The following is a 222,006-nucleotide window of genomic DNA, read 5'->3' on the forward strand; positions in this document are numbered from 1 at the left end:
CAATCCTTAATTTAAATGAGAGGGCACAAAACTGGCTTCTCTCCCTTTGGGAATACCCTTGTCCATTGAGCCCCAAAAGTGGCTGAGCTGAACAAGCTGGGGTGAAGATGGAGCCTTTCATTTCCCAGTTATGCCTCAGGCTTCTGGGGATTGGTATAGTTAAGTGTGGCACTTAGTGTGAGCAATCCAGGAGCATCTTCTGCCTAGAAAACCTGCAAGGGCTGCACTGCCCAGAGGGCTGCCTCCTTCAGGTGTCTTTGTGAGAACAAATACACAGGTATCTGGGGAGTGCTTCGGAAACTGTGATCTACTTACAGTGTGCTTTCTTTTTTGAATCAGCTGATCGTAGTGCTGCTGTGAGGATGTCAGCTGCCCCAGGACTAACAGCTCAAGGTAAGTGTGTACACGGCACTCCACGCAGCAGGGATGCTCCCTGTGCAGGCAGAGAGCAGGGCAGCTGTGAGTGGGTACTGTGCAGTACTGGTGTTGCTCAATCACCCCTCAGTAGCTGAGAACTGAGTGCTGCTCTGTGCCATCCGATCTCTTCACTAGCCAGCTGCATCTAAAAGAAAACAGACACGCTTTACCAGTGAAACAGTGTTTAATATAGTTAAATTACTTAAATAGATTTCAATTTCCATGGGAAATCATAACTGTATCCATTTTTGCAAGATCCAAAGTAAAGAGTGTGTGAATACCCCTTGAAATGATCATGACACACTGTCAACAATCACAGCTAGAGATACTGGGGACTTGAAATTTCATTGACAACACGACCTCGTAAGATGAATTGAAAGTTAAGAAGACTGCAGACGTTCGTAAAGCAGAAAGCAAACCTAAAAATGAGCGTATGGTACAGAGGTAATGGAGCTCAGTGAAGGAATCAAGGGGGTGCAGAGCTGAGGGGGGGAAAGAAACGTGTAATGGCGTGATGCAACTTAAGGATTCTGCGAACCGTGAGGGATGTCAAGGAGCAAAAGTATAGTACAAGGGCAGACTTGGCAGTTTTACAGAAGTCAATATACTATACTTTTCAGAGATGTTTCCTAGTGGAAGGGGGGGGGGAAGGAAAGGGGCAATGCCATTTAAGCTCACACTTAAATGGCTTAATGCTAGGGTTATGCTTAGCAATATGGCGACTTAATTAAGAAAAACCCATGGATTTTTACTTATTCTTGTTGTCAAGTAGGAAAAAATAAATTACCACCACAGTGCAACCATTAAGCTGTTTGTTAGTACTACAATAATTCTGCCCTGAGAAGAGTGGAAAAGAACTTTATTAAATGTCAAAAGATTGGAGCCACTTTTAGCGCTAGCCAAATTCAATATCAAAACTCACCCCTCATAGAATATAAAAAATAGAACTTTTTAAAATTCTTTTCTTTTTTTTTTTTAATAAAATAGCAAGGGATTTTTCTTTCATAGCTAGAAAAGGTACATAAATGGTAACAGTGAACTATTCATAAACCCCCACTAGTGATAAAGATGTCCGACACAATATCAATGGCACTGTATTTAAGGTCACTCATCTCATACACGCGTTTGCCATCAAAGCCTCTTTTTGAAGATCAGCTAAATAACTCCTGAAAATGGAAAATATGTGACAGTTTAAGTAAGTGCTTACTACAGGAAAGTCAACTCTATGCTGCAGTACATAGTTCTTGTAATGTCAAATGGCAGTTACAATATCAGACGATTCTCATATCATCAGGATTCTATTAATCCATCTCTGAAAAATGCTTTTTTTTCAAACAGAAGTTCAGATATTTTTTTTCTCGTAAGAGCTCCTGCTACAGTTAATTAGAAGATTTGCTCAGAGCTTTTTAACATGCTTTGATAGATACTGTCTCATTAGCTAAAGCTCATAAGTCAGTCCTGTTTCCATTTGTTAAGATGCCACCCTCTGTGTGAGTGCTGCATTGAACTATTGTACCTTGTTGGATTTTTTTTCCTTCTTCTTTGAGATTGCAGATTTTTCTGGATTTTCCTTTTAAAATGCATCTGATTGAGCCCTGGTGTTGTTTGGGTGTATAGTGATGATCTGAAAACTGCCAAGTCTGTGTTCAGAGTATTATGCACAAAAAATTACACGAAAGTCTAACAGGTTATATACACCTCCCACCACACCTTGGTGTGGACAGCCTGCCTTCTAATTTATATATAATTTACAAAATATAGAATTTGGTATTTGTTAGATCTCCATGTTTTCAATATTACAAAATAAAAAATACAAAAAAAAAAAAAACACAACAAATTTGAGGGGAGGAGTTCTCTCCCACGAAGTGTCTCTTGTTTACATCTAGTCTTTCCCATGTAAACTGATAGATACCAAGGATGAGCACAGAAGACTTTTTAATAAATATGTTTGTAGAACCTTCTTTCTTGAGCTCGATCTTCCCTGTTGGTAGAGGTGCCAGCCCTGCTCAGAAGAGCAGTCCTTGAGCTGTGTAAAAGAAGGGAGAAAAGAAGGCCAGGGCTAAAACGTCTTCTCACACTAAGACATTGAGGAAGCCATTCTAAAAGGCCTTTCTGTGTGTTTGCAACAGTGGGTGTCAATTCTGAAAGCCCATTCAAAACAGCTAATAAAAAGCACAGTGGTACACTTCAAATAGCTGGCAGTATGGGATGGAAACGGTATGGGAGTGCAAATCCATTCCAAAATAATGCTTTGTAGTGAATCATACATTCCTTCAACCAAGTAAATGTTGTGTTGAGTCAATAAATACTTAAATAGCTTCTTAGATCATCCTGCGGTAGCAGCCTTTGTGACAACTCCACGTCTTATCAGTGAATGCTGTAGTACACATCTTTGGTCGGTTTAGTGCTCAGCCAGGAGCAAATCCCAGGTGGTTTCTCTCCATTGCCTTTCGGGACAGGTGGCCAAAGAGTTTGCTGATACCAGCTCTAGAGTCACTGTGTGAAATTTCAACCGCAGTGCGTTTTAGATTCGCTGCTGACAAGTGATTCTTCTCCGATTCACAATCTTCTGTAATGCAGGGCTTCCACCTTGGAGCGGTGCTGCAGTTGGTGCTAACTAATTGGAGGCCCTTCATTTAGGAAGTAGGTGGTCATTTCTCCTTTGCCTTTGACCTTAATGACCCCTCGGTATTCCAGCTGATAGTTGTTGGCTGCTAAAACCTGGTACATGTCTGTGGTTACCTGCAGAATAAACGAGAGTTAACGCCCGTCACACAGCACGTAACGTTAAAGTAGGATCGCTTTGTTTTTGAGCTCATTTCCCATCAGCCACTGAGAGCTTATCAAAAGTTGCAGAACAAACACAGCCTTTAGAACTGAGCAACTGCAGAAGCCGGACAGGTACACGAGCTGGAGAGAGCCATGTTCTCCAAGACATAACTTTTAGGTATTTCAGTGCTCTCAGTTCCCAGCTTCGGGCTCAAAGTGTCATTTGCAAAATCCTATCAGACACCTTAACTCACCTCACCTCGAGGTTTTGAAATCTAACTCAGAGCACTTGAGGCTTTTAGCCCCAGCAACAGTCCCATGACGTGGACATCACATAAACATTAACTCATCACATGAACATTAACTTCATTATCAAACAAGCACCGTAAAAACAGCAGCAAATTCATTCCTATCTTCTTGATGGCAAACCCTTTCTTACTTGGCATTTTCTCATCCCTCTCCAGGTAGTTTCAAATATTTCCATGCCTGCCTTCCTTTTGCTGTAATGTTGCTGTGCTGCTTTGCTTAACTCGAATGAAAATTGTTTGAGGGACTGTTGTGGGACACTTGAAAGGGTGTTGGATAAATACTGATCCAGTTATCTGACAGCTTAGTTGGAAAAGAGACAGCGTGGCTTTCCCTCTCGGATTTCCCATCGGTTACTCTAATTCCTTTTTACATCTCTTCAGTATTTCCCAAAGGAACGACATGAAATAAGTGTGGGCCTCAGCTCAGCAAAAGCAGGACAGTGAAATGAATCACTGGGAAGGTCACTGCCCGAGTGCCGAGGAGACGTTTGATTACAGGTTTCCATTAACCATGTTATCTGCCCTCACTCCTCAGGTTGTTATTCCCATCCCAGTGAGGCCTGGCTCCTTGCTAGCCTCAACATGAATGGTACTGTGAGCAGAGAAGTGACAGACAGAAATACATCTGTGACACGAGTCCTTGTGAAAGGACTCACAGCACAGCCACTAGCACGGGTGGGTGTTCTGCAAGTGTTTGCAAGGTTGTCACATTGGCCAAAATTAAAAGGCATAACTTGATGCTACCGCTGGCATTCCCGTTTGCTTTTCTCCCAGCACTGTGCAAGTAAATATATGACAGAAACGAATAAAACAAAACCAAAATCCCAATTCTGATGAAGTTTCAAAAGCCTTAAATGAGGCAGGCAGTATAATTAAGCTTTCCAGTGGGTGCCTTACCTGGATCCTGTCGGGCACCCCTGTGCTGTCCATCCGGCTGGCTACATTCACCGTGTTTCCCCATATGTCATACTGGGGCTTACGTGCCCCTATCACCCCAGCTACCACAGGACCAATATTGAGGCCTAGAAGTGAGGGAGAAATGCATCACGTACGAATCTTGAGGCAAATTATTTTTCAGGCAACAAGAAAGCGATGAAGTTATCAGTTCTAGTTGGGTTTTACGCCGACACAAAACCGGCCAACTGCAGAGAAAGGAATTTTAAAGAAGAGTTGGCTTCTTTGATCAGCTGCTCGATCCACAGCTATTTTTCAGTGTCACACAAAGGGATGAGGGTTCTCTGCCATCCACTAACTGGACACCAGCACACAGTCACTGCAATGCTGGCCAGCTGTGAGCTGGGCACTGCAGCAGCCCTAAAGCATCCCGAATAAACTCCACCCTTGACATCCTCAGTTCTGAATTTCCTTTCCTGTCTTTTTCTATTCCGATGTCCAGTACCAGCTGTTGAATGTTGGAGCTTGGCACCACTGGGAGTGTGGGCAGGAGAGTACATGGCAGGTGAAATGAGCCCAAGCAGAACCACTGTGTGTGACCATGCTGTGATAAGAGATTCTGTGCACAGAGGTCTGCTGCTCAATCGCTCCTGGTTCTCCAGGGAGCTTTGGTAATAACATCTCAGCCTTAGCTGCACTGCTCTGACATTTCACAGAGGCCAAAGCAGGCAGACTGTTACTTTCCTGTCACTGGGTACAGAACAATCAACATCCCCGCACAGCTAAGGTAATGTCTGTGTTGTTTTCCCTCTGTAAGATCCCAAGCTCAGAATGACAACTACCGACACTTAATCCCATAAACACAGTGACATTACCTATCTTCATCTGGAAGTTGTTGAACGAGTGTTCATTAATGTATTTCATTTGGTCCATTAACCTCATGGCAAAGTCAGCCAGAGCTTTGATATGTGTCTTCCCTTCCTTGTCGTAAGTGGAGTCATTGAGGCCCGACGCAGCCATATATGTACTGCCAATGGTTTTGATCTTCTCCAGCTGCCGAAATTGGTCTTCGCTTATTATCTGTTACATGAGAGAATTGCAAGGGAACTGAATGAGCTTGTCAAATTGCATGCATGCTGGCAATGTCCTTGCCCAGTGTCCTCCCTTGGGACAAGGGCCTCCCTCGGACAGAGCCTCCATTACTCAAATTACAGAAGGAAAGGGGATTAGTCGTTCTGAGGATGGACGAGGGAAGGAAAGGGGTTTTCATCTGAAAGCAAAACAATTGAAGACTTCTGGAGCGAGGAGAAATGAAACATAACACAAGGATTCAATAAGCCACCTTCCTTCACAAGTTCCACAAAGCCCAAATAAATGAACTCATCAATTCAGTTGTTTTTTTTTAGCAACACGAATTTTCTGTGACTTACTTCATCAAAATCGGCAATGATCTCATTGAGCAGCCTCAGACACTCCACCCCCTCATTGTTGGCCTCCAGTTCCACGTAAAACTCGGAGAAGTTGCTTATGGAGGCGAACATGACAGCCACGCACTCGCAGGACTGGTAGTACAGTTCATCATTCCGCCGCTCCTGAGCCAAGAAATGGGCTGCCACATCCTTCGGCAAAATGTTGTGGAGGAGGCGTCTGTTATAGGCCTGCAGCTCCTCCATTTCTTCTTTCTCTTCAGTGGCCTATTTAGGAGGGCGAGAGTGACACGCTTATCTTTTGGCAAGTGCTCTGATGGAAAGAAAAAAGCTGAGCACGAGCTGGCAGGGAGGACAGAAATAGAAGAAAGGGGGTGACGGCAAAGGAGGGCAGAGGCAGAACGATGCAGGAGTCCCTGCTTTGCAGTGGAAGACTGTGTGTGCACGTGTCTCTAAAAGCCACAGGGCTTTTTGCCTAGCTGAGTCCCTCCCTTTCCACAAGGTTTATGGGGTACTGTGATGGTCCTAACATACAGTTACAATGGAGCCCATGAAACAGGTCGGACTGGCAGGCTGAGGAGGATTTTTCACCAGTCTGTAAAGCCCTTGGCTGTGGTGGCAGAAGGAGAACATCTGGGCAAAGGGGACCATGAGGAGAAGGGGCTGCCTTGCTTTTGCTCTAACAGATGTGGGTTTGAGGCTACTGTTCAGCTGCAGCATTCTGGAAGGATGCAGGAGCTCTTGTCTTTTGCAGACTTGCATTACCTCGAGTCAGTGCAACAGTGACATGCTCAGGTGCCCCAGTCTGTTAAGCTAGACCTTCACATCTATGATGTTTTACAGCAGAGACCACCCCAAGTGCATTTACAAGGCTGGCATTCCTCCAGCACAGCAACACCCTCTAACCTGGAGTTTCCAGAGGAAGTCAAGCCTTGCAGTGGATTCCACCTGCTGGGCGTGCAAGTACAGCGCCAGGACAAAGACCGTAATGATGACAGGGGTGACGATCTTCAGTGCGACTCGTGTCATCGCTGGAGAGCTGCGGCCAACAAAGAGCAGGACTGCCAGGTTATTCTCAGTGTGGAGGAACACAGCTCAGCCACACTCTCCAGTTCTCACTTTGGGCCTAACCAAGCTCTGGAGAAAGGGCATTTCCCCTTGGAGCCCACATTGGTCAAAGGAAAGCAATACCTGCAAAAAAGCTCAGGACTTCGAACTATGGCTGCTGGTTTCTAAACTAGGACTTTGAAATTAGAAATGCAATCCATCTTCCTAGCAAGGGTGAACATCAACCTAAAAGTCATTTCTAAGAGAGCAGCCATACGTGCTCAGCCACTGCTATGCTTGGCAAAGCCAAAACACTGACAGCTCTTCAGATTGCACTTACAAAATGCCCCAAATGCACTGAGTACTGCCCTTCTACCTCAGCTGATGCAAGAGGCACAGTACTGCATTGCCCCAGGGCACAGCAGTGCATGTACAAGTACCAGGCACTGCTGAGAAGTCAATGTGCTGATACTGCAACTCGGGAACAGAAAATGCCTACTGACAAAACCCATTAAAACATAATGCCAAAGGTACTCACCATGGTAACGTTGAATTTGCTGACATGCTGGAAAAAAAAACAACAACACACAGAGATGGTTAGTGGAGTGGTTTGCTGCCTCTAGCACCCGGCCCTCTGCACATAATGCAACAGAACCTCTGCAGTGTGGCACTGCTAACGCTGAGTGGGGCTGTAGCCCTTTTAGAGCAGCCAACAACAAAAAGATGAGGGGACAAAAAAGGCCGTTGTCTGAGCTACGCTCCGAGATCCGGAGTGGTTGTGGCACATGGTTAATGCAGTTAAAATATCTACAGAGCCTTCAGAGTCACAGAATCGTTTGGGATTTTAATGTCAGTGTGGGATATTTAGCAAACGCTTGTGCAGCTGTCACTGCTTCATTAGGTCAGGCATTAAAAATCGACTTAAAGAAGCTTTGGGTGAACACCTCGTGAGAGACAGCTTCCTTCTTCCCCACACATTCTGACATGGAGACAGGCCTGACCCCTTTATCCCTATCACTACTCACTTCTGCAAGGTGCTCATCTCCTGGGCTGTACTCAGCTGCATGTACTGCACGTGGCAGCACCAAGAAAACCCTTCTGCAGACGGCTGTTACTGCTCACTGCTCTTGGCATGCTCTTTGCAGGGCTCCTATGAAGCAGCGCTGCTGAAGATGGAGGGGGAGCTTTTCTTACAGGGAAAGGATGGAGAAGAGCTTTCTGGTAGGAAGCAGCTGGCTGAGTTCCTGGCTGATTGGCTGCTTAATGCTGCTGGTTTCTTCTCAAGTGTGGGTGGAATATTAGGTGGCTGAGAACCAGTAAATGTATCTTTTAAAATACTGTTTATATGGAGAGCGAGCACTGGATTTGCTCGTCCTGCCTGTAGTGATGCTAATGCACTTAGAGCTTTGCAGGCTACTAATGGGATACAGCTCTACCTGAGAATCTCACATTTGTCCAGGTGTGTCAGTCTGCAGCTTCAGAACTGAAAGCACCGAGGGAGCCTAACTGGGCATAACATTAAAAAATTAAAGCAGAGCTACTCTCTAACCTTGTTTGTTCCAAGATATTTTCTGCAGCTCTGAGCATGGAATTCCTTCTGACATGGATTCTACAACCCGTGCTGCCTTGCACAGATGCTTTCCCTCGTCCAGCTCCAGCACTGACCACGCAGTGCAGCCCAGGTTGTGTCTGGCTGCAGACCCAGCCCTGGGCCAGCGACTCCCACACTGCAGGATGGATCCAGCTGCAGCTGGAGATGCTTGCTGCACGCAGCACAGTTCCCCAGCTCCCCTAAATCACAGCCTGATCAGGGATGACTGGCTGCCCTCATTACCTCTCAGTCTTATGACCAGGCTGGGGCTGCAGCTCACTGCAGGCATTACACTTGCTCTAAAATCCTCAGCAGTAAGGCAGACTATGGAATGCAGCAAACAAGCTCACATTGGCCCACTGCATCTTTAAATCCAATGCATTATTTTAATCTGTATAGGGGAAAGGTAAAACAACAAGCAGTAGCTCCGTGCATGTGGTTGTACTCCATGTGTCACCGTGCTGGTGTGTCACTGCAGTCAGGACGAGCGAATCCCAGCGTGCTACAGACAGCTTGCCAGTTGCTTGCATGCTGGTTGGTTTGTACACAGAAGTGTGAAGCGACATCTGCAACACTTCTAATTAGTCAGAGCCCAATAATGGCTGCAGAGCAGACAGTAATTATGGAGCTACAATGGGCATCCAATTAAAGTAGCATTAGGTCTTGGGTTTTGTTTTTTTTTACTAGCTGCTGGACAATAAGGTCCATCTCTGAACCATGCATCACACACTGTGCTCCCACTCCCCGAATGCACAAAAGGCTTTGGGGCACCAAACAGCTGTCCTTGGAGCTCTCAGGACAAAACAAATGCAATTTAATGAGAGAGAATACAGCAGCACAGAAAGTTATTTCTGGGAAAACCTGCTAACCTTCCCCACGTTATTACTGACATTCTGATTGTGGAATGACGTAAATTATACTTCTAAGTGCTCTAATTTCACTTAGTGCTTGACTTAGAAGAATGAAATGATATTTGGGATAGAAAATGCTTTTGTTTCTCTAATCCTGTTAGAAAATGCAGAGTAGCTCCCATTGTTGGACTGCTCACCACCTGCAAGAAGGAGGGGAAGCCTCCTTCTCCCCATACCCTTACGGACAGCTCCAAGAGGTTCCCTATGTCATTTTATTTGTTGGAATTAACAAAATAATTTAAGCGATTACTGCCGATGGATGTAAAAGTCATACTTCCATTAATTATTAAGGGCTACACAGGAATAGTAAAACTCATGGAATACTGATGTGAAGGACAGCTTACAGGGTTTAATGAATGCTAAGGAATTACACAAGCTACTTTTTAACATACAAACCAACACAGGACCACAGGCATAGTCTCAGTTGCCCTCCTGTCCCAAGACTGGAGCAATCACAGCTATAATCCTTAACCAAAGTTTCACCTAAACTGTCCTTTAAATCATCAGCATTGGAAATGTTAACATTTCCCTCCAGAGTTACCTCTGTCCTTAGCAGATTCTCACTGTTAAAGAGCTTCTCAGTGCCTATGCAGACATGCTTTGCTGTGATTTAAGCTGTGACTTCATGTTCTACCCACACTCGAGCACAACTGTTGCCCACAAGGGGAAGTAATCAAAACAAGTAGTTAACAAAACAGTGCAACTCCAAAGCTGTGGAGGAGGGCGAGTTTATGAATGTGTCTCAATCACCTCCCTGACGCGACCTTCAGGAGAGGGGCAGCCATGATTAATGTGTGATCTGCTGAAGACAAACTACCTTCTGTACGCAAAAAGGCACCTGGCTATTCCCAGCCAGTCTACGTCCCTCACATGGTAGGCGTAGTGAGACCACGGTGATGCAAACACGTGGCCAAGAGCAGCTGTGAGGAGACCAGATGTCAGACACCACACGATGCCACCCCAACCTGGCGGTGACACACCACACGTCCCAATATCACAGCGGTTCATTATCACAGCCCTCAGCCACCTCGCATTTGCTGGAGATGTTTTTCGTTTTGAGAAAAGACATTTCTGTATTGAGAGTGTATTATCAGCAGAAGTGAGAATGACTAATAGCAGCTCCCCGTTTCTGGAAGGAAAGTAACACAGATCCACTCTGACTGCGGTTATATTTTGTTATTAATAGGCAGTTCATTAGTCAAATTCCAGATTTAAAAGTTCTTAAAGGGAACTGCAATTCCCAACTCTGAAGAGGTGGAGTGCCTACGATTTACAGCCATGCCTGCCCTGCTACCATGCACTTCCCTTGCTTGCCCTGTGGCTGTGGCCCTCCCATCCACCTAATGCTACACTGAAATCACTGGCTGAAAGAAATTAGGTGAAGATTTCAGAAGTGAAAGGCACTTACTATGTGTTAGCTGTAACCAGGAGGTCTGCATTGTCAAAAAGGTTCACCCCTGGCACTTCCACAATGAGAACATATATGAATTCAATGATTAACATAAGGATCAGTTTCCCAATACAGCTGATCTGAAGGAACACAGAGCAGGCCAGGAGACTCAATAAGACACTGTAGGTAAAGTACTGTATAAAGACAAAAAGGGGAAAAAAAAACCAGAAGAGAAATGAATGTCAGCAGGATAAATCAAATTTGAAAACAGAGGAAACTAAACAGAGGGATAAGAAAGGGATTGGGAGTCATGTGGCTGAGCTGAATGAACACGTAAACCAGGTTCTGCTTCTGGGATCCTCCAACACTGCAAGGGATTTGAATGTTAAATCTGAACCGAAGACAAATACACTGTTCTTCTTTGGACATGATTTGTTTTACACTCCAGAGGCACAGGGCTTACAGATACAGACCCAAAAGCTGTGGTGCAGGCTCACCCAGGACACGGTTGCTAAATTAGCAGAAATCAACACCCAGTTACGCTGGAATACTCCTGTTTTATAGTAGATTTCTAGTCTCGAAGTCAAGCCTTTGCACGTTACATGAGACCAAGGGCATTAAGAATTCACACTGCCACGACTCAGACATTCACTTGAGGCCAATTGGAAAAGTATTACCCAGTTGATGTGACAGACTGAACCCCCTGGCAAGATACAGCCTGGACACACTCCTACCAACACCATGATCACTTTTTCTGCCAGATGTTGCAGGAACAACACGTGTGTCTGTGTGGGAGCAGAGCCCTCTGCCACACCTGGCTGTAGCAGCCACCAGGTACGAACTGCTGCCATTCTGACAGCTACTTTCAAATGTGGCTGCAGGTTGTGAGCTCAGTGTATGGCTCCTGGGAAAGTTAATAAAGATGTAAAACCAAAAGGGAGGCGTGTTATCCATCTCATCACCTTCCAAGTATCAAATCTGTGAGGCTTTAAGCTTCCAACCTGTCCAGACAGAGCGTATCAGACTGCATCAGAGGTCTGAGACAATCCATCCTTTTTGAAAATACTTAAAAGCAAGCCCAACTTGAAGAATAAATATGCTTATATTCTGAGCTCATTTATTAATAGGACATTGCTGATATATTCAATTTGGGAAAATCACTTATACAGCTTGTTAATTGCCTCCTCAGTTTCTAGAAAATGTATGGATGTTCCCTGAGGCTGAGGGGTAGGATCCCACACCCTCCTGAAAACACACTGGGAGCAACAGGCAACAGTGGCAGTGGATCCAACATCCACCCTGCAGAGCACAGGGGAGGGTCTCCTCCCTCTTTAGCCCACTGAACAGCAGAGGCTCAAGGTGGTGACAGCATCCTCTGCGTGCACAACGGCTGCTCCCCACTGCTTAGAAACATCCCTGCCCTGATCCTTCATCACTCCTCACCCCTTTCTGATGGGTGCTGTTTCCAGTTCTCCATCGTGCCAAATTTTGCTACTGGGTCTTTCTGGGGACACACCGGGAGCCTTTGTAGGGTTGAAAGTCAATGTCATGGTAGTGTGAAAAAAAAACCTCACTGAATCAGACTGTGACAATATTTCCATTAGGTTAAATGGAAACCAGTTCAATAGGACACCAGGAACACCAGTAGCATCTTGGACATCTGTATGGCTATAGATCAGCCATAAATCTGAAAGAGCCCCATAAACCCAGATCACCACGACATAAAATCCCAAATCCCTGGAAGATCTTTTCCCCTTCCTTTTCCATCTCTAGTAGACAACAAGCACAAAGGTTGTGACCTCAAAACTCATAGAAAGGTGACCTTCCTGGAAAAGTATTCTATCACTGTGTAAAAGGTATTTGCTTTTTGCCATTAGAAACATTCATAAAAGCTTAGCAACTATTCAGCCCCGAGGGAACTTAAATGTGAATGTGGACTCCCAACAACAACATCAGACCTCAAGTCTTTGTTGGCCCTGTAAGATCACCCAGGGGTAACTTCCTTTCCTCTGAATCACTGGGATTTTTATCACACAGTTTTACCCCCCCCCCCCCTTCTCAGATCAAACTCTGCAACCCATTTACTTCAAGCAGTACCTCTGGAAAGTTGCAGTTGGGCAAAGGACTGTCACAGAATCCCTGCAATGTGCCCAGGCTGTAGTTGGAAGTCAGGTTGCTGATAAGGCATATGTCCACCCGGTCAGGAGTGATGTTGTATTCTGCAGCCATGCAGCTGGCAAGATCCACAGTGCTGCACATGAACTGAAGGAAAAAATGGTATTAAACTGAAAGGCCCAGACAAGGAAGAAAGAAGTCAATAGTTTGCAACAATTAAAGAACCCCTTGAAAATGGTTCCAGCAAAGGAATTAAGTGGTGCACAAAATTCAATCACCAGGATGTGTCTTACTGCCTGCACTGCCTCAGCTGTAAGTGAGAGCAGAGAGCCATAAGAAGTGCTACTCCCAAGTCCCAGGGCCATCTCTAGTTTTCTTTCTTTCTTAAAAATTGAAGTGGAAGTATGTAGGGGATAGAATATTGAAGTGGTTCCTTTAAAATACGTTCAGCCTTAGAGCTATCCGTGCAAATGAGATCCTACCACCTGTCCCACAGAACAACCATTCTCCCTCTGAGCCTGAAATCAGCAAAGGTGGCTGCATGCGAAGCAAAACCAGCCCAGTCCAAAAAGCACAACTTAAAGCAAAGCCTTTAGAGCCCCTGGTAAGCGACTACTACACTCGGAGCAAGATTTGGCACTGTGCAGACAGCCAGCACCAAGCCCACGTGGCACTGCAGTCCCACTCACTGCTGTGGGAGTTAAATGACGCAAGGGCCTCGCGCTGGTCCTTGGTGCTGGGATGCATGTCAGGCTGTGTGGACTTACAGCAGAAGCATTTACAGAATCAGGGAAGAACACGGGCATAAGGGAGTGCTAGGCACACAGAAAGCCATCAGCATGCAGCTGTCTGCCTCCCATTTCCTTTCTGTGCCTGAAAAGCAAAAGGGGACTGACCTTGGATGCTGTGAGCAATAGGCAGGATTACATTAAAGCCAGTGGTTGTAAGGGTCACGATGCTGCAGAGCACCAATAAGAACACCATAAAGAACTGAGTGGGCTGAGGGAATCCATGCACGTACCATGTTGACAAAGGCAGACAGGAAAACCAGGATAATGGCAAAGACTCCGACTAAGGTGCTATTGGTCCTGGACTGTACAATCTTCTTAGAAAGAGTCTGGAGAGGTGCTGGGAAAAGCTGGATGTGGGAGAAAAAAAAAAAAAGAGAGACTAAATAAACACATGAAATCATTGCTTATTTTACAAATTGCAACTTGCATTTAAGCTGCCCACATCCTTCAGTGTGGTGTCTGTGTGGATGCTGCACAGGGGTCAGAGAACGGCTGATGGGATGACAGCTCTGGGACAAAGGCAGGCAGGAACGTGATGGGCTTGTGGTGGAATTGGTTTATTCCTTCCCAATGGGAACGTTCTGCCTGATCTCAGTTTGTGAGCTGTGACTGCACTGTTCAGAGGGCTGCCCTCGTCCTGCTGGGAGAAGCAACCCGCAAGCCACCTGTAACTGAAAATAACGAGCTGGAGCTTTTGAATTGTTGGATCCAACTTTTAAAAAAGCAGAAATGAAGAAACCTGGCTGCAGAACCCAGCTGGCCTTGGCTAATGCCGAGGCAGCTAAAAATAACCTCTGCTAAAGGCAACCCCTGTGCTTCCCTAAAGAGGCCATCTCATGGATTTTCTATTATCAAAGCTGGAAGATTTCTTCTAATTGCCTCTTAACCATACATCTGAAGCACTCTTGGTTTCCAGGTGCAGCACTGCATCATAGGAAGAAACAGTCTGCATTAAAACCTAACGAGGAGCACTGTGCTGCAGGGGTCACACCTCAGCATCAGCCAGACCTCCTTACACTGCACTGCTGCAAGACCAGAGAAGTCCAGAAGGCACTGAAACAAACTCCTCCTCTTCCCATTCTCTTCATCCGACACCAGCATGCTCAGGGTTGGAGCAGCAAGAGATGGGTGCAGCAGATCTCCATCATCCTGTGTCTGGGGAGCACAGGCCCCACAGTGCCTGTCCCCTCCAGGCCACAGCTCCGGGGACTCTGCTGAGGAGTGCCAATGTTTTCCAGAATCCAGCTCTCCATACCCACACGCTGCATGAATAACCAAGCCACCAGAGGGTATTTTTAGAGACACAAAGAAGCTAGCAGCACAGCGACATGGCACTGCAATTTAACTATGACTAATGTTTCTATTAAAAGTCCTGCTTCTCCCTTTTATCCTTCACTCTTACATCTTTAGGGATGCAACGATTTGTCAGTGCATAGCTTCCCACACAGAGACCCTACAACGGAATTACGAAGCAACTGAAGCGCTGATTTGCTGGCGACTTTCACACGAGGAGAAGAGAGGCCAACACGGCCAGAGTTTTCTCCAGGAGGGAGGAGAGGGCTGGTGTCTGGGCACTGACCGACTCGCACTGGATGAGAATGGACTCAAATCCATGGAAACCTTATACAATCCCCAGGGTCAGGTGGTCTCTTTCTGTAACCTTTGGCAAATCGGGCTTGGGGGTGCTTGGATGTGAGTTGCTGCCAGCAATCCCCAAAAAAGCCTGATTTTGAACCAAGCCTGAGATATCAAGCAAAGCTATCAGTGAAAGACACTTAAAAGTTTAATGAAAACATCCTTTTTTTTTTTTTTTTCCTGTGTTAATCTTGGTTCTCCTTACTTTGCAAAATAGGGAAAACCTTAGGTCAGTAAACAAGTGCAGCTGGAAAAAGTCCTGTGGAGGTAACAAATGCCAGAAGCCATAGGAGGTTAGGATTGCAATGGAGAGCACAGCAGCACAGCTGTGCCTCACATCTGAGCAGCCTCTGCCTGAGGAACAGCCTTCAGGAACACTCTGCACATGTACAACCTCTCATTTTACAGAGGCAGACACAGTGACCAGCAATACTTGAGGTTTGGAGGACCTCTGAGGTAGACCTGTCCCAGCTCTGGCAAGTCAGTTCTGCTCTAGCAATGTTCCTTCCACAAAAGTAGCCACAAGTCAGGGGTAAAACAACCCCCAAAAAGAAAAAAAAAACAAGAAAGAAAGAAAAAAAAAAAAAGGAAAGAAAAGTGGATAACTCCAACAAAATAAAATCCTTTCTGTCCTCGTAAGAGAAGCGAAACAATCAAGATGTTATAGTGCAGTGAAAATCTGTCCTCTGTTGGTAGTTAGCCCTCTGGTTTGTATTGCCCAGCATCCCCTACTCAAATCATGCCTGAGTGAATAACGGAACAGGGGAAGGCTTGATGAAATGGCACCTCCAAGAGTGTTCATGCATCTCCTGAGAAACTGCACTGAAGGATCTAACTGTGTGATTGGGGCAGCCTGCATTCACATTTGGGTTGCCTCACAAGCTTGAGGCCACTTAAAATACCTGCGTCAAGAAAAATAACACCAGTGGGAAAAATGAAACTGGGCTATCCAGTCACTTCCAGTTCGTTGTGCACAAAAATGCATAAACACTGCTGGAAGACGTAAGCTCCCTCAGGAGAGTCTCCAAAAGCTCACAGGTACTCAATCACAGAATCACAGAATCAGTAAATTTGGCAAAGATCACTGAGATCATCCAGCCCAACCATCACCACCATGCCCACTGTGAATGTGAACACAGAAGGGAAAAGTAGGGCACTGTGGTCCAGGTGAAAGTCCTAATGGAAAAAAGCAGTAAGCACTACTGCTCTATTGAAAATGATCCGTGTCATCCATTCATTTGCATGATGAAAATGAGGTAAAATAAAATACAATAAATAAAAACTGTACTTTGCACTATCAGCTGGTCACAGACAGGAGGGTAATATTTCTCCTTTCTATCTTCTTAAGATATATTGTGGACACGGAAAACCACTTAGATAATTGCTGATGTGTTGTGAGATGACAAAAAAAAATAAGGAAGTCTTTAAGTTCTGAGTTTTCAATTTGTAATAAAAGCCTTTGAGACATTTCGAAGTACATTAAGATGATTCCAGAGTAAAAGACAATATCTCCAGGCAATAGGATGTTGCAAGTCCATTTATGTAACTTATTTCACAGAGATTTATTAGTCTATAAAAAAGTACAGTTTTCAGAGGTTACTTCTTCCTTTGCCTGAGAAGAAAATAAATAAATAAATAAGGAGCTTCTAGCCCAGTCTCAGGAGGCAGAGAAAAAGCAGGCAAATGGTACCTATGCAAGGTACAGTCTCAAAATCCTATTTCTTGAGAGTAAGGGCTAACTTGTAATTTTTGCCATATGTGCTCCCAAGAACATGCAAGAAGTTCAATTCCACACAGCATTTTAGATACCAGGAGTTAAGGATTTTAAGAAGAAACACAAACTTGGTAAGTTAGTAGCAAAACAGATGTCTGACAGTGGAGTATTTGTGAAGGGACCATGGTTCCCATGACCTTAGACTCTATTGGGAAGGAACACCATCTCACGGTGGCCAAGTCTTCATGGAGTATCAAAGTGAAAAACTGGAACTCTCTTGTTTATTGCAGCTGAAGGAACTTGGAAAGCCAAACTGGCTGTGTTGGCAGGTCCAGGATCAACTTGTAGTCCGTAGGGAATTTTATAGTAGAAGATAATAATGACAGCAAAAGAAAATAAAACACGATCAAGTTGTCCTGAAAGAGCCTGCTGGCCACTGTCTAAGCCAGACATGGAGAGGCCAAAACAGGGAAGGAAGGAAAAGAGACACTTAACCATGTAACGGTACAGCAAACAGGCAAAAGTTATGCTTACACTGGTATCCTGGGGTGGACACCTGCTTTCCAACTCTGTGTGGAATTAACCACTGGTATGTAAAATACATGCTTTCCTATCCCACATCCGAGTGTGAAACAAATAACGCTGACATCTCTGTGTCTTAAAATTTCCCCCATGGGGTCTGTAAAAGTGCCTTCCTCACTTCTGCATATGGGTAAGAAGGCTTCTTGGAGCAACGTGCAGCACAGTAATAAAGTAATACCCGTTAACCAAGGGCTAGCTAAACACGTTGGTCAAGGCTAAGGAAGCCAGGCTGACCACCCTCCGAGGGTCACAAGGACCGAAGAATGCTATGTGCCTTTTAAATTAATCATTAATTCAGATCAGTAATAACAAAGAAATCAAAAGTCCCCAAATAAAAACGAAAACCTTTGAATTATGTCAGAAGAAGTGAGTGTTGCCACCCGTACATGGAAGCTTGTAAAAGCCAGTGGGTGACAAACAACCATGTGCTTTGAAATCCATCTGGTGGCAAGTCAACGAGCTTGAACCCTTCAGAGTTCTGAGTGTACCAGTGCTCAGCTCAAGGGACACAAGGCATCTCATTAGCATTGTTATCTATACACCTCATTGCTGGTGAACAAGCAGGACCAGCAGAACGCTGCATTTGACTCCCTCCTCATGAGCCCAAGGGAAGCCCCTTGAGTTGTTACATTCAAATTTCATCTAAGGCTTTCACTGGGAACAGTTCATAGCTCCTTTTAAATGAGAAGCAAAGCTTGATTCTCCAGATCTAGCTTTCAAAAACCAGAAAGAGGTGAAACGTGCAAGTATGTCGAGATCCCACCTTCAGCTGTTGAAAATGGCTCAGAGAAGAAGATAATTAAAGGGAGGTAAATCATCTGCCTGGCATAATCCATTACCTAACTGTCTTCTGCAGAAAAATTAATGCTCCTGAGCTATTTTCTGCTAAGCTCTGAGTAACAAAGCTGAGCTTGGGTTGAGGTGCCTGAATCTGTATGATTTCCAGGTTCAGATCCTGCTGGAATGGAAAGATTCTCAAAACAGCATCAGCATTTTAATGCAAGTACCAACTGAGTGAAAAAGAAGAGCCTATCACCCATCCAAAACACTGACTGCCATTTTACCACAAAACACCAAGAATAATTAGCATGACTTCAGATTTCACACAACAAATTTCTCTGCTTATCAGAAACAGTTGCAAGAAAGAGCTCTGTATGCTCATCTGAGAATGGCTGATAAAGTTATAGATGTTTATGGCTTTTACTTCCCCCCAGGACATTTTTCCTTGATGATATTCCGCTTCTGATTATCTGCCTACCCAAACATGCATATGCAGCAGGGGACAGTGCACAGGCTGCTCTGCAGGAAGTTTGCAGGGAGGAAACGAGTGATCAGTGTTTTGTTCCACAATGGGAAACGTGTTCCTCTTATATCACTATGAGAGTGCCTGCAGAGAGAGTGGGGACTTAATAGACATGCAGATCCACAGAGTGATTACTGCTTGCTGAGCTGAAGAGATGCCAACCCTAACATCTGTTTGCTGCTCGTTCCGTCTTATCAAAGCCTTTTCTGTAACCCTTATCACAATGTGGACAGGATGGCTAACAAAACATACTCTGTTAGCTGAAGAAACAGGTTACTGATCCAGTTAGCTTCAGCAAAGGACTCCACAAAGAAAACACGTTTCTTACCTTTACACAGGAGTAAATGATGGAAACAAACACCACCGTGGTCAAGATCAGGAAACAGGTCAGGTAAAAACCCAGCATAAACGTAGAGCTGAAAGCAAGGAGATTTATTTTTAATGCATACCATATAGAAAGCGACAGCTCTGATCTCTAGACTATGACATTTGTAGAAGCTATGACACACTGCACAGGCTTTCCAATTAGGATAGCAGTAGGAGATGCAAGGTGCCTTGAATACCAACAGATAAGCTGCCCTATTTGAATTACTCACACGGGCTGCAGAGTAGAGAGAAAAAAAAAAGACTGCATCTTTTATAGCAATCACCTTCCTGCCGAGGTGACAGCAGAGGGACTGAGAAATACCTCTTGTGCTAGAGGAGGTGACGGAGCAATTTGTTACAGAGGGTCAGCCCGCTGGCTGTGGGATAGAGACCCCAGGAAGGAAAACTGGCTGTGCACTGCATTGCAGCTGAGTGCATGTGAAATCCACAGGGAAGGCCCATTTTGTGTTAAGCTGGTGAAACCCCTCTTATCTGTGCCCCAGGTAGAGATGGCAAACCTGGTGCTTTCCTGAGGGAACACACAAGGGAAAAGCTCAGTGGGGTCAGCCCTGCCACATCTGAGCTTTGTCCTGTGTATGGAACAGGAGCAACCATGGCACAAGAATGGGGATACCAGCTTTAGCCTGGCCAGCTTGAGACATTCCTCTGCTTTCTCTGTTTCTCTCAACTTTGAAGTACAAACAGGACCTCAGGGCCAACTTTGTACTATGCATTTTTGATGTGTTTTGATCATGAAGATATTCAACAACAATTCTGCAGTGATTGGTCTCAGTATGAAAGGACAGGCCCCCTTCCCAGGAGTTTGCCTCGTTCATAATTTAAAGGAAGTACTCTTGCAACGTGACATTAAGGCTAACCACACCAAAGCCAGCTGGTCTCTGTGTTCTCTCATGACTATTAGGATAATTGTACTTGCTAATTCACTGTTTGAGCCTTTGTGAAATTCATTAAAGCTATTGCTCTTTATCATCATAAGTTACCACTGCCATTTTAGCTCTATTGTCAGACTCAGCTGTGACTTTGATGAAGCTCTGATAGCGACACATATGCACCTGTGGTTTCAGATGCTGCTCAGTGTTACCTTCAACAGAAGACCAAACTTGAAATATCGGCAGAAACAACCCAAAAGTTGTGGAACAGTACATCTGATCGGCAGTCAAACCATGACATTTTATTTTAATTCAAATCATATTATCTTTCAGGCAGACTGGGCTACCTAAGGATGCTTAAAAACTTTCCAAAAATGCTAACCACCCCCTTCCAGGCCGTGTGGAAGGGGACGGAGCGGCGTGACATTTATACCACACTGCCATAAGGGACTGGCTCCTGTAATACAAAAGAGTCAGCCATATGGTTGGTGCAGATCAGAAACTGTCAAGCTGTCATTTAAATGTTAAACTGGGTTTTATGGAGGCAGCTTAGTGGCTGCTCAGGGAGTTTGATGAGAACCACAAAGTCTGGTAGAGAGCCTCTGCATGTGAGAGCTCAAAGTGGAAATATCCAGTCAGCAGATCCAAAGTGTCAGCCGTTAGCAAGCGAGGCCAAGCTCTCTAAGAATATTCTGGCCATTAGCTACTGGGCAGTAATTGCTAGGATCTATCTGATTCCAGTTTCCAACCTCTACTTTCCCAAAGTGGATCTGCCTATTTACACAGTGCCTTTGCACTGATGTTATTTTGCTGATCTTCCTGTGAGCAGAAGTGAACGTCCTCTTGCCTGGGAGAGTGAATGACCTCAACAGAACATGCACTATTTCTATGACCTCCCAAATATCTCCTCTGAATGGTACAAACCGATCTCTACTCTGAAAAGAAGCGCAGTGTGAACAGATGTAGAAGCAGTTGTAACGACAAACAACAGCACTGGAACTCTCTTTACGAATTTGTTGTCTTCTTGTATTGAAGATGAATTTGGAGCATTGTTGGAGCTTCTGAGATCTTGTTCTTCCGATTAAAAATGACTAACTCCAAATTTATTTCCAACACAGCAGTGTTCAGTGAATGATATATTATTGTTACTAAATGAGAGCACAGGAAATACCAACATGTTTTAATTTCACAAACTCTTTGAGAAGAAATACCATGTCTGCAGAGCTCACTGCTGGAAAAGATCCAGAGAGTTACACTGTGCCTTTCAGATGCAGGAACACCCTGCAGTGGTTCAAAAGCGCTGTGCGCCACAGCCCAGAGGAGCTTATTCCACTTCAGTCCCTCTCTTGCCTGGGGAAAGAAATGACTGCATCCCTTAAACCCCGGGTGAGCTATCAAAGCTTAGGCATGTGTAGCCCTCTGTACTTTTCTTCTTCTTGCATGGCTGCTCTGAATCCAGAACAAATGCACAAAAGGTCAAACCTCACCTGTGAAGCACACCGAGACCACTGCACTCTGAGCAGTGAACCTGTGATGGGTTTTTCACCTCTCTGTTCTATTGCATTTAGGCAAGGGGACAGAGCAGCCTCCTGTTGTGAATGCACACCATGCCTCAGTAGGCACAGAGAGCTTCCAGCTTACTAATATTTGCTTTCCACAGCCTTATAAATGTGCTGAATCAAATTTTAAGGTGGAGGTAAACGGTAAGAGAAATCACACTGGCAAAGCAGAAAGAGTCACATACCAGTGGGGAAGTTTAATATGTGCTAGAGATGAGTGAAAACAATAAGCACCACACACGAGTTGAGAATGAATTATTTAAGGATTTTCCTTTCCCCTTGGTGCTCTGACTTCTTAAGAAATAAACAACAAAGAAATATAGGCCAGAATATTGGGGAGAGGAGGGGCAGAGGGAAGCAAAGGGGTGATAAGATACTCACTGTGGCACGATTATGATTTGAACAAAGCAGATGAAGAGGAAGACTAGGGAGGCACAAGCCACGTAGGCTCCGAACCTGTCATCCACCTGCTTGGAGTACTGCAAAAATAGCAAACAGCATTACATTAGTGGGAAAACTGGCTACTGCCTTCACCCAACAATATTTTTTCTTGGCTTCCATTTAAGTTCTTGGAAAGAACTGTCACTAAGAAAAGACCAGCACTACAAACTCACTCCCCTGTTCCCTGGGCAAGCTGTAAGGGCTTGAATCCTTACAGGGTTCCAAAGAGCAGGGAACACGTTGACACAGTTGGATGGGAATTCAAGGCCTGATCCTTGCATCAGAGAACAGAAATGGGGATACTAGGGACCAGGATACTAGGTCACTACGGCCAGACATGAACTTTTTCCATGGGAAGCCTCTTCCAACAAGGATGAATGCTGCTAATGAGAAAGCCTTGGGTTTTTTTGTGCAGACAGCTTGGCGCACTCTAACGATAGTGCAAGGATGCCGTGGTTTTCACACAGTCACTCATTCCAACTACTTGTCAACATATCAGTCACATGGGAGCTGCATCCGATTCCCAAAGATGCTTTATTTAGCATGAAGCACAGTTCTCAGTGCAAACGGTTTCAATGTTTGAACCATGAAATGAAAGATGCTTGGAACAGGTGAACTGCTAATTTCCTTAGCAGTTTTCAGCTATAAAATTGAAGAGAAGGAGTGGGGGTAAATTACATGCTTGTGCTTCAACTTGATCCCACACAGATTCATTGAATAGCTATAAATCCTGCAAAAGTCTGCTTTCACAGTAGGTTGCAATTCTTGTCACTGAATGAGTATATTTTTACATAAAATAAAATAAATAGTGCCAACTTAATTTCTGAAGCTTTATCCATTAGACGGTGAGCTTAACATGGAAACTGCTCAAGTATCCCAAAGATCTGTGCTTGGATGAAAAAAAGAACAGGAAAAATATGACTTGGAATTTCTTCAGGTAAATAGTGGCTCACATGGTACCCTTAATAGTAACTGGATTTAACTGGACTTAATGTTACAGTCCAGAGAAGATCTTGTCTCTGTTTAATAGACAGAGAAATTGAAAAGATTTTTGTCTCACAACAGGAAGATATCTGAAAGCTATTAGCTACTCAGGACTCCTGGGTCTGCTAATCTCCTCTCCCAAATCTGTGTGAGAGAGAACTCTTAACTGTTGCTTAAAATGGGTTCCCAAAGACGAGGAGAGACTAATGAACCTCAGGAGCACTTATAGCTCCCTGGGTGGCAGAGCATTACCTTTTTCTCCAGGTCAGGCTCCCTGAATGTTAAGAGAAACTTGCGCACGTGCTCAGAGCGTAATCGATCGATACTTCTGGCATCGATGGCCCGGCCCAGAAACTCATCCACTTCATCCTCCGGGTTCAAACTTTCCTGTGTATTCCTGAGGATGTGGGAAAAAATAAATAATAAAAAAAAGAACATAAGAGGATAAGATAATTGCCCTCTTTTCACCACATGTTATCATCTCACTCTATAACAAACTGTAGGTTAATGGCATTTTGCTTATGACAACGTTGAGCTGGAAAACGGATTATGAGCTGAGAGGAAAATTATACCAGCTGTACTGCTCACTGACAGTCTGCCAGTGAAAGGATTTCGTTTATTTGCCTTTTTTTCCAACACAACCTCCATCAGGGAGCTGTTTTCTTGCTTTGGAGTCTCTTTACTGTGCTACATCCCCATAGCTAGGCTGTAGTTTCCCAGCACTAGTCCTTGGACTTAGCCTTCCCTGCATTTCCCTGCTGTCTTATCTATGATCCATGTAACCAGACATATTCACTGCTTCCCAAAAATCATGTCTATAATGATGCTGGATATTTCAGGTTGGATATTAGGAAGAATTTCTTCACAGAAAGAGTAGGAACGGGTTGCCCAGGGAAGCGGTAGAGTCACTGTCCCTGGAGGTGTTACAGGAAAGGATAGAAATACTAAGGACATGATTCAGTGGGCAGTGTTGGTGGTCGGTGGATGGTTGGACTACAGATGATCTTAGAAGTCTTTTCCAACCTTAATGATTCTATGACGTCTGCAAAAATTTCTGAACTTGAACAATTCTCCATTATTGAGAAAAAAATTATTTGCAGAACAAGCATGGGGAAAAAAATGTGGCCCAAAACCCACTGCTTCTCTTACACAACTCATACGAGTAAGAGAAGCAGACAAGATTTCCTGTTTGAAAGATATTTACTTAATTCACACGAGCTAGGAAGAAGGTAGCAAAAAACCCCCCACAAGATAAATTAGATTCTGCTCTCCAAGTACATGGAAGATTTTAAAATTGCTTATAATCTTTGTTGCCATTGTATTTTTGATGCTTCTCTTCAGAAGAATGGTGCTGATTTTCAAAAAATATTGAAAAAAAAAAAAAGAATTGCCCTGAGGCAATTTGCACTTACAGTCAGGAAACATGAAGCACCTCCCAAAAATCTCTTGTCGCTTCTTAAAATTCTCAGTGACTTGCTGCCGACATTTTAATTGTCTGCCTTAAAAGCAGTCATGGGCAGAAATTAAAAGTTCATCCTGAAGTGCTGTTTTTCTGTTCTGTTTACTTGGATTGCCAAGGACACAGAAGTTGAGCGGGGTTATATTCCAATGGACAACTATTTCTGTGTGCAAATCCCACGATGGGAATGTAGCTACTAGCTCATGTTGAGTGACCTTCAACCTTCGGCACTCTGAAGAAAAGTCCCGGGGTCTGACCTGCAGGATGGGAGGCTGTACTGCTGTTTTGGGTTTTGTCTGCACTGCAGGACAGGGCGCAACGCCCAAGGCTGTTGCTGGGCTCATTGGCAGGGCTGTGCTGTGAGCAGAGGCTGCTCAACGAGGCCTACAAATCAGGATGTGATTCCATACCCAAAGTTAAAAACCCTTTCTGAAGGAGAGGCTTTTTGCCGGACACAGCAGGACTGTAGAGGCCCTGCCACGTACTTCTCATCAAGAGAAAGACAGACCAGGCCTAAGGGCTCATTGCCACCCCTCCTGCCCGTGGCCAGCCAGGCCGCTCCAACACGTTGGTGTCTCTTCATGGCCACATGGCAATGGCAGCTTGTCCACCTTGCCTCGGCTTGCTTCACCCAATCAATAGTTAAGTAGGGTTGGAGTAAAACAGTTGTTCTTAATTTTGGTCTGCAGAGTTACTTAGTTCCTTCCTAGTCATATATTCCTCTTTAAAACTATAGCGAAGTTTTGTCCCTAGGAGGGCAGGAAATTGGATTTACTTCTAGATGCTTCCTTGGAGGAAGCATATCTGCTTAAGCACTCAACAAGTGGCTGCTTATTTTTTACTCGGCCCTCACAAATTGTGTCTTCTGGACCCATAAAAAATGAGTAAGGAAATTATTACGGTTCGTATTTACAGAATGTCTTCCAAGATCCTGCAAGTTATTTACACATGTGGGTCATTCACATTTAGTCATTTCATACCACAAACGAGAGAGGCAATACATTTTCCTCCAGAACTGGAGCAAAAGAGTCAACTCAGAATCTTGGTGAAACTCAGTCACATTTCAATCTCCAGTTGAATAGCATCGTTCAGGAGGACATGAAGTAAAAAATCTGCATGGGTTTTGGTCACAGTTATCTCCAGTTCCGTAACAGGTCATCATACTGCAGAGGGCATTTCTCATATTATAATTTCTGCAGTTGCAGCTTATGTAGAAACATCTCTTCAGTTTTTAAGTGACCTTGCAGGGATATTCACTGCAAGGTAACAACACTCTAGCAGACAGCAAGGAAGTGTGATCACCTGCACATACCCTTCTGCTGGGGTGGCTGCAGGGCACCCTGCCTGTTGTGTCCCTACTCATTACAGTACAGCAAGTCTGGGTACATCTGCGTAAGTTCTAAATCAAAAGAGCAAATGTTCTTGTGCAAATGAGAGCCCTGGAGGCAGTGCTCCTAAGTCAGAGCTAAGCTACTGCCATGGAGTAATGAAATTCACATGTGGAAATGCATATTGATATATTGATAGTGTGTGTGGGAAAACCAGGGATTTCAGGCCCCCATGAAACTTTCAGAAACACCTCTTAAAAGTGCTGTTGAGATCTGTACAAAATGCAGCCAAAAGAAAATTGTTACAAGGGACAGGAACAACACGAACAGCGCTGGGAGCAGCTTTTGCACTCTGCTTGCACATGTGAAAGCTAGCAATTAACCCAAAGAAGTTGGCTTCAGAATGATCCAAAAACATTCTGATTATTCAGTTTTCTGCAGATGAAGAGTGTGAGAGTGAGACCACAGCCAAAACTACATGTATGCCATAACTGCAAATGCTTCGTGCCTAGGTTCAATGACTACATTTGCACTCAGGTGTGTGTCAGGTCCTGTTTTAAGGGATACATGGTGCTTCTCTCCTTTGCTGTCAGAAAAGAGCTGTGTTTCTGCATGTGAAAGCACTGGACCGAGTGCTTGACATCTCATTTAAGCAATGCCACTAACATTTCCTGGCAGGAGAATTCTTTTTTTGCCATATCTTTAACCCTGAATTAAATAGACTGCTGGATCAAGAGAATCTAAGACAATTAGGAGATTTTTTTTTGTCTGGAGCATGAGTGCAAAAAGCCTGCAGTCCGTATAAGACAGAGCCACACTGAATCAGCACTAGTAAATACAGAGCAGTCCTTGCCAGCACTTAGCAACTCAAGTAACCTTTTCAAACTGCAGTATGGAGGAGAGATGGTCCTTGGAGCACCCACCTGCAGTGGTGCCACTCCCCACTCACTGAGTGACTCATCCATCACCCAGCACCGAAGCAGGAGAATTAATTTTCTCTTGTTTGACAAATAAGGATAGATCTTAATTCATGAAGAATACTTAAAAATTCTGTATTCCTCAGGATTATTTTGTTGTAATCTGTTAGATCTTTTCCTCCCAAAATGTACCCACTATCAATTGAGTACACAGCTGCCAGAAGACTTCCCCTAGACACTTTGCACCTCCATTGAAACATCCCACGGTGCACAGAAGTAAATACTATTAAAATAGAGTTTGCACTGAAAGGCAAGAGGAGGAGAGGATGATTCCTAGTATTCAATCTATGTTCAGTCTTATCACATCCATTTACTCGTAGGGAGTTGCACTCAGCCATCATAACATGCATTTCCCCAAAGGCACATTACTTAGGGCCCACAGAAACATTCAGCTGCCCCAGCACACACAGATCTGCTGAGTCCTTATTGGCAGCCTGAGAAATGTGATAAAGAGCAATAGCAACACATTTTAGGCATCAGTCTCCTTCACTGTCATCTGTCTCACCCTGAGCAAGCCTACAATTAATGCCATTCAGTGGTTCTGAACAAGAAATAACTATAGACACCTTCACTGCAGGACATTCTTTAGTGATGCCCAGCTGTGAAAGTGAGAAAGGGACTGTATTATTTTTCTTCCTTCCTCCAAGAGAGACTTTTTCCCACAAAACATCACTCATGTTTTATCATTATTTTTGCCATTTAAAAAGTTGCATATGAAATAGATCAAAATGCTGCGCTAACGTGTTTGCATTTTAGAACACAAAATTATGAATTCACCTTTTATAATGAGCTGTCATTTCTGAGTTTGTTTTTTGCATATAGCAATTAGTACCATGTAATAATTAGAAGCATACACATAAAAAAGCACTCAGGAACTACATGTGTCATTTAGACATACATCATTTGTTCTTACTGGAAACGCTCAACATTGCTAGACACCCTTTGCATGAAGATTTTGTTCCTGGGATATTGTCAAAACAGCAAATACTGAATAACACTGGGTGGGGTGGGGTGGGGTGGGGTGGGAAAGAGCAGCAAAATGTTTTCATCCCAAATGCCAGTTAGACCCACACAAATTAATAAATGTTTTGAGACAGTGGCAGCTCTGATTGCACATCAGTCAATCAACCCCATGTCCTCAGACTGGTTGTCCCTCCGGGAGAAATCCCTGGGGGGGTCCAGGCACTATTCTTGGCTGCTGGGCATTAATTTTTGTTCTTTTTTAATATGAGAAGAAAAAAACAAACAACTAACAACACGAAATCTGCAAACGTTAACTGCATATGACAGAAGAAAATCTACTTACTTGTCCTTGGGGTCCTCAAAACCCTGAAAGAAAGGAAAAGGACACAATGGTTAGGAGGCAGGCAAACCCTGAGAACACAAAGCATCCAGAGGACGACACTGCAGAGGAGTTTTCAGAGCATTCATTGCTAGGTGTGGATGGAGAGCCTCACCAACCCACGGCAATGTTTGTGCTGTGGTGTCATCAGGCAGACAGAACAGTTTTAGAAAAACACATGCCTTCAGATACAAATTTATGGAAATGGAGATAAGGGAAACACTTCAGCTGACTGCTGGCACATGTTATTTGAGAGACAAAACTCCAACTGCTGACATGGGACAGCCACATACTTAATTCAGCAGAGCTGCATCTCTTAATTAAAGCTGGGCTCGGCTAAGGGAATCCGATGCATTTTGCTTTTCCTTTTTTTCAGCAGGAACCCCATAAAAGTTTCCTTACATCTCTACTCACTGCATGCACACACCAAAAAATGTGTTTTCTTGAATAAGACTGCAGAAATTATAATTTCTGTAATAGCCAAAATGCTCACAATTCCTTTGGGGCCACCTGAACTGAGTGAGTGTATTTATGGGCACCCATAACTTAAGTGGCTAGAAGGCCTCAGAGAAAAATGTATGGAGGCACACTTTTAAACGTTTACTATTGCCATACCTAACAGACCAAATACCATGAAAAAAGACATTTTGCATGGGATGAGACAACATCTCTTCTCTGAAATCTTGGCTTAACTTTAACTGAAGTTAAGAGAGGTTGTATACTTGACAAGCAGGCTCACAGGCACAGGGTTTGTACCTTGTGTTCCAAAACATAAGAGAAATGTAGCTGGGAGACATGCAACATTGCTTTTGTTTTCCACCCAGAGACCTCAGGCCAAAACCGCTCAGAGCACGTGAAGATGTTCCAGCTGCTGGACCTGCAGCTGCTCCCAGGCAGGGGGAGCAAACAGAGGCCTGCCTGATGCTGCATGACTGCAAGGAAGAGCCTTTGGGCAACAGCTTTTGCACAGCTGTGTTGTGTGACACCATCAGCAACAAGAACACAGACCAGATTCTAAAGGAGCACAGATTTTGCCCTTGCAATGAGTTAGCAATGTGGCGTTACAGCAATAGGCAGAAGCAAATCCAACACAGCGACCCTGGATAACACTGACTTAGCAAGTGGAAAAAAGCGGCCCTGGTCCCTCAGGTCAACAGGCAGGACTGCGATTCACTGACAGCTATGTCCATTTTTATACCCTCCGTTTCAAAGTCAAACCACACCTCGAAATAGAAACTGCAACTCCAGCTTAACCCATCCGAAATCCAGCCCCATGTACTAGCCACCACTGGATTCAAGTGCAGTGGGAAGAAGGAAACAGTGATGTTGACTTAATGTTAACATGTGCACTTATCCAAGCCAAACAAAACATGTACTTTTGATTTCACATTTAACAGTGACAAAGGGATCATTCAGCTTCTTGTTGTGTGGCTTTTTTTCTTTTCTTAATCATTTTACTGTTGTCAGGAATATCTGATTTATTTATTTATCCTCTAAGCAATGCTACAACTCAGTGCCAAAAACAAAAGCTCACTGATTAATCATGGAGACAAAACGCTTAGTAATTTGTCTGGTGTCATAGCCAGTTAGGCTGAAAAAAGTAAGAAAAGCAGCTGAAGATGGATAGCTACCAGCCAACAAGTGAGGGGGAGGGAACTGATGTGAAAGCAGACAGTACTTGCTCATTAGATAGACATCAAGTTCACATTTTCTAGCTTATCCACATGGGAAATGGATGACTGACTGCAATTGGAGCGTCTCCTAAAATGGTCTGATTTTCATGGACAGCTGAGAAACCATTCATCCTACTGATGTCCTGAAACCAAACACAGATCTCAGACTCCTGCCTTCTAGGTGTGTATGTTTGAGAACGCAAGCCAACCGTTCCATTTACAAGAAAATCTCAGCAAACATAACCTCAGTAAATGCCACAAGACTTCAAGCGTGAAAAAAAAAACGTGGGCTGCATGCTTAGCTGGTCGTTTATAAGGGTGAGCACTAAAGCTACATGGAACTAGATTCCCCCCTGCTTCTCTCCCCCAGCAAAACCGTTGTAAGGAAAGCCTCTAAAATAATACAAAATTAATTGATGTAGTTCTTCAATTTAAAATACTGGACTGCGCTTGAAACCCTAGAAGTTATTCATGCTGGCAGATCAAACAAAATTGGTGTTTAAAAATTGAAAACTCACAAAAAGCCTACTTCAGGTAAAGCAATAAAAGAAATGATTATTCTGTTTTCTTACCCAAATCTACATCTACCAATACCTAAATATTTAAGAGTGACTTGAACTCTTAATTAGAATCAGCTTAAAATTAAATGTAGTAGGAACCTCTTTAAGTTAAGCAAATGATTCACTTCAAATGTTCCCATTTCATGAGAAAGATTCCTCAAGCAGAATTTCCAAAAATGGAATTGTTATGGAGAGAGGTCTGCAAGGTTATTTTAGGAAAAAAAAAAATACCAACCCCAAACCAAAAAAAAAAAAAAAAAAAAGACCCACAAAAAATCCCTCAGCTTCTTAGAAACCGATACCATATTACAGGAGATCTTTTTTCTTTGCACTGAAACACTTAGCTAGGATTCAGAAAAAATATGCCTCAGAGATCTGCCTGCAACCAGAGATTTTTTCCCCTATTCACTAAAGCTTCATTCTTTCAGCTGCATAGCAAGAATCCTTTTAGGCAGGGGAGATGATCATGTGCACAGTGTCACGCTGCTCACCCTCTGCAGGTTGGGAGGATATTTCCCCCTGGGCTCTGCTCTGTGGGCATGCTTGGTCCATTAGAATCATTTGAAAATGGTCACTTAAATTATTTCCTTCTCCTTGCACAAGGCTTGAGCATGCTGGTCTTTTTTTCTTTTCCACTGCTAGAAAACAGTTTCATTTCTTGATGACTTGGATGCTTTGCTCCAATTAAAATCCTTGGGCTTAGTATAGGTCTTGCAGGAATATGGGCTACATCAGTTTGGCTTCATTCCTAAGAACTACCACACTCGTGGCCTAGGAGACAAATGAGCACACATCACAAGTTCCTCAACAGGCAAAGCAACACACACACTGGGGACAGCTCTCCTTCCCATGAAGCTCCATCACGTGCACTAACACCTTTGGCTGAGGGAGTTCAAGCACAGAAGTGAAATAGTGGGTGCTGCTGCTGCAAGCAGCCTTGATCTCTTCTGTCCATGCTGCTGGAGTCTGCATAGCTGTGCTGGGCAGTGTGGTACCCAGCTTGTCTGAGCATGGAACAGCTATGAGCTCCTCAAACATACGCTAAGATTGGCATTTCTGCACACATATGCACAGAGATCTGAACAGCCTGAAAAAACAGCTTGATAAAAATCAGGTGCCTACCATTTAGGAAAGAGGGAAGGAAGAGAAGAAACCAATTCCTAGAGTAGAGTACATAAATCCCCTCTTGATTGCTCATGGACTTGTGCCCAGCAAGCTGAAGCAGTGCTGATGGCTTTCCAGGGTGCTATGAAGAAAAGTCTGGGAACTGTCAGCAGGAATGAAAATGGCAAAAGTGGTGATGGCTACAGGAATCAGACAGCAACGAGTTCACAGAAGTTCAGGAATAGCTCCATAACCACGATGAAGGAGTAGCCCTCATTGAGATCAAAATTCTTTTTCTCTAGAAGGAAACCTAAGGCATGAGACTGGTCAATGCTAAAGGACCTCATGCAATTCTTATTCTTATTTAAACATCCCTGATACTGGGATTTTTCTCCTTCCCCAGGAGGCTGCATTATTCTGCCATCAGGCTGCAAATGTGAAGGTAAAAGCATTTAATAATTGCTTTGAGAATAAGAAAGTTCTCTCTCCGAATTCAGGAACATTAACCCAAATGTAGCTGAATCAGGTCCCTTACCCACCAATGAACTGTCTTGCTCTTTCTTCTTTTCTACATGGGATTCTTAAAAAACAAACAAAAAAAACCCAACAACCCAACCACGTTTTATGGCAAGTCAGGTGGTTCTGAATTTACTAGCACTTACTTTTAATGACCGTCCCTCTGTGGGAACTGACATGCAGAGAAAAAAAGAGAGGGAATGTTACATTACCACATCTGTCCCAAAAGCTTAACAATTTTATGAGGGATATTTTATGGAAATCTACTGCACTAAAAGCTCATGTGACTGCTGCCTCTCTTCTTGACTTCTAAATTAACTAAGCTGTTTTCTTTGAAGATTAATACGGATTCCTTAAATAGAATGATAAAGCATTTGTCAAAGCTGTGACAAGCTGACTGCTGTATCATAATGCTTTGAATCAAGAACCACTAGAAATAATAATTCTAACTTTGAGAACATTAGCTGTAATTATTAACATATTGTAAATACACAAAGAAGTGGAGTAGACTTTACACCCTTTTAACTTTTCCTCTAGCTCCAAAAATAAGATAATAGAGGAGCTGATGAGCTCTATGACCTTTTTAATGACAACGTGGTTGGAATGCACAGAATCCACCTTAAAAGCTTTGCTGGCAACTCCAGTAAAGACTGCGAGGGCAAAAATGTCAGAGGAGCTAATTTTGCTTGCCCTTTGCTCGTGTCTAGCACAAAGACCCCAAATGAATGCGACTTACATGAAATCTAAAGGACTGCAGTCTTATGAATCAAGAAGACAAAATGAGGCTTGTAAGGGCTCACGCCAACTTGCAAAGATGCTCCACAGAGAGAGAGATTATGAAGACACAGATGGAGACAGAAAGGCAGAGAGTGGACCAAGTTAAAAACAAACGTGATATGGCTCTACCACAAAACTAATTATTCACCTCCGTTCTCAGTTTTTCAGTACCGTTTTACATTCTGCCTTTGTCCCTGTGGTCAACCAGACAAGGCTGAGAAGGCAGATGCTGTTAGGTGTAAGAGCAGAATCAGAACTGAAGGATCTTAAAGCACTCAAGCCAGAAATAATGTAATTTCTATACCAGAGTCCAGAAAGTACAGGCACACAAACACACATGTATCGCTGGTCAGAAGGGTATTTAACAAGAATCTAAGTGTGGAATAACAAATTGGTTTATGAAACAGATACAGTGAGTGTGTCTGCTCTATCTGGAACATGGACTAATGAGCTCTGAAAAGCAAAGCTGAAGTGCTCCCTTTCTGCATCCCACCCCACTTGATTAAATAGATTTTCATTCCTCTGCACTGCTCACAGCTGCTGAGGCGCTCCACTTTGTTCTGCTGAGAACGATTTGGTACCCGTCCTCTGTCAGACTGCACCTGACCAAAGCCATGGATTTATTTGGCCTATCAGATTCATACTATGTAGAATATACACTACTGCTTTTGAAATAGCTTTCCCACCTTAATTTTATTTCATTTCTGGCTTGGAACTCACTGCCGGAGGAAGGGCAGGTTGCTCACACTTCCCAGTTTTCTGAACTCTGAATCCAAATTTCTACATCCCAAAGCCACATCTGCAAGTGAAACGGTACATGACTCTGCAACTCACTTGTGAGCAGTTACCATGCCTTGCAGAATAGAAAAGATCCCAAAATAGGCAGTGTTAGAATAAGTTCCTGGCTCCTTCACCTCTGTCCTTTCATCTCTATAATCCAAGTGAAGATAAACAATGCACTTCTACAGAAATTTCTGTTGAACGTTCTTCTAATCAGATGCACAGATGTAGGCAGATGCAGACACACCGAATCCAAATGTGACTTCCCTTAATTAGTCACCCTCTGGGCCTAGAAATGGTTCTGCTGAGTGCCACAGCTTCACCTCTGATGTCAACGTGTGCTGAGCTGCCACTGGCATCAGAGGAGGTGTTTCTTGCATAAAGGGAAATAGGTATCTTTACATCTGTAGGCTTAGTTTAATCCTGCTAGAAGATTGTATGACTCTTTTCAGCAGTGCCTTGGTCCAAACTGCCTTTTCCTGTATGACTACAGTTTACTCAAGAAAAATGTATATGACAGTTGGAAAAATTATCTGTGCAGGACTTCCATGCAAATACTAAACTCTAACCAGATTTCAGAGATGCAGCTGCAGATCAGCTGTTGCATATTGCTCTTATTCTGCTTTTAAAAATTTAATCAAGGTTGATTGCAAGCCCTGATCAACTGGAATTCAAGTTTGCAGTCACAAAAACTGTTCAAAGTCTCCAACAACTTGAGCAGTGTACAGTGCTTTATATGGCTCCCACTCATTTATGTGAAATCACACAGAACATCTGAATCATACAAATCCTCTTTTCAGAAGCACCAAAGCAATTATATAGCATAACTGCATGACAGGATCCCTCCCCTGGCTGTTTTGTCAAACACACTGGCTACAGAAAACCCAGACTGGGTTAACAATTTCCTCCCAGGCCTATAGCAATGCATGGGGATTATAGCAGAATGGATTGCCTGAAAGTTCCTCCCTATTTGACTATGGGAGTTTGAGGGCTACAATGGCAGCAAAGATGCAGTGGGACAAATTCTCCATTGGGTGCCCTTGTCCAACTCTGCTGACGACAATATTGCTATTGCCAGATTTAGCAAGTGATTGCTGGAAAAGAGGAGAATGGTGACCTCAAGCCAAATGAAAACCTTTAGAAGGAGGGTAGACCTTCAGTGCTTCATTCACAGAGTCAAGCTCGCTTCTCTTTGAGCAGGTGGCACTACTGACCAAGGAAAACTTGCCCACTGACTTTTATTTTATATTTTTAATCATTTCTGATGATGATTGGACTAGCTGGTCTCAAAGATCTTTTCCAACCTTAATGATTCTCCTATTTGAATCACTGTAGTTGGCACAGAACCAACTATAGCATTTATTCCTTTGATGCACCTGTTCCCTAATGTTCATTTCCTAGTAAGAAGAAAATCTATTGTAAGGGTAACCTGGGGACAATGAAGAGTAGAAGAGAGTTGTATTTGTGATGCAACATGCAGAGAGCTGCTTGGTTTAAGACAGGGCAAACAGAACAAAGAATTATATTTTATGGTTGAAAGACCAGGCCTGTAGATGAGTAATGTTTTGTTAGAAAGCAAACACCAAGCAATTAAGTATCATGCAGCACGCAGCAGACTGCATGAAGCAGTGGTGCCACAAGGCACTGGGCACTGCCACTTGAATAAGGACTTGTTTTTTACTGCCCCAGCCATTCCCAGGATGCCTTCTTTAGCCTCACCTCACATTTTTAACATCTGCATGCAGTCATGTTTCCCACATGTTTATAAACCCTACTCAATTTCACTTCTGGTTTACTTCTTAACTAACACTGAGGTCATACACAATTTCACTGCAAGTTAAATGCTTCATAAGACTCATGCAGGCTCGTGTCTGAAATCAGCACCGTAGATCTCCAGAGTTTCCTCTTTCTGTTCCTAAACTTCCTGATGTTAGACCATCCCAGCAGCTGAAAAAATAAAAGGAAATCTGCCCAGCACCTACAACCAGGCTCAGGAATCACATTAGCCATTCTGCTCTTGTTGGGTTTACAAGGACTTAGATGTACCTGCTCCTGATGTGAACCTTCCCAGTGCTATCAGTGGAACACACCGAGCCACCTGCCCATGCTGGACAGTGTAATACAGAATCATAGAATGGCTTTGGATGGAAGGGATCTTAAAGTTCATCTAGCTGCAACCCCCCTGCTGTGGGCCAATTACCCACCAGATCAGGCTGCCCAGGGTCCCACCCAACCTGGCCTTGAGTGCCTGCAGGAACGGGACACCCATAGCTTCTCCAGGCAACCTACGGAAATTTCTCACAACTGTGAGATTTCCATCCTTTCAGGTTTTCATACAAGGGTTGAGGAAATACCTGGCAGAAATGTGGGTATAACTGGCTTCTGTCCAAAGAGAGAGGGATGCCTCAGTTTAGCACAGCTTAGACTGGAAACTTCATAAAATATTTAAAGATGTTTTCTATTCTTTATGCTCTATAAACTCTCCTAATATGGATTTTTTTTTCAATATCGCTTCTATATTTGTAAAAATTTTTATGATGACCCTCCAGACTGAAAAACCCTGAGGGAAACAAATGAAATGTTTTCAGGAACAGCAGGAGTTCCACAGGCTCCTTACATGACCCAGTCTTTGTATCTACAAGCTTTTTCTTAACTTCCCAGCAACAAATTAAGATGTCTATTTTTCAACCTGCTCTTTGCAGACATGGAGAACGATTTACCGTTATGCCCTGTCCTTACAAGCCTTTGTGTATCTGAAGGCTTTGTTCTTACTCAACGTCCTCCTTTCTAGACTCAACAAACCTAGTGCCTCAGCCCTTCCTCACCGGTCACACTGCTGAAACTCTCCTCATTTGTAATTCTCTCCAATGGACTACCTCCAGTTCATCCACACTCTCCTGAACGATTATGATCCCAAACTGGACATGTTTTCCAGCTAACACTGAATAGAATCATTTGTCATCTAGAACAGCCCTGTCATGTTGGAAGGTATCAACATTTGCCTTTTGATTGTTGCTTACAATGAAGTTCGTTCAAGTATAGAATCTACTACAATCTTTTTTTTCCTCCTTTTTTCCATAGCTTTGTTTTGCTGATGAGAATTGAGGCACAAATATTATTTCCAGAAGTCTAAAATTCATCAATATTTATAAAAACAATCTAAGATCTGTACTGGGAAAAGCAAAGTCTTTCTGTATAAATATTGTTCTAGCTATAAATACACCTGTGTTCTCAGATGCTTTGAAGTCAGTTTATTTTTGATTCTTTTGCGATTAAAAAACAGACCAAAGAAACAGTGGAGAACACCAGGCTGGTGTAGGGGACTGTGGGAGCTCTGCTCCTCCACGTACACCACAAACAGAGCAGAGGAGAGGCTCAGGGTAGGGTGGGTTGGGCTGACACCATTACAACCCTGGTTGCCTCAGGCATAGGGTAGGACTAGGGCAATAATCCCAGAATGTCTTAGATTATTGCTTGTGGACACGTGTTTGGGATTTTGTGTTATTTATATGAGACTGCAAGTGCCTGCATAAACTCCTGTATGCCCAGGGGAACAGCTGAAGGCAGCTGGGCCCAGCCAAGGCTGAGCTCCAGCCACAACGTGGAGAAAAGCCAGGGCTGATGGCCAGGTGCCTGTCCCACCAGCCCTGCTGGAGCTCCACCTCGGTGTGCTGCCGTGCCCCTGTGCCCACACGTGGCACCACTGAAATGCTGTGACCAAAGGAGAAGGAAAGAAAGGAGCCTGCAGCTGCCTTTGATATGGATCTGTCTCATCCAGAACTACTACTAATAAATCCTCAGAGTACAGACAGCTTGCCAGAGCCAGCGTTCAAAGGCAAGAAAGAAGGCCAAAATAATTTTGTTTACTTTTAAATAAAACAGATCCCTCACAAAAATGCTATTCGGGGAACTTTAATATTCTCTTTTGGGGAATTCTATGTATCGCTGCAAAAAACTGTCTCTGTTTTTCCTGGAAATAAAGTTGTCGTATTGAAACGAGTTCTAAGTCTCGTGTCTAAAATGTATGTCCCCTACAACCATCCATATTATCCCTATGTATGAATGTACTTATATCTACATATCAGCATAATGAAACTGCACATCCCTGTAGCATCACCCTGCTCCTGGCAGAGTGCTAGCTCGTGACCCCCATTACAAACACCTGTTTTGACATTACAGAGCTAAGCAGCTTCAGGTTTTAACATGCAGTGCCTCACTGCCTGCACGGAAATGGCTACAGATCATTACATACAAGAGGGCTGGGGAGAGGTGGGTGACGTGAACGAAGAGCACATCTTCAGGAGCTTTGAAAGCTGGAGTGGCTTACCAAGATCAATGGCACGTCATCCCAGGGGAGTGCTGAAAAAGCCTTTGTAGTTGTGCCCCCCTTCTGTCTGTCTGCATTTTGTATTTCTAAGCAGGCTGCACGCAGACTGTGTACTGAGCGTGCCTTCAAGCACACGTAGCACCTGTGTCACACGACATCAGAGGTGGCATACGAATCAAGAAGCTAACACAAAGAGTTGAGAGGGAAGGGGAACTGCTCTTATGATCTGATCAATAAGACGTCCATCTAGCAGACATTAAGATGCTCCCTAGCCCATAGAAAGCAGCATGTTTTTGTTCTGACTAAAGCACTCCAGACATACAGCAGGGGGACATACTGAAAATAATGATTTAAAAAAACCTGTTCCCCAAGAACAACATAACATCTAGTAAAAAATAAGTTACACTGCATCTGAAAGAGGCTTTCAGAAAATAGCATGCCACACGCAATGCAGATATCAGCCTCTCGAAAGAGAGCTTGCTACAGGAGGCAGCACAGAACCAGACTGAGTGGAGAAGCTTTTCTGAGCTGCTGAATCTGTTAAAAGAAATCATCTATAAAAATCATTACAAGGAAAGGTTCAAGATAAGAAAAGGGAAAGAGAGAAGAATCCTTTTCTCCTACAAGCTCAGGACAGTGATGTTTGTAGGACTCAGCTTGGTATTTCAATAAATAATTATGTTTTTTCCAATGAAACAACCAGCTAGACATGGCAAACTGTAATTAACACCAAGAAGCACGACACCGTTTGGCATGCTCACACCTTGTTTCTGAACAGGAGGATGCAAGAACTCCTTACAAGCTATTGAAAGAAACTTATAATTATAATTATATGCTAGTGTGATTAGCTCTTCTAATAATGCTGTGCCTATTGAGCACGCCCTATTGAAAAGCCCACATTAAAAAACATGCTGTTCCACAGATCTGTACGCTTATGTCAGGAACCCTTACTTGAATCTGAGAAATGAAAGAAACATTACTATGGAGATTAAGAAATTCAGTTTAGCACTGTAAAATAATATTATGATTGAATAATATTAGCATCAACTATTAATAAATGTGCCAGCATTTCCCATCATCAAACACCATATACAATTGCCTGCAGCTACGCCAAAAATTTTAAGCTGTGAAGGTGAACCCTGTGAAGGTGTTAAAAATTTCTCTGAGGCTTTGGCAACCTGCAACGAAACTTTGAGTTCAGGCAACAAATGCACACTTTTGAGCGTGTACAAAGGATCAAAACTGTGATAAACTCACTGCAGAAGGACTCTGGCTTTTGGTCATGCTCAAATGAACAACAGAGGGAACACAAGAAATCCCAGCACTCCGTGCTTGGAGCTGGATACACAGCTAAATATCATGGACGTCAAGTGATGAACAGGACATGATTTACAGTCCTGTCAGCTTTGACATAACCAATCTGACAGACATACCCATGTGCAACCTAGGTAAATACATTTTAATTTTGTTCCAAATCACATTCACTTACAGACTACTAAAAGGAATTCATTTGTTTAAGACTTCATCTAAAGAATAATAAGATCATAGAACAATTTGCATACACATGCAAATTGCTAAACAGGTGCTAACTATTTTTGTTATTAATAATAGTCTTTATAATAGAAACTCTCTTTTCTTAATCTTTATTGCAGAAAACAAAGATAAAATCTCTATGTAAAATAAGCCACACAATTACTCTCTCCCCAATTGTGTTGGCAATTTTAATTTGGATGTAATGAAGGATATAATTTATGAAATGAAGGTGCCTGCTACCATAGACCAAATAATCCATGTACTTTATAATGTATTCTCAAGAGTTAAATAGAGTGGTGTGATTCCTGGGGACTCATGAGCATACGCAGGCAGGTAGCTCAGAGTGAGCGGCATTTGCCTGTATAATGCAAGTAGGAATCCCTTGAAGGTGCTGAAGTCTGTTATAAGCTAACAGAAACGTGTGCCACCTTCCATTTGAAAGTCTGCTTTACTGATCCTTCTTTGTAGCTAATCACATTTGCTCCAATAGCCTGGATGAGTTTTCAGACAAGTCAGACCAAAGAGCCTTCTTTCAGGCTCCCTCCTCCTTCCAAACCCACTTGTGCTTCACCTCACAATCCCTACCTCCAGATCTACTAGTTATTATTACTTCTCCAGTAAAAAAAAACCAAACTATTTACTACCCTCATTTGGAAGATGCCCCCGGGGTTGCAAAAACCTTTAGACAAAGCACGGAGGGATAGATATATAATGCTGCAAGAAAAGGAGACATTAATGTTCATAAAGCAAGGCATTACCATTCTCTTCATCTCCTTGGAGACCTGGTGAGCTCCGAGGTGGTTGTAAAAGGGCCGGTCAACACCCCAGTGCGGTGGGTTGTGGCTGATGGAGTTGGTGCGCTGCCGGTTCATCTTGGCTATTGTGGCTTTCTCATCTTTCTGAAATAACAACGAGATAGAAATGTGTGAACAGCCAACACCCTTCTCAGTAGGTAAAAGCATGGCATTTTCCATACTTGCAGGAAGAGGGCATCTTCCCAGATATGCCAAACACATAAATCCTGCAATCAACTCAACTGTGTAGCCGCTAAATGGTCTCCTCTGCCCTAATGCCAGCTACAAATTTTGTCATTGGCAACAACTTCCCTGAGGTTTGGATGAAGTCTTTGAGTTTGCTATCAGAGACAGTTCTGAATCTTGGTTGTACTGGAAGCTTACTGCAAAACCTGTAATGCTGAAGGCCTGAAAGGTTTCATTAAAGCTCAGTGTGAACTGAAAGAGCACGAAACTGCAGTGATTATCTTACCTTACTTAAAGACAAACTCTTTAGGGCTTGACAATTTGGATAACAAACTGCTAAAACCTGCCTGCTTATTGCTTCGTAGAGGAAACCTACTTCAGGAGAATTGCTGCTTACATGTGTTTACCAAAACAATTAGATGAAATTGTTAACTGTGGGTTGCAGACAGTGCTCAGACAACTGGACAACATGAAAAAAAACCAAAAAAAACAATCAGTTGCTTTAAGCTTGGAATTTTTGTTTGTCCTAAATGACGGTGTTGGGCTGTTTTTGCCTAGAATCCATTTTCCTTATCCATTTATTTTGATTCCTTGCTATTCACTGTAACTTGTACCTGTCAAGAGTTTGCAAAATACCTGGTGTTATTTCCATAGAAACCAGAGAGTTAAATGTCAAATGTTATGCTGCCTTAAATTTTCTTTTTTTTTTTCCAAAGAAAAGTGAAAAAAAAATGCTTAAACTCAGTGCTGGGGAAAACCATCTGACTGAAAAGCACGAGAAATCATCATCACTTTTCTTGCAAAGAAGGGACAACGCCTATGACAACATTTCCCATGTGACTGAGAGCTCACCATGAGGGCACCAAGCACGTGGGCCAGGTGGCCCTGCAGGTTTTGTCCCCAAGGAAACACCAGCTGTCCCCAGAGCTGCAGCTGCCTCCATCCCCATCTGGGACCCACTGCTGCCTCAGCTCGAGCACTGGGAACTGCACCACTTGGCACCAGGGAACTTCACATGAGCAATCCTGACAGAGCCACAGGATCACCTCCAGGGGAGCAGCACTTTAAATGTTTCTGAAAATATGTGAGTGTGATGCAACGCTGATGGCTGGATTTCAGTTGGTTTGAGGTTTCTTTATTAGGAGCCATCACACTTTGCAGTGCCTGCAATCATTTGCAGCACTTTTTGTGTGCCTTTTTTTTCCACGTATGGATTTTTTTTTCATAGTTGGGCTCCTTGTTTTATACCACACGATTCCAGAAAACTGGCAGAAAATACAGTTCTGTTTTCTACAAGCAAATATACGTTGTCACTATTAAAAGTGACACTTCAATTCATTTTAACACAATTTAGTGAAGGGTTTTCTATCTGAAGCTAATCTGACACTCAAACTAGGCTGGGGACATACAAAGCAAAGCCATTTGGTTTACATTACAAATACCTTTACAAAAACAGAGGATAAAAAGATACGCAGAGTGGTTTTTCCCCACTAAGTCAGTTTGCTTCAAATTTGAGAAAAGCCTTAAAGCCTAAAAATGCAGATGTGTGCTAAGCTCCACTGGCCACAGAGTGACCCTCCCACCTGCTTCCAGCACAGGGTGACTGCAGCATTACCTTTTACTTCATGCCAATCACTTGATTAATTTGAGGGGAATAAAGACCTCATATACATATATTGGCACATCTGGATTAAGGTAAGGTTGGGACAAATGGGTAAATACATGCTTCTGAGAGAGGTATGCATTTATACCATAAATCATCCACGGCCACATGCACTTTGTGGGGATATTTCCCCTTCACTTTTATAAGGTTTATGCTGGATTGTTATCTGTGTTTCAGTGATATTTCTGATCAGATTAAAACACACATATAAATAAATAGTGGATTTTCTGTTTTCTCATGTTACATGCTGTGCTACTGTGTTATCTTGGACACTAGGACTTTGCTGTGAATATCAATACTTATCCAAGGGCATTTACTTAAACTTGATATTTTTAAAAGTAGAGAGAATTTATTTTCTGAAAAATAGCATATTCAGTGGCTGATGATAACAGCAAGGTCTAAAAATGAAGAAGTAGGATCACAGCTTTTGTGTGGAAATTTATGAGGATCCCTACTCTGTTTCTTCCTGCCTGATGGCAGCATGAGCACACCTTGCACACAGTGCTCCCTAAGGCAAAATAAAGCAGGAAAGAAGAACAACAAAAAAAGGAATAGAAGATGCCTTTTAGTTCTGTTCATTACAGGTACTACCAACAACAGGAGCAGGTGCAAAGGTTTCTGACACCAATGTGATTTTCAGATTTAAAGTGGCTACACTTCAGAAGACGTTGTGGGAACTTTTCAAATCTGAACTCACGAAGAGCCTGTAAATCGTATTCCCAGAGGTTTTACTGTGTTCCCACCACCAGTTCCCACACACTAAGTTACAGTAATACTATAGCAGAACCTCAGAAATAGCTGGGATTTTCTTACAATTATCAATTGCAATAAGCATGTCTGTTTCTTCTTTAGGATATGATCAGATTTTCCAATTCATGCAATCGCATTTAGGACAACAAAACAGTGATGCTGAGAAGGGATCAGGCACTTCTCATTCAGCTACATATTATTCCTTAAATCGCCTTGAAATCCTAATGACATGAGTGGTATTTCTTGCAGTAATACATAGTCTAAACATTGTGCTCGTAAATCTATGGGAGTGGAACCCCACGGAGTCATGATTAAATTTGTTAAATTGAGGAATCAACACGTTAGATTGATGGTGTTTTAGAAGAGTCACATGCACAGCATTTAAATGTCCATTTTGTTTCTTCAGCTGGACGCAGTTCCAGGACACTGTTTGGAAAAGAATGGGAATTGTTTTCCTAGGAGTTGCAGCCAAAGATTTGTTGAGCAGTTTCAAGGCCATCATCAACAATTCTTGGTGAAACTGTTGTGTACCTGCTATTGTTAAAAGAAACGCCCATATTTACTGTGACTGAAAGGCCTTAGAAATAAATAAACATTTTTTCAGTTGGCCGCCTTTGTGCACCCAGCGCAGCGTTGAGTCAGCAGTATTGCCCATCTGTTGACAGTCACATTTTGTTTCCACCTGTGTTCAAAGCTAAGGATTTCCCCAGTCTTCTGGCAATTTTGAGGGCTACAAAACTAACCGTAAACCTAATGTGCTGTTAAAGTTTTATTCACCTTAAATTTAGACCCATTTCCATTTGGACTCCACCAAACATGTACTTCTGCAACCTTCTGAGAGTAAAGATTCTGTCAGTGACTACAAGTGACGTGCTGGTTCTGTAGATTAACTAGTGTGGCACCTGACCTCAAAGAAAAGCAAAAGCTGGCCATAACCACTGAGCACTGAGCTCCCACCTGAACCCCAGAAACTCAGACAAAATAAGGACTTGGAATTGCAGAATCATTAAGGTTGGAAAAGACCACTAAAATCACCCAGTCCAACTGCCAGCCTATCACCACCATGCCCACCAAACTTGCACTACTGGATACTGCAATAATTAAATTGAATACTCTAAGAATAGCAGGGATGTGCTGGAATAAAGACCAGGAAAGAGGTTTTGAATAAAAGGCATTCCTCAGAAAGACAGATACAAAAGCCAAGAGCTGAGGTACAAAGCCATGTGTAAAGGAGTGCTGCGGTCTGCACAGTACATTTAAAAGTCTAACGTGAATAAAACAAAATCTCTCCACTGAAGGATGAAGAAGCTGTACTGGGTAATGCTAGGCAGTTCATTATGGTGCCTTGGGGCTAAGTTTGGGAATCAGTAATGATACACATAACAGTCTTAGCAACTTCAACTGATAATGCTCTGTTTATCTGGAAACACTGGTTTTCCAGATAAAGAATGAAGATGCAAAGCCAGTAATAGAGTTTGGGTAATGAGATTTCCTGTATTTATTTCTTGTGAATGTACTAAGCTCAATAGAAATATATATCCAAACAAATAAGAAAAAAAAAGAGTGATTCAGATTAGAACTCAGCATATATAAATCACCCTATATCGCCCCAGGGAAACAGATAGTCAAAAATCTACATCATTCCAGAACTGAAGGAACAAATTGTTTTTCTTTTCAAATAATCAGTACTGCTGCAGTCGAGGCAAAAGGGAACAGGGATCATAAGGGTAGGGTTATAAACAGAAAACATTACAGAAATTGGAAGCAAAACTTAAAATGTGCTGAATGCAGAAGGACGACCTCCATCCCAGATCTCTGCAAAACTGCCAAATTCAATTTCAGTTCTGGTAAGAGATACTTTTAATAACTATTTAGTCAGGGATCATGACACTGAACTGTAGAGCAGTAAACGCTGGCTTGGATTAACAGCCATGAGAGCATCCAAGCTTTTCTAAACAGAAAAAATACATTAACTATCCCTGGCCTTTTTTTTTCTTTTTTTTTTTAATAAAGCATTTGAGGGAGTGCTGTTGGGGAGAGTTGGCTTATAGTGAAAGAGCAAAAGATGGCTTTGAAGGAAGACAAATTAGGCTGGATGAAAGTCACTGGGAGAATTGCTCAGTGATTAGACTTGAGGCAGATTTAAAAAATATTTTCCTTACCAAATCTGGCACCAAGTGCAGCACTGATGGACTTTGTTAAGAGAGAAGCAGTGGCAGTATTTGACCAATAAGGGAAAAAGAATATTAGACAGCATTGGACATTTGAGGGCTGACAGAGCAGAAATGGGATATGAGGTATTTCAGTCTACAAAACCCAGGATCATTTCTTTAGAGATTACAGTCAAAATGTCACTTACTTCATTATCAGGAGTCACAACCATCTCTCATGGAACAACTATGAGACCCTGAGGTAATGCAGCTATGCAAGAGGTAATGGTTTTCTTTGCTGACTGGGAAAACTGAGTTTGTTGTGAGAGCCTGGGATTCTCTCTTCTTCATTGCAAGAAGAGATTAGAAGAGCTTGTCTCAGGATTGAAAAGACTGAGAGGGACAGAGAGGTCATAGCTACTGTCTGCAAGAACTGTGTGATGAACATGTATTGCCCCAAATAGCACTGAGGTAGATTTGGTGGCCCAAGGAATTCTTTCCAGGTACATTTTCCTGTCTACATTGTCTCTGCCTTGCTTACATACATTAAGAAACTCATCTCCAGGTGGAGTCCAGTGCCAAGTGGTGTTCCTCAGAGGTAAAAAATAAATAAAATAAAATAAATAAAAAGAAAAATAGAAAAAGCAACCAAAAGCTTTTATCTGCTCAAGTCCCTCCTGTTTTGGGCTATCTGAGAAGCAGTCTGGCACACTGCCTTTTTCACAGGGAAGTGTTTATTCACAAGAATATCAGCAGAGGACAGTGCAAACAGAAAGGTGAAAGCAGATCTTTATCGATGAGGACAGAGAAACCTAAGCAGACAGGATTTCTAAGTTCTGCAGTTCATTCTTTCAGTAGAAAGCAACTTTTCTGCATATCAGAAGGAAACCCAGGACTACATTTCCAGCTCCAGAGAAAAGCTGAAGTAATCAAAATCTAGCCCTATTTTTTTTTCTCCAAAACTCAACTAAATGTATTCCCGTTAACAGCATTCTTAAGAGGAGAAAATGCAATTTTCAAAGAAGGAATTCTGATTCCTGGAACAATAGATACTGCATAAATGTTCATCCTGTTTACTCTGTGCCAAATACATGGCATTAACACAGTGAATTAATTTAAAGGCTGAAAAAGTCAAGTAAACAAAAAAATGACAGAAAGTTTGAAGTTATGACTCCACATGGCAACAACAAGCAGAAAAGGTCTGACAGTAAATGCAGACATTTCATGCATTCACTGGAACTCTTGAGACTGTTGGGATTGGATGACCATGGACTGATGGACTAAGTATTCAGGTAATTCTATGATGCTTGTGTGAACTGGGGTATAGCTCAGGCAGTTAACTGAGTCACTCATGCATCTACTCTCAGCACAAAATAAAGCATCCTCACTGTTAGATCCTGCAGAACAAACCTGTAATTAAACTCCATTTCTTCTCCCCCTCCCCCCCCCCGCCTTTTTTCCGTATTCTTAATTCATTTCTCTACACATATATTAATAATTGTGTGCATTCATTCAGGTTTTCAATTGAGTTTTCTCACAATGCACAAGAGTCAGAATTAGGAAATTAAACTTGATGATCCACATGCAAAAAAAACAAACAAACAAACAAAAAAACTGCCTCATGCACTGCTGCCTTAAAGTATTAATTTCCACCTAAACTCAACAACAATATTTCCCCAATGACTGATCTTATCAGAATGTGCAGATGTGAGAGCTGTTTAAAATTTAGGCTCTACCAAATCCAGAGAACAAACATGAGAAACATCCCCTTCAAAAGGCTGGTGTTTCAGAAAGATGCAGCGTTTAAGCTGAAAGAAGTCTCGCAGTGCCAATTGAAGCTAAGTAGTTTGTGCTTTCTGAAAGGGCATCAGAATTGTGAAGTATGGTGCAGATACACCTGATCACATCTGAAGTAACAGCAGGGTTTTAATATGAAGCCTTCAAGCCTGAACTTGCACTCCTTGAATTAATAATGTTTCAAAGTTGGGAGCAGACTCATTTACTACACATGGACAACACCTTTCACTCTGCAAGAAGAATACAAGTAGTGCTGCTACAAAGTGAAAGCAACTGGCAGCCTGATTAAAGCAGATTTTACAGTACCTTCATCACCTTGCAGAAATCAGAGTCAAAGGGACAATATTCTAACATCCATCAAAAAACATTCTTAGTAGAACCTGACATTAGTTATTCCCTGAAAGGGACAAGGTTTTGAACAAGTATTTTTCTTCATCTAGTGGTATAAACCAGCAGAATGGATCGAAAGCCGTGCAAACAGAACAAACACAGGGTATGGGAAATGTTTCCCTTGTCCTTGCCTGGGACCAAGAGGGTGAAAATTCAGGCAGACAGGATTTATGCTCTCTCCATCAGAAGAGATGCTGCTAGCTAGGATCACAATGGCACGCACAGAGAGCTCTCTAATGAAAACCCCTCAGCTTGTGTTTGAGAATGGTAGGAACCCAGACACGACTCACAGGAACCCATGACTAAGTTAAGTGAACACTTTACGGTCATTACTGGAACAGACACAAATGAAAACCTGGCTAAATACATCACAGGAAGTCATCAAAATCAAGCAGAAATGGGAGGAAAAAGTGAAGTGCTACAAATTCTCCTGACATCTAACAAAATGTTCAAGGCAGAGTAAGCTGGCTAATGGTGAAAGCTTTTCTTGCTTCTGATCTTCCTATTAAGTGAAAGTGAATTTTCAAAGAAGGAGAAAAACTACTTGAAACTACTCACAAAGGGATAGAAGATGGCTATGGAGAAAGAAAGCTGCAGCAGTATGAGCAAATCAGGAGCCCCTCAAACTAAGCATTAAGGTCTATGACCTTGGGTAGCAATTTCTTTATGCTTCATTTTAGCTCAAAAAATACATTGCCATGAGCACATCCCTATTCTCCACTGCTCTGGGATGCAGCACGTATGAGCAGCACAACAGTAGTGCATGGAGACTTCAGCTGTAACAAATACAGATAAAGTGGTGAAAGAATGGGGAGAGGGGAACATTTTATTTTACATACGGAAAATCAAGACACAAAGATGTGAGTTCTCCACAAATCTAACTCTGGAATGGAACCCTCACATCTCTCTGTCCAGTCTCCTAGCCACAGGGAGCTCTCTGTTCAAAAACTATATCAAGGTCTGAATGCTACAGGTGCCTGCTGAGTGTTTTCACTGGCAAGGAGCATAATCCTGATGTTTTCTTTCTCTCCAGAAACCTACTGATCTCCACAAGGAGATGCAGACAGGGAGGTGACTGCGTGATTTAACAAGTCCATATAACATCTCCACCCCTGGAGATGGGGTCTGATAAAGGGTATTTTGGTCTATGCTCTTGAACATACCCAGAAATGAAGAAGTGCATTAGGTGTAAATATCAGCGGGGCCACTGACAGGCAGTGATACTCAGAAAAACCATACACTTGCACTGCAAGCTCTAGTGTTCTTTTTAAGATTGACAATTGTTAATGAGATTTACTGCATGAGCAGACAGAAAAACATCAGCTTCTTCCTTTTAGAAGATAAGGATTTTTCTTGAAGACTTTTTATACAATATTCATTAAGGAGCTTTGAGGCTTCATTCTCTCAGGAAATGAGGCAATGGTAACAAAGTAGTTCTGTATAGGTGTCACAGCTATTCATAGCAGCCATGCTGTTGGAACTCGTCACAAATACTTATTAATTAAATCTCATGGTAGCTGTATTTATGACTCTGGGTAGATTTAATTGATCTTTGATTCAGAAGCATTTGAAATGATTTTCTGTTGAGGCCAACCTTTATATGCCTGTCTGTACTAAGAATAGGAAAGCAGCACCTATACTGCAGAAACTGCTTACAGAAATATTACTGGGTAGGCTCAGTTAGGTGATGAAAAAATGTTTTTTTTTTCTGGTACTGAAGTCTACCATTGTTTAAAGAATACAAACTAGTGATAATATCAACCTAATTTATGTCATAAAACACGATATATTGGCTGAAGTCCATTTGAATGTGACTTGATGCAAGTTCAAATCAACAGTGCCCTAATAGCATTATTTTGTGCAACTTGATCCGTGTCATAACAATAGCTATGACCTCATCCCACTGTCACAGTGTCATTCATCATTACAGGGGGTCAGATTTTTCCATCTTCAGAAGCAAAGGCTGAAAAGTCATGATAAGAATTGCTCTAAACTTTATGTTAGTGGCAATACAGTGAGCCAGTGGATAAAAATATTTTTGTTTTTATCCGTTTCTTTAAGAACTTGCACAAGTATTAAATGTAATAGAAAAAAAAAAAAAGCAAAACTATGTGAAAAGCATCCTTAAAAAATCATTTTGAAAATTACCCAGGACATACTCTGATAGAATTAGAAAGTATTTGGTGCAGAAACCTTTGCAGAAGCTGGCTACACTTCTTTGTGCACATGGAAAAGTTCAGGAAAAGGAGAGTGAAAGGCCAGATGGTCAACTGCCTTGCACACAGAGTCCTTGCTCATCTAAATTAGCTAGTGCTCGCTCTGCTTGGACGTGTTGGAGACCACCTAGTTTTTAAAAGTATCTGAAACTTGCATTAGTTTTCCTGACCTTACCCGTTTCTGGCTGCATCGTACGATCAAGAAGGTCTCAATACTGTGCTCTTTCAGATAAGCATTGCGTTCCCCTCCAAAGCCCAGCTCCACCTCGTAGTCTCCATTGAGATAGTTCAGGGTTGCTTTTGTTATGTGGATGCGCCTTACAGGAGACAAAAGATAAGACAGTTTTGTAGGTCTGAGAAATTATCATCTGTCTATAAAGTCAGTTTCTGTCAGTAACAGACTCCATGTCCTGCAACAAATGAGCAATAAAAACCCACTTATTTAGCTGTGCCACTACACTTAAGAGATGTGTACCACCAGTTCTGTCTGTTTTAGAGGAAGCAGGGAAGGAGACAACCTCAAAAGTGAGAAGCATGTTACGTATGCATTTACAAGCACATCTTTAGATACATTCACTCTAACAGATACAATTTTTAGCAGATACAGACACTTCAAAGTCTATTTAACAGGCATATGCAATACATATTGTAGCACATATCTTTTTTTTTTTTTGCACCCCTTTAGTCACTGGTACAAGAATACCCTGTAGAGGTAGCCCATCAAGTATCATCCAGCACAGAGAAGACATGGAAAGTTGTTTAGAGCAAATATCTGCCAGAGACAGGGTGGCAGCAAGTCAGACTTCGCTTGATCCATACAGTGCTGAAACAAGAACTCACTCAAAGGTATGTTTCAAAACAGAAAGCAGGACTGAAACAGCTCTTCTCATAACAGCCACCAACTAAAATGCTCTCCAGCAGGTGTTGCCAACATACAGCCACATCTCCTTGAAACCACGTCCAGCTCTGCCAGTGTTCACCTAGACTTCTTCTTTTCCACTATAGCTATCAGCTTTGTTTCACAGAGAAGGATACATCCATCTTGGGAATTTGTAGACTTCGTGTAACCCAAGACTTGTAGATAGAGAACTAAATGCCCTTGCAAACATCTGCAAATGTTTAAAAAGATATAACCACAGCTAACTTTACAGCAGGTATACAAACTGTCAAAACCTCTTTTCCCCATTTCCACACCTCACTGCGAAGTGTCAGACACAAAACAACACCTAGGTGACCACGACAGCTCAGATGAAGCAACTTACCCAGCTTTGCCCCCTGCTTCCATGTGGTTGGCTAATGTAACATCATTCGACCACACATCGAACTGCCACTTCCTAAGGCCCAAGACCCCACAGTGAACTCTCCCGCTGTGGATTCCAACCCTCATGTTGACGTTTACTCCTGTCACTTCCCGGACTAATCTGAAAAAAGATATGGGAAAAGAGACATCACTAAGAACTGCATGTTTGTAGTCAGTAGCACAGAACTGCAACCAGAATACAGATACCCATAGTGACCTATAAATTATTCATGCATACACACAGTGCTGCTCATCCACGATAACAGGACAACAAAACAAAACCAGACAGACTGTACTGTACTTGGATGGCCTGGCTGGCCAAGCATTGTACTAATTAGATTAGAGGACCCCTTGGAGTAAATCCCCTGAACACACAGAAAAGTTGAAAACTCATGAAAAAAATCTTTGGGAACAGTGAAAGAAGTAAAGCACTGGTCTCTGATTTCCATACCAAAGCTGGACATAACCTGCCAGCACTCAGTCTCATTAAGACTAATAGCATGTTTCAAAGAGAAAAAGGAAATGATTTCAGAGATCTTAATTTGTCCATATGGCACCATGCATCAACTGTTCCACAGATGAAACACGATATGTGTGTGAAATACCCTACTGCCATTGGAAAGCTTGAATGGGTCTTACAGCTGCAGTCAGAGCAGCAAAACCAGAGAACCACATCTATTGCAGTTACTCCAAACAGGCTGCTACAAACACTCAAGCTCTGATTTTAATGAGGTCTTGGATGCTCTGTTTACTCCCCAAATGACTGCTGGAATACTTTGTGGGTTTTGCCCTTTTAGGGCAAAAGTTAACTTCAAGAATTGTTCACATGAAACATATATTCAGGAATGTGGGTAGGGGAGAGTCTTGATGAAACCATCAGAACAATTCTGCTTCTCATTATTGCTGGTCATACCATTTCCAGAATGCCTGTTTTCCATGGGGAAATTCACCTACATTACACAGCACAGTCCTTTCCTTTGAGCTGTTACAACCTTGCAGGGTGAAGTCATGCTTTGTATCCACCAGATTTCAATCTCTTTGGTCTTCAGGTTCATCTACTCCTTACACCATCTTGGACATGCAAGTCCTCCTAACATCAACACAGATCTATTTAAGTTTTATCTACTGATGAAAATGAATGGTAAAGACAGACCAATTCTGGATTCTAATTCACTCCTCACAATGTGATGTTCACCTTAAAAGACTGTTCAAAACGTTTCAGGTCCTACCCTACACTTATAATAACCTCCTCCTTACAATCTCTATCTTCTGATATTTCATTTTCTACTTGCTGAACATTAATAAAAATAATGAATAAGGTAATAAACATGTTGCAAAGATTCCCTAGAGGGGAAGGAAAGCTCCACACGTGTTGTTGAAACAGGACAAGGGTACTTCTCCCAGTATGGTTATGGAGAAGAAGGTGACCTTCATCAGACCTGGTAGCAAGCAAATAAGCTTAGTTACCCTTTATAAATGAAATGAATTGCTTTTTGTTACCTTTTCATTTTTCAGATTTATACCAGAAATACAATGAATTTCTGAACTGCTCTTGCTGTGTACAGATGAAATAAGCCTATAAGCAGGTCCTAGTGTTGGTGAACCGTACAGTTGAACGTTATTTGTTACCTGAATTGTAAAACCTCATAGTTATGATCCTTAGGGTAGATGGAGGAAGGGAAGCAGGGGTACGGAAAGCATCATCACCTTCCAGACTTAGTAAAAAATAACACTGTTACATGCCTTCATTCTACAGTAAGTGGGAAACCAGTTTCAAAGGCTGCTGAAGAGCTATTTTTAAACAAGCATCAACTGCACTTCAACTCGGTTTATTTCAAGGAGAGGTGGGCTGTAGTTAATCAATGAAGTCTAGACATCTGAGGTGTTACTAAGCCTTGTGGGGGTTATGTGTCAGGGTCTATGGATTTCATCAAGTCAGCTACTGCAGAAAGTAAGACTTTTGTAGTTGATGTACACAGAATTTTCTCCACAGGGTTAGTTCAGTAAGAACCTTCTTGTGTTTGACAAGACACTCTGTCACCTGCCACTTAACTGTGCTTCTCATGGAAGAAATAGCATCTTTTCAAGGACTACTGAAAACTAGTTACTTACAACTCTTTTTATTTTGCATCTTGCATACATAGCCCAAAAGGAGGCTAGAGCAAAGTAATAAGAGTTTAGACCAGATAAGAGCTAATAGATCTCAACAACGTACACTGTATGCAAAACAAGGGAGTTCTGATGCCTACTGCTTTTTGAATAGGCTCTCCTTGTTAAAATCACTGCTCTTCAAACTATGCATTTGTGTTGAGAAAATGATGCTGAGAACTGTGGGTGTCTACTTGTGACCTGGCAGAAATCCAAACTAGAAGAATGTACTGTATCAAGCTCAGACTAGGCATTCCTAGTCTTTACCAAGATTACGTAAAATCTCAATCTACTTACAGAGGAAAATGAGAAGAGAACTGCATAGAGACATCTCTGCTAGTACTGGGGATATTTTAGATATTTTCACAGATTAAAAAAGAAAATAGAAGACAAAGGAAAAAGGCACAGATTCTCTGGGCAGAAAGGACAGTGTAGATATTGAGGTCAGCTCAGTTACCATTCAAAGCTGACTGAACTTTGTGTCTAAATTTGCATGCACCCATGATAACCAAGCAGACCTAAATTCCCCAAATTCTGAAAGGACTAGCACGTGAGAGCTTACACCTGAAGCAAACATTGTTGAATATTGTTTGTGATCCTCCAAGTAATATTATAAGATAAGAATCTCAGCTTTGTTACTTCCCAAAGATGATGGTCTGGACAAATACAGAACAAAAAATTAAAAGAAAAATCCAAAAATGGACATGTAAGTAGAAATAAAGTAAAATGCATCATGGATGTGTCTTCGTTTGTGTCAAACCAACCTTGTGGGTTTCCTTAATAATTTGTCTAAAGTCAAAAAGTGCTAAATCTGACCCACTTGGAACACGTGGGGAAGGATTAGCTTAACTAGAGAAGACAGATTTTAGCCGAGGAGTTGCATCATGAGTAAAAAGCTGATTTAAAGACAGATAAGTACAGAATGACTGGAATTCAATAATGTTATTATTAATCCTCTGATTTTACATTTCTGTGATTCACTGGAATCCTTTGGGAATGAGACTTCCACCAGCTATGGTATCCTTTGCCTTTGACATCAGGAGATGGAGCTCTGATCTCCACATGGCTGTAACGGACTCAAGCATCTGTTTTTCAGCTGTGAAACCATCGTCCCATTTTGTTTTCTTATTCCAGCTGGTTTCTACTGGCATCAATTCCCTGGCTTGGCTACCTTGCTGCAATGCATAGGAGATCTAACTGGAAGAGAAACTCAGTTGCTATTTGTTCTGATATTCTCCATGGGGAATATGGTACTTACGAGATGGCCTCTATCATATCCATTCCCATTTCAACACAGCAATGTGCATGGTCAGCTCTTGCTTCTGGCAACCCAGACACACAGTAATAGCAATCACCCAGGATCTTGATACGTAAACAGTGGTTCTCCTAAAAAAATAATAATAATAAAGGAGAGAGAAGTATTCAGCTTATATTCATGCTTGTAATAGCTTGCCTTTTAGGGCAGAGAATATTTACAGAAATCCAGTGAACCAGCACAGTATGTCATTCTTGCAACAGGAAAAAAAATATATCAGAATTATAAAAGAAAACTTACAGCTGCTAGCTTATCAAATCTGGCAAAGAGCTCGTTCAGCGTCATGACCAGCTCCTGAGCAGTGCACTGGGAGGCCAGACTTGTGAAACCCTCTATGTCTGCAAAGAGGATGCTTGGGAAAAAAAAAGAGAAAAAAAAACAACAAAAGTGTCATAAAATTTGTTGCTGATATTTGTGTAAGCTCTGGGGTAGAAGTCCTGGATTGGTTAGACATGTGAAATAGGGGTGTCCCAGCCCTACAGGAGCAACTGCTATAGAGTTTATAAAGGGCTGAAAACCCCATAGTCTTTCTTACTCCCACCTCTGCTCTGTGACAGAAAATGTACTGTATTTGGAACCAGAGGTGCTGCAATAAAGCTACCAATCATTATTAGCAGCTAGGTTCTATTACACAACGGTCAAGTCAGTCCAGTCCACTTACCATTTTCTTCATGATAACGCTATCTAATTCTCAACTCTGTTGTAGGAAAACCACACACCTCTGCCCTCTTTGCCCAACCTCCTCCCCCAAAGTGCAGCCACAACATAAAGTCCCTATAATACACAGAGCCTCAGAAATTATTCTGTCTCAGAAACAATTACAACACTGGAAACAGTGATTTACAATCAAACATACCCATTATGCTGCGTATGAAACTGTTAAGCAAAACAAGCACCAGATTCTGTCTATACAGATCTCAGATAGAATTTATATACGCAAGCACATTGATGTAAACATAAAACTCGTGACACTTGCTTATCTTATTGTATTAGAACTTTTAACAACTAGCTGGTTTCTTCTTTGAAGCTGCAAACTGTATTTGAATGAAAAGAGAAAATTAAAAATGTAAATAACAAGCACTTTGAAATTGTTTCTTCTTCATAAAATAAAGTCTTGATGCGTGCTCGGCAACTGCAGAAACTATGCTGTCAGAGGTAATTCCATGTAATGTCTTCAGACAGGAAGCAATGACAAAAAAAAAAAAAAAGCAAAAAAACCCCAAAACATTTTCACAAGCATTTTTTGCAAAAATCCTGAAACACTTTTAATTCTGGCATGCTTCTCATACTCTTTTTCCACATTTCAACTCCAATAAATCACCAACCATATTGCATTACATATTTATTTGCTAGTCAGACTGAGGTTAAATTGTACAAGAAAAATACAAAAGAGGAATGCAGGGACGTCTGAATCAAAATATACTTTGCCATTTTTAAGAACACTTGACAAAACACACACAAAATATATCAGTGTTTCACATATTTACAAATAGAAGCAAACTTCCTGAAGAAATACACTTGAAACAAATCTTCAAAATGTCTATACTGCTCTCTAAGCAACTTAAGTATGTTTTCATATGCAAGGCAGGAATAGGCAATTCATCCAGCTTTACTGGCTGAAACAAAACGTATCCTGTTGAAAGCTGAAAATCTGCATAATGCTTTTGTAACATGACTGCTAACTTTTCAAGAGTGGACCATGTGTCACACATGAAAGACACAACATATAAAACGCATAAAATCAATGCAAACCCATTCATTCCGAGGAGAGTGGATTTGTTCCCTTTCTATCATGGGGCAAGCAGCAAATTCTTTACTTGAAGACAAATTCACACTGATTCTGTGTGTGTGACAATAGGAGAACTACAGAGCAAAGAGCACAACACAACGATAGGTATATCTGAAAACTCTACACAGGGATACCCTGAGCTGCCTCTGCATGCCCCATTCAGAAAATTATTGCCACTGTACTGTCCAAATAAACATGGATAAATGACTGAAGACTGCCTTCTCCTTTCACCATTACTACTGTGCCAGATAAATGCATCGGATATTCCCAAAGGCTCAACTGCAGCAATATTTTCAACCAGGTAAACGAAGCAGTTAATGGAGACCTATGGAGCCAACTTATGCACAGATTCACAGCCTTTCAAATTCAAAATACCTGATTACAACATTTTCTCAAGCTTGTAACTTTCCGCAGGCAACCAACAAATTGGTTTTTGTTTGAATTCTGCAGCTAACTCCTTTGGGTTGATCCTACTCTTGCACTTCCAAGGACAGCTGCAGCCCCACACACAGCACACCAGCCAAGTTCTTGAAAACTGCAATTACAAGCAACTACAAATGGGTTTATTATGAAAACAAAACCTGTAATGTTGCACAATGGGACTCAAAAATGCATTCTGTGCATGAGCTAGTAGCAGTATTTGGAAGTTAATATTGTCTGATGTCTCTGTTAGAAAGCCAACATTTATTCCATTAGATGCTTCTCTGAGTAAGTGTTTTGTATGAGGAAAAAAGAGTGCATAAAATAATTCCAGCAGAGCCAGCTTGATCATTTTGGAGAGGAAAGTCAAGGAAAATATAAGTTTCGTTCATCTAAAGTAAAGGAATGATTCAGTTCTTTTTTAGATGCTTCCAGTCTCTTCAGAGTCTTTACCGTGGACATGACATTAGGCAGTAAAGGAAAAGAGCTTCATCTGGCATGTGACTTCTGCTGTTTATATGAAAACCTGCTTAGAATTGGTTACATGTTAAGTAATCCCTTCACATGACTCAGTTTTTGCACTTTGTGGTTAACAAGAAGGCATCTGTCTGCACTGAGTGTGGTGCCCTCTTCCATGTCTGCTAACCTAGTAACACAGCAGCAGCAGCTGAGCACTGCAGATTAGAAACAAACACAAGCACATATCTAAGCAACTGAGCCATCAGAAGATGCTACCTGGGCTCTCATTGTCCATTTTGCAGCACGAAGGCTGCAGGGGACAGAAAACCTCCTCAAGGCACAGAAAGGAGAGGGCAATGATCTGTGACCTGAAGACAGAGAGAGAAAAGGCACACCTGTGGCAGCAGACTGGAGAAAGGAAAGCACACAAGTGCAGAAGAAAACAGCTGTTTCAAAGTGGAGTCCAGCCTGAAGCCTCTGTCCTCTGTTGTCAACAATAAGATCTGAGAGCCACTAAATCACATTTTACTCCTCCCTCCTGCCTCATCTGTTCCCACAGTATGCTCCTGCTAGCACTGCTACAGCAGCAGAGACAAAAAAATGAGCTTATCACCCCCAGTCCTGCCAATGGCCCATAAAAGAGGAATGGGGATCAGGTGTTGTGCCATGCCACTTCTGTTCCTTTTGTTACTAGCCCCAGTAACCCCTAAATTCACCCTCACCCTTCCAAAATATGCAACAGCCCAGAAGCTGTAGGAAAAAAAAACAACAAACCTATCAGACAATGGCACGTGAACTTGAACCTGTGTTTAGCATTTTTCTTTAAAAAGAAGCCTGTTAGATCTCCTTCCACACGCAACATACACTGTGAGGCTGCAGGAACATCTCCTACTCCTGCCACTTCATTGTGCTGAGACCACGAGCCTCTTAAGCGCGGAGCTTCTCCCCTACCCCTGGGTCTCTGTCCACAGTTCAGTTCCGACTTTCATTTCAAACTACCCTTAGTAATGAGAAGATTGCTACTGATGATGGATGATTGTAATGAAGAGCACAACTTAAACTGACTATTTGTCAGACTTCAGAGGGCAAGGCATTTCCTTGCTGGTGGAAGCATAATGCCAGTAATAGGCCTTCCTTGTGCCAAAATCTGGGGTAAATGGCAGTGGTCAGCAGAAGGTCAAATGACATAATTCCTACACTTATAAAATAACGTGAGATAAGTGAGTGGTTTAGAAGTAGTATTACATGAAGCTGACTGGAAGGGATTGACCACACAATCTGCAGTCTGGGCTTCATCAACTATTATCAGCACAAGGTCCCAGTCCCTTCTGGAAGGCTATTACTGTGTGGAAAAAACTGTTTCACAAGTAATTAAAGTGTTGTAATGGCTTCAGAGCTCTCAATATATTTTCCACTTCATCACTGACTTCAGTTACCATCTGATTTGGGTTTTGTCCAGCAGTAACCAGGGTATGGCCTCAAAAAAACCCACCAAAAAATAGTTCTGGGAAGGAAGGGCAAGAAAAGGGGAAGTGACATTGATTTTACTAGGTTTTTCAAAAATTATCTGTTTAATTTAGGTCAAAAAGTACCACAAATTGTGTTATAGGGTAGAGGTGAATACTTTCCTAAGCTCCTATTTCATCTCCTATTTCCAGCAAGAACTGACTCAAGACTTCATAGCTGTACGAGGCAAGCTGAGCTTTGTGGCTGCTGCCCTATGTGGCTCATGACACTGGTGGAGAAGAGAGATGAGGAGGAGCTTGAGAAGCTTCCAGATCCTGTCCTCATCCCTGCTGCTGAGAGCCTGCAGTAGGAACCTGTCTGGCCGGTGGGGCTGTCCCATGACGCAGGGCCCACAGAGGCCTGCAATGGGGATCAACCCAGTTTCTGGGGCTGTCCATGCCCAGCACCATCCATTGCATATTAAGCACCACTGTAGACCATTTAAAAGTGGCTCCTGTAATTCAGGCAATCCTCAATGGGACTGCACAACTAACAAACCCTAAGGCAGAAGCATTGCAGCATCCTCTGGATGGCAAAGGAGAGAGTTCTTAGCAAAAATGTGGGAAAGGAGAGACATCTTGCCAGAACGCAAAGAACCGAAGGAGTAGGAAGAGCTAAGCAAAAAGTGGGAAGCAGGAAAACCACGAGATTTTTAAAACCCACAGACACCTACACAGAGTGATTTTGAAGTGCAGCCTTAAGTATCTGAAGCTAATAGAGTTATCAAAGCAGGGATGCAACACAGCCAGGTTTCCTTGCAAATGTAGGATTGTTCAAAATGTTAAATTAAATCATCAGTGTTTCTAATGTAAAAACAAAAAAAACCCCAAACAGTTGTGTTCTATTTTGAATCATGTGCATGCCGTGTACGCCAGCCACAACATAAATCAAGCAAGGCAAGAAACACAAACCCTATCACCATCACAACGGTAATGCCAGTCATGAATATAAACACCATGTGTTACTGGAAACTGAACACCACAGGCACTGCATGGGAAACAACAAAACCCCAGACTTGGTAAGCTTTAATGACTTATAAAAACAGCGAAGTGCATCTGACTATATGTGAATCAAAGCCACGGTATTTTACTGTAATGAAGGGTACCTAAAAAGAAAAGCAAATGCACCAAAATAAAATAATAATCACTCACTAAATACAAGCTCACTAATTTGCATTCATGAGTAAAGGTGTAACAAGAGAAAGTCATTTGCTGTAGACACAGCACGTGCATGTTGGTGAATTCACTAGGCTAATTGGCAAGGATAACGTCTCAAGCGTGCTGCTGTTATTTTACACCACCACCCACTACTATTGGTGTTGCCAGTAGTTAAGTAACACTATAAACAAGTAAGGAGAAAGAAGGATGGATTGATGAAGATGACAGTACTCTCAGTTGAAAGGCTGGGTTGAGCCCTGTAATAGCAAATGAAGTTTCCACACAGAATCTCAGAATGGCTGAGGTTGGACAGGATCTCTGGAGATCCTTTGGTCCAACCCCTGCGCAAGCAGGGCCACCTACAGGCCATTGCACAGGACTGTTTCCACGTGGTTTTCGAGTACCTCCTTAGGCCAGCATTTCTGGAGCAGTTGATAAATGAGCCAATTTTTGTACTTGGACATCTATTAAAGTCAGTTCTCTGCAAGCAAAGTAAGGACAAAACCTGTTTTACGGTTTATGCTTCAGCATCATAAATGTAGTGCTAAATTCATCTAGATGTTCCCAGAGTAGCCATAGCATCACTCTTCTCTTTTATACCGATACCCCTTGGGGATGTCACGGCATGGAGGTTCTTTGTGTGCTCTCTTCTTCCTATTTATTCTCACACAAGATTTCAGCTTCCAGAAAGTGAGAAAACATCATGATACACTTACCCTCCACTATTTAACAGAAGCAGTAACAAAAGAACAAACCAAACGGCATAGAGGCTTAAGTATACAAACGGAGTGACCACAGTCTGGCAGACCAAATCTGAGCAAGAGCAGCAAGACCCAGCTAAGGAGGTGGAAGTGACCCACACAGCTCACTGCACTGAGAGACAGCCCAGAGTCCGGCCTGGCAAAGGCTGCTTGCTACTTCCAGATCAACTCAGGTCTCAACAGCACGTCAGTCTTAACTCTCTAGGGATGTCTATGAGACCAGCTAAGGTCTCAGCCTTAGCAATACAAAATATGTTCTCCAGAACAGCAGGAAGTCAGGCAGAACAGAGGTTAAAATCTTTCTTTCCTTTTTCTCCAGTCATGGGAAAAACAAAATCCCACCACAAAACAACAGTAAAAGACTACATCTCTCTTTCCTGAACTTTTATGGTCATTTCACAAAAGATCCATCTGAAGATCCATTTCCTATTGGAAACTGCCTATTCTAATTGAGCTGCAGCACTTCTGTGACATGCTGATCACCTGGACTGCTCTGTTTGGGACCAGTCATGCTGGCTGAAGAAGATGAGAAGACACATACGAACATGAATGCTGTGCTAACAGCACAGGATGAAACACAAACACCTTACGAAAACAAAAGCCCAGAAAACTGTGGGCCTTTTCATCATTTTAGGAGTAAATGCAGAAAGCCCCTGTACCTCTTCCAGAGTAGCCGCAGTGTAAACCAAAACCACATTCCTTGTTCAGGTTCACTCGGCAGTACTGTACCAACTGAAGCTGGTGGCAGTGTTAAGAACTGACATAAAAGCAGTACTCCAGATGGCTCTGAAAACACTGGTGGCAACGTGCAGACCGCCATCCGCAGAGCTCCCGGAAGACGACAGCAAAGCTCATTTGCAAAGATATCAACTCCAGAACCCTATGTTTACTTGATTTTCCCATGTTTGTTCACAGATGAGAGAGTGGAGGTCAGAGCTGCCTGGGGAACACAGATGGGAGGTGGATATAACCAGCACAAACTATCAGTGTGGATTTAGCAGTGTCAGTTTAGCAGTGTGCTCCTGGGAACTGCTGTCTGAGAGCATCTACCTTTCCTAGCACTCCTAAGAGACACTGACAAAAATTGCACTGCACTTTCCACCATGGTCGGTGCTCCTTATCTCAGTGCCTGTGATCTGCCCTTCACTGCCAATGTGGGAAATAAGAAGAAATTAAGTTCAGCAAGCAGAAGAGGAACACAGCACCAGTCACACAGGGAAAAGCTTTTCCATGACCTTCACAGGTTTGCAGACTACAAGTACGAGCAGCAATCCCAGTTATCAGAAGTTACTTACAGCTAAGCAGTTTCAGTATTCATTTTTAAACTAAAAAAGAAAAAAAACATTACTGTCTGTCTCCCTCTAAAAATTTTGAGTTAAATAGGTTTTCCTATTTCAGCAGGCTATATTTAACAAGACTGATTATTCACTGGGAACAAAAGCAATAAATAGCCTTTTGGGAAGAAAAACTATTTGGGGAAGGCAAAACTAAAAAAGATACACAGTGGCTACCAAGCCAAACTATAGGTGGAGTGCGTTACAGATATTTTTGAGCTGAATGGAAGGAACTTTATTACTACATTATCACAGGCCAAATTACATGCTGCTGTCTGCTGAGCACAAAAAAAAAAAAAAAAAACAACCCAAAATACTAGCTGCCCAAATGAGATTTTGAGTTATTAAGAAGGAGAAACTTCAGCTCTTTTACGTGTATCTGAGAAGGGGCTGATAGGAATGAAGACCATACTGCCAATCAATGAGGAGGAGAAAAGCCTCTATGTGAGAAGGATGCCAGATCCATTTCAACTCCAAGGACATTTAGGAAAGCAAAGCCTAAGGATACACATGGTGCAAAGGAGCCTTATCTACTGAATAGCTGAATAAATAACCACACTGAGAGCACGCTAACTCCAGTTCAGGACTGCCTGACTCTGATCACATCTTCTCAGGCTCAGAACAAGTCCAGACTCACCCAGGCCTGTCTGACCAGTACAAAAGAGGAGGTAGTTCTGTCTGCACTGGAGCTGGACCCAGTCCACACCAAAATACGTCTCAAATTTATTTGTCCCACAAGACAGCCAAAAGTTCAGAACTACATACAGGAGGAAAAAGGAGAAGTCATGCTATTTTCTTTTTTTTCAAAGTTCAAGCATATTTTTTACTGTAAGCGTTCTTGTAATCTGCTTTCTGGCTTTAGAGCAATGTTTGAGTCAAAATCCTGCCCCACCTCCCCCTTCCAAAAAAGAAAAAAAAAAAAAAGAAAAAAAGAAGATAGTCAAAACTAAGAAAACACTACAAGGCTCCTACCACCACAGGCTGTAGGAGTCAGGTGCTATTCCTGCTGCCCTCCTCTGAGGGGACTGCTTGCAAGAGTGACCAGTGACACAGAAGCAGTGCAACCGAAAAAGAAACAACTCAGAACTTAATTAAAACACACTACAGGCAGCATGTCAGTAACCAGTCAATTGTCAGAGAAGGTAATGGAGTAATACATTTTGTCACGGAAAGTTAACGGTTTCACATGCATATCTTGAAATATTGGGTCATGCATAGGGGACAGAGACTGATGAGCTGTAAGGAATCACACTTCGGGATGCTTTCTGTTATAAACTGCTCACTTCCTTGTCTTTACTGTTGAAAGAATGAGCTCTTCCTACCTGCTCAAATAGCTTTCAGTTTTCCACATGGAAGAATTCAGTTCCACATCAGGCGCCATTTTGTCGGACAGCCCCTCTGCTGCTGTCTGTCACACAGCAACAACAAGGAACAAAATACTGGTGGAAAGTTTCAACCTCTACTGCCATACCAACACCCATCTCTGATGTCGTGGGCCAACATCATAAAACAGAAGGCATTACCTTCAGAGCAGCCCTTGTAAATGCCGTACCTTACAACATTAACAAGCAACTACGCCTTTCCTGAAGCCGTCTGCTTCTTTTCAAAGGGAGCAGACTAGGTACAAAAATACTCAAAATGTTTCAAGTATAAGCTGAACAGGGACAAGTGATGTGGCTCTCCGTACCAGCAGATACCATGAGTGTTTGGGAGCGTACTAGATCAATATCACTGAAGTGGCCATTTGTTGGGAACGCTGATTGCTGAAGCAAAGCAACATGAGTCCTACAGCCTGTCTGGAACAGTCAACAGACTTGCAGACTCGCTGTCTCCTCACTTTCATATTTTTGAATGTAATAGAGCAGTTGTGCTTTTAAAAAGACACAGAGAAAACGTAAAGAGAAACTCAAGGTATACAGGGAAATTTTACCATGAGTGCTTCCTAATGGCCACTTTACTGAGAAACATCAAAGCAACGCTAAAGGAGAAGTTCAAAGTTAAGACATAATTCTTTTCTGTGTGCTCTGAAAGGTAAAATGGTTGACCAAAGAGAATCGTACAGCTCATTTATTGAGCTCAATTACCAATCTTAATTAGTAAACAAACTTGATAATAAATTTAATAACAAAGCACAAGCGTTCAGTGAGAAGTGGGATTGGCTGTAATTTCAGTATTAAATGAAAAGGAAAAAACCTGCAGGAAATTGAACCTGTTATCGCATTATTGCGTGCTGTATTAATACTCCTTACCTGATAAGAACAATTAATGAATAGATATGCTGAAGTCACGAGTAAATTTCTCACAACATTATGGGTCGTACAATTTAAATGTAAGGCTTTTGTTTCCTTTAAGACATAATCCATGCAGTGTGTTAACACTGCAACTGATTGATGACACTGCGGTCCTGCATTTCCTTCTCGTGACACAGAAAACTCCAACTACCATGGAGAAGCAATGTAAATATAATGAAATTCTGTACAATCAATATCAGCAATAAAAACACTCCCCCTTAGGAGGCAGGCAGTGTAGGTGAGCTTACTGACTTGCATGTTTCTATGCAGAGATCATCTCTGAACAAGGAATATTAAATTCCACGTACCTCTTCACTCCCTAATCAACCTCATATTCAAGATACTTTGCATAAATGTGATATTTCATGCATGCTAAATAGTGTTAAATCTACTTTACGGCATCCAGGTTACAAATGTAATGATATGTAATATCATAAAACATTTACAGCACTACTGTCTCATTATGCTGGTCAAGGTACAAGCTGTCAACCCCGTGAGTCTCATCTTCACCAGCCCCTCATTTGACCACGTGGTCACTTAGGTGTCTTCTGCCTCAAATTTCTTTCTTAATAAAATACAGAGAATCACTGCATCTCTGGCTTCAAAGTGAAGTTTTCAAACAAACCAGCATTGAGTAATGGATAAAATGAGGAAATAATTAAATATATAAATAAAAGAATTTTACGAATATGAGAGAAAACAGACTAAGATTGGTTCCCACTCCAAGAAGCATAAAAACCAAACAAACCATGGCTCACCAGACGTGATGTATTACAACCCACAGCAATGTTCGCACTAAGAGTGTGTGTGTGAGAGAAGCTTCAAAGGCACTTAAGAGGAAGGCTGTGCAGGCAGAGAAAACAAATGCCAGTCTACGACTGCAGCATGTAAGCACCTCACAAATCTTTATGTACACTCATTGGCACTATGAAAGCAATGCCACACCAAGACAGCAGCACAGTATATAAAGAAGATTCATAAAGAGGCTCAAAATCACACAATGGCAAAGCAGGAATGCAAATCTTGGCCTTGTGAATCCTGGGAACATGTGCACAAAGCCCCTCCGCAGCAAGCAGCGTGGTGAGGCACTGCTGCACACTGTATTGGAAGTCTTTCCTCAAAACTTTCAGTCAAATCTCCACTGATTTTTGCAATCAGTGGTTTCTTCTCATAATGAAGCAGGCATATAATTTTAACTTGATTTTGTGAGAATTACTGTAATTGCCATCTCTGGAATAATAGATATGCATATAAAGAAATGGCTTTTCTCTTGCATTTTCCATCGGAAAATTTCATTTCTCTGTTAATGCATTAAGATATTTCACTATGCCATTTGCTTCCAACTTGCAATATTCACAAAATACCATCTTCAAATGAATTTCCTGTAAACAGTTATTAGTTTACCACTGAACTAATACCAATAAAATCAATAGGCTGTGACCAGATCTTTTCTATAGCATAGGAAGCCACCTTAGGGACCGTTCAAAAAAATACTTACGGTGATGTGCCCCAGACCATAAAAATAAGAGGAAAGTTACTGAGTCAGTTCTTCCCGCATCTGTGCAAAATGACGGCCTGCCTGCAAGCCAGCAAAGTTCTCACTGAAAATGTGAAGAGGCACAGGACACGCACGTGGGGCTTCTTCTGTAGGGGATGCGGGGAAGTCAGTATTGAAGTTTCTAATGGGGACATAGTAGGAGGAAGTTTGTTCAAACTGTCTAACATGAACCAGAGCATGTCCTTAGCCAGTGATTGTCTTACCCATGCTAGAAATGTGTTGAGCAGTGTATCTGCTAGCCATCACGGCTATACATCTGCTGTCCCTAGCACAGATGTATTCAGGTTTCTAAACAGATGCCTTGGATTAGTTTAATTTGCCCTTCCAGACAGGAGTAGCCATGACAGCAAGGCAGTGTTTGGACAACAACATGTCCATGCCCTCGTGCAGCAGTCCCCACTCACCTGGCCCCGCAGAGCCATGGGAAAGGAGCAGAAGGAAACACGGATTTCTGAGCAAACTGAAATTGGCAAGATGCACATGAAGGCAAACAGCAGCTGTGGTATTTGATGTTGTTGGAGCTGTTTTTAATGCTCCTATAGTTCAGATATCAAGAGATGATTCTCTATTCTTAAGTATCGAGTCACACTCTGGAAGCCTGAAAATGCTTAGCACAGCTACTCTGTTTCTTATGTACCACAATAAACAAACTTGCAAAGGGGCTGGATTCTAAAAGCCAGTGCAAAGAAAGGGAAGGAAAAAAAAGCAAAAAAAAAAAAAAAAAGGCAGCGGCCCACACAGCATCAAATGCTGGTAGGCTCAGAGCTAAACAGCAGATGATTCTTACTGAATAACTGCCCTAGATTTTGCAAACAATACAGGGGACAAAAATAGAAACCCATTTACATATTGCTGTTAATAACTTTATTTATAGTGTCACAGCTAGAGCACAATAACTGCAGCCATGGCTTAACTTAAAAGCCATTCACTGGGACAGAGTCAGACAGAGACTGTTTTCCCAGCCCTTATGCAACTGAAAAAAAATCCTGCTGACAGCAGCCGGTCAACAGAGCCCTCACAAACAGAATGGACAAAAGTTAGCAGTGCTCAAATGTGGAAGCAAACCACCCCCAGGATCACACTGGCCTCTGCCCCCTCCTGCTCACTTCAAACCCCTGTGGTTAATGAAGGATCAGGGGGGCTGGAAAACCCTGCTGATCTATTTTTGCTTCAGTTTGAGCCTCGTGATAGCATCTTATGGCACAATTTACTGTTGTCTTCCTTTTTATTTTTTATTTTTACTAAGAAATTCAGTTGTGGCTCAGACAAAGTCAGCAACTACAGTACAAAAGGATGCGTGTCTCACATTTAGGAACATCCCCACCACATCTGCGCTGCCTGGGAGGTGGCTCTTGCCAAATCTTTGTTGGGATCCCATATTGCAGCCAGCTAAAACCCCACATCAGCCATGCACATCTTTAAGGAACAGAGGACACACAGCAACTTGCAGACTGTATTCTTCCAACATTCTGCAAAAGCCGGCTCTAAATAAATAAATGGAGCAGGGAAACTGTCACGACCCTCACGCCTGCAAGAAGTGAGAAAACATGGCTCTGATTTTCTCCCTGCCTGAATGTAGCGTGAGCTGGACAACAGACTATTTTGGATGGGGAACGGGGGTGTCCTCAGAACCTTGTGCTGCAGCTGCTCATTATGTATAAAGCACTCAGAATAATTAGAGGCAGAGGCAGGCGGCACCACGCTCTGCCCTGCTGATTTCGGTTCTCTCTGTGACACAGGATAGTGGGACTCAAGACAGATCAAGAGAATACAGCTTTTATGATCTTCCTCTAAAAACAATCCTTGAATCGGCAGAAGAAGGCAATTTAGAAGACGTGAAATAAAGTGCAAAGAAATCACTTAAATAAACCGGTGAGTGCACATCTCTAAGTGAAGTACAGTGATCCAATATATCTTTATCAAGTCGGTGTTCTCTGGGCTTCTGTATTATAGAAATGTAGCCCAGGATGATTCTCATCACACACGTCATTTTGCAGTGGGTGAACAAATGCTGCCACCTTCCTATACTGATCTCAGAATCCCAAATTCCCTCAGAATTCCCCGTATCATCCATCCTTAAATATGACTTCAGTTCCGTACAGTTGTCCTCCAACACTTTTTCCTTTTTTCATTCCAGTTCTTTATAGACTTTCAGAGAACACACTGTTTTTGGCTTATTCCCTCTGCCATTATATACTTCCAAGGAAAAGGAGCTCAGCAGGAAAGTCACAGCTGCAATTTCAAGCTTTGTAAGAAATTAGTAATCGCTTCTGATTTCCGTAACAAAATTTTATTCTGTTTGCAGCTGAAAATGACAAAGAACTCTTGTACATCCAAAAGAGAACATCACTTACTCTTGATATTCTGTAATTCAAACTTGCCCTGCACTGGACTTGTCATCCTAAACTGTGACTTGGGGGCTGCTGCTCTGCAGAAGGGAAGATTCTTAAGGAAGAAATGTACAGGAGACATGGTTTCCTTCTCCTTTTTAATTAAAACAAAGTGAAACTATTAACTCAAGAAGTCTTTTTCTTTTGCCTGGAAAGAAAATAAATCCTATAAATAAGTTTACAGTAGTTTTGAATATAATCCAGAACAGAAGACTCCAAATGAAACAGAATAATTATACTTGTATGGATCACCATTTGGCTCCTGTTAAAGTCTGAACCATAATTAGAAGTGCTCAAGTTCACCTGAGCAGAAGCCAAAGCTTTGTTTGATTGGTTGTACAAACTGATTCTTGCTAGCTAATTCTTTGGAAGCAACCCCTGCAGAAAGCAGCAGCACCTTGGTGTGCATGCTCCCCAGGCTTGACGCTCTCCACCAGAATTGTTATGGCCACCCACTGCCTAAATCAGTACGAGGCTCTTCTCCATTCTTTCATCTCCTTTTCTGCAGCCATTGCTAACAACTTTTGCTAACAATCTGCTCCTTGCTTTCCAAGGCTTTTGGGGCTTTCCTGTAATTTTTGCCTGATCACCACGGCACAAATATCTCAACAGCTCCATAACATACATCTCTCACCCCTTAGCGTTCTAGAGTGCTACAAAGCCTCTCTTCAACATGCTGCTGCATTCAGCACTGATGTATGGGTCCCCCAGGCCCTTGAGACAACTGAAATTAAGTGGTTGTCAGGAGAAGGAGAGTTGTCCCTATTAGCAACACATTCCCTGCAACGAATGTGAAGTGGTGTTGGTGTATTAACAGAATCTGTAAGAATTCTTGATAAAGATAAAGCAACTGCACCCAAAACAATAACAACAAAAAACAAGTGAGCTGTCTTGGTGGATCAACAACCTGTCAATATTCTGAGAAAATTCCCAGCTGCCTCACACCTACCTATGAACCCCTTAACGTGGAAGGGCAAGCTGTAATTCCAGCAATTGAAGACAGAGAAAGCGATTTCTTGATGTTCTTGCAATGGATCAAAGCTGTGGTCATCCAGACTTCTGTGTCACCAGCCATGTGCTATGATATTCTCTGCCACACAAGTCTAGCTGAGAATATTTTGCTGAAAGTCACAGAGCTGGAGGAGCATCCTGCATGAGCAGTCACTGCACAAGGGCTTGGGGGTCAGCTCTATGTGACTGAGGTAGAGGAAATTGGTTTCAAGCCCACATCACCCTTCTAAATATTTAAAGGATTCATCTAGGGCTCTGGCTCAAAGAGGAACATGGATATCACCAACATCCTTAGAATCCTTCTCATTACTGCTCAGCTCACTGTCTGAAGCAACCTGTTCCTAGACTAGTTCCTACAACAGCCAGTACCAGCCTGTTCCCAGCTTTTTAACCTCTCATTTTCAAGGAAAATTAATGAAAAAGAAGAAGTTAAAAAAAAATACACCATGACTTTCAGCAACTGGAGGACATAGCCTCAAGGGAGCAAAGCACTGACTTGAATCACAGGATGTCAGACCTCTCAAGAGCTCCTCTCCACTAATTGGTTTCAGGTTTGGCTCTTCCTTATAATTTATCCAGTATATAAATTATATATAGATCAGTGAGAACAGATGCACATTGTTGTTGACGGATTTAAATACAGTGTTAGACAAGTTAATCCATCCCCACCAAATACTGTGCCCCTGCTCTATAGCTTCTGTAAAAGGAGTGCTTTAAATAGTTGTGCAAAGTTCAGTGCATTACAGAATAAAAAAGTTTAACTGATTTTGCTTTTCAGTCATTATAGTCTATGGAGGAAGCAAAAAGGTAGGATGATTTTAACAAGAACCTCTTCAAATGTTATTATATAAGCTCAGTGTTCTTAAAACCACTTTGTATGTTAACTACATGACACAGTAATTGATTAAGTGAAAGTTAACCAAGTTTTTACAAGTAAGACTTTATAAAGTTTTGATCAGAAATGACTTTTTTTTCCCCCCTTCCTTAAGGTGACTGTAGAGAAGACTGAAAGTAGATTAGTTTAACAAACTTTCTTTTTTAACTATACACTTAATGCAATTGCTTTTATTATCCGACCAATCAGCAGTGAAATTTGCTTTTTTTTAATAAAAAATATTTCTAGTACACCTGAAGGAAAAAGAGAAACCAAATAAACTTGACGAGGTAAAATTCTGCTCTGTAAACTTCTGCAGGCACCTTCATTATTCTCTCCAAATTACTATTCACAGTATTTCATCATTAAAACATCTAACACTCTTCAATCCATCACCCTGCGAACTTCACAGACCCTTGGGTGTGAATTATACATCACAGGCTCTCCCTAATTGCTGATGGCTTGCTGGTGGCTGCAGATCTGCAGTCACCTGGCATGCTGCACTATTGGGCTGTTGCCTTTGTTACAACACATGTGTTTAAGTAAAGCAACCAGCAGGGTGTCCTGCCACCTGTTATTTATCTGTTTTGTTCTTCAGAGGATACAAGACTCTTTCGCGCCCCAGAAGGCACCAGGGGCTCCCAGGAGAGACCAAGATCACAGTATATTCTCAGTTCAAAGAGAAGGATCTGCAGACAGACAGATGAATGCTTAAACAAGATAGCATGCATTTGTTCTTCTGAGAGGGTGCTGAGCACACACACAAATAGGCAGAATCAATAAAATATAAAACCTGTTCTATTCTGTGACTTAAAATTTTCAAGACTGAACCATTGACATGTATTGAAAAGAGAGTGATATTGAGTTGAATTGTGTCCTGAAGTATTAACATCTAAGCTTATTGCACAGTTTCAATATCAAGCTCAGACATAATAAAGACTGTAAAAAAAACCAAATTGCTTTACACACTGGTTTCAGCTTAAATGCTTTTCTCCAAAAGACACTGATTTTCCTCTCAAAAACAACAAATACTTCAGGTAGAGCTAAGAAATTTGTGGTAAGTACAAAGTAATTGACCATCAGCCGGGGGGTTGGACTAGATGATCTCTTGAGGTCCCTTCCAACCCCTATGATTCGACGATCACCCATTGGTGAAACCTGCTTTGATGCTTCCTAAAAATTATTATCTTAAAAAACAAACAAACAGAAACAAATAATTACACTTTCTGTAAAACTAAACAGCTAACATTTGCTCTAGACAGACACAGGTGAAGTTCAAGAAGCTAGCTCTTGACAGGGAAACAGAAGAGTTCCTGAAAAAGTAAAATTCACTGCTGCCACTTGGGGAAAGGCTGATCACTCCCCTCCTACTCACTTTTCTCAGCCTACAACCTGAACCAGAATTACGGCAATTTAATGCGGAGGACACCTTCACCCACATGAAACCCACACAGTTCTCCTCCATCTACCTCCAAAAATAACTTACTGCTGCATAGGCCTGGAATGAAGAATAGCAGGTAGAGGTCTTGTTAACTTGACAGTGGGAACCAATCAACCAGGCCATGAAAGCGTTTCAGGCCTCCAGCTCAGGAAAGATGTGGAGCTGTCGGAGCAAGTCCAAAGGAGGGCCACAAAGGTGATCAAAGAGCTGAAGCACCCCTCCTAGGAAGACAGGCTGAGGGAGTTGGGCTTGTTTGGCTTGGAGAAGGATCCAGGGAGTCCTCACTGCAACCTTCCAGTACTTGAGGGAAGATTACAAACAGGAGAGGAGCTGACTTTTTACACAGGCTGACAGTGACAGGACAATGGAGAATGGCTTTATGCTAAGAGGAGAGATTCAGGTTAGATGTTAGGAAAAATATCTTTAGAGTGAGGCACTGGCATAAGCTCCCCAGAGAAGCTGTGGATGCCCCATCTCTGGAGGTGCTCAAGGCCAAGCTGGATGGGGCCCTGGGCAGCCTGAGCTGGTGGGTGGCAACCAGCCCACAAAGGAGGGTTGTAACTAGATGATCTTTAGAGTCCTTTCCCACCTAAGCCATTCTACAACTCTATAACAGAGTTATCGGTGCTGCCTTTCCTTAGCAACGTGCCTTTCCATTGATATTAAAGCTTTGAATGAGACAATAAATTATTGGGGAAAATTTTGAAAAAATCCAGAGAAGAACATCCACAAATGTATACATTTCCTTAATATAGTTTTATTTATGGAAGATGGTAAAATTAAAAAAATTAAACTGGTTTCTGCTTAGCTTCAATAACCTCTCATGACAAAAAGCACAAAAACAGAAAACAGATGAGCTCCTGAAGAAAAGCAGCCAATTGGCATAACTGCCCCCAAAAGACAGTCTGACCCTGACTGGAGAGAATATGCCTCATTATAAACACATTTAGCATTTCAGAAGGCATTTTACTGTTAGCAAGTTGGAAGAAGCAGCCCCATGCCTGTGCTCACCAACTGGAATACACCATTTAGAAGTGCACTGCTTTCAACTGGTATGTGCCATTACAGCTCTGCTCTGGGAACATTCCTACGAGCTACAATCAGAGCTCATCCTTGCACTGCTATTAATATTGATAACTCTTAACTCCAAGAAGTATTAAGACTGGACATCCTATGTACAGGAACAGTGGAAATAAGGAGGAGAAAATAGTTATTTTTGTTGTGATTCTTGAAAACATGATACACAATTACATAGAAACTTGCAATCCAAGAGTTTAATGCGCTTTGTAAGCAAGTAATTAAGCATCACAATGCACATAAGGTGAAGAGTTTAAGTTGACATGGCTGGATCGAACATTCTGACACTCAGCCAAAGTGCAACTGTTTAGTCATTTTTAAGGAGATTTTCTGGAGTTAGAATATTATTAGAACAGAAAAGTAGTTAAAAATGGTTTTCATTTACAAAGCTGAAAGCAAATAGACTGTTTTATTTCTGTGAATAGTTTAGCTCAAGTTGTCAAGATGCTTAGAAAACTCTGAGATCAGGTTAATGTTGTTGAGTATATGATTCATAAGAATTATGCAAAGGACTGAAAAGAGGAAACTGTCACTTTCACCATGCTTACATGTTGGCCCTAAAATAAACTTCTTAAAACAGTTCATCAAAGGAATTTCAACGACAAAGCCAACCTTTATCCCTTCACAGAGGACTTCAAGTCTCCTTTTACAGCACAGAGATTACTATATTTGGCCAAACCTAGATAACATTAAAGCCATTATCTCTACAGAAAAACACTATAAATAGTAAACGTAAAACATTTTAAATTCCGCCTAGGAAGCATTTCAGTAAACAGTATTATCTATGAGTATTTTAGGGTTTGTCTATCAGACATAATCTCATTCATGATAAAGTAAACTGCTTTACTTACATAATTCACCCTTGTTGTTTGCCCAAAATTACTTGCATGGTCTTGGGAACTCCTTTCCTGATTTCATTTGACAATAGACTTTATATTTAACACACATATGTGGGAAAGGTCACGTCACGCTCTACCGTTCTCTGTTTGTCAAAGTTAATTCTCATTGAATACATCAGGATAAAGAATGGTTTCATTCCTTGTTCAAAGGGTTTGTTCATTTGCATCTCAAAAGACAGTATTAACCCCAAACCTTCATTTTAGTTTCATCATCACCCTAATTTCTTCAGAAGAACATAATCTTGAAACAGATTTTGCTGCCAAAACGACAGGAAATTATATTTTCATTGTGGATAAATTAGTCTCTGAATTTTACTTTCCATAACAATAAGCAGGAGATTATGAACTCTTTCACAGGAAGTCTTGATAAGGTTCTGAAAAGGTTTGCTTTTATCCATTCAGGTCAGAGAGACATAAAAACATCACCTTTCCCCCCACAGAGATAAACTAACCCCTGAGATAAATGTAACACAGTAAGCAATAATAGCAGAAATGCCCTTATTAACGGATCATGACTGTGTTTTACAAACCTACTGCTGGCATCTGGAAAAGATCTTTCTACATTGTTTGATGTTGGGTTGTGTTGGCTTTTTTTTTTTTTTTAAGGAAAAGAAAAAGTATGTTTCAAAACATCACAGTAGAACTGGTCATTTAAAGACTCCACATTTTAAAATAGAGACAAAGCAAAAACACACAGCAACTTCACATACTTTCAGCATAATGTTTTCTGCCGGTAGAGTGGTTTGGGTTTGTTTTTTAAATGAAATTAGAGGTGGTCCCAAACACCCAGGCCCAGTCATTCCTGGAAATAAGAGTATTTAATCTTGTCTGATACAGAATGTTGCAAACCCCTTCTCCCACTCAAAATATCAAAGCAGGAGCAGGGTTCTGCTCTCGGGCCTCTGGAGCTGCAGCCTCCACACTGATGGGGAAATCTGCGAGCAGCTTGAAGAGCCAGTAAAACAGTCAAGGCATTACAACAGCAATCTTAACAGTGAACAAAAATTCCCATTTGTTATACTTCCATAGAATCACAGAGTGGATTAGTGGGTAGGGATGGTGATAGGAGGGTGGTTGGGCTAGATGATCTTGTAGGTCCCTTCCAAACTAGTGTCTCTATGCTTAGGTTGGAAGGAACCTCAAAGGTCATCTAGTTTCAACCCTCTGCCACAAGCAAAGTTGCCAACCACTATATCAGGCATCACCTTTCATTGACAATCTGCTTTTTCAACTTATCCAGGACAGTGGGGATAGGGAACCACTGCCTATGGCGACTGGTGGAGGGAAACACGTGTCTCTGCACATATACACACAGACCTTCCCACCTCTGCAAACCATGGAGGAAATGCTTCTGCTCATAAATCAGCAACAGGAAGCTAGACTCAATGGTTGGGCACAGCACCCTTCACATGCCTCTCAATTGCCTTGACACAATAACCTCTAGCACATAAAAGCTCAGATCTTATGACATTTTTGAACAGTGACAAAAACAAAACAAAATTGCTTGGAGCGTCCTAATGTCAAAACCCTCCCCTGGCGCATTTCCCCATAAGTAACATGCACTCTTGCTTTTCTTCAGCCAATTCATTAATCCACATTGTTGAGGCACTACCCCCACCACCAGTGTTTCCAGGTGCATGTAAATGCTTCAAAACCATTCACAGTAATTCCCAACACGGGTGGTTTCAGAGCACCCAGACAAAAGCAAAGGCTCCATACTCAACTCCTAGTGTGAAATGAGTCATTTGTACCAAATTGTGTTTCCTTTTTCAATATTCATACTTAGTTATTCATTTCCCAAAAGTATACAAATATGAGATGTTCCTAAGTTACCTCCTCTTTGCTCTCAGTACATGTGGGTAAAAGCTATGTGATGCTGTCACCTGGTAAACTGAAAGAAAGTAGGGAAAAAAAAGTGTGTGTTGAATACTGAACTTGTTTTGCATTTGTTAACTTATTATTAATTTGTTTTTGCTAATTTGGTAATATAATTAAAACAAAATTTCAAAGAAGCATAATTCTAAACAAGTTATAATCTTTTCTAGGATTTAACTGTGATGAATGAGTTTTAGACCTGCAAATAATGATATACGGAAACAATAAAGAATAGAATACAATACTGATTAGTCTCATGTCACATTCAATGACTTGTGTTCAATTTGAATGTCAGGCTGACCTTTGAGTACTGGAAAGAAGTAATTTCTCTATTACAAAATTCACAAATGCCATCTATCATAAGAAGTTTACACATCTACTCGAACAACTTGAGGGCAATAAAGGAAAAAACTGAATGTAAAGACTGAAGACATCTACTGCAACTCATACTCCACCATGGTCACTCTGGGAAGGCTCTTCCCCTCACCCTTGTATTGTCATAATTATATTCTTAAACGTTCAATAGAAAACCATTACAAATATTTTACAGCTGATGACGTATTTGCCTTCAATATTGCAAGTGGATCTTTTCCAGTTTGCCCAGCCACAACCAAAATCACGAAAGGCCAAACTAAAGTTGGCCCAAGCCAGTTCAGACTTGCCCTGATTTCAGTGAGTTTCATAGCAGATTCCACAGTGAGCAACCCCCTCTCAATTCTCCATTTGTCTGTTACCTTTCCACTCCACCCCCAGTGCTAAGGAAATGTCAACTTGCTGTAGCCTTCAAAGTCTGCCCCAACTGGGCTCTGCAATTCATCCCATGGAAGGAGGAATCCATCTTTAACCTGCATCCCTTCACGATTTATCAGAAGGGTGCTTCTTACTGCCGAAAAAATAATCAAATTTAAATATTCCACTTTCTCAAAACCACCAAGACACAGTCCAGGAGAAAAGAAAAAAAAGTTAACTTTAGTTAAAGCTGCTTCTCAAAGGAAGACATTGCAGACATGTGGCAATTCTCCTGCCCTATAAACAAACTTACATAGTCAATTGGTGACACTCCAAACTGCTTTGACACGAATTTTGGAATATGTGCTGCTGCCATCTCCATCCCTGGGCCACAAGTGCCAAGCACTGGGAAGGTCCCTCCTCCATAGCAGCAGCAAGACAGGCTGCTCTTCTTACCTGACATTGTCATGCTTCTGGATGTAGATCTTATGAAACATCATATCTTCCTGCTTGGCGTTAATGTCAGCTTTCATCTCCATGGCAACATGTCGAGGAAGTACAGAGAGCAGGAGACGCTCCTGTGGAGTCAGACAGATGAAGCAATTAAAGCACCTGCTGCCCAGTTAACAAACACACTTTGGTCCGCACTGGGGTAGAATGAAGTCACCACTTTGGGGTGACAAGCACAACCAAGTGGAACCATATCCATAAACCCAGCAGCTGATCCCCTGTCAAGGTATCTGCAGTTCTGTCCTGACCCTAAAACAAGAATTCAATTATTTTAGAGTAGAAACTATTATTTTTCATCCCAGCTGCATTGTGATTGCCAGTTCTTGCAAATGTAAGATCCACACAACTCAGAAATTGCACATTCCTAGAAGGACCCTGTTACATGACACCATCTCACCTTCCACACGGTCTCTCCACACCAACATGAAGTCCTTTTTTCCATACCACCACAGGACTGACAACCCAACACCCTCAGGCACCATTTAAAATTCCTCCTTCCTCTACCTAATCATTTGAGAGCACGGTCCCAGAAGCAGGTCCAAACCTGCTCTTAGCAGGAAACAAGTCAATAGGAATGCCCCATAAAAGGAGCATGAGAAGTTAGGTCAACTATGCAATGCAGTGTTACACCCCTATACTTAAAACCACCATTGGTGCCCAGTTGAATTAAGGCCCCTACTCACCCACTCCCCTACAAGAATGCCTCCAATAACCGCCTTCTGTCATCAGCATTTCACTGCTCTCCACCCTCACTTGGAACAATTAAACTGCATTTTTATTTACTGATAATAGCTTTAGTGTGACATTCATAATACCATTTTATGAGCTGTTCCAGATGTAGTCTTGTATGCTAGGCAAAAATTAGTTCCATGACAAAACAATGACTTTCTGGTAACTTTCCTAAAAACTCACACAAAAGCTTGCTATTATTCTAAATTTGTTTGTAATTTTACGTTAAAGCTGTAGAATTTACACCTGCAGGTAATTAGCAGCCTAGGGATGTGTCTGTGTAATTCAGGGACCTCACCTGATTAATTCTGCCCATACTCTTCACTCCTTTTATTTTATTTGATTCCCACTCATACCCTTCTCCTGAACAGGAGAGTTTTGGCCATGGTTGGAGAAGGTGGTGAGCATCTCTCAGCTCCATCACAGCCCAACTTGCAGGCAGTGCTCTGGAACAGCTGAAAAATCCCAAAATCTTGCACCGCTCTCTCCTTTATTATTTTGCTTTCCCTGCAGTGAGCAGAGGGAAGAAAAATGTCCTTCCTTCCTGATGACACAGGCAACACAGAATAAACGAAGGTGCCTAACCCTATCTAACAGCTCATTAATTCTCAACAACACAGGGAACAGTAGGGCTCAAGCTGCAGCCCTGACTCAGAGGGGTCAGCATTCCTGCTGTAATTACTCACGTCACCAAACCTCTTGACTGCACTTCAGTTATAAACACATCCTGGTTTCTAGTTTCTAATTTCTAGTGTTTTTTTGTTGTTGTTTTTTCTTCCCTGAAAGTTCCCCATCTATTTCTTCCTCTAGGCAGCAAGAGAAAGTTTGAGGGAACCAGGAGATGAACTTGCTGGGTATGTGCTCAGCATGCACTGAGACATATTATAGGTTGCAGCACTGCACAGTATTTACTTTTTCCCCCACTCAACATGTACCTTTAAGAGATTGATTCTCCCTGCCAGCCCCTGAGGAGGTAGTAATAACACAGGAGAAGATGTGTTAGAGGGATGTCTGCCTTCCCAGCTCCAAATTGCAGCAGTCCTGACAAGATACTTCTTTGGTAAAAGCACTCTCACCTGCACTAGCATACTGCATGTGCTAGCATTCACACATCAAATTATATATATATACATATAATAAAAGATAATGAATCACACACGTGTCCTCAGGCTCGTGCCAGCCATTAGTGTACTCCTTGAGGGCTAAAGCACAACACATTTTGAATGTTTACTAGAGCAACTAGTGTACATGCTGCTGTCATTTACATATGATAATTGGTCTCCCTCAAATGTGTGAAAGCTGCTATTCTGCATGTGCTTTTATGCATCCTTTAAATAACTCGGAGCTCACTGTAGAGTTCAGGGGCACCCCAGGTTGGAACATTCCCTGTGGGTGCAGCAGAGTGGAAGGATGTTTTCCTTTTTTAATTGCTTGCAGAACAGGGACATGTTTGGGGGAGTGAATTTCTCAACTAATGCTCCAAGGGATTTTTCACACGTTTCTGGCTAACTTTTGCAGGAGAACCCCTAGCCCTGCTCTTCTTGACCTCATAGAAACTTGCCAGATAAAACCACCAATGTTTTCAACACATTTGGGATCTCCAGGAAACTAACGCCTCTCTGAAATATCACTAAGTAGGAATAAAACTTAACAAGCAAAACGACTGCATGCAACAGGAGCTATCTTCCATGCAGGAACTAATTAGGAGACTGAGCTGCATAACAGAACTGGACAGACATTACCTCCAATCTCTATGCTGAGAGCATCACAGGTTCACTGAAATTAACCTCTGAAACAACCAAGAGGAGACTGTTACAAGTGCCTTAGTAAAGCACAAGCCATCAAAAAGACCTCCAAAACAACAAAAAATCCCTTTATTTCAAAGAGAAAGATGAAATTAAAGTCTCTGCTGGAGTACAATTTGCATGTTGGTATTATGCCTGGAATGTAGTGCGGCCCCCACTGTAATATCACTTAGGCACAAGTGAGGTGGTCAGGATTGCTGTCTTAAAAGCATAACAAGGCATCAGTCTGACCTGATAATAAAAGCAAGAGCAAATTCATATATAATTCTCACTTCAAAATATGACTCCAGTACAGTTCTTCTGAATTATACATTAAACAAATGCATACTGAGGAGAAGCAGTCTCTAGAATAGGCACAGATGAAAGAGTACAATACAGATCTACTCTATTTACATATGCACACATGGATATATGTATATGTGAGTGTGTATATAGAATACACACATCTGCACAAAAACTCTATACTACATAGAAATCTTAACTATGTATGCTGTACTCCCCCAAGATGACCTTGAGGCATCAACAAATATTTGGTGTTTCATGTCTGACCATTTCTCCTCAGGTTTAGCAACACTGGCTATTCATCACACGATAAGTGATGTAGAGATGAAAAGCAGAATGATTTCACACACATGAAAGACCAGCAATGCTAGAAGTAAAACTGTATGCTTCTGACAACTACTCTTTTACTCAAATCTGAAGTACTTCCAGATTATTAAAGACATCATGTTTTTTATCCAAGACAATTTTATTCTGGGCAAGGAACAGAATTATGGCACTGCCCTAGGCTATCTCAGATAATGAAACCATGAGGAGTGTCTACCTTGGATGGGACACCCTGGATTTCTGTTTATTATTATTTCTAATTTTGGGATCTGGCAGAAACTTAATGAGGAAAAATATACAGTCCTTTGCTAGAGATAATATGCGCGCCTTTAATAAAGAACAGCACACAGGAGCATCATCAGGTCTTCTGAAACAAGCAAATGAGTAAAACAGCACCAGGCAGTGTCATTCCCTTTCCTTCCACACCTGTTTGGAGCCCAGCTCTCGCAGATGCGGGCTGAACTGACATTATTTGCATCTGCTGTCACCTTAAGATTACCTCAATGCATTATGCATGGAAAAGCATCTGAACTGAACCAGGAAATCAATGTCAGGGCAGGCTGTGGCACTGAGTAATGTTATTAGGAGTCCCCAGCTGCCAGGATCCACAGCTCTTGCTGGAAGTACTGGAGGGCACATCTAAGTGACTGGCTTTGACCCATGTGTTTTGATGTTCTGGCTTTCTTCTTTGTATGGCACCTTCTGAGGGCAGGGAAACAAAAAGGCCTAAGCTAGGGCATTTTGCAGGGTTTTTTTTTTTTAACATGAATTACTTCTGACACAGAAGCTCCTACCCTGAGAATGGCACATGCAATTGAGACATGCTGCAAAGGCAGCCTTCTCAGCAGGGTGGACAGAGCTGTAATCAATAAATAAAATGGGTATTCCCTTGGGCTAATCATTTCCTCCATCTCAAGGTGCCCAAGGACTCATTTCATCTTTCTTAATATACACTTGTTACAAAGGAAAAAGAAGCTTTGATTGCATACTTAGTTTTCATATATATTCTCAAAATAAAGCAAGTCTATGCGCTATTCAATAAGGTTTAACAGCTACTACATCTAGCCAGTGGTAGCTCATAAAACACTGCCAAAAGACAGAGCCAAAGATGAAGATGGGCTGAGGCGCGAGAGAAAATTAAGCCATGTTCCCACAGAGATGCAAGGATGCTCCACTTGATTAGTTCGCATGAGCACTTTCCCAAGCCCACAACCAAGCTCCAAGATGTCTCTCAAGGGATGGAAGCCCCATTTCATGATTCATCTCAAGCTGGACTGGACAGACTACTATGAGATGTACAAATGTATTGCAGGGTAGAGATGTGTATTGGCAAAGGAACAGTCACACTGGTCCAAAAGGAGCAGTCATGGTCAGCACCCCTGACAACAAAGCTGTTTGCTGGAAGCCACGGATCTTTTTACAGCAAACAAAAATTGGAGTTGGTGATGAATCTTACTTCTCAGCTAAATACAGCTCACTCGAGGCCTGTGTGGGGTGCAGAGGTGTACAACCAGGAAGTAAACTTTGAGTAAGGCAGGAAGAGGACCCTCTTTGGAGGAAACAATGGACAATATTCTCTGTGGGGCAATTTTTACACCTTTCTCTACAATCTGTCTTGCTTGTTGGCTGTGGCTTTGCTGACAAGCACACCACACTTTGGCCTCACAAAGAGGGTTCATCTGAAGCCCTTGTGCTGCATCTACATCCAACACATAGCTCCATGGGTACAAAAAAGCCGTGCAGACTCTTTGCATACTATGTGATTTTCATCCACAGAGCACGGACCAGAGGATTTGTTGATGTCTGTGGACAAATTCTTCAGTGTACTGGGAAAGAAATACTCCCCCTGAGTTCTCTTTCAAACCTTTAAAAATCCTGCCCTTTCCTACCAGGCTCCTCTTGCTTCTATCGGTCATAAAGCAAGAGGACAACAAATGCAATCCTCGGAGAACAACTCGCATGCTAATTGCATTTCAGCAGTTCCATTTTTTATTTCCCACTGTTGCTCTTACCTGCTGCTGGTTTTCCCTTTGAGAATGCAGCCTGGCTTGTATGCATTCCCTGGTCTCCTGGAAAGCCTGTCTTTGGGACACCTCTGCTGGGTAGTGGGTACACACGCCTACAATGTTTGTACAGGAGAAGATGAGAACATTGGAGACCAGCTGCAAGAAAAAAAAGGGAAAAAAAAAGAGAGAAATACTTGATTACACTTTGGAAACCTGCCATCAGTAACAAAGCAGCAGCCAGAGCTCAGCCCATTCCACACCTTTTTGATCCAAGCCATGGCTAAACCTTAAACTCTTAATTTCACTTCATTTCACTCTCTTGTTTTGAAACATAAAACTTCTATATATGGCCTCAAATATATGTTCTTAGCATTGGGCATTAATTCCCTGGTAAAAACAAAAACCAAAAAACAGCTCTACTAGCAGTGCTGTAATTCCACCTTTGGTAATCCAAACCTTGGAACTACCGTGACAAAAATCCACCTAAAAATGCATCATTACTCTGTCAGCTAAGAGTCAGCGAAGCCTTATGCAGACAGAGGAACACAAATATTTCCACATTTGCGTACTTACATATCTGGCTTGAAAACATGCCAAAGATATATATAACTGCTATTTTGAAACAGTGCTTAAAATAGTGAAGGGAAAATACTTGTATTCATGGGGTTTAAGAGCAATCCTTTCTTTATGTAGTTCATCACCAAAATTTATGTTAGTAGGTTAAAAAAAATTACATTTTCCACATTTCTATGAACACAGCTACAGAAAAAGTTATTGAGTCTGATGTATATTTGGACTGGATATGTACAAAGGAAAAGCTACATCACTCCTCTGCTTCCACATGGATTATGTTTTGTAATAAAGCAGTCACAGAACTTTTGCTGCAAACTAGTGTTGCAACTCACATTTCCTAACCATCTTTTAATAAAAAGGAAAAAATAAAACATGTCCATTGGTGGCATTTGGTTCATGTATAATGTTCAAAAGTACTTCTGACAGTATCATACAAATATTTTCCCTTGACAGAGGTCAAAATATAACTTCTGGAGAGCTGCACAAACTGTACTTTACCTCCCTCTGAGGACATTTATTCAAAACACCTCTCATCTCTTCTAGCAGGGAAAGACTGTCAGACTTAAGAGTTCTGTAAATTAAAACAGGGACCTTCATTCTATTCCCTATAGACCAAAAATAGTTCAAATACCCTTTGCCTTTGTTACTAGTAATTTCCAGAGCAGCCCCTTCACTGAAAACACAGCTCCGAAAGGCCCTTACTTATGGGCATGGCTCAGGCCCCAGGCTGGCAGCAGGTGCCCAGGACTCCCCATACCAGGGAGGAGAGAAGCTGTCCTTGGATCACCCACCAACATCCTGAAGAGCAATAGAAAGTCTGCTGGGATTACTCAAACATCTTGACTACGCAAGCCATGAAGACATCGGAAATTGTTTTATTAACAACTCTGACCTGAAACAGGTTTTAGGCAGGAAATTTTCAACTCTGAACTCAAAATTAAGCAATACATTGAACTACAACCAGCTGAGGGACTTCTCTCTGCGGATGGCTGCCAGTAGATGGCAACACACAGAGCTCCTGTACCCTGCTGCATTTTGGGCTGAGTACCTGAAGCAAGTTCCCACACTCGTGCACTATTCTAAAATACAACGTCTTGCAGGTTATAGATACCTATGTGTGGTTATCATCAACACCAGTTAGATCTATCTGCATATTACTGGTTTTCAAGGAAGAAAGTTTTTCTCATCCCCTGCAGATTACTCCCTTCATCCTAAGATTCCCCACGTGGGACAGAGATAGGGCTAAGGTGCAGTTCATACACATTAACATGCAGTAAGCCCAGATCCTAAATTCACACATTTACATATACAGCCTTGCTATTATATTCTCACTCAGCTCTTTCTAAGGGTGGCCAGTTCCTGACAGATCCAATATTCTGCAGTTCTTCCCAAAACTGATCAGATATCAGCCAACTGCCAGGTACCCTAACACACCACTGCATCCAATGGGAGTTTGATAGGTTTTTGTTTGTTTGCTTGTTTGTTTTTCTGATAACGAGCAGAAAGGCAGGATTGTAAGGATGAAAAATCCTTCTCCAAGTACAAAAAACACAGATGTTCATTATAATGAAGAAACAGCTTATAAAATGGAATAGAAAATAGGACTTTCCCAGGAGTTACTTGGATTCCTGCTTCATAGCTGCATTACTGGCAGTCTGTGAACTACACTTCTACAAGTTCAAGATGGTTATTATAAGCTCAAACAGATTAACACCAACTAGCATCATTTGCACAGTTGGATTAGAGCAAGACTCCGCAGTCCTCTCTACTTGAGCTATTCAATTTTACAGGGAACAAAAACTTTGTCAAAATACATAAAACAGCATAAGTATGCTAGATATATTTAGAATGGAAAAAGACGAGCACAGAGATGATTTTCAGGAAATCATAAGCCTGGAGAAGACAAGGCTCTGAGATGACCTGACAGCAGCCTTTCAATATCTAAAGGGAAACTACAGGGAAGAAGGGGACAGACTCTCCAGTAAGGTCTGTTGTGATAGAACAGTAGGGTGGATTTAAGTTAGATATAAGGGAAAAGTTTTTCACAGTGAGGGTGGTGAGGCACTGGAACAGATTGTCTAGAGATGTGGTGGATGCCCTGTTCCTGGAGATGTTCAAGGCCTGGCTGGGTGAGGTCCTGGGCAACCAGATCTAGCTGTGGTGTTCCTGTTCACTGCAGGGGAGTTGGACTAGGTGGCCTTTAAAGGTTCCTTTCAACTCTAAGGATTCTAGGACTCAACATACTCAGCATTCTTCTTTAACCCCCAAAAAACAAGACCTCATTTCATTTAGTGTTCTTCGTTGTCTTAATAAAATGAATTTGTACCCTGTTTGCCAAATGGTGCCACTAGCTTATCAGCTTCCTTGCCATTTTGCTATGGTAACCAGCTTCAGTCCCAGGAGGAGAGAGATGATGTAGATAGTAAAAAACTGAATCTCTAAGCTCCACTGCCTGAAAAGTAGAAAGATATTACTGCAACTATTTCAGAGAATCTGTGTTGAAGAGCTGTTCAAGGCAATGGGAAAACGCAGCTGTCCATCTTAGAGTTAATTTCTTTCCCCTGCCTAGCTAGAGATATAGGCTGAGAAGATTCCTGCCCTTCTAATTTTGGAAAATAATAGTTTATAAAAAGACTATTTCACTTGCATATAACTCCTAGACAAGCTATTAAATCAGCCTGCAGTAAAATTGTATTTGAATGTTTCATAAACTGGTATGTTTACTCCTACAGCATCTGTGTGCGGCAGAGAAGTGCTATTATTCTGATGTTACTGAGGCAGAGATGTTTAAAGGCAATTCAGCACCTAACAAAAAGCTACACACTAGGAGGGCTCTTCAGAAAACCAGTGCAACTTCTTCCTTCCACTGAAATTATAGATTGGTCAATCTCAGTCAACAGAACAAACTAGACCACTTCTTGTCACTTTGATTTATCTTGCAACCAGAACACTGCTATGCTTTTGTTGAACGTCTTCTTGCAGGAAACTGTTTACAGACTTTTTCCCTTGGTGACTGAAGAAAAAGAAAGAAAAGAGAAATGGAAACGGTTCAGTTGCACATGTTCTGGGAGTTATGAAAACCTGGTATTACAAAATCAAAATTGAGAGCTAAATCTGGCCTGCCTTTGTTGTTACAAAATTAAAGTTTGGGGCATTTCAGGCAATTCTAAGGAGGAACCCTGATGGTTCAGCGATAAGGGAGAGCCTTCCAGCAGATAGAAATATCAGCTTGAATCAATATTGCCGTGCTTCTTCTTAGTATCTTTCTGTTCTGTTATTCTTCAAACATCAGCTACTATTCAATATGTAATTAAGAGACAACAACATATTTAGGAGAGATAGCACCAAGACATACTTTGTTACTTCCTTTCCTCTGCCAGATCTAACAAAGCTTACTACCACGAAAAGATGGGCCAAATTTCTCTGAACAATACAGCTCCTTTTACAATCATAGCTTTTTACTCCTTTCCTTTTTCCTTCCCTTTTTCTTTTCCTTTCCTTTCCTTTCCACCAAGTTACCTGGCTGTGGTCAACTTCTTTTCCAGTGGTTCAGAGTTATTTCTTTTCTGAGTTCACAACATTAAGTCATTTTCTGATAGTTTATAATACAATCCAGCAATATATTTTCTATTTTGTTTTTCATTTACATCAAACTATTTTTATATTTGCACAAAGTCCCACAAAGCAAACACATTTTAAATTTCTACCATGAGACAGTAAAACTGTCACAAAGGAGAATGAAAGAGCCTTTCTCGGGGATCAAAAATTCACAGCAAACTATAAAGAGGAAACAAATTGTGTATCCCATCTTTCCAGAGTTCTTCTCTGCCCTGCTTCTGCTTTCCAGCTCTCATAGTACTCATTCAGTAGGAAATCTTATGTAGAATCCTTATGTAGAATCAATTATTCGTACAACAGATAGATTAAAAACTAACAGCTCAGTTTCTAGACTACTTTTTATGGAGGTTGTATACTGAGTTGACAAATTGGATCAACTATTCATGATAAGAGCAGACAATGGAATTAGATTTACTTTTGAGAGTTCCCTTTCTTTTTCAACCTCACATCAAAAAAAAAATGTTATAGAACCTTTAATTCTTATCTGTAACAGAACATAAGAACAAAAATGTGATGGCATACAAAGCTCTAGCTATTTCTATATCACCTATGTGTATAATTCAGAATGGAAGCATGGATAAATTCTAAAGTTAAAAAAAATAGGAAACAAATCTTACAAAAAAAAATTGTTATGATGGTATTTTTAAGCACTGAATAGCTTAATAGTCATGTATTGCTTCTCTATATTCTAAATATCTCAAGAAAAAAAAAAAGATCTATAGAGCCAAATGCATAATGAAAATTAAAACAAAAGACAACATCAGCTGGCTCTAAGATCAAATTACTCACGCATCTGAGGCCACATAGACAACATCTTTTGTTTCCCAAATCTACAACTAGCAGAGTATTAAGAAAGAGAAAACCTATAGATTATGTTAAGAGAGATAATTAAACCGCCGCACAGACCTCCTCTCATATTTGTCCAGAAAAGAACTAGTGAAGAAATTAGGAGGGGTTCTTATTTTAAAAGTGACAAATGTTTTCACCAAGTTCTTGAAATAACAGCAGTAAGAAAAGATTAACTCAAAACACTGGAGTCTCAGAACAAATTTGCCAGAGTTGCGATGTGCTGCCCTCCCTGTGTTCTGGTACGTCTGTGCAGCAGCCACTCACTTGGATCTCAAGCAGAACAGAAAATTGACGATGGCCGCCATTTACCATTTCCAGACTTCTCTAAGTGCACTTTACACATGAGTAGTGCTACAGAAGCCAGCTCAGAAAATTTTAACGCCTCCCTAAGCCATAAAGCAATTTAATGATCCCCAAAGTAGTAGAATTTATTGAAGAAAAACAATTATCTTGACTCACATACGTTCAGTCTTTCTTTAGAACAAAACTTAATATCTAAATCACCTTTTATATGCATGACTTCAGGTAAAGTCTTGATATATTAAACATTTCAAACCATTCATCTAAGTTGCTTCAGATGAAAGCAAAATGTTTGTTGCTGCTTTCTTAATTTTAATCTCACACTCTGCTCGAAAGATTTCCATTAATTTGCTGGTTGCTGTAACTGCAAACCTGCCATGCTCTCCTTTCTACTAATATGCTCACTGCCACGCAGAATACAGAAACGTAAAGGACTGTATTTATGATTTGTTTTTATATCGAAAATTTTTCATCCCAATTAAAGAACAAAACATTACAAACAGATGTATTTTTAGTAAGCACCTCAAGAGGAAATATTTATACATCAAACTGATAAATTCTACTTCTTCATTGCTGCCTTTAAAAAATATATATCTTTGGTTATCAAGGACAAGACTTTACTGTCCTGACCAAACCTTGGTCTAGAAGCTGCCAAAATAGGTATTTCTGTGGCTGTTTCCCTGGAACTCTGCTACAAAATCAGCAAAGTGTTTTCCGTGCAGCAGCACAGTCCAGTGGGGTGGAAGTGTTGTCTTGCCCTACGAACGTCACAGGGAAGGAGATTTCAGGTACTATCATCCATCCTCCCAAAATCTCTGTGGCAACCAAGTTTCTGTGCATCTTCACACTTAACAAATAAGGGACAGTTTGCACGTGAGGAACCTTGATGGGTGTTTATTTCCAAGCAACAGAGGTATCTATGCGGCAAAGACTTGAGCAATCAAATTCACAGCTTCCACTGTCTGTGAGAAAAAATACTCATACACCCCATTCCGCAATGCTTCTGGGAATGTCTCTAGGAGCCCAATACTCAGACAGAGGCAGTGCATCATCCCTTATCTTCCACAGTCATTTCAGTACCAGACTTCACCTCCTAGTCACTGGGAAAACAAAAATATTTATCTAGTTGCATGAAAGTCTTATTTATCTGGGAAAATAGAACATTCGCCAGCTACTCAGCAGGCAGAAATGAGTGCCCTAAATATGGTCTGTAAAATATAAAAATCATTATTTCCCAGGCACTTGAGTGCATGTTTTCTGGGTGACAGTGAATTTGGTTGGTTTTGCTTGTTTGTGTGGAAGAAATAGAAAATTGGAGAGAGTAGAATCCAGAAGCTGAGAGTCACTGTTGTGTCTTACAGCCTGGCTGCATGAGCAGTTGAGCTTATGGATCTTTGAACTGACATCCAGCAATGCAGAAAACTATTAGCAAATTCTCAACCAAATTTTAAGTGAGCACAATGGACAGCTTGAAGGTATATATTCTCTGACCTTCAGCTTTGTCATAGAGAATTTCAAAAATCTACAGTAAAACAACAGATTTTAGAGACAAACTCCAAAAGACTTTTCAGAATAGCCTATAAAGAAATGCAAGACAATATAACAGCAGTGGTTACAACTGGCTCTGTTTGTAATACAAATTACCCTACACAATTTAGCCAGTCATTATCTCATTATATCCAGCCCCTCTCCCATCTATTTTTAGACCTGCACCACTTCACTCTCACTATCTTTTATTTGGCTTTCTTTGTACTGTAACTCTCATTATTATGGATTTTCTTCTCAGTTCCCAGTCTTTTTCACAAATGCACACACAAGCATACAACCTCACAATTCCAGGATCAAATCAAATGAGTGTCTAACTAAGTCAAAATAAATCTCATTATTTTCTGGTAGCCCCAACAACGTGGTTCCTCTGCTACTAGATGTGCTTTTCACAGTGCAAGACACATGTTAAATTGTTTTGCAGCATGTGAAGGAAAAAATTTCAAGGTGTACTTTCAAAGTCTATGTACTGAATAGGTCTCCAAGTCCCATACTGCAAGATTGTATCATTAATTTCCTTAAGCATTATAAAATGGCAAGCAGCTGGATTCTTGAGTTGGGATATGCTATAGCCAGAGGTTATTTTTGCTAGCATTGTAAACCTTCTTTCCTTGCTGTCAAATGTTTAAGAATTTAGTGAAAATATTGGTGTAAAAATTCAAATGCTTAACTGAAACAAACACATCAACCTAATTTCAATAGCAATGCACAAGTTGGAGTCTTTGAATTTGGACAAATGAAATAAGCTGTGCCTGTCGGCAGGATGTGAAGAAGAGAAATCCAAATTTCTTCAGCTAGTGGAAAATTCTGAAACTGTATTTGAGTATGCACTTTTATTCTCCCAAAGATTATTACCAGAGATTATGCAGCTGAATAAGTTTTCTGAGGTGAACTTAAAATAGACCTAATGTCATATTGACCTTCCCAAGAGGATACTGTACACCATAGAACTGGATTTTGAAAAGTGAATTAGGAAGATTTAAAGTAACCTAATTTGAGGAAGAAATAGAGAAAAAAATAGGAAAGACTTTAATTTCAGAAGATTTTGTATCATGACAATATGACAGTAAAGAATTGAAGAAATCCCAAAGACTATGTAGTTAATTCCCTGCTCGCTTCTTAAATATGGTATCCAGAAATTGATGCAACGATCCAATTGAAGTTTAAATGGCATCTAATAGCCATATTTGCTTGTTTCATATTACATACAATACCTTTCTTAATATACCCCACAGAGACACTTCCTTTTCCTGAAGTGAGCAATAATGATCTTGAACGGATTAGTTTGCAATCTCCTTTCACTGTCGTTCTCATCTGTTGCATCACAACATGGATATTTAGTCATGGTTTTGCATTAGATTTTTCATTTCCAAGAACACAGTACCTGTGTAGTTAGCCTTTCACAAACCATCACTTGTATCATTTGGAGATTTACTAATATACTTGAAAACAAAATGATCTTATGAAAAATGCTTCAAATATATAAGATTACTGGACAAATACTTGCTTTAAAAGGAATAAAATAGCTGTGAGAGGTTTTCCTATCTATTGAAAAAGAGATGCAGTTATTGCCTTCATGTCTGGGAAATGAGAGGCATAAAAAAACCAAGGAATTTATTAATAGACAATGATAATTTAAAAAAAAAAAGAAAAGAAAAAACAGATAGTACAAAAATATTTTAGTGTGTGATCCGTATCATGCCTGCAGTTTGAAATCACAAGTAGGTTCTTTGCCCTGCTACTGTAATGCGATACACTTGTCAGCCTAAATCCCATAGGGAGTGACTATGTAGCTCCTGATAGGATAAAGGTATTGGAGCCAGATCTCTACTCTTATCAGTTAACTCTATCAACTTAAGAAAGACAGAAGTAGAGAAAATTATTTGGAATTAATCTCCAAGATCTTAGTTCATCAAACACTTCTTAATGCTTTATGATAATCAATAATAAGCAAACATGAGATATCCCTTCAAAGGCAAACAAGGTGGTCCTTGACAGATTGCAAGGATAACTAGTACATCATCTGCTACACAGAAGGCCCAAACACATCCTAATATGCATCCTGCTGCATATGCAGTGTTCCTGAAATAAGTAAACAAAAGAAAAAGTGAACGGATGGTGAAAGTCATCACTCTAGCCATTCAATGCCAAACCCAAGCAAAAACAGAAACAGAAGAGACTTGTATAAAAGAATAAAATGAGTCTTTTCTGACAGTGACTCCTATCGTCCACCATGGTGCCCAAGACAGTCTTTAAAACTAATTACTCTTTTGACATCTATAGCGTCAAGTGCTTTTCTTAAAGTTTCTCGCAATATTTCCATCAGAATGTACAGAAAATAATCATGGAACAAGCCACAGAATGTACTATCTCAGATCTATCTTGTTTACTTAATGACTAGAAAATCCCCAAACCTCATTCTTTTACATCAGAAAACTTTGCAGAAAGCAACTGATAAAAACAAAAAGTGAGAATATGGTAAAACCTCCAAAGAAGCAGAATCAGCACCAACCAGGACAGAAAGGATGGAAATGGAGATGGAGAAGCAGAGATAAGAACAGAAGGCCAGGTCTAGTAAGGTATGGAAAGAGAAGCAAAATATTTGCACTTTTTTTCTGCAATGACTACGCTCTTCCTTTCGTATACAACCTGAAATCAAACCCCTGCTGTTTTCATGCTTTTTCCACTTGTGCTCAGTCACAAACTAGGCTTACAGCCCCTTCAATTGGCAGGTCTGCAAAGCACACAATGCTCCTTTGTCACCACACCTTGCTGGAGAACACACAGACACGAAACACTGTTTGTCCTGGGCTTGCCTTAACCATGAGAGCAGAATTAAAGTTGGAGAGGCCACCTAAATGCTGAATAACATTTATCAGCTCACAGGCAGATTTTTATCAGTTTCAATCAATCCTCAGTAAGAAAAACGCTGCCCTAGCATGAGTGCCCAGCTTAACAGCTTCAGTTTGCCCTTAAATACCATTTTTACACTAATATTGATACATCTGACTATAAGCACCAAACAGATCTCTCCAACAAATAGCTTTTTAATTAGTTCAGAACAAGCTGTGCTGCTTTCAGACAGAAACAAGTTGGAAAATTAGCACTAAGTTTTATTGGACTGTCAATATCTATTTGATACAAGTGAATATGCAAGGACTTAAGACACTGGGTATTTACCTTCCCAGTGTTTCCTCCCACTGCATATGGGTCAGATGCTAGAATCTAATCATGATTACATCAAACTATGCATACATCAGTTCTAAACAACAGGAAATTAAATTCCAGAAGTTATCTATCCACAGGAATTAAGGAAGGGAATTTGAGATTTAAAACAGTGGGATCAGAAATACAACACTGGATGACTTCTCACTCCTTTTTTTAATCCAAGTATTGTGAGAAGTGGTTTTATGAAAATAGTAGTTTAAAAAAGACCTAAAGAGTACACTGTCCTGAGTCCACAACTGTATATAACATAAAACATCTCTAGAAGTGGAAGTCTGTGTCAGTGACGCTGGATAGTGAAGAAACTTGGTTGATCATGAAACAAGCTTACCTTCTCAGCTGTACTTCTGTTCTCAGTATGAGTGCAAAGAATCAGTGCCAGTATCAAAGGAACAAAAGGTGTACCCAGCAGTAACAGCTTTAGGGAGAAAATTGCTGGTCCTCTGCCTGAATGTGGATGGAAAATGTGCTCAAGTATACCTATCTGCAAAGCGTATAGAAGCAGTCAAAGATCCCCTGCATGGAAAATCGTCTTAATAACAGCAGCCCCTCAGGAGAGGTGAACAATCCTATGCTATGAAATCCTTTTTTTTTTTTCCCCAGTTCTGCAGAATTGCCTCATTCCAACCACAGTTAAACTTCATTAAGCATATGTGCAAACAAGGCCCTTTTTGTCCACTCAGCCTTTAACAGCTGTATCAAACAACCATCTCACAATTAAAGAGAACGTAGCTCACACACTTCCTTATCTAGGTATGTTAGGTTCCTACTTGTGTACTTGTGTTCCATGACACAACGCATACAATCCATCCATAGCAAGCACTAAGCAATGAAATGCCTTTGGTCTCTCTAAACTATTTGGTTTCACGTTTTCATGCCAAACGTTTGACTATTTGATAGAGGATGCAACACAAGAAGGCACAACAAGACAATGGACAAAATGGCGACTTATACTTTTGTGAGAAAATATTTAGGCAAATAGACAATGGTCCCAGACTGCTGGCTGTACTTGTGTCCTCAATACATACCAAGGGATGTCCACAGTATTTTCCAACCAGGAGCACACAATGTCAGAGCAAGAGAAGCTCTACCACCAAACAGCTTGTAATGAACAGATGTGTTACCTGCATGTACTATCATCCATCTCCACAGAATGATGGGTACATAGGTCTTCAGAGAACCAACAAACATTTGATTAATTTTCTCTCTACCTTCCACCTCATGTAGTCAAGCAGTTTTGATAAGACTCATAAAATACTGATACCATCGTAAGTACTTTCTTTGCATAGAACAGAATGCATTTAATCACTGAAGCTTTGTTTTTTCTTTAAATGATATTTCACTTCTGTCTATATAGAAGACAGAACTGAAGGGTGGATTGTTTTTTGTCGTTGTTGTTTTGTTTTTGCTTTCTTTTAAATAGCCAGTGAATTGAAAAGACATTGCTCATTTCTAAATCATGGGGTACTTTGCAGAAATTCAGTCTAGCTATTTATTGGAATCAAGGGACCTTCTGTTTGGCAGAATATGGTAATAGGGGAAAGATGGATGTAACAACTCCATATACAGGTTTTATTTTATCTTTTGAAGAAACCATCATGTTTCTGAAAATAACTTTTTTTCACAAAGTTCCCTTACAGCTCATGCTGCTCTGATCTGCAGTCCCCCCAGATGCATTGTTTTCTGCCTACCTAACTACAGTTTCAGTTCTTCATTATTTGGCAAGGCCAAAAGAAAATGTATTTACAGTCCAGACCTCTAGGATTAAGATTCAGACACAATTTTAGCACTTCTAGGAGACCGTCTGTTCATCAGTTATTATCAGACAAAGTCCCTTTCCATTTTCATTTTGATAAATAGACCTTTCCCTTCTATCATTTGGCTGTTACCTCCACTTCCAACTGTGTATTACAGAACCCACTTTTAATTGTTCAGCAACAGCTGAATTAAAACCATTTTGTGCATTTTTCAAGTACGCACATTGGAAATACTCTCCATCTCCTATGCTGCAAGACTCAGTCACTAATCCATTTAAACAGCATGAAGTGTTAGGAAAGTCAAATGCAAATTCAACTAGGAGATTAGAAAAACTTCTTTTTTCCCCTGGCCCCAGTGGGAAATCAATTTCTGGCATCTGTGCCCACACACTCAAAGACTTTCAGGTGTATAGCTGTCACGGGTTCAGTAAGATACTTTGATGATGTGTTTTTAGGAGCTTTAACTATCTATATAAAAAGTTTGATTTTTAAAAGCTGCTTAAACAAATGAGCTTCAACGAAAGTAAAGTGCAGTCTTTGAGCACACAACATCAACTGTAATTCACGTTCTTTTTTGAATCTCAGAAAACTCAGTGCTTGTTCTCTTGCATATGTTCTGGTCTAGCAATTACATCCCGAGTTTTGATGGAGACAGACACTGAGAGGTATTAGCAAACGCAGCGAGGGTCAGTGCTCAGAAGTGGAAAGGCTGTTGATTTTATTTCCCACTGGAATCTACTGGGAATAAATGAACTACAGGATTCCAGAAGAACAGCTTGTTCTCCTGGCTTTGCTCTGCTTGAGCAGAAAAAAAAAGTTATTAAAATACATACCCACAGAGCCTGAAAACAGGCTGTGAGGTCTTCAGCGCTCAAAATCACAAGCACAGTCTAGACCAATGCTGGCCAAAGCACCTGGCTTTATTTTTATTACTGCTTTATTGCATTAACCTTATTATTAGCAGTGGTGTGTCAGTATTGCTGTCGATACTGCCTTCCTCGTGATACTGCCCAAATAACAGACATTTCCATCCAAACCATTGCTTAATAGCAGAAGCTAAGAACTGAACGAAGAGTGGCAGTCCACTTTGCAGAGCTCAGTCTTACAAACCACCATGTATCCCTATATCTGACAGACAAGCAAAACTCCGACACTTCAGAGAAAGATACTTCTAGGTCAATCTATCACTAAAACAACCTATCTCTACACAACACTGCTCCAAAATCCCAATCCCCCATAGGCATTGACTTACAATCATCAGTATGAGGGTTTACATCTCTTTTCCTATAATAAGTACAACATTTAAGTAGGGAATCAGTAAGTACTGATCTTATGCAGGTTTCTTACTGCTTATCCACTGCAATCTCTCTCCCACATTCAAACTTGAGATTAAATCTCTTGTTTTACTCACAGAAAGGATAGAGTTAATTCTGTACCATCAGAAACTGCACTAACAAGAGTTATGCGATTCCCTACTCGATCATTAACCTGTCAAATTCAGCATAATAAACCCTTCACCAGTTTAAGGAAATACAAAAGACTTGTCACTGAGAGAATTTTAAGAACACGACAATCATGTATAAATAAAAAAAAAAGCTCTTGATGCTCCTTTCCACAGCTGCATCCACAAGAAATAATTTTCCACTTTCACATAGTAGAAGCAACTGTTTCTGCAAGAAGTTTTCTCCCTTTTTTTTAAATTTATTGAAACTTTCTGAGCTTTTAGGCTTGCAAAGGACTCGTCTGAATCACAGAGTCACTCAAAGTGATGCTTGAATGCTTTTCAGGCACCAGGCAGCAGTCTGGTATACGTTAAGTTTGCAATCTATATTTCCTTGTAGTCTATCACAACCTAATAAAGCTATGTCAACAAGTGTTAGAGAAGGAGAACCAACACAGTAATTTTCCAGTCCCATTATGTATGCTGTCAAATGCCAAACTTTTACTGCCAATGTGACTGCAGTGCCTGAAGAGGCAGCGCATGAAGCATACCTCAACCCAAGCTGTAAGAAAGTCAGCAGTGGCTGGTTTTCTCCCAGAGTGTACAAATGCAAGAAATACTTCCAGAATCTCTACAAGCAGTAGGAGGGTAATATTCCAGGGGCAATTTGCTCTCATGAGCTTGGAAACATCTGCAAAAGCTCCTTGTATAAGCGGTATCAAGTTAACGGACCTTTCCAAGGTGTAAGGAGAGCCATAAAACAGATACCCTTAAGTGGCAGGACACCGATAAATAATTGAGGCTGTAATTCTGTTGGAGGAATTTCAGTTTAACTGTGTTTACCTTCAGACAGTGATTTCTGGTGGTGAGTTTGACTAACTACAGCTCTCCTGGAAAAAGGGTCTGGTGGCTGGCTATGGGTTTCGAGCTTCAGGGTCTGTCTGCACATTCATCCACAGCAAGAAGTCACTGTCCACTCTTTACAGCCTTTAACCATCTTCTACCATACCAGTCATGCTAAATCATCTCATGAAACGCTGAGATTTGGGATCCTGCTGCAGCAAGGATGCTCTCAGTGCCCCCAAATGCTGTATACCTTCCTCAAGAGAACACTCCTGCCCACACCTCACAAAAAGAGGTCAGTCCTCAGGAGTTGAAAAAGAAAGGTTCTTCAGGGATATCTCAGAAGGCTTATTCCCCATATTCTAAATAACTGCTACATAAGCTCTCCAGGTATTCACAGGAAGGAAAGCTTCTAGCTGAGGTTTGGCTAACTGTCCTAAGCACATCTTTATATAGCCAGCAATTTCAGCAGTGAAGTGAGCAGACAACACTTGTCTGATAGCAGCGGATGAGACTGTCCTTCCACATTCGCTCACTTCTTCACTTGTAGCCCTGCTGATTTATTTGTAGCAGCAATACGTTAATGTTATCTGACAGCTACTATTGAAGTGTCACAAGCATGTGTACGCAATAACGCAGATGCTGCAGGGAATCTGCTGCAGGCCACTATCTTCCCAAGCACAGAAAGCAAGGGGAGGGATGGGAAATACCTTACCAGAGCAGAAATGTTCTATTACTCCCTACTGCGCTTGTTCAGAGGGAAAATTGACAGACAGGTGAAAAGGCTGAAGAAGTAAAACATATGCAGAAAGCATGGGAATATTCAGACAAAATCTATGTTGCAAGCTTTCCCACCTGAGCCTTGATAATTAAAAACCAGCAAAATGAAACCCAGACCCAGCTACTCCAAGGTCACCATCCCACACAGGCTCACAGTGCAAGGAGCTGATAGTGATGCTGTACTAACAGATGGATGATATGGACTGTCAGAATTTCAGGAGAGGTAAGGAAAATCCTTTGGTTTTAAGCTTCCTTCTTCACAGCAGTATACAAGTGTGATGATAACATGACAAGTTTGGTTTGATGATACTAACTCCTCCACTGCCCCTCAAGTACTTAACAGGCTAATTGTTTTAACACCCTTGCAAATGAGAGATATACCCTTGTGTCTCATATATAAAGAACGACCAAAGAATTACTCCAAGGTCACAGAGGAAACCAAAGGCCAAGTCAGGATTTGCATATAGATTTCTCAAGTAACACATTGCCCAATGCTTTAACAAAAGCATCCACCAGTTCCTCCTATGTCTTCATCTCCATGAGAACAGACATACAGGAAAAATCAAGCAAAATATTCTTGCTATGTCACTTGAAGCCTTTAACAGTGAAATACATTGGATAGATCGGATATAAGGAAGGAGTTTTTTTTACAGTAAGAGTGGTGAGGCACTGGCACATGTTGCCCAGAGGGGTGGTGGATGCCCCATCCTCGAAGATACTCAAGGTCAGGCTGGTTGGGAGCTGAGCACCTGATGGAGCCTGCAGGGTTCATTGCAAGGGAGTTGAGAATTAAGACTCCCCCTCACCTCAAACAATTCTGTGGCAATTCTGTGAACTTGCCTTGTAGAGCACTTTACTAGCCACTGCCATTGCTTTCTGGGTACCTTTGGTTGTACTCAGCAGGAAAGCTGATGGTCCCAGGAACAACTGGGAAACAAGCTGCAACCTATTAACTGCACCACCTACCTCCTCTCCTTCCAGTGCCAATATGGTTAAAATTCAGTACAGGTCAGATTTGCACAAGTATTTAGGCCAGATGTGCAGATAAGCAGCTAAACTATTTAGACGAACGTTAAATCACATTAAGTGCCTATCTGCGCCTTTTTAAACTGAGCTTCTTTCTCTTTATCAGATTCATAGTAATTTAATAGGAGCTGATTAGAAATGATGGTCTCCAGGGCCAACGCTCAAAGTTTACTTCAGTTCACTCCAAGCCACAAAGACAGCCACAAACCACTTGTTGCCATGCGAGCAAAGGCACAGTGCATGCAGAGGTGCCCAGCAAGTGAACTGGGGAGGTTGGGAGCCCAAGGTGTGAGCAGGGCAATAAGGACCAGGCTGATGAAGGCTAATAGCTGTGCTGTAGCCCACTATTTTTCAAGCTGTTCCTCAACTTTGAGTCCCCCTAAGGGGAGAAAAATGCACTAAAAACAAAGGCCAAATAAAACACGCTTTAATTCTCAGCCATTAAAAACTCAGCTGCAAATATAACTGAAGCGTGTTTCTTTTTAAAGAAACAACACAACACTCTCTCCCCTACAGCACTGATGACTTCAAAGGCTTCAAAAGGAACCTGATGCTGTGACCAGAGGCAAAGCTGCCTCTAAGTGCTGACTCCTGCAGTCGCAGTGATTTTGAGGTCTCAAGTTCTGTTGTGATTCTTTACCCCCAGATAAATTACATTAAAAAAAAAAAAGAAAAATAAGACACAGAGCAGTTTCCAGCATGGTCTGAATGCCCATATATATGACAAAAGCTGTAGGCTGAGTGCACAGAGCCCATGTTTGCAGGACTTGACCTAACAAATACTACCAATACATGCCAGCTTGAACCATCTCATTCCACCGATGTGTGGCCCCCACACCTCCTTCTCCACAGTTCCTAGTACCAGGCTCAGCTCTTCATCAAGTTCAGCACTCGCAGAGAACAAGTCTAACCCCTTTTAAAGTACCTTCACCAACGTGCAATTGCCATAACACACTGAGTCTGCCAGCTTCAATCTGAGGCTTTGCACATCAATTTCAAGAGGTACCAAGCTTCTGCATCCATAGCACACACACAGGCTTGGGGACGCAAGGCACAGACTGGCTTCTCCCTGCATTCAGCTGCACACAGTGTGGATTCCCCTGATCCCTCACGTAGCCTCAGGAAACCCTTTCCTGACCAGAAGTCTTAAGACCAAGGTCCAGGCTGCCACTCAGACACAGCAAACGAAGGGTTCAGGGGACAAAGAAAAAAGGAAGAAAATCACCAAAAAGGAGACTGAATCTCGTGGCTACCATGTACTTGGATGATAGATTGATTCCTTGCTTATGCTGATGATGGCCCGGTACAGACTGTACGTGAACAAGGCATTCCTGATCTTTTAATTTATTGCAGTGTTCCCACCAGGCACAAACAGAAAAGTTACATTCTAGGACTTCTTTCATACTTAAAAACAACACAGCCTGCTGAACTACCTTGGCCAATGGGTCTTAATCTTTGTAGACATGGAACAATGCAGGCAACAGCCCCTCCATCCTTCCCAGTTCTCCATCAAAAAGATGGGAACACGGGGAGAAGAAAGAAGCTGAGGAGCAAACTGGATGGGCTGACTCACACCTTCAAAGCAGCCCTAGATATTCTATAGGTCGAACTGGAATGAAGGCAACACTGCATATGAAAGCAGCCTGCATAAACACAGATGCTATCCACAGAAGTGTAACTTCAAAAGAAACAGACTCGAAGATGCTTGCCATTCCAGCCAGTGTAATATCTCTATTCATCTGCAATGTTTTAGTTGTGTTAGTGGTGATAGCAGATTGAGAACAAGCAGTCTTGAGGGACATAATCCAGTCACATTTGTATGCTCATCTGGACAAGAGCTGAAGGAATAAATGGGAGCTATCAAGTGATAAGAACAAAAATCATAAAAGATATATATTTTAAAATGTGTAGTGACAGCACACAGGACTTAGCTCAGTTTTCACCTCTGCAACAGAGCTACTACACAACCTACAGCTATTCACTTTAGTATCACCATGTGCCAGGGCTTGGTTGTGTAGTATTTTTGTTTCATATCCCTTCTCACATTTAATCAGGCTGCTCAGAGGACAGTTTACAGTTTCTTACTATGCAGCTTCTCAGCATCTAGCACAGTGCAGCTCCAGTCCTGGTCCTACAGAAAATAGTTTAATAACAATTTATCATAAACAGCACGGCATGCCAGTGGCAGCTTGGAAGGGCTGGTGGAAGGTGCAGTGTACACAGCACAATTACTCTTTGTGATTTAATTCTGCAGTCCCTTCCCTTGGGCAAACGCTATCCCAGTTCTTTAAGTGGGAGTTCAGTCAGAGTAAACTCATAATTTCTAAGAAATAAAGTCAGTGCACTTGCAGCAGCATAACGAGCAGTTATTTCTCATCATCTGTCATTAAGACGTAGAAGCTGTTGAGTCCCTTCAGTCTCACCAAGCTCCAACCAACTTGCTGAGTCCCAAAAAGGCCACAAAGGCCAACCACCGATGGCAACCTGGAGCACTGCCTCCTCCTCACAGGTCAGCCTTGTCTTCCCCAGAGACTTATTTTCTCAAGACAATGAAGAAAACCTGTTTTTCTGTTTATATTAAGCAATTTATAACAAGAAACAGGAAAAATGACAAAGCAGGCGATGTGTTTTTCTTCAAAATTTTCGACACAAAATAGGAAAGTGTGCCTAAGGCTTTCCAGGCCAGCAGAGTTTTCTTGTTTTGTTTGTTTACTTTAGCCAAAGTAATTCAGAAAGCATGAGAGCAGGACGTACTGGTACCAACTACGTTATCTCAGCACGGCTGCAGTTTCCCATAGTCTACGGTATCTGCAGGACCTCTGTTTCTTTCTGGCCATTAAGTCAGAAACAATGATAAAGCTGAATAAATGCGTGTGCCCTGATGAATAGAAGAGCACAGAAATGCTGTATTTCACCAGCACTTCCTGGCTGGTGCCTGCACAGAAAAAGCCTGGCACAAGCAATGCTCTCAGAATGCAAATACTGACAAAGCCTGGTTTTTGCAGTCAGTTTGTTACTGCTCTGAGGTCAAACAAAACCTGCCCTGCCACAAGCCCAACCTCTCTCATCAGCCTGAAACCCCCCCTCATTTCAATTCATCTGCTCACTCAGTTCCAGGCTGAACTGCCATAAAGTACATTCTGCCCATCCCAAGCATGTCTACGGGGTGTTGGTGGGCACTGGGAGCCCAAAGATAGCTGTGGGCCCTCCTGCACAGAGCTCTGGGCCCTGGATGTGGCCCCTGGACAGCGAGTTGGCTCAGATGGACTCACATCTGCCTGCAAGACATCTTGCGGATGTAGGTTTCTTCCCTCTGTCCAAGGCTGGAAGCTCTTCTTGTCAGCTAGCAGCTGGCCCAGAGCAGGTCACCCTGAGCAGTAGGGACAAGAAATGTCAGGGGCTGAACAGCTGGACCTTCCCTTCTCAAAAGGTCACAGCAATTCCATGCTATCAGCAGCTCTAGACTGTGAATAAGCAACACACCTGAGAGCTCTGATGGGAAAATCCCTACATGAATTACTCTCTTGGTTTAAGCCGTAGTGGAGAAATGTGTGTGTCCTCAGATCAGGGAACGGGAGACGTGAGGGGATGTGCCCACGTACCCTACCACGACCCAAGTGTACCAGACAGCAAGAAGCACAGCACAGAACTCTCAGTGTAATTTCCCTCTAGACTACTCTAAACTTGGAATGAGCTTTTTCCAAATTTATTGCTTCTCTGATTTCATAACAAATTAGTTCCATGTACCATTACAAGAATTGCTTTGCTGTCAGCCCTGCAGGCTTAATTTGGGGTCTGGGAAGCAGAGGGCTCTTCCCTTCTCACACATTGTCAACAGCCATACAAGATCTTAAACACACAGTTCCACCCACGCTTGTCCTTGTACAACCCCAGCAAAGCCTTACACAAGGTTGGACAGGTGTAAAATGACAGACACTGACCTAAAACAGCACTAAAAAGACATACCGAGGGGAAGAAAAAAAGAAAGCTGCTGCTCTTACAGCATATATTATTAGACTTCAATTGACTAAGGGTTTTCAGGGCTTTTTTTTAAACCTCAACGCATGAAATCAGAAGGATGATAATGGAAGGAAAGGGGTAGGAGGAAAGAGCTCTGCTGCCAGCAGTCCATGCAATACTGCTGTTTTCATGGAGTGTGTGTCCCCTTTGGAGTGGCCTGATACACTGATGCTACAGTCACCCTGCCACTCAAGCACTGAGGGAATATAGATGATATGAAACCAGGAGCACAGTATTATAGGCAAGCTGCCACAGATTTATGTAGGCAACTCTTGAATCTAATTATCTTTTTTCTTCTCTACTACGCAGACTTCTCACTGATCATAAGCACTAGGCATCAAACTCGCAGCTCCTGTTGGGTGCTGTGAGAGCTGGGGTAATGCTCACACTGACAGGCACATGGAAGCAAAGGCTCTGCATTTAAATAATCCAAGTTAGATTTAGTTGCACATGCTAATTGAAAAGCTTGTTCCAAAGCTAGAAAATTCCTAAATACGCTGAGTAAGTGTGCAGGCAAGCATGCTGTCACGATGCTGACAGATGATGAATTTGTTTGTGCAGCCAACACGCATAAGTGAAGCGGCCTGAGATACTCAGGCCGTACTCAGATATGTGCTCTGTCCAAAGGGATCTCTGCCCAGCTGGGTGACACTAAGCGATAACACAGGTATGCATTTCTCCTTGTCCCTAAGGGGCCAAGCTTAAAGGCCAGCACAAGGTATTATAAAATAGTATCGTTCAAAGAGGTAGAAACACTCTCAGAAGGGGACTGGAACTATGATCTTTGAGGACCCTTCCAACACACGCCATTCTAAGATTCTATCTTCACCTTGAATTGACTCACAGCCTGGGCTTTTGGTATGAATGATGCCCTCCCCTTTAACTCAGCTTTTTCCCTTTCTCAATTTGTCCACAAATATGAAACGAGAGCAAACAACAGCATTTTAAACTATTCAGTGTTATTTTTGTTATTAAGGAGAAGCTACTTTCACTTAATTTCTCCAGGTAGGACATATTGTCTGCTCTTTGCTAACTCAGGAAGCCCTTCCTCTTACAAGTCCACTGTCAAACAATGCATTCCCAAAGCCAGCTGACAAGAATTGCACACAGCACTCCCAGCACTGAGAGCCCTTCGCCAAACGCGGCCCAGGGTTGCACTCATCTTCCAGAGCTGCACCACTCTGGGCAGCTTAGTCACTGCAGGGCTGACTCACGCATGGTGCTTCTTTTCTGTCACTTTCAACCCATGAAGGCTAAGTGAGGAGCTGAAATTAAAGCTAACATGACTCAACAGCTGTCAACTGGTAAGACCAGTTAGAAAGACCTCTAAGAAAGAGTGCACAACTGCAAAACGAGATTTGAGTCTGAAATTTCTATTTGTCAACTGAAATCACCACCAAAAACAACAGGGAGAATATCCTGACCTTCACTTCGGTGAGTCTGCTGTCTATTTTTCAGATCTATGCCATCCTCTCATTGCAATGCATTCACTAAAACTCCTTGTGATGTAACGTACCACTGTTTGCCTATTTCAGGATTCCTCAGCTCCTCTCTAGCTCTCCCTCCATTTGAGCATGTAGTGTTGCTTACATTTGATGTGACGGCTGCGCTACTCCGTATCTCCTCGCAGTGCTCCTTTCACCTTTTCTCCCCTTCTCTCCCTCCCAAGCTGTTCAGCAGCACTGTCCTGAGGCAAAACAGCTACTCACCTTTACTCCATTCCTAGGTGGTCTTAAACTTAAACCAGGCCTTGGCAGCTGCTCTTCCCCTGCTCTATTTTTATCTATGTAAATACGCTCAGGCAGGCAAAATAAGAACAGAAATGCTGTAGTTAGGTGGGTAGCTCAATGACACAGTGGAATGGAGAAAGTCAAAGCATGCAGCACTTCAAAACCCCACTTGCTGCAACCCAGCCCAGAACCTCATAGGAAGCAGGCGAACCATCACATTCTGCCCTCACCAGCCTGGTATCTCTCAGGAAATACAAAGGTACCAGCAGCATGCCAGCACTGTGCCCTTACACACTGCTGGCTGTCAGCTCACCTTGGGTATAGCTCTGACACAGTTTTTTCTGCCTCTGCAAGGTCAGTTCTAAGGAATAGTAAGAACTGATTCAACGCTGAACCTCAAAGCAATACAGAGCATGGAATCTTTTGGCAGCATCCTTGGGATTAAATATTTACTGGACACATTTCTATTCTAGGGACTTAGCCAAAATCAGAGCAAAGGCATGCAAAGCCAACCTCTTCCAAGGCAAGCATAAAACCTCACACACAACAAGTCCTACATCCCCTGCTGAGGATCTCAGAAACCTGGCTGCCTCAGAGATCATTCATCTGAAAGGAAAAACACAAGGAGGCTTGCGGGCACATCAGCCACATCTTGGCTGCAGTGTGACAAGGAACAGCTGGTCTGAAAATGCCCTCACTCCCCTTTCTCTAGCAAATATTGCTTCTCCCACAGCTGAGCCAGAACTCCAGCAAATGTTTACGTTATCACATGATTAAGGTAAGGTTTAAAAATACTCTATTGAACGTTTCACTCTACATGCAATGAAAACCTGTGATTGCCACAATGCTCTGAAACTGACTGGTTACTTTTGTTACCACCTTCCTCCTCCCGTAGGAACCCATTCCAATCTGGTCATGTTAACTGATCTTGGAAATCAATCAAGCTCCTATTCTGTTTACATACAATAGATCACAGTGACTCACTTGCATTTAGAGTCCCTTAGGCTCTGAACACTGGCTTAAAACAGGCCGAAGATTATTACAGTCATGTTTACACATGAAATAAAATATGCCAACCTGTCAAAATATGGACAGCATTTATTTTGTTCCCAAAAACAGAAGTGAAAAACTTTATGAAACATCATTTCTGAGGAAGGCCATGAAAAGGGCAGAAACAAATATCTGAATCAAACAAAAAAATCCAGATAGAAATAGAGGAAAGAGATGAGTATCAAAGAGATTTGTCTCAAATCAAGCAGGTAGCTTCACAGCAAGCTGTGTGCCATGTGAAATTAAAACTTTCATAGCTATGGAAGATATAAAGCCCAAAGGGAAGGGGTGGCAGGCTGCTCCCAGCATCAGGAGTAAGAAGCGCAGTCCAAAGGAGAAGGCGAATAAAGTCTGGCCCCGTAGAAAAGCATCCATACCAGTGAGTTAGCAACATGCTTTGCTTTTTAAGGAGAAAAAATTAAAACTAGATGGCCAAGCATCATGACAAGATGAACTATATTTCTACCAGAATGGAAACTAGACATGCCTTTTTAACTACCATTCCTCAAGGAAAGATGTGCATACAAGGGAGTTACTCTATGCCGGAGGGCAGCAAGCAATCTTTACGAACAGACATTATCATGAAGCTACACCATGTTTCATCTCTCCTTGAGGGCCATTTTTTTCTCATATAGCACAGAAAAACCAGAGCTGATTTTCACATCACTTAGTACTTTCTTTGAGAGATTCTGCTCCACTCCATGCAATGCAAGCTTGGATTATTTCAGTAGGAATTTGGATGAAGAGTTAGCAGCAAAGATTGTAAGCAAATGTCAGGAAGGAACTCCATGTTATTTTAACCTAATCTTATTTTTCTATGTGATGTCATCTGGGGTATTTTGTTCCTGCTGGAACCCCACAGTCCATGGGAGTTTCAGGTAATCTGTGCCTCAGCTAAGCACTGCACAAATAAAAGGGCTGACTTATTTCAGAGTTAAAGTTCTTATCTCTCTGTTCAAGTTCCAATCCGTATAATGCGGGACAATATAAAATGAGCCTTAAGGGATCATGAGCCAAGTCCTATTTCTATATCTAACCTTTTATGGAAATCAGCTGTATTCTCAGTTTTGAAGCACAATTTCTCTCAGTTCCATGAGTTCCCACTAACACTCTTAAATCAGACAAATCTGACACATTAATTCAGTGGTTCTCGAAGGCATGTTCAGAACACCAGAACAAATACAGCATTAACACTACTTTGCACTCATCCCTTATCTTCCGATGGGCCAGATTAGATCATTTGTGAGTTTGCACAGTCCTCCACACATTAAAGTCCAGATCCCTGGCTGCACACTTACAGTGTAACAGAAAAATAAGGTCTGTGTGGAACAAGTCAGTAGTTATCTCAGTCTGAAACCAACACAAACACACAGTTTGTGGGGATAAGATTGTTTCACAACATCAGTTACTATTACACCCATTGCCTGCTGTTATCTTACCAACAAAAATCCCCTAAGTCGCCGTATTTCCATTACCAAGCTATCTTAATTGGCTTCTGATCTTGTTGCTGGTTTCTTTCCCTAGAATTGTTAGGGTCTTCAGTATTTGCACTGCTGTAAACGGGCCAAAAGCATTTGTAGCAATTTGCAGACCACTTAATGCAACCCTTACTGTTTTTCATTCTTGCCTAAGGAATACATGCAGTACTCCATCTTCCTTTTATAGATTGATTGCTCCTTAGACCGAGAGTTTGTCCACGATCTGTGACTATTACTTCACAATTCCACATCACACAACCTCTGCCTTAGCAGCCTTTTCTCTCTATGTTCTCTTTATTTATTATTAGCTGAGCAAAGACGGTAGGATTCTCTCCACTCTCCATCAATATATTCCATACATAGGTGTCTTTCTCAGCGTTGATTAGCAGTAGCTACAAGACTTAACATTTGCCTGATGAAGCTGGTGGGAATTTGCCTATAATGTCAACAGGGTCAGAATTAAGTTAAAAATGTATCAGTAGAATTCAAAGCTGTTGCAGTGCAATGCAGAAATTGGCCCCTAATGATGCTGTCAGCCCCTCTCCTTTCCAACAGAGCTCTATCAAGACAACTCCTGAGGTCCCAGAGTTCACTGGCACTGTCCTGCAAAAGCAGGGGTTGCACACAGTACCCAGATCCCCACTCCTTATATTGAGAGATAAAGCTGATGCAGAACTGTACACCAACAAAAAGCAGATTGATTTTGAGTTGTATCAGATATGAATATATTTGCAGCAGAAGCACTATAAAGCTGTGTTACTAGATAATCAATAGAAAAATCAATGCAAATCTGACCAACCATTACTGCATTCAGTATCCTGTAATTGGTAGTGAATGGTAACCAACAGAGCAGAAGCTGAAAAAAACTCTTCAGACCTAAATTACATGATAAACTGCATACAAAACGATGTCTCTTCCTAACTTCCTGCACTCACCATAATTCCATAATTCATGGTCTAGATGCATAATTTTTTCCTACACATATAGAAAAAAAAGGGACTACCAACAAGTGGACACGCTCCAAACCTCGGGCAAACATTATTTTGCTCAGTTTCATCACTTGCTGACATAGAGACACAGAAGAAAAAGGAGGAGATGAGTGGCAGAAAATGCCTACTTACAATAATGGGAAGTATTTGCTGTCCTTTTCCTTGCAGTCCTGACATATGTTCTATTAGATCACCACTACACTCTTGAGCAGGCACGTTCATTCAGCTTCTCACAGCTGAAGCTGTGGGAATAAATATTTTTATTCCCCAAAATATTTTTTCCACCCACAAATGATGGTTGTTAATTTAAAATCCTGTAGCACACACAGATCAGTCTTGTTACTCTTTGTTCCACGCGTAGCTCGTGACAACATTCATTTCATGTGCCACCACATACATTCACCTCTTCCTTCATCCTCATTAACCCATACAATTCCCCATAATCTCCAACTACTGCTACCATTCCTTCATCCCATTACCTCAATTACATGCACATTACCCAAAGTCCATCATGTGAAATAATGAAGTCCCAATAATTCACCTGCTTTGCAAAAAGAAAACAACAAAAAACCACCAGTACTTCTAAACCTTTATTTCCTGTTTCATGGCATTATGGTCAAAGTAATCCTACAATTAGCAATAGCAGTGATTCAAAGAGAGGAGAAGAGGATTAATAATAACAGTGAGTAGTTTCACAAATAGCTTCAGAGAAATAGGGAGCAATGAGACAACAGTTTGTGGTCCAGTACTGAAGTCAGCCTTGTGCCCTCTGGTATTAGGGTTCTTGAAACTTCACTCAACCTCTCAGTAGCTGCTCAGACCTAAAGCATAACAGTGGGTATTCGACCATCTCTTTTCCTATCTATTGGTGCTGACTGGGGTCCTAGCACGGATAAATATTTGGTGAGGGGCTAAGCTGGGTTAGACTATTCATGAGTAGCTAAAATACACAGCAGTGTTTCTTCACTGAAAAATAAATTCTGCTGAACTTCCTACCACAACTCTTTCAGACACTGACCCTAGACATTAAGCTGAGCTGGGGACAAAACACCGGGGCAGAATACAGAGCAGTCCTCCCTTTCTCTTTCTCACCATTGCAGTCCCAATCATTTACTTACTTTGTAAATTAAGTAAAGCATTTTTAATTTTTTTTTTTGCCATTATAGATAAAGCAATCCTACAATCAGGGTTGCCACCCATATTCTCCTACATGCTGTTTCAAAACAATGTGAGAAGCTTGGATGACTCCATTCATCCTCCTTTCTCCCCAGTATAAGCTTTGGGTGTGCTAGCACTACATGTGCCCAGTCACGCCCCAGTGCACACAACTTCACTGCATGGCAGCATGGATTGAAGTGAATGTACCCTTCAAATTCTCACCAATACAAGTGATACCTGCTACTCATCCTGTGGATGAGTCAATATTTTAGCCATGTTATTTCTCTCATCTCTTTCAAATTCACTCATCAGTTGATTTTTTCCCCTCAATAAATCCCCCATTATACTCCAAAGATTTTCACTTCAGAGCTGGGTTCAGCAATAAGGACTGCAGGTGCCTGTCTGCCTTTGCTTTGCTACTTAAGTGGTAGCATATTTCAAATTACACTGGATTGCCTGATTCTGAAAGCCTTTGCCTTACAAAATGACAGTGCAACACATTACTTTGGCTTCTGAGCCTGGTTCGTAACCACAGAGCACTCCACACAAATCCCAGAGCTGTGCATCTCCTAAGAAACCAGGAAATAGTCCTTCAGCTTTTCATCAGGAAGCTTAGATCTTGATAAGTGTTCTGGTCTCAGATGAAAGATGATCTGAGCACCTTTTTCTTGTACTTCTTTACCAGTGCATAGTGTGGAACTCTGAAAATAAGCAATGCTATGAAGGTTGAACACGTGCCCACTTCAGTTTCAAATTCTGTTCTTAATCTACAACATAATCTCTCCTATTTCAATACTTCTCACATGGCTTGTGTTCCAGGATGCACCATGAAGGCAAGATGGGAAAGCCTTTTTTGGTGGCTTTTGGTTTAGAACATGAAAGCACCATGCTTAGCAATATGAACTTCAATTTGCAGAATTAATCCTTAATAACATTAGTTCAGAGGTGCCAAAATAGTTCCACACTGAAGAATTTTTTTTACAGAAAAAGGAATTAATGAAATTCTAAAGGAATGGCTTCACATCTCCATTTCATTTTCCATTTTATTGTTAATCTATTTTTTCTGTGCAATTTTTCTGCTTGAAACTGGAGCACTGTGGGTGTGACACATTTCACAGTGAATATACCTAGGAAGTCACAAAAGAAGATGATTAACTGAACTTATTATAAGCTACCGTGGAAAAAGTAGCGTGCTAGTTATGGAAATACCTTTCACTAGAGATGGAGTGGTTAACATACATGCCTAAAGACAACATATTTCACTATGTTCAAGATCTCATTACATTAACAGTGTTTTACTCCAGCAGTACCAGAACACAGAAATTCTAACTTGTTGATTCTTCTTTTAAGACATCTGTGAGGCACTGGACAAGTCCATATGACAGCATTAACAACACAGAGCTGGCTCCAGACAACATATGCTTGCATTGCACAGTTCAAAGCCACGTAATTCTTAATAGCTCCAGTTTAAGATGCAGTGAGTTTATTAGGTTGCACTAATGCTCACTCTAAGGCGTTCATTAGTCAGTAACATTCAAACTGACTGCATCCAGTTACCTCACGTGTCTTTCTACTGAATTCATTAACACTTAATGTCTCAAGGTCAAAAGAGTCAGAGCAGAATTGGATGTGTTTGATAACATCCAAAGACAAGGTGGGCAAAGAAAACAACTCCTCAGGGCTGAACAATGCCAGTGTAAGGATTAAGAAATGACATACAGCCCAATTATTTTACCAGATCGCACTTCCCAGCCCCTCCGCACTGACCCTACTGGGAAAGAGTAATGAGAGGCAGATGAGGAAATTAAGCTGTCAGGGACTGTCCCTTCACCTTCTGTATGCAAGGGAGCAACAAGGAAGAAAGCTATCGTATCACTGAAATTCTAGTCCTTGCTGACACCCTAGCAGATATTATCACTAAAAATGTGAAGATGCATACACACTCTTACCAAGAAAACATGCAACAGCTATTTACTAAACTTCTACCTTTTTCAGTGTTTTATGGCCATGGCACATAATGCTTCTCTTTTGTGGCATTACAGACAAAAACAGTTCTGGTTCAGCTTTTTGTACACATGTCTACATCATATCAAATTAACTCGTCTCATCACAGAAACGGCGATACTCAAGATTATCTTCAGCACCTATAAAACCATAAACAGATTAGATCTGTAACTGACATTTATACTTCTTAGGCATGTTATAAAAATAACTTACCTAAGAAATTTCAGTTACTCGGAGCACATGGCTGATGGCATGTAATCTAACCATTCTTTTATGAGCTTTGGATCCTATGAACATCAGCTGAACTCAATTACATAATTCCCCAGACTAGATAAAAGGAATAATGCATTTGCCTGTATGACAGTTCTTCAAGTCAGTGATGCCCTGATGTTCAACTGAAGTAAACTATAAGGACTTCTTCAACCTGTCTCTTGTTTGGACAGTGTCATATGATGCAGCAACCAATGGTTTGCAGGTTCCTGTAGTATAATGGTTGCTTAAATTTAGCTGCAGACTGGAATATGCTAGATGGTCACAAACAGATCCAACTTAGCAGAAGGATGGAAATGGACTTTCCTAATCTCTTCAATAGCAGCACTGGTAGAAAGCTTTATAGCTGAGTAATAGCCTTGATCTGAAGTTTCTATCATCCCCTTCAATTCAATGAAGTCAACTCAGGCACTCCACAGGTGCCTTCTGGGTTCATAAATTCCAGTTCTCAAGAACCTCAGGAATACTGAAATACTACAAATAGTACTGCAAAATTATTCTGATGTTTAACAAAATCAAGATCCAGATTTCTTAGGTCAAGCATTAAAAATGTGCTGAAAACAATTCAAAGATCACTACTGAAAGCATCACAAAACCACATTACTACGAGACCTTGTGAGACAGCTATTCATAATTATTAATATTCAATTCTGAACTAATAAAATAGAGCACAAGTGGTAAACAAACAACATAGTTGTTACAATTTTTACCAGCTTTCCTCCCTTCCAACTCTTTATTGCTTCATCATTCCTGCTCAACCTGCAATCTCATCTGATTTTGAGCATGACTGGATAAGCCTCATATCCAGCTCTCAGAACTTTCCTGAAGACTGTATCAATCAGCCACTTGCAAAGCCATGAGCAGTTTCCTTGGTTTGTCTCAGTGGTCACAAGCAACTATGACTTAAACAGAAAATCAATAATTCCAAGTTTTCCTTATAAAAACTACTCCAAAACTGAACTGCTAGGAATAGTATTTAAATTAAGAAAATATGTGTTCCCCCTTTATACGTTCAAGCCCAATATCTTTTTCCCTTTAAAGCTTAACAACATGACCTAGTTGACTCACATACAACTTTTTCATCACACAAAGGAAGATGAAATAGAATACTGATTAAATGATCAACGTTCCAGTACAGGTGTACATGCATGAATGTTGTCGGCTTTACAGGAAACACTGTTACTTCGCCCATCATTTTTTGTTCACTGCTCCAAGAGGGAAGCAACAAGGATGATTTCTGGTGTAGAAAAAATACCCCATAAAAGTACTAAGGTTACATGATTAAGAGAAAAGAAGCAAGAAAGACATAATATATTCTTCAGTACCTGAAGGGTTACTGCAAAAATGTAAGGGAAATAAACTGTCCTTCGTGTCACTGCCAGCCAGAATAAGAATTCAGTTGTAAATAAAAAAAAGCTGATTATCATCATCAGATTGTGTTTTACCAAATACATCTTTCTAAAGGTGTAGATAATTAAGCACCGAAATAGATTCCCTAGGGAAACTGGGAAATCTCTAACTCCAGAGATGTTACATAATGATTTAGACAGGTCAAGAATGACTCGAGTAGATATTTAATCCTTCCAACTTGCCGTTTTAATTATTATCTTATGAGCACGACTTTTTAAATGGCACAGTTTCTTTTAAATATGTTGCATCAATTAGCATGTCTGAAGATTATGCATTTCAGTTGGCTTATGCAAGGAAAATGAAAGACTGAGTAAATTCGCAAATTATTTTATTTATTAGAAGCAATTATTTCCTAATTAATAGGAAAATGCATACTTGCATGTATAACCATGGGATTCAGCAGTGTTCTCAATGAGGCCAAAACTCCCACCAATTTCAGCAAGATAGCAGTAATTTTGAACATCATTATCCATACAAGGCTTTCTAAAACAAAATCAAAAGAAGAACAATCAAGCAGAACAATCCAGTGCTTAAGAAGAGAAAAAGCACCCGCATGCTTTGCCAACAGAGGATGGCATGGACGATGAGATCCTCCTCTATGAGAGAGAGCAACTTACTAGCTCCTTCCTACGTTGTGCTCATTTTCTTAATTACATTATTCAAAAGGAATTTCATTCCATCTGCTTTATTGGTGACAATTTGCTTGTATTATGGAGTTACTACAAAAGTCAATTACACAAACATAACAGATGTGAAACAATAAGACACACATGGAAAATAAGAACGACTCTATTAGTTTAAATGTTCAGGCTGTTTTTCATGTGTCAGTTTCACATTACAGTGAAAAATATGCTCATCTTCCAACCACATCATTTGTAACACTGATTTAGTTCAGCACTAAGATGTAATTTATTCAGACACCAAAGTCTTCATAGGCCAAAAGTCATTTATCTGCTTAAAGCAATCTCCATCCTGCAATTTGTGTTCTGACAGGATTCTGCCTCACTGGAATACTTGTATTTAATCATAGAACATCTGAAATGGGAACTTCATAGCAGCAGGGTTTAAGGACAGAACTACAGATAAAGAAACCCATCTACCTGCTTATTGACAAGTGCTTCCTTTTCCTTTCCATAAAGTTGTAGCAAAAGCTTCTATATGTCTGTCATGGGACATGTTTAGTGGCCACGAAGTTGATGGGTTGACGATTGGACTAGATGATCTTAGTGGTCTTTTCCAACCTTAGTGATTCTATGATACATCTAGAAGACTGCATCCCAAACTATTCTCACCATTAGAAACTGCTGATGAACTGAAAAGGATTCAGAAACAGATGACAATGATAAAATGAATGAGAGGAGAAGGGTTTCTCAGAAAATGATGTTGCAAGACTGGAATCCCATAAATAAGAAGGTGACTGACAGAAGCATGTCCAGTCACTAGTAATCAGCAGAACATGTTTAATGCTTTTGTCAACTTCCGAGCTATTGGCTTTAAGAGGAACTACTTCCTTGAGCAGATTAACTACTTTGTTCTGCATTCTGTAAAACCACCTTTGAAATACCTGGGACTGGTTACTGTCAAACAGTCTGTAGATTTAATACCATACACTGCTTCCTATGCTTTGTTTCCAGAAACAATGCTATGGAAATGCCCTGAAAATACCCACTTTCTCAATGAACAAAGTCTTTCTGCTAAGTCCCCTCAAACAGAATGCTGAATCATTACCATTTAAGAAAACCTGTGGTTAAAAATCAATGCACAATAGTGCGATAATCCATGCCACTCTCATTCAATCATTAAACATCAAGTCAAGAGGCTGAAGTTGTAAAAACATCTCTGTTGCAAGCAGAATTCACATGTCAAGTGACTTGGTCCATTTTACTTTATGACTCCATACCAAGGGGTATCATAACATGTTTGGCCACTGACCTCAAATTTAACATACCACTTATTTCAGTGTGGAACACACAAAACACACTCTTTCCATGAATTTCAAGTTTTCTTGTGCTGTATAGTGCAAGTGAACTGCAGAAAGACTGTATGCTTTCTACTGATAAGAAGAAAGTCTTTCCCTTCTGTGGTACCATCTAGCAGATCCCTTTGCTTCAAGATGGAAAGGTAAGTTTGCCACGTCCACATAACAAGCTCATTGGAATTACCAGCAAATCCTTGACAGCTTAGTTGAGTATTACCTTAACAACCCTTGTTATTTTAAGAAGAGGTTTTCTACCATTTGGAATTAACTGATACGATGACACACTGACTTCTGGGTTCAGTCCCTCACTGCAGTAGTTTTTCTGATGACCCTTCGAATTAAATTTTAATGCTGCCTCAAATTCATCTGTTTATCAAATAGGGATGCCACTTCTATGCTTTAAAGAAAAACAGAAGTCCAATGTTAATTTGTAGTGCTGCTAAAACATGAACCTTTTGCCTCTTGGGTGTAATCCTGCTACTGAAAAAGGATTGCAAGATGTTATCACTGCAGTAATAAAAGAAGAAAACATTTCACAACAGTAGAATGCCTTTGTCCCAAAGGCTCTGCAGAGATAGCAGTGTAGAAATGGCTCTCTCAGTACTGAGATACAGTACACACACAGTAAACCCAGTGCCATTAGCCAAACATGCTGGAAAAGGCTAAGAGAGCTCCACTCTGCAAAGAACAGAGAGGAGGAAGCAAAGAACATCATCTCCAAGGAAAATTCCAGGGAAAATCCAGGTAGGCTGAAAGCAATAACGTAAGCTGGCATTTAACCTGGTCAAACCTCTTTTATTATACAGTTCTGTGTATAAATCCACCTTGCCTTTTCCACATGTGCCAGAGAACACATTTTCCAATCTGTTTTGGAATATATTGGTCTTGTATTTAAACAGACTCAAAGAGAAAGAAAACCTAACAACTCTGATGCTTGAAAAAACATTCCTTGGGACAAGAAAAACAAAACCCAACCCACAAACTCCTGGAGATAGTAACTGGCCTTTCTAAGTCATTTAACTACTGGTATGACTGACAAGCTTTCAAACAGAAAAATACCAGACAGAAAACTATATAAGCACCAATATTTCAAAGGATATAAAACACTGTCTTCAGCTGCAAAACATATCTCTCCAAAGCCTTTGTGTATGAATCATGGCTTTTTTTGTTTGGTTTACACGCACTGTAATTATGAGCTGGAAGACAGAGGGAGAGGATGGAGGAGGACAACGGCCTCCTGTCTCCCCAGCAGACCCTGAGAAGATCTCTTGGTTCATTACAAAATCCCTGGAGAGATTCTTCCCTCAAACTGCGTGCTCTGGAGAGCTCCATTCCAGCCCAGTTGTCCAAGACCAACTGCATGGAATTCAGCTGAGACCCTTTAAGCTCTACAACCTAAACTGCACCAACAGCAACCGGCTGAATCATTAAACTAATGAATCATTAAAGTTTGTTTTTCATGACAAGCAAAAGCCTGAATAGAAAAACAACAGTCAGAAGATTAAGAATGCTGAATTACAGCAGTCTCTTGCTGGCTTCGCAATATCCGTTGTCACAGGACTTATAAATCCAATGCAGATCTCCATGTAATATTTCATATCACTCACAATAAGGTCCCGGCTAGGTCCCATCTCTCAAAGTCACAGAGGTCAAGCTGTATTTATTACTAATTCAGGCTGAGCAGTGTGACAGTATTAACTTCAGCATGAACCACAAGCAGCAGATGTCCAGCAACAACCATTTGCCAACAAATAAATAAACTAGTGCGTTGAATTCTCAGCAGCATCTAAGGGGCACCAAACTTCACCCAGAGACCCAGCAGAGAATTAAAACAAAGCAAAGCATACTGCTGGGAGATGCTGAACTTCCTTATAGGGGCAAAAAATGTCTAAGAAAGGCAAACAATATCAAGCTCGTTCTCTAGAAAGGAGGACGATTATATCAATAGATTGAAACTGCTTATTTGATTGGACTTCACAGAAATTAAAATAAGCTTACATTAGTGCATCTTTGCTCATAAAAAAGTTCTCAGTGTCATCTCAGTATAAATAATTGAAGTACCGCTTTGAACAGGCGTTTCCTATATATACTTATTTCAATCATTACTCTCCAAAATCTGATATATCAGCTTTACAGAGGTGGGGGTTTAAAGACTGAGGAATCAAATGACTCCCTTTATTTATAGTAATGTGCTAAAGACCTGTTTTCCCCCAGCTACCATACATAGCTTTCCCATAAAAGGACATGACTTTGGCTGACTCCAGACCAGAAGTAAAAAAATAAATAAATAAATCTTTTTGACCTTGACTTGAGAAGCACCTGGAGCAAAACTCCAAGAGTTCCACTCCAGGAGTGGAAGATGCCACGCAGATTTCAGGATGAGCCCTAATGCTCTGTGATGATGGGATGTCAGCAAGGCAGGCTGCGCTGCAAGGAGTTTTCAACTCAGAGAACTCAAAGTGCTGCTCCTACAGAGCTGCACTGGAATTAGGGCTGCCCACGCAGAGCCTCATTGCATCCAGTGCCTCCAACAAACACCACGATGGAATTGAGGCTGCAGCTCAGTGCCCCAGAGCTTCTGGGAGCGATGAACTCTGCTGATGTGCTGTACCTGTGGGGTACAGATGCTCTGGGTCTCTGTGCCATGCCTAGCTTCACCAGTGTGCAATGAAGTGAGGAGAAAGCTCATCAGTGCCGGGCTATCAGCTCACACGAAGCGCTCCTTGTTCTACATTTGGAGGCACAAGGTTTCTCTTGTTTGCTTCCTGGTTTTGCTTTATGCTGAGCTTGGACATGTCCCTCCCCTGTGCCCAAGTTTGTCGTTCTGTGCAGCAGAATGACCCTCACCTCCCTCCACATCCTCGAGCCGATGGGGGAGCACAGCACATGCTAAGCGCTATTGAAAGAGCTGACAGGAATCTCTCTGTGCTGATGCAGTGTTTTGCACAGTCACTGCCTGCTGTACTACTACGATTAGTTATGAGCAGTCTAATGGCACTGGCTATTTTCACTCTCTCTGAGCAAGCTGTTCCTTCCCACACCACGTGCAACACTGCTGTGCACCAGCCGCAAACTGACGACTGATTTATCAGCAAACGCCTTCCAGAACCCGCATCCAGCCCTGGCTGTGCAGATATGATATTTTTAACTCCTGTTTAGAGCTCAGCCACAAAAGCAGCATGTTCTGCACCGGAGGTCATAGCATCAAAGAATGTCTTGGGTTGGAAGGGAGCTTACAGCCCATCTTGTTCCAGCCACCCCCTGCTGTGGGCTGGTTGCCCCCCACCAGCTCAGGCTGCTCAGGGCCCCATCCAACCTGGCCTTAAGCACCTGCAGAGATGGGGCATCCACAGCTACTCCAAACATCTCATGCAACAAATAGGACTGATGTTGGTTTAGACCACCCTCAGTGACACTGGTGATGCTCTTTGACGTCCTGAAGCTCCTCCTCTCTTTGAGGGCCATGTGGAAGGCAGACTAATTTGAAACCAGAATATATTGTACGTGGAATATGGCCAGCAAGAGCAAGGAAGAAACCAATCCTCAAGTTAAATGCTAAAGAAAAAATAATCCTTTGCTCTTCATTTATTTACAAGGAAGCCACTCAATTCCAAAGACACAGATGTCACCCACATTTGCGGCCTTAAAATGCATATAAATAAACAGTGCACCCGGCAGCTGAAGTTATTGATTTTCCAATTTCTGAGAGATAATAAATCTAAATAAATTGAATTAAGCACTTAAAAAATACAGAGCATTTTGTTCCTTTAAAATCAGCAAAAGGGATAGAAATACAAGCTTCTGATTTCAATTTAATCCTTAAATTCAAATAGAAGGGAGATTGTCTATCAAAAAATACAATATGAGATGTGAAAGCTTTCTGCTGGAAAGCACCACTAAAGGAAGAGATAGATCCTCTTAATTAAGGTTGTCTTGTATTTGTCTCCCTAAAACAGACATGATCAATAGGCACAGAATGAAATTGATTGCTGCAGCTCATTTCATTAGGTGAAGCAAATGTCTCCATAGAGATTAAGCATGTCTTTAATATCCAAAGGTGGTAACATCTGTCCTGGTGAAACCGCAAGCTCTCTGAGGCAAGGTTGAAAAAAAACAAAACAAACCATCCCAACCAGATTAGGCGTAGCTGCATAATTCTTACAGATCTCTCTCCCACTCCAAATCACCGAACCCCATATTATAGAAATTATCCTTAGGGCTCTTATCCAAGTGACCCTCTGTACTAGCACTAAATGTCACATCCTTCCCTAGCAACAGTTGCTAGACTGAGCAAGGACTTCGTCTGTCATGCATATTTCTGCATAGCTATCATCCAGGGGCTCTGGCAAGGCTGGGGAGTTGGGACGTGTGCTCTCGTGCAACTGAGGCAGGACAGCAGCAGGGGAGCTGCAGCGAGCCTGTGCAAAGCAAAACTGGGCAGTGGAGGAACCCTGCCAGGGACAGACCTTATGCTGAACATAAGGTTGACTCCAGGTTTACCTCAACCATCACTATGTGCAAGCCCTGTTTTGGCTCTTGCCGCAGACATTTCCCCATTGCCAAGCCATCATTTTAAACACAGTGCCACAGAACGTTGAGCAAGAAAACAGTGAGAGGGAATAAAATGGTCACGGAGAGGACTGAGTAATGGTGGCTGGACTAGATGATCGTAGTGGCCTTTTCCAACCTTAATGATTCTGTGTCAGGACAAAACCCATCTCATGGCAGAAGGGAGTCTGGCTTCGTAATCTCTGATGTTAGCTCAAAAAGTTCTCTGTGCTCACTGTGCAAGTAGAAGGCATAAGGCAACTTGCATCTGCAGTGTTGTCCAGCACTGCAGCTGAATAACTGAGGATCTGAAGCCCTCAGAAGCCAATCCCACCATTGTTTTATGTTTTAATTTGGGGAAGGGTAAATAAAAATGTGTCTTGGAAGCCAAAATTTAGGAAGAGATTTGAATGAAAAGCAGCCAAGCCAACATTACCACCTCTCCATTCTGCATCCTTGCCAAGGTGGGAAACGTGATGGGACTTAGGCTATCTGGAACTGCAGAACATGATTTTCAGACAGAAACAGCCTTGCAGTGAGGGATTGCTGTGATCCCAGGCCCAGGTCCTGCTGGAGCTTCCCCGCAAGCCAAAAGATGTGAAGCATTCCCCCCACCCATATTTAAGGAATTGTTTTCATTGTAACTACACTCACACCATCTGTCTCAGTTGCCTAAACAGTACCATGTGTGCAGTTTATGCTACCCTCCCTATAAAGATATTTACATACTCTTGCACAACGCACTTGCTGAAAGATGGATGAAAAGAAAGCACAGTCCCACTGAGGGAGCTGTAGGGAAAAATGACAGAGAGGCATTTGGATTTGGTGTGACTTGGGATGCTCAGAAAATTATTACAACATGATCATCAGCACCTCACAAACATATCTACATAAGCTAGGAAGGTAGGGCTCAGGGAAACAAAAATACATTTCTGTTGTTGTCAACAAAAAGTTTAACTCTTGCAAGAGTATGCTAAAAGGTGGTAAGGTCTATCTGCAGGCTTGAGAAAATCTCAATCAATTTCTGGCATCAGTGAAAGAAACTGTTTTTTCCTGGTTATTGCATATTGTATTTTATATTGTATTTTATATTTTTATATTGTATTTTGCCTGGTTATTTAGCAGGTTTTTACATGATGCTTTCCCCACAAAGGCTTCTGAGCACTTCCCTCATTTTTTAGTTTCCCCTCCTGTCCCATTGCCTGTAATGCTGCAGGTCAACAGCAATCGTAGAAACAAAAATTCAGGTAAGCTGGCATCCCAGGCCCATTCCCTGCTCAAAGAACACAGCACATACAACCCTTTACAATTGCAAGAGAATTTCATTTCAGGTTTCACTCTTACTCAGAATGAAAACCTACCCAGACACAGAGGCATTCCCCATTGACCAGGCTCAGTCTAGCTGGTAATGGACAGCTCCACTCAATAATTGACAAATGTTCAACCAAGGTGCTGCAGTATGATAAAGCTTTCCCAACAGGGCAATTTTACAGAAAATGAAGACTTTTAAAAAGGAAATGTTAACCAAAGGTGTTTGACATAGTGGGACACAGTGAAGGCCCTGAATAAGGTCGAGGTGCAGGCAGCCCAGCAGCGAAGAAACACTGTTCCCACTGACACACAAACCCCACCAAACTGATGTGGGAAGATTAAAGGCTACTTGTGAGCACCATCCACCTGCTCGGCACAGAGGTTTGGGGCTCCAAGTGGAATTTATAAGAAATGTTTTTCTGGGTTGTGTCTAATCATTTCCAACGCAAGGAGATATTGGCCAGTCTTGTCTAAACAAACCAAATCAGGCCTGTTTAGGAAAGGTCTGAACTAACATTTTAAACACCACTTAGCACCTCCTTTAGGTAAACAACTTAGCTAGAGCAGTTGGTAAACACTGGCCGCCTTCCGAGTGGAGACAGCAGCAGAAGTTGCCCTGTCCAGGTTTTCCTGCAGTGGTTTATATAGCAGCCAGTGTGCTTTAAACTATTCCTTGGATGTGCAGTGGGAACGGTTTCCAGAGGTACTGCTGTGGCCTCCCCACCACCACATTCAGAGCAGTTTAGAAAACAGAAGTTTTGAAAATCCATCGTGGAAATAATGACTCCTTTTGGCTAAGAATCAATATAAAATAACAGCAAGGCTCTCCCGTGACAAAATCAGAACCTGCATCACAAAAAGAGCATCACAAGCACCGAGGGACATGAAAGGTGAAAAGAGAATATTCTCTAAACAAATCAGAAGGAAAGTACAGATCTACTGCTTAATAAAGAAGAACATAATTCATGACAAAGAGAGGTTAAAGTAATCTGTGCTTTCATGGTTCCAGGTCTCCACACCAAATGACAGCTACGGCCAGAAACTTCCAACCATTCTACGAATGAGGTAAAAACACTGGACTAGAATAAGGAAAGAAGCAACTAAAAAATACAAGGCGGATTAAATGTAGTCAAACCAGAAGTTCTAATTAACTCCAATAATGAATTCAACCAAAAATCCCAAACCTTTGAATCATGGCCAATTGTCTTTGAGAACTGACACTGAACATTAATGAGTCAGAAAAACGGGAAAGTAAAATGTTGCAATCCTCTCTAAAAAGCAAAGGCACAGGGAGTAACTACAAGAATTATAGAGTGGAAGATTTGGATTAGCTTAAGAAAAAAAGGAAGATACGGGTGCAACGGCTCTTCAGAAATGATAGCGATATTCAAAAAAAGAACCATTAATTGTTCTCCTCATTTACAAAGTACAAGGCAATGAGTTGGCTACAGTGGCAGACAGAAAAGGAGGTCTGCTTGGGTCAGATGATAGGGAATTTTTCCCCCAGGTACGAACATTTCAGGATAGGAACATGCGCCTGGCATACTTGCGGAACTGTCCCTATTAAAGATGCTCAAGAGTTGGAGAACAGCTATCAGGAAGGGCCTCAGGATATTTAGTTGTGCCAGAGAAAGAGGGAAGGAGACATGAATTGAAGCTAGATAATTTTCTGAAGTTCCTCTCAGGGCTATATTATGTTGCTGCAATTCCTTAGGGCCTCAAAAATAAAACCAAGTTGATGTTAGGAGGGAAAAAAAAAAAAAACGAACAAAAAGAACAAACTAGCAAAAAGCAAAGACCGTGTCCAGGTTGCTGCTAGTCTCTCAGCTTCTGCATTTTTTGGAAAAGGTAAAGTAACATTGCAAAAGTATTCAGAAGAATGAATGCACATTTTTTGAAAGTTATTCAAACCTGAAGCTTTGCTGTAGGTGCACTGAATTGCCCCCAGAGAAACCTATTTCTCTCCCTCACTCCTAGCTCATTAGGTTGAGAAAATAGCCTCCAGAGCTACACCAGCCATCACTGCTCTCTGTTCTTGAAATAACACAGGCCAGAATAGTGCTAAGTTTTTCACTTGGAAAAACAAAACCCTACCCACATTAGCCGTGGATTGCCTACGTGAACCCAAGGTTCTTTCTCAAGGGAGCATTTCCAGTCAGCACCTCATACACACTTGCATTTAAACTGCTGGAGCTGAAAAAAGGTTTCCTTTGCCTGAGCATCACTGAGGCAACATACATTCCGTGGAGAACACAAAGATAGCTGGCACCCTCAATCGCAACCAGCAATTTCTATGCCACAACGGGGGTGGCCTTTTGAACAACTGAACAAAATTTCACTTTTCCAGAGAGAAATGACATGCAAAATGTGCTCCAAAAAAGCCTTTGTTCATTCGCTGCAAGCCTTGTCTATTGAAGATTCCTACAGTCCATCTTCCAGACAAAGACCAGCTCTTGTAGCTGACAGCCACAGAAGCAAGGACTGTCTTGTAAGACTCACACTAAGGGCAAATACAGGCAAAACTAACCATGCAGCTTGTAAGGCAGTGCTAAAATACAGTGATTTACCACAAAATAATCAAGAACTGGGATCAACATCAAGGCAAATGACTACCAGAGCTACATGCAGCAAGTTAACCTGCAGGAATAAAGTACTGCGCATCAGTTAACCAGAGCTCACCTGCTACATTACTCGGAGTTTCTGCAGGCCTCCCAGCCCTGAGGTAAACTTACAACTGCCTACAGAAATACAGCAAGGAAGTCAGAAAAGTCTATACTTAAACTCAGCTCTTAAAATTTAGGAGGCATGCTGTTGAGAAGCTAATGTCCTTTCAGCTTTCAGCAGCGTGCCATTCCAACAGGAGGCAGATGATGCAACGAAATGGGAGTGGCTATCTGGTCAGAGATGGGCTGTTTATTATTATCAGCTGGATGACAAAATTTACTGACATACCCTTTGGTGGATGAATTTTTATTTTATTGTCAAAATAAGAACGTCAGCACAGTGAAAAGATTTTCATATACTAGTTCGTATAAAATAAAAAAAAACAAAAATGTTCTGGGACCACTGGTTCCCACCTACACTATTTGCAGGAGTCAATAGTCTGCCTCTGCTCTGTCCAGGGCTAGTAAATATTGCTAATAATAGCTAAAGAAAAGCCCTACAGTGGTGGTGGGGAAGTCCTCGAGTGCTATAAAATTTATACTAGCTGTGCACATTAAAATCTTGGAGTAACATGATCTAGTGATACGGTGAAACTGGCTGAGCAAGAACTGCTGCGAGATCACAAGGCTGATGAAAAGGTATTTTGGAGTGAGCAATTGAAACCAGCCCTTCAATAGCTGGTTTGCTGCTCATAAAACTAATAAGGCAGAGAAACAAAAATCTTATGGGAAATTTAACTTCAGGATCGCTAATGTGGAAAGATGAACATATTCCAGATGACTGAGGCTTTGGTAATTTTAATGCTAACCATTTATTGTAAATATTCTTTTATGAAGCCACACAGCTACAACATGCTGAATACATACTGTGTGCCAAGTTTAGCATGTTTTTATTGCATATGTGGATAGAACATCAAGCTATGTGTAAATCTGCCCTGTGTTCCCTCTCTTCTGTCTCTTGTTACTATGAAATACAATGAACTGACAAAAAAATTGAATTATAGGCTGACTTGAGATCTGTATCTCATTCTAGATCATTTCTGATGCATACTTGACAGTTATTACACATACAGCACATGCTCCATTAACTCCCATTGCCATCAGTGGCATTGTATAATCCTATAGCTGTCCTGAAAGAGAAATCCTGAGGAAACTCTACAATATGTCACATGGCTGAAGGGAAAAATGGTTAAGTGAATGTAAATGCGTACCCTACAAAGTAGTGTAACAGAAACCTAAAAATAATACATGCAGCAAAGTGAATATGTCTGCCAAAGAAAACGTCCAAAAGCCGCTAAGGTGCCCAGTTCCTCAGCAGTCAGTCTAGAACGTTTGCCTGTACAAAGTTAGTCCATGTTGCCCCTACTTGGACAGGCAGCATACGATCCAGCTACCATAGCCACATTGCCATGGGGGTTTTGATACTACAGTATCAAAATACTAGATCACTTAAAGCCAGATTTACCCTACTGTCAGTCACAGCCTCTGAAAACAATGGATTTATATCAAAATGTCAAAAAAAAAGCTTTTTCTCATCAAGTCCAAGTGCTTTCCACGTCTCATCTTTCAAAGTTCAGGTAAATATCATTCCTATTTTACAGCTGAATATAAAGAAGCATGCCCTGGAGAAGAACTTATTGAAATTATTGTTTCCCCAGATCTGTCAGCTCGGAGTGCTGTAACTTAACCTTCAGGTGACATCACCGAGAGATGCAGATGCTCAATAGCTGTAAGGATTCAGCAGTAACAGCTGTTTTACTTCGAGTTTCCAAAACAAAGGATTGTTTCTGGAAGCTTGCTGTGCGTTCACCAAGACTAGGGAAAAACTTTGCAGTGATGCTACAACCTCATCATACACAAAGATATTTTCAGTTACACACTTCACTCACAAGATATATTGCTTACTTTTGAAAAAAAAAAATAAGAAAAAATAAAGCACTTAACGTGAAGAACAGACATTCCTCACTGGCTAGCAGTACATAGCAGTGCATTAGCAGAATATTCTCTTCCCTGAAGTCTGAAAAAGTTGAGCCCACTTGAAGCACAGGTCACAGATGATGCCCTCCATCACTTTTGCTTAAAACAATTGCCAGCTTTTCGCAATGTGGATAGAATTTGGTGGAAAGCAGCTGCTCAAAGTCCTGTCTGTTTCTGACACTTGGCAGTCAAAAATCGCCTTGTACAAACACAGCTTTCTCCAGCTGCACCCTCTCCTGGAACCCACGCTGCTCATGCTCAGGCAGTGGGGTCTTCCCTTACAAAGAGCGAAGCAATATATGGACCAAGAGCAGCATTACTTCTGGAGAAGGAGACACACTGAAGAGGGTTTGCCAAGCTCAGAACAAGTTGCTGAGAGCTCTGCAGCAAGAGTACATTCTCATCTCACAATGCTGTCCTGCTTCTCCATCCCTACAGTGTTCTCGGGACACAACTGCCTTCCCCCAAAGGATGCCAGGAACAAGCTGCTTGCAGCATCAGCCACAGGCAACAAACGACGTTGTGTTCAGCTTTTCAGGAACACACAATGAGGATTTTCATGTGCTGTGCTGGAAGCTGCAAGGCAAACAGGGCTTTCATGCGACTGTCTCATGTTGCAGGGAATAATGTTTTATCTTCTAGCAGATGTTGCGTGAACAGATTAGCAGCAAGGATACAACTGCATTTCACCAACACTCAGCAGAAGTTAGTGGTAAAGAAGTATTGTGTAGTGGAGTTATTGTCATAACACTGCCCTTATTGCCACCGGTAGCTAGGTGACACAGGTACCTCACTGCCCAGGTGGGACTGTTATCTTGTAGACATGGGGATGATTAGAGCTTAGTTGGACTGGGGCACTTTCTGCACTCTCACAGATTTCTCACTCTGAAAGTTTGGGTTACACAAACTGAACTGTGATGGGAAGTGAGGAGTCGAGGTGACCAGGCAGGAGCCCAAACCTCACTTCTCCCCCTCTCCTGTCACAAGGCTGCACCTCACCTAAGTTAGAACCAAAGGCCAACGTTCAGTAAACTCAGCTCCCCGTACAAAGCTAAGCATGTGGCAAGGAGGGACCTGCCAGGGCTAGCTCACAGCAGTGGCAGCACTGGGCTGCCACCACTGGGTTGGCTCCCCCAGGTTGGGCAGCAGCTGCCCCCCCAGCCTCAGTTTGACCTTCCTTCCTCTCAGTACAATGCGAATTTGGGTTGCTTTCCTCTACCCAGTTGTTTTATGCAACTTCTGGGAACTTTGCATCTTTTGAGACCTCCTCTCCCTTGTCAAATTTGGTGGAAACCAGTGGGCCAGCTCAAATCCATCTTGGTGAGGGAGCGAGCCAAATTCACAGACAGTGTGATCACGCAGCCTCATTTCCTCAGAAAACCAGGCTGAAAAAGACAAATATAAACAGAAGCACTTGTCAAAGTTTTTCCTAGTTTGTAAGATCTACTTAAAGGAAAGAGTGCTGGGTAGGAAGAAGAGCTCCAGGAGCTGCCCTGGTTACTGCCCATCCCACACACTGTGGCAGCGAAAAGTAAATGCATCCCCCACTTCTCAGCAAAACAGAGGCTGTGTTCTCCCTGACCTGGCCCAGATCAGATGAAAACAGGTCCCAAAGTGCATCTGACAGAGAAAATAAGCACAGAGAGGGAGCTGACCAGCCACCTCCAGAGGTATAAAAACCACACTCCTTCAGACCAAAAGACAATCCCAAAAATGTTTTTTGGCTTTTTTTGCTTCCCCCTATAAAGAAACAATCCTCTTCGCCCTCCCTCTCTTAAAGATGAAATACAAACCATCAGTATCTCCCAATCTAGGAGGCACAGGGGATTTCAAGTACAGTTTTCACCACCTCCAGAGTCGTCTTCTCTGTTCTGTTCCATACCCAGACAGGATCATAACCTCTTCACACACGCCAACTCTCCTCAGTATGAGTGAAGAAGCCTCAGGGGCCATCTGAGCCCCAGCCACCAGTCCTTCCACATGCACAATGCACACACAGAACCACAGAATTGTTTGAGTTGGAAGGGACTCTGTAAGGCCATCTGGTTCAACCCCCTGCAGTGAATAGGGCCACCATCAGGTGCTCAGAGCCCCATCCAGACTGACCTTGGATGTCTCCAGGAACAGGGAGAGCATCCACCACTTCTTTGGGCAACACGTGCCAATGCCTCACCACCTTTATTACAAAAAAAACCTATTTACATCCAATCTAAATCTGCACTCTTTTAGGTTGAAGCTACTTCTCCATGTCCTGTCAAAACAGATCCTGCTAAAGAGTCTGTTCACTTCCTTCTTATAGCCCCCCTTCAGATATTGCTGTGTACAAACATGCTATATACAAATATATGATATCGTACAATCATATCATAGCTATGGTAATGTACAAAACATTGCACTGATTTGTTTTTAGTAGTACACAAATGCACTAGAAAACCTTAAAAGTGAAGCACCAGGACTATTTATGGAAATACAGCAATGCTACCAGAGCTTCATTTGCTTTTAAACATATGCAGTCTTGGATCCTCAGACCGCAAGCATTTTACTGGCACACAAATGACAAAACTGCTCAGCCTCTTTTGCAAAAATTTCCGTTGCTCCCATGACATTCCAATTAGGTCTGCTACTAATAATTGTCAACCTTATGGATGATTTCACATAATTCACATGGGCAGAAATATTCCCTACAAGTCTGCGGTTAGAACTGAAGTAACCAACCATTACTCACTTTCACCCGGTAACGCAGTCACAGCTCATCTTGTTAACTTTAATCTTCAGTGCCCAACCGTGCTGCCCTGGTGACACTTTTCTGCGCTGAATTACAATAATGCACAGAAGTGTGTGCAATATATGGACCAAGAGCAGCTGTCCTTAGATCCAATGCAATCTCCTTCACAGCTGAAGGCTCTCCTGAAGTCTCTCTTAGGGAGACTTTTCCCCTTTCTGTTCCATACAGGAAGAATATCCATTTTTTAATTCTGATCATATCAGAGACTTTCTTCGTAATATGAGGAAAATTATGAGTTATCAATCTAGTCTGGACCAGGTACTAAAGCACAGTGGAGGAGACCTCAAATAGCATCTTGTTCCAACCTCCTGCTGCGAGCAGGGTTGCCAACCACTGAGAGCATACTTAATCTAATTTTATTTTTATTTTTTTGCAATTGTACTATTACCTTAACTTTCTAACTTATTTCACTAAGAAGAAATATGTGATGGTCAGTGCCACATGCAAAATTAACTCTCGACCTCGCAATCAGCTTCAACAAAAGACGATGAACTTCTAAGAAATACATACCTACTCTGAGTTTTAGAGTGGGAAGCTTTTGGTCTTGCAGTGCAATAGCAAGGAAAACTCCACTTGAAGTTTGCAGCCAGTGCTCTGCTTGCAGATGGGAAGCTTTCCCTCTGCACACCCACTGCAGAGCAGGCACAGGACAGGAAGCTTGGGTGCTGGAGAGGACCCATCTTTGATAGTGATTTACAGTGATTTATAGTTGATCCCTGGAAACCCTACAGGTGCTGCCAATGGCAGAGCAGTGCACACAGAAGAGGTGGCAGCCCTGTTCTGAGCTGCTGCACGGCAGTGCAATCCACTCTGAGCAAGTGGTCGCATTCCTTTTCAGAGATGGGTGAGATCATTCATCATATATATATAAACGTGTTCAAGTACAGAATGACACTGATATTTTTTCTTGCAATTCTTCTCAACATATGCTTTTCCATTTCACATTATCACAGTACCAAAACGATACGTTGAATATTTATCAGACTAATACAAACTAGCTGTGCCACCCCTTACAAACGTGGACTTGAAAAGTTTCTCAAATTTATTTTAAACTTTTAGAAATAGTTGAAAAGAGCATTGCTAGGCAAATAAATTTCCTCTTAACAGTTGATCAGGTTCAGTTTAGTTACTCAAGGTTTACAGGATTCAAAAAAATATCTCCTTATGTTTATATATAATAATACATTAAAGTAAATGGAATACAGCCAGCAAGACAGACCTGTCTTGTATATTTCCCCACTCATACATAAGCCATCTGCAGCTGGAAAGTTTCACTGTTAGAAATCCATTAATGAGATCAATACAAGTTATATCCACAAGGGATTATCTGGCTAATAGGCTATCAAAAGGCTCTTAGATTCAGCAAACTGTTTTTGTTTTTGCATGCAGTCATGCCTAAATGTGCCCTTCCTTTCCTCCTTTTGCCATTCAAAACCTGGAAATGAAGGCATTCCCATTTTCTCCAGTACCAACTTTCACATAAACACAAAAAATAATCATAAAATAAATAGACTCAGAGATTCTAAACTTATCTTCAGCAGATGTTCTGATTATGACAAGAGGTAGGTAAAAGGGAAGGACCTCTGCCAGATATTTCTTCTGTATTTATTAACTGACTTTTTCCCTGCTTTCCTTTGTGGCTGTCTCAGGCTTAGCTCTGCACTCATCAGTTTTACTTCTGGTCCCAGAGCAAGCCCTTCTGCAGCCACCCTCCTATACCATCTCCTCCCACCTTAACTTTTATTTCTAGAAAATAACAGGGACAAGTGAAAAAATAAATTTCCAGATAGCAACAATAACTCTAAAGACACTCCCTCCACTTTCACGCTTTGGTGTGCAGAAACAGAAGGACAATAAACACAGAACTGCTGAGCACAAGGGTCTGCTTGTTTCTCTGGAGAAGAAAAAACATCAAAACCATGCGCATTCGCCACAGAAGAAAGAGTGCCTTTCTGGTTGGGTGTCAGCTCACATGACAGATACAAGTTGACATAACACTGCAGTTATTTATCACACAGATGTTTAAAGATAATTCTTAATAAAAAATGATAATCACACACTGTGACACAAACCCACCAGACCATGAAAGCTAATATTTACTCAATACTAAATACCTAATGGTTATGCAAGCTGCTAAGGAACCAAATTCAGTTGCTGCTTTACTGCCTGGAAAGCCAATGCTTCAGAGAAAATAGATTACTTGATTATTTTTTTTACTGAGTTATTCAGCCTTTACATTTTCCATCAAATAGTCACAGAACACAATTTTTCAATTTTCAGAATTACTACAATGTCAGCACTTAAGATGCCAGAAAAACAGATTTCCACCTTTGTATTTAGTTTTGCAGTATGGTTGGCTTTAAAAGAGAAAGCAACTGAAGAACAGCAAAGACCTTGAGCACAGCCCTGCCTGGGCATAGGGATACAACGCAGGAGCTCAAGGGAAGAAGGACCCTCACTGCATCCTTCGTCCTGCTTACAGATTGCTTTTCTGTCACTTTTGCATTCCCTGCATAAAGTGGTCTCCATCCACTTCTCATCTATTTATCAATGGCATCAACATGGCCATGTTATGGCCCAATGGCCCCATATATGCCACATAAGCTTTACATTTTTTAACCTATTGTTAGTTGCAGTCCTTACCACTGAGACAGAAAAGCACTGCAGATCGCCATTTCTCCTCTGTATGTGCACAGACACATTTGCAAAGTGCAGGAATGTATAACAAGTCCAGGATAGCTTGAGCACCTGGAAATGTATGATCAGTGTGGTTCTTTGCTTAAGCTAACATCTCATTTCTTCTCCCTTACCTCTCAACTTTGCTCCATAAAGCATTGACACAATCTGTACTCAAAGAAACTGTGATTTGCTTGAAAGAAACAACAAGCAAAGCAAAAATCCTTCAGGAAAATTATTTGCTTAAATCCACCCACTATGAAAGCATAAATGCTATAAACAGCACAAAGAAATAAAGTTACTTTCAGATGCTGGGACATACAATGTCAGTAAAGGCAACGCAGTACATGGATGAAACCCACAGAGCTTGTGCATACACAGTCATATGTGATCTAACTTATAAATAATTGATTAGGAAAGAAGTCTTGGAACCATAAAACAGAGTTCTCAGTATCAAGTTGAATGCTCATGGATGGTGAATGGGAAAAACAAAGTCAAGGATGATTAAACAGAGAATATCACCAGTCTCTGAATAACATGAAGGCCTGCCCACATCTTCAGTTCTACACATAGTTCTAAAATGGATTCGGGAGTATTAGGGAGAAAAAGAAGAAAAAAAAAACAACAGGAAGAAGGAAGACATAAATAGCAGAGGTAGAAAATAGCTTCTTTACAAGGAGAGATTATCCAGAGGATGTCTTTTCAGCCTGCAAGAGAGGTGATGGTGGAAAGGAACAGGATTATGGTCTGAAATCACAGATAGTCAAGACAGTGAATACTGACAACTCTTCTCGTAGCACAAGAAATAGGGGCACAAAATGAAATGATCAGGCTGTTTAAAAAAGAGAGACAATTTTTTCTTATTATTACTATACAGTACATTATTAAGATGTAAAACTCATTGCCACAGGATGCTTTTTAAGCCAAAAGCATAAATAGATTAAAATAAAAGCAATTAGAGAAAATCATGGAAGAAAAGTCCATCATGAACTATTAAGGACAAGGATGCAGATATAACCTCTGGCTCAAGAAATATCCAAATGGCTGACTGCCAGAAGCTGGGAAGGGACGCTTGTTGGTCCTGCTCTGCACTGACCAACAACAGATGTCTTGCAAAAAGAGAGTGAAGGACTAAACTATGGTCAGAGTCATGATATTTGATCAGGAGGATCTTTGCTCTGATCCAACACAGCTGTTTTGATGCTCTTCCTAAAATGAACTGGTTTGTCTTTGAGAATCTGATGCTTATTAAAATCCAACTTTATTTCCTCCCCTATAATGAGAAGGGGTGACCAGAAATTACCAGAAGTAAATGGCAATTATTTAAATTACTTAGAATTATTTAAACTAAGTAGGTATACTTCATATTTTTGATTGTCATTAGGATGAGAATTTCTACATGATTAGAAGTCACATGGCTGAATTTATTGCTGCCCATAAGTTTGTGTCGACAACAAAAATCTTTACAAGACACTACAATAACGCTTCCCTGTTTAAATGTGCAAGATAAATATCTGGTTAAACATGCAAAGGTTATTACTTGGAGAGGGAAATAAATTTATAAAAGATGCGGAAGGTCCCATTCTCTCTCATATATTAGTATAAACTAAGTCAGCTGCATGGAGTGGACACAGATCAGCATAAGGGTCAACTGAGATGTACTCTGTTTCAAAAATACAAATTAATGTTTTCATTCTTGCAAGTTTCTTTAAGGGCAGTGTAAAGTAGAAAAATCAATTACTAAAATAATACCTAATCAATAATTCAAGGCTATACAGAAATGCATATACACCAGGCTGCACAAATCACTGTCAATTTTTTCAGTTCTTCTGTTTCTGCTTTAATATTCCCCTAGCATAGTTTTAGCAAAGTGAATTATTCAGCTGGTTAAGGAACAAGATGAAGAAATTTCATCAAAGTGAGATTTGTTCCTCCTCTGCATTTTGAAAAAAATCAGGAAAGATGAGATTCAGGTAGGTGGACAGATCTGAAATGAGAGCATTTTGCACTAAACCTTTTACAACTTCATAAGTTTTCTGTCTTTGAACGCGTTCACTCCACTTTCCTCAGTCACTTTTTCCAAGAGAGGGAACAGGGCTCTCCTGTTCTGTTCTCCACAAAATATGGTGGATTAATAATGCACGTCCCTAAAATAAGATGTAACACCAGATATTAACTTGAAACTTACCTTAATCAACATAATACTGACAGTTCTCACATTATATATGTGCTCTCAGCAGTGATGGAGGGAGATTAAGGTAGAAGGAAAGCAGAGGATGAAATGAATGTACCCAGCAGGTAATACTTCGTGGGCAAAGATGCTAGAGGAATCCTTGCAAAGAAAATGCTCCTGATCAATGTTGTATTCCTGGTATTTACTCCTCAGTGATGTAAATCCTACCCTGTTTACAATTTTAACATGAGAAGGCTTTCATCTTCACTCCTTACCGTGAATTTCTTCACAGCAAACTGCAGCACAATGCTCCTAAATGATCTCACCATAAACAGCACCGTGTTTTGGTGCTGGGAATGATTTTGGGGCACTTGGTCAGCACACTGTCTCCCAGAGAGGCAATGACAAGCAAATGGTAGAAACAAACAACGATTTTAACTGAAAATGGGTAGAAGAGAATCCCACCTTTCCCTGTGCCAGATTACACTTCTAAATGCTGCAACAGAATATTTATCTTTCATATGGAAGTTACCTGTAATGCAGCTTCCAGAGGAAGGTCTACCTATAGCTTTTCCTAAGGGAGAAGGTTGATTTCTCATACTTAGCACGACAACGGCATAGCGTTCATTCTGCGAGACCTCACTTCCCACAGTTAGTCCCAGTCTCCCCAGAACAAAACACCTAATTCTTAATAGTTCTGACATTCAGGTTCTGAAACATTAGGCACGCATACTGCAAAATATTACTTTACTCATTTAAACACTGAAGGCATAATGTCAAAGCAGGTAAAGGTGCTGAGTTCCCAGGCTCAAACAACACACGGGTTTTGAGTTGTTGTTTCACATTCCAAGCAAATAAAACAGAAATGCATCAGCTGCTGTGCTGTAATATGGTTCTATTGCTAAAAACCCCAAGACTCATGGAATATTGTGTGGTTTCCAGCAGCATTATCATAGCCAACAGAGACCAGATAATCCTTCCTCCTCTTGCTGAAAAAATCCCTATGTCTACATCAATATAATGCTGCTTCATTGAGCCCTTAATTTTGGACACAAAACTTGTAGGAAAGGCCTGCAGGAAAGGCACAGCTTCCGCTCCCACTCTGGGTAAAACAGCTTTTGGTTACCATGGGAACACATCTTCCTGCAGCTCTGCAATCTCCCAGTCACCACGATGAGTTCACTCCAGCACCCTGTAGTAACTGTGGCTTTGAACAATTCACCCTCTCCTCTAGTGAGTGCACACACAGACTGAGAGCAGCTGACTTCTGCTCTTCCACCAGTCCAGGCTCATACAAGACAGGCTGTCTTCTTTTACTTCAGCTTTACCTCTGGTAGTCCATCTCAGGGACCAGGAGAATTAGTTCAGGTCCCATTAGGCTATCAGAAAGATTTACTATTCCCAGCATGACAGTGCTTCTGCTGCCTTCTGCCACTGTTCCTGGGGCTCTGCTTTACATTTATCTTTAGCTTCTTTACCACGTGTCAGCAGAATTTGCTTGTCCGGAGTTAAATGTTGCCTGCTGATCCCCTTCAATCTCCTGGCCACAGATGGGAGCTGCTATCATCCTGCTACATAAATTACTGCAGCATTTGGGGTTTGTAGGTTTGGGGGGGGGTTGTTTGCTTGTTTGTTTTGGCACCGCTGACATACATCAGCCTTCAGATCTGAGCCCCTGGCCATCCTCCTGAAGCAAGAACAATGCAAGCACGGACCTAGCTGGACTGCCAAAAGGAGCCATGAAAAGTAAGCAGCACTGTGAACTCTTGTGCTGTTGGCTGGAGAGGCAGAAATACAACAGAACCAGAGCTATGCACAACACAAGGGAAAATCCCTGAGAAAACGTTCTGTATTTTAACCATTCGATTTCAGCTTAAGGACAGTAATCACAGCTTCTCCAGAAGAAACGAAGGGGTTAAAATGCTAGCTAGGGGAGCACAGCTTGACAGGACTTCTTACACGTTCCCACCTTGTTATTGTGAAAGAGCCTGACACTTTCCTGCTTGACCGTCATCATAAAAACATGAATAGTTCTTCATTCCCTGGACCACTTGAGTAAATTTATTGCATCTGGAAGTAGTAACTCTCCTCCAACAATTCAGTATTAAAGGAAAAATCTATAAAGTTTCTAAATTCACGCAATCTTCTGCTTCAAACAGACATCAAATCCTATTTGGAAACGTGGATGCTTCAGCTGGAAGCTCAGTAACATGCTGCAGAGGAGAGGTTATCTGTGGTACGGTTTACCAAGGACTGTCCATTACATATTATATTTGAATAAGCAATTTTGTGAGGGAAGAAGAGATGGCCCATCCTTCCAGTTGTTCCTCACAATGAAAGTTTTACATTGTGCCAGACTGCAATCAGGTGCACAGAGAGAAAAGAAGACATTTCAGACAATCCTTAGAGAAAATGATTATATAGCATCGCTAATTGTAGTGATTTATGACAGACTATCCATCTCCAGGCCAGCAAACGTACAAATTATTAAGCAAGAAATAGTCTACTCTTAGACAACAAGGAGAGCAATGACTGAGGGAAGATTCCCTTATCAATAAACAGTATCAGCATCATCAGCCTATGTCCGCTTTTATCTCTGGGCCTCAGTGCACATAATCAACGTTAATTAGCCTTGTGAGATACCCATTTTATGGGCATGGAGCAATTACGTCTACTTCATGTACAGCAGCTAAAGGTCACACTCAAGGTCAAAAAAGAGTTCCAGAACTGAGCCACCAAACCCATCCAGCAACTCATTTCTGTTCCATCAGTAATGTATTTCATTATTATTTATTAGATAAGTTCTTGTGCTTGGGTGGACCATCTGACTAAAATTTAGTGGACTTGCTATTTCCCACAGTTAGGAACTGCAAAGTATATCCCCTAAGTATCAATCTGTACCAATAAGCCACTGAAAAGCAAGTCTCAGAAACAGCATTTGAAGCCTTAGAAATCTGACTTTCCCACAGTGGCAGACAACAGAAATCCACGTTTAATGAAGAACACCTAATGCATGACATAACCACCGAGTTCTCATTCTCTTCCTAAGCTGCAGTCATTAAAACAGAACAGTGGGACTATAACCCATCAACACCATTACAAAACTCAGTTTTGTGTAAATGATTGGCAGTACACCATGATTGAGAGAAGGTAGGAGAGTTACCATAGCATCAAAAGAAGAAGAAATGAGCCTAAAGACAAGACTTTTAATAAGACCTGGCATAGGCACAAAGGCAAATTCTGTTCAGTGTATCGGGCACAGGTAGGTGTTTCCTTCAAATGCAAAGGAAAGAGAGAACAGCAATCAAGACACCTTAAATGTCTGACACTTTCAGTTCTGCCACTAACTTCCAGTATGGCCTCACATATAAAGCTCTGCCCTTGTGCTTGTTCCTCCAATAATAAAAATGGCAGGAACAACCCTTTTCCAAGTCCAGTCTCCTCTGCTTTTCCAGTTCCCTCGCCATCCAGTCATTCAAGTATGTATGGAACTTCAAGAATGAAAGATTTCTTTTCTTTTTTCGAAGTGTAGTAGCCAGATAATCGAGAATCCTACCCAAAGATGCTCTTCTTTTTCTATTATTTATTTTATTTTTGTGACGTTGACCAAGTGATTGCTTTTCTCTTATTAGCTTCAGACACCCAAATCATTTTCTGAAGATTCAGGTAAATTTAGAGGTAAAGTTACCACTTAAAAACAAAACAGAAAATGCAATTCACTGAGATGTCCTCTCATGCTGCTTTCCTTAGATAAAACTGAATACCTTTGTGGATCAAACCAACAGTTCCACTTCAAAAGCTGCATTTTCACCATCTTTTTGAGCTTGAGACATTCACTAATGCTTTCTGCTCAATTTTACCTTCCTATTTACACAGAAAACAAATCTGCATTTAATTAGGTGAGCATGACTGTGAGCTACTATGCAGTTGCACCATGTGGAGATTTAGAGTATTTAAGAGTATCTTAATGCATCACAGCTTCCCAAAGCTTAGAAAACCTTAGATTAGTAACACTTTATAGATGCAAATGTATGACATGCCACAGAACCCTTTCACAAATACAGTCTAAAGGCACCAAATAAACAACAGGATCTCAGGCACATTTGAAGGTATACAGACTATAGAAAGCGTTCATTAATTAGCAAGTTGGAGGATTGGACAATATTATGTACACTGAGCAGCTTATCCTACAATTGCATCCCATCCTTGCTTCCCACCTTGGGAATATCAGTGACTCAACTTACTTGGAAGAACATAGGCAGCATGGTGGCACCATGCCACGGGGCTCAAAGGCACACAGCACTGAACCTCTGCTCTCCCTTCCCCTAAAACAGAGAAGGGCAGCAGAGAAGCAAAGGGACATACCATGTGGCAGGCTCTTCCTGCAGCTCTGTGTGTGGCTGCATTTTAGAAAATGAAAGCCATGCTTGGCTTTGCATCATCATCTTCTACACAAGTCACGCACAAACAAGAGAACAAAAAAGATGTGTTTGCCACAATTGTATTGGAAACACAAAGACATTGTTTTGGTGGATAATTTGTTTGCTTAGGAAGCTCAACTCAAATGCAGGAGCAGCACCGTGAAGTCCTGCAACTGATTTAAACAGAAAAAAAATAAAGCCTCGTATTCAAAATTATGTTGACAAAAGCACAAAGATCATGGGCTTAATTTTTAACATCATGCTGAACTGAACCTAATTTGCCCATGTAAATACTTCATTTTCTCATGCAAGGTAATTTAAACCAGAAGATGGGACTCTCCCTAAGATTACTGTGTTCAAAAGCAGTTTGCACCCACAACAGATACCCACCCTACATGGAAATGGGACTTGGCCCAGTTCTCCCAAACTTTTGTTTGTGAATAAATAGCATACAACGATTCTGCTGTGCCTATCTCATGGCTTAACCTTTGGGGACATGTTACATACACATATCTCACGTTGTTCATTTTTTTTATATTTCCAGATAAAAATAGGTGAAATCTGGAAAAAGGAGCACAAACAATTGCTTGGAAGTTGTTAGAGCTGTACTCATTTATGAAGGAAAAGCAGTCACATCTGTGCTGCATAAGGATGCGTTGGAAGGCCAAGATACAATTTTCTCATTGGTGATTTGAACATAGCTTTAGCCAGAGAGATTTCATCTTCACCCATGCTGCAAATTGAGTTAATTTTTCAGCATGCCAAGGGGCAATTTGTTTTAGTAACATCAGCTGCAGCTTCACTGTATTATCATGTACCCTTTAGAAGAACACTGAAAAATGAATTACTCACCCTAACTTTAACAACTGCTTCATTCTCAAATCAAGCAAATAATATTAACCCTAAATTACTCTGCAATAGGGATTAAGTCAGTATTTACTCCAATGAAAAACTAAGCATCTGCTTAGACACACAATTCAGTGACAGGTGTTACCTCCAAGAGTGAGAAGTACTGAGCTGTGAACGTGTACAATTTCACAAAGGGACTGCTCAGCTAAAAAAGCATTGGCACAGCCCACACAGGACACAGCGAGAGTGTTTGTTTAACGGAACTGCTAAAGTAGTGGTGGAGCAGTTGGCAGGTGCTGCCACTCACACAGCACAGAGCGATGGGAAGCATGGGAGGGCTCCAACCTGCACCGCTCCCCGGGATAACAGCACATCCACAGGGACAAAGACACTCATAGTCTACAAACTGCCTCCCGTACCCATGCTGCTAGAAACTTCACAATCCCTAGACAAAGAAAAAAAAACAAACACGCTCTCCAGATTTTGCATTTCTTTGGGGTAAGATGAGGGAGGGAAGCGGCTGTGCTCTAGCTGCAGAACCACTTGGCACACGCAGTGAAACCAGCTCGTCTGCATTTCTGACAAGGCAGCTTCAGAGCAAGCGTCTACTGAGTTCAGTGAAAGTTACAGGATACAAAAAAAAAAACATCTCCGAAGTCGTTTCCAAACTGTTTTGCTTTGCTGCAACCCAGACCCCAGAACATAATTTTCTAGCAAGGACTTTCCCCATGCTTTTCTTGCAGTTGCCCATCTCAGCTTTTCAAGTCCTGTATTCTTCTTGCTTTCTCAAAGAATATTTATACTCGAGAGCTAGGCTATCATTTACGTGTAATGAGCTAAGATTACCGAGCTTTACTCAAAACAGCTAGTATTTCCACTTGGAGACACGAATACCTTAGAAATACATCGGGCAGTTACTCTCAATACACCCTTTTTCCTCTGATGAAACTGTATGTTGTTCTGCAGGCATCACTTAGCATCTAACGAGTCTTAAAGGCATCCTCTTCTCCACATTGTTGTCATAGCCACCTTCATCTAGAAAGAAGGGGAATTAATTCTAACAGAGTTTCACTAATAATGAGAGGTCAGCTCAATGCAAAGCGGACATGCAAACTACCTTCGAGGACTATTTCATTCAAGTGAAGTGCTCCTATTCCCCAGCAGAGTGCCCTATCAGTCTCCGTGTCCTCTGACAGATTGCCTCAGTCCTCTCCTGTTGTCTCAAGCCTGTCTGTCCCTGACTATAGCTTAGTGCATGCCTTCACTAAGGCTAACAGTATAACAGGTCCTCACAAAGGGGCACTGGGCACAAACTGGAACGTATGAAGCTCCACGCGAAGATGAGGAAAAGCTTCTTTACTTTGAGAGGGACTGAGCACTGGAGCAGGCTGCCCAGAGAGGTGGTGGAGTCTCTTCCTCTGCAGTTACTGAAAACCTATCTGGACACTTTCCTGTGTAGTTTACAGTAGAAAATTTGCTTGAGCAGGGGCGTTGGACTAGATGATCTCCAGAGGTCCTTTCCAACCCCTATTACTCCGTGATCTTGTAATTTAATAAAAGAGAATTTATAATTGGAGTCTGGATAATTGCTAGAAATAAAATCTGGTTTAAATATGATGTTTTATTTAACATCCCTCTTATTCAAAATGCAGTGCCCTATTTATAAGCTGGTTAGAAGGTTTTACAGTGTTTAAAGAAAATCTGCTCGCATTAGTAAACCACCAACAGGACAAATCTTGTGCAGACAGTTATAAGACATCCCACAGCAGTTGTGTCAAACACCTGCGTTCACAGTTATTGTAGTTGTAATATCAGTACTATAGCACAGCTCTCGAGCACAGAAGAACCAGATATAACCTGAGAAAACTGTAAAGATGTTTCTCTTTAAGCTTTGGCTAATGATAGAAAGTAACGTATCAAGCCAGTGACAGTCTTCTCTAGACCAATAAATAAATAAACGTGAGCAGAAAGCCCCGTCTCCATAACGTTGAGGTCTTATAACCTCCCTGTGATGCATCTTTGGGTCTGACCCTATCACCAGCAACTATCTCAGCATGCCCTACATAAACCCCAGTTTTTTCCTGAAATCCCTGGCTCTTCATTGGGGTTAAGGAACGATGCCAACAGTTTGACAGTGGGTTTCTAGCTGTACGTGGTGAGTTAAAAGGATGCAGGTCCAGCTGCTTGCGTGCCTCTCAGGATCACTGAGTCACAGACCACTGCATCATTAATACAAATCATCCACACTGCGCTGAACTGCAATTTTAGTGTTTCTGTTTGCAGTGCAACCTCAGTATGTTAGCAGCACCATTTTGTGTCTGTGATTGGGAGTAGGAATGGGGGTGGGTGTGTGGGAGACAGATTCAGTGAAATAAAGGCACAAACTAAGCAGCGATGAGGCTGCCCATCAGTGAAAGAGGTCCTTGGGTAGCAGCTAGAGAGCAGTGGTAACCATTCAGCAGTAAACAGATGACCTAGAAAACATTCCTCAAGTCCCTTTTATGTATGCTTTCCCAATAGTTTTCTTACTCCATATTCAGAAAAAGGTTTATCCAATACACCAAGAACACAAGACTATTCAAGTGCAAATTGAAGAGAAAGTACTCGTGCATCCATGACAAGGCCCCTAGCTACTGCAATGTGAGCCCATATTACCCATCATTACTCATCACAGGCTGAGATGTAATTGTGCTATCGACTGTGATCCTTTTCTCTCATCATCACATTACAGGATGCTTGAGAGACACTGTAGTACAAAATAGTAAGAGAACAACAGTACAATATATGCTCCACTAAGCATTGGGCATCTCGTGCCAGGGACTGCTGTCTCAGTCTGTTCCCTTTGCTTTCCCAGCTTTCATGTGACCTTTTTTCTTATCCCAGTTTCAGCATTTCCAGGGTTATTCTTCCTTGGAAGGTTTATCTACACAAAGCCTTTATTTTGCAACTAGGCATAGCTTTAAAGTACATTGCCCGTTTTAGAATATGAAATAGAAAATTAAATTACTTTTGTAAAGTTATCTTTATTTTATTTTTTGCAAGAACTAACTTGAGTCACCTTCAGAAATTCAAAAAAAAAAAAAAAAAAAGGATGAGCTGGAATGGACCCCAACGTGTTCCAAGACCCTGCCATGGGCTGGTTGCCACCCACCAGATCAGGTGTGCCAGGCCTCCATCCAACCCAGCCTTGAGCACCTTCAGGGGTAGGGCACCCACAACTTCTCTAACCTGCTCCAGTGTCTCTCCTCTTAAAGCCTACTGTTCCAATGTGAAACCCCACCAGCCACAGTGACTTGTCACCAGCCCTGGCCTGGACATCCCAGGAGAAACATCTAAGAGAGCACTGGTGATGGACATCTAGCAGAGGCTGCAGCATCTCTCACTATCTTGCTCCTTATGTAAATATGCAATCTTGCTCTGCTTTCCCTTTTATGATCTTTCTGCTGATTGCTGCTAACGGTAATTTTAGTTTCTATTGAGTCACAGCTAGACTGGTATCCTGTGATGTTTACAGTCTTCTGCATTGTATATTTGGAAATGTTAATAATTTCTGAAAGGCAGAAAGGAACTGCCATTCAAATTGCTCACAGAGCATGAAGAAAAAACACCATCTTGTCAAGATTAGCTGTGGGTCCCAACATTATCCTTTAATTGCTACTGAGCATCATTGTCACAGGCCCTCACTGGAGAAAATCTGAGGCTCTCAAGTGTCCAAGCCACTGTTTAGACTTAAGTTTCACCAAGTGCAGGATTTGAATCTGTCCCCGGTACCCATTGTGATCACTGGTTGTGCATGAAAGGATTGTTTCCACCAAGAAACTGACATGGATGATCTTTTTGAGCTGTAACAGGCTGCACAGTCAACATGTATGATGAATCTAGCAGCATTTCTAGGGACAGCCACGATGCCTGTGAAGAAGTACAGATATGGACACATATCTATACTTCTGGATTCTGCTTTCCTTCCAGCATCAACTGTATTCTGTGCACTCTACTGACTCTGAAAGGAACACCCTGCACAAAGGCACACAACCGATTGCATTGCACATGGCTCAAGAATTGTTTTTCAATGTAAATTAACAAGTATCCGCAGTACCGGTGCTCTCAAGGGGAGGCAATGAACGATTCTACACTCATCTCTCTCATTATAGACCTTTTACAGCTTATCACATGAATAATATTTCTGCTCTTAAAAGATAGAAGACCTGTGTCAGAGAAAAAAACACTGATTTCTCCTATGCACTTGAACACTATGTTAATTGAAATGCAACATGTTATACAAGTAATTTTAAATCTTCTAACACAAGATGAACTCCTTCTGCAGGGATGCACTCTGCTATCAAAGACAAGGCTTTCACAACTGTTTTGTACATAAATGGATGGCATTTTGCAGCATCATACTTCATACTGGGAATGAATTAAGGGCAGGATATCATTCCACCTCCGTCAAGAGGAATGGCTCAGAAGTCAGAGTTCAAGGACACGATAAACTAAAGGGACTTTGTGTCACTTCTTGGCACTCCTGCTTGTGTTTAGACCTTTGAGCCTTTCCAAATTGTGGCAATCCTGCAAGGATGTCTCATGGCCTGCAGCAGAGTTCAGATCCCATACTGCATTCCGCATTCTAGATGCGCTAAATCATTGCCCTCTGAAGGTTTTATGCTGGAGAGATCCTGCTGCAGCCACAAAAGGAATTAGGGCATTTACAGCTCTTTGAAGCAGTTTGAGATGAAGTAGTGTCAAAGGGCAATGATTTCCTCTGAAAAAGCTGACAAAACGGCACTTAGAAACACAATGCAGAGTGCTCAGACTAATTTAGTCTGATACTCAAAGGACAGCACGAACCTACAGTTAAAAACTATTATTATTCATGTGCATCAGGGAACAGTTACACACCTGTCTAGGCAAATCTGACAAAGTATAAAAGCAAGCGTAACATGAGCGAGCATACTCTTAACACTATTTACTGTTAATATGGTTAAGAACAGAAATAGCAAAAACAGTCCCAGAAAATCTTAGGCCTGTTGAGACAAACGTTCTGATTCAGTAAGAATCGGAGCACCTGAAGCCACGTCCCCAGCCCACAAGGCCAATCCCAGTTGCCCCCAGAACCTGGAAGTTACACGTTCAGCAAAATAAGACCCAAAACAATCCATCAAAAAGGCTATGATTAAATAGAGAAGGCATGTGGAACGGGCACACTTGGTTCGTTTTGTTATAGGCTGCTGGCTGCTCCTGGGAGAGAGGTACCAGCAAAGCCCCCAAGCACCAGCGCTGCTCCCCCTTGGCCACGAGGAGCAAGGGGCAGAACAGTGCCAGTTCCTCCCACACCGAGCCTTTAACAAGGCTCCCATAGGCTCAAGAAGTCCAAAGTTGTTACTGCTCCCAAGCAATTTCAGACTTACAGACCCTTGTCCGTGAACATTTGCTAGCTCAACCAGCTGGAAGACTTGAAAAAAGAGATTTGTATTAAGGATTTAACTCGGATTAGGAATCGAGCCCACAAATCTGATGGAGCTCCAAACACCCTTTCTAAACAAAGTGAATGACTTTTAACAGCAACATTTTTCTTGTCTAGAGATCAGCCAGCAGAACAGAAAGTTATCTAGGAAAGCTTGAAATTGAAGTTTTCCCTGGTATCAATCCGAATTTTAATTCATTTACATGCAACATGTAGCTGCAGCAGTTAGCCCACATAAATATGGCTAAGCAGATTACTGGAGCAGCAACTCACTGAAAGTTCGACCGATTTCTCCAAGATATCAAACATCATCTTCTAAACAATACAAAGACCAAAGCTTTCATTTTCAAAAGCAACGAACATCTCCAGAGACAGAAAAGGACATTTCTGATGAGAAAGATAAAGGGGTGCAGTAAATTGACAGAAGTTCTTTTGATATCAAAACATTGATGACATTTGGCCTTAGCAGTGTAGATCAATTAAGAAATGAAAGCACTTTGAAGAGTCCTTTTAAAATCACAGACCCATGAGAAATCATATGAAGTTTCACAGCTTGGACTACTATCTGACAGCCAGAAGGTGGGAATTTTGCATTCTCATTCAAACTGACAAGCAGCATTACATTCCCAATATTTGAATACATTAAGATGTAAAACAGGTTGTTTCTGATATGTCAAAAATTTCTCTCCCAAACACTGTAAGAAGTTCTGTATAAATGACACAACTCAATACAACAACCAATATATACCCAAAATACAGGCCTCACTCATGGTGTTTAAGTTCCAGCCACCAACATAAGGCTGGTGTTCTTTACAGAGGTTAAAAAAAAAAAAGTTGTTTTGAGGCATTTGATGATCCTTGGGGTCCCTTCCTACCCAAGCCATTCTATGATTAAAGATCAAAGTGAAGATTAATCTGCACTGCAATAGCTGGTAGACTCGTAAGAACTGTGAAATCTGCGCTGGTCTGTTTATTTTTATGCAGGACAAATGCTGCAATACAATGGGAACAGCAGTGTTAAATTCCTACTTGAAAATCACTGCTATCAATACATTTCCATCCAGATGATGTTTTAAACAGTTGGATACCAGCAGTGGACCATGCAAAATGCTGAAGTGGATTCTAATCCTCTATATTCTGCTTGAAGGAGCTCAAATCTATCCCTACCAGGGAAGGTTCAAGTTGGATATCAGAAAAAGGTTCTGCACAATAATATTCTACGACTCTATGAGTATCCTCTGCCCTCCACTTTCATTCTTCTTCAAAATGGCAACAGTCACTGCCACAATTGAGCATCTCTTAAACGCAGTGAGGAACAGGGCTGTTTTAAGCTCATTTTCTTTGAGGCTAACAGTCCTATTCTGCACTAAATACATTTGACAAAGTTCATTTTTCCTAAGCATTTTCGGGAACTCTTCATAAGGTAAAAACAGTGAAGCATTACTCTGAGAAGCACATTCTCCTGCACATTAATGTATTTCCTTATAACTCTGCCTTGTGAAGTTAAACATGCGCTCAGAACAGTCTTTGCTGAAGAGCTCATCAGCTCCAAGCAGACCTGGTGTCCACTCCTGACAAAGCACCAGTTAGGCAGCTTCTTTACCACATGGCCCATGAAACATCTGCCCAGCGAGGCCCAACTGCTCCTGCTGCCTTTACTTTGATAGCTCTTCAAGCCAAATTAACTGCTTTGTCACCATATTCATTCCAACCGCCCCACAGATTAAACCCAGCAATGTTATTCCCCATCCCTCCAGCACTTTCCATGGCAGTGCACTGTTTGTTCCCACACTTTATCAGCACGAGGCAGTGTTACGCCACTGCTGATGCAAACAGCTGGTCAGTTCTTAGGACGAGTGTCTGTATTATCATCTGCTGTTCCTGCACAATGCACAGTACATCTGATTGCCTTCACTCCTGCCGTCAGCAGAGCTACCCAGCACGCAGCCCACGCAAACTTCCACTAGAAATACTCCAGCACAAATCAGATGGAAAAACATTATGTCATAAGACAGACAAAGATACATCTTATAATATGTAAGATCATGTCTGAATAATGCATTTAGCCAGATGTTTTATGGCCTAATTTTCAGGGATCTTAGTACCATCTGCATGTAAAATCTGAATCCGTGTCTTGCAGGGAAGCCGTTAGCCAAGCTTGGATCTTACAGCACACTGCAGGATTACAAAATAACAACAGTGTCTTCTGCAGTGAGTTAGAGCTTGGTATCTGTGTATGGGGGTGATGGGTTGATGGTTGGACTAGATGATCGCAATGGTCTTTTCCAACCTTAACCATTCTATGATTGATGGATATATGGCAAACAGAGGAGAGGTAAGTCAGCAACAGGGATCGAAGTAACAATGGGATGCTTCAGTACTTGGCTACAGTTGAAGCACACTAACCTGAGTTGCATTTAAAATTATGACAGCTGAGAGGGCAGCCTAAAAGCTTTTTTTTCTGAGCACAAAAGAAGTATCTATCTGAAATGAGAACATTACTTCTGTTTCCATGAAAGCTTCTCTTTCAAAACACTTTGTTAACATATTAACTGTAGGAATCATCATATTTCTTCTACATGAAAGATCCTGACCTGTTTAATTGTCACTTCACAAATTTGGAAATACTTCCACAGGAGATGGTCCATTTAAAACAACAACAGAAAAATAAAACAAGAAACAAGCAAAACAAAAAGCCAACCACCAAACAAAAAAGATCAACAAGTTGCCAACCTAATTTAACTTATGAAGACAGAAAAGCACCAAACCTCATTAAAAATGCTACAGAAATCCTTACTAACTACGTTTGCTTTACAAAACCATGTTTTTGAGTAGTCACAGTTTGCTGTCATCGAAGAGCTTTCCCTCACTAAGCTTGGAAGCCACAGCTCTCTAACTAGCCGGATATGTTCAGGGCCATGACAAGGTTTGAATCAGCATTTCCAAGGCTGCCCCGGGATTTCCCACGTTCCCAGCACAGGGTGCCCAACTCCCATTATAGAGGCTGAGCAGAGCACAATCACACCACATAACGCCATTCCCTGGATCAATAACTCATTCAAGCAGTGGATGAAATAGCACAGCAGGACATTGGCTGGAAGCCCCAGCACAGGCCACAGAGAAGGATGCTTTTAGCACAGACTAACTCAAAACTCACAAAGGATGAGTTTGGCTGAGCTCCCCTGACATGAGCAGGGCCCTGTTAAATGAGGCTCTGGTTGAATATAGCAAAGTTATTAGGAGCACACACCGTTGTAAATGAACAATCCAGAGGTCTGATAATCCTAGATTTCAACTTTCTCTCCCTGCGTTTCCAGTCCTGAAATTTCATAGGCTTGGGTTATCAAGAAAACTTTAAAAAACTTTAAAAAGTACCAAATGCCATTAATATTATGAGATTTCCATGGAAACCTTTAATGGCTTGCACAGACTAATATGTTCTTTAAATTAGCTAAACTCACAGACCGTGCTTTATCAGGAGACATGGACAGACCTGTATTGCCACTGGCAGCACACAATACAAAACAGTGTCTTGCACTTTCCTTCAAGTGTGTTTATCTTACCTGTTACTCTGAAAGCAAATGACCCCACAACATGGAGAGAGGATATTGAGTGAGTTACAGCTGGCTACATTGGAAATGCCCCATGGGCTGGGGGACCACTTGGAGTGCCAATCTCCTGCATTGCTCTGCTGGCTTGTCTGGCCCTGAAAAAGCCTGGCATTCTCTAATGCAAGACTGGACAAGGACCAAACAGTATGGAAATCAAAGCTTCAGGTCCAGTCACTGCAGGTCCAGGTTAGCTCCTGTAGTGTCCCCAGTACCTGCAGATGGATTCCTTGCTCTTCCATGTGCCCACCTTGCCAGGTCAGTGGAATTTGCTTCAGCTGCCAGAGGGCTCCATCTAACACGTGTCACAAGCATTAGGAAAAAATCATTAGTATAAATTACAACAACAGCTGCCAAGGTCTGGAAAAAACTGTGTAGGTGCAACTGACAGTTGTGCAATGCTGGCAAAATAGTATCAGAAAACAAATTATCACACACGCCCTAAAAAGGATCCTGCTGCACTTCATTTTTGTTTCAAATGGTGTGGAGAAAGCACAGCTCCCAAAGCAGCACGTACTTCTTCTCAGCCACCTCTGCCACGTCTAAACACACGTGCTCATTTGTTCTCCAATCATATCCACCGCACACAAGGTGTGTGCTACAACATATTGCTCTTGTACTTCCGCCTGCTGTAAGCAAGGTAATGAGTTTGCAAAAAAAAAAACACCTGGATATTGCAGCCAGCTGAGTACAGTTAAGCTGTCTATCTTTTGCCACAGGGAGAAGGACACTTAAAACTGAGAGGGAGATGGCTTTTACAGAAGTGACATCCTTAATGCTACTACTATTAGGAGAGGGATGTAATTAGCATTGCCAAGTACTACTTGCTTCTTTCTTTAAGGCCTTTCTTTTTTTCCTCCAGTCACCTTAGTGAGTATTTCTCTGAATGTGAGTTAGAAGGGTGGGGGAGAAAATGGAAGAGAAAATTAAAGGGATAAAAAAGGATGCCATGATGTCAGTAGGTCACCACAGAACTGTCTTCTAGGCACAAGATGAACCACTGGGGTTCTTTCTGTACCACAAAAAGGCAGTGTTTCTAAATTTACTCCCTTCTGGCCTAATTGTGCTCCTCTTTAGGTCAAAGGTAAGGCTAAGTAGGAGCAGAGCAACATCAAAAATGAGTATCTGAAAAACACTTCCATAAACACAAATGCTGCCCCTCTAACATAGCTTTCATTCAGCTACCTGTGGATCCTAACTAAATGCCAATAATATGTTCTCAGTAAGAGACAGAGCCAACATCAGGAACTTTCCTTACCTAATATTTCATTACAATGAAATCATTCAGAGCCAGAGGAATTTGCTATTTAAATAAGCAAAAAAGGTAAAGATTTTTCAAGCAACACATCCAAAATGGCAGAGGGCTCAGCAGCAGATCTACCACCTTCCCCAGCCCTGGAGCATCACTCTCAGTCCCACAGTGTTCCACCTCCATCAAAACATCACTGTGCACTCTTCATCGATAAAAACATTAACAACAGTTTCATGCTTTCTTCCTGTGAAAATCAGAAAAGTTCCTTTCAAGAGGAGTTCTGGCACACAGGCTGAAAAATTATTTTTATCAAAGCTTAGGAAACCTGCTCCTCCCTACACAGCCACACCACTTAAACTATAAAGACTTCAGGCTGGGGCACAGTCAGGATTATCTGAACACATGACAGCTCGGTACTGGATTCCTCAGTGCTCTGTCTCACCCACACATACTCAGCTCAGCTACACTACCAAAACTACAGGCATAGATAACACCATGCAAGGAAGTATACACACACACACACACACACAAATCCATGTAGTTTCATTGGTGGTTAAGCCAAGAGAGATTCCTAATAAAAAATGGCAGCAAGAAAGGACATGCATAGGGACAGAGGGTTTTTCTCATCCAGGGTTTCAAAGGGTAGCATTACAAAAGAGGACAGAGTTCAATCACAGAGTCCAGAATTTCAGCAGAAGATAAATCTACTGAGTTTATACCACACGACTTTGTAATAACATGCCAGTCCACTCCTTGGATGCTTGTTCCTGTTCACGATTCTCCCTTCTTAAGCAATAAATCCAGTGGGTCTGTGTGCTGGCAGAATCTCATTTCTGGCATGTTTCTAGATAGAGCCGTGTTTGGGGCTTTTTTTCTTGCTGCCAACATACTTGTGCCTCCAAGGGAGCCTTTTGTAAACACAATGTCAGAAACGGCTTTTGAGATAGTTTCCCCAGGTAAAAAGTGGCAGATATAAACCCAGTGAGACAGTGGAAAAAAAAAAACAAACAACAAGAAGACAAAGCAGGGACTTCAAAAACCTTGCAGTGCTGATTAAATCATCAAGCAAGACAGAGGAGTATGCTCTAAGATCTTTGTATCAGCATATTGTTCAGAGATTTCTGCAGATCAGGTGAATTTCAAAATGAAAGAAATGTCCAAAGAAGAAGCTGAGTAATTTTTCTTGAATCTCTGAATCTTACATCCCATGCATTTAAAAGGAAAAAGGCACATGTGTCTATTGCTTTTAATCTCTGTCATAGCAACATAAAGGACACTAAGTACATACAATTTGTCTTGTGTGATAGGGTATTCCTTTGCATCTTCCCATACCAAAGTTCAATCACTGTGTGTTCTGATCTCTCTGATAACAAGTTCCCTGCCTCATTTTGATGAAAGTAATCCAGTACAACTTCACATACTGGCATGTGCTTATACATGCCAAGGAGGCTCCCAGAAACTGTTCAGTCCTTTTAGGCTGCCCATTAGCACTTGGAACACACACGACCAATTTACAGCAGTATGTATGAGACACCAAAAGGAAACACAGCACCTCCATTTGAAGTACAGCCACATGAGTGATTCCTCAGCCGGCTCAGCAAAAAAAACTCTACTCTTCTTCCCCTTCAGCCCACTTCACACTTCAAGATGGCTTAGATTCTGCAAGCTATCAGTTAAGACTGAGCATGCATGAAAGACTGTATTTGCAGAACGAAGACAAAGAAAGCTTATTTTGCCTTACTCCTCTAGAAACAGCCTTCAACATCCAGACCATCCTCTAAACCTGATGGAAACAGGAAAGTGAAAGGAACAGCAACACACAAACATGCAGCAGAACAAACTGGAGATCTTTGCAGATCTTATTTTACATTTTTCTGCACTGCATATTCTAGCTGTATCTCTGCAGTAGTGCATGCAGATACAAAGCATGAGCTCCCTGGCCAGAAGAACCATTGACATTTGGAGGCTGTTTGGTATGAAAGTAACTGCACCTTAAAGTCACTTGTAAGCAAATCCACTTGACTTCAGGATTTCAGCATCATTGGCAAGAGGAGCCCTCTGACATCCACTCTGGCACAGTAGTTAAAGGTTTGTTCTTGTAAACCTTCTTTCCTCAGAAGTACAGCCTCCAGCAGAACATGCTCCTGATCAGCACAGGGAGCCTTGCAGCACTTCTGCACTCAGCTGAAACTTGTCCTGTGGGAATGGCTCTACTGCAAGCCAAAAATTTCATTGCATAGTCTTCAATCACAAGGCTGGGCTTTCTTGCAAAACCACTCAATTTTGTAAGCTTTGATGAAACAATAGGAGCTAACTGCATTTCAACAAATTTGTTCTCTAAAAGCTACCCTGCTTAGGATCACACCACAGAAAACATAGAACAGGGCAGCAGGAAAGGATGACACATACCTTAACCAAGATACGTGCATCAGGGCAGCACATGTAGACTTCAACATGCAATTCTATATTCATTCTGTGGAGAGCTTTTCTCTTCTACTCATCCTTTTCCCATCTCTAAATTCAGAATGAAAGTGAACTGTATGTTCCCAGTGCCACAGCCACCAGCAGGTACACTTGAAGTCTCACCATATTAAAAACCAGAGATGCACCAGCTATTCTCTAAGACTACAGAGAATTGCTCGCAAACAGGACCAGTTCTATTTTATGGCTTAAGTGCAAATGCCAGAATGACCCATTCACCAAAGCACACGAAAACCTATTAAAATATGTTCAGTGCTTTTCATACCATAATTCTGACCTTTCCATTTTCCAATTATTTCTCTCAGCAACCAAAGAGATTTTTTTATGGCACTCATAATTTAGGGGACCTTGGCAAGTATGTACAGTACCTTTCCCCACTGCCACCATACAACTTGTTTTAAAGCAATAAATCAAGTCATAATCGTCCTCTGCTGATAAACAAAATGACTAGCAACTCACACTTTATAGCTTAAAGATACTAGTTATTTGAGTAATTCAAATCCTACTTTCAGTCACCTGAACAAAACAAACAAATACAGACACGAAGCAGCAGTGACGCGTCACACAAACATTGCTCATAATTTTATCACAGTCCTTCCCCCTGTCATTTGGAAGAAATTTACTGGTTAGCAGTTGCAAGCAACACTATACTTCACTCAAAAGAAAAAGCGGAAAAGCAGTTTTATTATTAATCAGGACACAGCCTACTCCTTTCCTACCATTTGTTGTTGGTTGTTTTTTTTCAGCTGCTTGAACTTTGGAAAAGCAAATGCTTTCATAAATTGGCCCAAGGGTGTTGCAGTGTCCTTGACATCTCTGCAAGCCTCGTGTCAAGGTCCAGTCCTGCACATGCTTTCTTCTCTGTGCAATCTGAGCAAAGGAAACAGCAATGCACTGCTGTAGGTACTTCACATCACTTGCACCTGCATAAAGGGTTGGGAGAAAAATGAACCACTGAATGCACTACCATGACCGGATGTATTTTCTGTGCCATCAGGATGCAGGGACTGAGACAGCTCCCCACCCCTGCCTGTCCTCCCTGCATACCTCTGTTCCTTCAATACACAGTGTGTCAATGAGCAGAGCGTGCAATGGCTGGAGCTGACCAGACAGCTTTAAGTTCACCATTGAAAAGGCTTCCATGTTTCATGAGAGGATGAATACAAGCGCAACCACAAAAGGAGTATTTTTACATCTAAAAAATATTGCAAGAAATGGTTCATATTTTTATTTCCAATTATAAATATATTTAGTTTAATCTCCAAATCCAGAGCAGAGAGGTTTTGCAGCAAAAGGCGTGCTATTTCTGTGCCAGAAAGTTTATTTTTCTTCTTCCCAGAAGAACATATTTCTCACCCTGATGCCTTCTCCATACAAAATTGTGTAACAAAGACAGCCCAAAGAAATACTGAAACTCCATAGGACCAAAGGAGCCACATCCTCTGCCTACAGTGCAGTTCTGGTTAAGTGACGCCACCTCTGTAACTGCCCAGGTACTGCCTCAGTATTTTGCTACCAGAAAACCAAGAACTGCTTTAACAAATGTATTTCTAAGCAACTACTTTGTCTGTAAATAGTAAAATGGCTATGGACAAAAGTGTCAAGATTATCTCATTTATAAAGAAACAATTTCTGAACAATCAGAACTGTCAAAAATCTCCTAAGTTTTTTATGCAATTAAAAGAATAGAAAAAAACAGTGTTGAAATAGTGGATGCTGTACATTTTTAGCAGCACAAGTTAGATCTCAAACATAAACTTCATTTGTCTATGCTATTGTCTCCTCTCACCCATAAAGCCAGGATTTAATCTTCCCTTGAAGAACTGTTAAAAAAATGCATTGCTGGTTCCCATGTGTTCAACATCCTACCCACCTCGTCTAAAAATGGGATACCTTTCTCCTGGTACCCAGGATAAGCAGCTGACTTGTGAGATCCTGCCTCCAGCTGAACAATGCCTTCTTGAAAATTTATATTCATAGTTTAGAAAATTAATTCTAGTTACCTGGCCTAGAAGATTGCTTGGAATTAAATACCATATGCTATCACGTTTGGAAAAGATCTCTATGATCATCTAGTCCAACCATCAAGCCATTCCCACCATAGCCATTAACTATCAACTTCAGTGCCACATCTGCACGTTTCTCGACATCTCCAGGGACACTGCCTTCATCACTTCCCTGGGCAAATATAAACTTATTTTTGGAGAAATACAGGCAGGTGATGCTTTGTTGTTAAAAACACATCTCCAGTGGAAGCACGGCAAGGAAGCAGGAAGGCAACACGTTTGTCCGGCACTTTTTTGTTGACTCTATGACAATTTCATTGACTCAGAACTCTGAATTCTGACATCACCTTGTTACAAAAGAAGCATTTTCAGCCACATGTTATTTTTCTATGGGGGGTTGACTCATTCTTCCAAACTTTAATTTAGAATCAATTGTTTGCTGTGTTATTTTCACACATAAAAGGCAGCACTGCCTCTTATTACCCCACAGAGATTTTTAAAAGCCTGGAATTTACTCGTGGGATAAGTAGTTCCTTCACTTAAGGAGAGCACAGAGATGGAGAGAAGCACAAAACACCTTCACAATTGCTCCAATCACTTAGTTAGGCACTGGGGGTGTTTGACTTTATTTTTGTTTCAAGGAGCAGTTCTGGGAGCCACTAGGGTTGCAAGTTCGGGCAACTTGAAAGCCCATAAAAGCGATTGATGTCACATCTGAGTGGGTGGAAACTCTCTTCTGAATCCATTTGGAAATGAAATCACACACACATTTCCATACTTGATAAAGATCACAGGTCAAATGACCACTGCTCAACTGAGAGAGGGAGAAATAGAAACCTGTCAATAAATAAATCTAACAGGTTTTCCAAGCTGTACAATTATGCCATTATGCTGAAAACCAGAACTAAAAGGCTTTTAAATAGTCAGTACTCCAAGGCTGGGATATGCACAGGTAAGTTTTTCGTAAGGCAAGACTTACGACTCTACACAGACTTGACTTTAAGCAGTTCCACGAGTTCACCAAGATCAGTGCTGTGCCATGGTAAGAGCTGTCCCAACCCATCTGTGAATCAAGATCTTCCACAGGAAACTGCAGATAATGCTGGTTAGCAAATCAAGTATTGTCTCCAAGCTGGAAGCACATACTGTCTAGAAACCCACAGTCAGCTGAAGCAACTTTATACCCATTTGTATGCTGGACTGATAAGGCAGGTGACATCTTCCACAAGCAGGACAAAGATGGAATGAAATTTATCAAAACTAAAAATAATAAAAACAAATCATATGAATTGTCCTGGATATACAGCATTTCACCCTCTTCTATGAGGATCTCCACCCTGACAAGTGCCCTGTGAGCTTCAATGTGGTGAAAATAAGACTGAAAGTCTGAAATGGTTTCAAGGGAAAATTATGACTACGGTCTCATCTTGAGAACAGACCTTAAGAAGTTCATTTATGCAGCTTAATGAAAGCAAGATGAGGAGGCAATTATTCATACGCAGAAAGAGAACTGATGCCACAACACTCTTAGTCATGCAGATGAAGGCAAAACAAGTTCCAGTGATCAGGATTTGAAGAACAAATCTGAGCTGGAAACATAAGACACCTTTTTACCACAAACGTGTAATGGCTTACTAAGGACAACAGTAATTAACTATTATTTAGGGCCCACTTTAATTAAGACTGAATATTTTTCATAAGGATCTTGTAATTCATCAGTATGCATCCCAGCTTAAGCAAGAACCAATTGGAGGAGCCACACGAGGTATCACATACCAGGTAAAACTAGAACTACAAATTAATGTTGCAGGGCTCTCCCACCCAATCACACACACTCATTCAATACGAGCTGCTCACCATGGATATGCAAACAAGCTGTTATCATCCTCAGGCACATTCCCTTCCCTGTGGAGGACTGGCTGCTGCACCAGGCTGAACGCTAACACACACAGGGAAACCTGCCTGCACTGCCTTGAGATACCCACATCCTCCTGCACAGAACTCGACTGCTCCTTCACCAGCAGCCCAAGAGCAAAGCACAGCTCTCGGCCCCATAAACACTTGATTCCATTTTAACAATTAGAAGTGATGAGGGTATCCAGACAGTCCTAATTTTATAGATTAAAAACCCTCTTTGTTTTCTGTAATCAACCGCTATGCATGACCTGTAGCACCTTGCAGAAGCTAAGATGGAGAAGTTCCATGGTTTTGAAAGGGAAAACTGTGGTGTACATCAACATCCTATGGTAAGAACAATGTCTAAAACTGATACCAGGACACAAAATAACACATGCAGCTTTACACGAAGAGAAAGCCCAGATTTGAAGTATTCGGGGTCTAGAATAAAGTTGTACTTTTTGCTCATGTTGTACAATACCTCTTTAATGGCAGTGGGATATAACAGAACCAAGAAAAAAACTAGCTGATTCAAAAAGTTATGACAAAAATCATAGAATGGTTTGGGTTGGAAGGGACATTTAAGACCATCTAGATCATCAGATGTAGCGTTAAAGATGCTTATTTCTAAGCACTGCATAAACTACACATATCCACACAAAAAGCTAAATATGCAGTGGTGGGGTTCATCTTCCTTTCATTAGCAACCATTCAGAACAAGCTACGCTGCAGTGACTTTGCTGCTGGCAAATAATACACTACTGCTAAACCTTATGCAATAAAAACTCTGTAAGACATTGCTATTAAATTATCTCAAATTTTATTATCTTTAGGATGCTCTTCTTAATGATTCCTTTGAAGTTGCCAACGCTGGCTGAGAGCCAGCCACAGTGACACTGAAATTAAAAGAAAAGATCCCTGAAAGTTGAAACACGGCGCAACGCTCAACAAAACCTAAAGTAAAATGTCAGTGAAATTTAAGTGCTGACATTTTAAGTAAATCACGACCTTCTCTCTGAAAACTTCAATCAAATTGTTATATAGAACATGTTCCCCATTAAAACTTCAAGAGGTAACAGTAATTAAAAACCTTTAGAGAAAAATATCCAGTTCACCCAACTGCAGAAGACTGCATTTAAAAACTTTACGGTTAAATACTGCAATTTGGAGGGTCATCCTGCTGCATTAAGCTATGTACTACCTTCTGAGGCCTGAGCTTGTAGCAGCTGAAGAGTGATGCTGAACCATAGGGAAAATAAGCCTGCATGTGTGCCAGGAGAGGACAGCAGCTATGAAGACGTGCAAGCAGCTGGCAAGGTGTCACTGGGGCTGTGATGTGCAGAGGTCCCACATTACAGCTGTTCTTGAGGCACTGTTAAGTGGAAAAGTTTCAAGTGAGGGCACGGAACCTTAAAACAAGCAGCTGAATTTCACGGCTAAACAAACAAGAGGAGAGAAACTGAATCAAGGGACTTGGCCTTTTTTAATCCTACAGCTGCTTGTGTAACAAAAAAACTTAAAAAGGATGAAATGAATGTGACTGTGGTCAATGATGTCCAGGCAGACAGAAGCTCCCTCTCTTTCAAAATGCAAGCTCCTCTATCACTGAGGCTTAAATTCCTACAGAGGCTGCTGAATCCCATCCTGGCAGGACATCCTGAGGCAGCTGTACAAATCACAGAACTAGCACCTAAGGAAACTGTGGTCAGTGTGGAGAAGGAGTTGAAAACTGACTGATCAACATGGAGAAGACGCGAGGGTATAGCAGCTGGGATTAAAACAAAGCAAAGAGGAGAACTAGGATTTAATTAACTGAATGATGATGTTCCTTTCTTCTCCTCACCAGTACAGAAATGAAGGCTCTTTCAGGCTATCCATAGTCCTCTGCAGGAAGGACTTAGATCTGTGTCATTTTCAGATGTCATAGCGATAAGAGCAAACCATACACAAAGGAGGGATGAAGAAATGAAGTTGGGTGACAGTAAGCCTGAAGAGCACCTTTAGCTAAAGCCTTGACTATCCTGTACTTAGCAAGCACTGATTGCTGCCTTACGGATTCACTATCACACCAGCATCCCAGTGAGCCAGCAGTGCTGATAAAATGGAAACCCTGATCAGACACAGCAACCAATATCAGGTTTTTCTTCATGAAGTCTTAGGTCTACACAGCATTTTAGGCCTGAAGCACTGTACAGGGAAAGCATCTCCCCAGCTACACATAATTCAGAAGAGACTATTAGAAAAAAGATGAAGAAAATATCCCACAGCTTTTTTTCTGTGTTGACTGCAGGTTTTGCTTTTTCAGGCAAATGCCTCACACTTCAAGGTAGCATGGCTTGGTGAAAACTTCACTATCGCAGGAATTATTTAAAATACCAAAAGATGAGAGGCAGAAAAAAAAAAAACAAGACATGACTTGGAGGCTCTGTATCATGGAAATGAGGCTGTAAAGCCCAGGAGTCCAACTAGAATTGCTTCTGCTTTGAAAAACTGATGGGCTGTATCTCATTTCCAACGGATAAAGATGTCAGGACAAGAATTACACACTGTTAACAGCAAGAACAGCTGAAGGAAGATTTATGTGTTTGTTTGAACAAGATAGACACAGCACAAGCAGACCCAGGAGGCCATCTCAGACCCCAGCCTTGGAGTCAGCAGCAGCTTGCAGCCCAGTTTCCAGCAGGACACCTTTATTTTATAAGAATGCTGCACAGAATTCCCCCTGAACGTAAGACACAGCTACAAGCAGCAACATGCTGCAATATTCCCCAAGTACTGGAATTACAGACATGTTTCCTACACATCTGCATCTTGGGCTCTGTGACACAAGCTCAAAGCACAAGCTTTGAGCAAAGCTCCCACAGCTGGGAGCACATCTCAGGGCTCTACCTTGGGTAGATCCTCTAGTAGCCAGAGGAAGAAATTCATCTGCAGTAATGCTGTTACTCTTCAGACCTACACCAGTTTGTAAAATCTGGCTGTGATTGGCCAAGAGGTTATAAAGAGGAGAAAAGAAGAGGCAAGGAAAAAACATGTAGAAACAGCTTCATCATGTATGCCTGTTTCCTATGGAAACAAGGCTAAAACCCAGCACATTACAAGATGAACACTCAGCTTAGTGTCAGCATAGAAGAAAATCCATTCAAAGTTACACTTCAGCCCATAAAATAACAGGGAAATTCAAGAAGCAGTGTTTGTCCTTCACTGTCTCAAGCAGAAGTATCTAATAATTACGCAGATCCTTTTCTATGTTGTGTTATATAAGGACAGAACAACATGGAGGGAAGAAAGGATAGCAGATGTCACTTGATTTTGTGCACACTGTTAGCATAGAGAAAACCCAACACTGAAATGTCACTAAAGAACCTAAGAAATTAATGCTGTCTGTTGAACTGATCTAACTGGATGGTACAAGATTTTAAGCTATTTTTCCTGCATAGAAGTAATACAGCGTGCTCTTCACTGATGTGGTTGCCATATATGACAATGCACCATACACAAAAGAAGGTGGTAAAAATAAAATACATGGAGATATTGCCAACTGTCATTGCTTGCCTGCACATACAGTTCTAGGAGCTATGAAAGGACAGGAAAAGATCAAAATGCCTATGCAATGCCAAACATCCACTCTCTTCTCTGTAGTGATTTTTCTTAACATTGAGACAAACCAACATCATTTTAAGTCAGTCAGATGCATTTTAACCCAGAAGAAGGGATTTATTTCCCAAGCCCTTCCTAAGTCACTTGTTCTTAGTATCATGTAGAGCTCTGAATCATCCAATACATGTAACTTACTTATAGGGGAGGCAGTTTTGCAGAATAATTTAATTTACATTCCTTAGTATCCACAAGAAGTCATGTAAATAACCAACATAAGGATAGGAACTTCAGCAGGCAGATAACTACTAAGCTGAAAACCTCAAGCATCTTTTACGTGAACTAAAAGAAAACCAGTAACAGAAGCCAAAGTTTTAAAACCCTGCTCTAATTCTAGTCAAGTTATTTACATGCTAAGCAACATTACCTTTTCCAGTCCTACCACATACATGCACATCTGCTCAGGGAAGGGACCTCTATATACTGCACAAAGCCCTGGATCCAACACAAGACAGCTTTGTGGTGGCTTCTTTACACTCCCTGAGAGCAGAGTCTGGGCAGGAGAGGAAAAATCTTCCACTTGTTGGCCAAAACAGCACTGCTTTCTTTTTGTTTCTCCTTTGTAAATTTTAGATTCCTTCTTATTAGAGATTAGGCCGTACTCTAGAGTGTTGAATTCCACCTACCTAACAAGCAAGAGTTATCCAGGATACTGTCTCAATACTTCATTTGATGACATTTATTGGGAAAGTAAAGGACATGCTTCTGACACACAAACACTGCCCATTAATTACGCAGGTTTTTATTTTTGAATAGAAGTAGCCATTCACATGTAAATCAGCTCTCCCTGAAGATTAAGTTCTTCCTCAGCCAATCATATTGTCAAAAAGTACAGACATTTGGCTGTTGGCTGTTCCCAAGTTATTCCCTAGTTTTAGCAAAGAATTGCACAGCTTTGTCATTGAAGTGTTTACCTAGTCAAAACAAATATCTCCATAAGCCTCATTTCATCAGCCAGCAAAGCAGTATTTTAAGAGTAATTCATAGAGAAATCATCCGTAAGCCAAGGGCAACGTGCATTGCAGCCACCAAGAACAGATAACTCGCAGTACGGATGGATAGTCTATGGAAGGAGTATGACAGTTACCCACTTCAGACACCTAGCTGTAGGAGACAACCAAGTGCTGTTTCTCTAGTGGAGAAACAATAAAAGCAATCCCCTTTTCCCCAAGATAATCTTGATACCAGTGACGGGTCCATAGCCAGAGGCTGTTCTGAAATGTGAAGCCTGAGTTTCCATGCCATCCACCAGGCAGGGTGTCTTCCCACTGTGGCAACACTTCGTCATTAGCTCACACCGCCCACGCCACCACCATGGAGGACTCAACTCTGACAAAGCAGGTTTTCCCCTGAGCACACAAACCAAGGTGCCAAAGCATCCAGTGGAGGAGAACTGACAAAACCTCTGCTCAGACCACATACCTCAGAGCTGTGCTCTCACTCATGTGCAAACTTGTATCTAGAAGACCAAACTACAGTGTCACCTCTGTGACTCCTACATCCCACACACTAATGGGAAATGTTTGGCATACAAGCATGTCCAAGTCTCTCTAGAATTCAGGCACTGGACTGAGCAGTGGATGTCTCCACATAACTGAGGCCCGGAGCATGGGGCCATTGCCAGAGAAATGCCTGACTGAGCAACATTCAACCTCAAGGCTTTTTGTGTGCCAGGTGGGGAGGGAAGTCACGCTGTCCCTGCTCACCCTTAATTAACAATTTAGAGTACTGAGCCAGAAGAATATAATGTGACCCACTCAGTTAAAGAACCGTACTCCCAAGCTAACACACTGCACTGCCAGGCTGGTCTGCATGAAGTCTGTACTCCCCCCGTGCAGGCAGGAATGTAAACATCACGGGAGAAAAAAAAACAAAACGTATCAACACAGCCCCATATTTAAAATACTCCCCTGGAAGCAGGAGATGCAGGTACAAGGTTTCATTTCCTACAATCCTGGAGATCAATCGAGGTTCGTCCAGCTCCTTTCTCAAGGGATGTTGTTAATGTAATTGCACAGATTACTGAAAAAACAATACTAAAGCATGCAGATCTGATGAGTGATGGCAAAAAACCAGCATGGGATGAGTCGTCTTCATTTTTTAAAGGCAGATCTCTCAATCCTTCCGTACTGTCACTGGTATTTACATCAGTTAATGAGATACCAAGATAAAAACACCAAAAAGCATTACTGAATACTATATTTCCTCCTCTTCCTCCCCCAACCCCGCTTCAATTTGTATTTATCTCATGGTTTTGCCAGTACAAATCTTTGTATTTGATCATCTCTTTAAAACCCTTCTGAAACGATTTTAGAAGGCTGAGTCAACTGGATGTTGAATTTTGACAAGCTTTTGAGAGAAAGATTTCTGTGTAAGTGATGCAAAATGGTTGTCTCGAATATTCTGATTTTGAGAAGAATTGATCTGTGAAAAACAATTCTCGGATTTCTTTAAACTTTTTAGCATCTTCTGCCCTACCTAAGAGCCAGCTCTTCCCTTGTCAGCAGCAGTAAAGAGACAAATAAGGCTTGGGGTAAGCATTGATGATTTACACCACATCTTGCCACAGCTGCTCAGCAAAAGCAATCTCTGAGAACAAATGTGCCATTAAAAGCACCTTTGAGCTCTGAGATTGACATCTGTACATAAGGTAGCAGCACATCTGAACAACTAAGAGAGCACAAAATCAACTAGAACACGAGCAGAGCTGCACAGTGCGGCTGTGTAGGATCACGGAATTATAGGGGTTGGAAGGGACCTCAACTGTGCTGTCCTTGTTCAAATATTGGGGGAATTTTATAAAATGCTATTTTTCCTGAGCTTTAAGCTACCAGAAACCAGACAGACGAATCTCAGAATCCACATGCAAGCGAAATGGTTACATTTTACTAGTGTAAGTGCACGAAAGGAGGAACTGGAAAGGATACCATGACTTCACCGAGTGATAAGCCACACAAACAGGGCATTGCAATGGACTGCTGGGAGTTCTCAGGGCATAGGAACTGCACACAGACTGATAAGAGCATTAAAGGAGGCTCTTACCATTTGCATTAACATAATGGGCTGTACCACAGGGATGTGAACAGAAGATAATGATGGCTGGAGTTTGTTATATTCACTCATTGTAATTGCAGGAGGAGGAGGAAGAAGAGTGACAATAATCATAACACAAAGCAAAACTATATTGACTGAATTTAGTTTACTAGCCTCAGCAGAGAGTTTCTGTTTAGGACGCTGTCTTTCAGAATGCAGCACAATGCAATGTCAGAGGCTTCAGACAGAAACAGCATGGGTTCATTACAAAGATTCGTTACTGATTATACCATCAGCATTGAGCTCTGGTTTTACCAAAACGAAACATTTGTTTTCTAGCAAGAGAGGCATATCTACTTCTGCAGCAGAGTGTTGTTGAAATATCCTGCTTCCAAAGATGGCCAGAGAATGTCAGGCCTGCTTAAACCCAGCACTGGCTCAAGCCACTCAGGTTTCACTGGAAGGATGTACTTCCCTGTTTATCTGGGACAGCTCCTGCGTTCTGTCAAGATGCAGAGGTGATGACAAAGTGACTTGGCAACGTCTTGTCAGAGGATACAACAGCAGCGACAGAACAGCACAGCTTAGGAACTAGAAAACAAACACACACCGCTTCCACCATTGTGACCTTTCCCTCGCAAATGGAGAGAAAGTGCTGCTATCAGGAAGATATCAGAAGAGACCTTGGAAAAAAGGGCACTGCTTAGCTGGCTGTGGAAGTTGTTCTGCCCTCAGCTGGAGGGCAAGACATGGAATTCCTTAAGAGTAGTGAAATAGCTGAGCATCCACAGAAGAGTGAAGAAGATTCTCCAGCTGAAGTCTTGCGTTACCAATTAATTCTACAATTTTAAACCAAGTGGACACAAAATATGCTGACTTTGATCTGCAACCAAACAAAGAGTCAAACCCTTTAAATAGCTGGGTGGCTTATAACTAACTGTAGGATTGCCACAATTCTCTGTATTAGACAGACTTGCCCTTCACATGCTCTTATTGCAAAAAATCATTATATAGGCAGAGTTTGCTGAAAAAGCTAAAAACAAATGGAAGAGCTGGGAACACTTACGGATAACAACATTCATCAGTTACGTTTTCATTGACCTTACAACAAGGATTTTTCTGGATTTCCAACAGCAGTGTAAGCACCCACATAAATAGGTGGCTCCAAAAGTAAAGCCTCCTCTTTATTTCCATGGAGATAAAAGGCACAAAGAGCACAATAACACGACTTGGTAGTGCAAATTCTCAGCTACAAAACACTGACCGAGGCACTCTTCATTTCACGGTGTACAGCTGTGCATGGCTGCCTGGAACATGGCTTGTCTTTCACATCCTCACTGTGCTTACATCCACTGTTTGGCCTCCAGAAACGTTCAACAGGCATGTATGAATGAATGCCAGTGCATGCTGCTCCTTCCATATGGAGGAATTCAGTGATACACCTCTGCTTCATGCACACTTTCATGTCAGACATCATTTTGCCATGCTGCCCCTCTGCTGCTGTCTGTAACATGGCAACAAAACATAATGGAATATTGGTGAGAAGGTTCAACCTCGACTATGGCTACCATCAACATCTGCTGCCTCTAGCATAGTGGGCCAACATAATGAAATAGAGGCATTACTTTTGGAGTAGACCCCATAAATAAAAGCCATGTCTCTGCTCTACTGCACGTTTTCTATGCTGGCAGCTCAGAAGTCCCATTTACTACATTCCTCATCCTTACCAAATGACAGATTATTAGGAAATAAAATGCAGTCATACATCGAATTAAGAAAGCCAAAGAATGACCTGCCCTAATTTGATCTTATGATCAGATCCATCTCTAAAGTGAAGGGTTTTTTTGTTTCTGTTTTTTTACCAGCTTGCCTGACTCATGAACTCTTCAACAGCCTGTTTTACAAGTCAAAATACCACGGGTAAGATTTAGTCAGAATCAGTAATATTTAGCAAGGTGCTCTTTGCTGATTGATTGCACTTTGGATAAAGCCATAGGTGTTTTCAGTTACCTTGTTTTCTCTTTCAGATTTCACTTTAGCATCCAGATTTAAGTAAGGATGAATCTCCCAGTAACCAAATCCTCAAAAGTAAAACATATCTCTGCCTTTGAAGGTGGGTCTCACCAACTCCATTGAAAGAAACTCACCCCCTGGAATGAATTATAAATCCAGAAAAATCCTTTTCTGACTGGTGGGATTTATGCTCCACCTTGAAAGACAAGCTGCTGCTAAAGGAACAAAGCTGCTGCTTCAGAAAGGTTTCACATGGAGCCAAACCATAAGACTTACTACTCACACATGAAGGCTTACATCTTATTCCTGCTAATGCTGTTCAAGGAATCCCTGAAAGCATATCCAGGTTCCCTACCCAGAGGAAAAAATGAGACCTAAATGCATCTGGGAATTCAGCATCCTGAATGAAACAGTATTCACTGACTAAATTCATTTCCAAAGTAAATTCAAGGAGGTGGAAACTGTCTGCATGTGAGAGATCTGAGTGCCTTGGGAAATACAGAAACATTCAGGAGAACACCGAGCTATGTGGTGTGGTTGACAAGCTTGAGGGATGAGATGCCCTGCTGAAAAGGACCTGGTGGTACTGGTGAATGGCAGCTGGACATAGGCCAGCAGTGTGCCCTCACAGCCCAGAAAAGTAACTGTGTCCTGGGCTGCATCAAAAGCAGCACAGCCAGCAGGGCAAGGGAGGGGATCCTAGAAGACAGGCTGAGAGCTGGAGATGTTCAAGCCTGGAGAAGAGAAGGCTCTGGGGAGGGCTGAGAACAGTCTTTCAGTGACTAAAGGGGGGCTGTAAGAAGGAAGGGGGTGGACTCCTTAGCAGGGTCTGTGATGTCAGGATAAGGGGAAAAGGTATCTATTCTGCTTTTGATTGATATCTATAGATTGGATATAAGAAAAAAGGTTGGTTTTTTTTTGTCTGATTGTTTTATGGTAATGGTAGTAAAGCACTGGCACAGTTGCCCTGCTCCTGGAGAGATTCAAGGACAGACTGGACTGGCCTCCGAGCACTCAATCGAGCTGCAGGCATCCCTGTTCATTGGAAGGGACATTTAAAGGCACTCTTGTCCAAGTCAAATGATTTTACAGTTCTATGAAAACGTGGTAAGTAGGGTAAATACACAAAAGCTCTAGATTAACTGGTGTGGCTAGCACTCCAGATTCAACTAACTTAACTAGTTTTAGAAATCTTAATAAGGGGAACTACCAGTCAATAATACCTCTGGCAACTGAAACCAGAAATAAATGCACTATTTCCAGCTCTATCACTGACCGAAAGAATGAAAAAGTTTGAGTGCCAAGGCAGTACCATTAGGACAACAGCAGCATGACTTATCCAGCTTTGCTGTTTTAATGCCTTTCCATGTAGATTAGAAGGGACAATGACAGCTCGTCTTCCTGCTTGTCCCCAGGAAGTGGCATCTGTTTTTCCCCGCTCAATAAACAGAGTTTAAATTTTGCAACATGTATCCTCTCAGTACATGTGTGAATACATTGTACCCAGGCTTAAAAGAGAATTACATATTCCAGGCTTAAAAGATATCAGTTTTCAGTCAAGTGAAAGATACCCCAAATTCCATATTCAAACAGCTAGAGCAATAATAAAGTCAAATTTTGGTCAAGAAAAACAATTTTCTTCTTCTCCTTTATCTCAGTCATTACTTTCTTTATCTTTAAATGCAGATTGGTTTTAAACTCATTTCTGAATCAGATATCAGTCTATTAATTTTTTCCCTACTTCACAAGTGCTCTGCTTTTCCCCTCTATCAAGAAAGTCAAGGTCCACAGCTTTTAGGATCTCACTATGACCAACTTAGTTTCATTATTGCCATCGGTCTGTATGATTTGCCCAAACCCACAGGCCATCAGAAAAAAAGTTTCAGCTGCAACTAATCTGGTTGGAACAACTACAGGAGGCAAAGTTGAAAGCTTACTGCTATGTAAGTAATTGCAAAATACTCAACCACCCAAAATTGCATACTGTAAAGAACGTCAAGGCATCCTAGTGTTGTTTCTTACTCTCCTTTGCATAGTTCACCCCACCCTTTGTCTGGGATCTGAAGATTGTGGTGCACAAGCAAAGTAAATTATGTGCTCATTGGGTTGGTCAAAGGGGAAAAGAAGGAAACCACACAAGCACTGCGGCCTTCTGCCCCCATCTAGTGGTCCTGTCCCAGAGGTAAAACCCATCCAACCAAATCTTTTGGCTCAATCAGGAAGACTTCACAGGTTCGGGGACGGTTTCACAGCATGGAAAACCCACCAGAACTTCGCTTCGGAACATGACTTGTGCCAAAGTTTGAGCTGGTCGAAAGACACAAAGACCTAGCCAAGCTGACATCACCACGTAACCTCAGGGATGATGAGCAGAAGCAGCAAAAGTTCACAATTGCAGTTTAACTGCTACCACCTGCAGACTTCTCTGCTACAATGAAACAGCTTACAGTCAACCCTTATAGGGTACCTCATTTTTATTACAGCTGTTTCCAATATACCTTATTTCTGAGGAACACAGAAAGCCATAAGGTAAAAGGAAAACCGCTTTCAGATGTTGCACAAAGAAGAAATCCAAACAATCTTAACACGATAGCACAGCATTGTATATCATGGGTTCACCAAAATACCTCTAAATTACCTACAGAACCCTGTCCTCAGACTTCCACAGCCTTCAACAAAAAATAAGCAGATCTAAGTGCTGAGTGAAAAGTTGATACACACAGAAATCCTTCCAATAACTTCATAGCAGCTTCTTCAAAAGTAATTTGATCACCAAAACAGACTTTATTAGCAGACTGTCTCCGGGGACATCACTGAACCAACTGCAAGACTGGGAGCACCATCACAGTTGGAGAATTGCTGTACAGGGCACTGTGTATAGGCTGACTTCCTTGTGTCCCCCATATAACTTCCACCACAGGAGCAGAGCTGCTCCCAACCTACTGTATTTTCACCACTAAACTCCAGAGAAACAACAGAAGCTTGATTAAAAAGATAGAGAAATGTAACGGTGGCTCAAGCATTCTCACGAAGAACAGCTGAGATGGGAGCCCAGCTAAACACAACTAACTGCACAGCTCAGCATCTTGCAGTGCTGTCATCTGTCTGTGCTACCTGGCATATCTTGTCCTCCGCCTGCATAAGCTCACAAAACTTCCTCTGAAGCTGCTGTTACATCTCCCTCGTGTTTGGTTGAAACTGACAAATTTGAAAGTTATGGCGAGGGAGGAAGGAAGAAAGACTGTTCAAGCTTCATTTCCTTCAGAAGCCAGGCCAAAAATAGCACAAAACTATTCATATTAAAATTATATACTTTGGATGTCCTCCGGCTCTGTAAGCTGGTCTTGTGAATCCCAAGAGCATCCTTTAAGAATGCCTGAGAAATCTGTGTTGTGTTGCATTTCTCTCATCATCTTGTTTCAAATATGCTAATTAGAATGGAGACAATCAGAGCAAAATTAATTTACCCATCTGTATTTGTTGTCCATGCTTCCCCCAGCTGCTGAAGAAAACTGACAAATATTAAGTCAGCATGTCATAGAGTATTTCTAGCCTGTCATAAAAGGTGTGAAGAAATACATGTCATTTGACTGGTTTCTTCTGTCACCACTGAAGTCATGGCTCTAAGGATCAAACTGTCAGAAAGAGTGACTGTCAGTACCTAAAAATGATAACTGTTTCAGGCAGCCCATGCCATGATGCTTAGATAGGTTTAATTAAGGCACATTGTCCAGACCAGCTGTAGATTAAAAGAATACTCCAACTGTTTAGTAAAACCAAGTAACTTGGAACTTTAAAAGTTTCTGCATCTGATGTGCCCTCATCGCTGGATGGGAAGACCATGTGCTGGTGTGGGGACAAAAAGCAGGGAAGGAGCAGGGTGAACGAAGAGCTCAGAAGCCTCCAGGTCACCTCTTGTTTCCTGATGGAAAGCAGGTCTGCCTTGCCTCTGCTTCCAATCTCTACTTCTTTCCTGGGACAAAATCAACAGAGATTCATCAGTGACTGCAACCGGTTGCACTGACTGCAATGCAGTAGATGTGGATTGCACATCTAAAAAATCCTATAGATAAAGCCAGGGGAAACGCTCATTCTTGCAACAGGTTCTCAGAGGCTTGCTCTGTCACCATCAGCACTGCCACACTTTCACTTCTTCCTGGAGTTTTGTTGTCTACGCATTTAATGGCCACATCTCCTGTGCTAAACAATGTGCAGAAGCAGACCCAGGAAAAAAATGCCTCCAAAGCCTCACACACATGGTTTCATTTGACACTAAATCCTTTATAACCTCACTATGATCTACAATCATTTTGCTCTCTCATGCTTGACCCCACACTACGGAAACACAATCTTGATGCAGTATGCTTCTGAGATTGTCATATGAGACAGTGTCAAAAGCCAACCTATGAGATACAGGACATTATTATTACCAATGACATTATCATTCCTCTTACTGCTGCTGCAGAAGAGAACTGGTTGGCTGCCATTTGTCCTCTGCAAAGCCATTTTGGCTGTTATTCATCTCTCTGTTATGTCCCAGCTGCTTGCACACTGTGCTATTATTTCTTTCAGGATTTTCCAGGAACTGAAGTGAAGCTTGATGGATCTACAATTCCCCAACACTTCACCCTGCCTCCAGTCCACCCCCTCCACTATTTTTTTTTTTCCAAAAGACAAGCATTACATTTGATACTTTCCATTCTCCCAGTATCAAAATGACCACTCAAGCACAACCAGTACAGTCAGAAGAGAGTTTCAGCTGCTCTTTAAGTGTCATAGCAGCCCTTCTCCTGATAGCAAATGGGACTTTTAAGAAAATGGTTCCTACCAACACCGAGATGCGCAGTGCCTCTGTACTGGTTCTGAACCTGAGGACATGACAAACAGTTTTCCGACAGTTTCATTGATCTCTTCTCTCATCACATGAGAGAGTCACCAAAGGTTTAAATGTAACACAGGGTCACGCACATGCTCCTGAAACAAAAACAACTGAAAAGTCAATAGCTTGGAATAAAAGCTCTGTTAACATCCAAATGTTGCACATCCATCTACTTCTAATGCTCTCACAAAAAGCACTGCAAATTCCCTAGCATGGATGAGTACATTTAAAACAAGCCTCCCTGTAAAAGGCACCACATATTGTTGCAGAGGAATACAAACTAAGAGCCATGTTGAGATAAACCATCATCATACTTCAAAATAAATATTTAACTGCTAAAAATCCCAGGTGAAATCCAAGCCCAACAAGTCCCGCCGACAAAAGCAACATCTACATGATTTGTGTAGATTTGCTTTATCTTCTTTCGGTGACCACAGACTCCCTAAATTTTCTTAGCACTTCCATTTGAGATGGATATACACATTTCATAGCTATCTTCAAATATTTAAAAGAACAAAATAGAGCTTCTCAAACTGTTTGCACGGAGGTACTCGCAGAAAATTCACACCTAATCCTGCTGTCAGGAGAAAAGCAGATTGCCAACTATAATATTTAGGAACTCCTCCTCCTCCAGCAGAGGAAGTTTAAAAATATTTATCTCAAAGAGTTCACAGAGTTCAGTGCATCCATTTCAGAGTTTGTCCTAAGTGGCAGAATTAGGAAAAGATGCAAATATGAACTGTTTAATACAGGAGTTGTGTTGGGCTCACCTCCAACACCTGAGGCTAACAAGGACTCAGATGGTTCCCCCAGCATCTTGAGGAACCCAAACAGCAACCTGAGTGTGAGAGGAAATGAGAGGAAATGCCGGCTACAACCTATTTGCACAAACAAGGAACTGCTTTGAAAGATTTGTAAGTAGTCACTGAAAGAGAGATTTGGAATTTTAAGAAACCTGACATTGTTCTGGCTCTTGGACAGCTTCACTTTGACAAGCTATGGAAAAGACACTGAAAAAATGCAAGCCTGCAGTGACTAGGCTTAAACTCCTTCCATCGTTTCCTTGGAAGGAAGGGCTTCTCTTCAGTTCACGAGCTGAAAAAGAGATGGAAGGTCACCGTCTCAACTGTAACATGGGGCTGCTATTGCCTTCTCCCTGACTACGCTTTGAAGAGCGCATATCGCTGCCTGGTTCAGGAGGGATGCTGAGTTCAGGAACAAGAGCCTAAGTGCACCTCTTAATTACGTATTTAATAAAGCAAGCATAAGCTTTTCAGCATGTAATTGCTTGTCTGCATCAGCCTGCAACCTACTTTGTACAAGGAGCCCAAATGCCTAAATCTGGGCTTCTGATTCCACTCCGGGGAGCAAACACAAACACTTAAGAAGCCAGGCCTTTCATTTTATTTAATTTTTAGACATCAGAACAGCTTTCACCTTTGCATCATTCTTTCTCCCATCAGTGTTTGGTACATAGAAATGTAACTGCATTAAAATATCTTGCTTTTGGGACAGATTCTGATAGTTAATAGAGAGATTTCCATAAACAATAGCTCTATTATTCCAGTATTTCCTCAATTATTTTACCTATTTAGGGTTTAAAGTATCCTTATCCATAGTCCTGAGTACTGTAGTGACTAAAATGTCACAATCCACAACAAATGCATTTGCCAGTTTTATCACACAGGCAACAAGATGAACTAGATAGTATCCAAAGCCTGTAAGTTCAGCTGTACAGACTGTATTTTGCTTCTGATTGAAGATGCTCCATTCTTCAAAAAAAGGCCCTTATTAAATAGGTAGGTTTAGGTGAAGGTCTCAAAGGTCAACATATTTCAGCAGAGATTATTATGGACAAGAAAATTAAGGTAGGCTTTCATCCATGTACAACCAATAAGAGTCAGAGCCAAATACAGGACTCTAAATTGGGAAATGGCACTTATGGCATTCAGCAGAGCTCCGAATTTCCATCTCCATTCCAGCATATCGCACCTTTGGGAAAACTAACCAACCTCAGAAACAGGGAAGAGTGGGAAATTACAGCAAGAAATATTCTGCTCTGCAGGGTAGCCCGATTTCCGACAAAGGCAATGGAAAGATTCCTAATGACTTCAAGAGAGGACTAGATCACATTTGCATAATGCATCAGCATAAGTCTGAAATAATTCCACTGCTGTTTACTAAGCCCTCCAAGATGCATACTGGCACAAGAGAGCAAGATCTCCAGCACAACACATGCACATGCCCTTTCTGCAAGGTTATCAGTTTCAGAGTTCTTCAAATAGTCTAACATCTGCCTATATGCTATACACTCAGGCCCTTCACACACACACATTTTTCCTCTGATCCTTTCGATATATATACACATTACATATATGCATACACATCAAAAACTGCACTGATATGTGAAGGAAACATAGTGCAGTATGCTTACACTGAGCGTAGGCTTTGCAACTTCTCTCACAATGCAAAGATAAACTGAAGAAGGAAATATTTAACAGAGAGCCCTGCAGGGTGAATAACCCAAAAGAATAGTATTCACAAGAAATAACGAGGTGGATGGTATATTTTGATAGGCTTATCTGGATGGTAAACAGACAACTGGTAAATAAAGAGAGGCTCACCTTTTGCAGATGGCCAAGGCTTGCAAAAAACTCCACAAGGTCCACAAGGGAGGGATCTCCCACAAGAGATCCTTCCCCACTGGTGGTCAGCCCTTAAATGGGGTCTGGGAGAAGTGGAGCCAGACTCCACCCTTTCCCATCACACAGGTACACTGCCTTCACCTGTGCTCCTGTGAAGTTGCTGACACAGTGCTCACCTCAGGTGATCAATCAGTGGTTCAGGCCGTGATTCAATAGTTCCCATACAAAGCCCAAAAAGCAATAATTTTGGAAATAAAAACAGCCAAGTCCAATGCAAAGCAAAAGCAAACCTGACACAGAGAAAGACACGACAGATTACAAGAATATTTTTTGCTTACTTCAACATAAATATTTTTAAAACCTCTTGTTTTTTAAACATTCAGGCATTGCTCCATATCTGCAAGTATTGCTCTCTTGACACACTTTCATGTTTCACATGACTTGTAAAATCTAAACAAGTTAATGAAAAGTAAACAGTTTTAATTGCAGCTTTCAAGCACATGTTTAGAGACTCCCATTGACTCTCTGATATTAATTCGTTAGTACAATGTAGCTGACTGAAAAATAGATATTCTGGTACACAGCAGTTGATACTAAAACTTTCTAAGTGCTGTTTATAAGATGCCAACTTTTATATTCTTTAACATTCATTCTTTTCTATGCTAAACAGGACCGTTACCACCACTGCCAAGGCACCAGAAGAGAAAATGGGACAACTTGATACTTCTCACTTGCAGAAAACAGTTTTACAGCTTTCTTTCTCTTACAGATGAGAATCCCTGAGGACCGATGCTCTCAGTGTAAACCCAGTGGTTTAATGACAGCCAGCAAGAGAACTAAGGTCTCCCACATCCCTATCCCACTGCAAGCCACGGCTCTTCCTGTCAGGTATTAAACCACAAGTATTCAAATAAAACTTTCAGAGCAATCTCTACCCCAACAGACTGCACCTGCCATCTAATGGCAAATACAGTAACAAAAAAACAGGGAGGTTAGAGGTAACAGGAAAACACAGCGGGACAAGAAAGACAACCAGAGAAAATTGACACAAAGTAGAGAAGGTGATATCTCATAACCAGAACCATCTGGTTGCAGGGAAAGGGAGCTACAGGAAGCAACAACAAATAGCAGTGAGACACAGCAAAGCCACTCCCTCCTCCATGTATGCAGCAATACCTTGGCAAAGAGACAAGCTCAAAGAACCGACCGGCCCCTCAGAGGGAGGGACAGGAAAAACAGCAGAGAAACAAGGCAAAAAGTTAACTGAACCAAGAGAGCAAGTAGTGGCATTGCCATCGAGAAAACAAGGTGGGATCTGCCACGGCAGCACAGTCAGCGATTGTTGGTTGCAGTTGATAACCACGGCTCATTAAAGAGGAAGACACCCCAAGCGGCATTGTTTTTGCCAGGATTACCCCAGAGAATAGTTGTCCTTATCTCACTGGTCTGAGCTACACTTTCACAAGGCTTGTGGAGCTGAATCAGGAACAAGTTACTTCCTTTTGGTCCACTTGCAGATGTCCACTGCTGATGAGAGAACACTCGCGTGGGCTTCATCAAAGGCCCACGCGCTAAGACACCCACCGCAGCGGGATCTCCATAGAGCCAGTCGAGAGGGCTGGGCTGCTCAGCAGGGGCATGGGCACTCAGCCATCTAAGTAATGGCCTTCCTTTCCTAATTACATTTTTTTGCCAAGATGTAATTAGTTTGCCTGCTTTGTCTTTTGCTTGACAGACCGCTGATCTCACCGTTGCACCCCGTGTGCTGACCCAGCAGGGCTCCTCTCCAGCCCTTCCTGGAATGCAGGTACAGATGGGTATTTTTTTCAAAGCTCTTAGACACTAGATAGGCTTCACTGAATCAGCAAAACTATCCCTGTGACTTCCCACTTCGCTAACTACTTTATGTTTGAGTATAAAGCCGCCCAGCCCTTCCTCCCACACCAATACAAATCATTTTGGTGCAGCTATACAGGGAATAGAGACCATAAGTGCATACTAAGAGCATTATCCAGGACCCTCTGAAGTCAATGAACTACTAAGTGAATCAGCCACTGCAGCAAGACTCAAGTGCTTAACTATTAACTAACTGAAATGAACCAAGTGTCTTAATGCAGGGTTGCTCGATTTCCAGATTAATACAAGAGTGAGCTGCTGCAGCACAGCAGCAGAAGACAGCTACAAAAAGTATTACAGTCTTTTGAAAGTTTATGTTTAAATATTTCCTCTAGGACAGCTCCTGAAGCAAAGGAAATCCACCACCTTCCCTCTGTCTATGGTCAAGGGTCACAACCAGAGAGTTACAGACCTTATTTCCATGATGAATCAGACATCAGTCCAACAGTGCTACAGGGTAACAAGGGATTTTTACTGTGAACGGATGCACCCTGACACGAGACACACTGTGCTCTCAGCTGCACAGGCTTTTTTTTTTTTTTTTTTCCAGCTAGAAAACAGCAATTTGCTCCACCAATGCAACACTGTCCAAAAGGAGGGCTCACTTTTGGGTGGATGTAGTAGGTGCAATGTGGTACCAGTGCAGACTCTCAAGCTTCCAAACAGAACTGAAGGGATCACCTTCTAGAGAAGTATTTACAAAGAGCGCAAAACTATCACTTGCTTTTTGACACCCTACAGAGGGCTACTGAGTTCACAAGTAGAGAAGCTCCAGAGATGCATCTAAAGCCACTGCACTTTGCAGAACTGATACACTCCCATTAGAAAATGCCCTCCCTAAATTTGGTAGCTGATAACACAGACATCCCAGGGGCCTTCTGCTTACTGGTCTCTCCTCAAGCACAGCTTCATTTGCTGACTCTTCAGGGTTGCTCTAGATTGTCTCTCTTGCCTCAGAGAGACCAAGCCCTGAAGTTTCACTAGGGTTCACTTTAGCTTCCTCCATTGGCAGGCTTTTGTTTAAAAAAAAAAAAAAAAAGTGGACAGATCAATAAATGCAAGCCTAGCAGGCTCTTAAGAGTATCATTAGGGAAAAAAGCTTACAATAAAAGAGAACCGTAATTCTAGCCTATACCAAGTCACAGATGTTCCCTGGACAGTGCTCTAGTGTCCCTGCAGCACATGATGGCTGTGAAAGCCCTGATCCTGCACCCCAAAGCCCTGGACTGGAGGGTCAACGTGAGGTATCTTCCCCCTTCACTACCATGGATCCTCAGCCCACCACTCAGCAGAGATCTTAGATGTTCAAAGATATTTCCCCTCTCTAGTTACCCCAATGGAGACTGTCCCTGGGGTTGGGGCTAGAAGCATTACAGGTATCTCCATCACCTGCTGCCAATAGCTTATTCCATGCTCCTTAGCTCCAGATAAGGCCACAGACAGACGCATCCACAAGGACTAGCTTGCACCATACTAAATCTGAAAAGTGCATTTATCTTCGCTACCTTGCCAGTTCTCGAGGTCACACATTATTAATACAGCTGAAAAAGTGAGGAGAAAAATAGACACCGTGCCCAGCCTCGCCTGCAAAACAAAGGTACCGTGCCCAAAACCAGCCTTTGCTGGAATTTCCATGCTGCAGGCGTGTGCCGATCTGGGGATGTTTGATTATCCCACACTTAGGAGTTTGAAAGCTTGAGGGAGCCAGCGTTAAACCCGGTTGCTACCAGTTCCTCCTGTGACTGCTCTTAGAGGAACATGCCTACAGAAAAGCAACTCTGACAGTTTTGGAAGGTTTAAGAGAGATACCGAGCAGCCTGAGTGAAGCAGGGCCGGTTTGGGGAACAGGGCAGGGCGGGAAGGCACAGGTTTGTGTTTGCACTTTCGACTTCTCTGTGCTGGGTGCACATGCAGGAGCCATGCAGACCACTGCACACGTTTGGAAAGCTTCACTCCGCTGGGCCCCTTGTTTCTCCTAAAAGAGGAATCCCAGCTCGCTAACTAAACCTTCCCACCTGCTGGCAGGCTGCTCCTCACCAGAGGGCACACATTTTCCAGGATACATAATTTCCCAGATATTCCTGATAGTGGTAACTGCCTGCCTTGGGTGTGGGTAGATCTCTTTCAGCTCCCAGAACAGTACAGTGTGGCTCAATGGCGGGATAGGAAAAGGGGGATATAAATGCACATTGTGACAGCTCATACCCTGAGAAGGGATTGGGATGGGACACAATGCTGGCAGGCTACAGAGTGCAAGCAGCTGGCCCTGCACACGCCAGCACCCAAAGCTGACTCCTCCACCCTCTCATCAGCCCACAGCAGAAGCCCAGCTGGGCCTTGTCCGTGCTGCTGTTCCAGCCCTGTCCCAGCAGAGCATGCACTGTGGCCTTCGCCCTCCAACAGGCCTTGCTGCTGCAATCACCCTGGACTTCTTGTGTAGCAGAGCATGAACCTCTCCTAGCACTGAGATGGAGGAGGAAAAGGGACTTTTCCATAAGGCCATCTGAACAGAGCAATGTGAGCCCATCGTCTGAGTTAACTTTAGATTTCCAGTGGAAGAGCTGCTGGCAGCCTGCCCAGATTCCTTGGCCTACTGCCTGCCAAGTCCTCAGAGACTATTTTTATCATTATTTATTTATTACATTTAACTATCTTGGGGCTGGACCGCAGACAGGAGGAATCTGAAAATGCAGACGCTCAACGGAAAGCTAGCTGGGAGGTAGGGGGAGGTTAATTATAATATCAGGACCTGTCCCACTGAAGAGCAAAAAAAAAAAAACCCAACAACTTTAAGAGTTTGTGGCTTAACAGGCTGAAATTCTTGCCATTCTTTTAGGCACCACATTGCCTACAAAGAGGAGGTGCTGGCTCACCTGGCAGGTACACGTGCTGTTCCCATACAGCCTGACAGACTGGGCAGCAGCTTGTGAATTTGGAGAAAGGGCAGGGACTGGTGAGAGTGAGAAAATGATGCCCTGGGAGCAAACAGCCCACTGCAGCAGTACAGAGCAGGAGATAACCACACATGAGGAGCCAGAAGCAACTGGCTGCTGCTACCAGGCAGTGCTGTCTGCTGGGACCCTCCACTAAAAAGGCACTTTGCAGTTTCTGGGGACATTCTGAGCCCACCAAATCATACCACATTGGCTGCTTGTAACTAAGCACTTGGTCTGGTTTCTGGTGCTGGATACTCAGTGTTCTGCTAGAGCCTTACAGGTTTACCTCACAGACCTAAGGGGAATTCCTTTCAGTCCTTCCAGATGTGAGTTGAAACCAAGCTGGAGCGGCCACATATCCCATTAGAAAGACCAAACCACATTCTGCTATTTGGAGAATGCAAAGCCAGCTAAGCCACAAACAAAATGGATCGTTCCAAAATGCATTTCCAGATGGATCACGATGAATGAAACTCAGAACTAGACCTACAAAGAGATTTCCATCTTCAAAAGGAATCCACGATCTCCATGAAAAACAGGCCTGGGAACAGGAAACTATGGCAAATGAGACTAATTCTTTCTACAACAGAAATATTTTACACTCAAACGAATGCTTCCCACCCACAGGCCATAACGCAGTCTTTATGAAAGCAAGCACTACTCTGATTTCACACAGAATAGCAGAAGCAAGGCATGTAAACCACTTGTCCAGGGTCACGCAATACAATACGGTATTGTCAGCTCTTTGACCTTGCTTTTCCAGTGCTTACCTTGCCCTGCTGTTCTGCCTGGACAATGTGTTGATAGACAACAGGCTTTCTATTCCAGCAGAGCCCTGTAAATCACTGCCACCAGCCTACCCACATCATGCCTGAGTTTAACTGAATCAGGAGCTGGTGGCTGTTGCTAGCACAACGCTGATGCAGGAAACCTCCTCTTATTCGCATAGTAGCAGTGGGAGCCTTGCAAGCATGACACAGCACACAGCCAGGAGCATCACACAGAAAGCAGAGACTCACTGCTGTTGTAGGGGACAGCAGCTCTTGCAGTCACAGGATGGGTCACAGCAGTTGGTGTGGTTCAGATGTGCATACTTTTAGTTTCAGAGAGATTTCTCAGTACAGAAGGACCTGCAGGTACAGCAATGCCTCAGCACACTGAAATTCACGTAGATTATCTGACAAATTCAAGAGTTCTCACTTTTGTGCATAGAAGACAGCAACTCAGGCCTGGTACTCTCTTTAGGCACATCCAAATCACAATCCAAACAACCTTGGTACTACTGGTACAAAATGTATGTGGTACCTTTCAGACTATATACCAGAATCCCAGTAAATAAAGCTTTATTTGTAGCCCAACCCACGTGGCCTATTAAACACTAAACACAACATCTTGCTTTCTCCCATTTGGAAGAGCACTTTAGCTAGCAATGAGATGTGCACCCATTTCAGAATGTAAATATAGCAGGGCAGGAAAACAAAAAGGAGTGTTTGACTGCTAATGAATCACCCTTGTTGAAAGTTTCCTTTGGGGCATGCTGCCATCTGAGTCACTCAGCTCTGCATGCTTTTTAGGTCAGCTTTCTCCGAGCTCCATTCACCTGACTTACATATCTCTGGCCTGTAGGGATATACACCTCTACTCAGCATGCTCTTGTAATGCTATACAGAATCAGCTGGGCAGTGGATGAATGTACAGCTATATTTTAGGCTTAGTGCAATTGCAGTGGCAGAAAATTTCTCTGAAACAGCATTTTTCCATCAAGACTAACCTTGAGACAGACAGAACAGGACCTGTATACCGCTCCTCATCTTCAGAAGAACGTTGCTAAACATTAACTAGTTGCTCCTCATATCACTTGTGGCGTGGTCTCTATAAACATGCATTAATTTCCTCTTCGGTTTAACAAAGATGAGATTGATAAATTAAAATGAGTTGCTAAAGACGAAGGATTAAAGAGACACACCACGACTTGGGGCCCTGGGCTCCCAGCCCTGTGACCCGGCCATTCTGCTAACAGCAAATGTGCTGACTGCTTTCTCCTCTTTTCCTCCAGTGATGTCTGGGTCAGGGCCTGTTTGCTGGATGCATTAAACCAGAAATAATCCCTTCAAGATCTGTGATCTGGCCAGTCTCACCCATGCTGAACTCATCCACAATTTCACCCACACAAGCACAAATCAGCCTGCTACATGTACTGCCTTCCCCTGCACTGTTTACAAGCATCCTCCTCCCCCTTCCCTAGGTAATTTCACATCCTGCCAGTTCCCAGATTTAGGTGTCAACATGCCAAAAAAATACTTGTGCTGCCACAGCAAATGCTGTGCCAGGCTATGCAGACTAGAAAACATATCTTCTGCTGAGGAGAAATTGCATCTGGTAGAGTATATCCGTTATCAGTGCTTCCTCTAGCAAACCCCCTTGAGTTCCCTGTGTCAGTGAACAAAGACTTCACGCCCCTTCAGTCCTCAGCACCTCTCTATTTCCCTCCATTAAGCCCTGGCAGCCTGTATCTTCCTTTTCCTTTTGGAAGAAGCCCAAATAGGTAAAACATGCCTTCAATAAAGGCGCGAGAAGAAAGCTGTGTCAAACCTACCCTATGCAACAGCAGAAGGCCTCCAGTGCCAGGATATGCTTAAACACATGACCCCAGCTGCTCTGAAAACCAGCTCTTCATTGAACTGCTGACCTATGCCACCAAACAAGGTGCACAGAGAGAGGATGGACTCAGCACCATGCTCTGCTTTGCCTGACAAACAGGCTCCGTAAAACATCCTGCAAAGAGGAAATGAAGTGCATCCATTCAGCTGTAGAACCTGATCCACGCCAACATCCCGTAGGACAACGTGACACAGCAGCCTCCTCCACCCATGTTTCTGTCAGATGACAGCCAACACTGCGCTGTGGGAAGCTTGTGACCCACAGTTACTTTGCCCTATTCCAAAAGCTAAGAGCCTGGAAGGGGGTGGTGACAGTGGCAACACAGAGGCAGGGCACGTGAGCCTGCCAGCAGTTCGTGTCAGATGGATGCTGACCTTCCAAAAGTAAAACTTGCTCGCAAACTCCGCATTGTTTACAGTTACACGGCAGATGGTTCCTTTAAAACAGAAAAGCTCAAGAACAAAACAGGAGGCAGACCTACCAGCTAGCTGTTTGGTAAAAGTTTCCTACAATTTTTCTATTGTCAGTCCCAGCTGAGTGCTGTTTGTTCTGGAGAAGTTGCACGTGAAATAGAGGACAAACACATGAATGCCAGAAAACTTCTGCAAAGCGTTATTCCCAATATAAGATGCAAGGCAATACCTACTCGGTCTCATCTTCATCACCTGCCTTTGTTTCTTCCAGCCCCTTGCTCTCGCTTCCCTGCAGCCTTTTCTTTGAAGCCTTCTTCAGAGAATTTGAGCAGCCATTACCTGCCTGCTGCCATATATTTACTGCCAAGGCAGCAGCAGAGCTTGGGCATACTTGGCACATTTTGGAGCCCCATCTCTTTGCCACAGCCGAGGCTCTGTGCTTCACTGCATCCTACCAACTACTAACTCAGCCAGATCACAATATTTTGCTCAGCAGGCACCAGATAACACTTCGCAACTCATTTTAATTGCAAGTTCTTTGTAATGTTTTCTTTGTTCAAGAGAGAGAAAATTTAAGAAGTGGTTGGTCTGGCCTCTATTATAATGAAAGGAAACCTTACACACACACAAAAAAAACCTCAAGTGATGTCTCATAGCTGCCTCACTTCATCTCCATGCTCCATCCCACTAATTTATTCCCAGCCTACTGACCTCTCCCTCCAGCCCAGAAGACCCTCCCATCCCTGCCTACTCTCATCACACACGTGCTCTCCATTTTTATTCAGACCTACCCAAGCCTTGCTGACCAACTCCACCGTTCCCACAGAATATCCCAGCTTTTCTTGGCCAACAACGGTGCTGGGAGAATCCTCACTGCTCTACTGCACTGATTTTCACTGCTGGTCACATAACCAATTAGCCTGCTGAGGCTTGGTCAGGCAGCTTATGCCTATTCAAGTGTCACTACCTCCAGAAGTTTGGCTGAACAGTAGTAAATGCATAAACCCAAAAGCTTATTATTTACTCTGTAAGTGACGTGAGGCAAGAGTAGGCTGTTGCACCACATAGTCAATAAGAAAACCATGCATTTTAGGATGTTTTTAGATGCCTACATTTAGAAGACCCACTTGCAAACATATACCTAACTCAGATTCTGGACACCTGAGGCGTTCTCATGAGAAGTGCCGAGGCTCTGTTTGAGAGTGTTTTGGGGAACTGCTGGATAAGTTAACCAACCAAAATTAATCCTTCTTCAGACCATGCCCCCTTACTAAATATGAAGACCAAAAAGGCAAGGATCCAGAAGCCATAAGCATTCCCCCTGGGATGCAAAGCAGATGGGTCAAACTAGCTATCCCGTAGGTTCACTGTGACAAGTATTAGGCCCTTCATGTATATTAAGACCTATTTTCACTTGGTAAGATGTCCTCACAATCATTCAGACACTCATCCAGGAGGACCAGGTCACTGCTCTTGGCACAAACACCAAGCACCCCAGCTTTCAGAGGGGTTCTGCAAACCTCAGGCCCTGGATCAGACACGCAGTCATGAAAGAGGGCTGAAATACAACCTCCCTAACTCAAAGCATTGAAACTCTAATGAACACAGTTGTTCAAACAATTTCTCTGATTCATGCACTTCTCCCTTCTGGGCAAGTTATACTGATCTGAAAAAAAAAAAAAAAAAAGCTAGTTTTCCTAAAACAATCAATGTTAAACAAACTCTTAGTGCAAGCACTGATCCCAAGCCAGTGTAATCCAACAAAGCCCAGGCACCATTTTCTAAAGCATCTTCATAAAAGCACTTAAGGCAGAAGTTAACAGACAGCTGTGCATCCTACAACCCCAGAAACTCTGTGAGCAAGAACCAGTTTAGGTCCCGGTTATGGAAAGAGGTGCCAGCCCAGCTTCCTTGGCTGCTGCCGACAATGCTTTATTGTTCCTCTATAATGCTGTTTTGTTTAGGGCCCTCTTTGGAAATTCCATGACGACATGCATGCAAAGTGCCAGGGTGGATGCATGTGCTCCTGCAGCATTGTTTTCACTGCTGTTAATATTCCACCCCCAAGACCTCCTAAACAATGGTCTGTTCCATATGTTCACCACTTCATAGAGCAGGGATTTGCAGTCCTGACTCCACACAGTTTCTATCTGCCAGTCCCCTTTCCTCCCAAAAGTTGCCAGAAGCCCTGGCAGCTGCTTCTCAGGACTCTGAAGCCTGCTCTGAAGGCATGCCCTTATGAACTGTCCCACCTTTATTCACCATGACCAGTGGTGCTGATACCATAAAATCATGGCTTGATGCATGCTACTGTTTGAGAAACTGCTAGCAAAAAAACGGTGTGGATTCTCAGGACAAAAGAGCTAGGAAACACCTGCATACTAATGCTAGCTAAATAAAAAACCTCCCTATTTCCTCAAAGCAAAACAGCACTTCACCCACACTACCTAGAAAGCACCAGCCTGCTTGTTGCTCTGTGCAAGCAAATTTTGCTTAGAACAAAGGAAGAACTGGCCTACAATTGAGCTGTCTCTAAGATCAGTGGAGCACAAGAAAGTACTCCCAAGTAACACCATTAGCCCTGAGCCATCCGCAGGGGAGAAGTCCTCTAAGGTAATTTTTCTTTTGAAAGGAGCAATGCTGAATTTCTTGCCTACCGCATCTAATCAGAGTAAAGCTGGTTACTCCCTACTCCTGCCCAGAGCAATCATGCCCCATCACAAAAAGCAGCTTCCACCTCAAAAACGTTTCATATACTACCAGCTTCCTAGTAATAGGCATACTAAGGGTCACCGTGCAGACACTGCACATCAGGCACTCAGGAAATAAACCTGGATGGATACTCCATGTCACAAGGTGCTCTGCTGCAATAAGGAAAGCTATACAATTCAGTCTGCACCAGAACAAATTAACACATTCCACCTACACATCCACACCCCCCTCCTGCTCTCAGTATCTCCAGAGGTCTTGTCTGGTGTTTTAACCCCTAGCTTTTTCTCTAACTGGGGAGTGCTCTGCTGCACATCTGCTTCACAATACCTTTCCATTTCATTTGTTTCAAAAATCCCTTGGAACAGTTAATGTTCCAGTTAAGACACGAATTATGTAGCTCCTTACATATGGAGTTCATACACACTCTGACAATACTGCAGGATACATGCACTCCAGACAGTCACATATGGTCATGCTGTGTACAACAGGTAATTTAAGGCCCTTGTCCATGAAAAAGGGAAGAATGGTTCTGCAGCTCCCCACATGCACATCTATCTGCCAGTTCATCAGAAATCACCCCAATGTTCTGCAGAGAACAGGTCAGAAATAGAGAAAGATAAAGCACAGCAGCAAGAGACAGTGCTGGAGATCTGCAGCAGACTGTGCAAGTCATGGCCTGATTTTCTAGAAGCGTGCAGTGTTTCTCTGCAGCACAGGTAGCAGGAACAGGCAGGTGGGCCAGGCCGGGCAGCAGAAGAAAGATGCAGATGCCAAGGTAAGCCTGAAGCAAATTAAGTATCAGAAGGCAGCAGGTTCCTTTGAGACTGCCTGGTTGCTCTGTTGGCAGAGGAGGAAAGCAAGCCATTAAAGAGGCAGAATACACCAGCGTGGACTTCATTTGCAGCACTAATTGCCATGCACGTGCACTAATTGCCCTCACATGAAGTGGAGTAGGCACTACCTCTAATCCCATGCAATAGGTGAGGCTTCCAAAATAATACCTGTTGGGTCATGCCCTCAACCACACTCTCCACTTGTACCAAGGCAAAATGGAGGAAATTGGGGCAGCGTCCTGTTTTTAATAAAACTACCTGTTAACATTTACTGAGAGACCAAAGAGGGACCTTTCAATCTGTTGATTGTTGGAAACATTTGGGACTAGCATAAGCAAAGCTTAAGGCTTCTTACCGAGGTAAGAGGGATGACAGCCACTGAAACACTGCTGCTTGCTGTCTCTTTGGTGAACAGGGTGGTGGAGATCCAGCCAGCAGCTGAGGGTCTCTCTCACAGCTCGCGCTCCTCTTGCTATTTAATTGCTGAAAGCAGCGTATGTCCTTATCAGGATGTTGTCCTTAGCTACACCTGTGTTTTCTCCTGTCTCCTTGACACTGTTTTCTCACAAGATGATGCCCAGCTGCCAGTTCAGGTGCACACGTGCACCTCCCAGAGTGTTTTGATCCAAATAAGTGGAGGAAACCAACTTGAGCTGAGCTGACACCAGGGTGGGGGCAAAAACATCTGTTATTGAGTTGGACAGTTTCCTTGGCAAGCATTGTTCCCAAAGGGCACGCAACTAAAATTCTGCAAACCCAAAACCTCACCATGTGGGTGGGAAAGAGAAAAGCACACCTCTCATCAGTACGTTTTAACAGAATTTCTTCTCAATGCGTTTGGTTTTGTATTCCAGGGACCTATAGAGGAGTCAGGCTGGGCAGACTGGAAGCATAGCAAACATCTCCCAGGGGTACCCTCTGAAAGGTGTGCACTGCTGTAGGACAGATGCCTTTCAGAAAGGTGAACGCTGATCACTGCAAATCAGTCCCTATTGTTCTGCACCAGCTGTCCCTTCATACAGAAAGGCCCTGAGGGGAGTTAAAGGCAGTTCCCAAGCTGCCAGAGGGAAAAAGGTATTTTTAGTGATAGAACACATTTAGATTCCCATTCATTTCTTGTGGTGCTAAATACAAACTACACGAGGCAACGAGGATTGAGTGTATGGTTTGGGCAGAGGTATGATTCCTATTAGATCTGTCTGCAACAGGGAATAAAAGGGTGAAGCAGGTAACGTGAGCATTAATCTTAAGTGTCTACTGCTCCTGCCCAGGCTCCTGAGATGTAGCTCTTTACCTGACAGATGAGCTCCTCTCTCAACTGTCCCTGTCACAGACAGCCCCCACCCATGCCAAGGGGGAAGCACACAGCACAGAGGATGACACTGCCTGTTTTAATAGTGCATTGTCCACATTCACTGCTTCCTAAATTAATAGCGTAAATACTCCTATCTCACACAAGCTACAGTCTTACCTTGGAGATGCTACAGTAAACATTTGTCTGCTTGGAAAAGTTCATCAACGAAGATTGAAGAAGATTATTTAAACCTGTGTGTGCACTCCTCTAAACAAGCTTGACTTTATTTAGTTTGCATTCCCTCTGGAAATGAATTAAATTAACTGGGCCCATTAGCATCTGCAGTCGTAAAACAAGGCGATTTCTGCTGCAGACAACAGCTTCTATAGTGTTGGGTTTTTTTGTTTTTTTTTTTGTGGCTTAACTAATCTGCCTATGATTACTTTTACTGGACATCATTATTCGGACAAAACTTTTGTGCCATGACTACAGCCAGATACTCGTTATCTACATTCATTAAGAAGGAAAAACAAATTGCAGTCTCCGAATTTTATCTAAAGAGAGGTGAAAATATTTTCAGGATATACTTCCTTAAGTATTTGTTCACAGACATTTTGAGCATGGTTGCAAAAAGTATGTGCTACTTAGAGCCCCTGGAGCAGCTCTGAAGTGCTAACAGGTCAGGAATAAAGCAAACCAAGGCCACCTATCCCAGCAGCAGAGGGCTACACACTGGAAGGGAAGTCACCTGTGAAAGAAACTTAATGCCAAGCTTATTGAGGAGCTCCTCATTCGAGCCAGCTGTGCCAGATGCTATGCAAACGTACTGCTGGCCTCCGGAGGCATCCTTCAACCACATCATTTCAAGTTTTGTAGCTTTCAAAAGTTGTCAGTGTATCTATCAGAGAAGTGGGAGGGCCCTTGCTCCAGCACATTAACGTGACTGAGAAGATAACAAGCCTGAGCTCTACTCGCGCATTTTTTTCTGGCCTGCCACCAGCCTTGCAAACGTCTCAGCTATGGTAGTAAAACCCACGTACGCACAGCAGCTACCTCATGGTGCTATCGTGTTCTGTCAGAGAGACCAGAATAGAAATGGAGCAGAGAAAATGCTGCGTTCAACAACAGTTACAAAGGTAGGAATGTAATCACTGAGCATAAAATCTGGGCCTGATGTCAGAGCCACTCCGCAAACTAACAACTGTGTTATGCTTTAAGTAAATGACACCACCTTAGATAGGAAAATAACCCCAGCGCATTCCATCACAGGGTGTTATAAACCTGTCTCATGGATGTGGCGGAAGCACTGGCTCAGTTCACTGCCAGGTCAGAGATCAATGCCAACTCCTTTTTCAGCTGACAAACACCATCCATTCAGCATTTCAGCTTGTTTTACCTGCCACGAGCAGAAGCCATCATTAAGTGCAAGGGAATGGTTCACTGAACTGTGTCAGCAACCTCAGCATTCCTCCTGGCCTTGCCATCCAGCACACTCTGCAGAACAGCTCCTCCCACACCGGTAACCACCCTCTGGTTTAACGGTTTTAAAGACTGCAGTTATCCTTAACGAGCCAGAATGGCATTGTAATTACAGTCCCCCACTACAGTGGATAGCAACTTCCTTTGCTGGTACCATGCAGAATTGCTGCCTTCCCTCTATAAGATTACAGGTAATGACTTGCCTAGAAATAAGAAATCCAGTTCAGTTGGAAACATCTTCAGCAACAATGCATTCCTTGGTCCATCCACTCGTGTGCATACATCCCTATACATTAAGGAAGAATACAGACAAAGCTGCTGTTGGGTACCTCCCAGCAAATGGAAAGAATTCATCACTCAGCAAGCATGTCTGAGCACTGTCATCTGTGGGCTGACTGGCAAACTACTGTTTTTAGAAATACTGATTTGAACAGTCCCTCACCACAGTGCTAGCTCTAAGAATTCCATTTACAGAGCCCGAGGTACATAGAGATCAGTGCTTGTAACATTTGTACCATGGAGGGGAATGATGGGAGAGAGCTGCAGCTTTTTTGGAGGGGAAAACACAGCCAGGGAACTGTCTGCATTAGAAATACTTTATGACAGATCCTTGCAAGCAGTGTCACAGTCTTTTCTTTTGACTATGAAGTGAGACAGAACGTCTCATACAAACTGCAAACACGTTTAAGGAATAAACAATTTGCTTGAGCTACTGCTTTGAGAGATCAATTTCTAATATCTGGAGGGGGGGGAACAGAACCAACAACTTTCTTCATTTATATTCCTCCCCTGTTACATCAGCACAGTCCTTTGTTTACTGTCTACAAAGATGCACTCTGATACTAGTGGAATGTGTATGTTATGTTTATATGTTAAATACATACTTTAAAATAGCAGCTTTAATCCCCAACTCAACTCTGTGAAAGCGAAGTTTCCTAGCGAGAGAGAGCACAATAACAACACACTGCAGTACCATAAAGTCCAGATTCACAGTAACAACTTTTATGGGTGTTCCACAGATGTGTAAAACCTTTCACAAAAGGAAAAGAAAGTTCCATACTTCACCTGAAAACTCATCAAACTGCATAGAACCAGCCTAGCTAAAGGGATCCAACCAACCATGCCGTTCCTCTGCCCGCCAGCAGTGAGGCTGGTGAGACTCAAACATCATAAAGCATCGAGCACAGATTTTCTTGGGAGTGGTCCAGTCGCAGGTGCTAAAAAGCATTTTGACTCTTGTCTTGGCCTAACAGCTATTTTATGTGTGATCTTATTAAGTGCTAGAAACCTCAAGCTTTTCCGCGATAAAATGAGAACATCCTGGAGTTCAGGAGACAAATATTAAAATTCTTGTCTCTTTCTCACACCCCCTCATAACTAGATTATCTTTTTTAATATCTTTGGGGTTGTGTTTTTTCATTCACATGGCATTTCCCCTTGGGTTTTTACCTAGCCTAAGGACTCCATAATAATGGATCCACTTAAGCTTCTGGCAGCAGCGGGATACATCTTGGGTGAAGAGAAAAAAAGATTTTTCTTAAAGTATCATCAATTAAAAAACAAAAAGAAGAAAGAGCATCCCCTGGATGCAAGATATCACAAGCCAAGATCGCTAGGCTAGACTTCAGAAGGAGTACAGGCACTAATGCTGGCTACATCCCACATCAAAACCCAGGACTCACAGGAGATGAAAAAAGTCACTCGGTTATACAGGAACCCCACCCACTTCCCAGAAGCTGTGATTTCTTGCATTCTTCACACATACACACACACGTGCTGTCACTATCCTACCCCTCTGGGCCCTGAAACAGTCACACAGTACATCATGAAGCACTGGAGCAGCTCTAAGGCTGGGGGGAGGCTGCTGCACTCCAGCTCCTCCTGCACTGCGTCTGATGGGTGCATATTCCCTGTGCAAAGTGCCAGGTAAATCCTGCAGTATAAAGCAGATGGGAAGACAGAGCTTGCCCAAGGGGAGCAGAACTTGGAGCCCTGTCCTCCACCTCCCCAAACAGAAGCAGGTATTTTTTTCTGAACCGCACCCACCTGCACAGGGGAAAAAAAAAAAGCGGGGGGGGGGGAAAGAAACTAGAAAGAAAGGACAGGAATTATTCAGAGCAGAGAGTCTCAGAAGCCACTCACAGCTACAGGGTGGACCACTTTACCACAAACATAGAAGCTGCTGCCGGAATAATTTCAGTTGTTACCTCTCAGTGTTTCAGCTGCTGCTGGAGGTTTTTTCTCACTGCATCTCGTGCCAGGACAGAAGGAAAGGTTTTTTTTAGTTTGGTGAGAAGATGAGAGTAATACCCATTAACAAAATGAAAAGACAAAAGCAGTTATTCCCAAAAGACCAGAGCTGTTCCCGCTACTGAAATGCCCCAAAAGTTAGCAATTGTTTCAATTTTCTTACAAGATTCAGAGGGAGCTGTGGTGCATGACTGAAAGATTAGCTAATCAAACACAAGCTGAATGCACTGGAACAGCCTGGTGCCCAAAGTTCACATTGCAGCTGGGCAGAGTCCCAGCCAGCAGCATGGCCAGCAGCAGGGAACGTGCAACAAAAGGGCATTTGGGGAGTGCTGCAGCCAGACCCGGCTTGGGAAGGCACAGCCAGTTCCAGTGAGTCGTTAGCACGAGGCTAATCGGCACTCTGCTTCCACTGCACTTCGGGTTTTAAATCAGTTGAACGCGGTCAGTAACAAAAGAGCATGTAAACAAGAGGTCCTGCCCTGCGACAGGGCTGTGGCAGAGGATAAGGGTTGGTGCGATTCAAACAAGGCACCCAGCTTGGGACACTCGAGGACAAGTCAATAACTGCACTGTAGGATTGGGGCACACAAACCTGTCCACAGTTGTGGGCATCACACTGCAGTGAAATGCCAAAAAAAAAATAAAAAAAATCAAAGGTGGTGGGAAGGGCGGGGGTGGAGAAGTGAGGGAAGAAGATGCGAGGTGGCAGGACCACAGGGTAATTTTGGAGATAAGAAAAACAGATACGCCTTTATAAACCTCAAGCAATGCATTCATTCCCTAGAGACACAGGCAATATCGCTTCTAAGGACTAATTGATATACAATACCTCAGGGATTAAATTAATTACCTCTGTTAGAGGATTACACTTGGGAAGGCTATTATCAATGCAACAGCTACTGAATGTTCCAGGCTGCCATTTTTTCCTGTCCTAAAATGGTCAATTTTTACAAAGTTCAGACTATGGCTCAACCAGTCCAACTGTCAGCACTGCTGGAGCACATCTCACTGCACGAGCAGCTCTCGCAGCAGTAGTGCTTACACAGAACAGGACGCTATGAAGTGCTATAAAATCACATCCCAAATGAACACTACTCAAATGTCAAACAGGCAACATACAACCGTTCAAACAAACAGATCCACTTGCATTTCAGGAAGCACATCTCTCCTTTGTAAATAAATGCCACCAGAAGACAATGAAAGGGCAATGCAGTGACTTGGTAACGCACTTCTGAGAATCTGTTAGTCTCAAGATCAGTCATCACCTACTTATCTTAAGCGTGCTGCAGCCCAGATGGAACATGCAGTACTATTTCTCCTGCTACACAGCAAGCTTCTCATACAATGCCATTTGAATTGCATCTAAAAAGCATCTTTATGAGATGCTAGAAGACATCCACAAGACACAAGTCAATATCCTATTACAGTAAGAAGCTGTTTTTAGCCCTGCTGAAGTGACAGTTTATTTAGGAAAGGGAAAAAGAAAGACAGCACGTTTTCATGCCAACACAGAAATGGTTAAATCAAAATGCTGCACTTCAGAGAGAGGCACTGTGCAGCTGCAGATCCATCACATATCATTAACTTGGACCAACAGGGAGAGAGGCCAACACACAAATCTCAGAAGTGAGGAATGAGGAGTACTCGTGTAATGTTGTTATGATGAAGGTGCAGAGACAGGCTGAGCAACAAGGAGCTCAACATCAGGAGCCTGGAAACAGAGTGCCAAGAACACAAGCGTGTGCTGGGGCAGCTGCTGGCAACCATGCTATTAGAAACTCTTAGCAGGAGGTTTGCAATAGTACTTGGGCAGGGAAAAGTTCTGAGATGTTCAGCTTCTCTTTCAGTGAGGTTTTAGACAAAACAAAAAAAAAAAAAAATCACACAAATTAAAACAACCGTATACATCTTTCCCAGCCTTCTGTTTTTGTGGTACCTTAACAGTCACCCACTCACGCTGAGTTAATAAACTACAAAGCCTTAACTGTATTCTTGAACAAGGAACCTCAGACAGTTACAATGGAACAGGTTTGGATGGGAAAGCTGGAGTAAATCTAACCTCAGTCCACAGGTTTGTTTGATGTCTGTATATTGCATTCTTATCCCTCACTCCTGGTCCCCCGCTTCTCCCACACACCATCCCCATCCCTTCTCAACACTGATTCACAGCCCAATAAACTCCATTGTGAAACTGCCTGTCCCTTAGCCCCCACTCACAGAAATGCCAGTGCTTACACAAGACCCGCTGCTGAGGGCAGTTGGGCCACTCACATGACTTCAGCAAAGTATCTGCAATCCATGGACAGCAAGATCCTCTCATGGGTCTGTACAGAGTCTGTGGGTTAGTTAGGTGACTTCTTTCCTTCAGGAGCATGGAATGTATCTCAGTACCATCTTTGTTGTGAATTTATTGATGGAGTGTACATTTTCTTCTCACGTAGGTATTTGTTTCATTGGGATATAAAGTACTTCTCACAGGAATTTGGAGTTGACCGTGCTTTCAAAGCCGAGATGTGTATCACAGCCAACACATGGAAGAGTCTAAAAAGCGATACAGCATGTTTACAGAGAGGGGAGGACACGGATCAGTGGGCACTGAAATAGATTAGTAACAAACTTTCTCATGATAACACAGGGACACAAACCTGAAGGTAAATGCAGTCATTCTGTCCTTGATAAAACCCAAAGCAACCCCTGAAACCGATCACAAGTATACACAAAAAAAACTAAGTGATCACAATTTGCAGTTGGAAGAATATAGGTATTAGAGGACTATGCTCTTTTTCTGCCATGAGCCTCTGGGTGTAAGTAAATTCTCAAACACTCCATTTCTTCTTGTTCCCTCCCTTGACATGGGATAACTTTTGAATGTAATGCAATAATTCCCACTAATTGGAATTTTTGTTCCAATTAAACATCAATTCAAGAAGTCCAGACCATTGCCTGTACCTAGACAGAGTCCAGTGACCCCAGAATTATTAAGAAAGCAGCTCAGCTAGGAAGCAACGACCACAGCCACCTTTATTCCCGCCACCTTACTGAGCTGAAATAGCGAGGTGCCTTAACCCCTTCCTGAACCAAGGGACAAGGAGGGCTGCACTGTAAAGAAGCCTGACCAGAATGTCTGATGGCAGAGAGGCAAGGAACAAGACCCTTAGACAACAAACTCTGCCTTCTCACTAAGGGAATCAAAAAGTTGCCTTTCTCCTAAAACAGACCAACAACCAAGGACTTCACCCTTTTTCTCAACAGAGGTTTACAAGGCTCGTGAGCCTGGTAAAAAGCGCTCAGGAGTCTATGCAAGAGTCATTCGGCTCAGAACTGGGGTAGGTCACAGCAGGAATGCATGGTTTGTCCTTGCTTGGAAACAACTAGGAGAAGATCAAAAGACAGAAAAAGCCCCTGCAAAGAACCCACTCAAGTACAATGGTTAAAATGCAACAACACAAAGGGACTAGGGGACACAGATCCCAAACAGCTCTTCTGCCAGCGCTGTGTATATAGAACTATCTGGTTGCATCCTCACAGATGCCTTTGTATCCACTTCTGCCCCACAAAATCCAGGCCAATATAAGTGCCGGAGTGCAGTCACTGCATAACTTAACCCTCTCCTTCCAATTTCATCGGCCCTCCATCCACCTTTGCTCACATGAGTCTGAGGGGACAGCAGTGTCGAGATGCCCGGTGGGGCAAAGCGGAGCACAGCAGATCTCCATGGCAACCAGAGACAGCCCCGGCAGGGAAGGCCTGCTGGGTGCTGTGGCTCTGCAGAACCGATTTCTCTTATCAGCTGGAGATAGCAGCTCATAGCCCCGCATCAGCTGGAGAAAGCGACACACGCATGGACACAAGTGTGGGGAATGCGATGCTTGGCCCTGCGGAATTCAGCGGGACCAGGGAGACCGTGGCAAGAGAGAGACAGCATTTGGTGTAAAAAAGCATGATGCGAAGAGATGCATTGTCTTTGAAAGCAGTGAGAGAGGACTCCTGTAGACACTTTTCATCAACTGAACCAACCTGAAACTGCAGTACAGCCCAGTGATCCTGAGCTGCCATTGCCCCAAATGCTCCACTGAGGAAGGCAATTGCATAGGCTCCTTCCCATTAAGATACTGTCACTAACATAGTATTTTGAGCACGCTCAAAAATTGCCTTTAAAAGGTTAAGACTTTTGGCTTCAGTCAGAATGAATTTTGCCTTCATGTGCTGGAGACTGTGTTCCTACATGCTGAGTTCAATGGGAGAAGCCTTGGTATAAAGTTACGGCTTTGCAGGACCAGAGCCCCACAAGGAGGAGCTGAGTCCATTAGCAAACTTTTCCAAGTGAAGCAGAGAAACAGTCACTGTCTCATTTGCAGCGTATGCTCTGTTGGAAATGCACAAAAAGCCATTTATATCAAGCATAAGAAAAATATGCTGTGTGCAGTTTATAAAAATATCTGTAACAAGCAAAGAACAAAGCCATAAACTGTCCAACAGGCTTAACTGAGTGGGGGGAGAGGAAGAAGAATAGAAGGGAAGGAAAAACGAAATAATTTGATGGGATATTTTGTAAGGCAGACTGTGACTGCCTGAGCAAGCTGAAGTTTTATTTAAAGGAAAAAAAATAGCCCTAGAAACGTTCCTGACATCGCAAAGCTTCAAAGCAGCTTCGAGGTCAGACGGAGGCAGGCACAAGGCAGCATGTGTGCGATGCCACAGGTCGGCAGGCGGCCCAGCACCTGATGGCAGCAAACATTGGCACCCAGGCTGTGGCCACGCTTCTCATCCAGACTCCTGCCCCTCAGAGGCATGGTGACTGTCACACTTCTGACTGCTGCTCTGAGGTCCCCGTGGTGCTGAACACAGGACCCCCCACAGCCACTTGCTGTGCGTCCAAAAGGAGAGAGGCACCTTGCACTGCTGTTGTTTGTACAGATATGGTAATTAAAATCTGCACTGCAACGCATTCGATAATAGCCTTATTGTTCCTGCAAACCAAGCTGCTCCAGTTAAACATGATAACACAGCTAATGACCTGCATTTATACTCCTTCACTTTTCTGCTAGCTGTACAAAATGCTGGGCTTCTCCACCACTACTATTTCCAGAGCAAAGACCTTCCTGCTAAACCCAAACCTCACCAAACACTTCCATGAGGCACGCTCTGCAAGCCCTGCACCAACACCGTTCAGACCCCAGTGCTCCCACAAAGACAGCTTCAAACCCATACAGACCACATGGTGCTGTGCACATAGTGGCAGGCTGCAGGACACCATTCCACAGGTGTGCTTAGCACAGAGCTGTTGACATTAAACACAGCTGAAGGGCACTAGCAGAGTTGGCCAGTAACAATGCAGTCACTCAAAACCCTTCAGGTGGATTTCCTCAACACTCAGACCCTTAACAAAAAGCAGAAATGAGAAAACACCACAGCTTATGGGCTACCATCACACACAGCACAATGCAGCACCAGGCAACTCAGGTTTCGGGCTGGAGGACACCAACCCATCCAGTGCCAGATGATGACCCAAGGAACGTACCAACTTGGCTCATCAAGGACAAGTTGGGGCCAAACGCACACAGAGAAGCCAGGGGCTTGCCTACCTGCTTGAGGAGGAACTTATCCTCTGCGTTGATCTTGAGGGAGACAGCCAGGTGGATGGCAGACAGCACCACGCCGCTGATAACCGCAGCCCTCATCCGCACTGGCAGTAGCGTGTAGATGCTGTAGATGAAGAAGACAGTCCACCAGATGCCTTCCGAGGCGCTCCTGGGCCAGACCAGCAGAACCCCTACCACCTGCACAGCCAGGATCACCAGGATGACGGAGTAGCACGCCAGCCACATGTGGTCCTGGTGGAAGTCATTGCGGTTGCATACCATACACAGCACCACCATCAGCAGGATGGCCAGGGAGAGCACCACGACGTAGGACACCTCATAGCGGCCGTGTACGGCGTGGAAGATCAGCATGACCACACAGACCAGCACCAGCACGGCCATGAGCATGGTGAGGCTGCTCTGGTTGAGTCGGAAGAAGTAGCGCTGATAGAGGCGCTCCAGTTTCTCCGACTGGAACTTCTTGGACCTGAAGATCTGCAGCAGGCTGCTGCAACAGCTGCCCATGGAGAAGGCCACCTCGGAGTCCTCCTCGTCCCCGTCCTCCTCCTCCTCCTCCAGCTCCTCGATCTTGGCCTTGATGCGTTTCTCCTCCAGCCCCAGCTCCACCGAGCGGGGCCGTACCTCCCCCTGTCCCCGGGGGCTGGCATTGTTGGGGGCAGCGGGGGAATCACTGCCGGGCGGGTGGCGGGACCGGTGACGTCGGCTTTCGTCACCGTGCTCCTGCCAGGCGGATTTGGACCTAAAGCTCATCATCATCTTGCAGCCGCTCTCCCTGCGGCTCCGGCTCGCCTGGGGTTCGTAGTCTTCCTCGCTCCGCCACCTGCTCGCCATGCGGGAGGCCTTCTTGCCCGAGGACCTGTTGGGAGGCGGCGGGTAGGAGTAGCCATTGGCCCGCGCCTCCGCCTCGCCCCAGGCCGAGCGGTGCTGCTCGGTGGCCGCCCAGGGCGCGGGGCTGCCGAAGCCCGGGGGGCTGACGCTGTTGGACCGGGACATGCCCTGCGGGAAGGGGACGTCGGGCGGGGAGGGGGGGGGGGATGAGGGTGGCGAGGGGGGCAAAACCCCAAAGCACAAGGGTGAAAGCGGCTGGGAATTTAAAAAAATATTAATAATAAAAAATACAAAAAATAAAAAAAAAAAGGAAAAAAAAAAGGCCAAAACCCGCAAACGACCCCGGATCCTCCCCCAGAGCCGTTCCGTCCTCTCAAGGCAGCGCGGCGGCCATGGCCGGCCGCGGTGCTTCGACACCCCCTGATCGAACGCGGTGCCGCCGGAGGGGCCGCCGGGCCGCCCTCGTCTTACGGCCGCGCGCCCTCAGCCGCGCCGCGGCGGCCGCAGGGGCTCCGGGCGCGGCGGGGGAGCCGCATCGCAGCGCGCCGCGCCGGCCCGCACCCGCCGCTCGGGGCCGGGCACGGGGCGGGCGGCGGCAGCGGCCGCCCCGCGGGCCGGGCGGCGGCGGGGAGGGCGCGGAGGCTCAGGCTCTCAGGGCCGCGGCGGCCGGCGGAGGAGGGAGCATCCCCTGCCGGGGGGGGCCTGGGCGCGGCGGGGGGGCCGCCCGGGGCGGGCCGGTCTCTCGCCTCGCCTCCCAGCGGCGGCGGAGCCCCGGCGACTCGGCACGGCGAGCGGGTGCCGCGCCGCTCATGCACGCAGACGCCGCCGCTCCGACGCCGCGCGCCCGCGGGAGCGCCTCTTCCAGGAACACCGGAGGACGGGGAGAAGCGAGCGGGACGGAAGGGAAAAAAAGCAGCAAAAAGGCGGCGCCTCCCGGAGAAGCGGAGCGCGAGGCTGCGGGCAGCGCCGCACCGCGCGCCTGTGGCAGGGACAGCAGCGGCCCGCCCCGGCTCGCGCCTCTTTGTACTCCCCATTCAACCGGGCGCCGGCCGCGCCGGCCCCCGCCCCCGCCCCTCGCCAGCCCCCATTGGCGCGCCGTCCTTCGCCGTCCGTCGCCATTGGGCGGCGCCGCCGGCAGGTTGGCCAATCAGCGCGGGCGGAGGGCGGGCGGGGGCCGTTCCGCCGCAGCGCGGCCGTTAACCATTTCGGCGCGGCTCTCGTCCCCGCCTTTGAGGCGCTGCCTCAGGGGCGGCGGTGCCCGCTGCGACGGGAGGCGGAAAAGCTCTCAGCTCCGCGGTCTGGGGGATTCTGGCTCCTGGGGTGGGGAAAGCGTGAGAAACGGAGGCAGCACCGTCGGCCGCGACGCTGACACGCAGGGGAAGGTACAGCCTGAAGGACTCGGCCCAGCCTCAGGGTGGCTGTGACCACGTCGATAAAGCAAGGGCTTGGAAGGAGGTAATTATGCTGATGAACGGCAGATAATGAACGCCACAGACAGCCATCCGTAGAGCTCATGAAAATATGGGCGTTAAAAAAGAGAACAGTGCATGTGCAATTGTGACACAATTGTGTGTTCCACAGAGTCACACAAGAAAGCAAAATAACATACCTTGGATGGAAAAACATGCCTTTTAGAAGCACCTTACAATTCTTAAAAGAAGGTTCAGGCAATTAATACATTCCCTGTTAATAAATAAACGATACACAGAGAACTGTTACTCCTTCCCCTGGTACCTTGGACGCTCTGAGGACTGGAGCCGGGCATCTGCATCTGTACAGCTCCGTTCTGTACAAGCTATGACCTAAGTCCATACAAATGGTCTTTGTATTCCAATCTGTGAAACGAGAACATTTACTGTCCTGTTGACACAAATCAAAACCCACAAACAGCACACGACACTGTATTGCCTGAACAGAGCAATTTAGAGAAGGCCAGTACAGTATCCCTAGAATATGATCTCCACAAGATCCATTGGGGAATATGTGAGAGAACCCGCAAGTACAGTCACAGAGCTAAATGAAGCACAGACCTGAAGTTCTTCAAAACACAAACAATTTACACAATTCAGATTTCACATCTAGCCTCAAATCTGTATACAAATGTTTTATTTTATTATTGTTACAACAGGTGCAGTAGACAAACATCAGTACTCTTCATTTGCATTATTTACACACAATAGGAATAACATCTACATAGTGGCCTCAGAACGCACATCAGTCACATATTTCACTCTCCATGGCCTTCATGATTCATGCAAGTATAAGAACCAAAATCCTACAATATCTATGCTCCCTAAATTAGCAAAGCCATTATAAGACATGTTCTCGGTCCTCTCACCAACTATCTTTGTGCACTCTGAAATAGCCTTTCGAAACCTAATGAAAGAACGCAACCCAGAGACATGAAATACTGAAATTGAACAATCTGCTATTACATAGTCTCTGCTTTCCCTCTCTGCCCCATAATCTGATGATTCACAAGGAATAGAGCCAAAATTGAGCAGAAAATTATGAACATATAAAAACACAGCCATTAAAAAAATTAAAACACAAGAGCAAAACAGATTCATCACTGACTCAGGTTTTCTGGGGTCACATAAAAGCCTGCCAGGTCAAGGTGCTTACTGAATCAGCTTTATCACCTTCTCCTTTAGTAGCACCCACAGTATTTAACCCCAAATGCAGAGCTAATATTATTTGCATTTCTATGCTGTTTAGGCTAAGCTAGATCTGGGGTACACATACGCAGTACAGGATCATGAGACTCACCTTCCTGCATAGAACTCATGTGATCATTTGCAGGGATTTTACGTAAGCATCACATGAAGGAAAACACTGAGGATTCCAGTTCTTCACAAAGATTGCAAGAACAATTAATTAAATGTAGCCTTGCTTTAGTCTTGCAAGCTCCTCTACAGATAGCATCAAAACGTTAGTATGACTGAAACAGTCATGCTGTACTCTGCCTGTATGCAGCTCAGAGTTCAACAGTTAATTTTTGGCACGAGCTATACAATTTTGGGCTGGTTTATCAAGTACATTTGCACAGGCCGTAGCAACGCTTGGTATTAAGTTTCTTTTATAAAACTTATCTGCTGCACAAACACAAACAGAACGCCAATATTCAAGGTCACCCATACTTAAAATGGCAGTGAGCAATAGGTTTTAGTACTAGGTCTATAGTACAGGCACACCAGCCACACATCAGCTGCCACTGCCTCAAAGGCTGGCTTCAGTACACCTGACAAGCAGGGGTCAGTTGCATTCTTGCCAGACTTACCACTTGTTTCAAGTCTCTGCTTCATACACTGAAAGAAGTGGACTGATGTTGTCATTGCTGTATGAGAAACCAATTCCTTTTGTTAAGTAAGAGTGGAAAAAAAGAAGGTGGATAGAAGAGTATTATTCCGTGCATGAGATGGCCAACAAAACCCAGTTTCAAACGTTTTCACCTGAACTGTGTGCTCCCCTCATTTACTCAGACATGGGATGAGCACATGCAGTGGCTGGTCTGCAGAAAAGCAAAGACAAGCTGCAGGATTTCCTCTGAGGCTTCTACCCCTCTTTCAAATATGGCTGGTACTACTCCGGTAAACGCGATCAAAAAAAGAATGATTGCCTACTGTTTTCTTCATGAAGCCAGGCTTTGAATGATAATATACAAAGAAACTATTATATTCACAAGTTGTTATAAGTTACCCAACAGTGCAATGGGCAGATAACCCCATATTGCACAGTACTTTCATTATTCAAATTCTTGTAATAGGACACCAGTGGTCATTTATTATGTAAACAAGTACTGGTTTGAAACTTAGAACAGAGAATAACTAAATCATGTGATTTTTAACATCCACGGTAGATACCAATTTTTATACCTTTATACCAGCAATTTATTTCTTCAAAATCTGGCAGCTATGGCCTGCAGCCACACATCACCAGGAACCAGAAGCACCCTTGGCCCTTGAATGTCTGCTTTGCATTTGTTTACACCTGTTATAACCAAGAACAGTTTTTCAAATGTCCTTTGATTTGACAGTGCTTTCTGAAGAATAGAACAACTACATTCAGACTGCAGTTTCTTTCTGGTAGGGCTTGGACAATATCACAACTCTTAATTTCCAGTACTTACTAAGAAAATGAACCAGTGGTGTCTTCCTTACAACTTCTCAGCCATTTTCTTGCTGATGGAAAAAAAAGGGGTTTTTATTTGTTTGTAGTTTTTTTTTTTTTTTTTGCCAACTTCAGAACAGTTAAAGCACTTTGTTCTCTCAAATTATTTATTTTGCAACAACACTTGCAGTCCAGCAAGGCAATCCAGGAAGCACATACAGCAAAGCAGCAGCACACTGTAATTGTACAATCATTACAGCAGCATGAGAACGAAGAATGCTACACTCTCAAATGAACTTGATACTTGCCAGATGCATTGACAGTGTTCTGCCCCACATACTATTTTGCATTCTTCGTTCTACTGAAACAGCACCTTCCCGTGCTGTGAGGAGCAGTGAGAAAGTAAATAGCTTTTACAAACGCATCCTCTGGAGAGGACCAAATTGGTTTCAGCTACTACTTTTATTCAGCTAAGGAAATGTATGAACATTTATCCCATTCAGCTCCAATGCTTCTGAAAAGCAACATAGTAAAGTTTGAAACATTACAGGAATAAAACCTGGAACAATTTAAATTGCATTGAAAAGCTGAGTAAAGAAACACAATTAACAGCCAGCCTAGGTTTCCTGAAAATACTTGATATACAGGAACAGAGCTCTAAAACAGCACACCAAAGCCCCCATCACAAACATGCAATAAACTCTCAGTGTGGAATAAAAAGGACTTCGTGTCATCAGCACACTAGAATAAAAAAACCAAAATCATATCAGCACTCTCATTTAAAGCTATCATTATGCCCTTTTTTGTTTTTTTAATTAAGAAAAAAAATAAAATTAAAAAAGGGCTACTGGATACCAAAGATTAGGAAAAAAGAAAAAAAAAAAAAAGGAATGGCAAGTTTGAGGTTTTGCCAACTCCAGAACGTTTTTGTTCTTTATTTTATTTGGAAACTCAGTAGCTCAGTATACTCCACTACCTCTCCTTCCATCTCATCTCTGTATTAAGAATATCATCTACCAGAGAAGCCCAGCACTATCTGTGCTTTTATTCAGTAAGTGAAGAGTTTGTATTTTACCCAAAGGGACCTTTAACTAAAAAGTCAACTTTTTTCATCAAATAAACTTTTATTCAGCTGAATGGAAAGCCCTCCACTTTCTAGATCATCCTCCAATGGATATTTTTTTGCAGGCACACAATTCAGATTACACAACAAGAACGATTCCACAAGCTCGGGTGTTCAAACTAGAAAAGCATCATTGTTAACAGTTCCACACAGGGTTGTTGTGATATATATGTATTTTAACAGTGTCTAAACTACAGCTAGATGATTTGCAGAAGTCTGTGCAGACTGTCTGAAGCAGTGAGTCAAAAGACAGGAGTAAATGCAGCCCAGTGTTGACAATTCAGCAAAATAAGCCTCTGCAAATGACTCTTATAATGAATTTCACAGTACAAATATCCTTACGTAGTACCAGGTAACATCACATTTTTATGTACAAACCAGACTGAATTCATTTCTTCTAAAGAGAGAGTTTATCATGACACCTCAGAGTTTGTGCCCTGGCAAGTAGAACTAAATATGAAAGCGTTTTTAAATGTTGTTAGTTTTACTTTTATGGTAGATTGAAATAACACCTATCTACTTAAGAACAGAAAACTTAGGGATAATATTGACTGTGACATCTTTTCCCCTAACATTAGCATGTTATCGATCTATCAAAAGAGAACAGCAGATATCTGACAATGCCAAGTTAATTTGTGAAAACATTCTGAAGCCTTTTTTTTTTTGTATACCTATAAAGGAAAGCATTATTTTGGAAAAGAGTGACCAACAAGATTAGAAGCATTTTATATTTTCTATTCAAATTTTTAATTCCAACTGCTTCAGGGCACATCAGGAACAACCACAGCAGCTTTATTAATTCTCTTTCACCACACTTGTCAGAAGACATCTAAAAGTGTAGAAGTGCATTAGTTTAGGAAGCAGTTTAAAAGCCACTAGATATTGAATGGAATGTACAAAAAATCAAGTGCCTCAAATCTACCGTCAATCCCAACTCTCCACAAATGCTCAGACCACTCCAAAGAAATCACACATAGTCACACCTTTGTATGTTACACCAAACAAACCAGCACAGATCCTTCCTCAGGTCCTATGTCAGCAACTGCCAATGATTTATTAAAGATAAGCCTTAAATACTATCAAGAGCTTAACTTATAAGCATAGACTTATATTTTCAGACTTCTTAATGTTGCCCTAGGTAGCTAAAATTATTTCAAACATACTGTTTTCAAATTGCAAAGAAGAAACACGTAACTAGTAATAGTTACCCTAAGACAGAAATGGAGCTCTGCACCACTCTTGACAGCACAACATTTCAAAGTAGCATTACTGTGCAATTAAAAGCTAAGTCCCAGCTATCATGCGTAGGATATGTGCTGATGCTAGTTATGACAACATTATTTCATCCCTTCTGCAGTAAAACAAAAAAATCATTGTAGTTGTGTAATCTTATGACAAGCATATGCCTAGAATAATAGCATGCACTCTGCAACTGCTGCTCAGTTCCTATTAGAGGATTATAACTTGTTATTTATGAGCATTAATGGCATCTAGACACAGTCTTTAAATCTCTCAGGAAGTGTTAAAAATGCTAAGAACGTTGCTGTGGTAGCAGACATACTATATTTAGCAAATGAACTCTGAAATATTCTTTTGCATTATTTAAACATTCCACTATCTTAATAATACTCAAAAGATTCTGTTTTTGTAGAAAACCATCACCATCTAGAGTGCAGATATCAGAAGAACAAAGAGCTGGCATTCTAGTGAGGATCCTTCAGGAAGCTGTAAGTTGGAACGTTAATAGAGTCAGTTAACATGTTGTTTCCGATACTTCTTCTGGAAGTGAGAAGTAGAGCACTTGCAGCAGCATTAAGCATCTACTGTGCTTTTTATTTGAGCTCCAGAAGTTTGGTATGCCCCGAAAACTTGGGAACTGCAAGGCACAGCCTTATATCAAATGAGTAAAAATACAGCCCTAATCCACATTTTGTGAAGTAACTGCTTATACTCCTTAAACAGTAACAATACAGCATAATTTGTTTGGAATTATTTTATTTGGATTATAGCAATTAGTATCACTGGTCAGTAGGCCAAATCCAGGCAGAGAGAACAGAATCAGTTTCACAAGGCAACAACACAGACTAGTATTTTAGCATACAAACCATTTCACTGCATTGTCAAGTAGAAATATCTTCCAAACATGCATAGAATTTTATGCTTAATCTTTCAGAGCTCCACGTAATACCAGATTCCTAAATATACAAAAAATACATTTAACTTATAATAATCTTAGTGAATCAGACTTATAAAATTACAGTTTTATTCTTCACAACATAGAAAAAAATACAAAAATGACTGTATATAGTTTTCCCCAAAATTCCATCGACAAATATACATCAAAGCACACGATTTGATGTATACTCATGAAAGTTTTAAGATGAAAGATAGGTTTCAAAATGACACTGCAGATTGGTCTACACAAACGCCAACCTTGCTGTTGGTAAATAAAAACCCTGGATAGAAACATTGCATTGTGAAAAATTACAATTTACCTGCACTGTCATCTGTATCTTACTGTAATTTGCACTATGAACATTTCTGTGATTCCAGTTGTAAGCTCGACATGGCTAAGAACCTTGGTCTTTGGGAGGGAAATGTGGTCAAAGCTGGCATGGCAGAACACAGAGTACTGTCAGCAGAACCAGTGCACGTAACACAAAGACAACCAAAGCATAAAGCATCTGCTGCAGCAGTCTGGTGATGCTGACAGAAAACATGCAGGCCAAGTAAATAGTTTGTGGGGGAAAAAGAACCAAAACCCTCTAGATTTGTGAAAAAAAAGAGTACTAATCAAAGCTTTTATTAGAAAATTCTCATACTGCATTACAGTTTCAGTGACTGAAGAGGGGAAACTTGCTTATAAGGATGGAAAAAAACACACGTAACTGAAGTGAGTGCTAGGGAAAACCCTAATAATATTAGGGAATTGCACTACAGCTTGTGCTCAGGATCACCTTCCAGTGATTTCCATGGAAGCCCGACATGAAAAAGCACTACAGTGCTAAAATTCTTGCATATCAGTTTTCATACTTCAGGATTATTTATTTTTTTAAACTAAGTAAATTCATCTTCTTTTAGAAAGAAAAGGAGCTCTTTTCAAAAAGCTAATGGCAAATTAATAATTTCAATTAAATATTTTGTAATAAAGCTTAGATAGCAAGGAGGCTGCTTGTACAAGCCTCCTCCATACTGGGAGTTCTCTCTGCTTCTCCATATTGCTCATGCTATCTAATACAGATCTGTACCACATCTTATCAGTAGAGCTATGAGCTTATTTCATACAGCAGTATTACACAACCATTTTTTTTCCCTGGAAATTAGAACAACAAATTTAAATCCAACTCTCAGTTTGACTCTGTGCCTAAATACAAGAAAAAACGAAGGAGCTGAGTATCCACAGCATCCAATAACCAGAATCTATCATGAAATCACATTTTTCAGATGACATTCTTCAGAAATGCTGTCACAAATATCTTTGATACCATGAACAAGCAAAAGGAGACGTTTTGTTCAGATGTGGAACTTTTAAACAATGAGTTCAGTATAATGCAACATTTCTCAGACAACCAGAGCAAAGAAATACACAGGCTAATAGAGGAATGACTTTGAATAGTTTCATCTCTGAATGCAAAGCCATTCTGAGGTTGAATGTTGCCACAGTATTTTTGCTTACAGCCTACAACTGTCTACAAAAGGTTCAAAATAGAAGCGAAGATTGTTACTGTCTCTTATCCTCTTCAAACATACAATAGTCAGATTTGCTTTGAACAGGAAAGGTGCTACACATTACTGAGTGCTAGAAACGTCCAGTCGGATGTTTTGATGGAGCCAAAAGAAATGACTGAAAATTGCAGGATTCTGTGGGGTTTTTGTTTGGTATTTGTTTGTTTTGTTTTGTTTTAATTTAATATAGCTCTGACAAATGTAAAAACAAAGAGCAATTGTAAATGTGGCTCTGCACCAGCGCTAGAACAAAGAGGCATTGCACTTAGTACTCATTGACCCACGTTTAGGGAGAACTGCAAGGTGTCAAGCACAAGTAATTGGGACACAGATACTAATTGTGCCCAGGGGGAGGTAGCTGCTGGTGGGCATAAAACAGTCACACCTTATTTATGCAGTGCATCATGATGTTACAAGAGGGAAGTCAGGGATGCCCTTGTCTTGTTGTCTGGTAGCTCCAATGGGGTAGGTAGGGTCAGTACTATTCAACATTCAATACATGACACAGCAGTGTCCATTAGCTACATTTCCTTTTGCCTTTGATTAGATGTCTGCTCATTTCCCTGGTCCCTTTGTGCCCTCTGTTTCCTGTCCCTTCCCCAGTAAACATTTTTTGCTTGTATTTTGGGCTACTGCTCACACAGCAGTGGATTCTGCTTCACCACATGGCTCGGTCCTTTCATTTTCTGCTTTGCCTTCCCAAGGGAAGATTTAGCCTGAGAACCCTGAGCAAGCATCTTCAAAAATCTACCTTTCCGTGCTCTTCTGCTGTTTCAGAAGGGCAGGTAAGGGAAAGCTAGTCCAAACTGTAAAAGCAGCAAGTAATACATGAGATAATCTGCTTTCAAAAACGTACTCATTATTCAGCGTTCTTACAACATTTCAGAAACTGAGTGCCTAGAACTGCCTGTTTGGATGTTCTAGAGTGATACACTTTAAGCAATCAAAAAAAAAAAGTAATGAAGAATGAAGTTCTCAAATGATTCCACAGTAGACCAAATACTTCTTAACACTAAAGGATGATATCACTGAAATAGTGGACAATGATTATACATGATCATTTAAAACCAAAAGGAGAGAAAAACTGCATCTGTTTCGGGGTGACTTGTCTCCTTATATTCTTTAGATTAATTACTGATATCACAAGAAATATTACAGTTATTTTTTTATTTTTTCAATATTTAAAAAAGCATCCTGGGCTGCAGTACTTAGAGGAGTTTTAATGTTTCAGATAAGCATTATAGCCTCTGAATTAACATTAACATTTGAATAATCAGCTTAAACAAGATCTTCAAAGAACACTCTCTGGTCAGACACCCTACTGCTTAAATTCCTAATGAACCCTCATTTCCCATAATTGCTTTGCTATTCTCATTTCCATCACCTTTTAAATACACAGCCTACCTTTCTAAATTCAAACACTGCCTGGATTACATTCTCCACTGGAGTCTCTGACAAAATCCTAAAGCATTCCAGAGCATTTTGTTTGCTTCCACAGCAATACATACAGTTTCTGGCATGCAGTCAAGCATTTGGAAAAAAAGAGGTATCACTGACACAAACCCAATTCAGGCATTTAGTGTGTACAATTTCATCATTCATACCGTAACCTTCAGGCATTTAGTAACAAAAATGAAAACTGTTTAGCACAACATTTAATGAAAAGTAAAAGGCTACCTGCCAAGCCAGATAAAGTTTAGAAGTTTTCTGAAGCACTGCAAGCTGAAAATTATTTGAATGTTTTACACTGGAATTTCAGCGAAATCAGATTTATTGGTTATTTTTGCTAATTACTGGTCTTTTACCTCTGACAGTTTTATCTTGGTATATTCATTATAAATATACTGGGTATTGAAAATCTGCAGCATTTTGATGTTCAAAAAGTTCTGAAAGAACTGAAATTACTCTGATTTCTTGTGTTCTTCAGTGTGAGAAAGCACCTTTCGCCTCTGATGTAGCATGTGAAAATACAGCTGGGGAAAGACTGAAGAGAAAACAGACAAGGTAAGAAGTAAGGCTTCTGTATTAGACACACCCCCATACTCAAGGTCACCAATTCCATTAAAAGACTATCTGCTTATCCACTCTGCACAAATCATCTCCTGGCTAAAAACAAGCAATATTGCCTTTAGATTTCAGATATTTAATTTCTCTTAGAACTATTCAATTTTTAATTAAAGGCAAAAATCATTATTTCATAATTAACTCTGCACATAAAGAAGAAATGACAAAGTTTCTTGAACTGCATGCGTACAATAAACTGCTTTGCAGGGAGGAAAAGAAGGACCATGAGAAATGGAAGTCATCTGAAAGAATGAAATTTACAGATTTGTTTCATATCTTATGATTCTAGTGCCTCTTTTTCAGGATCTAAAAAAACTTCATACAAATCGGCACCTCTTGCATCTCTATCCTCCATGCAAAGCTTTTTTCCCTCTGATTTCTAAGACTACATTACATGGTACGTTTACAGAAGAATGAAATAGGGGGTGCAAAACAGCAAAAGCTGACAAGAGAGACTAAACTTCCATCTTTGTGAAGAATGTGATAAATAAATAAGGTCAATATCAGCATAGACAACATCAGTTACATTTGCCTAGTGCTTGTTATAAGTGTAAGAAAACCAAAGACTACTTAATATGTACTTTTTTTTCCTTTTTGGATTAGCATCTTCTCCTTAGGCTTTCTTTCCCAGTATTAAATATCATGACTATTTCCTGCAGTCCTGCCCTTTGTTTCATTTCACTCCACCAGTGTTAAGTAGTGAACATATCTCTGCAGATGCAACTACCAAGAACATTAACCTCAATTTTTAATGATGGTTTTTAAAGCTTGCCTTCTTTGTGATGTTAACTTCCCTGAAAACTTACAAGACATTCAGTAGGTTCAGAAGGCAAAACTGCAGTTTGCTTTTACAAACAACTGTAATGATTGTTGCCCTTCCTGCATCTCTGGAACAACACAGGAATACCTTCCTGTGAAAAGGTACCTAAGACTTCTCAAGTTCAAGCAGTCAGTTCTCAGACTTAAGGAAGATACCAATTAACAATAATTAAAAAAATAAAATACTGAATTCAAGTTACACAACCAGCAAATGATAACAAATTACAGAATCTCATCTGAGAGACTACAATTTTAATGGAGAAACGGGGAAAATCGAGTTCAGTGTGCTTCCCACTCATGTGTTCTGTCAGTTGTGATCTACCAATCCCATGAGAAGTAATTAATTAGTTTGTTAGGGGAGGAACAAAAGTTATTCTGTCTCCATGGAGTTCATAATATCAGTGTTTCTGGAGGACAGGGACAAGTAGCTACAAATGTATAAAAAGAATTCTTAGAAACAGCAGGAAAAAGTTAGACATTTTGATGTCCAAATTACAAAATAATTCACAGAAAGAGCAATTGCTTACAGAAAGCCACACTACTGAAATTTAAATCTCAGAATATGATTTGTCATTCAGCACAAGCAACAAGGTTCATATAAAAACAGCTACACACATAGCTAGCAGCAGAGTCACTGCATTATTTTGCACTTCTATTTGCATATCTAAATTGGCTGAAGACCTAAATGTTCTTAATCACTGTTTCTAAGCAGCAAAGCCAAACCCTCACCTGTAAAAATATTAACCAGAGATAGCATCAATTCAAGTTAATTCAACAGGAACGCCTCCCTAGCCATTACTGCAAAAGCTACATTCTTATTCCTGAACCAAATTTTAAGAAGCTGCTTTAAACCTTGTTCTCCTGGAAGTTGCAAGTAGGGAATAAAATGAAGATGTCAACGTTTGCTAAGTACTATGGTTATTTTACGTATCAAGTGTAAGAGAAAAAAACGCATAACTAAATCACAAGCACTGCTAGAAATTGACCTCTGCAGTTTTAAATCTGACTTCTTTCTTTAAATAATTTCCAAAATGAATTTTGCAAAATGTTGTGCATATGCTAATCTCACAATTGTTAGCTTTTCCTGAGACTGCTTTTAATATTAAAGAACTAACAAACTTGTACTTACGTGGAATGTAAGAGATCATAACCAGGATCAGGAATGTATAATAGTCAAAAGAAAAGTTGTACTTATTGGGTAAACTAATGGAGTACAAGCCAGACTGCCTGACGAAGGGTAATGCAGCATATATTGTGAGTAATTCACCAGAGACTCCCATTGGATACAATATTATAAACAAAGTATACCTAGAACAAAACATTTAAGAAAAGGATTAAAAGTTGTGACAAAGCAGTGAAGTACTGCTAAGGATATTCAACTGTTACATCCTTAATTTGGATTTGATTTGAGCATGGCAGCTGTGAACATTAGTGCAAGACAACAACCAGTTCTGAATTATTTAAGGACAATCTTTGAGAATACGAATGGTATATTTAAAACAATTCCCCCACCCCCATGCTTCATTACTTCGACCTCCAAACTCTTTAGTTGAGGACATATTATTAAAACAGGGTCAGTCAGTATTAATTAACAACTTCAACCGTTTCATGTATCGCCCTTGGATTCAATGGTTGCTGTTAAATATTAGTTTACTTACCATAATCACTTTGCAAATGGTACTGAGCTCTGACAAAGTACTCCACCTAACATTTAATACATTTTTAATCCAGAAATCAGTTGGAAAGAAGCTATGAAGTCACATTCACAATCAGAACAATTACCCTGAGACAGAATGCAACTTCTTGTGCTGCAACTATGTTACAGAAGAAATAGCCCTGTCAAAACAGTGCTTTAAGGCTACTTTTTTCTATTGTCACCTACCTGGCCCATTTAATGAGATAGGGGAGATGGTTTAACAAGCTAAAGGTATAAAAAGAGTAACGGATTATCTCCGTGATCGTCCAGGCCACTACAAACAACAGGACGCTGTCTTCAGTCTGTACCTGCAAGGAAGAAGCAGGTAAAATATGAACACACATGTTACTCATTATTCACTAGACTTAAGCACCCCCAAGAAAGTAATTCCCATGGGCTGCTTTACTGCATCACTTTAGAAAACAGACTCTAGGAAAAAGCTTAAGAGCAACATTAGTAACAACAGCAAAAAAAAATCTCTTGTCATGCTCCATATTTTTCTAGTTGGCTTAAGAATAGCTCTGCTGATCAGATACTGAGAACAGATTGTAACTTTTCCTTTCCACTCCCATATAGTACCAAGTTCTGCTTCAGTCCTGAGATTGCTTTATAGTACAGACGCTGCTAGCACTCAAAATGTGGTTTAGATTTTACAGCCTGATCCTACCCAGTGCTATTTCTTGAGTTCGAGGAAAACTTTTTCCTCACTCTCTTCAAGTGAGAAACTGGCTCTACATTCTGAGCAGCAGGGGGACAGCAACCAGTACCACACAGGCTCAGAGGAGAAAAGAACCTCAGGTTGCCCACCCCACTTCAGATAAGCTTGACAACTACCTGCTACACCCTTCCCTGCTCCTTCACCATTACGGCATGCAACATTGTTCCTCTAAATGTTACTGTAATGCTCAAGGCATCACTTTGTTTCACTGCTTTGTACCTGGTAGAGATACAATTTCAAATGCACGCTACAGAAACAGTTTTTACTCCCTTCAGGTTTTGAAGTTCAACCTTCAAAAGCCGGTATTATAAAATGAACTGTTAGATTCAGGAGCATAATTATGGGTTTCAGATGGAAAGCAGATATGAGGAATTACATATGGTCACATACCTACACAATAAACTCCAGAGAGTCAATACAATTTTTGATGCAGCACCCTCCCCACCCAACAGAAGCATGATGTGAATTCTCAGCTGAGTACCTTCAGCCCAAATTCTGTAGACCGTGGGAACAAAAAGAGCTCAGCTATGTGGAGCTGCATTTACTTTTTTTTATCCAACTCTTGAAAAAAGGGAAAAGGAAGTCAGTAGGTGTGGGTGGTACACCCTATTCATCTTGGGCAGAGTACATGTACAAACAAAGGAACAAGAAAATATATGTGCAAGTAGAAACCTTTTAATAGGAAAGGACTGATCATATACTTGTGTCTAAAAAAGTTCACAAGGATTACTCATTAAAGAATCCCTGTTACAGAGACCACAGAATCCAAAAAGAACTGTATAAAAACAGTGAGAATCCTGTGAAGTGCAATTGCTGTTATTCTGTATTCTGCTCTGTGTAACAATGAAAGTCACTCTCATGGCATTCTGCACCAAACACACCTTGTCCTTTTTCACTTGAAACTGATGATATTAGTCTACCTTACAAGACGATAAAAGAGCACCCAAAATCTATTTGAAGACTTCAGAGAAGAGACCAAATGTATTTTTTTACATTGCTGGAGTAACTAAAAAAGGATCTTAACTCTGCTTGTGGTCTGCTTTATAAAAACAACTCAGTTCTCAACCTGGAAGTTAGCATCGTTTTGCAGATGATGCTGTTCCTGAGGAGGACTGTGCTTCACAAGCACTCCAGAGCTGCATCTTCTGGTCAGATAAGGACTAGCAGCTCAGCAAATAATCTAAACCTATGCATCACAGATTTCACCTTGTACTTTGAAAATCTACTTCTTCCCTAACTATGGAAGTCAGTAGAACCAACAAATGAAAATGTATAGCTTGAAGTCGCACACAAAAGACACGAGCAAGGACAAGAAACTGTTAGGCCAACAGTGACTGATGCCCATAGAAGGAGAGAGAACTGAAAGTCTAACCACCAGATGATTGCAGGACTTGTAACACTGCTTTCTCAAGTCTAGTTTTTTCCATAGACTTCAGCATTAGAACCGTGCTTGGAAATGACTGAAACAACTCGCATCATCAAAAACAAAAACATCGTTTAACAGGGAATTACAGTTTGTGTCCTTACTGAAATAAGGAGGAACACTGGAAACTGGTACTCATTTTGTAAGAAAGAGATCTTTCCAACACTCTTTAGTAATGAGGAGCACAAGATTACTGTGCACCTTATCATATTTTAAACTACATTCCACAGCTCATAATTCAAAAGTATATTTCTTACACAGTAACAGATCTGTCAAAAGGCCATCACTATTAGAGCTCCTCTTTGAGGACTGACAATTTCTCAGTACTGTAGATAAAGATGTCTCAGGTGCACAATATGAAACTCCTGGGAACTGATTTACAAAACAGTCCCTCAAGAGCCTTATTCATTTAGGCACTGCTAATGTTGCATTTGTACCACTCCTCTTCCAATCTCTGCATAAGGAGGATAATAGAGCCAATAAACAGCAGACCACAAATCCCAGTACTACCTTCAGAACCCAGTTTTCTTTCCCCTGTTTTTTCATGCCAGTCTTAGAAGGTGGTGTTAAGAAAAAGTCTAAGCACGTTCTACGTTTTATATACAACTTATTTATCCAACTGCCTTAATTAGGGTAAATCATACCATGGACACAATCTTTGGCATGCATTTCCATTTAATATCCAGGGGGCCTTGAAAATATTTTAGCTTGCCTTCATGACTGAAAATAACAGACAGTCTTAAAATACAAGAGAACTTATATCCTTTTAAGATGCAACACTGAGATTCACAATTGGGAATTAAACTAAAGCCTAAAATGCTTTTACTGTTCTTCTTATGTACTACAGTTACATTCAAGGTTTGAAAGGTATAAGATATCATAAACCTAAAAATATAGAGAAATCTACAGAATTAAGAGTAACAGTCAGATAGATAATTTACCAATAATTTCAGCTCAATACATCATAAAACAGAAAACAGCATCACTATGCAACAGAAATGTTGAAACATCTCTCCCCAGAGTCTATAGCTTGGGTTTTGTGGTATATCAGTTATAAAACAATGCAGCCTTGTGAGACTATAGGTGTAAAGGTAGGTACAAAGGGCCTGACAGACATTTGTGCTGTGCAGAATTACTCAAACTTTATGCAAACGTAAAGCAGTGATAAATTAGGCTTGTCAGCTACACTCACTCATTTGGCATTCTGAACTTCCCAGTGTGCAATTAAGATGCTCTTCAATCTTAAATGTAAGTATCCTTTACTACTGATGAAAGGTGGTGAGTTTGCAGATGCTGGAGTCACAAATGTCCGCTCAATAAGCTGTACATGTTTTTCTCAAACTGTGCTTTTTGATTGTGCTCTAGAAAGGTTCCTCTAAATATATACAATCCCACCTTTGCAATAGTACCTTTAAATCACAGCTAGCACTTTTTCTAATGAGCTGTCAGAACCAGGTGAGACACTGAACTCACCAAAGCCCTTCTGTGATGGCACCAGATGATCTCACTGTACACATAAATTCAGAAAGACAACTTAGAACTGAAGAGCACCTTCTGTTTTCCTATCCCTATCTTCATTCAGCCATTCACTCCTCATTCTCTTCCCTCCTTTGCAGAAGAAACAGTCAAATTCATCAAATTAAATCATTTCCAATACAAGGACAAAACATTATTTTCTGGAGTACAAGTGCTGTATTACATGCCAGGTCCTACTCCACTAAGCTAATAGCTAATTATGTTGGGGAGATAAAGGGAAACCTAATCACTACTCCAGGAAGTGTACAGTGCTTTAACATTTGTCATGCTTTAACATTTATAATAAATACTGAATTTAACAACACATCAGTACTAAATCAAACAAAAAGCACAAACATGTTAGTGGCAAGAAGCATGCTTCAGATCATATCAGGTATCTCAAAGTATATTTGGGCAGAAAGAAGGGATGCAACACAGATTTTTCTTCTTTTAACCTTATCGTATATGAAGCAGTCTGAAAAAGCAAGATATCGAACAGCTCTCAAAAAGTTAAAGAGGAAAACAGTTTTATTTTTCAAGAACCTCACCATGCAACTGCATAGCTTACAAGTTCCATAAAGCTGCGTGAGAATTTAATCCTGGACTTCACCATGGAGCTCACTTGTGCAGACAGCCCTTTAGAAAGAGTAGAACACTTGTGACACTTGAAACACAGGTGAGACTGCTTGCTCTCTGCATGGGGTGAAGACAGAGTGACAGGGGAAGGAACATAACCTCTTCATTTGACTTATTCCTTCTAAGTCAGAGGTGAAAAGCTCATCACTGGACTCCTTATCATTCTTAGGCCTACTTTCTGAGACATTAAAAAAAGGAACACATAAGACAGCCTCAAGATTTTAACCAAACAACCACACAAGTGTGAGGGAAAAAAACATCTGCAATATTATTGAAGTGATCCCTGTTAAAAACTGAATGTTTTGCTAACCTTCCTGGCATATCCTCTGATTTTGCTGTTGCCTCTTCCTTTTTTTTGGTGGGCATAAGGTTAAAAAAGCCCAGCCCATAATCACTGTACAGACTTACCTAGCACTGAGCTGCAGAGAAGGGAATACTTCTATGTGCACCAAAGCCATAAATATTTACTAGATTTTGAGTTTCTTGAGGAAAATAACATTCATTCACTTCAAGTAGAACAAAACTAAGGTTCCACATGGACAGCTGCTATATTATCAGAAAAGGAAGTTAATTATTAGGAACTAGAGAGACTTACATTCCTCTGCAAATGAATGGACATTCTGACAACAGGTGTGGAAGTGAAGAAGAGAAAGCAGCTTCCCTGAAGACTTGGCAAGGAGACAAATCCCTTAATACATTCTCCATGTCAAGCCACAAAGTTTATATGCATACATCACAACAGTAGATGTCTGCCTTTCAGTCAGCCATGCCGACCGTAGATCAAGACTGATTTCTTTCCTTAAAGAGAAACAGATCAGCTGGCTGCACTGACAGAACAGACACAGAATATGTGAACTATCACGAAGTATTCATATGATGTGAAGTCAATCAGCACAACCTGTATCACCTAAAGCACATTCAGATATTAGAACAGCCATCCACTGGGAATCATTTTCAAATGACTGCTTACAGAAGATTCTGTAGACACTGGTGATAAGTACAGTAATATTTGGCATGGTAAGCACTGCAAAACAACCAGAAACCCAAACTTGCCTGTACTTGGATGCAAGTAAGATTAACCAAAGATAGAAGGAAGATTATCCTGGAAAAGAGATCACGGAGAACATACAAGAATTGCCATGAACAAACATTTGAGTAGGAGATTCCATATACTGTGGAATAGCAAGTCAATCACGTATGGAAGAGGCAGTGAAGAGATCTTGCTATTGCTCCTGTGAGATCAATACCAGAATGCTGTCCCAAATTCCAGGGTCCAGATGGCATACTGGGACCTCTACAACTTTCAGTGAAGACTACAAACGCTATTCAGGAGCTAGATGCCTTACAGTGTGAGACTCAAACCTCCATCTATTTGATTATCCAGGAAAAAATAAACAATGTCCTAATCTTATGCCTTTGATCCACATAAACTCAGTTTCACACACTGTGATACAACAGAAGACATTGCCAGGAAAACAAGACAGCAATCAAGAAATGCTTTTCAGCATGGGTCACATGAGTTTTTGTAATCTATTTTGTAGCATAACTTACCTCTTTTACACTATGGGTTACTGCCCAGGTCAGGAAAACCCTTGACATCACTTGGAAAGCAGTCAGAACAACAGAAGAGGGAACAATGCCTGGAAGATATTTTGCAATTAGTAAATATCCCTGACCATTGGAATGAGGGCGGGGACATAAAGCACAGTTAAGTCAAAGTCAAAGTTACACAAAGTTTGGGGAAGAAAATAATTTTCTTTATTTTTTATTTGAGAGTATGAAGCCTGTCCTATGCTGCATTTATACAGCCTAGCACAATGCAGTCCCCTGACCAAGAATTTGTATATCAAAACACAAAGACAAGTTTGCACATTGCTCAACATACAAAACAGCTGAATGAGATGGCTTCAAAGAGCTTTTGGGACACATCCTCTCAAATAAAGTATGATTCATTAAAATAAATACACATGACAATCTTTGTTACTAAATTTTAAGATTTTTCTCTAAAAAGCAGATTTAAGTGGCTCTTTTGAGTAAGTTCTGAGATGCTGATTAAACTGACCAGAAGTGTTCTGCACACTCAGTTAAGAAAGAGCAGAAATCATTTAAAGCTGCAGGATTGCACAAAAAGTCTATGCTGTACAACACAATGTTTATCCCCTTCCAGCAGTATGATGAAAGCAAACACAAGAACAGACATAGCCTCTAAAATACACCTGCAATATCTTTTCTTTCATGCAATTTCTAACATCCTTTCACAGGCAAAATGGCTTGATGTTCTTGCAAAGGAATCTATAAATAAGCCAAAAAAGACTTAACCAGGAACCAACCAAGATTATGTCACAGTGAGACAAATAAGGTTTAGTTTGTTGTGGCCAAGACAATGTCAATCTAAGCCAAAAAGATGAGATCAAACTCAGTGACTCACTAGCTACAATTTATGTAAACTTTACTCACCTCTAATTATTCACTAATTGCTCTAAATTACCCTAAAACTGTCCAACAGACAATTTTAAACCTGGCATTTTCAACAGGTCACCTAACACTGTGCCTGCGAGAGCAGCTCTTGGCAGACAGAGGGCTCCCGAGCCCAAGCAGTAAGCCTTGCCCAGACCTCTCTCAGTACTGCACTAAGCCTCGCGCAGAAAATCCTCCAGCTCTGATGAGTTCTCCCCCTCCCCCAGGAAGCTCCCAGTTGAGAACAGGCTGTATGCATCATCGCTTAAAGGCGGAGCTCCTACATCCCTCCTAACTAAGCAGGCTAAAGCAAAGTCAACCAGCATCGACACCAGCTTATCAGAGAGTACTGCGAAGCTTCACTACGGTACGGCTGCTACTGCAGTGACTCTAGATGAGGCTTAGAAGATGCACTTAACCAAGGCTTTCCTTTTTTTTCCTCCATTTCCTTCACAAACTCTCACAGCTTCTTCATTTTGGCAACTCCCATCACCTCTCACCAAATTCCTCCAGGCAGAAGCTCTCCCAGGCTATCAGTGCCACGCACATTCAGGTTAGGTTCTGCCTGCTACCCAAGTCACAGAATTGAATACCCACTTTCCAATTCACCTGATCTTCAGTTTCTCCTCTTTGGTGCCTGTGCTGTGTTACCTACTCTCTTCACACAGAGCTCTCTACTTTTAAATCTTCACTTAAGTACTGTTCACAACCACACTTATTGGAAACACTCCCCTATCAGTCTCTGTGTTTTGCAGCACTTATCTCACAGATGCTAATGTTTCAGATGCTAGTGAAAGGACACGGAGAGAAAAGTCACACTGGTGTGAACAACCTTCTGTCACAGATAAGCTTTTCTATCAGAAGAGAACCACAGCTCCAGGGGCAAAGCAATCTGCAATTTCTCTGTTTCTCCCTTGATAGAAACTTTTAATAGTCTGGAAGACTTGGAGACTTTATTATTATTTTTTATGTGGCATTACTTAGAAATCTGTAACTAATCACTGTAGTACCCTACAGACAACACTTCTGCAGACAGCAGCAGCAAGCCAGCCGTGCAACCTCATTTCATTTAGCTAATAAATACTCTCATTAACAGGAAAAAAAAAGTAAATGGGCAGTTATAAATACTTTTTGTGGGGAAAAAAAGAAACTTAGCAAAAACAAAGAGACTGAGTTATAATGGTACAAAAACACGGCAGCATTCCACTTGTGGCTCTCACCACTGATACTAAGTTATGTGGCTGAGGATAACCTGGGCTAAATGGATCCACCCTTCATTTCAGCTCAAGCAGGATTCTCAGCACTGCACACACACACGCTGGTACAGTCATCTTGCTCCCTATTCTGCAGCCACCTGGAACACAGGACCACGTCTCCTGCCACTCACTTGTGCAGAGATATATTGTAAGGAGAATGGAAAACATAATCCAAGGGGATTTTTATATTCTTACAAGTCATCATCTGTGCACGAGTTTAGTTTGAGAAAACAGTAAGGCATTGGTGCTCCAGTATTTCTGCATGATACCCTTGGGATTGTAAAAAAAAAACAAAACAAAAAAAACCATTTGATTTGCAAGTCTTTTGGCCCCAGGTTTGGAGGTTTAACTTATCCTTCTCACCACCTCTTACACAGGACTTCCCTATCTGCCAAAAATAGCATTTTTAAAACAAGCAGCGACTACTCAGGTTAAAAACAACAAAACACAATTGAGATTTAGTAAAATAAAACAGGATCAGAAGGACCACACTGGCAGCACAAGCAACTACATGACACATTCCTGTTCCTGACAGTCATGTTAGCCTTAATACCTCTGTTTTTCTGAATGAGTGCAATGGCTGCATATTCAGACCCTGAACATCAGTTCTGTGCTGGAATACCCAGCATTAAAAAACAATGCACACAGCTATTTGCTGCTTGGTTAACCTAACAGGAACACCCACAAAAACCTGAATGCTAATTACAGGAAATTGAAACAAGCTGACTATAAGACTTCATTTGGAAGGAACCCATTTATTTACATTAAAAACATCACTTCCAGGAAGGAAGAGAAGAAGTGAAGCTCTGGAGAGGACTGAACATTTACTGGGTAGAGAAAACTTGTTTTTAAAAAGAACGTTCAAGCAACCCAAGTTGCTTTTCCTTCACTTAAGTTGCAGCTATCTCTACATCAACATCCACTCTAAGAAGGCTTCACATTAATTTGAAGGCATCTGACCATGCACATCTTGGTATGACCTGGAGCTGCTCTCCCCAAGGCAACAATGTCAGAGCACCCGAACTACTGAGGAAGGCCAAGAACTCCCACATCAAACACAGAATTACACCGCCCTCTGCTGACAAATTTATGAATAGGCTTCTAAGTCTTCCAGCAGCCAGGTTTAATTACTGGGAAAAGTCCTTTGCACACAGTCAGTATGAGCTTGCAGGTCCTGAAGAACCTTCCACTATGTCGATGGCTTATAAGCAAACAGGAAAAAGCAGCTTTGTAGCTGCACCTTTAGGAAACCTTAATGCTATCTTACTCTTCAAACAGCAGCTAGCAAGCAGGAGCTCAGATACTTGTATTTAAAACCACAAGCACCTGAACTGTCTCTTTGAGAAGGCAGTTGTTCAGAAAAATCAGAGCTAAGCAGCGGCACAGGCAAACACTGCTCCCTTCTAAAGCACAGCATCTTTGATCTTGCAGACATTTCTATGCTCTCTGTTCCATGATCAAACAGTCCAGATGCTAAGGTGAAAACGCTCGCTCCTGATGACAACTCAAGCAGCCAGACAAGATACAGCCTTTCCTTCAGATGTGGCACCCTTCAGGCTGACCGACCCATGACACCACTGCCGACCCCAGGCCACACAGCTCTGCTCCTGCTCCCAGGCTCACGGTGTGAGGCTAACAAGAATTGTCAACTCAAGTCTTCAGTAAAAAAAACTCAGTTTTACAGATAGTTCCACAAAAAAATGACTGAACCTGGGATAAAATGTGGCTTCCCCCTTCCCAGTTATATAGCACATACCTGTGTGCTATGGCCATGGCAAAGCTCAAGTGCCTGGAACGTTGTTTTCATTGGATTTTAAGTTATTTGCTGCTAGAAGTAATGTTTGAGAAAAGACAGCTTGGTACAGAAGATTACAGAACGTGGAGAATGGAGAGTCACGACCCCCTGCAAAGCATTTATAAACTGCTCTAAGATCTGTAACACTGGAAGGATCTAGATAAAAAAACAGCATCAAGTAACGTCAAGTGAAAACCTGCTACACATTACTTTCTTTTTTGTGATTTGTCAACTTCTTCAGCTAAAAAAAATAATAATGTACTTCAAGCAAATGTTAGAAAGTTGTGTAAGATTTAAACCTGACAATTCACAGAGCATAACATTTTTTAGTGCTTATATACTGCCAGAATTGCAGTTTTCTACAAAAAGAATCAAAGTGAAAATGTGCAAGCTTACCGAAGGCACAGTGCAGAATCTGGAACAAGAAGAAAAACTGAAATTACCAACATTTCAAAGGGAGCAATTCAGAAACAATATTTAATTCTACCATAAGAGCTTTAGATTCAATAGTGGTATTTCAAACACGACGCCCACTGTTCAGCTCTGCAGACCCTAAGCTCCTGTGCTGCTTGCTGAAAGGCAAAGCATTCAGCATCTGCGTGATGCACTTCCAGAGCTACATTTACCTTCAGTTACCTCACAGAGTGTAATGAAAAAGCAGCACCCAGAAAGAACTGTTCAAAGGCTGCTTTGTTTCTGCTGAACAAAACACTGATGAGTAACCTTGGAGAAGACCAGCACACGCACCTCAAGCAAAGCTCCAGTTTGGAAGAACTTCAGGGGTTTTTCTATTGAGTAGTAAAGGCTATGGTAGCTGCCTTTAGCCAGGTATGCTCGAACTAACCCAACGGCAATAACAAGCCACCTGCAAGAGAGAAGAAACATTAAGGACACATTAGGTAGAGCACAAATACAAAGAAACCCTTGATACTTCTCCCAGTACACCACAAAGCAGCGGACATATAGCTGTTCTGAAACACACCAACTTTCTGCCCACCTTCACTTTGGAGCATAACACTCCAAGCATTCAATGTCTGGATTCCCTGCAAACCCATTCAAATTGCATACTATGGTTTTTTAAGCATCTCGTGGCATCAGTGCGATGACAGTATCTTTAATATTTAGATTTACCCTTCGATGAGCTGCATTTTAGTTACGGAAGGTACTTATGACATTTTAAACAAGATTGGCATCACGTTTTGTTTAGCTTCAGCAGAAAACCACTTACTGCCAAATCTCTCTCACTATACCACAATTAAGAACTATGACATAAGCAAGCAAGGATCAAAAAGGAACCTTAATGCCTCAGTTCCAAGTAAAGCCTTTGGCTTTATGACCATCCAGCTCCATTTCCAAGATGTTCTTTGCGAGAGTCATAAATAACTGCAAGGCAACTGGGCCTGCCTATATAATTCAGCTTCATTACGAAGAAGGTGACCTGCCAGCCCTGCTCTCTGACTCCTCAGCTAATTTAGGAGGTAAACCTGAAAATCCTCACTGGCCGTACCCTGAGTTTTCACTGCCTGGATCTCCCTTGGGCCACCCCTAATACTCTGAACACCACCCCACCTCATCTCCATCTCCTTCCAAACCCAGACAAAGTCCACAACAGCCTTTTACCTTTTGAAAACTTCAGCTGTGGCTTTGGAAAGGAATTTCTTCACATTTCCCAGTAATCTGCAGCACATCAGACACTCGCAAGTACCATGTTACTTCAGATGTTATGAAGTGCATACAAACATTCTCCCAAAGTAACTGAGTTACTTGAAATGCACTTTGAAGTGCAGATTTTTCAGTAACAGGCAACTCGGACACCCGAGCTTGTGTCCATAACAATGCATGTTAGCACAAGGACAGCTGCTCCACTTCTGCCTGATTCCTCACAAGCTGAGTGACGAAGAAAAGCAGACGGAGCAGGGAAGGGATGGGCAGCGAGGAACAAGCTCTCTTCTCCCATCAGTAAGAAACTGCTTCAGCTAAAGCAGTCTCGTGAAACCAAAACAGTCGTTCTCCAACTAATTCCCGTTTATAAAGAATCAGATGAATGTGGCATTTGCACTCAGCGCAGAAGCACCACAGCATCAAGGACTCTCCCTTGCAGCACCGAGTGCTTCTCCCTTACAACAGCTCACAGCTGTCACTGTCCCATTCCTCTTATCTTCCCACTCTTCCCTGCTGGTTGAGAAACGTCACCAAATTGAGCAACTTCTCAGGTTGCACAAGACACGGGCTCCTGTTCGGGCCTGCAGACATCTGCTCTCACCAGAGGAACTCCAGCCCCTTGCTCGCCTCCTCCATCCTCCCCAGGAGAGCTGCTTGCACACACCAAGGCAGCAACCTCTGCAACGTTAAGAGATGTTCCCATTTGGGACAGGAGCTTTTAGCACCTCTGTCCCGCTCCACTCTCAGTGAGAAAGAAAGATAGCACAGAAGTGGGTGAGCACATTGACACCAACCAAGAAAGACGCTTGGAGAGAAGTTCAGAAGGGCAGAGGAGGCCCCGCTGCCACAAGGGAGCACAGCTCGGAGCTCATCTGTCCAGACTTCTCTGTCTGACACTAAAAGCGCCCTGAAACAACAGCTGCATTTCATTCAGTAACTGCCACACGGCAGCTTTAAGCTAGACTACTTGCGTACTCTTTGATCACCTCAAATTAAGGAAAATGAATACGGCACGCACAATTAATGCTTTGGGCCAGCTCAGGGGAGCGCCCAGAGAGGCTCCGTTGCGAACACCGTGCTTTATCGCTCGGGCAAATCAACACTTTCGGGGCGTGGGGAGAAAAAAACAACAAAATACCTAAGCAAAACAGCCTAAGCAAAATACCACGCACACATCACGCAGAGCCACAAGCCTCAGCAGCCCCACTGCACAACCTCAGCGCTGCGGGGAGCCGGGCACAAAGAGCCGACAGAGCCGTGCCCTGCATCACCTGCGCTGCGGGGGAGCGCGATGGGCGCAGGAGCGGCAGCGCACGAGCTGAGCTGAGCTGAGCTGAGCTGAGCTGAGCTGAGCTGAGCTGAGCTGCGGGACCGCGGCTGCACCGCCTCCCCGGGCGCATCCCACCCCGCGGGGCCGGCTCTCCCCGTGCCCCTTTTAAGGCTCTTCCCTCCTCCCACCCGAACTGCCTCCATCTTTCAAAAGTTGATTTGATCGCCAGCCAAGTTACGCCGGCGCTCCGCAGCCTCTTAAAAACGCATCTGCCCCCCCCCCCTCCACGCGGCCGAGCTCCCCTCCGCACCGGGACGGGGAGGGGCGCGCGCAGCCCCCGCGCCCGGCTCCTTACCCCGCCGTCATCACCACGTTGTAAACGACGAGGTACGCCGTGGCCAGGGCTCCGGGGCCCTTCCTCCGCCGCGGCTGCTGCCCGCCGTAGCCGTTGTCCGCCCGCCCGCCGCCGCCCGCCGCCATATTGCGGCGCTCCCGCGGCCTCCGCCCGCTCCCGGCGCACGGCGGGGCCGAAGGGCGGGGCTTCCCCGGCGCCGTGCGCGGAGCCGCCGCCGCCATCCACGGGGGAGGGCGGAGCGGGCGTTCCTTTGTGCCTTCACGCCTTCGCGCGGCTTCTCGTGGGGCCGGTTCCGAGCGGTTCCTGCGGCAGGTCGCTGCCGCGTAACGTCAGGGTGTCTTGTGAGCGGTCCGAGCTGTGCAGCATCACCGCGCGACCTCTGCTGCTGCGGCTGTCCCGACCCCAGCGCGGCTCTGCAGACATCTAACGCCCTTTATTGGACCGCTTGGGGTAGCTGGCAAAATCAGACGGGGTTTCGAGTACAGAAAGTATCCTCAGTTGAGATAGAAGAGCCTTTCTCCTGCTCTTCTAACAACAGCAAAAGAATTCAAGGTTAAATACAAGCTGGAACCAATTGCTTAAAGCTGAATTAGGTGACGTACACCGCAGCAATCCTGAAGTTTGTCGTTTTCTGCACACAAAAGGGACGTTAACAGGGAGCTACGGAACGACAGTAAGCTCGGTGTGTGCTTGGAGAAAAAGAGGCAGCTCACAGCCTGTAGGATACTGAGGGACTGTTACAGGAGGAGAGGGAATGGGACACCTGTGCAGTGCCACCAGGGCGGAGTTTACAGCTTTGATACCTGCAGCCTTTGCCGTGCCCACGTCCTGGGCGATCACGGCTGTACCTTTTGCTGCTTTACAGATGTGCCTATCCACATGGAAATCAGCAGTCAGTGGATAAGGTACATGCGCAAGCTGGCGGAGCCCATCTCGCACAGATGACAGTTTCAAAGGGCTGAGGGTTTGCTCAAGAAACACATCGCTACAAGCCGTGTCTCACAGTGTCTCACACGCAGTGGGGCTGCGATGTGTGAGCAGCAGCAGCCCCGTGCCGTGCCCCACGGCTCTCACAGTGCAGGAAAGACCGAGCACGTTTCACTGCTGCCACCCGGGAAGGTGTGAGGGCAGAGTAGGAAAAGACCGCTGCTGTCGGTTCCCTTAAGCCATGTGAACACAGTGGCGCCTGCAATGGAGTATACAAGTAGCGTGCTTTGTGGTATTATTTATTTAGGAACTGTGAGTAACTACAGCCGTAGCGTTCTCATCTTTGCAATTCTGATGGTTTAACAAACAGGGAAAACATGAGCATATTTTTATTAAGGTACAAAATACACCCCTTTGTTGCCTAAAACATTTAAAAACGTGAGAAAAGCTCTGTATGTTCTAAATCAGATTAAAAACCTTTCTGTATAAGGAATCGTGGCGATGCTGTGTTTAGTATAAGAAGAGTTCTTTATCAATTGGAAATGAAAAGACATGCTGGCAATCTGAACTTAGCGACGAAGAGTAAAGCATTAAAACCCACCGTGTCATCCACATTAGTTGAGCTTTGGATGTAGAAGAGCAAATGATATGAAACACGTACACAAGTGGGTAATATCAAACAACCTAAGGCTGATATTGTACACACCTGTAACAAAGTACAGTGCCTGCTGGAGCGTGAGGCCTCAAGGTGTTCTTTGAAAGAGGGAACTTTGAAATTGCTGCACTTTATGCACAAAGTGGAAGAGAAGGAGGAACCACTTTCGGAACGATGCACGGTGTAAGAAGGACACGCTGGTTTTGGGTTGTGCATATCACCTTACAGCCTCTGATATTACCTCTGAACAGCAACAACAACAACAAACAAAAGGTGCCAATACTGTGAAAGGAAAGCAAAGTTACCAAGTCTTGAGTGTGTCAACCATTTCTGACAGAAAGCCCTGGCTTTGGGGTTCTTTGTTTCTTTTTTTTTTTCTCTTGTGTTTTTTAAAAAGGCAACAGCCTTCTGGTGCAGGTTCTAGACGGAAACACGACAGCCAAGCTCATAGGGTACAAATAGGTCCTATATATGTTAAGATTCTTTGGAAACTGCTAAGTATAAAGGAGTTGGTAATCCAGACTACTATCTTTTTGGCTACTCCAAAAAAAAAAAAAAAAATCTGTGGGAGTTTCCAGCTTGCCATCAGTTGAAATCTGTTTTGCAACTGCCAAATAAATGCCAGTATAATTTTAACTAACCTGGGATTCGGTTCACGCACGTGCATGTCAGCGCCGCTCGCTGGCGGTGCCATTGCCTATTTCTCAGAGCAGCATATGTATAAATGACAGGTCACCATTAAACTGACCAGAAAGAAAAAAAAAAGAAAGAAAAACAACAAAACGAAACAGAAGCTGTTCTTTGTGCTTTCAGTCTGTTTCTTAAGCAGGCGTCTGTCACCGTGCCGACGTGCCAGGTTCTATAAGGGAAAGCTGACAGTAGCATCAGCTGGCTGAGCAGCAGAGTACCGCAGCAAAGCCCGCTATTTGAGCTCCGGCAGCGCCAGAGCCGCACCAACAGCGGGCGCTACGTGTGTTTGCAGGTAAGAAGACAGAACGATGTTTAGACCGAGCGAGAAATGAACCGTGCCAACATACAGATGGCAGCACTGGCTGTATCAGACCTTC

At 42.1% G+C, this 222,006-nt stretch overlaps 2 protein-coding genes across 3 annotated transcripts; both read right to left on the reverse strand.

Moving 5' to 3' along the window:
- Positions 1 to 588: 588 nt before the first annotated feature.
- ADCY5 (adenylate cyclase 5) lies at positions 589 to 192,897 on the reverse strand. Its single transcript, XM_065751180.1, has 21 exons — positions 191,887 to 192,897; positions 81,453 to 81,602; positions 76,247 to 76,368; positions 54,460 to 54,571; positions 54,163 to 54,290; positions 50,719 to 50,877; positions 49,632 to 49,773; positions 40,269 to 40,409; positions 28,205 to 28,227; positions 23,387 to 23,531; positions 22,091 to 22,188; positions 19,223 to 19,310; positions 13,891 to 14,007; positions 12,852 to 13,016; positions 10,773 to 10,948; positions 7,401 to 7,427; positions 6,722 to 6,854; positions 5,819 to 6,082; positions 5,264 to 5,468; positions 4,392 to 4,516; positions 589 to 3,159 (listed from the first exon to the last, which is right to left on the reverse strand). Exons 1-21 carry the CDS (start codon positions 192,895 to 192,897, stop codon positions 3,031 to 3,033), a joined length of 3,660 nt encoding a protein of 1,219 aa, XP_065607252.1. The 3' UTR covers positions 589 to 3,030.
- Positions 192,898 to 202,318: 9,421 nt separating this feature from the next.
- HACD2 (3-hydroxyacyl-CoA dehydratase 2) lies at positions 202,319 to 219,578 on the reverse strand. 2 transcript variants are annotated; one of them, XM_065751190.1, is made up of 7 exons: positions 219,358 to 219,578; positions 216,818 to 216,935; positions 216,467 to 216,485; positions 212,114 to 212,202; positions 206,457 to 206,578; positions 205,704 to 205,882; positions 202,319 to 203,675 (listed from the first exon to the last, which is right to left on the reverse strand). In XM_065751190.1, exons 1-7 carry the CDS (start codon positions 219,576 to 219,578, stop codon positions 203,593 to 203,595), a joined length of 831 nt encoding a protein of 276 aa, XP_065607262.1. In that variant the 3' UTR covers positions 202,319 to 203,592. The 2 variants fall into 2 exon arrangements, with proteins under 2 accessions (XP_065607262.1, XP_065607263.1); XM_065751191.1 differs by lacking the exon at positions 219,358 to 219,578 and adding an exon at positions 217,691 to 217,816.
- Positions 219,579 to 222,006: the final 2,428 nt, after the last annotated feature.

This window comes from Cyrtonyx montezumae, unplaced genomic scaffold (assembly GCF_038088225.1).
Source record: "Cyrtonyx montezumae isolate F1298 unplaced genomic scaffold, pur_monq_1.0 scaffold_7, whole genome shotgun sequence".
NCBI lineage: Eukaryota > Metazoa > Chordata > Aves > Galliformes > Odontophoridae > Cyrtonyx > Cyrtonyx montezumae.

Coding starts and splice junctions, on each gene's coding strand:
- ADCY5 (XM_065751180.1), bottom strand. CDS start 192,897: ATGTCCCGGTCCAACAGCGTCAGCCCCCCGGGCTTCGGCAGCCCCGCG. Junction 81,603..191,886: donor ATAAGTTCCTCCTCAAGCAG/GTAGGCAAGCCC, acceptor TTTTTCTTGCAG/CTGGTCTCCAATGTTCTCAT. Junction 3,160..4,391: donor GGGTGCCCGACAGGATCCAG/GTAAGGCACCCA, acceptor TTTATTCTGCAG/GTAACCACAGACATGTACCA.
- HACD2 (XM_065751190.1), bottom strand. CDS start 219,578: ATGGCGGCGGCGGCTCCGCGCACGGCGCCGGGGAAGCCCCGCCCTTCG. Junction 206,579..212,113: donor TAACCCATAGTGTAAAAGAG/GTAAGTTATGCT, acceptor TCTTCCTTGCAG/GTACAGACTGAAGACAGCGT. Junction 203,676..205,703: donor TATGATCTCTTACATTCCAC/GTAAGTACAAGT, acceptor TTTTCTCTTCAG/TCTTTCCCCAGCTGTATTTT.